Consider the following 262629-nt stretch of genomic DNA (forward strand, 5'->3'; position numbering starts at 1 on the left):
TGACATGATACTCTACATAGAAAACCCAAAAGCCTCCACCCCAAGATTGCTAGAACTCATACAACAATTTGGTAGCGTGGCAGGATACAAAATCACTGCCCAGAAGTCAGTGGCATTTCTATACACTGGCAATGAGACTGAAGGAGGAGAAATTAAGGAGTAATCCCATTTACAATTGCACCCAAAAGCATAAGATACCTAGGAATAAACCTAACCAAAGAGGTAAAGGATCTATACCCTAAAAACTATAGAACACTTCTGAAATAAATTGAGGAAGACACAAAGAGATGGAAAAATATTCCATGCTCATGGATTGGCAGAATTAATATTGTGAAAATGTCAATGTTACCCAGGGCAATTTACACATTTAATGCAATCCCTATCAAAATACCATGGACTTTCTTCAGAGAGTTAGAACAAATTATTTTAAGATTTGTGTGGAATCAGAAAAGACCCCGAATAGCCAGGGGAATTTTAAAAAAGAAAACCAATGCTGGGGGCATCACAATGCCAGATTTCAGGTTGTACTACAAAGCTGTGGTCATCAAGACAGTGTGGTACTGGCACAAAAACAGACACATAGATCAGTGGAACAGAATAGAGAACCCAGAAGTGGACTCTGAACTTTATGGTCAACTAATATTCGATAAAGGAGGAAAGACTATCCACTTGAAGAAAGACAGTCTCTTCAATAGATGGTGCTGGGAAAATTGGACATCCACATGCAGAAGAATGAAACTAGACCACTCTCTTTCACCATACACAAAGATAAACTCAAAATGGATGAAAGATCTAAATGTGAGACAAGATTCCATCAACATCCTAGAGCAGAACACAGGCAACACCCTTTTTGAACTCAGCCACAGTAACTTCTTGCAAGATACATCCACGAAGGCATAAGAAACAAGAGCAAAAATGAACTATTGGGACTTCATCAAGATAAGAAGCTTTTGCACAGCAAAGAATACAGTCAACAAAACTAAAAGACAACCTACAGAATGGGAGAAGCTATTTGCAAATGATGTATCAGATAAAGGGCTAGTTTCTAAGATCTATAAAGAACTTCTTAAACTCAACAGCAAAGAAACAAACAATCCAATCATGAAATGGGCAAAAGACATGAAGAGAAATCTCACAGAGGAAGACATAGACATGGCCAACAAGCACATGAGAAAATGCTCCGCATCACTGGCCATCAGGGAAATACAAATCAAAACCACAATGAGATACCACCTCACACCAGTGAGAATGGGGAAAATTAACAAGGCAGGAAACCACAAATGTTGGAGAGGATGCGGAGAAAAGGGAACCCTCTTACACTGTTGGTGGGAATGTGGACTGGTGCAGTCACTCTGGAAAACTGTGTGGAGGTTCCTCAAAGAGTTAAAAATAGATCTGCCCTACGACCCAGCAATTGCACTGTTGGGGATTTACCCCAAAGATGCAGATGCAATGAAACGCTGGGACACCTGCACCCCGATGTTTCTAGCAGCAATGACCACAATAGCCAAACTGTGGAAGGAGCCTCGGGGTCCATCGAAAGATGTGGTTTATGTATACAATGGAATATTCCTCAGCCATTAGAAACGACAAATACCCACCATTTGCTTCAACGTGGATGGAACTGGAGGGTATTATGTTGAGTGAAGTAAGTCTATCGGACAAGGACAAACATTATATGTTCTCATTCATTTGGGGAATGTAAATAATAGTGAAAGGAAATAGAAGGGAAGGGAGAAGAAATGTGTGGGAAATATCAGAAAGGGAGACAGAATATAAAGACTCCTAACTCTGGGAAACGATTTAGGGGTGGTGGATGGGGAGGAGGGCGGGGGGTGGGGGTGAATGGCTGAAGGGCACTGAGGGGGGCACTTGACGGGATGAGCGCTGGGTGTTATTCTGTATGTTGGTAAATTGAACACCAATAAAAAATAAATTTATTAAAAAAACCATAAAAAAATTAAATTCATCAAAGAGATGGATTATGTTGGTACAAGGTAAAATATATGGTAGTCTGAATAATAGCATTCCCTCTCCCAAAGATGTCCATGACCTAATCCTGGGAATCTGTGAATATATTACCTTATATATCAAAGACTTTGCAGAAGTGAACAAGTCAAGTATCTCAGCATGGGGAGACTATCCTGAATTTCCTGAGGGGGCCCAAGGTAATCACAAGGGTCCTTATTAGAGAGAGGCAGTTGATATATATTCAGAGGGAAAAAAAAATGTAAGAATGGAGCAGAAGTCAGACAGAAGATTCTCTGAAGAGGCTAAAAGGGGCCATGAGCCAAAGAATACAGGTGGCTTCTAGAAGCTGAAAAGGCAAGGATTCTCCCCTGGAGCTTCCAGAAGGAGCTAACCCTGCTGGCACTTAGATTTACCATGGACTTCTGACCTTCAGACTCTTAAGTGAATGAATTTGTGCTTTTAAAGCCACTAGGTTTGTGGTATTTTGTTACAGTGGGAATAGGAAACACATATGATAGTATTACATAATAAAGAGCCTACGGAAAGGGCTACTAGTAATCATGAACATGGCATTTGTCCAAAATATATTGAAAGGCTTAAAATATACCAGTTGTGAAACAGGGATAGGTTTCTGATAAATTTTGGCTTGACTTAATGGTGTCTACTACATAGCCAGCTTACTCTGTGCAACATACAATTATAAATACCTCTCATCACTAACAATAATACTAAAAGGTACATATTATCATCATTTAGAGTAGGGTAAACTAGGATACTGCTCCTCACAAAGGGAAAGTAATTTTGCCCAACAACAAGCCAACAACAAGCTGGAAATAAGTAGAGCTAGATTTTAACCTTTGTTCTGTCTGGCTTCAAAACTCACGCACTTTCCACTTTGGTATATTTTAAGTATTCCTGTTTCTTTTAGTTTGATGCTCATCATGGGTAAGGACAGTGATAAAAAGAAAAGAAAAGGAAAAAAATGATTCATTGAATAGCAAGTCATGTTTTCATTTCTTTCATGTGCAAATAAAGGTATCTATTTCTCTAAATGGGGAAAGCAGTATCCACCAAAGAACTCTGGATTAGGAAGTATGTCATTAATACCTAAGTGACCTAAACTGAGATATCTAACTTACAGCTTGAAAACCCCACTGAAATAAACCTGAAATATTATATGTTGCTCTAGAACTAGTGACAGGCGTTATCCATTTATCTAAAGTTGAAATGAATTTCAGCAGGAAACGCAAAGGGGAATATCCCTACCAGACTACCATTCACTGCCAAAGGGGATAGTACAGTATACACAGAGGGCATAATGGGACCAAGGAGATCTCACCAACACTCCTGGCTCAGCACATTGTGAACACAGGGCACATGTTTGAGGGACAAATCTCAGAATTCTTTGGGGCCTTTACTCTGGGTGCCAAGGTTCATCTGGCACAAAAGCTCAAGAGTATTTATTCACTATCTATGCTGACTATCCGAGCTCTTTATGACATCTCTGCTCTGTATTATCTATGCTCACTGTGTAAGACAGGTCTGCACGTGCAGGGAAGTGGCTGTGCTTTGAATGCAGGTTCTTCCAAGTAGCAGAGGGCATTTGGAAAGGCAGTAGCAGTTCCAGGAAGCTCTATGATGTCAAGCAGACCAGGTGTACAGTTAAACAGGTGAGCTGCCTCCCTCCAAATATAGTATCCTCCTGGTTCTCTAAGTTGGCAACAAAAAATTACATCAAATTGAAACTTCCCATAACTGGATAGTGATTCTCCCTAACAACAAGCTAGGAGTTAGTGGAGCTAGAATTAAAACCTAGCTCTTCCTTCCCCCAAACTTCTTTCCAACATTCTTCATTAAAAAAAATTTTGTGTGTGTGTGTGTATGGCTCTGAAAAGAGCCTTTGGATAGGATGGAAGTGAGGGAACAGCTACCACAGCAGAGGACCAGGCCATCCACTTCACAGAGCTGTACCTCCTAAAGCCCCAACATTCTTCCTGTTAAGTATCCCAATTTCTTCTTGTATTCTGATGCTCCAATTAATCTAGGAGAAGGGAAGAAAAGAATAGAAAGGGAAAGTAAAAAAAAAAAAAAAAAAAAAAAAAAAACAGGAGAAGGGAAGGGGAAAGAAGAAGAAGAGAGACATATGCACATCCTGAAAGAAACTGTATCTGATCCTAGTGCATGAGACAACCATCATCAGCCTCTCTCACCCAGGTGGAAAGAATAAAAAGAGGAAAATCACCAAGTATGTGAAAAGACTCAAAAAAAGGGAAAGTGTGAAGAATGAGAATTTTCTCCTCAGGAGTCACCCCTTGATTCCTCTGTTGAAAGGGAGTCTGTGACTTGGGTATAGACCAGGGAGTAATTTATTTATTGAGATACAAGGAAATCATGTGGATGTCGGAGGGAAGGCAGCAGATACGAGTTTGAATCCAAATTCCATATTAATTGACTAGCCTTGGAATACCTGGGTGGCTCAGTGGTTGAGCACTCTCCTTCCGCCCGGGATGTGATCCTGGAGTCCCGGGATCGAGTCCCACATTGGGCTCGCTGCATGGAGCCTGCTTCTCCCTCTGCCTGTGTCTCTGCCTCTCTCTCTGTCTCCCATGAATAAATAAATAAAATCTCTAAAAAAAAAATTACTAGCCTTGGACTAAGGATTTAACTGAGGCTTTGTTTTCTTAAAATAAAAATGAGAATAATATGCCCTTGATATTATTTTCAGTTCTGACTAATGTAAACTAAAGTGGACACTTGTTAAAGGAAATTAATAATTTACGGGATTAACAAAGGGGCATAGGAAACAAAATAATTCAATGGGCAAGTTAGAAGGAACACTGTAGCCTCATCCAGAATTTCCAGAGAGCAAGTAAATTCTTGCAATTTTCAGTCATTTTATAGCTCCATTGAAGATTTATCTACCCAGTATTAACTATGAATGGCCTGATTCACATTCCCTCCCTGGCTAAGGAGTCTTAATTTATTGCCTACCTGGATACTATAAAATGGGGAAAAAGTAATTTTCTAAAAGGAAGTCAGGCCACTACTGTCAAAAAAAAAAAAAAAAAAAGTGGAATGGATGTTTGGTGGGCCAAAACAAGTGTCTAAGACATCCTCATACAGTGCTTGCAAAAATTAGATACAAGACTATTGGCAAAGGACCAACAGATAAAAGCTAAAATCAGACAGGGGACATAAAGATCCTATGGTCCCATGAATTAGAGGACTACTTGGCTCTTTAAAACAGAAACCGAGCCCCTGAGGTCTTGTTTTCAGTTAAGCCACTTCTGAGGGATCAGAATCGGTTTAGCCATCTTCCTTTCACGGATCTGAAAAGAATCAACACAATGGGTTTCAGAACACTTCCTCTTTTCTCCTAACCTCTATTTAGCAAGACAAACTTTCTCTCTGGCCCCCCTTTCCTTCCACAAGTTCCCTTTTAATGTCCCTTGGAAGGGGGGTGGACATTGATTGGTGGATGACAATTCTAATTGTGGCTGTATCCTTGGAAACCACAGAAAATTGGCTATTTTTGGCTAATTTGTTACTGTGATTTTCATTACAACAACCAAGAGTATATTTTAACTACTGTTTTTACTCTAATTCAATTAGAAAATAAAAAATGTTTAAAGCCAAACAGCCCTTAGACTCTAAGTCTCTTTCTGTTTCTTTATATGCCTCAGTGGTGAGTATAATAAAAGCCAGGAGAGGAAGCCAATATGTATGTGACTTGCCTTCCTGGATTTAGCTGCAAGAAAGATGTCTTGATTATTTGTTGAGAGCAAGGTGACTTATGGTCTGTAATGTCTTCAAATCCCATCCAGGCAGTTCATGGCCATAGACCCAGATCCGACCCGACCAGTCACCTTTCTCTGGGAGGTGAGGTTAACTAAAAGGAAAATCATTTCCTATGGAAGTCTAAGTGAATGTCAAGTTCTTCAAGGCAGGAAATATGTAGCTGCTCCCAAAAATAGGCTGAAACCCATCCCCCTGAAGCTCAGATTACAGCATGATCAAGGTTATAGGAGCAAAGACTTCCTATCTTCTCAGGGCTCACACTAATATATTAGCGCAAGAAAGAGGGATTCATAACCATCAAACTTAATTAATTTGTATTTGCATTTCTACCTAGCCGGAGGGGAAACCAGGGAAAAAAAGGAAAGGCCTGTTGTTACTTTTTTATTGTCAACATACATTGTTATTGCTTCCCAGCCAATATCGTAAAACAAATTGGAAACAGGGTCCTTCCATCCCCGTTGTAAGTTCCAGATCACCACTCTCTAGCACACACAGTGTAGACATATATCCTAAACTTGGCCTGTCCAGTGCTATCACTTGTGAGTGTGAATCTCTAGGGTAGATGTAAAAAGCACAGGGACAGTTAGAGATTAGTCACTTAGACTACTATGTATGGTTGAACTCAAATGGCAAGGCAGCAATTACCCTTTCCAGCAGAGCTCAGCAGCACATGCTGTGTGTCGCCATACCTCCTGTGGTGCTCCCAGAAATGGTGGCCCATGACTTGCTAAGCAGACTGTTTTTGTATGGGAATGGGAGGAGTACTTTGCTTCTGTTATGTCCTTTCCAATCTTGTTTCACTAGCCTGAAAGACCTGAATAGAAAAGGAATAAGGAGTAAGGAAAGTGAAACAAACACCTAATTTTTGTCAGGTTTTTCATACTATTCGGATGTAAAATTTTTATATCTGTAGGTTTGATAAACTTAACATTTAATTACCAAAAGACTTGGGAGATAGGAATTTCAGAGAAAGTTTATTTTATACAAACTGTCCACTTACTCCTAAATGCATTCTACAAAATCCTACAAAAGAGACCAGAAGAAACTCCCTTTGTCAAGTACTCAAGAAACTAGAGAGGAGAAAACCAGCATTACTACTAAATATTCTTCGAGTTGTTGGTAAGAGATGCTGACTTTGAAATTGACCACCTGGCCTTTAATAAGGTTGGAGGATGCTAGAATGGCATAACCAGTTAGCAAGTTGTAACTGCCTGAGGAAAAATATTTGTACATGGCTGAAAGAAACAGCCATAGGGCAAAGTGATGATCACAATGGCCTGACCCACTGGAATATATGGTTATTGGTAATTGATAATGATGTTCTATCTGACAGGAAAAGATGGACAGCCCACCAATGTTCTGCTTGAGATTTATAGCCTTCAAATTCTATGCCTCACAAAGGCAATACCAGAGCCATCATGATAGGATCCTTTTACACTTGAGTTACTTCCCAGATGCAGATGTCTTTGAACTGAGAGAAAGCAGAGTATTCTAGAGGAAGGATTCTGCAATAACAAAGAAGTACTTACCATGAATCTTCCTCATAGCCTTCCCAAAAGGGCCTTGGGGCCATTAACCAGGCTAAGTGGGCATTGAGTAAAGAGATTTACCCAGACATTGGGAGGTTGTTGGAAGTTCAATTTAAATCAAAGCTAATCCCTAGGGACCCAGAATGTCATAGGAAATAATGAGGACGTTATAGAGGTCAAGTATTGAATAGACTGTGACTTGAGTATACCTCATAGTAGCCCCATCTGGTTCTTCATCTATATCATGTATATATCCTTGGTTACTCAGTGTATTTTAGACTAGTTAGCCTAGCAACTGGCATAATAATAATTTTGACCTGACTCATGGAATAGGTTTATTTTGGCAGGAAGATGAATGAAGGTTTCTAAAACTCCCTATCTATACCCAAATGCTAAGCCAAAAATATAATGACATCCTTGAGGAAATCACAGAAGAATCTACCATCATTTAAGACTTGAGAGATTTAGAGTGTTGATACTTCTCACCTTGACGTTTAACTTGCCAATTCGGTTAGTAGAGAAGATGGATAAATACTTGAGGATGACAAGTAGTAGACATATATTTAATTAGGTAATGACTCCATTTATAGCCAGTTTGTTAGATATGATCTGCTTACTGGAGGGAATCATAATCTAGAGTGGTCAGTATGCTGCTATTAATATAATCAATTATTTCTCCTTATCTCAAAAAGAGGCAACACCGGAATCTATTGCTTTTCCCTTAGCAGAAAGAGCTAATCAACTTTACCCTTCAGACTTAGCATTATTGCAGTGTTTTATATCTGTTTCACAATTTAATTTGCTGGGACTTTGATCTTCTCATCATCCTAGATATATCATGCTGGTTCATCATGTTACTGAGAGTAGAAAGCTAAAAGTAGTAACTACAGCAAGTGACTTGGAAACCCTTGCATGATAGTGGTGAGGAGATGAATCCTTTACAAATAGAGAATTACAGAATGCTTTTAATTTCTGGGGATCCAGTGATCTGGAGCATTTTGGCATATACTGTCTCAAGTGAAAGCATCCTGAATCTTGCATCCCCTGATACCAAGAAAGAGGCAATGAAATCTTGGGAATTTTACAGGCAACATATACCATACTTGTTGTGCTTTTCCAATCTGTTTACCAGGTTATTATAAACATTTCAGCTTTGAGTGAGTATGAGTAGAGCAAGAGGAAGCTATCCAGCTGGTCCAGGTTGTAATGTAGGCAGCTCTGCCATTTGGCATTTGTAACTCAGCTGATTCCATGACACTTGAAATCTGTGGTAGATGAGGATGCTGTCTAGAGCTTGTGAAAACCCTGGTAGGAAGATCACATTTCTTAGGTTTTTATGGATACAAATCCTGCATATTCTTTACAAAGTAACTATTACTTTGGAAACACTCCTGCCTCTTCTTATACTATGGTTGATGCTTATGCACCTGCCCATTCAAAACTGAGATCAACATCATGGACTGTATTACCTAGCAGCTCCAAGCCATGAAGTCAGACGCACAAAGCAACACTCCTTTATTAAATGGAAAAGGTGTATATGGAACTAGACCTAAACAGTTTCTGAAGCATAAGAAAGTTGCATGAGCAGATGGCTCACACATGCAGCATGTCTTCTCTTGGCACACAATCACCCGTCCATCCAACCCACACTTTTGATCTCATGGGGAGTTTCCTACGATTAGAGCAACTGTAATTTATCATATAAATCTGGACATTTTTGAGCTGAAAAGTAGGCCAGGACAAAAAAGCCTAAAACAAGACTGTCCTACTCAAACAATTATGCATTGTCACCCCACTGCAGTGATTTTCAACTAGGAATAGTCTTACCTCCCTTTCCCAAGAACATTTGGCAATGTCTGGTTACATTTTTGGTTGTCACCAGTTGGGGGTATATGATGGGTATCTAGTGGATACAGATCGAAGATACTGCTAAATATCCTAAAATGCAAAGAAAGATCTCCTCTACAACAAAGAGTCATCCAACCTAAAATAACAACGGTGCCTAGATTGAGAAGCTCTTCTATAACTACTTGACTTAGGGGAAAAATAGTATTGTATGGAAAGTTCTGCATGACAGACTAGTACCTGGGAGAGTGGACAGCTCTAGCTTTATAACCACACTCAGGGTGGAGTGGGCAGGAAAGAGTTGAAGAAAGGGAAATATCCCTAGTAAGCAGTAGTTTAAGGGTTATAACAAATTTCCACTTGGACTAGAAGAAGAGATGCTAATGTAATGATCCACCCAGATCTCTGAATGGAGGGTCATGTCCTTGGAAGGAACAAGGTTAGAAAACTTCAAAGAGATCTGAGGAAAATATATATTAATGTGCCACTAGTAAATCAACATTGTAAATGGGCATCAGGATCCCAATGCAGAAGAGGCTCTTAATTAACAAGAGGCATATTTGAGTCTTTCAGTTAACCAAATTCTGTTGAGCAGCCCAGGTTCCCCAGTGAGAGTCTCAAGATGTAGCCATAGTAACAGAGACGGTGACTGTACAAAGGTAAAAAAAAAAAAAAAAGAAAAGAAAAAAAAGCAAGATTGTCTTTCTTTCCAAGTTCAACTGGATACCCCCTTTGTTCAGTGCCTGATTTACTCTACTTCACTAATAGTAGTAACCATTCAGCAGCTGTGAATAGGGTACCATACTCTGAGAAGCTCAGCAACTTTCCTGGTAGTGAGGTGATTACATTGAATCCTTTCAATTATAGAAGAGCCAGTAATTTGTTCTCATTCTAAATAATGTGTAGATTGGACCCAAATTTTCTTTACCTGACAAATATGCTTCTGCCAGCATATTCAAAAGTCTTATAGCATTAATATGGTATCATGCAAATGATGCTTTCAATCAAAAAATATAATGAAATGAACGAAACAAAAACAGAAACCTGATGCCTATGGGATTTAATTTTATTTAATGTACCCCATCTTCCAGAAACAGCTTGTGTCAAACAATGTAACCTACTAGAAAGTTAGTCATAACACCAGCTGGGAAATAACACCATGCAAGTTCAGGGCAGAGATCTAGAGGAAATAGCTTATATTCTAAACTAAAGATAAACATATGGTGATTTTTTTTAAGCCAGATTTTTTTTAAGGTCCATGAATCAGAGAGTTCAGGAGGAAATTACAATTAAAATGTTGCATCTACTATATTGTATATTATCTTTATATCTTGATTTTCCATAAGCCAAGCTAACCTCTTGCTCATAAAATATTTTGTTCTTTCTTATTTACTCACCATATATAATAATGTATCCTATACCATTTTATAAGTGACTTTCTATTAGACACTATATCTTACTTTTCTTTGTTTCCTCAGTACTTAGCAGACAGTGGAGGCACTCAGTAAATATGTATTTAATAAATGCATGAATAAATAAACAGTTAAGTCAATAAATAATAAATAAAGCCGAATCGGATATTTTCATTTTTTTCAAATGACCTCATAGGAAATTTGCCTTCATCTGTGCATGTTCTTACCCAAGCCAGGAATGACTTCATGCTAGAAGCATTATTATGTAAAGGATATAGTCACTTGTTTTCATTGATTTTACTGTCCACTTTTAGAGAAACAAATGAATAATAGAAATGCACTGCTCAGGCTTTTATCACATTACCTATTCACTGTGACTTGCTGTTGGATAAGAATCTAAATTATTTCAGCATAATCAGAATGCCAATGATTATAAAACTAAATAATTCTAAAATGTATCCTACCACCCCTACAGTTATACTGTTTATAACTATCATCTATCTATCTATCTATCTATCTATCTATCTATCTATCACTTCTATCCTCTACCTATCTGTCTGTCTCTTTTAGGGGCAACCAGCACCGAGTAAGCAGGCAATAATCACATAATATCACTTCCAAACACAAAATTCTGTGACACTTGAAACACTGTTTCTTTTATGATCTCTCTGCTTTCAAAAAAACTCTTAATCACTGCAATCAGATGTGATCGATAAATCAAAATAGAGGAAAGATTCTTTGAACTAAACTTTGGCTCAGCAGAGTTATAAATAAACAAACAAATGAGTGAATGGAATGAATGAATGAATAAGAAAAGAGACTAATCTTGGGCATTCCCTTGTTGTAACTTGTTTTCAATGACACACTTTGAGCACATTTGAAGTAAGATGAAATTTTAATGGAAAGATATCTCTGAAAGAATAGAAATCCTTCAGTAATCACAATGAAAGATGGAAGAGGAACCAGATGTAGAGGTAGCAACAAAGCCAAGAGACAATGTGTAGCACCCTGCTAAGTCACTTAACTTTTGAGGCATGGTAAACCACCCCAAAATTCAGTGGCTTAAAAATACAGACCTTTATTTAGCTCACACTTCTGCAGGTCAGCAATTTGGGTCAGATTTATCTGGATGATTTTTCTAGTCTTGGTTAGGCTGTCATGCTTCTGCAATCAGCTGCCAGATTGACTGGTTACCAGTTACCCTAGAATGTCCTCAGCAGGATGCCTTGGGAATTTTGCAGCAGACTATTTCAGACTTGTTCACATAGCAACAAGAAAGCTATCACAAGCATGCAAAGCCTCTTGAGGCCTAGGTTAGCAACTGTCATAGCATTATTTTGCTGCATTATACTGGTAAAAGAAAGTCATGTCAGTTCAGATTCAAGAAGAAGAAAAATAGAGTTCACACTTTGATGAGAGGAACTACAAAGTCATATTGCAAAGAACATGGTTATAGACAGGGCTGAGGGATGGTGGTCATTTGTTTTTGCAATTTACTGCCCCTCTGTCCAGAGAGCAAGCTGACTGATTTACAGCATGGCTGGCAATTAATGGCTAATATCATAAAGAGTCTCATCTTAATGAATTAATGGATAGAATCTGGACTTCAGAGTAACAAGTAACCCATGCAACAAGATATTTGACTTTGGACAAGTTACTTTTCCTACCTGTAAGAGATAGGCGTTATTATTTTTACCATTAAGACTAAAATTGTCAGTGAGGCATTCTGCTAGAATTTGAAGACAAAAATATGCTAAAACCTGCTATAATACTTGACATATATTCATTGTAATCTAGGTGCATTATGCAGACTGAGGCAAGTCACTTTCGACTTTTGTTTTCTTATGTGTTCAACAGTAACATTCCAACTTGGCCCTCATAAAAGTCAAGTGAGAAGTAACTAATACATGGTAGATCAGATGTTGAGTGATGAGAACTTGCTCCTTTATTTTTTTTTTTATCTTTTTTTAAAAAGAGTTTATTTATTTATTCATGAGAGACACACAAAGAGAGGCAGAGGCACAGGCAGAGGGAGGAGCAGGCTCCATGCAGGGAGCCTGATGTGGCACTTGATCCTAAGTCTCCAGGATCACACCCTGGGCTGAAGGTGGCACTAAACCACTGAGCCACCGGGACTGCCAGAACTTGCTCCTTTAAACCAACCTGGGTCTGAGGAAGACCTCACAGGAACATAGCCTTTTATAGGATGGCTGTTTGCCACCAAATGAAGAGGTTCACAGGTTTTGAGAACTCTCAGTGATAAAGTGGAGTTTAGTCTGGGTGGACCCTTGCCATTTTAACAAAGGCAGTGCATTAAAATGAGAGAGGTCAGGCTTTAGAGTCTGATGGAGTTGGATTCAAACTCCAAATCTTACACAGTTTTTTTGTTTTGTTTTGTTTTTAGCGTCCCCCGCCACCTTTAAATCTTACACGGCTTTATGGGTGACTCCTGCAAGTTGTTGAAAATCCCAGGTCTTTTATTTCCTCACTTGCAGAATGAATTCTGGGATCCAGGTGTGTTTATTCAGGCTCTCTATCCATTCCCATCTTTCCTTTAAAAAAAAAGATTTTATTTATTTATTCATAAGAGACACAAAGAGAGAGGCAGAGACATAGGCAGAGGGAGAAGCAGGCTCCATCCCAGGACTCTGGGATCACTACATAAGCCAAAGGCAGACGCTCAACCACTGAGCCACCCAGATGACAACGCCATTCCCACCTTTCCTAATGTAAATGACCCTAGCTTCCTCAGTAGGTCCTGTGCCTGACATCTACCTCAGCTCTCAATCAGCAGTTTGAACTCCTGGAGAAAGAAAATGGCACGGAGATCTACTGAATATAGTCACCCAGGCACATGACACATATTTTTGTGCTTCGTAAGAGAGAAGACAGATGCTGGTGCTGACATGACTGAAGCCCTATGAAAATATTAATTATGGAATACCATTAGCTGTCCACCCAACCTAAGCTACCTTCCAGTGAGCCAGTCTCAAGGGCCATTTTCTGTTAACTTATGATTTAATCAAATGTTCCATCACTTTCAGATTTTATTGTCTCCAATCCATTCAAATCCTACTTCTCATGGCTCCTACAACACAAAAGCCTATGACTCTACTTTCCTAATAAGCTTAAAAGTCATAAGAGACACCAAATGGATCTAACGGTCCTATACAACCCATAATATGCCTTATTACTTTTCCCTAAATTACTGTCAGCGTCAGCTGACCTAGGCCTGGAGGAGAACCAGCCTTGTTATGAGTATCCCTCCAAATATGTCTTCCACAGCATAAAATATTGCTTCAGAGTTTTGGTGTTATTATTTTCTGCACAAGGCTGGGGTTTCAAAAAAATAGGTTCCATATCAAATTCAACCGTATTTGGAAAAGCTGGCTATATATGATGACATTACACAATTATTTACCTTTACTTACAGGGCTTTGATCCTAATAAAGATAAGGTTTTCTGAATAATGAAGACACAACTGAAATTCCAATGGGATAGATATGGGGCAAACCCTGTATGTGCAGTGTTAAGAAGCAGCAATAAATTCAGTCATATCTAATTATCATTATCTCTTTAGTAGAACATTCATGCCCAATCTCCTTTGCACAAGCTCTTGATTCCTTACTCCTAACTGTCCACAGTTTGCTTTTCTCAATAATTATATTAAGTTAGATAAATTAGAGTCTAACCAAAACTAATTTTGCATAATATCCGAGTCCATTTGTGCAGAGTCTCTAAAAACCTCTGAGCTATTTCTCCAGGCAGTAGGATAGCTAATTATTTACCTCCTAGCAGCCTCTAAGGCACTTCTGATCCTATGTTTAGAACAGAGAATGATTCCATTCGATTAGGAGAAAAAAATGCCCACAGCTTTCCTAAGATAACATGAAAATTCCATCTATCCAAAGGGACTAAGTAATTTACTCTCTGCAGATTCCTTTGGATCCTGAAATAATGTGCAGTGATGCACAGGCACATGGTCATTATGCCCCAGATTTCCTCGTTTAGGAAATCAATTCTTAAACATTGGGGATATGCAAATTCAATTATTCTTGAACTGCAGAATGATAATCATGCACTGAAATCTGTATTAGCATATCCATGTGGAGCAGGCTTCTCCTCCCCCAGGGTTCTCTGCCACCTGTTGAATTAATTTGGTCTCATCCCTTGACATCCATCAGGTTCTGCATATGACAGGGGCAGCAGGCTAACTTAACCTGTTGTCAGAGGAAACTGCAAAGTTACATGAGAGAGTCACATCTCAGCAGAATACTACAGAGAAGAAGCAAAAACTGGAACAAAATGTTTAGCCAATCCATCACCAGCTATCCCCGAACAATATACCTTGGCAAACAAGGACCATTGAAATCTAATTAAGAAGTTTCTCTTCTGGCCCACTGGGGATCTGCACAATGACACAAGAACAGTGCTTAACTGGCATGGTGCTTGCTAAGCAAGCACCTGGGAGTTAAATTCTGTCTTATTGTTCTTTTTAAATATTTCTGAACTACAGGGAAATTCTATTGTCATGATTCTAGAGAGGCAGAAACAAATTTCATTCTCAATCTGATTTTAATCTACACGCAGAGAAAGAAAAATCTTGCATTGTATTCATCACTCCCCCACTGACTCAAAATCTTCCAAAGGCTTAGGATATTTGTTATATATGGAAATTTGTTATGTGTGGATATATATATATGTGTGTGTGTGTGTGTGTTATACATGGATATATGTTATATATGGATTATATATATTTATATACACGGATATATATACAGCACATAACACTTCCTGTCCCAAGGAACACTTGCTGGCCAGCTATGTTGCAGGGCTGTTTGTGAAACTGTAAGTTTCTATGTCTTATTCAATTGTGATATCCCACAGATCTATCACATACAAAGTGCTCAATAAATGGACAATATTTCTGGCACAAATGGATTAAGGAAGCTAACTTTTCAATTGGTAAGAATAAAAAAATACATTGCCCTCAACCTTACTCATGTTAGCGGCTTTAGATATACATAGGACAAAATTATATTACAGCACTATAATGTCTTCTGGTATAATTATGATAGCATCAATCTTTGACATATCAGAAAAAATACACCTTTATTTAGATCGATTATGAAAAAGAAGTGAGGTTTCTGGTCTCTTCCAACATTTTCCTCGGTTTTTCCATCTTACAACCACACTAGTTTCCCTATTCCAATATTGAACTATTATTTTACTTTTTCTACTCCTCCCAGCACTATGTTCCCACCTTCCTTCCAACACAGCCACGGTTCCTCCAGCTACAGCCTCCAATGCCACCACGAGGCTTCTCACTACTGAGCTAATTCAATAGTCCACCACACCCTCTTGTCTGTGCTGCCAGGTTTTCAAACACTCCAGATAACTTCCTTGCTGAAGAATTCAGGCATTATACAATTGCTGGGGATCTCTGTGTAATGAAGATTGGGCTTTTTAAAATATATCAATGAGCTTATTTTTCTTTAAAATTTTTGTGTACATTGTCTCTTACCTGAGTAAGAGGCAGCCTGCAAAAGAGCTGGAGATAAAAAGATAGAGTTAAGATTACTGTTTGCCATCTAAAACAAGCATAAAAGCAACAAAAGGACAGTGTAAAGCTAGGATGTACTGCAAGAAAGAAAAAATTCTCAGTTATTTTATCTCGCTTATAAACATATCCAGAGAGCATCTGGATGCAAAGGCCATAGAGACTGTTCTTCTGTGCCTGGGGAGGGATGCAGAGATCATATGAGAGAGAAGCAAGAAGTCCTAAGGCTGGCCTTTCTAGCTCAAAGAATTATTTGAGGGGTGGACAGTGGAGTGAGAGGAAGGGAGCGGATCATTGACTTAGATATAAATGCTAAAATTGTAAAACTTCTACAAATAAATAGAGTATCTTCTTAATCCTGAAGTTGACAAAGATTTCTGAGATAGAATTCAAATAGGACTAACTAGAAAATTAAAAATGAGAAATTAAGTGGTCATTAAAAACATAAAGAAACAAATTTTTGTTGGATCCTTGGACTTCCCTTGGCTTCCATGTGGTTTGGAGGCCCCAAGAAGTCCCTGTGAGGCCCTTCATAAAGTAGACAGTAGTGTGGCCCAGCCAGTGAGCTCCTCCATGGTGAGGGACAGGTTGAGGTTACCAAACAACAGAGGTGGCGGTTAGGTGGCAGATACTGCTACAATCAGAGGCTGTTCCAACACAGAAGAGGGCTGTGCTGGTGGGCCTATCTAAAAGAACTGCCAATCTCTTACTGATCTGAGGAAGGCAAGCCTCCAGCTACATCAAACAAAGGCTTCAGCAGCAAAATCCAGTAGAACACTCATGAATGGAACCAGTTTTAAAAGCCACAAGTCCAAGGAGTAGCCTACACTAGGCTCTTCAGAGCAAAACTCAGGAAGACAACCACAGGGGCCGAGTTGACTCTGAGTTGAAGGCAATCAAGACCCTATGGGCTCACCAGAAACTTTTGCCCCTCCCTTACCTACATAGACGAATCGAAGATCTAAAATATAAAGAAATTAAATGTTTTCAGGGTCTGACCAGCTAGAAGGACAGAAGTGCCATTTCCTGAAATGAGGAAAGTGGTGGTTTCAGAGGAGGGAAAAGGAGGGTTAAGTTTTGGACAAGTTAAGTATATGGAGCTTGCTGGACATCCACATAGAAATGTCAAGTCAGCAGTGGACAATAGGAGCCTGGAATTCAAGTGAAGACAGGGCTGGCAATATAAGTTTGGGAGTTAATTTTCAAAACCATAGGAATGGGCTAGGGAGTAAGGGTAAACAAAAAAAAAAGTAGTCTAATGCCTGGATCCTGGGGCACTCCAGCATAGATAGATCAGGAAGGGAGCGATTCTCCTGGTTCAGAAAGTAAAAGTGTCGATGATATAGTTCTTGGCTCAGCAATAATTGATTTCATGAAAAATTGTACATGTAATTGTACTAAGAGAAAGGAAGAAGGAAGAATAGGTATGTGTGGAGTTATCAAAGTGACACATGATCCACTTCCAAAGTAAGAATATAATAAATTACTCAAAATTATGAATAAATAGCTTTATAAAGATGATATATGGAAACAGGAAGGTTTATACCATGAGGAATAACTGAAGAGTAGAAAACAGCTTCTTTGGTGTGGGAGGCAGAGGGATTGGAGGATGGGGAATGAAAGAATGGAGCAAGAGATTACTCTTCATTTAAACTTCATACAGTTGACCTTGAACGACAGGAGGATTAGGGGATTAGGCCACCACCTGACTCCATGCACAGTGGAAAATCTGTATACAACTTTTGACTCCCTGAAAATTTAACTACTAAGAGCTTGCCCTTGACCAGAAGTCTTACTGATAACGTAAATGGTTGATGAACACAACTTCGTATGTTATGTGTATTATACACTATATACTTAAAATAAAGAATAGAGAAGAGAAAAAAATGGAGGCGTTTTTCCAGAATAAAAGTTATTAGCAGAGATAAATTATGTCTGAGTGACCCATCTCTGTGGCTGGGCAAATATCTAATTCTTAAACATCTGCTCCCTTTCTTGTTGCCCTATGAACTGCATTCCTTTCCTCCAATGTCTCAGACTCCTATAACCTTCTCACTAGTTCAGGAGGACACATATGCCTTATTTTGCCTGTCTTTGGAATTTCTGTGTCTGTGTGAAGTCCCTGTATGTACCTATTAAATTTTATTTTCTCCTGTTAATCTGCATTGTGTCCATTTGATTCTTAGTCTAGCTAGAAGGACCTTTGAGGGGATGGAAATTCTTGCATTCTGATAGGCCTCTTCCAATTCTTCATAGCAGTAGGTGATTATATTAACCAATTTCTTCATAAATGTAAAGTTTATTTTTATGAGATTCGGGATTAAACTCAGGGTACTTGTGTTGTTAACCTGTGACATCCATCAAGCTAGGCAGCCACTATTATCCAGCAAGCAAAGTATAAATGTGACAATAAAATGCCCCAATAAGGGTTCCCAGGAGGGTAAATGGATCCTCTAATCTCTACTTGCAACAGCATTTGCACATAATATATTTTACTACATTTCTGCCAGCCCATTGGACAATAACTTTCTTGAGAATGGGAGAACTCCTTATTCTTTGAATATTTACACTATGTAGAAGCATATAGGATAATCCATTATGTAAAATGATGAAATTTACCTTTAGCTCTAAATCTCCAGACAGGGCACGTGGGTGGCTCAGTGGTTGAGCTTCTCTCTTCTGCTCAGGGTGTGATCCCAGGGTCCTGAGACCGAGTCCTGCATCAGGATCCCCTTGGGGAGCCTGGTTCTCTCTCTGCCTCTCTCATGAATAAATAAATAAAATCTTAAAAAATAATAAATAAATAAACTTCTAGACAATTAGAGGAATTAGATTTTTAAGAGTCTATTGAAGAGACCGTACAGTAACCAAATGTTCAAGATTTTTTTTTTCAAATGTTCAAGATTTGAGGGAGTCAAGATATCTGCCAAAAGAAGGAACTACATTGATATAAACCTGAAATTAGTTTTTGTGTTTCCCCTAGATATGTTCAATTTGGTGATAGAACAAGAATTGAAGAAGTCCAAAAGAAAATCACAGTGAAATGACTGAGATATCATGGACAGTCTGTACAGTTTTCAACAATCTCAAAATACTGAGGATGTAACAAATGAAGTTCCAGGTCTGGTAAGAAGGAGCAGCTTCTCTATATTCCCCAGGCTTTTAGCCACTGTATTTAACATTCTATGGCACAAGAATAAAAGCAAACAGAGAGACCAGCATTTACTAAGAATAAAACTTGACTTGAAAGTAGTTCTTATTAAAAGACTTATTAAAACTTCTTAGCAGACTAGCAATACCAGAGAAAGGATTTCCTTAATATGATAGAAGGTATCCTAAATACATATATAGTAATAAATATAAATTATAAATATATAATAATATATAAATATTATAAATATATAATAATATAAATATATAAATAATAATGGGTAAATATTTTATATAAATACATATATAATATATACATATATCTTAATGGTTAAATATCTAAAGATTTCCTTCTGATCTAGAATGAGACAAAAATGCCCTCTCTTACTACTCTTTTTCTTACCACTCTTTTTTTCTTTACTGGAGATCCTATAGTCAGTATTATAAGACAAAACATGCATATTTATACATTCACATATTAGTTATATATGTGTATATATGTGAGTATGTGTGAATAAAAGGAATAAATAAAACTGTTAATTTTATAGAACATGGTTATATATATAAAACATGCCTAAATATATATAGACAAATATGGAAATATGAGAGTTCATTTAGCAAAATCATTTTTTAGAAATCAACATAAAATGTATATTTATATAATTAGCAATAGACAAAATACTATTTTCAATGACATCAAAACATCAAATACCTATGTTCGCTTCAGCAGCACATATACTAAAACTGGAATGATACAGAGAAGACTAGCATGGCCCCTGCACAAGGATAACACGCAAATTCATGAAGCACTCTATATTTTGGGGAAATCTCCATAATTTTCAACTTACAAATTTTTTAAGGCATTTCTGCATTTTTACATGTGTGTGACTTGATTGGTGTTATTAATGTTTTTGTAAATATTTGCTATTTTTTTATTTCACTTAATTCTAACAATTTTTTACTTTAATAAAATGTTCTAAACATTGAAAAAAATTAAATACCTGCAATTCAATCTACAAAATGCTTTCAACATTTCCATATAAATAAATTAGAAGAACTTTTACAATAAATTAAACATTTTTTAATAGAGGGCTATGCCATGTTCATGGATAAAAGGTAAAATATTTAAAAATATAAAAACACTAAATTGGGGTAGCCCAGGTGGCTCAGCAGTTTAGTGCTGCCTTCAGCCCAGGGCCTGATCCTGGGGACCGGGGATCGAGTCCCATGTCGGGCTCCCTGCATGGAGCCTGCTTCTCCCTCTACCTGTGTCTCTGCCTCTCTCTCTCTCTGTCTCTCTCTCTCTTTGTGTCTCTCATGAATAAATAAATAAAATCTTTAAAAAAAAACACTAAATTTACCTATACATTCCATGGAATCCCAGCATATATGTGGGTGTGCATAAATTTATATACTGATTCTAAAATTTGTATGGAAATCCAAAAGACCAAAAACACCAAGACAATCTTGGAGTGGACGGACAAATTTAGAACACTTACACTAGCAGACATCAAGTCTTATTATAAAGTTCCAAAACTTGAGATTGAAAGGTATTGGCATATTGTTAAGCAGTAAGCTGAAAAGAACAAAATGGAGTGCAGAACCAGACCACATACACAGTCACCTGACTTATACAATGAGGGAAATACAAATACCATAAGCTACAAACCTAGGTAGAATAGTAACTACAAATCATGACACAAAAGGTAAAAACTGAGGAGGCCACTTTTAGGCAACACACTTGAGCAATGGAAACTTGATCAAGGCAAAAGGGCCCACACCACTGAGATGAATGCAAATAGGCTCTTTAAGTGACCCACCTCAAAATAGCCATAGATTCTAACCAATCAGAGGGCTATACTTACAACCAGTCACAGTCACCAAAAAAGGGAAAATTTGATAGTTCTCATACCTCTTCACTCCACTCTATAACTATGGCCCCTCAACCCCACAGCAGACAGCCTCTCCTTTGCTGTCCTACCTGCTGCTCCTTTGCAGCATATTCAGTAAACTTCATTCTATTTTGTTCTGCCTTGGCTGAATTCTTTCATTGCCTATGACACTAGCTCCCACCCAACAGGGAGACCCCATAACAATTACAATAAAAAATTGGAAAAAGTCTTAGACATTTCACAAATAATGGAGTGTTCAAGTGTTCAATAAGTACATACATGTAAAAGTATTCAACTCTTTTAGTCGCGTCAAAGAAAAATGACACCAAAAGGAATTAAACAGGCAAGGGACTCCTTATTCAAGACTAATAGGGGTCAAGATAATTGCAGTAGGGGAGAGAGATTGAACTCAACTTGCTAAAACAAGAAGCAGGGAAGTTTTTGAGCATAGGCTGAGCCAGCAGGTCCTCTTGGAGGACCTTAGGAGGGAGGTTGGTCAAGGCAAGAGTAGGCCATCTGTGTTTGCTAATAGGTGCTTATCAAGAGACTTGGAGAAGATTTACATTTCAAAGGACCAGACATACTCTAATGGGAGATAAAGGGCCTGTATATTAGCTAGGATGCACCAGGGAAGCTACTCTCCAAATGGGTTGAAAGCTCTCAGCAGAAGTGAGGAAGGGGGAAGAGAAAAAGCCCCAAAGGAATGCTTTGCTCTGCAGAACCAGCAGTTCTAGCCAGAGAGATGCCCAACTAGATGTTTTACCTGATATCCCTGTACTGGGCATTCCTGGCCCCTTAGGTGAGCTATTTTGAGCTGGAATGGAGCTGAGAATCTGCATAGAAGCCCTGTTAGTTGTTCTGAAGTTACCTCTGGCTCATTATAATACTAAGATCTCCTCTTATGGAAGTTTTCTGCCATTTTTTTTAACATACAATGTATGCACTAGCATGTTGACATGTTGAACATGTGCAACTGAACCAAAGTGCTCGTGCAACCTGCCTGCTCCCACCCCTAGCACACTGAATAAAGAGATTTCCTATACTAATACCACCAGGAGACATTTGTCTCCTTACTTGAAAAAGTAATAAAAAGTTCTTTGCTTTCAATACTATTTCTGGGGTTGTGTTCAATTTGATGTTCCCCAACTGTGGTTCATAAATGGGATATCTCTTGATTGGATGAAAGCCCCCAAATATGGGGCAACCATCATGTAGAAGCTGGTGGCACTGGCAGTGAAAGTATTCACTGAGGCAGAACAAAGGAGTCAGAAGTTTATTGAATAAACCCACCACAAGGAAGGGTTGGGGTCAGGACAGCAGAGGAGAGACTGCAACAAAGCAGTGGGTGGTGGCCATTTTTAAAGGGGGAAGATGAGGAGGTAAGGTCATGTATAGAATCTTCCATTTTTGGGGAATTGTGCCTACATCTAAGTAGCCCATTGGTAAGGTAGGGTCTATGGATATTTTGAGGTGGGTGGCTCAATGGACCTGTCTTCAGCCAGGTGGTTACTGTGACCCTTTCTCTATTCCATTGTTCAAGCATGTTCACCTAAAAGCAGCCTCTATACCAACCAGTGCACTCTTTTAGTTCCATTAGTCATAGTTAGACAGAAATCTATGTGAAGCTTAGCCAAGCTGAGGGGAACTTGAAGGCTATCTTGATCATTTTCAAAATGATCACTAATCTTTCATTTATTGCTATAATTTTTTCACTTTAAAACTGCTGATGAAGTTCTGAAGCTGCCGGTAAAACTCTAAATGAAATAACACAAATCAAAGTGCCCAACACAGGGGCATCTGGCTGGCTCAGTTAGTAGAGCATGATCTCAGAGGCACAAGTTTGTGTTCAAGGCACATCTTGAGCGTAGAGTCTACTTAAAAAAAAAAAAAAGTGCCAATACAGGACCTGGTCAGTACAGGCATATGGGTTGAATAAAATGAACAAATGATCGCATAATAATCATAAAATTGGTAAATTGGTGCTCACAAGTTATTAGCGGATTTGAGCTTAGATGAGTAAAATACCATAAATATGTTGATTAACCTTCCTAAATGTTCACTAAATGTAAAATGATGCTACCTCAGGCCTTAAGAATACATCTTCATTTAGATAATAAATATAATGGGGGTGATGAAAGGCACACACACAAAGACATCCAGAAATTGACAGCTGGTCTTTAAAAGATTAAAAAAATTCTGTCACTTTCTTGCTCTCCCAAATCACACCGTCACTTCTAAGATATAGATGGGGTCATGACCATGAATGTTAAACTATAAAATTATTTTTAAACTCATATCAGCCTTGGAAAGAGATAGTTTTATCCAGATATTAGCAAAGAAACCATTAACCAAAATGTTATTATGACCAAAAATCATGTGACAAAATTAAAGATGTGGAGTTTGAACCCATAATTGTCAGACTCCAAGCTGATGTTCTTTCTTTGCAGGTAGTAAAAAACATTCCAGTGCTGATATGCTAGGGGCATTTGCAAGGAAAATTAGGAAGTGCTCAATACCCACGGTAATGTTATCGCTTAAAATAAGCAAAGTGGGAAAATTCAATAAACCCCAAGCTCCAGCAAGTTATTTACCTCTAATTTTAGAATGCCTACAATAAAACCACTACAGTAACAACAAAAGTGACTGCTGTCATCACCTTCCCTGTTGGAGTGACGGCTGCACATTTGTAAAACAAGGAAATGTGATGATTATTCAAGAACTATACACAAATGACCTGCCTGCCTGTGATAAAAATGAGCTGACAGCCTTTGGCTGTTTTCACATAAATTTGGGTCCAGAATGTCCCTAGTTAACAACAGGCCTCCCTCCATTTAGCCCCCTGTGCATTTTTTTCCAATGTAGGAATAAGAATTCTTTAAGACTCAGCAACTTCTACCAATCTTTCAGGGCTCTTTTAGTTCTCAAGCTTTATTTTTGTGCTATCACATATACACAGAAATATGCACAAATCATAAGAGTAAATACTTGCAAATTGTAAACACTTCTGCCAGTTATAAATATCAGCCAGTCAGCCCAAGAATAGAATATTAGAGGCAACCCAAAGCCTTCTCTTAGACTTACTCCCATCATGACCACTCAGCCTCCTTAAAGCCAGCCACTGTCCTGACTTCTCTCCATGGATTAGTTCTGTTTGTGAACTTCATACACATGCAATCATACAGTGTATATTCTCTGTTTTGCTTTATTGCATTCAACATTATGTCTGCATAATTCATTTATTTACATACTATATTATAGGAATATAACACCATTTCTTTCTCCTTTTCTCCTATTGTTAAATACATGGGTTCTTTCAAGTATCCAGCTCTTTACCTTGCCCACAGCTGCCTGAAAAAATTTTAGATAGAGGACCTGCTCCAAGAAGAGAGACATTACCATCGATAACCACATTACCCTATGAACTAGCTAGAGTAGACCAGAAAGAACCTAGCAAGGGCTATTTGATCAAATTCCTCTATGTCCCATTGTTTCTGAGTGACCCAGCAAACATTTGTTCATTAAACATTTACCCTTTTTTATCTTCCTATAAATTACATTTCTTCTCTTTGTAGTCCCAGGACCCTACTCCTTTCTCATTAGTTCAGAATGGCAAATGTACTTCATTTTGCCTGACTGTCTTTGGAATTTCTATGTCTGTGTGGATTCCCTGTATATATGAAATTAAATTTAATTTTCTCTTGTTAATCCATCTCATGTCAATTTGATTCTTAGTCCAGTTAGAAATACCTTGAAGGAAAAAGGAAAGACCTTGAAGGGAAAAGGAAAAGTCTTCCAATCCATCACAGACATCTTCACACAGTTAAAACAAAACAAAATGAAATGAAAATTCACAGAAGAGAAATTGGAAATCTTTGCCGAAACTACATATTTATTATCTACTCTTTTACCTTTATCCTACTTTTGGAAATTTAACCTTGAAGTTTCATCTCTAAAATAAGAAATAATATATGCAATATTATTTATGGCAATAGTGAAATATTGGAAATGCAAAACTAAAAACAAAACAAAAACCCTACCAAAAAACCAGAATGATTGAATTTCAAATAAACAATGGTGTACCCACACCGTAGAGAACTTTGCTATCCATATGAATAAAAAAGATCTTTATACAGTGATATGGACTTGTACTGACAGTCTATTTTTAAGTAAAAAAATTGAGGTATAACAGAGTATATGTACTTTGCTACATTTTGTGTAAGAAAAATGACCTCAGAAATATGTATATTCTAAAGTATATAGGTGATTTTATATTTATATGAATTATTTTCATAAAAAAGCAATATATATGATATTTTTGTGTATTTGTATATATGCATGTATGTGTATGTATTCTCATTTTTACAAAAGTAAATACAAGAAGGATAAACAGAAATTTGATGATGAAACACGGGTACCTATGGGGTGTATGGGAATAGGGTTGGAAAAATGGGTCTAGCTATGTGACTACTCTAAATTTTGTGTGCTGTATACTTTAATTTTTATAAATAAAATTTATAAAAGATGAAAAGGGGGCAGCCCAGGTGGCTCAGCAGTTTAGCACCACCTTTGGTCCAGGGCATGATCCTGGAGACCCGGGATCGAGTCCCATATCAGGCTCCCTATGTGGAGCCTTCTTCTCCCTCTGCCTGTGTCTCTGCCTCTCTCTCTCTCTCTCTCTCTCTCTCACGAATAAATAAATAAAATCTTAAAAAAAAATGAAAAAGAAACACCCTAAAATCAAATACAAACAGAAACCAATGAACTTAGTACACATCACATTGATCAAATAAGCACAAATAAGCACATAGGAGACAAAGAATTAATTGAATAACTTTCGAACATAGTACCTTGCCTATACAGTCCTAGTTGTATATATTCTAAAAACAACAAAAACACCACACAAAGAAATCTTGAACTTGAATTAGTAGATTTGTTTAATAGTGGTATTGATAGAGTATTTCTGAAGCTACTTGGTATGCATAAGAATGAGCAAATAAGTAATATATTATTTTTATTGGAAACCTGTTTCTCATTGGAGAAAGGAGTTACCAATGTGTAATAGGGGAAAGTGAGGAAAGATTTGTGATACTGGAATTGAATTTGAGATATTAATATAAGTTTGATATTATCCACAAATTATTTTTCCTAGCTGTATATACTGATAAAGCCTAGAACAAGAATTGAAAAACTTTTTCTTTTTTTTTTTCTATAAAGAGGCATATAGTAAATACTTTAGGGTTTAAAAACAGTATGGGATCTCTTTCATATAATCTTTCTTAAAAAGTATTTCTTTGTGTGTTTGTTTTTGTTTTGTTTTTAGTTTGGTTTGGTTTGGTTTTGCAACTCTTTAAAAACTTTAAAATCATTCTCTGCTCAGAAGCTATACAAAAATAGGCCACAAGTGGGACATGGCCCATTGGCCATAGTTTACTGACTCCTGGGCTTAGAAACAAAGATACTATACCTAAGACCCCAATCCTGGCTCCTAAAAACAATTCACATGTAAAGGGATCCAGGCTTCCTTGGGGAAGCAAATGACTTCAGGTACAGGACAAGGAAAGTGCGCGATAATCCTAAAACATCTCATACTAGAAAGTACTGGGAAAAAAAGGAGGCAACAGTAATGCTTCCATGGGCAACTTCAGTATAATTTGAACATAGCGATGCATTATAACACATCGGGGAGACAAAATTAAAAGGATCCTTGAGTGGTGCCAAAGAAGAACAGAATTATAAAGTCACCATTTTGATGCCAGAATGTGATTATTAATTCAGGCAGTGATCATCGACAGAAAACAAAACAAGTGGGTAAAAGTTTTTGAAGAATAAGATAGGCATACAGCTTCAAAGAATCACAAATTACTTACCCATTACAAAGGATAAAAACTATAGTGACTCCTGAACATCACAGAAGTAAAGGGTGCTGACCCCCACAGAGGCGAAAACTTACAGGTAACTTAACTACTAGTAGCCTACTGTGGACCAGAAGCCTTATCAATAAAATTAGCATATTTTTTGTATTCTTATAATAAAATTAACTAGACAAAAGAAAATACTATTAAGAAAATCATAAGATGGGCAGCCCGGGTGGCTCAGTGGTTTAGTGCTGCCTTCAGCCCAGGACCTGATCCTGGAGACCCTGGATCGAGTCCCATGTCAGGCTCCTTACATGGAGCCTGCTCCTCCAGAAAATACATTTACAGGACTGCACTATAAAATATATTCACATATAAGTAGACCCGTGCAGTACAAACTTGTGTTGTTCAAGCATCAAGTACTGTGGATCTGGGGGAAACATTCTTAACCAAGTGATCCTCTGAGCATCACCAGTAGTCCAACAAACTGAAATCCCAATGCCTCCCAATGGGATGCAATGAGAAGTACACAATATCAGCTACACAAAAACAGAAGTTTAACCTGAATCTAATCATGGAGGAGACAAATTCAGACTGGAAGATTCTATGAAATAACTGACCAAAACATTTCAAACAAGTTAATATCACAACAGCAGCAACATGAAATCTCAAAAAAGACTAGATGAAGAAACATGCCAATCAAATGCAGTGGGTGACATTTGCCTGGATCAGTCATAATAATATCTATAAAATCATTTTTGAAAAAATTGATGAAATTTGAATATGAGCTCTATACCAGGTAATATAATATTGATAAGTTTATTTTAAATCTCTTGGGCATGTCAATGGTATGGTTACATAGAGGAGTAGCTTAGTCCTTTAGAGATACATGGTGAAATATTTGAGGGTGACACATCATGATGTATTCAACTTACACTCAAATGTTCTTCATTTGAGAAAGAGAAAGCAAAAGTGGTGAAGTATTTACCATTAGTAACTCTAGATAAAGAAAATCTGGGGATTCATGATGCTTTTCATTGAACTTTGTTGTACCTTTGAACATTTCTAAATAAAAAATTAGCATCAAAAGGAAGTATGTTTTTTACCTAACTTACAAAATTATTTAAATTGTATGTTTAAGGATATTTTAATAACAAACAAAAACAAAGCCTTTAAAAACTTCATGTACATTAATAGAAAAGTCATTAAACAAATTATGCCTTATCCATGTGATATATAGACATCAAAATATGAAGCAGATCTATATATATATATATGTGTATATATATATATATATATATACATACAATGGTATATATGTATATATACACACACATGCACATACAAACATGATATACAGATCTTCCTTGACTTACAGTGAGGTTACTTCCTGATAAACCCATTATAACTTAAAAATATTGTTAGGTAAAAAATGCATTTACTACACCTAACCTCCCAAACATCAGAGCTTAGCCTATTCTACCTTAAATGTGCCCAGAACACTTACATTCACCTACAGTGAATATACAATTTCCACATAAAGGGATCCTGTCTACAGTTGGGCAAAATTATCTAACATAAAACCTATTTCATAATAAAATGTTGAATATCTCACGTAACTTACTGAATACTGTGTAAAGGTGATAGAATGGTTGTTTAAGTACATGATGGTTTTCAGACTACGTATTGTTTACCCTCGTGATAATATGATCATATGGCTTCCACTGGCCTGCATCAGCAGAGACAATCATACATATTGCTATCCTAGAAAGGGATAAAAATTCAGAATTCACAATGTGGTTTCTACTAACCACATAATTGCTTTCACACCATCATAAAATCAAGGAATCATTGAATTGAACCATCGTAAGTCAGGGACCATCGGTACATATTTTAAGGGGGGAAAGTTAAGGTGAAGAAGAGTGTGAATATTGCTCATTTCTGTTACAATAGACAGTTTCTGGAGGGATATACAAGAATGCATTTACAGTGGTTTCCCACAGAGAACGAGATGGGACTCACAGAAAGGATTTTAATTTTCACATTACTCACATCATTACTACAATAATTTGTTTACTATGAGCATGTTATCACTTCTTTAATAAAAAACAGGCATCTATCTCCTTCCCGCTAAAAAGAACAAGATCTTAATACACTATAAAACTCTTAAGATAATAAACCAAAGCCATAACTATTACTTAACTAACAGTTTTGCTCTGTTGATGAATTAGGCAGTCTTTGATGTTTAGCCAAAGACAGTCTTGGTATAGGGTGAAGGCCACAGCTACAGGGACAGCTGGCACGTGTTGGTCTAAGTGGACGCACATAAATTAGATGCCATCCCTTCTGCCTGCCTGGGTTAAATTCCATGAACACATCCAACGTCTAGATTCCGAATGGTCCTAAAATTCAGAAGGGAAGTGACCAATTTTAGCCTCATCAAGTATTGTAAGGACCTGGTAAACTGTAAGTCAGAGAACTCATGTGTACTATTCTCATTTCCTTGAAACTTCAGTTATGACCTTGCAGTCAGAGCAATTAATATGATCTCTATTGTTTTCAAATTGGGGACATGAGCTCAGAAAAATGAAGGGACTTGCCCAGATTGTGTTGGTGATGATGATATCAACTTTCTCCACAATATTCTTGGCTACCACTAACAACTGGTTAATATCAGCAAATAAAAATGTTAGATATATTTTCACCAGGGAAGCCTGAGCCCAAGAAATATGGGGGAGGTATGCCCCCATCTTGATTTAAATGGGATTATATGTACCCTTTCAAGATGGCTTTCTTATTTATTTGGACATTCACAGTAATAGCCTTGGATGAAGCAACCAACTTGCAACATTTTACAGGAGTCTATAAGACAATCTCAGAGACCTATAAAGCAATTAACTTCTACAGCCATTCTCAACATTTTATCTCTATGCAATTTACATGAGAAGTTAAACATGACAAGGATTACAAACACAGATCTGATGATACCTTTTGTTCATTTGTGGATAAAGCCCAGTGGATAGGGAAAGTTTAGGCAAACAAAATAAGGAGGCCGAGATCATTCATACCATGAGCACGATTTAATAGCATTAGTTAAGCCAAAGGCAGCTAGACATCTCAAAGCAAGAACTTCCAGGACCATAATCAATACATTACCTCTGACATTTACAAACACCCCTTAGAAGCAAAATACTATTTTAAAACCTTTTAATGTCATTTTATGAAGTTGGCTTGCCCTTTAAATGTCTTTTCATTCCTCCTAAGAATTAAATCAGTTTCAGGGAGGACCCCTTTTTGATTATTTGAACAGCAGCTGGGGATATGAAACTTAAAAAAAGAAGACTCTTGACCTGCTTGTAATAGCCTACTCTCATTGTTACTGCCAACCTTTCAACTCTTCTACTTTCTTAATGATTCATGAAAGGCAGTGACAGTTTCTTTCTCTTACAGAAGCCTCTGCTTGAGAACCAAATGGGACTGAAGAGACATGCAGATAAGGCTCTTTTAAGTATGGCTTTAGAGAGCCATGGTCTTGCTTGGTTTTACCAGTTTCTGGCACACAGGAGATATCCATTATCTGAGTGCATTGAAAAGAGTCTGCAAAAGTGAGGATTCCTCTGGTGAACATGGGCAGGTATGAGGCCCTGCATAAGAACCAATGGAACTGGGCAGAAGCCAGAAATGAGTGAAACAAGGGCTAGGTATGCTGGCTATGTGGCTTGTGACTAAGACAAACACAGGCACAAACGGAATTGAAGGTGTCTCAAAAAGTTGTGTGAGGCCCCAGGTAAGTGCATACATGATGCTATTCCATAATGGTTCTGAAAACTCTTCCATCTCAGAAGAACCCAAAATAGTTTATGTCCAGCCTCCTGAGAATGAAGCCAAGAAGAGCGAGACAAAGTAGTTGAATTGCTTTAACAAAATGAAACAGGATACTAGGTATGCATATGGTTCAAAACAAGATCCATAGCTCTCCCTTTTAAACATACAGCCAGCACTAAATCCTTCAGAACAGGATATCTGAGGAGTCACCAGATTAATGGAAGCAGATGTTCTGTGCAGGAAATTTGATACAGAAGCTAGAGCTAAGCCAATCAACAAGTGGTATTTAATAACTCAAAGTTTCCCCCAGAACACTCTAGATTGGAGTCCTCAGTAAGTAATAAAGGCCAGACCCTTGGGGCTCAAGTTGTTCTAGTTAGGAATATTACAGTAATATCTTCCCTTTGGAAGTCATGACCATGGAGAAATATAGATGGTATAAGAAAAGTGACTAGGCTACTGATGGAATAGACAGATCTCTACTCAGTAAAAATGCCAATGCCCTTAAACTAAAGCATCTGTCTAGGAATCATTGAAACCGTCTATCTGAGGACTGTCTGTGTGTGCATCTGCCCTTCCCACTGATCCTACTGTTATCACTGATGAAAATCAAACCTTAATTGGAATCCAGCCTGGGTCTCAGCATAACCCATAACAATTACTGCAGCTGGTACATTGGGCCAAGATGCATATCCAAATGTCAAAACTTATAAGGATCATAGCCTTAAAGCTTTTTATCAGTAATCCTGTCAATTAAGTAAGCTACCATTTGCCTCCCTCTGCTTAGATTTTGAACTAGAGAAAGTTACAATTCATTGATTCTATCCTCATATTATAGATAAGGACATTAAAGGTGACCCAGGGACAGAAGGATTTGCCCAAATGTTCATAGTCAATTTTAGTCAGAAGATAGTAAAGTATTCCTGATTTCATAATTCTCTACCAGTACCATAGTGTTATATTAGTCAACTAACACAACCCAAATTTCTGAATTTCAGCTGCCCAGAAGGCCAGATACATGCAGCCCATCCTCTGTAAATAAATAGGGAGCAACCTAAATATTAGTCTGAGACCTCTGATATCAAAGATCTTGTTTTGTTATCCCTGTGATTTCTATTCTATGAGTGCCCTTTGGTTCTATATGGATTCTTTCAAAATATGGCTACCTTTCCATGTGAGGGTTTCCTCAACTGCCCTCGTGGCTCTGAGTAAAATGATGACATAACAGAGCACAAGACTAGGAATAAGAAGAAATGAGTCTAAGTCTAGACTCTGGTGCTTTATGTCTGTTGGACCAGGAAAGTCACAGGTCAGTTGCAATTTCATCATCTAAAATATAATGAATTCTTAAAGATGATAGACCCAAAACATGCATGTGTACCCATTACATGGTCTATTTGAATATATATATATATATATATATATATATATATATATATATATATAATGCTGGAAAACAGGAAAGGATGCCAATAATGGACCAGAAAAAATGGAGGAAGTTCTAGGGGACAGAAAACAAATAAAAGGTGTTGACAGGACAGATGTAAAAGAGAAAAATTCACAACTTAAAGCATGACAAGTAAGGGATAGCATTCGAAATGGAGCCTCAGAGAAGCTTCAGATACAATCAACTTATACCAAAGTGGGCATACACTCTGGATTAATCATCATGGTAATACGTTAGCTGCTTGGCCGGAAAAGCTATATATAGTTTTCCTTACAATCTCCTAACCCATGTTTAAAGAGTCCACACAGCAAACAGTAGTTTACAATGCCAGGGTAAACTTTCCTCTAACGAAAGTAGGCATGACTACTAGAGCCTGTGAGAGGAGCAGGGCAAGACAAAGACTACTCTGGACTTACTCTTCAGACAGTACAATCAGGAGAAGGAAAAAGGTAAAATAACTCCTTCCACAGTCAAAAGCACCAATGTGCCCTACCTCCAGTGTAAAGGGCTCTTCATGTGAGCTACTATGGTAGACCAGCCAGATTGCATTTTCTATCTAGCACCCTTTAGGGAAGCTGCTTGTTAAAACATCTCATAGCAAACACAGAACTCAGTCAGTCCTCCCATCCAAGGAAGAGGTTATTTACACAGCTCCAAAGAAAAGCCCAGCATCCTAGGAATACTAATTACCTCATCTTTGTTTGGGTCCCCACCAAGTCTAACTTAAGACAAGAACCATGAGCGCAGTTAGTTTATTTGGGAGGTGATTTCAGGAAACAGGTGTGAAGATAGCAAGAATAAATCAGGAATGAAGAAATTCAATAAAGAATGTATAACTTAAGGATTGATGTTAGAGGTAAGTAAGGATCTATACTGTGAGGAACATCTAAGGAACCATGTGACAAAGAATTGTGTCTTTGAAGAACATATGACTAATGCATTTATCCACTAATCTCTACTACAGAAGGTAGGGGTGGCTTAGAAGCATTATCCAATCCATATTTCCATGTGGTCCTGGCATGGACTATGTGAGCGCCAGCAGTTTTTGAAACCACTAAGGCAGAACTGTAGAGAGATGTGGCAGGAAGTTGGGGTAGATTATTGGCAATGTGAGGGACCTGTCCACCAGAGCAGCAACTGAAATTTAAAGGGGACCAAGGGAAATGGTATGGTCTCACAAAAGGTATGTTAGATTCATTCATAAAAATGAACCAATAGCTAAATATCCTAGGATATTTAAGGAAAGCTAGTCACACACAAAAAAATAAAATCCAAAATGGAAAAAGTAATATTTGACCTCAAAGAAGTTAGAATGGATCAAAGAAGAAAACTTTGAAATGATACTAGTATCTTCAGGTAGAACAAAACTGTTTCTTTCAAAGACAAAAATAGGCCTCCAGGGAAAGGAAGTAAACAGAAAAAAGAAAACTTCAGAAAGGTAAACATGTTATAAAAAAATTAGTAATTGGACTGGATAATAGAATAGATAGGGCTAACTACCAAGACCAAGCTAAGAAAAAGTACCCTTGAACTGAAAAAAAAAAAAAAAAATCATTTCAAATTGATTCAAATGGCTACCAAAATCAGTGGTGGGAGGTGGGGTGAATCTGCACCTTGAGACAATTTAGGGAATCTCAGAAGTCCTAGAACAAAGAAAAAATTATTAAAGCTTCCATAGTTGGAGAAAGAATCAAAGTAACATCAAATCTCTCATCTGCAGCAATGGATACTGAAAGAGAGTACACTTTTTTTTCAAATTTCTGATTTTTAAACCCTGAAATATATACCCAATCAAGCCATTAAACAAATATTGGACAAAATGATTTTTAGATATGCCAAAACTCCTAAAACATAAGAGTCATATAATACAAATTAAAACAGAAACCTTTCAGAGGTACTCCAGGAGAAAAAAATGTAAAAGGAAACAGATAATGTGGATTTAAGAAATAGCAGCACTGAGTAGTCCCTAGAAAATATGAAGAAAACTGGAGAGAGGGAAGCAGAATCGCTTGGGTCTTGACACTTGCGTATCTTGAGGGTAGAGGAAGTAGGACTTAAAGATATAGAACTAAAAATTCTCCTTTATGCAACTTGTTTCAAAATGAGTAATAATCATATAATTACGACGCTGTAAATATTGTTTAGGAAATTTTTAATTTTGAAAGTCAATCTGTATACCAAATGCAGAAAGTAATATTACAGGCATCAGAGAACAATATAAGTGCTATAAACCTTGAAAATATAAAAGGTTTTTTTTTTTAAGTTGGTAAGGGAGAGAGGAAGGAAAAACAATTATAGATGCACCAATTTATTCTCCCTTCAAAAGTATCCTCTAAAGTTGACAAATCAAGCAATGCGATTGTCAGCATTGATTTTTACAGTTATAAAGGTCAATATTAGAAGAACTAAAATAATAATGTAATTGACAAAACTGAAGTACGGAAGCAAGAAGAAAAGGAACAGGATAGTAAAAAATGCTCCTAAATTCTTGATCTTTCATTGCCTAGAGTAGATCAGTGCTGCCTAAAGTTGATAACTGAAATAATAGAAGCAGAAATAAAAACATATAAAAATTTAATGGGAACTGTCGAGTGAATGAAAAAAGAAACTGGTTAAAAGATACTTACCTCTAGAGTGTAGCACGGGGTGTGGGGGAGGAAGGGGGAGAGACAATACTTTTATACTCCATTTTAGACAGTTTTCAAAAACTAGATTTTTTCATGTTCAGACGTTGCTTTTAAAAAGAATACTATCATAGAGAGTCAAAACTCAATAGTTTTCCATCCTCAAATGAAGGTTCCCAGCCTCAGCTGTGTAGTCACTGGGATTAATAACAACCTAACCAAGTGCCCAGGATTTTGGAGAATAAATAACCTTGTCATTTCCAAACCCCAAGCTGTGGCTTCATTTTATATAGCCATGTTAATTCCACTTGTAATCCCCATGAAGTGCAGGGACTTCTGTTATTTCTTATCTTTAAGCCTCTTTTATCTCTTCCGAACTCAAAAGGATCACTTTTTAAAAGAGCTGATGGGTCTGGGAAGAAAAAACAATAAGAAAAGACTGCGTATTGGGAGATGAAAAGGAATGACAGTGATTAGGCTGAAATAATTAGATATTTATTCTTGCCTGCATAACTCAACGGGATCAACATTTCTCTTGTGATAATGAGAATTTCATATATCTCTAAATTACTTTAAGAAAGCCTTGTTTTCACTGAAAGCACATCAAATCCTGAAGTATTAAATGATGTATCAAATTTTAAAATATGAATTCAGCTTCTTCAGAGAGAAGACCCCATTTTTAACCTTCTATACACCAGTGGACTGAGAGGACAAGAATTCAGAGAATGTTGAAATGAATTGGTGAGTCTCTGAATTGAAGCAGAATCCAGTTGGTTCTACTGGTTGGTACTTGGGTGTGCCCAAATGTCTCCAAAATCTGGTCAGCCCCCACTGGTTCTAAAATAGAAGGGAGTTTGTTGAATATGATCACCAAATCTCAATTTTCTTCATTAATAAAAATCACTTGACTTCTGAATTATCTGGGCTTCTACTCAGAATTTAGGAATATACGTATGTACCATTTGGGGAGGGAGGGAGAAAGAGTAAAAGTGATGTTGAGTATGTAGCTGGCAGCTAGTCTCCACTTTGTTCTTGAAAAACTGGGAACTAAATATGTGAATGATCTTCAATTTCACCCTGTTTTTAACCTTATACTTACCATGCCTATCTCTTTCCTGTCAAACACACACATCTTAAACAAATCTCCACCCCTACTCTTTGTGGACAGAAGCACATTGGCCTTAAAAGCTTGAAGGCAACTCTCTCTCTCTCTGTCTCATTAATAAATACAAAATCTAAAAAAAAAAAAGCTTGAAGGCAAAACAGCAACCAGGAAACTTAAGCTCTGGTACCTAGAATATTCACATTCTTTTTTTTATTAAGATTTTATTTATTCATTCATGAGAGACACACAGAGAGAGAGAGGCAGAGACATAGGCAGAAGGGGAAGCAGGCTCCATGCAGGGAACTCGATGTTGGACTCGATCCCAAATTAGGAGTTCTGGGATCATGCCCTGAGCCAAAGGCAGACACTCAACTGCTGAGCCACTTAAGCATCCCGAATATTCACATTCTTAGAGACAGAAAGTAGAATAGTGTTTACCAGGGTAGGCAGGTGGGGGGGGGGGAGTGGGGAGATATTACATAATTAACCTTTAATAGGTATAGAATTTCAGTTTGGAAAGATGAAAAAGTTCTGAAGATGTGGTGATGGTTGTACAAGGTTAATGTATTTCAAATATCTTAATCTTTCATTTGTAAACTATATGTCAATAAAGCTAAAATAAGAGGAGGAGGGGCAGGATGGCAGAAGAGTAGGGTCCCCAAGTCACCTGTCCCCACCAAATTACCTAGATAACCTTCAACTCATCCTGAAAATCTATGAATTCGGCCTGAGATTTAAGGAGAGACCAGCTGGAATGCTACAGTGAGAAGAGTTCGCGCTTCTATCAAGGTAGGAAGACGGGGAAAAAGAAATAAAGAAACAAAAGGCCTCCAAGGGGGAGGGGCCCCGCGAGGAGCCGGGCTGAGGCCGGGGCGAGTGTCCCCAGGACAGGAGAGCCCCGTCCCGGAGGAGCAGGAGCTGCACCGACCTTCCCGGGCGGAAAGGGGCTCGCAGGGAGGTGGAGCAGGACCCAGGAGGGCGGGGATGCCCTCGGGCTCCCCGGGACAGTAACAGCAACTGCGGGCCCAGGAGAGTGCGCCGAGCTCCCTAAGGGCTGCAGCGCGCACGGCGGGACCCGGAGCAGCTCGGGGGGCTCGGGGGCGGCTCCGCGGAGGGGGCTGCGGGGCGGGAGCAGCTCGGGGGGGCTCGGGCAGAGGAAGAGGCTCCACGGAGAGGGCTGCGGGGCGGGAGCGAATCCAACAGCGCAGGCCCCGGAGCACAGGGCGCCGAGACACAGCCCAGGATCCGGCCTCCTCGGGACAGGCAGAGGCCAGGAGGGCCCAGGACAGCGAGGACGCTCCTGCCCCAGCTGAGCAGATCAGCGGCCCCACCCGGAGCCTCCAGGCCCTGCAGACGGAGAGCTCCGGAGTTACTGTGGGAGCTGACTCCAGGGCTGTAGAGCTGGCCCCGCCACTGCGGTTGTTCCTCCTGGGGCCTCACGGGGTAAACAACCCCCACTGAGCCTCACAGTGGCTTCACCAGATAAACAGCTTAAATATCTTTCACTGAGCCCTGCACCAGGCAGGGGGCAGAGCAGCTCCCCCAAGAGCTGACACCTGAAAATCAGCACAGCAGGCCCCTCCCCCAGAAGACCAGCTAGACAGACCAGTTCCAGGGGAAGTCAAGGGACTTACAGTATACTGAATCAGAGGATACTCCCCCGTGTTTTCTTTTCTTTTCTTTTTTTTGTTTTTTTTTTGTTTGTTTCTTTGTTTTTTTGCTTTTTGATTTGTTTGCTTACCCCACCCCTTTTTTTCCTTTCTTTCTTTTTTTCTTTTTTCCTTGCTTTTTTCTTGTTTCTTTTTCTCTTTTCTTTCCTTCCTTCTCTTCTCTCTTTTTCTCCTTTTCCCAATACAACTTATTTTGGCCACACTGCACGAGCAAAATGACTAGAAGGAAAGCCTCACCTCAAAAGAAAGAATCAGACACAGTCCTCTCTCCCACAGACTTACAAAATTTGGATTACAATTTAAAGTCAGAAAGCCATTTCAGAAACACTATTATACAGCTACTGGTGGCTCTAGAAAAAAGCATAAAGGACTCAGGAGACTTCATGACTGCAGAATTTAGATCCAATCAGGCAGAAATTAAAAATCAATTAAATGAGATGCAATCCAAACTAGAGGTCCTAACGACAAGGGTTAACGAGGAGGAAGAACGAGTGACTGACATAGAAGACAAGTTGATGGGAAAGAGGGAAACTGAGGAAAAAAGAGACAAACAATTAAAAGACCATGAGGATAGATTAAGGGAAATAAATGACACCCTGAGGAAGAAAAACCTACGTTTAATTGGGGTTCCCGAGAGCGCCGAAAGGGCCAGAGGGCCAGAATATGTATTTGAACAAAACATAGCTGAAAACGTTCCTAATCTGGGAAGGGAAACAGGCATTCAGATCCAGGAAATAGAGAGATTCCCCCCCTAAAATCAATAAAAACCATTCAACACCTCGACATTTAATAGTTAAGCTCGCAAATTCCAAAGACAAAGAGAAGATCCTTAAAGCAGCAAGAGACAAGAAATCCCTGACTTTTTGAGGAGGAGTATTAGGGTAACAGCAGACCTCTCCACAGAGACCTGGCAGGCCAGAAAGGGCTGGCAGGATATATTCAGGGTCCTAAATGAGAAGAACATGCAACCAAGAATACTCTATCCAGCAAGGCTCTCATTCAGAATGGAAGGAGAGATAAAGAGCTTCTAAGACAGGCAGAAACTGAAAGAATATGGGATCATCCCCTGCATATTCTCAGACCATAATGCCTTGAAATTAGAACTAAATCACAACAAGATGTTTGGAAGGACTTCAAACACATGAAGGTTAAGGACCATCCTGCTAAAAGATGAAAGGGTCAACTGGGAAATTAAGGAAAAATTAAAAAGATTCATGGACAGGCCAATAACCAGGGAGGAAATCGAAGCAGTCATCAAAAACCTCCCAAGACACAAAAGTCCAGGGCCAGATGGCTTCCCAGGGGAATTCTATCAAACATTTAAAGAAGAAACTATAACTATTCTACTAAATCTGTTTGGAAAGACAGAAAGACATGGTGTACTTCCAAATTCGTTCTATGAGACCAGCATCACCTTAATTCCAAAACCAAAGACCCCACCAAAAAGGAGAATTATAGACCAATATCCCTGATGAACGTGGATGCGAAAATTCTCAACAAGATATTAGCCAATAGGATCCAACAGTACATTAAGAAAATTATTCACCATGACCAAGTAGGATTTATCCCCGGGATGCAAGGCTGGTTCAACACCCATAAAACAATCAATGTGATTCATCATATGAGCAAGAGAAAAACCAAGAACCATATGATCCTCTCATTAGATGCAGAGAAAGCGTTTGACAAAATACAGCATCCATTCCTGATCAAAACTCTTCAGAGTGTAGGGATAGAGGGAACATTCCTCGACATCTTAAAAGCCATCTATGAAAAGCCCACAGCAAATATCATTCTCAGTGTTGAAGCACTGGGAGCCTTTCCCCTAAGATCAGGAACAAGACAGGGATGTCCACTTTCACCACTGCTGTTCAACATAGTACTGGAAGTCCTAGCCTCAGCAATCAGACAACAAAAAGACATTAAAGGCATTCGAATTGGCAAAGAAGAAGTCAAACTCTCCCTCTTCGCTGATGACATGATACTCTACATAGAAAACCCAAAAGCCTCCACCCCAAGATTGCTAGAACTCATACAGCAATTTGGCAGCGTGGCAGGATACAAAATCAATGCCCAGAAATCAGTGGCATTTCTATACACAAACAATGAGACTGAAGAAAGAAATTAAGGAGTCAATCCCATTTACAATTGCACCCAAAAGCATAAGATACCTAGGAATAAACCTCACCAAAGAGGTAAAGGACCTATACCCTAAAAACTATAGAACACTTCTGAAAGAAATTGAGGAAGACACAGAGGGATGGAAAAATACTCCATGCTCATGGATTGGAAGAATTAATATTGTGAAAATGTCAATGTTACCCAGGGCAATTTACACATTTAATGCAATCCCTATCAAAATACCATGGACTTTCTTCAGAGAGTTAGAGCAAATTATTTTAAGATTTGTGTGGGGTCAGAAAAGACCCCAAATAGCCAGGGGAATTTTAAAAAAGAAAACCATATCTGGGGGCATCACAATGCCAGATTTCAGGTTGTACTACAAGCCTGTGGTCATCAAGACAGTGTGGTACTGGCACAAAAACAGACACATAGATCAATGGAACAGAATAGAGAATCCAGAAGTCGACCCTCAACTTTATGGTCAACTAATATTCGATATAGGAGGAAAGACTATCCACTGGAAGAAAGACAGTCTCTTCAATAAATGGTGCTGGGAAAATTGGACATCCACATGCAGAAGAATGAAACTCGACCACTCTCTTTCACCATACACAAAGATAAACTCAAAACGGATGAAAGATCTAAATGTGAGACAAGATTCCATCAAAATCCTAGAGGAGAGCACAGGCAACACCCTTTTTGAACTCGGCCACACTAACTTCTTGCAAGATACATCCATGAAGGCAAAAGAAACAAAAGCAAAAATGAACTACTGGGACTTTATCAAGATAAGAAGCTTTTGCACAGCAAAGGATACAGTCAACAAAACTAAAAGACAACCTACAGAATGGGAGAAGATATTTGCAAATGACATATCAGATAAAGGGCTAGTTTCCAAGATCTATAAAGAACTTATTAAACTCAACAGCAAAGAAACAAACAATCCAATCATGAAATGGGCAAAAGACATGAACAGAAATCTCACAGAGGAAGACATAGACATGGCCAACAAGCACATGAGAAAATGCTCTGCATCACTTGCCATCAGGGAAATACAAATCCAAACCACAATGAGATCCCACCTCACACCAGTGAGAATGGGGAAAATTAACAAGGCAGGAAACCACAAATGTTGGAGAGGATGCGGAGAAAAGGGAACCCTCTTACACTGTTGGTGGGAATGTGAACTGGTGCAGCCACTCTGGAAAACTGTGTGGAGGTTCCTCAAAGAGTTAAAAATAGACCTGCCCTACGACCCAGCAATTGCACTGCTGGGGATTTACCCCAAAGATGCAGATGCAATGAAACGCCGGGACACCTGAACCCCGATGTTTCTAGCAGCAATGACCACAATAGCCAAACTGTGGAAGGAGCCTCGGTGTCCATCTAGAGATGAATGGATCAAGAAGATGTGGTCTATGTATGCAATGGAATATTACTCAGCATTAGAAATGACAAATACCCACCATTTGCTTCAACGTGGATGGAACTGGAGGGTATTATGCTGAGCGAAATAAGTCAGTCGGAGAAGGACAAACATTATATGTTCTCATTCATTTGGAGAATATAAATAATAGTGAAAGGGAATAGAAGGGAAGGGAGGAGAAGGGGGTAGGAAATATCAGGAAGGGAGACAGAACATGAAGACTCCTATCTCTGGGAAACGAACTAGGGGTGGTGGAAGGGGAGGAGGGCGGGGGGTGGGTGTGAATGGGTGATGGGCACTGAGGGGGGCATTTGATGGGATGAGCACTGGGTGTTATTCTGTATGTTGGTAAATTGAACACCAATAAAAAATAAATTTATTATTAAAACAATAAATAAATAAAGCTAAAAAAAAACCATACTCATCCTAAGTAAACACACACACAACAATGTGAATGTACTTAAAGCCACTAAACATAAAAAAATGGTTGAAATGGGAAGTTTTATGTTATGTATAATTTATCACAACAACAGCAAAGCTTGGTGACTTGGAACTGGTTTATGGTGATGCAAAATGTTCTACAAGCCTCACTAAAGATTGCATACACCACATTGCAGTTCTATAATTTAAAGAGGGTTTAATTGTTTAGTGGAGCAGGACAAGTACAATATATGTATTCAACTATTTTGTCAAATTAAATTATTTTCTATTTAAGACTTTTTCCAATTTCTATTGGAAATTGAAGATGCATATTACATATGGCTGGAAAATTCACAGTTGGGTGTGTGTGTGTATGCGTGTGTGTGTACAGAGCCAGGGAGAGAGAGAGAGAGAGAGGTAGAAACAAATAACGTAGATCCAAGGCAGAAAACTATTGTCATAATCAGGAGTCCTAGAAAGAACAATGGAATTAAGTGATTGTATTTTTATTCCTTTTCCCCTCCCTGCCTTATCATATGCTCTTAGGTAAGCCATATGCCTTTCTTAACAGTATGTTTTCTTATCTTTAAAGTAAAATCTCGTAAAACATATGGGTTATTATAAAGATTCAATACATGTAAATATTCAACACAAGTGCTAAGCACTTCACACATGATAAAATGTAACCTCTGCTGTTCTTGCCATTTTGTGGTACAGCGGTCCTCCTCCTCCTTTATCCACATAGGATATATGCCAAGAGCCCCAGTGGACGTCTAAAACCATGGATAGTACTAAACCCCATGTGTAGTATTTTCCCCCCACACATACCTATGATAAAGTTTAATTTAAAATTAAGATAAGATATTGACAACAATAAATAATTTATAAATAGAACAATAATAACAATATACTGTAATGAAAGTCATATGAATGTGGTCTCTCAAAAAAACCTGTCCTGTACTCACTCACCTTTCTCCTTGTGATGATGTAAGATGATAAAATGCCCACGTGATGAGATGAAGTGAGAATGGGCATTGTGATGTAGTGTTAGGCTACAAATGACCTTATGATAATACATCAGAAGGTGGATCATCTTCTTCCACACCACAGTTGATCACAGGTAACTGAAACCAAAGGAAGCAAAACTCCAGATAAGGGAAAACTACTGTAATTCTTAACGTCATTCTCTTCTTGTCCTAGCTAGCCACTACATCACAAAACACAGCTTGTTAAGAAAGACTGGAATGCTGGTAAACTCCTCTCAATGAAATTTGATCCATCCCAAAAATCAAATCTCCATCAGCTTTGAAGCAGAGTTTCTATAGTCTGCATTCCCCAGGACTCAGCTCACCTTCCAAAGGAGTGAAGATTCAGAGCAAGTGGTCAGATAAAAAAAGGAAAGGCTCAGATGGAAGGGCAAGAGCAGAGTCTGGCATGACTTATGGCAGCAGGCTTCCTTTCTCAGCATGAGCTGCAATGTGGCTGAACCCTCTGCTGGCCACCAGACATCTGGAGCTGTTCAAGGAAAGGGAAAATTAGGACCTAGACAGTTGAAAATATTGTATATGCCTCCAAGTACCAAAGAGAAAAGGTAGAGAAAGAGAATGACTTTAGTGAAAGTATTCCCTGGTCTTGAGATCTGGAAATTTGATTCAAGTGACAACACTGTTTACCGTCATGTTGGTCAATACAGTAGTCATTAGACACACATGACTATTGATATTTAAATTGAAATTAATTATTGCTAAACTGAACTTAAAAATCAGTTCCTCAATCATAGTAGCCCATTTAAAATGTTTAATAGCCACATGCAGCTTGTGGCTACTTTGACAGGACAGCAAAAGAAAATGAACATTTCCATCACTGCCGAAAGTTTTATTGGACATTGATCTGTAGGGGAAAGACAAAAGAAAATCGATTGAAAACATCTAGCCACACAGATTTTCTTGGCTTCTTCTGCAAGGATCTTGATTCGCATGTGGTCTGGAAACTATAAGAAACCCACAGGGGAATTCAATTAGAACTTTTGACCAACTAGCTTCTGCCTTGTGACAAAAATCCTCATTCCTTAGTAAAGACACCACAGAGAAGGACTGTGGACTCTCAGATAAAGGATTCAAGTGTCATTTGCTAAGGCAGTATCTTTCAGTGGATTCTTTAACCTACAAGGGCTCTCCAGAGGTCACTGATGATTTGCCATTTTCCTGGATACATTTACATTTTGCTTGACAGGGGGACTCTTTCCTAGGTTTCAGTCCTCTTGGTGGAAAGAATGCAAAGCTCTCCACAGTGTCAGTTCAAACTCTGACTTCCCTTCTCTGGACATTCTTCCCCAAGCAAATTAACATCAAAATGACAATATTTAAAGACACATTTATAATTATGCTTCAGTCTAGAAGAAGGATTCAGGATCTTGGCATGTAATCTACCAGCAAGTAGGTTGAAGGTGGCCAACCTTCAAAGACCCTTGGGTCAGTGAATAAAAGATATGCAACTGAGTCATAGGAATGGGTTTTAATCAGCCAAATCCAGAAGTTGGAACATTCCAGAAGAAAACTGGCCTGGACTCTTTAAAAAAAGAATCAATGTCATGGGAAAATTGGGACAACTGTTTCAGATAAAAGAACCAAAGAGATATAACTGAATGTAATATTTATACCTTGATCAGATGCTGCTTCAAAGATTAAAGAAATGCAACTATAAAAGATATTTTAGAGCAATTGAGAAATGTTTATCATGAATTGGATATTAAGTGATGCATGGCATTAAAATTAATATTCTCAGAAGTGATAATATCATTAGGTTGATGCAGGAAAACTTCTGTATTAGAAAAATGCATGCTAAATGAAATACTTAGGGAGAGGTCTCATAGTGTCTCCAACTTTAAAATGTTTAGGAAAAAAAGGGTAAATATAGAGAAGTTAAGCAAATATGGCAAAACATTAGTTAATTGTTGGATCTAGATGGTATATAGATAGTTATTATTTTATTTTGCAACTTTTCTCCATGTTTGAAAATATTCAATGTAGAAGTTTGGGTTGTGGAAGAATATGAATGAATTTGAGAAGAACTAAGCTTTAAGAAAGAAAAAGTCCTTAACTCCATTTCATTCAAAAAAGACCAAAAATCTAAAGAGATGAAATGCAGGGAGTACTATATGCCATAACTCGTGCCCACAAAGAAGCCAAGTCCAATTGCATTATTAGATTGAATACTTTTGGGTGTTACCATGTGCCAAGAACCAAACTCGGCACTGTATATACATAATTTAATGCATTCTTCACGATGCCCCTGAAACTAGAATCATTATCCTAATATCAGTTGGTCACATTTGAATCACTTGGTCGAGCTTACATAGCTATGAAGCAGCAGAGCTAGAATGCAACCCCAAATCTAGTCGCCTCTTGTTATTTTAGCATCAATAGTAATTCTTCCCCATTAGATTTGATAGTGAAAGAGAAGAGGTCTTAATTCTAAATAAATAAATAAATAAATAAATAAATAAATAAATAAATCCTTTTTTTTTTTTTTTTTTTTAAATGAGGGAAAAATAATGAGAGAGAGGTGGGGAGTTGGGGAGAGAATTCACTCTGGCTACTGGGACTTTAGCAAATCTTTTAGATTCTAGTCCTCAGGATTATATGGGGAAAGTTATAGGTTCCCAAATCATACTGCAGCTCTAGTATCCTTTATCAAGCACAAGGGTACTGAATGGATTGAGACTGTCTATGGTATCTTGTAGGCCTAAATGGATTGTCAAAATCAGCTTTCTCTCATCACCCTAGGAATGAGTTAGGTCATTGCCTCTATGCCAGCTACAAGTTCCATTTTACTCATAGCTAGCTCTTGAGATATTTTTCTCTTTCTCTAACAAGCTAGAAATTTCTTGAGATATGTTACTGAATTTTTTGTCTTTCATTTGTTCATGAGGTAAACTTTTAGTGAGATAATTCAGCCAAGAATCTCTTAAATTCTGAACATTCTCATTGAGCCTCCACCATGAAATATTTTATGTATTGCTTATTTCCTATAACTATAATAAGGCACAATCCTATAATCTCCTACTTAGCACTTCTTGCCAACTTGTATTCTAGGCATACAGAATAAAAAAGATGATAATTGAGACCATTCATATACCAACAGCTCCCAATGTTATTAGAGTATAAACATTTTGGGATTTCTGAGATGCTGTCATCAATGAAAAAGCCTACCTTAAGTGATACTTGGGTTTCCATTAGTAAATAGCTTCCAGTACACATAGCCTTGTACTAGGTACACAGAAAACACTGAGATGATACACACTGTGTAGAGTGTAATTTCTTGGTGGCAAACCACACCCTTATTAATGCACCTGCTTAATTTTGCATGAGCTCCATCGCTGCAATTGTTACTGCAACATAACTTGCAGGCCGATATCTTTCCCCACTTAATGTGAGTTTTAGGAGTGCAAAGACAAAGACTTTTTGGTTTCTTTGCCACCCTAATAGTAAAGTGCCAAGCACATATTCCACTTCAGCTGAATGAATAAATGGGTTCATGCAAGTTTTATTGGGAAAGTTGGGATACATTATGACACATGAAAAACAAACAGACCATCCAGAGCAAGTTGTCAAATCCTAGTTTTCTATGGTTGATATTTCAATGACCCCTGTCCGAGGCCAAGGCACCAAGATCTTTTTTGTCTGGATTGCTGAAACAGGCTAGAATAGTACAACTGCCTCTACCTCTGCCACCCTACTATTACAAATCCATACAAATTCTCTGCAAGCAGCCATGAGAGACAGGAATCTCTGAAAAGACAGTGACATCACCATAATGATGACATAGGTTGTTCCTGATTTTGTCCCCTCACAAGAACAACTAGCAATTATTTATAAACACGAGAGTCTAGAGAGAGTTTTAGAACACAGGAAGAGGCTGAAGCATCCCGTGCACCACAAGGACCAAGAAAAATGCCTACACATTGACTTCATTGCTCCTCTCCCAGGCCAGCACAACACAAGGTGAAGAGATCTCCCCTGAGTCTCTGGTTCCTCCACTGGGAAAAGAGAGCCCAGGGGGAACAACCAACAACTGCATCATTATGTTTTTTTTCATGAGGATATCTCTGGCTTTAACCTACAGGTGTTGTAGGAGAATCTGCAGGACTCAACCACTGGGAATCTGACCACAATGGGGAAGGAGAGAAGTTGGCAACAACCAACATATGGATCTTGCAGACAAGTTCATACCTGCAGTGCCCAAATAATAATCCCAACCAGCAGCTTTGCTCATCTGCAGAACAAAGTCAGCAGTAACTTTGGCCAGGGAATTCATTGCAGTGCAGATCTACCTGATTCAGATCCTTAAATGATAAATTTTTCTGGCCCTACAGCCTGGTTTGCCTACACTCAGGTAAGGAGCTGAGTCATAGCCACATCAACTCAAGAGAGTGTCTACTGGCCATATTTGTAGCAATGTTTGAGCAGAGGGCAGGTGGAGCTGACTGCTCCTATACCAAAGCCACTATTGGGTATTCAGGATTCCCCTGCTATCCATAGGCAGGGGTATTAATTCATAGCTGAGGCTGAGGTTAGCTTTGTGTCCCTCACAACTGAAAAACTTTTTTGAGAAAAATTGAGAGACACTTGAAGTGGGGCCCCTTCACATCCCACCCAGGCAAGGAAACAGACATAGTCCAACCCCCTGTGGAGAGTGTCTCCTCGTCTCTTCCAACCAAAAAGGCTGGTAAGAACACCTGGAAGCTTTGTATGTCAGCAATACTTGAGCCGAGAGACAAGCAGGTAGAGGTAATAGTCTGAAGATGAAAGCCACAGCCTGTTTCTGCCAGGGAACTTGGGGCATTGATGACTTAATACAACAAAAAGTTTTATTGGCTTTAGAGCTGCTTCTTCCACTGCACCTGGTAGGGAAACTAATTCATAGCCCTTCTCAGTGCTGAACACAGCCTTCAACCTGCTCGACTGTGGAACCTAACTAAAGCATATGAGAAGCTATGTAGCTCATCTGAGAGCCCTGACAACAGTAGCACTTGAACAGTGGCACTGTTGGAAAGCCATAGTCTGTAAGCACAGAGCAAAATCAGTGGCCTTACCAGTGCATACTCTTGCATGATTTGAGTCCCCAAACAATAAGCCACACAGGTTTCTGGGGTGCAGTAAAAGCAGTTCTAACAGGGGAAATTCATAGCAATAAACACCTACACTGAGAAGCTATAAAGCCTAAATAAATAACCTCAATCTATGCCTTAAGGAACTATAAAAAGAAGAACAAACTGAGCTCAAAGTTAGCAGACAGAAGGAGATAATAAAGATTAGGGCATAAACAAATGAAATAGAGAACAGAAAACAATAGAAGAGATTAACCAAAGAATTGGTTCTTTGAGAAGATGAATAAAATTAACAAACCCTTAGCTAGACTAACCAAGAGGGAGGAACCAAATTAATAAAATTATAAATGAAAAGGGAGACATTATAACTGATACCACAGAAATACAAAAGATTATAAGAGGCTACTGTGAACCAGTATACACCAACACAATGAACACCTAGAGGAGATGAAAAACTTTTTAGAAATATATATCCTATCAAGAAAGAAATAGAAAATATGAACATACAAATTACTAGTAAGGGTTTTGAATCAATGGTCAAAATCTGCCAACGAAGAAAGCTCAGGACCAGTTGGATTCAGTGGTTAATTTAACCAAACATTTAAAGAAAAACAAACACAAACCCTTCTTAGACTCTTGCAAAAAATTGGAGAGAATACTATCAAATTCATTTTATGGCATTTATTAGCATTACCCTGATACCAAACTAGATAAGGACACTAATAGAAAACTACAGCCCAATATCCCTGATATATATACATCCAATCACATGGTGAAAGGTTAAGAAATTTTCCTCTAAGATCAGAAACAAGACAAGGATGCCCACTCTCACCTCTATTCAATATAGTACTGGAAGTCCTACCTAGAGCAATCAGGCAAGAAAAATAAATAAAAGGCATCAGAATTGGAGTGGAAGAAGTAAAATTGTTTCTATTTGCAGATGACATGATTTTATGTATAGAAAATTCTAAAGACTCAAACCAAAAACTGTTAGAACAAATCAATAAATTTAAAGTTGCAGGACACAAAATTAACAGACAAAAATTAATAGCATTTATGTGTACTAACAATGGATTTTCTAAAAAAGAAAGAAATCGGCCCCATTTACAATAGCATCAAAGAAATAAAGTACTTTGGAATAAATTCAGCCAAGGAGTTGAAAGACCTCTACTTTGAAAATGGCAGGACATTGAGGAAGGAAATAAAAGATGCCAATACATGGCAAGGTATCCTGTGTTCTTGAATTGAAAGAATTAATATTGTTAAAATGTCAATATACTAAAAGCCATCCATAGATTCAGTACAATCCTATCAAGATTCCAATGGCATTTTTATAGAACTAGAAAAACACACACCTAAAAATGTATATGGAACCACAAAAGACTCCAAATAGCCGAAAACAAAATAAAACAAAAAATCCTGAGAAAGAAGAACAAAGCAGCAGACATCACACTTCTTGTTTTTAAGCTATACTGAAAAGTCATAGTAATTAAAATAGTATGGTATTGGTATATAAACAGACAAATGGACAAGTGGAACTGAATTAAGGATACAAAAATAAACCCCAACATATGCAGTCAATTATTGTTTGACAAAAGAGCCTAGAATACTCAGTGTAGAAAAGAGAGTTTCTTTAATAAATGGTACTGGAATAACTGGATATTCACACGTAAAAGAATGAAATTTCACCCTTTCCTTAACGCCACTCATAAAAAATTGACTTGAAGCAGATCAAAGACTTAAATGTAAGATCTGAAACCATTAAGCTCTTAGAAGAAAACATAGGAGAAAAGCTCCTTGACATAGGTCTGGGTAATGATTTTTTGGAAATCCCACCACAAGTAATGAATCAAAAATAAATACGTGTGAAACATGAAACTAAAAAGCTGCACAGCAAAAGAAATCACTGAATAAATTAAAAGATAACCCGGAGAATGGGAAAAATAGTTATAAAGCATACAGCTGATAGAAGATTACTATCCAAAATATACGAAGAACTCATACAACTTAATAGCAAAGAAACAATCCAATCAAAAAATGGGTAAAGGACCTGAATAAACATTTTCCAAAGAAGATATACAGATGGACAACAGACACATGAAAAGATGTTCAACATCACTAATCATCAGGGAAATGAAAATTAAAACCACAATGAGATATCACCTCACACCTGTAGGAATGGCCATTATTACAAGATAACAAAGGGTGGCAAAGATTTAGAGAAAAAAGAACTCTTGTGCACTGTTGGTGGGATTGTACACCATGGAAAACAGATTGGAGATTCCTCAAAAACATTAAAAATAGAACTACCATATATATGATCTAGCAATTCTACTTCTGGGAATATATCCATAGGAAAAAAAAATGGTAACCTGAAAAGACATCTACATTTCCATGTTTATAGCAGAAGTATTTACAATAGCCATCACATGGAAACAATCTAAATGTTCATCAATCAATGAACAGATAAATACACATGTATACACAATGGAGTGTTATTTGACCATTTAAAAAAAAGAAAAATTCTACTGTTTATGACAGTATGGATGGACTATGAAGGCATTATGCTAAGTGAAATAAGTCAGACAGAGAAAAACAAATACTGTTGAACTCACTTACATGGAATCTAATAATTAAGCAACAACAGCAAACTTCTAGAGAAAGAGATCAGATTTGAGCTATCTCTGGCCAGGGGAAGGAAAATTGGAGGAAGGCAGTCAAAAGGTACAAATTTCTGGGAGTGTCTGCATGACTCAGTCAGTTAAGCATCTGACTCTTGATTTTGGCTCAGATTATGATCTCAGGATTATGAGATCAAGCCCTGCATGGGGCTCCATGCTGAGAGTGGAACCTGCTTTGGACTCTCTCTCTCTCTCCCTCTGCCCTTCATCCCCTCCCCCTGCCACTCATTCATTCTCTCTCTCTCTCTCTCTCTCTCTAAAAAAAAAAAAAAAAAAGGTACAAACTGAAAGTGTTAGGAATGTAATGTATGACATCATGACTATAGTAAACTCTGCTGTATGATACATAGGAAAGTTGCTAAAAGAGTAGATCTTTTAAATGATAATCATTTCACAATATATGTAAATCCAACCATTATCCAACCATTACCTTTTAAACTTGTACAGTGATGTATGCCAATTATTCTCAATAAAACTGAGAAGACTAAAAAGAGTCTCATTTTAAAAATGTAAATCATATAGTATGACACTATATTTGAAATGTTTAATGTCTTCATATTGGACTTGAATTCAAGGTACTATCTCCTTGTCCTACAGTTTTATTGGTATTGTACCTGAAAACTGAACCCCATTTCTGACTGTTCTCTCCCAAATTTGCTCTCCTCTACCCACTCCAGTTTCTTTCCCACTGTCAGAAACATGGTTCCCTCCATAGCTTCAAATGGCTTATTCCTCTTCTATCAAGTCTCACATTAAATATCACTATCTCAGGGAGGCTGTTACTATCCTAAGTAACAGCACTCACAAAGTTAATATATTTATTTTCTATTGCTGCACCTTGTTCCTTTTATTCATAGCACTAATCCAAAAGCCTTAATTATTTATTTTGTTCTTCCTTTTTTGTTCATTTTCTGTTTCTATCACCATATAGTTGGCTTTGTGAGAGCAAGCACTATATCTGTACTTAGCATGTGGTTCAAAGCTAGTAAATATGTATGGACTTTGAAGATCACTAAAGAGGTCTAACAGGCTGTGTATGTCACATTTTTATACATCAGGGGCTTGACCAAGGCAGAGGAAAACAAAAGAGGCCTTGACAAAACAGGATGAGGTTTGGGAATACGTAATCATCTGTAGAAGCTGGAGCCCACCCTCCCTCTACCAGGGTAGACTATGCCCCAAATAAATAATGGGGTTGGCAAAATCATGCTAGGAAGTGACATATTCCCTTTCTAGCAGCTTCTCCTTTCTCTCCAAAAAACTTCATGTCCCTCGACCCTTCTACTTTTTGTCAAACTTTAAGGTTTGTGATGGCAGAAATTGCTCTATTTCTGTTAGGTTAAAGCCTAAATTAAGGCCTTATCCAGAGTAGGTGCTAAGAACATGTTTGTCAAACTGAACAAAATATAAAGTTACTACTTCCAAAGAGTCCTATTCCAAAGGATGCTACGGAGGTCAAGAGGAATCTAGGAATCAGCAGATCAAAACAATTAGAAAGAGAAAGAGGTGCCTGGGTGGCTCAGTCGGTTAAGGATCTGCATTTGGCAGATCAGGTCAAGATCTCAGGGCCCAGGGATAGAGCCCTGAGCTGGGCACCCTGCTCAGTGGGGAGTCTGGTTCTCCTTCTCTCTCTGCCGCTCCCCCAGCTTGTGCTCTCTCTTACTTTCAAAAACATAAATATTTAAAAAAAATTAGAGAGGGAAGATGAAACTGTGTACCTAGCAAGTCTTAAACTTTTTAGATCAATAAATGAAAATTCAGATTTCTTTTAATAACTCATCTGAAAGATTTTAACCTGTCTAAAATATTTTCATATTCTCAGAGCAAATAATAATTGAAACAACCTGCTTTTCTGACATCAAGGGGGCCATATTAGCTTTACAAATAAGTCTATTCCAGTTCATGCTAGAAAAAGCAATCCCACTGTGGCAAGGAAATGGAGCCCTGTGAATCTCAGGAATGTCAGGATCCAACCAGTGCATTGAATAGAAACCTGATTGAAAAGACTAAAAAAAAAATCCCGGTTGATTTAATCCTTGTGTATGACAGAAGTTGGGGTTTTTAGCCCAATTGTGCTCTATGGGTATCTGACAAGTCTAAACTGCCAGCTTAAAGGCATTCAATAAATTTCAAGTTGTTTTTATGTCAAGGGTTGAATTTAGACAGACTGTGTTGACTTGAAATTGGACAGCTGGAATTTGTATTTTCAGTTGGAAATTTCAGTGTAGTTTGACAAGTATTGATGATTCTTTATTGACATGAAGCATTCGTGCAAATCATGGTATTCTATAAAGTACCATTCTTTTCATTTTTCATTTGATGTTTTCTGCTCTTGAGAAAGCCCATTTTTCTAAAAATTTTAAATATTCTGAATAATCTTCAAAATAGAGAATGTAATAAATTGGTAAGAAAGTCAAGGTTCTGTGTAGCTTAGAATAAGCTAAACTTGTAATGAGACTGTTATTAATGTTAACTTGCACAGTAGCTGTTTTCCGGGTACCTCACAAATTGCATAATTTGTCTTGTGTTCCTAAGTTCAATTTGCAGGTGCCACAGTGTCAGTAGTGAGGTGGGAGCTGTGATTACAAACAACATTGCTATATTTTGACTATGGCACAGGTCAGTGCTACTTTTAGAAAGCCAGAGAGAGTGGGGATAGAAGTCTCCCCTCCATAACATCTACACATTAAGCAAGGCTTGTTTGCTCCTGTTGAATAGGCTCCCAGACATAAATGCTTGCTTTGGGGAGTCCTTTTCTACCTCTTCCTGAAACATGACTCTCTGAGGAAGGCTGAGATTAATAGTGCATCAGGTTATGCTTAATCTTCTCTCAATATTTCATTTTGCTTTAATCCTATAACATTTGCATTTCTGAAATTAGGGTATCTGATGCATTGGAGTGGGACCCAGAAGCCTCATTTAGGTTAGATTTATTATCTACTAAATGACTTTCTTAGCAGATCTCTTTATCTCTCTGCGTCTGCCAGCTCATCTCAATGCTCTATCTTGAGCAGATTCTATTACACAAAAATTTATTATTACTTTTTTTTAGATCTTCTACACAGCTTTCAGACACTTAATTGTAAGAGTAAACTCTAACTGGTACACTACAAGACAATTAGCAGAGATGTGTAAAGTACCCACTTGTGAACGAATATGTGTAAGATGTTTTGACTCTCCAAGTATCCCCAAATCCATGGTATTCAAAAGAGATTGCAGTATTATCTCCAAACTTTTCTTTCCAGGCCCAACAACCCAAATTCCTAGCACAAGGGACATTGATAAGAGGTATGTATCTCAACACAACCCCATGCTTGGGCAAAGAATAATGGAAACACAAGTCAGGGAAAGAGGTTTGGGTCTAGGTGAAAGACAAACATAGAAAGCTATGTTTCAAATATATGAACAAAGAGACAGTTAAGAAATTGTGACATATGAGAGGAAATAGAGGAGATAGGAAAAAAACAGGGACATGAATAAATCTACTGAGGAAGCTGGAGTAGCACCTAGTTAGCTTTCTGATTATCTATGGCTCAATTAGTTTAACTAGCCTAACTCGTTACCTTACATCTGTCCATTGGCTGATTCCACAGATGGTATGCAATAGTGAATGCTAAGCAAGTTGGTTTGGAATTTCGGAATAGGTTAGCCCATTGAATAGTGCCAGGACTGAGGGTAGTGGGATACAGAAACCTGCACATAGATATCGGTAGATGGAGTTAAGGATAGTGATGTAGATAGTGGTGATGGTGGAGATGAAAATGGTATGGTTTGAACATAAGAAATGAGTTCAGGTTAAGGATGGTAAGACTGATCTGATCAGCATCAGCTACGGGGAAGCTGGGAGAAGGCAGATCTTTGCTTGAAAGGTCTGAACCATGATCAAGAATATAGAACAGATTCTGGTTCCAAAATAGAAATTCTAGAATGAGTTGATCACAGACACCTGGGTGGCTCAGTGGTTGAGCGTCTGCCTTTGGCTCAGGTTGTGAGACCAGGGTCCTGGGATTGAGTCCTGCATCAGGCTTCCCACATCAGGCTCCCTGCATGGAGGCTGTTTCTCCCTCTGCCTATGTCTCTGCCTCTCTTTCTGTGTCTCTCATGAATAAACAGATAAAAAAATCTAAAAAACAAAACAACAAAAACAGAATGAGTTAATCAGAATGTCAGCAGAAAACAAATGAATTATTGCTCTGAGCAGGGCTCCAGACCCTAGTGGGGAAATCAGAGTGCCAAGGAAACAATGAGGCTGAAACCAAGCCTTTCCTTATAGACCGAAAAGGTAGGGACCTATTGCTGCTGCCTGGATACCAGATATGAACCCTACATCTACCACACACCAGATCTATAGCTGAACAACTATTTCAGGCCTAACTACTAGAAGACTGCTAAGGCTCCTCTGTCACATCAAGATTAGTTTAAGGCATGGTCATGCTGAGCTAGAAAATTGTAAAACAGAGGTAGAAGCGTGTGCATGGATGTATGTACGTACATATGTTCATATGTCCATCCTCAGACAGTTCTAAGGACAATCAAGTCATGAAATCTGTTTCTTATTAGGCAGAAATGTTATCTAAGAGGACACTCTAAAACATGTTTATCCCCTATATATATCTAGCCTGAGATTACAAATAATTCTTAACTCTAACCAGAAACCATTTGTAACTTCATCTTGCCTTTGATGAAGCAGATGATGATAGACAAGGGTTAAGCTAATTTTAAAAATCTAAGCAAAAATATGAACACATTTAGGAAAAAAGGCCTTTCAAATATTTAAAATGGAAATATTCACTGGCTTTATTTCTGGGAACAATTGAAGACTCTCACTGGGGGAATTGGAACCAAACTTGAAGTTAAATTCTGTTGAGCATCTAGATGAAAACAAAATATGGCTTGGGTCTTAAATGGAATATACATTTTCAAAGGCTGTCAGTATTGGATCAAAGCAGATCTGCCACATACAAAAAAAAAAACAAGAATTAATTGTTCTTTGTGTGTGTGTGTGTGTGTGTGTGTGTGTATGCTTCACAATATGAAGTCAACATCTGTTTGTCCTTTTATTTAAGCAAATACACTTATGGAAAATTAATGGAAGATTAAGATACAGAGATTGGGAAAAGATGCATGTTGTGTGTGAGAGGAAGGGAAACATCATACAAAAAGGAAGAAGCAGACCCTAAGAGGGAAAATAGAAAAGGAAAAAGAGGATTCAGAACCTTAAACTGTTAATAAAAGTTTTTATTTGAGGTGTCATTTATTAAGGATTTGTGGCTGCTGATCTTTCTGACGTTCAAATGATAGCAAATTGAGACTTCCGGTCAGCACACCTTAATGGTTCAGCCCTTAGAGACATTCATGCCTCCTGCATATCAAGGCTTTTGATGGAGTAACAAAATCCGAGGTCTTTCTGGTCCTTTTTGGCAACACTTATTTTAAGAAACTAACAGAAAATTAAACTGGTAGAAATCCAAAGAACAAAATGTGTTAGCTTTCCTCTGTTCCCTGCTGCTTCAAATAGGAAGTCTTCAAGGGCAAGAAGAAGGAGCAAGTGGATTTTTAAGAACAAAGTGCTTTTCTCTCATTGATAGCGATTAGTATACAGCTCAGACTTCAGGGTCACTTTGGGTTAGAGTCCAGTTTTTCTAAAACAAAGTACTCACTTCCTTCTGGGAAACCCACGAATAAGGTAGAAAGCCAGGCAGCTATGAAAGACAGCCACCATGTGCAACAAAGTTGTAGATACCACCCACCCACCAGCTCCCATTCAATCACCAAAGTTAACCGGATGCCAGGGACACTGCCAAGTTATACTGAAGAACCAAGTGACTTAAGAAAAGAAAAACTCATCAAGAAATGACAGTCCATCTCTTGGTTTAGGGAATATACATAATCGAATTTCAGAAAGCCAAAATTTCTATATCTAATATACGCATCAGATATTTTCATGCCCAGAGAAATGTATCAAAGGAAACTCACTCCCCACTTTTGTGCATCAATTTCCTTCATCTCCTTGGTGAAGGAAAAATAATAATCCCTCTGCATTAGAGGAGTCATAGGTGTTAAAGGAAGTTATTTATACTTTGTGAATGCTAGCTAAAGATGAGGGCTTTATTTTCTCCCAGTATACTTTATCTTTGTAATACAAAAACCAAAGAAATTAGTTCTTTCAATCGTTCAAAAATAGCAATTGTGAGGATTTAAGAATAAGCAACTCCTGTCTGCAATAAACTTTCTGTCTCTGGTCTTACCCTGACTTTGTGACTATCTCCCATAAGAGGGGAAAAGGATCTAATCGTTATTGTATAATTAGCATGTGAATCTGAATCTGCCAATGAGAGACAGCTCACCAACTTGCCAAATCCATCTCTACTAAGAAGTCTTAGTAAGACTGTGGGCAATTACTTGGTTGTCCTTATTTTCCCCTTTAGTTTATAATTCTCAGTTCAGAACGTTTTCTAAAGGAAAGACAAATAAACCTTTTTGCTATGAAAATAATTCTGGAAACCTAAAATGCAAACCAAATTCAAAGTTAGTTTTGTCACGGTAAAATCATATGAGAATGCGTGTCGCAGTGTGCGTATTGTACTGTCATAGCTGCACAACTAGTTCAGGCCTCTTTGCTAGGCACTGTGAGAAATACAATAGGAAGAAAAGACACACCTATGTCTTCTGAACACATCTTATAGCTCTGGTCTCCTGGATTTTGCCATTATAAAATATCTGCCCAATATTCTCCATCTTTCATTGAGAGGCTGAAGATAAAACAAGCATTTCTAAGTACAAACCTCTGCATTATCTATAAAACAGGTCCAAAGACAATGCCTCTCACCATTATTCAATGACTCTTTATGCAAACACCCACAAGAAAGCGATCTTTCCAAGCACAAACCTGAGAAAGCATGCATATTCCCAGGGTGCAGAAATAGTTGTTCTTTGCTAGAAAGAAGTCACCCATCAAAATGTGAGTTGTCTTCTTTCTCTTTGCCACCAGGAAATCTAAAATGAAGGCTGTTCTCACTGTTGCCTTCTACAAGCTTATTATTACTTTGCTTTTCTCTCCCTGTTTTCACAAACCTTTGTTATTGCCCTTACTGTATGGCACAGGGGCTACTTGCATATTTATAGCATGTGTTAAAAAATATATAGATCTTCACAGAGATATAATAAAAAATTAATGCCCAAGACATAAACGCAAAAAAGCCAGATGGCATTCCAGGGCCTTCATGACCTATCCCAGGTACCCTGTATATCCCCTAAATTATAGACACATTGATTTTCTCTTGGATTTTCTAATTTATTGAACTGTTTGTACCAACATACCTGTGCTCTCATTTTTCTTTTTTTTTCTTTAGAGAGAGTGTGCACATGTGCAGACACACGAGGTGGGGAAGGGGCAGAGGGAGAGGGAGAGAGAGAATCCCAAGCAGACTCCCTGCTGAGCATGGAACCCCACACTGAACTGGATCTCATGACCCTGAGATCATAACCTGAGCCAAAATCAAGAGGCAGATGCTTAAGTGTGCCACCCAGGCACTCTGCCCCTCATTTTTTTCTCTCCTCTCCCACACTCCCATCTTTAAACCATAACAAGTTGCTACCTACTCTAGAATTACACATTTGGAGGTGTTTGTTATTGTTATAGTTTTTAAGTCACCTGAGATCTTACTGCATATGTAAATTTTTCTATGATGTTTTTAATGCTTCATATGTCTGTCTGAAGTTCTTTTTTTCTTCCTCTCCTAGACTAGAAAATCTTGCAAGACATGGACCATGTCTTTCCATATTTTGTCCTCCAAATCTAACTAGACAGAGGCTAACAAAATAATAACAAAAATCATATAGTAGGACTGACTGAATGAATAAACGAATGAACAAACAAATGAATGGGGCACCATGGTAATACCAACTTGAAAAAAAGAGAGAGAAAACAACCATGGAAGGCTAAAGCACATTCTAAGGATAAAATACAGATGAAATATAATTACCAGAGATGAGTGAAAACACATTCAGTCATCTTTAGAAATTCTGTCAAAGGCAAAGGCATGTCCAAGGAAATAAATTATCATCCCAAGACAGTTTCACTGGAAAGAAGAGCATGGGATAAGGGACAGAGCATGCATGGGAAGTAGTAAAAGCTCTTTTTTTATACCAGTGGGAAGGAAGTGACATTAACATGTATGAAAGCCTTGCCATGCTCTGAGAAATGGACCAAGGTTTTCACATTTTAACTCAACTGACCCTCACTTCAGCTCTAAAAAAAAATCATCATCATCATCATCATCATCATCATCATCATCATCATTATTTCAAAATTCTGCTAAAGCCCCCCGAATTTTGGAAAGTGTACCATGTCCACAAGGAACAAAGACATCTACTACAATGCCGTTTATGATTTTTACTCTGGCAAACTTCAGGTACCTGGCAGTAATGGGGAAGTGTTACTATTTCTCAAATACCCATAAACATAGCTAAAATCTCATTTTACTTTATTTAGAAGCTTCAGGTACATTTAGCACCAGATGGGTAATATGTCCAGAAACCATATTTTTAGAAACTATAGGAAAAACAGATGTCACCCAGTGAGGATATTTAACAGGGCATGAGGAGATCTAAATGGAATAAACAAGATCAAGATCTTCACATACAGGGCAGAGTCTTTGGTTAGACTCCCTTGGCGATATTCATTTGCTCTCTGGCCACCTTAATATTCACTGAGCACCTGCTATAAACCAGACACTGAATCCATAAGGTGACAAAAAGGCCAAATGTTCCTGCCAACCCCTGTGCAGCTTAATCATCTCTGGGCTTGAAGCACTTTGTGATTATTTCATCTGGGATACAGGTTTCTCCCAATATCTGAAAGTAGAGCATGCCTATGAAACCTTTTGTAACCTGAAATGGCATAAAGCAAAAAAGCAATTATCATTAATTTATATGAAAAAAATTTTTGAGCATTCCCAGAGCCATCAACAAACCTGTTAGGCTTTTCTGATATCTTAGGACCCATCTTGCTAATGAATGCACAAATTAAATCCGGATAAAGTACAGATGCTCACAGACCTAGTTCGGTGGTCTGGTGGCTGGATGCTAAGATGCTGAGTGTGGATCCCAGGGAAGGAGTTGGGCAAGACCCCCAGCTGCTCAGGTGCCCGCTGCCTCTGTAATGGCTCGCTGCACAACAAATGCTATTTTCATGTTAGCCTTAAAGGTTAAAATCCTCTTCAGATTTCTTTCAGTTAGAGAAAGCAGGTACTAATATAAGTCTTCCATAGAAGCAAAGTGGTGTAATGTAATCTTTTGACAGGTGGGGGATATTGTACTTGCTTTCAGAATTTAGGCAGAATATCTAGAAAACTCATTCAATATGATTCCTAATCCATCAATAAATAGGTAACAGTAAGCACAATGTGTAACATAATTTTACAGTCGCTAAATAGTGAGAGGTGTTATGAGGAAAGAAAGTTATTAAGTAGGATGGGAAGGAGGAGAATTAGGGAGTAGCATTATGAAACAGAGTACAGTGGTCCTCCTCCCTTATGTGTGGGGCATGTGTTCTGACACCCCTAAAGCTACAGATAGCACTGAACCCTATATATGCTATTTTTCTGCACACATGCATGCCTTAGATAAAGTTTAATTTACAAATTCACTAGTAATAAAATAGAACAATTATAATAAATTACTGTAACGAAAGTTATGTGAATGTGGTCTCTCTCTCTCTGAAAATATCTTATTGTATTCTACTCACCCTTCTCCTTGTGATGATGTGAGATGATAAAATGCCTAGATGAGATGAAGTGTGGTAAGTGAAATAGGCACTGTGACCTAGCATCAGGCTACTATTGACCTTCTGATGATCCTTCAGAAGGAGGAACATCTATTTCCAGAACACAGCTGATCACGAGTAATTGAAACCACAGAAAGCAAACCCACAGATAAGGAGGTACTACTGTATTCAGGATTGCTCTTATGGAAAAAGCAATCATGTGAGAGGGAACTGGTTCAGAGAAGCCCAGAGTTCAGGAGTATGCCTGGTACACTGGGGAGTGGCAAGGAAGCTAGTGTGTCTAAGAGAAAGATTAACAGGAAAGGATGCCAGAAACTTGTCAAGAGGTGGGAGAGGGTAAGGGGACCTGCAAGACTTTCGAGGGGCTCTGGTTTCAACTCAATTTAAAATTGGCAGACATTGGAGAGTTTTGAGTAGAGAAGTGATATGATTTAATTTATACTTAAAAAGTTCTCCATGGCTGCTGTGTTGACAATACAGTACAGTTAAATAGTAGCAAGAGGGGAGCCCAGGAATTCTGTTACTGTGATTATTATCCTGAGGAGAAATGACAGTGTCTCAGACCAGGGCAGTGTTAACAGAGAAGGTAATGAGTGGTCCAATTCCATATGTATTTTGGATATTTTGAAGCTGGTGCCAACAGAATTGGATATGGTGTGAGAGAAAATGAACTTCAAAGATCACAGGGACTGAGCAGATGGAGGGATAGAACTATCATAACCTGGGAGAAAAGTTGAGGGTCAAGAGGAAGGTCAGACTTGTCAAGTGGAGGGTTCTTCCAAACCTCCAGGTGGATGGCAGGTGGAGTGTGGAGTGTGAGGAGAGAGATGGCCAGTAAGTTTACATGTTGTTTGGGAATAGTCAGCGTTTAAATAGTATTTAAATTCTTTGGACTAGATAAGATCACCTAGGGAATGTCACTGGATATAGAAGAGAACATGCCCAAAGACTGAGATCTGGGGCATTCTAAACTGAAGAGGAAAAAACCCGATATAGACTTAGAAAGAGTAGCCACTGAGATATGTGTGTGAAAAGAGTAAGAGAGACAAAGACAAAGACAAAGAGAGAGGGCCGTGTCCTGGAAATCAAGTGAAAAAACCATATCATCAAAATGGAGGGAGTATTTCACTTTGGCAAGTCAGCTGAGAGCCATATGTGATATTCCTCAGTGATATTCATGAGAACAGTTTCCAAGGAGTATGTGAATATGCGCATGTGTTGCAAGTGGTGATGGGGTTGTTAAGGTGTGATTGCAATGAGCTAAAAGTCAACGGGAAGAAAGGAATTATAGACAGTTTAACAACTATTTCCATAAGTTTTGCTAAAAGGGAACAAATAATTGAGGTGGTGGCCAGTGGAGCATGTCAATTGGGCCTCCAGAAAACAGAGAAAAAGAATCAGAAGGAAAAGGATTTGTGGGGAATCAGGGGAAGCCAAAGTAGAGAGAGCTCTCAGGCCATTGTGCAGATCTTAGGCCCATGCAAGGAGAGGAGGAAGGCGTATGAGGTACAGGGCAGCCCTTGGAAGGCCACAGCCAGCCTAACAGGAGCCCTGGCAAAGGGACTGCCTGTACAAGAGTCCCACATTGTGCAGAGGTGGCTGAGCCTCAGCATGCCTAGTCACTGCCTAGTCACTTTCTACATGGGAAGAACAGAACTTGAACTCAAAACTGAGGAAGATCTTAAAGGTTTTGTGCCTGAAGGTTATCAACTAAATGTATCCCTTGGCAAATTCTTTCTTGAAAGAAAGACCCAATATGTGCACCTTCATGGCTGCCACTTGAACTAAGTAGAGTCAAAGGGATTTTGGAGAAGAAAAAGTACAGAATTCTCTCCAGGATTTTACCTGTCAAGCTCTCACAGTCTTGAAATCTCTGAGCACCAACATATGCTGCCTCTTTCTTCCTGGGTTCTAGTTTTCCACATGATAAACTACAAAACATCCAGTAAGGAAGCTGGAGTGAGTAAAGACCTCATCCACTTTGCTTCCTTCCTCTCAGTGAGTGTAGCCCCTCAACTCCTGCCTGTGTTGGTTACAATCAAATACCTTCAAACCATTATATATAGCTTTCACTCATTTTGTCCATTTTTTAGAATTATTTTCAGTAGGAGTCTTACCTTGATGAAACCACAGAGCCAGATGGGAGGTCAGTCAGCATGGCTGTGAGTTCGAGTTTTTCTGTCATGTTCTGTGGCATGAAGGCAATTGTAGAGTGAGCACACTTGAACCTGATCAGCAATGTAATTTTACCAAGTGAACGGAGTCTAACAAAGTCAGACAGGGGCAAGTCAGATGAAGATCTATGCCAGGGAAAGAATGAAACTATTGACCATGGAATTCACCTGCTCTTATGGAAGAATAATATTTTGTATCCTTTTTTCCTCAGAGTTGTTACAGCTTTTGTGATTACAGAATAGTTAGAACAGTGAGTACTCAAAGTATGGTTGAAGTTCCTCCTGTATGAGAATCATCTGGAACAGTTACTGAAAAAGCAGACTCCTTGGAGTTCCTGGATCATTCACAGTCAGTTAAGCCTATGACTTGGTTTGGCTCAGGTCATGATCTCAGGGTCGTGAGATTGAGCCCCATGTCAGGCTCCACACTGAGTGTAGAACCTGATTAAGATGCTCTCTCTCCCTCTCCCTCTGTCTCTCCCCTGCTCTCATTCTCTCTCTCTCTCTCTCTCTAAAAATTTAAAAAAAAAAAAAAGCAGACTCCTTGACCACATTCAGTCTCACTGAACCAGAATTTTCTGAGTGGTTAAGCTTAGGCAAAACACTTGTATCAAGCTCGCCAAGTAATTCTTACATGAGTCTCTAAAACAATAGAGTCACAGAAATAGATATAAGTGTGATCTTTCATCTTCCTATACTTATTAATGAGTTTTATGCTTTTTTGATATCATTCAACTCTAGTGATTTGACACTGGGTAACAAGGAGGGCATATATGGGCATTATCCTTTGCTTTAAGAAGTTCAAGCTCCAGAGACATTCGAGAACTATAATGTAGCATTCATGGACATGGGCTGTAACTCACAAGAGCTTCCCCTCCCCATCACAAGGCATTCTAGAACCTTAAGGAGAAAACACAAAAGCTTCCCACACCTCATCTCTTGCTGAAATTTTTAACTTTTCTTTTTATTTAATGTTATAGAGACATGTTTGACCTAAATTTGGAAGAGAAAAAAGTATATAAAGTTTATATATAATACATTTGGAAAAGAACAAAATATATAAATTAACAAATGAAAGGGGCCTGGTTTATTTCTTTGAGCTGGATTTGATATGACACATTGTCTACCCATATGGTGTTCATATCATCAAAAGACAAGAAAGTGTGCCTAGATTCTTCAATTCAGACTTTATATTTTAAGCAACATCAAGGCATCATACTAGGTGGGTTTGAATAAAAGAGTGAGTGTGGTTTAAAGCTTATAGAAATTCTGTTTTGCTCACTACACTTGAGCTATTTAGTGTATTTTTAAATTTTTTTTTCCATATTTGCTTTCAGGGTTTAGGCAGGTTTTCTAAAAGAATAATGTATTCTAATTCATTCATCAATCTAAGAATTCCTATGACAGATGTAGGTTCAGAGTGTCCTGGGTATCTAGAATGAATATAATAAGTGTATAATATATCCTGAGGCAGAAATGACATTAATATGGTCAGAATACACTCCATAAAGAGGTGAGGATGAAGGTGAATCATGAAAGATGACTAGAAGTTTACCAAACATAGAACATAAAGTAGGACACACCAACTTAAGGGAAATCATGTTTAAAGTCCCCCTCGGACAAGATTCCTGGCTTACTCAGCAAATAGTTTGTAGCTCAGTCTAGACCCAGAAAAAAGTGAAGAAAGAACAGGGCTGGAAAGGCATGATGGAAGACCATGTCATAAGATGACTTTTATATATCATGCAGGGTTGTTTGAATTTTAACTTATAATCAAAGGGGAGGGAGAACGGATTTAAAAAGACATAGTGAAGCAGGATGCTAGTTGGAAAGTTGATGGGGATCTGACAGCTGAAGTGCACTGCAAAAGCAGACCTAATACTCTTAATCTCACCAGGGTTGCTGAGGGCCCCATGGAGATATGGAGCTAGGCAGTAGCTCTTTTGAAATATTAGATACTGCAAGGTGCCTCCATCCTTAGATTTCATAGGGAGATACTTACTTTGGTCCAGAAGTGGTATGGCAAAATCCCTAAACTTACTTAAGATGTTAGTGCAACCCAAGCTTTAGCGGGTCTCACTGGATTGGATTGTTAATATAGACGAGCTCACGCTAACGTCATTATTACCAGTGTTGTTTATTTCTTTTCTCTCTTACTTACTCAGAATTTCCTTCACCTCTCCTTTCTCCAACCCTCAGCCAGTTATGTCTGAGAGCTTCCAGGGTGCCTCACAGGGAAGACTGATGGTTCTAAACTTTTTAGGTATCACCACTGCTCAATAGCCATCCCTCCACAGCCTGCTAGGCACCACTGCCCTTTAGCTAGAAACCACACCTGTTACAGTGGAGTCACCCTAGAGCCAGAAATACCAGTTGGTCTTTGATGAAGAAGAGGAGAATGCCTGCTCCTCTTTGAATATGTGACATGGCTATCTTAGTTTGGGTTCCTAGAAGCAGAGCCTGATGTGGAAATTTAGTTGCACATGATTTATTGTTGGAGTACTCTCAGGAATACAGAAGTGAGGTAAGCAGGATGGAACAGCAGAAGATGCAAACTAAGTAGCTAAAGGCTAACTGCAGGTTAATCCTGGGAGGGGTTTTAGAGCTTAAATTGCACCACAGATTTGGCCATCCCCTCAGGCAAGGGAGCAGTCTTTTATACTCCCATTTTATGTTGTCAGATAAAGGCTGCTGTGGTCAGAGGTGGAGACAAGTGCATAGCTCCTGAGGCAAGGCAGCCTTTGCTGGGCAGGAGGCAATTTTCTGGAGAAGAGGACCTGGGTGGAGCACCAAGAGCATCCACTCCGTAAGTTTTGATATTATTATGCTTATAGCTCAGGCTACAAGGTTAATGGAAGAGCCCCTCCTGTATTCACGTACACCTCTGCTGCTTTCCACAAAGAGTTATGGGACCAGGAAACATATGAAAATGACATCCACAGTGAAATAGTCAGGATTGTCCTTTCTCCCTAGCAAGGATGAGCTAACAGGAACATGCAGAAAGGGAAAGAGGGGGAAAAAAAATAAAAAAAGAAAAGAAAGGGAAAGAGGCTCGGAGTCAAAGGAACTTGGGTTTCTATAAACATGTAGTGCAGACTTGGCATATGTGGTATATGTGGTAGGTTGCAATAATCCTAATTTGTACTCCTTTCCTTTGTCCTTATCGTGTTCCATGTGACTTTGCAGCTTTTCTCACTAAAGACAGAAAATCTACTCTCCTACCCTATTCCTTGAATTTGGACTAGTCTGTGTCTTGTGTCAGCCAAGAAAATGTGTGGCAGGAATGCCAGTGTCCCTCCCTGTTCTAGATCTACATCTCAAGAAGCTTGTATGTCTCTGCTGGCTCTCTTGAGCTTCTGCCCTCACCACGAAAAACCATGCTCAGACCAACCCAGCAGAGGATGAAAGGCATATGGCAGAGTCAAGTCATCCCAGATGTCCCAACCAAGGCCATCCTAGATGAGCCAACAGCCAGCCAACTAATCTGCAGACTCATAAGTGAGCCCAGGCAAAATCAGCAATCACTTGACTGTCCTCTAGTTGATTCCAGACACAATAATCACTTATTCTTGCATGCTGCTGTGATTTGTGGTTGTTTAATAGCATCACTGTATCAAGAGATAAATGTTAGAATAGGTATGCAATAAACATTTAATGCATATAAATCAGTATGCTATGTTAACCAAAGGGGCAGAGTGCTGCACCATGATGAAAGTGCTGGGCTGAGGCAGAAAAGAGATTTTATTCCTCCTTCCCACTCCTGGAGCTACGTCCAACCAACGTCTCATCAGAAAAAGCTGAGAAATACTGAGTGGTATTTCTAGAGGGAATTCATTGATAGACTTCACCAAAATGTTCCCTGTTCTAGCAATCTGTAATACCTGAGTCTGGGCATACGCCCAGTTAGAAGGAAGAAGGCAGTGTTGGGGTAGAGGTAGGACACAGGAGGGCAGCCATCAGCATGCACAGAGCAGAATGCTTAGTCTTGATATTCTGCACATGTTTCGAGCCAGGCTGCATCTTCTCTCTCTCCATCCCTCCATAGCTGGCAACCAAAGACAATTAAGTGGAAAGGCACTTAAGAGTTGAAGCCTCTGAAGCATACTTTATGTCTGTCTCGGTCTCACTAGTTTCATGGGCCCATTTTTAATTTTGTCTGGCAGCCACTACAGGAAACAGGGAAGGTAAATCAAAGAGTTACTTTTTATGAGGCCTTTGAGACTACACCAATAAGTAATTCCTGTGGTTTTTTATTTATTCTCTTGCAGTAGGCAATTTCGTTTTTTCTTGGATTTGTTCCTCCTGTTGCTTTCTGCACCACCTTCTCTCCAGCTCTCAGTCCCATTATTTCCAAGCAGAATATGGTATTGGTTAAAATAAAGACACCACACGCCCCGTATCCAATGGTTAATTTTAGCTATATTAGCAATACGGCACTCCCTTTCTGGCTGTGCCTATTAAGGTTCACACTGAGGATGTTTGAAAAGAAAATCTCCTCAGTAGGAGACAATTTTCTACCTGATAACCCACCCTACATGGTAACTCTTGTGAGCATCCAGCCACATTCTTCATTTTTGTTGTTGTTATTGTTGCTTTTAAGTCCAGAACCAGGATTGGAAATATGAGTTTTCCAGTTTATTTCTTTTAATCCCAAATAATGCGGGACCAATTAAAAGCACTAAGTCAGAGCATGGAAGCACTATCGGAATAATTAGTCCTGGCAAGGCACAAGCCAACTCATGAGAAGCTCTGTGGAAAGAAAAGATACGTGCATTGAACTTTTACCCCAATTCGATCCCTGAATTTGTTTTATTTTGTTTTAATCTGAGTATAGTTGACACACAATGTTACATTAATTTCAAGTGTACAACATAGTGATTTGACAAGTTTATTTTATTACCAGTTCTTAATCTGTGATCTTGCTTTGGCTCTCAGGACCAGGATGAGAGCCACCAGCACATTTATGCAATCGGATCCTTGGCAAACAACACACACACACACACACATACACAACAGCTCAGGCACAAAGACAGATAGTCACAGGAAAGAATTCTCCCCACCCTACCCTCCTGCCATATTCACAGAATGGGCAGGAGAGAGCAGGAAGGCAAAGTAGCGGAGGGCAGAGGAAGAGAGGACAGAGCCTGACGTACCCATCCCCTTGGCAGGCACAGCCTGAAAGCAGAAAGTTGTCCAGGTCACTTTGTTTGCTACCTGGAGCTGCTGTACTCTCCTAGCATCTTACTCCCCTCTGCAGCAGGGATGTATAAGCTTTTGTGAATATATAACCCTTCTTCAGAATCTTTTGAAAGTCACAGATGTTATCTGCAGACACACCTATATGTACATGTACATAAAAATTTGTCTACTATGTCAGTTGTCCCATGAATCATTGGCACCAAAAAGCATCCTCTGACCTAAGACTGACACATAATTGTCTTTCTACTCTGAGCATGAATGTCATTACCTCATTCCCTCAATGCCTATTGATCTCAACTCATCCTGTTCTATTTTCTACTGTCTTAGCTTTGGTTGACAGCTCTGCTCTTAACCAGTCTGGATATCCCTCTACTCCAGTACAAAAATATACTTAGCACATGGGAGCATAAATGTCACCCTTACATCTTACGGAAGGTGTTTTTTCCAGCACTTGGGATCTGCACAGCACATGACTTTGTTCAGAGTGCCAGATGACGGTCATTTTACAAACTGAAATTCATCTGAGAAATGAGAAGAGTTTCCAGAGTGCCCTATCTTGGTCTAAAATCCAGCTCTACCACTTTCCAGCTGTGAAATACACTTGCTGAGGCTCAAATTCCTTATATTTAAGGAGGAATCATTATGCTAGCTCTCACCTAGAGTAATAATAACGATTAAATGATTCTTGAAAAAGAGCTTAACAGAGGGCCCAGCAATGAATGAATACTAAATGCACTTTATTATTTTACATTTGTTGCTTTTGTTGTAAGGGAGTCTTTAAAATTTTTCTTAGTGATTTCTACCTAGTCATGAAATTAATAATTAAATATTTACATCTATACTTGAATATAAGCAGACTAGATATACGATCTTCCATGTGATTGGTGACTGTGCTAATTCCTTTGGCCTTTTCAAGAGATCTCACTCAAATGACTCAGGGCTCCTTTGTGTCTCAGAAACACCAACTTTGGTATTCTGAACAGAAATTTGTCTCAAATTTTGTTTTCTCTGCCCTCATCTAAGATTTTGGAATCAATGTTATGTTGGCTTTTGAAAAATAATTTGGAAGCTTTCCTTTTTCTCTCTGTTTGAGAACAATTTAAATAGTATTGAAGTTTCTGTTCCTTGAAGGTTGAAAGAACTCACCCAGGAAACCATCTGTGCCTGGCACTGTTTTGAGGACGAAGTCTTTAAAACTTTCTCGATAACTTACATGTTCGCCCACGCGGAAGTCTTCTGTATCTTCCGGGTATAATTTTAGTAATTTGTATTTTCCTAGAAAATTATCCATTTCATCTAGCTATTCAGATTTATTTGAAGAGAATTTTGTAAAATATTCTCATAGCATTCTCTTGATCTCCACTGTATTAATGGTGATTTATAGTTCCTACTTCTGTGTATGTAGGCTTCTCTCTTCATCCACTCCCACTTGCTTATTTCTGTGAGTAGATAAGCTTGGGGTTGCCTTCTTTGTTTCACTTAGTTTTCCAAATAAGCTCTTGGGTTTAGGTACTAATTTGGTTGTTTTCCTATTTGCACAGAAACCCATTTCTGTGTTAATTTGATTATTTCCTTACTCTTGCTTTTCTCAAAGTTACTTGATCTTCTTTTTGCTAACTTCTTGATATAGATGCTTGTGCATTTATTCTCATTTATAGCTGTTCCCTTATGTCAACCCTTAGCTGTTTTACATGGCATTTAATACATAGTATTGACTATTATAATTATGGTTTCTATTATTATTATTATGGTTAAGTACACTAAAATATCTATTTTATTACCTTTGAAGTGAAAATTCTTCGAGGGAATTCTAAAAATTTTAGTAATGGTTTTATTTTTTTTTTTTTAATTTTTAAACTAATTTCAAGTTGTATTGCCTTGTGGTCAAAGGGAACAATTTGAACTATTTCCAATAATGGCATTTATTGGATCAAACATACTAATTATATTCTTCAGATTCCCTACAGCTTTCCTATTTTCATTACCCTGTATTGCATTAGTCCTGATCTAAGAGGAGAACTCTCCCACTACCAAGGTGTTTCTGCAAGTTTCTTCTCAGTTTCCTATGGTTTACATTTCAGGTTTTTGGAGCTCAGTAAGTCAGTGCATAAAGATTTCCTGAGGCTGTATTCTGAAATGCCTACCTTTTCCTCATTTGACATGTTTTTTCCTTGAATTTATACAGAGTCAGGACCAGGTTTAGAAGGACCTAAGTGTTTTGGTATTTGTTGAACCCTTTAAAGGAAAAATGACAAAGTACTCAATTACGAATGCAAGTTTAGTTAGAGAGCCTTGGAAGGGGCCCATGAAGTGAGGGCCACTGAGTCTTCACCTTTATCAGTTCCACAGTAAGTGTGCCACTGTATGATATATCTCCTGACCCCATCTTTTTTGTCCTTGAATTCCTTTCCCCTGTTCTTCCTCCCTTATTCAGTCACTCCCCAGAAATTTAATTGTCTACATTGAGCAGAGCACTGCACTAGGTGTTGAGCTTACTCAGCCCTTTTTGCAGAAGTCTCTCCTCTATACAACCTTTAAACATTGCTGTTCTTCGGGATTCTATCCTACACTTGCTTCTATTCTTACTCTTGGGTTTTTAGCAAATCTCATCCAATTCCAAAATTATTCTTATGATCTCTCTATACTGATGACTTCCAAATCGTTTTCTCTAGTCCAAATCTATATGCTGTCTGTCTGCTAATGATTCTCAAACGTCTATATCCCAACCAAATTTTCTCAACTAAGTTTGACATTTATATATTCTACTTTTTCTTGATATATCCATCCACCAGGCTATCAAATCCAGGTCACATTCAACATATTCAAAGACTATGGCAACTCCTCTCTTTTTTTTTTTTAACACCACTACCATCACCTAGTCACCAAAGCACAAACTTTGGCATCATTCTCAAGTACCCCTGGAACATGACTCCCCACACTCAATCACTAAATTGAGAGCAAAATGTACTCCCTATTCAGTCAACCACCATGACTCCTCCAGGAGTAGTCAACCTCTTACCTGGAGGACTCTTTACATCCACTTTTTCATATATCTGCCCCCACTCTATTTGCCATCCTTTAAGCAAGAAAAGCTTCATGTGACTCAAATATTATCACTTTTTCTCTGTTGCCTAAAGCATTCAGGGACCTCTATTCACCCTTAAGAAGAAATCCAAACTCCTCAATGTGACATAAAAGACCATCTTAAGCTGGCTGTTTGTCCAATCAGTTTCTCTAAACTCCATCCCTTTCCATATCAGGCTGCTTCCAGTATCTCACCTCAAGCTCTACCTCTGGATCTTTCCAGATGCTATCTCCTCTGATGAGAACACTTGGCCTTCCTCTTTTCTACTCACATTATATTAATATGATTTGTTTTTCTAATATTACCTGTTAGTCTGTTTTCAGGAATCCTTTCTTTTGTGTGTGTGTGCATGCCTTTTGCCATAGACTTGTGTTGTTTTCTTTATTTTTTTTCTAGTGATTAAGTAGGCACATTTCTTTTAATGGTAAACTTAAAGCAGCAGTGCATCAACAAGCCTCCCTGAAATTGAAACAGACTCTGATTTGTAGAATTTGCCAATTTGATGGCTCAAATATTAACATTAAGCTACCAACATAATGTTACTGAATCCAGAGTGTGAAGAGACACAACAATGAGGCTTTGAAAGCCAGTGCAAGCCAGCTTCAGCACCTCACTACCTTTATAAAATGTAACTGAACCTACAATCCTCTAATAACTGTATAATCAACTACTATCTATTGAATTCATCCATGCAAAAAGAAGAATTTAACACACAATTTCCTTCCTAACAGCTTCTCCTAGATTCCCGAGTTCTATTATTTCATTTGGGAATACAGGTTATTATTATTATTATTTTTAGATTTTATTTATTTATTCATGAGAGACACACACAGAGAGGCAGAGACATAGGCAGAGGGAAAAGCTGGCTCCTCATGGGAGCCTGATGTGGGACTCGATCCCAGGACCCTGAGATCACAACCTGAGCCAAAGGCAGATGCTCAATCACTGAGCCACCCAGGCATCCCTATAGGTTATTATTTTATAGTTATATTTCCACTATACATTATTTATTCCGTGCATTATTATTTTTTGCATTGGCATACAGATTTAATACTCTGTTTGAAGTCATTAGTGTTAGACTTAACTCTGCACCCATTTCTGCCATAAAAGAGGGAGAAAATCATTTATCCAGTGGTCTTCCCTTATCCATGGGAGATATGTTCCAAGATCCTTAATGGATGCCTGAAACCATGGATAGTACTGAATCCTATATATGTGTTTTTCCCTATACATAGATATCTGTGATAAAGCTTAATTTTTAGCTAATAAGTATATATAACAAGTATAACAATATACTGTAGTAAAAGTCATGTGAGTGTGGTCTCTCTCAAAATAACTTTTTGTACTGTATTTGTCCTTTCTCTTGTATTATGAGATGATAAAATACCTATATGGATGCCTGGGTGGTTCAGTTGGTTAAGCATCTGCCTTAGGCTCAGGTCATGATCTCAGAGTCCTGGGAACAAGCCCCATGTTGGGCTTCCTGCTCATCCTGGAGTCTGCTTCTCCCTTTCCCTCTTCCCCACCTCCTCCGCCACTCATTCCCTCTCTCTCTCTCTCTCTCTCTCTCAAGTAAATAAAATCTTTTTAAAAAATGCCTATGGAATGAGATGAAGTGAGGTGGTTGATGTAGGCACTGTGGGGTAGTGTTAGGCTACTATTGACCTTCTGACCAAATGAAAAGGAAGATCATCCGCTTCCAGAAATAGCAGATAACAAGGACTACTGTATATACTCACTCTTGCCCTAACTTATTATCCAGAGGTTGTATGATGTTGGGAATACTATTTCAATTTTTTGTGACTTCGTCTTTGTTGATAGAAATAGGAGCAATAGGTCGCATTACATTATTATGTCAGTTCACAGCCCAATCATTTATTTTATTGTATGTTTTAATTAAAACAAATGCTAAAACACATTGGCAGGGTAGAAACATTTCTGGTCTTGGGCAGAGGGCTACTATTCTTATTTGGTAAGAATCAATATATTATTTGTTCTTAAACTGAGATTTTGTTTCAAAACACACAATTTGGTCTGTGTAATTGCTGAGTCAGTTATTATGTGAGATCAAATTTTCATAAATGAAAACATTCAAAACGTGGACTAAATAACTTTGCTTTCTTGTCATTGTCTGGTAACTTGGCTGTATCTGTCAGCCTCATGATCAAAAACTGTTTCCTATACCTACATGTTCCCAGAAAAATCAAAGCTACAATTACTCATTTACATTAATCAAATTCCCCATCAATTTGTTGATATAAGCTTTGATTTTGTCCCCTTTCTCTTATCTCTCATACTGATAGTACACTGTAGACAATTCACCATTTAAGGTATAATGATTCTTGCCTAGTATTATTAACCAAATATTTATGATTTCTACTTAACTATTTGTAAGATAGTTTCTTGCTAAGTAAGTTTCTTGAAAATAATGGCAATGTAGTTTAGTAAAAAGAAAATAATTTTTTAAGTCAGACAGAACTGGGTAGATTTATGCCTATGTACGTATTAGCTGTGTGGCTTTGGGCAAAATGATTTATCTCTCTGATCCACAAAGAGATTAAAAGGGATTTTGAACATAACTCTCTGGGCAGTTAGAGGATTCTATGAGATAATATATGTAAAACACCTATTTCACTGCCTAGAATTCTTATCAACAAATATGAGCTTATTTTTTCCCTTTTTAATTTGCATTCCCCTCCAGCATATCTCAGTTGATTAATGATAGAGCTGTTATGGTACCTATTTTATAAGGCTTTGGAATGTCCCTTTGGAGCTATGTTTCCAGGAGCAGGATTTGACAATATTCCTAAATCCATATAACATGAACTGAGTCACCGCAAAAGAAAGCTCCTTTATTGTGTCTGCCCTAGCAGAAGTCCACTAAGGTAGGGCACTGGGTTGAAGAGTTCACCGATTAATAATGCTAACATACATTTGCAAATCTCACTGCACAGTCAGCAAACTATTTAATTCTATTACGAATTATGTATCCCCTCATTAAAAGTGAGAAATGAGGCTCAGAGAGATGAGGACATTTACTTAAGATCACACAACTAGGCAGGGCCAGAGGTCAGATAGAAATCAAGCTCTCCTGGCTCCCAGTCCTGGAATCTGTTCCTGTAACCTGCAGTTTTGAGGCATTAGTTCCTACATAAATATATGGCAATTTCAAAAGTGTTAATTGACTTTGTTTTACAAGCAGTACATTCCTAGAACACTCTGCCACTTCCTCCTTACTATCATCCTTCACTGCTCGGCTAGGTTGAGTTCACCCAGTCAAGGAATGATCGGTTGGACTCTGCCAGCCTCACTCATCTCAGCTGAACCACTAAGCCATAAGTCAGACAGACTTTTTTTTTTTTCCCTGAAGAAGAAAAGCTTCCTGCAACCTCTTAGTGCTTCCATTGCCAGTAATTGCAGTGCAACTGTAGTTATGTAACTAAAAGAGCAAAAAAGAACAAGATCCCCAAAAATTCAGAGTTAGAAGCTTCAAAACATTAAAAGCTTCAACTTTATAGTCCTACCCATGCCAGACCTCACTGTATGAGAACAGCAGAAGATTGAATTATCAAAAACAAAAACAGATCACTGGTTAAATTACTCTGATTATTTTTTGGAAGGAAACAATTAGACCTAATTACAAGCAAGGCTGACATGTTGCTTTCCTAGCGAAACCAAGGGGCAGGTTTAAGTTCAGGATCTCATTATCCAGCTTCCAATAAGGCTTCTAAATATACCACTTACACACTTCCTGCTGGTATTTTACTACTGTATTGATTTGAAACCAGTAAGTTCTTCCTGCGGGTTTGCTAAAATAAAATTCCACTCTGGAGGTTTCTTCTCAAGTGTGACTTTTGGAATTCTGCTGAGATATATAAAACAGAAATAAGCAAGAACTTATTGAAGGACTGTCAGTGTGTATTCTCTGTGTTTTAGGCAAAGAAAAGGCCCTGTTTCTATCTGTGAGTAATCTGGGTCTTATGAGATATTTTAAGTAACAACACAGCCAAATTTCCCAGTCCAAATTTATTCTATAATTTCATTTTTCCAACCAAGTGTTTAGTTGGATTTTTTTAATTGGGGAGATACCTAGAGAAAGAAGACACATAGATATTAGGGCATGAGATTAGAGCATATTTGATAACATTCAAAAAATAGGGATCAGATTTAACTGGTTCTGAATATTATTTATAGAAATAGTTTAAAGATTTAGCTCTGTTTAGTGTGGTACGGAGAGAGAAACACAAACAGAACTGTAAGTCTTGGGTCCACATAGGTTTTTTTTAAATACCAGTTTTTAATCCAATTCTACTTGAAATAATATTCTTTATTGTTGAAATAAGATGTGGAAAAGGGAAGCAATCTGAGGTTAAAAGAGAATAACCCTAGAAAAGAAAGGCCTCTAACATACCCTGATGAAATTTGGGCAGGAAGAGAGCAGGACCATGAGATGAAGCAGCATAAGAAAACACAAAATACAGGTTTCAGAGGTTACAGAGGGAAAGAGGAAACCATCCCATAAAAACCAGAATTGTAGGGGATAAAATTGGACCTCATGTATGGGTACCTAGCACACAGGCCAGATTGGATGCTGAGGAACCCCTGAACAGAGAGGATTTATAACATTACTTTAGGAAAATGACCTTGGCTCTGGAAGGCAGGTTCAGGATGAACCAAAGGGGAGAGCTAGAGGAAAAGGTATATGGGAAACCTCTGTGGGAGCCAGAGAGGAAATTGAGCAGGGGACTGCAGCCTTGTCAGAGTGAGGACCTGGATGTGACTTGAGGAGAAGGAAAATTCAAATGGAGACACTGATCTGTAGGAAGAAGAAGCAGTGTCTGGAGGTCATGCTAAGACTTGTGCCTGTGGAAGAGGAGAGATCATCTCTGCCTGATGTTGGTGTCCAGGTAGGCAAGTGGAGAAGAGCAAAAGTGATCCTCAAAGCTGGTGGGATCCTGACAGGCTTTCAGTTGCAGAGAAGCCTATTATGGAATTGCAGGTCTTGAACTTCTTTTTTTTTCTTAAGATTTTTAAAATTTATTTATTCATGACAGACAGAGAAGGGGTGGGGGAGAGACACAGGCAGAGAGAGAAGCAGGCTCCATGCAGGGAGCCTGACGTGGGACTCGATTCCGGGACTCCAGGATCACACTCTGGGCTGAAGGCGACGCTAAACCACTGGGCCACCGGGGCTGCCCTTGAATTTCTAAACTGGGGTCAAAACTCACTACCATAAGATGAATGAGTCCAAGTCCCAGAAAGTATGAGAGCAGTGAGAGAACAAAAATCTAGTCTGAGAAGTCACCACGCTTGAGGGAGCTTGGTGAATAGCTGGCAAGTCTCACAGCTCAGGCTTTAGTACCTTCCCCAATGTCTTAGAGAGCCTGGTCAAAAAAAAAAAAAAAAAAAAAATTCTAACCTTGAAATGCAATGGCTACTTCTTGAAGACTTTGATAAGGTTCCATGTCATGAGGGTTTGTGTTGAAACTGTCCTATCTGAAAGAATAAGAGGTTAAAGGTGGGTGATACTACTTTTCTATGAAAAAAAAAAAATTTAGGCTGGGTGATTTCAATTCAAGTTGGTTATGATTGTAGTACTTTGAAGTAAAATTCGAAAAGATTAATTCTCTGCCTGAGCCTAGGGTTGCTTACTGCAAAGACAAGGAGATAAAAACAAAAGAATATATTAAACCTTAGAAGTCAAACATCCAGAGGTCTCCCATGTGCATCCTATATGTAGACATAGTCTGAGAAAAGGAAATTATATCCCCTCTGTAAAGAACAGGTAACTACCGCAGCCTGATAGCAGAGGAAAATTAACAGTGCTTTTCCAACCCATCCTTTTGTTTTGAATTTTGTTAAGATAAAGGCCAAGATACAAACTATTGGGTTGAAGGCTAAGGGAGTAGCAGAGCATAGCCTTGTATGGACTCAAACATGATAGGTACATGGGATCTCTATCTTTGGTTACCAGCTCTTTAAGTTAAGCTAATAGAACTGAATGGAAATTCCACCAAGTTTTCTTTTAATTTTTTCCACCAAGTTTTTAAGAGTTTTTCATGTCCTTTCCAGTTTGTATTACTCAAAATCTGAAGGAATCCCTAGACACCAGAACCTTCAAAGTACCATCTGCAAAGGGGGAAATCCCTCCTAGTTCCCCTCCCAAGTGTGGTGATAGAAAGAAATGGATGAGGAAGATCTCCAAGAGAACAGAAGTGGGAGCAAGAAAAGGAAAACCAAATATCTCATTCCATAACCAAAGCAATGAGTCCTTAATATTCCAGCCAACATGACATGTTTGCTACACACCACTTCTCACTGATCTTATTTCTCCATCTTTCAAAATTGGAGATTTTGTTGCAATTACTTTTTTTTTTCCAGAAAGACATATGAGGTTGACAGACATATGAAGCTGACAAACAACTTTAGTTGTAGATTCACATATCATAAGGCATTCCAAATAGAGTTGTCTATGAGACAACAAAGTCTAGAGACCAGGGTTTAAATCTATATTCAGCAATGGAAGGAGATTCTCATGTCCTCATACTATAACCAATTACTCTTCTTTGTTACAGTCACCTACAGACTCCCATGCCAAATAGTCCATTCCTTGATAATTTTAGGCATTAGTTTCACTATTTGCTCATGTCACAATTCTTGCTGAACCATTAATTTCTTAGAGATAAATTCAGTTCCTTGACATCCTGTTACTCAATGAACTTATTCATTCTACATGTGAACTTCCTCTGGTCCTACCCTAGACCTTTTGCAATGTTTATTTTTATTGTTGAATCAAACCAGAGAGAATAGATAGACCATATTTGCTTGTCCTTTCTCTAGTTGAGTTGTTTCTAATTTTTGGCTCTTAGAAACACAGCTGCACTATGTTGTTCCATTGACTTCTGACTGACATTATTTCTGATGAGAAGTACTCTACGGTAAACAGAAATCTAAAGATCTCTCCCAACCTGAGATTTCCAATCCCAGGTTATTCTACCAAATATTAATCTAGGCATGGCTGTGACAGGATTTTGTACACGAAAAATTAAAGTAAAAAATCAGTTGATCTTAAAAATATTAGGTGGCTTCAACCCTACCAGGTGAGCCTATTCGAGGCAGAGATGTTTCGAAGCTAGTAGCAGAGGGGGAGTCAGAGATATCTGAAGCCTCAGAATGATTCAGCACCCCATTGCTTACTTGAAGATGGAAGGGGCTTAATAATGGGGAGTGCAGGCAGCCTCCGGAAGCCAAGAGCATCCGTCTGCTGAGTGGCAGCAGCTGAACTTCCTACAACCACAAGAAACTAAGTTCTGCAATAACAAGAACGAGATTGGGAGAGGACTTCCAAGCTCCAGATTAAAGTGCAGCTAGCTAGCACCTTAATTTCAGCCTGAGAAGAGAACTGTGCCATGTAGCACCATGTAGTTTTGATCTACAGAATCAGGAGCTAGTAAATGAGTATTGTTCCAGGACTATATTTGCGATAATATGTTACAAAGTAAAAGAAAATGAATACTACCTGTAACTCTTAGAATTTTCCCTTCTGATCTTTTATTATTTCTTTTTATGAATTTCCTCCTTTATTTTTCATTTTCAACATTTTGAATATTATGTGCCCACGTGTGATTGTGTTTGATACTAGCTCACTTGGGGTTTGCTGAACATCATGGACTTATGGCTTGCTCTTTGGTGGTCATCAAATTTAGATAAATTTTGGCCAATATGTTATCAAATATTTTTCTGCCCCATCCAACTCTCCCTTCTCCTTAAAAACCCATGTAGTAAACCACTTGATTCTACCAGGTCACAAAATCTCTGGGAGTTTTTTCTCTACCAGTTCTCTTTCTGTGTTTTCAACCTGCATTATTTCTTTTCATGTTTTCAATTTCTTTCAAATGATCTTTTCTTCTGTTATGCCCATGGTTCTAGCAATCCTGTCTCTTATATATATGTAGGATGTAGTATTCTTCAATGCTGAATTTTCTGTTTTGTAAACTTCAACATTTTCATATATTTTCTAAAATCCCCAATTGTATCACCTATTGTTTTCTTCTTTTGCTGGAGATTATCTAAAATATCTATGATTATTATTTTAAAAGTCTTCATCTACTAATTCAAACATCTGGCTCACTTCTGGGTCAGTTTCTATAGACTACCATTTTCTCTTAAACATAGGTCATATTTCCCTATTTCTTTGATGATTATTTCCTATTCACAATCTATTGTCCCTTCAAATCCTAAACCAAATCTCACCTCACAAGTGTCAGGTGCCATGAATTTCACTGTCTTTTCCCATTCTTACACGCATCACACAAATGGGTCCCTCTGAATCACTGGTACACTGATGAGGATTGCTGAGCAAGAGTTCACTGCCCTTGAACTGAAACAGTGGGCTTTTCATCCTCTGTGTGAGCTGATACACCTTTGTACAAGTTAGACAAACTCTCTCTTAGCATTATAACCCTAATCTATAAACTGTAAATAATAAAAACTATCTTGTATATTACTTGAAGATTAAATGGAATGCTCACATGAAGATGCTAGCACAGTGCCTGGCATATTCAAGATGTTTAATCAAAGTAATTATTGTTATATTTAAATGATATAATAAATATAATTCATACCAGCTTATCCAGAGAATATTTTTTGACTACTAACTATGTACTATTTGCTCCTAGGTTTGAGAATTCTGCATTTACCAAGTGTGAGATTATCTCTTCCCTCAAGACATTTACCTTCTAACAGAGGAAATAAAAAATAAACATGTAAACAAATATTTAAACAAGATAATTTCAGGTTGTAAGAAAACAGGAGCAGGATGAGGGCGGGAAGGTGACACTCTAGTTTGGATGGCTGAAGAAGAACTTTCAGACAAAGCAGTTTAGAACAGAGACTAAGTGGTAACCATTGTAAACGGTGGAGGAGCTTTCCACGCAGAAAGAACAGGGTATGCAAAAACCTAACGTCAAGAATAAGATCAATGCATTAGAAGTTCAGAAAGAAAGCCAAGAGGGCTAAAAGCATAATAAGTAAAATGTGGAAGAACAAGAAGTTCAGAAGAACTCAGGAGCCAAATCAGGTAGGTCTTTCTAAAAGATGTTTAGTCTTTACTTAATAACAATGAGAGTATAAGAGATCTTTTTAGCAGAGAATTTTAGTGTGACACAGAAGAAAGCGGTGCAATTTTAGCAGACTACAATAATAATGCTGGTAAGAGGTGATGGAGTTTTGATTAAGACGGAATGTGCTGAACAGGGTGAAAGGGGTAGGACCAGGGATATATTTTAAAGGTAATGTTGACACAATTTTCTGATAGATTGGATGTGGGATGTAAGAAAAAAAAGAAGCTGATGACCCCTGAAATTTTTTTACCTTAGCAAGTAGGTAACTGAAGATGTCTCTTGCTAAAGCAGGAGTACCCGGGAGAGGGAATCCAGAGTTCTGTTCCATATGTTAATTTCAGGATATTCTTAGACATCCAGCTGGAGATGCTGAGCAACTATATGGATGCACAACTGCAGAGTTCAGGGTGTAGGAAAGGTTGGAACTACATAACACCTTAGTAAGCAAGTATTCATAGACTGTTAATGAATGATTTTTTCTGAGTGCAGAGAAAATATGAAATAAGACCTGAATGTTCATATCAAGAAGCTTTAAGGCAGAATGAAACTTCAGATCCCACTGTAGAAAAATGAATAAAGTCGTCACTCCCACCCCTTTCCCTAGCCCTCCCTCTGTACCCCTTCTCATAAGTTTGAAAACACATTCTGGGAAATAAACATTGTTTTCTTGAATGTTTTAAACCGATTATTTAAATTGTGAAAATGGCATTTAAAACAATTATTATTGTCCAGAGAACCAAAAACTGGAAACTCAATCTATGGATAAATTGGAAAACAAATCTATGTCTTTAACCAGACAGAGGTGTTGGCTAGAACATGATATGAGTAGAGAAGTGGCCATATACTTCTAAAGTACTATGAAGACAGAAGGTAAAGATTTTCCCTTGTGCATATTCAATATTTGCACCAGGCAGAGACTAAGGGAAGAATGTCAGTGTAGATCCCAAAGACTGTGAAGATGACTGCTAGGTGAAGCAAACACTGAAACCAAATCACCTCAGAAACTAAGAGTTACCTGGTTCTCAGCATCTATCATCACACACATCTCAGTCAATCTAACTGACAAATAGAAATGGCAGGCTAAAAATAGGGAGGACAAGGGATCTGAAACCAGAAAAATCAATCATCTCTCACTAGCCACACCTCCTTCTATGGCACAGTACCTCTAGGATCTTGAGTATAGAAAAAGTTTGGGAGATGTATATAGTTAGGGTCTCAAAGAGTTTGGGATTCAAATCCAGGTACTAAGGGCTACTAGCTTACTGTAACTGAAAGCATAAACCCTTTGCTTAACTCACCTTACTGAAATCAACTATCAAAGCAGCCATTGCTTCCATTTGGTCACTGGAGAATGGCTGCTATGGGGAACCCATGGATGTGTAACTTTTAAAGCTTACCATCCAGCTTTAAAGTTTCCTTTATGACCTTGAGCAACCTCCTTAAACTCCTGAGCCTTGATTAAGTCAACAGTAAAATAAGGAACATTTTATCCCCCTTTCAGAATTGTTTGTAACTGTAAAATACATAAATAATATATCTGACATGGTTTAAGACATAAGAGTAAAGGATATGCTCAAAAGATATCATTTATTTCTCCATAACCCTTCTCTCTATTTCTAGGCATATTGCTTATTTCCTTCCATCTTGCATTACAATTGGTCATTTCCTGTCATCATCTTGTATCATAGTTGGTCATTACTGTCATTCTGCCCCACTATAATATAGCCCCATAGAGGGAAGAGACCTGGTTAATTCACCTTGTAGCTCTCCATTATTTCCAGAATACCAAATGTCCCAGTACTGGTGCCAAGTAAATGTTTGTAAAATAAATCAATGAATGTAAGGATGTAAACACAGGAGAGGTTTGTTCTCTATTTTTCTGAACAGATCCAGGGACCTGGGCATACCAAGTTGCCCCGGTGAAAAATGGGGCTCACTCCAGACCTGCATTAAGCCATCTCCAGTGGCAGTAATCTTAGGGCCTGCAGTAGCATGCCTAATCTTAGGGCCTGCAGTAGCATGCACATGCCACACTGTTATCAAGCTACCAGTGATGAGAACCTGTGGACCCCACCTTCATCTCCACTCATTGTCTCACCATATTGGGCCATACTATAAAAATGTGATCTCTTCCAGATATAATTGGATGGTGGTATGTAAGCATGCACATAAGCTTCCTCTCAGTTGTTTTTGTAGGTTATATGTTTAAATTACCTGAATTCAATAGAATTCAACAGCCTTTTCTATCCTGGGATTCTGACAATATTTCTCCTGATCCCAAAGTTCATCTTTCCCTTCAGATGCTGTAGCCAAGCTTCAATTTATCCTTTTATTTTTAATTAAAGCCCCATCACCTATTGACTCTGCAAACTTGAAAATGCCTGATGAGACAGAAGTTTCATTACTTTCAAATCAATTCCCAATCCAGCTATGCTTCCTTTCAGTCAGTGGAGCCTAAGCCCTGTGAACCTCCTCCTGTGGCACTACACAGAATGAACACACTGAGTATTCAAACAATTCACATGAGCCAACAGGAACTGCCCATAACTGTTTACCAAAAAATCCAGGCCATATTCGCTGGATCTTAGTAAAGTCTTCTACTTCTCATTAACCACACAATCCTCCATATTGCAAGAACTGTATTAAAGAGACAAAGATGTAATAAGTAATCAGAGGATGTATTTTACGGAATTACAATATGTTTCTCATCTGTCAAGTGAGGGTATGGGACTTGGTAACCTCAAGGTCTAGCACAATCCCATACTAAAGCTAAAGCTGGGTAGAAACTTAGACATTCCCATACCTAGTACCCTCTTTTTAGAGTTGTGAAACGGAGAGTGAAGATATCTCTGATTTATCACCCACCCATGAAGTCTACCATCTAAGCACAAAAAAAAGTGTTGAGTTTCTACTATGTGGCAGGATTTTATATCCCTACTTATAGATCAGGAGACTGAGGTTCCAGAATGCATAAATGACTTTTTATGACCCAAAAGTATCAGAGTTGGAGGCAAGTTCCTCTGTCTAAATGTATTATATTATCTTCTATTCTAATTAACTGGTAATCATATTTTTCCTTAACAGAAAGAAACAGTATTTTCTCCTTTTACTTTGGAGGTCAGCAAATAAGATTATACTTCAGTGCTTTCTTCTGGTATGTGATTCATTTATTTCCCCCTGGGTTATGTTTATTTAAAGCTTCATTAACCAGGAACCCTTGTGAGCCAAGACCAGATGGACCAAACCAATGAACAAATTCAAAGAGAGCAAGATACAATGCATTGTCTGTGTGACCACTCACCTGTTCTTCTTCAAAGTGGTTGTACTCTGAATATACCTGGGGGCTTTACTCAACCCTAGATGCCCCACATACAGAATGGAACAATACCAGGTAGGTCTGGGGAAGACTTTGGAGATGCATGAGGATGAAAGTACTCCAGATATACGTGTATTTTCTGAATGACACTACCCTTGGTTCTGCCAGTAGCTATAGCTAAAGGTATCCCTTGATTTTGTTATAAAGCCAGACTAGGAGATTGGAAACTGTCAATGAAATGCTATACCTTAGTTTCAAAGTCTAAGGAACATGTCAGGTATTGTGTTCAAAGATGTATGTGTTTTTCCATTCTTGATGTGTGCAAATGCATCTGCTATTAAAATATTTTAATTTAGTATGGTAATTATAGTCTTTAAGGAATTTTCTTATGTAGCCATTTTTTCATCTTTCCATTAACCTGCAAAATAAACAGAGTCTTAATATCACAAATGTATACATAAAGAGTCTGAAAGTCAGAAAGATTAAAGGACTTGCCCAAAGTCATATAGCTAATAAGTAGCTATACTAAAGCCCTAGGAAGCTTTGTAGTTTGGTGATCATTTCATGATATATATATATTCACACTCACATACACCCACACACACTCACATACGCACACACACTCCTATACACTCAAACATTCACACTTTCACACACACATCAGAGAAACATTCAGCATCTATCCATAACTACAACATACATCAAATTACTGTATATCCCTTGAACATTCTTTCTTTGAATGTCACCAGAAATAAGTATTATTTTTGCCAAAGATGAAATGGAAATTAGAAGGTGGGTGTCACCTCAAACTGCAACTTTATTTTGGCCATAGATGTGGGCTTACTTTAAAACTAAGGCTTACTTTATGAAGGATTTCTCCTAATTTCAGAGGGCAAAATAATACAGCAGAGTTGTGCAAGGTGTAGGAAATGGGGTTTATATTTGTATGTATGATTAAGTGCCTTTATATTCTATAAGAAACATTTACCCCCTAAGTAACCTCACCCAGAGCTTGACACTTCTCTCTTTCCAAATTTGAAACTCACACTAAGAAATTGTGCATTCTTTCACAAATATTTGTATTTTTACCTTTCTGGAATGACCATGCAATGCAGCAGGGAACACAGGTAAAAGTGTTTCAATGTGATCCTACATAACTCCAAGGACTCAGCAGAAAAAAATGGGTTTAAAATGTACCCTATAATAAATTTTCACATTCTCTTTTCTCTAACCATCTGATTGGAAAACTTAAATATTTAACTAAACCTAAAGAAAATAAAATTACTTCAAGGCACATAAAACCTGAACTTTCAGTTACATAAATTTCTCCTCTTTTGTGTGTCATTTGTTTTTTATCATATTCTTTCTGATACCTCCATCTCCCCATTTTTGGATTCTAGGATACTAATTCCATCCAGTTTATGGGAATAAAACTGTTATTTTCTTCCTACTTTGTCGATTATATTGAAAGGGCATGCATTGGGGCACTTGGGAGCCTCAGTCGTTGAGCGTCCACCTTTGACGCAGGTCATGATCCCAAGGTCCTGGCATGGAGTCCCACATAAGGCTCTCTGCAGGGAGCCTGCTTCTCCTGTCTATGTCTCTGCCTCTCTTTCTGTGTCTTTCAGGAATAAATAAATTAAAACTTTTAAAAAGAAAGAAAGAAAAAGAAAGGGCATCCATCAACAGTAATTTCCCCTGAAATCATGCTGAATACCACACGTGTATGAAAATATCAGAAAGAGCTAGATATTCTTCTTTGATTAAGAAGGCACCCCAATGAGGTTGATTCTGCATCAGCATTAGAAGAGCAATAGCTCCCAGGAATATTAGGTTCAGATAGCCAAAAGTCTGGGGATGGAATAGCATCTGATAAACATGCAAAATATTGCAAATACTGTGCTAGCAATTCTCACATACAAATCTCATTTAATACTCATATTAACCAAATTTAATCATGGGCAAATAATGGTTCACAAAAATGGAATAATTTGCTAGTTACAAAGCCATTGAATGGTAGAAAAAAATTTAAGTCCACTATACTCGATAATGACAACTGCTAACTGCAATTTCTGTCAGTAACTCTTATGGCTTCCCTAGTTGACCTCACATCTTTGATCATTAGCAAGGAGCCTGAGGAGCTTCATGGCTCAATGCTACTCTTTGTAGCTATTTCAGTACCATGATTGGGGACAGCTCCCATTACCTGGGCAGAGGATGAAGCACTCTCCTCATTCAAGGGACTTATTTAAAAACTACCAGAGGTAGTTAAATTAGTGAAATCAAAACCCTATATACTGTTTGCAAATGCCTCAGCAATTCTCTCTCTCTCTGTGTACCTGAGACAGGACCTAAAATCCAGATTTGTGGTTTCTTTTGCAGTTAAAATAAGCATTCAGACTTTTTATTAACACTCACCAACTACACTATATATTGAGTCTCTAGAGAGACACTTAAATATTCAAAAGTCTTATCAAAGGGTCTCATTTTTCTTCACATATCTACCCATATATCTAAGCTACGTCTCAGAAATCTACTGTAGGATCCCCAATGTTTCAACAAATTTCAAAAGTGACAGTGTGAGACAGTGAAAAAACCTCCATGAGAAATAGCATTTCCTTTTCTTACAGATACTGGAGGAATTTTGTTTCCAGTATCAATTTTTTCCTGCAATTTTAATTAAGGCCCCCATAGCTTATTGATCATGCAGTATGAAGATTTACCTTGGAGGCAGAAGAATCATAAGCTAAATAAACAATAGTAAACAGGATGTCAGGAGGATCAAAGAAAGACTCAAGCTTGATCCAATTGATATGTTAAAGACAGAAGCAGGATCTGCAGGAGGGAATGATGAGCTTGCCAACCTCCCCAGTGCCCTTATTTGTGTATGAACATTCCCACATTCCCGTCTGCTTGCCCTTCTGTCTTCATGTGTCACTGATGGAAATGAGACATGGTTGGTCCTGAGAGGAGCATGGTTGGACAGTAACTTGAGGTCTTCCCCCTGAGAAGCTTCTGTGAAGCTTTTACAGACAGTCCTATCAAGAATTAGAGTCCCTCACTGAATTTTTTCTCCGCCTGTCATTTCATACATGTTCACTATATCACTAATACCACCACCACCAATGTCCTTTAAGAGAAAAAGAAATAAATTCTTAAGGAATTCCATTCTCATTCTTGCAGGGACAGAGTAATCATGTGTGTGTGTGTGTGTGTGTGTGTGTGTGTGTGTGTGTTTGTATAACCTTACTGATTCAGGAACTTTTTGAATTAATAAACTGATTCAGATTCAGTAAGGAATCATCAGAATGTCTGGTTCATGAATTAAGAGATGTTTTAGCAATAACATTTAGGAAAGGCTTCATCCAAAGTATGTGTCAAGACCCTAAGAGATGTAGCCTTAAGGGGCTTCTACCTTTGCTTGAGCACTTAGCCATGGGACATTATGCACAGATGGGTCATGAGCATTATGTCAGAGATTGCTGAGAAAATTCACATCTTGGGAAAGAATGACTAGGGTACAAACTAACCCCTGAGGATGCAAAGGTTTCCTCAGGTGTTGGGAAAAAATAAAACCAGAAATGGCACTTGAAGAACTGCTTACGTAATAAAGAAGATGAGGAGAAGTGGAAAGAGAAAGGAGGTGAAAAAGAAGAAGAATGGGTAGCAGGATCTATTTGCTGAGGATCTGCTAAGCACCAAGCATGGGTATAAATGCTATTCATGCACTAACATATTTTACTTTCCTAAGAATTTTGTGAGTAAGCTACTAGTAAAACTTCCATTTTTCAGATCAAACACTGGGACTTAGATTAAGTAATTGGCCCAATGTCAACCAACTGAAATCAGGCTTTTAATTCTAAAACCAATGTTCTTAACCACTATAAGAAGAGAAAATGAAGAAAAAAGAAGAAGAAGAGGTGGGGGAAGAGGCAAATACATGTTTTAGTGCTTAATGTATTTCAACAGATTTTCATCACATCAGAGCTCTGTGAAAAGGATACTGCTACAAAAGACTTACTATGTGGCCCTTTATGAAAAGTGTTTGCCAATCACTGAAACCATATATATGAAAATGACACCTAAAAATGCAGGATTCTTGGGCATCTGGATGGCTCACTCAGTTAAGCATCTACCTTCAGCTCACGTCATGATCCCAGGATTCTGGGATCAAGTCCAGCATCAGCCTCCCTGCTTCAGGCTCCCTGCTTGGTGAGGAGTCTGCTTCTCCCTCTCCCTCCACCCCTCATCCCTGCTCATTCTCTCTTTCTCTCTCTCTCTCTCAAATAAATAAATAAATTCTTTTTTTTTTAAAGTGCAATCTCCTTAAAAAGAAAGGTAATGTGATCTCTGTGGCATACCCTTCACTTAAATCCTTCCCTCTTTTTTATTTCCCCAAATGTTAGACAAACTAAGGCCCATAATCTTGGATATCAGAAATTCAGATGCAGGGATCAATTCATTTAGAAAACAAATCCCTTCTATTCTCCCAGATGAAACTGGAAGAGCAAAAATCACACTTTTGGTTATGAAGCAACAACCTGCAAAATTCCTATCTGTGTTTCTCTCTGTGCAGATACCAGGGAACTGTCTCTCCTCATCAGTTCCTCAGGGATAGGAAGCCATGTGGTGTCATGGGGACAGCAAGCAAACTTTAGGATCAGACCAGTAGGGTTAATTTGCCAGCTCTGCTACTTCTTTGCTGTGCAAACTTCACCACTTTGAGTCTGTTTCTTCATTTATGTGTAAAATTCACCCGTTTCAGAGCTCAAATTTAAATCCTCCATAGAACTTAATTTTTGGCAGCTTCTGCACAACCATAATTAATGAAGAACAAGTTCAAAACAGCAAATGCTGAGCATATGGGTATTCCAGAGACGTATCAACATCATTATCAGGAAAAATGAGATGTCACTCAGTGTGTGCATTGCAGTTTTCAGATCCAGCCCAAATGAAAATTAATATCCCTCCCTTTGGTACAATATGGACCACAAATATCATACAATTTTCACTAATAGCAACATTATGGGTGATTTGGTATACAATAAAAATATAAAATGGAAAATACATGTATGTTCCTTCTGTATTTCTGATACATGGACAATCTTATGTGCCTGGATTGGTGCCAGAAACAAGAACATGGACTAAAGAATTTTATCAATTTTTCCATTTTTCTTTCCTTCAGATAAATTTTAATTTCCAGCAATATATTTTTAAATGAACAGATTCACTAAAAGATTTGTCAAAACTAAAAATCCAGCCAGTCTGAGGTTTCAACATACAGCCTCTATGTCCTCACTGTGAAGAGGAAGCCTGCTCTGCACCGTGTTTCAGAATGTTCCTGTCCTGGATATTTAGGTCCTAATGGAATAAATTACTTCATTCGCAGCTTCCTATTTACCAAGCACACCACAAATACTCTATCATTTTCCCTCTTTATACCCGATTTTATAGATGCAGAGCCTGAAGTTCATTGAGATGAGTAACTGGTCCAAGGTCATAGGAGAAAAAGTAAAACTTTCATATGTGAGATGATAGGCCTTTGAGAATAGAATGAGTCCCTCATGGGAAGTCCCAGGCACCCATGACATGGAATGGCAAGACAGAAGCACCACTTGTGATTAAGAAGTCTGCTTGGAAATCCTTAAAATATCACAAGTTTTTGCTTCACTTTCTAAGTATCTGTGTCTGCCCAGTGTATCAGAGTTTCTGATTCCCGTGGTGCTGGAGGAGTGAGATGGCTGATCAAACAGGAGTCACCAGCAGGGGAAAAGGTTAAGCACAAGCTTTCTGAACCTCACAGATAAAATCGGCAAGGAGAGCAGGAAGAGATCCTGCACCTATGGCTGCCTTAGAAACAGCAGTCAAACCAGAGAGGAGGCAACAAATAATTTCCTTTATTTCCTACAAAGCAACCACAATAATAGGAACTGGATGCAGACTTTTGTCTATTTGTCTGCCTGTCCTATCACATACTGAACACTAGTAGATACTACTACACTATATAAGTGCCAGATAATCAAATGAATAAAAAATAAGTGAATAAAATGTCTGAATGAATGAATGAATGAATGAATGAAAAACTCTCCCAAAGCTGTAATCAGCAATTCAATAATCCATGGACTTCTAGCTCAAACCTAGATGTCTGTAATAACAATAATGAAATTTAAACTTGAGAAACAGCCACTTGCACAGGACTCTTCCAAAACCCTAGGAGGAGCTATAGCAATGTGTTCACAAGACCTTATGGTTTTGCAAAATTTGTAAAAGTAAGAAGTTTAAACCACAACTGCTTAAAGCTTCTGTCTTTGCTCTTTCTTATAGAACAACATTGGAACGGCCATCTGTATTTTTAGATCAGCTAAGGAAGGGCATATATTTTGTTTGGGTTGAGTGGAACATATTTATGTGGCTCACAGTCTTTCTCATGAAAGTTAAGTTATTGCTGTAGGAAGGTGGGGATAACTTCCAGGAATAATCTTACTGCGCTGACTCACCTGGCATCATGACAGGACTTGAGGTGAAATCATAATACAAACATGACCCAAAACTCTTGGTATCCAAAGAATGTAGGCAATGGAGGAAAAATAGGTTTAAAATATGTGGAGTCAGGAGCTAGCCTGTGAGAACTTCTTCCAATCAACAAACATGTAAATTTGTAAGCAAATGATTTCATTTATAATTAATCCCAAGGCAAAATGAAAATACTTCTCTTGTCAGAAAATACCTGACAAAGTACCTTAAACAATTATAAATGCACTTTTTTATTGATGGGAATCATGCAAAATAGAGTGTATCAAAACAGGGCAGCCCGGGTGGCTCAGCGGTTTAGCGCCGCCTGCAGCCCAGGGCGTGATCCTGGAGACCCAGGATTGAGTCCCACATTGGGCTCCCTGCGTGGAGCCTGCTTCTCCCTCTGCCTGTGTCTCTGCCTCTCTTTCTCTCTGTCTCTCATGAAGAAATAAATAAAATCTTATAAAAAGAATGTATCAAACCAAATCCCCGAGTTTGTAAGGTACAACCCTGCAGCAGTATAACAAATGAAGGATATAGCACTCTGTCAAGTTGCATGCTTTATGTGTCCCAATGCACTGAACTGGATCGGAGCATGTCCCTACATGGGACAAAGTGGTGATCTCAGACAAAAAGACACAGAAAATGGCCTCTGATACAGCAAAACCACCTGGAGAAAAAAATGTTCCAACAACAAACTGCCTGCATATTTTTATCTGTATGTCCATGTATGAGAGTTGATTACATAATTATGGATCTCAATACAATGTGGCAACAATTTTAATATATCTATTTGTAATTAGTTATGCCTTAATTTGAGAGTGTTTGTATATTTGTATAGAATTATCTACAGAAGTATTTCAGTATATATCTGCATAGATGTTCATAACTAAATATATAATAGCAGTGAAAGTTATCAATAAAAATTGGCAGGTAATGATAAAAATTATACTTTTGGGCTTATGTGTCTGTGGTATTTTTCAGCACTTTTAATGCTAAATTTGTATTTAACTATTTTTGCATTAAGAGTAAATATTCATTTTACACCTAATTTTTTATTTGTTTGTTTGAAGAAACCTAATACACAAGCATACACACACATACAAACAAATTACACCAGCCCTGCAAAACAAATCCTGAATCCACCTCTGAGCTTAGAGGGGTGAAGCTTTTTATCAACAATACAGTCTTTCGATTTTTGTTTGAATACATTTTGTTTTTCTTCTCCTGCCTTGAATAGCAGATGATTCAGAGCTTGTTTGTAGCAAAAGCCAAGGAGTACGCTGGGAACATTGGGCCTGGCCAGTATTGGAGCAAGCAGTGGGGAGGGGATATGTTGCCCTTTTGATCCTTTTTCTCATTTTCCACCTGGTCCAGGAAATCAAGGCCTGAAAACCCTCCAGATCCTCAGGGCAAACATCCTGCTACAACTGCGTTCCAGGTTGGTGTGCTCCACCCCATCCTCCCCAGCACATTTATATGCAGCCTCCTTCACACACGCTGGCTTGTGTCACAGAAACAGATGATTCCCAGTAAAGGTCACTGGCCCAGGGCTACATTTATTAGTAGCAGTTTTCTGTCCTACCTGGAGAAGTTACTCCTGAACCTGGGGAAGGAAACAGCTGCCAAAATGAGTCGAGGGGACTTGGGGTGGGTATTAACAGAGCTTGTGTACATGCTTGTGCAGCACACAGAAGCATGACCATAAGTGAGACCCAACATTTTTGTCCAGCTAGATTCTTATAAAAATTCTCATAGCATCACTAAGAAGAAAAGGAATAGTAAAAAAAAAAAAAAAAGAAAAAAGTTCCCTGAAACATTTGTCGTAGGCAGGTACAGGTCCATGTCTCACTTTCACTGTGTGTGCTTATGTGCTCTCCTACAACTATGCACAAATCAAGTTACTGAAAAGCCCCAAGGGAAGATTCAAACCTGCTGAATGAACTCAATGGCGGAATGGGCTTGGCTTGAGGCTCAGCATATCAGAATTTCTAGCTAAGTGAGCCAACAATTGCATGACACAGTGGTTGAGTCAGTAGTGGCATATGGCCACAGAATTCTCCCCTAGAAGATAATTCAACATAGTTATATAGTCTCTTGTATGCTCTTTGCTATTGGGTCATTTCAACATGCACTCTGTCTAGCAAAATATAGTTCCTCATTAATGAATATACTGTTTGAGGGTACAACGGTAGACAGAAGTACAAAGGGAAACAAAAATGATGCCCACCTTCAGGGTTTGCAATCCAGTGTTAGAAAAAAGACCGCTAAATAGCATGTTACCACACTATGTGGAACTGGGGAAGGAAGGAAGCAAGCACGTGGGTCCTCAGTGGTGCTTCCGTGTAGAAGCAGCACAGAAAGTTTCTTCATAATAAGTGAAATACATCAGGCATATGAGTGGGAGAGGTATTCTGGGAAGAGACCATCACAACAGGGAAAAAAGCACAGCCTTTCCAAGGTACAGTATATAAAGAACTTGGCATGGGTAAGATACAGGATGATGCCAGCAGATGTTGCTGAGGGGCCAGGCAGAAGCTACCTCCTACAAAACCTAGTGAGGGAATCATTAAAGGCATTTTCCATGTAAACTCATGAGTTATAAAGCCAAGAGTTCTTGTTTCCCATTTAAAAAATATAAAAAATTTAGTGCCCTCAACTTGCTGAAACTTTATCCCAGAAGTTATTTTGTGTGGTTCAACTGACAATCCCTTTCAGCTCCATCTGGCAATATTCCCTTACTTCACCTCAAAGAATTGACTTCAGCTTCAGTGAAATGAGATTGTAAGTACAGGCAAGGCAATTAGAGGGCAGCCCAGGTGGAGGAAAGTGGGTAGGATTACTTTTTCAGACTGAGCTTCAAATTCAATGTTAGTTAATTAACTCCATGGAGTTTTAGTTTCTTTCCTCTTTCAACTGTAATCTCTCCACTCATCAAGAGAAATACAGGAAAATAAGATTTTTCAGAGGTATAAAAGACACGGGGCATCTAGCACAAGGCATGTGGGCACGCCTTGTGAGACTATAATTACAATTTCAACCTGCAGCCACCACTTGCCTAGGCTGAACTTGGTAATCATTCCAGTATTGGAGTCACTCTGTGCTTCCGGTAGCTGAGATCACCAGCAAATTCAGGTGGGAATGTGGAGTAGGGGTACATAAAGGAGAAATATTTGTGATCCATATATTGAAACACATGTACACTAATGAGTGTTACCTCCAGGAAAAGAATTGCCATGACAGGTTGCTAAAAACAAAACAAACAAACAAACAAACAAAACAATGCACTTAATCCAGTGTACTTGTACTGTCAAATATGTTAAATTCATCCTTAAATTTGTTACTGAAACTCATTTGCTTTTTGAGCCATCAGAAATGAAAAAATCTCCCATCCTTATCCCCCAATTCAGCCTGAAATCTAAGTGTGTTCAAAGTCCTAAATGTCTTAACTGGAGATAATTTTGCCCTCTCGGTATTTGGCAATATCTGGAGATGTTTCTGGGCACCACAACTAGAGAGCATGTGCCATGGACATCTAACGAGGCACGTGATGCTGCTAAGCATCATATCACACGCAGGACAATGCCCCCTCCAACAGATAATGGATGAGAAAAAGCACATGGGAATGAGGAGGTAATAGATATATATACACGACATATGAAGGAGGTAAAACTGACAGAGTGGACCACCATGACTGTGAATGACACAGGAGAAGTAGGGAGTAGGGGAAAGGCCAGGTCTCCAATTTTGGTGAAGAAAAAACTCATACAGTTCACCAAGAGAAAGAATTCAAGCAGGGGTGACCTGTAGGAAGAGAATGGAGAGGAAAGAAAGCTGTTGAGGCTCATTCTTTTCTCATGGTCTTAACCCAGAACCACACTTTCTAGCTTCTTGGTTCTCCCATGTACACTTTAAGTTTTTTAGTCATGGTAAGCTAAAACAAATAACCCCCAAATCTTAATAGCATAAGATTATACAGTGTTTGTTTTTGTTTTTGTTTTTCCTCAATTATATCACAGTCCAGTGAAGGGCTGGTAAGGGAGAGTAGTTCTCTCTATGCTCTATGCCATCATTCAAGGATACAGATTCCTCACTGAGGGGCTTTTAGTATCCCTAGGCTCAAAGTCCTCCAGTGAGTCCATTACATCTAATAGAGCTGATAGGAAGAGAAAGTGCATGCAAGATCCCACAGGAAGGGTCAAGTCCAGAAGAGGCAGACGTCACTGCTAAAAGTATTCCACTGACCAAAATTCAGTAATATAGTCCTACCCAGTGCAAGAAAAAATGATAAATGGTCTTCTCTGCCCAGGAAGAAAAGGAAAGAGATTTAGGGAACACATAGAATCCTATGCCACACTGAGCATTATCAAAATGGAGCCTGTCGTTACACTCTGCTTGGTGAACAGACCTGTTGCTCAGTCAGGCTGAGCCAAAACCCCTAAACCGGTGTCCTTCCTCCAGCTCTGCCACTGTGTGCGTCAGTGCTATTGGTTCTCCCTATTGAACATCTGTTCAATCTATCTCTTCCCTTCTACTCATCTAAAAAGCTCTTGGGTAGTTCATGTCCTACTTGGAACATTACAGAACCTTCTGAACTTATCTTGCTTAATCTTATCTCTATCTTCAGTGTATTTTCCACATTTCACAAAGTAAAGTTTCTGAGATACCAAACTGTCTGACCACATCATTTTCCTGCTTAAATTCCTTCAGTGACCAACAATTGCCATTGGAATAAGCCAAGTTCTTTGATCCAATATATGGAGACTCTTCATTATCTGGGCCCAATTTACTCTTCAGGCTACCCTGCATCACTCTGCATTCCAACCATCAAACTACTGTACCTTGAACTCTCCAAGCTGACTTCATTCTAACAAGCCTTCAGACCCTTGTTCATGTCATTCCCTGGACTGGGAATGTTCTTACTGACTCCTCTATCCTAACATTTCTCACTTGGCTGTCTCTTACTTATACCACTCAGTTCTGTAATCATTGCCTCAAGAGTATCTAATATCTTCTGCCAGTTTCCACCAGAAGGTACTGATGCTGATCTCATCCATTGTAATTACCATGCTGTAGTTTACACATCCACTTCACTCCCTAGACATTGTATTCATCTGTACCCTCAATGCGCAACACAGAAACTGGCACATTGAAGTACTCAACATTGATCCAAAGAACTTAAACCACATCCATCATTAGAATGACAAGTGGATTATTATTAGTTGTTATAAAAAAAAAGAAAAGAAAGAAAGAAAGAAAGAAAGAAAGAAAGAAAGAAAGAAAGAAAGAAAGAAAGAAAGAAAGAAAGGAAGAAAGAAAGAAAAAGATAGATAGATTTCCAGCCACCTCCTATCACCTAGACAGGCCTACTGCTAGACAAAAATATCAATAACAGTAAATAATATCTTTCTAATAAGTGTCATCTACAGTCATAAGCTTCAATTCATTCTATTTCTGAAATATTACTGGAGATTATAAATATCCTTTCAAATACATTACCTTGCTACTATCTTCTTCCATTATACTCAGATGATTAAAAAGGAAAAAACTCTTCCTAGTTGAGTCTAATTCTTTGACTACTTGTTGTTTTCTTCCAGCTTATTGAGATATAGTTGACATACAAGACTATAAATTTAAGGTGTGCAGCATGACTTGACATATGTATAAATTGCAAAATGATTACCACAATAAGTTTAGTTAACATCACTTCAATTAAAATTTTTTCCTCATGATGAAACCTTTTTGGATCCACTCACTTAGAAACTTTCAAACATGCCATATAACATAACTATACTCTTTATGTTGTACATTACATCCCTGATACTTATTTTTCTTATAACTGTGCGTTTGTGTCTTTTGATCACTTTCACCTAATTCCCTCACCCCAGACCTCTACCTCTTTTTTAAAATTTTTGTATTTAAGTATAGTTTACATACCATGTTACATTAGTTTCAGGAATACAACATAGTGATTGAACCTCTTTACACATTATACGGTGTTTACCACAAGTATAGGTCTCATGTAAACCTAGAGGCCATTAGTGCTGCCCAGCAAGCCTACTATATTTTCTGTACAATTTCTGCTGCCACTTTCTTAAAATTCCATTTCACTTCTTATTTGTCCTCAAGCCTCCAACGCCTCCTTCCATGACCATAATCTCAGCCAAAGACCTCAATGATTATTTCAATAAGAAAATAGAAGCAAGCAAAAACTTCCGATTGCTAGTATCATGTCTTCTAATCTACCCACATCCATATGTATATACTTTTCCTTTCTCCTCTTACATAGAAAAAATATTTGTGATTTTGTCTAAGATGAATTCTGCATTTCTGTTCTAGGTTCCATTCCCTCCCATGTACCTACTCAGGGAATCAATTTTTCAATTATCCATCTTCTCTGCTACAATATAGGTGCACTCTCTCTTCTCTCTCTCCCTGTCCCATTCAATAATTCTCCTCAGTATTGAAATGTTCTCATTAACATTGCCCATATTAAAAATAAACCTCTCCAGAGGCATCTGGGTGGCTCAACTGGTTTAGTATCTGACAATTTCAGGTCAGGTTGTGAGGTTGTGATCTCAGTGTCGTGAGATGAAGCCCTGCATTGGGTTCTGTGCTGGGCATGGGGCCTTTTTGGGATTCTCTCTCTCTCTCTCTCTCTCTCTGCCCCTCCTTTCCTACCCCACTCACACTTTCTCTCCCTGTTAAACAAATAAAATAAAAAGGAATAAATAAACCTCTCCATTGACTTCACAGTCTTTTCCAGCAACTAACCCATTTCCTCCTTTCTTTCATAGCAAATTCTTCTAAGGTTTTGCTTCTTCCTTCCTTCCTTTTGCAGTCTCCCTTCTTGTCATCTCCACAAAAACCCTTTTATCAAGGCCACCAATGACCTCCACACTGCCAGGTTCATTTGCCAACTCTCAGACATCACTCTATCACCTCACCTGAAACATTTAGTATAGCTGATCAGTCTATTTTTCTCCTTGAAACAATCCTTTTTTTGGCCATACGGCATTATTCTTGATTCTCATTCTCCTTCACTGGCTGCTCCTTCTCAGTCTCATTAGCCACCTACTTCTTGTGTTCCAGATTTCTAAATACCAGAATGAACTAGAGCTCTGGCCTTGGGTTTCTTCTCTTTTCTAGCCACAGACACTTTAAAAAAAATAATAATAATAAACATCCGTTTACTAAGTCATACTAAGAGAGACATGAAAAGAAATCACTAAAGGAAATACAGTAATATAATTAAAGTATTTCATTTAATCTCTTTAATTCAATGCCATCTACAGACAAATGACATACACATTTAAATATCCAGCCCCAATTTCTCCCCTGGCCAACAGACCCTTATTTCTAGCTGCCTACTCACCATCTCCACATCTCTAGCTAAGAAACATTTTGATTAGAATATGTCCAAGCCCTAACTCTCTATATTCCCAATCATACTTTTAGTTCATCAGTCCTACCTCAGCAAGTTTAAATTTCATGCTTGTCCTAGTCTAAAACCTTAGAACCATACTTATTTCCTTTTTCTTTTATCCCTTATCTGATCCTGCTGTCTCTATTTTCAGAATATGTATGACTAGGATCTTCCTATTTCTCCCTGCTTCCAACAATATTACTCTGAGTCTGAACCACCATCATCTCTCTCTTGGGATTTTATAATAACCTCCCAACTAACCTCTCCCCTCTACCTCAGCATCCCTTTATCTTCCTTCAAATGATCCTTTAAAAAAAGAAAAATGTCAGGGCATACCACTCCTCCCCTCCAAGGTTTTTAGTGCTTCCCATATCACTCAGAATAAAAACATTCCATCCATATATGGTCCTGTTCCTGTCATGTCTCTGATCCCCCTATCACTCTTGTCCTTGCTTATTCCTTTTATCCACACTGGCTGCCATATGACCTGTGAACCCATTCCTTCTCATGGCCTCTGCATCCAGTCTCTCTGCCTGGAATGTTCTTCCTCCAGACAAGCTAAACTTTCAATACTTCATTATCAAATTATTAGAGACATTTACTCTAGCCCTGGTTGCCAAAATCATACTCTCTTCCTCTCTGCTATTGACCTGCTTTTCTTTTGCTCCTTGGCATTTCTCACAACCTAACACGATATTTATGTGTTCATTGTCTGTTTCTGCCATTAGGATAGAGGATGCAGTTAGCTCCTCAAGAAGAGAAACTTTGTTTTGCTCAGTTCAATATCTGCAGCACATAGAATTCCACATAGAATCCCAGGCATGAAGTAATAATCAATGAATGATCAATAATCAGTGAATTATAATAGAATGCTTATATTGAGCAGTTTGATAGATTGAATTCTGTTCTCCTGAAATTCATATGTGGGTGCCCTATACCCCATTATGACTATGCTTGGAAATAAGACTTATCAGGGGTTAGCTGTGGTTGACGGAGGTCCTGGAGCAGGGAGGCCAGCTGACCCTATAGGATTGCTGTCCTTGTGAAAAGAAACACTGGAGACCATGTGGGATCACAGAAAGTGAGTGGCCACCTGCAGACTAGGAAGGAAGCTCTCATTAGAAACTGAATCAGACAGTGCCTTGATCTTGGACTTCACAGCCTCTAGAACTATGAGAAATAGATGTCTGTTGTTTGAACCACTCAATCTATGGTGCTTTGCTGTGGCAGCCTGAGCTGAGCAAACAAATACAGGCAGCATTAGAAAATATGGAACTAGAGGGTATTAAGGGCTAAGCGAAATAAGTCAATCAGAGAAAGGCAATTATCATATGATCTCATTCATATGGAGTTTAAGAAACAAAACAGATGATCCTAGGGGAAGAGAGGAAAAAATAAAACAAGATGAAATCAGAGAGGGAAATAAACCATAAGAGACTTTTTTTAAAAAAGATTTTATTTATTTATTCATGAGAGACACATACACAGAAAGAGAGAGAGAGAGGCAGAGACTCAGGCAGAGGGAGACGCAGGCTGCATGCAGGGAACCTGATGTGGGACTCCTTCCTGGGACTCCAGGATCATGCCCTGAGCCGAAGGCAGACGCTCAACCACTGAGCCACTCACGCGTCCCCATAAGAGGCTCTTAATCATAGGAGACAAACTGAAGGTTGCCAGAGGGGAGGTGACTGGGGAGATGAGATAACTGGGCGATAGACAGTAAGGAGGGCATATGATATAATGAGCCCTGGGTGTTATATAAGACTGATGTATCACTGAACTCTACCTCTGAAACTAGTAATAAATTACATGTTAATGAATTGAATTTAAATTAAAAACTCAAAACAAAAACAAAACAAAAAATTAAAATGCTGAGGGCATAGAAAAAAAATTTTTAAATAAAATAAATTTGATAGGGGAAAAGAAATAACAAATCCTACCTCCACCACTTACCAGCAATGTGACCTAAGGCTCTCTACACCTCAGTTTCCCCATTTCTAAAATAGGAATGAGTAATATTAGTATTTAGATCAAAGTAATATTGTAAGGACTAAATTGAACTAATGCATATGAAGTATTCAAAATATGGCCTGGTACATATTAATCTCTTAAGTAATGTTAGCAATTACCATGGACTTGATTTGGTAAAAAGCTAATAAGGTTTTCGTGGTCCTACTTTTATCATCATTAAATGATCTTTTAGTACTTTATCTCTTACAAAGAATTTTTACATATACTATTATACTCTATTCTCACAACCACCCTGTGACTCATGAAAAATCCAACATTAGAGATGAGATGGAGGCACAGAAAAGTAAGAATAGAGAAAGCACACATCCATATGCATATGCACACTCAGACACACTCAGAGCTCATTCTGCTGGATGAAATCCTATTCACCTTTCAAGCCCTATGCCCACATGGCACCTTGAAGCTTTGCTGGCATAACCTTGTTCCATCCACATGGAGTTACCTTAACCTTCTTTCCACCCATTGCACTTGCTGCCAACCATTACAAGTGGGCTTCTACTAGTCCTCTTTGTCCCAATAAACTCTGAGCTCTTTTCAGGCAGGTATCATGACTAGCCCCAGGTTACCTTCCAAGGTCCTACCATGGTTCTTTGCACGTGGCAGGAGCTCAGTAATTATTTCCCTGGTATGACATACTCAGTCAGAACTCATATTTCTCTGGCTTAATACTAGTTGTACCAGCTGATTTGAAGGAAGTCCCCTCCCAACAAAAGCTGCACTGCAAATTAGCCCCTTGAGAATGTCTCATACATGCTGCCTTATTCCTACTGCATCCCTTTGGGTGCCCTCAGTGCTGTCTGTTGACGAGACATCTGTTCTTCTACTGCATCTTGTAGGAAAACACTGGTATCTCCTCTGTCTCTCCCTTTCCCCCGGAACTCCCTGCATGCGTCTTGCTCTATCCTGTCATCTGAAGCCCATATCCCTTGTGTGCCTCTCCGATTTAGGAGATACTAGTACTATTACCAGAAATTTCAAGGTCTTGCTGGCCTGTGAGAAAAGCTCTCATAATTTTACATAGAGGTTTCTCTCCCAGGAACTTAGCTCTGCATCCATAGGTCTGGGGCAATAAGGCAAGTCTAAGTACAGACAGCAAGTATGGTATTCATCAGCCACTGCCTCCTACAATAAAACCAAAACTAAAAGCCAAGCCTATGAGAGTCAGGTCTTCAGTACAGACATATGAACTGCTTTGGCTCTACCATCTTCCCCTGATACATCCTAAAATGTGAGCCAGCCTGAGACTCAAGAAGGTGTCAGCCTGCCTGGAATGACAATCTGAGTAACTAGGAAGGAGTAGATGGAACCATAGCCTATTTAATCAACAGCCCATGACTTTTCCATTTCCCTTGCCATGGTACCTCTTTCTTTGGAGTTAGGTGCCCAAAGGCATGAAGCATAAATAATGAGTTCAGTGCTCCTTAGTTTAGGTATAGCTATGCCAATAAACTGAAAACACTCTGATCCCAGTTCTTAAGTCTGGCACCTAGATACCCTAGTAGTGAGAAATTATTAGTTTTGACTCTTTTCCTTTCTGTTCTGGTTCAGCAAGGAAAAAATATATCCCAAGAAGAAAGCAGTTTTGATATATCTCTGTTAGGAAGTTAACAAAAGAAATAGTTGCCTTTTGGTCACATGACTAGAAGGTTTAGGGGCAGCTAGAGAAATTAGTATACCATTGTCTGTCCTGTTAATGGTCCCACAAATCTGCTGCCTATCCCCCACTTCCCAAAAATTTAAAAGAGAAATCCAAAGCCTGAGAGTCATTTAGAGAGAAAAGATGCTCATGTGCTAAAGCCTGTGAGTCTACCATGGCTTGTGTGCTAAATGGCTGCAATTCTTCACCTCCCTCTGAGTCCATGCCCCTTTTGTAATGTGGTAAAATTATGTGCAATGTGGTTTATTTCCCCACACTTCAATCTGAGCTAGTCTTGGGCCTTGGTTTGGCCAACAAAATACAATGGAAGTGATGGAGTGCCAGTGCTGAGTGCAGGTTAACAGTCTTTATGTTCTGTTCATTCACTTAGAATCCTGCTGAACAAACACAAAGTAGCTTGCTGCAGGGTAAGGTACCTAGAGAAATAGGTGATTTGGTTAAAGTTTATTATATCCAGTAAGTAACAGAATCAAAAACAGAATCAAACTCTAATTCTGATGGTAATCCTTTTCCCAATATGTATTTTCACTCCCAAGGAATTAGTTATGTCAGTCATAACGGAAATAAAACAGTATGTCCATTGGTAAAGAGAAAGGGCCTTAATCTGACCAACGTTTGTTATATAATTTGCTTTACTTGCCACGATTCTTAGAATAGTAGGCACTACAAGTCCTCAGCACTCACAATTCAGGGCTTCTAACCCTAAGGCTTCCAATTGGAAGCAATTGGGATTCTTCACCAGAGATATTTTTTTCCAGCTTTATTGATAGATCATTGACATATAACACTGTGTAAGTTTGAGGTATACAGCTGTGTTGATTTAATATATTTATGTTACAAAATTATTACCACTCGGAGGAGGAGGAGCAAGATGGCAGAAGAGTAGGGTCCCCAAATCACCTGTCTCCACCAAATTACCTAGAAAACCTTCCAATCATCCTGAAAACCTATGAATTCGGCCTGAGAATTAAAGAGAGACCAGCTGGAATGCAACAGTGAGAAGAGTTCGCGCTTCTATCAAGGTAGGAAGACGGGGAAAAAGAAATAAAGAAGCAAAAGGCCTCCAAGGGGGAGGGGCCCCGCGAGGAGCCGGGCTGAGGCCGGGGCGAGTGTCCCCAGGACAGGAGAGCCCCGTCCCGGAGGAGCAGGAGCTGCACCAACCTTCCCGGCGGAAAGGGGCTCGCAGGGAGGTGGAGCAGGACCCAGGAGGGCGGGGATGCCCTCGGGTTCCCTGGGACACGAACAGACACCTGCGCCCCGGGAGAGTGCGCCGAGCTCCCTAAGGGCTGCAGCGCGCACGGCAGGACCCGCGGGACCCGGAGCAGCTCGGGGGGGGGCTCGGGGGCGGCTCCGCGGAGGGGGCTGCGGGGCGGGAGCAGCTCGGGGGGCTCGGGGGCGGCTCCGCGGACGGGGCTGCACGGCCCCGGGAGCAGCTCGGAGGGGCTCGGGCAGAGGAAGAGGCTCCGTGCGGAGGGGGCTGCGCGGTTCCAGGAGCAGCTCGGAGGGGCTCGGGCAGAGGAAGAGGCTCCGTGCGGAGGGGGCTGCACGGCCCCGGGAGCAGCTCGGAGGGGCTCGGGCAGGGGAAGAGGCTCCGTGCGGAGGGGGCTGCGCGGTTCCAGGAGCAGCTCGGAGGGGCTTGGGCCGCAGCTCCGCGGAGGGGGCTGCGGCCCGGGAGCGCGAATCCACCAGCGCAGGCTCCGGAGCACAGGGCGCCGGGACACAGCCCAGGATCCGGCCTCCCCCGGGACAGGCAGAGGCCAGGAGGGCCCAGGACAGCAAGGACGCTCCTGCCCCGAGCTGAGCAGATCAGCGGCCCCGCCCGGAGCCTCCAGGCCCTGCAGACGGAGTTCCTGCCGGAGGTGAATCCAGGTTTCCAGAGCTGCCCCGCCACTGGGGCTGTTCCTCCTGCGGCCTCACGGGGTAAACAACCCCCACTGAGCCCTGCACCAGGCAGGGGCACAGCAGCTCCCCCAACTGCTAACACCTGAAAATCAGCACAACAGGCCCCTCCCCCAGAAGACCAGCTAGACTGACAACCTCCAGGAGAAGCCAAGGGACTTAAAGTACACAGAATCAGAAGATACTCCCCGGTGGTTCTTCTTTTTTTTTTTTTTTTTGTTTTGTTTTGTTTTGTTTTGTTTTGTTTTGTTTTGCTTTTTGATTTGTTTCCTTCCCCCACCCCCTTTTTTTCTCCTTTCTTTTTCTTCTCTCTTTTTTTTTCTTCTTTTCGTTTTTTTTTTCTTCTTTTTCCTCTTTCTCTTTTCTTTCCTTCTTTCTCTCCTCTCTTTTTCTCTTTTTCCCAATACAACTTGCTTTTGGCCACTCTGCACTGAGCAAAATGACTAGAAGGAAAACCTCACCTCAAAAGAAAGAATCAGAAACCGTCCTCTCTCCCACAGAGTTACAAAATCTGGATTACAATTCAATGTCAGAAAGCCAATTCAGAAGCACTATTATACAGCTACTGGTGGCTCTAGAAAAAAGTATAAAGGACTCAAGAGACTTCATGACTGCAGAATTTAGAGCTAATCAGGCAGAAATTAAAAATCAATTGAATGAGATGCAATCCAAACTAGAAGTCCTAACGACGAGGGTTAACGAGGTGGAAGAACGAGTGAGTGACATAGAAGACAAGTTGATGGCAAAGAGGGAAACTGAGGAAAAAAGAGACAAACAATTAAAAGACCATGAAGATAGATTAAGGGAAATAAACGACAGCCTGAGGAAGAAAAACCTACGTTTAATTGGGGTTCCCGAGGGCGCCGAAAGGGCCAGAGGGCCAGAATATGTATTTGAACAAATTCTAGCTGAAAACTTTCCTAATCTGGGAAGGGAAACAGGCATTCAGATCCAGGAAATAGAGAGATCCCCCCCTAAAATCAATAAAAACCGTTCAACACCTCGACATTTAATAGTGAAGCTTGCAAATTCCAAAGATAAAGAGAAGATCCTTAAAGCAGCAAGAGACAAGAAATCCCTGACTTTTATGGGGAGGAGTATTAGGGTAACAGCAGACCTCTCCACAGAGACCTGGCAGGCCAGAAAGGGCTGGCAGGATATATTCAGGGTCCTAAATGAGAAGAACATGCAACCAAGAATACTTTATCCAGCAAGGCTCTCATTCAAAATGGAAGGAGAGATAAAGAGCTTCCAAGACAGGCAGCAACTAAAAGAATATGTGACTTCCAAACCAGCTCTGCAAGAAATTTTAAGGGGGACTCTTAAAATTCCCCTTTAAGAAAAAGTTCACTGGAACATTCCACAAAAACAAGGACTGAATAGTTATCATGATGACACTAAATTCATATCTCTCAATAGTAACTCTGAACGTGAACGGGCTTAATGACCCCATCAAAAGGCGCAGGGTTTCAGACTGGATAAAAAAGCAGGACCCATCTATTTGCTGTCTACAAGAGACTCATTTTAGACAGAAGGACACCTACAGCCTGAAAATAAAAGGTTGGAGAACCATTTACCATTCGAATGGTCCTCAAAAGAAAGCAGGAGTAGCCATCCTTATATCAGATAAACTAAAATTTACCCCAAAGACTGTAGTGAGAGATGAAGAGGGACACTATATCATACTTAAAGGATCTATTCAACAAGAGGACTTAACAATCCTCAATATATATGCCCCGAATGTGGGAGCTGCCAAATATATAAATCAATTATTAACCAAAGTGAAGAAATACTTAGATAATAATACACTTATACTTGGTGACTTCAATCTAGCTCTTTCTATACTCGATAGGTCTTCTAAGCACAACATCTCCAAAGAAACGAGAGCTTTAAATGATACACTGGACCAGATGGATTTCACAGATATCTACAGAACTTTACATCCAAACTCAACTGAATACACATTCTTCTCAAGTGCACATGGAACTTTCTCCAGAATAGACCACATATTGGGTCACAAATCGGGTCTGAACCGATACCAAAAGATTGGGATTGTCCCCTGTATGTTCTCAGACCATAATGCCTTGAAATTAGAACTAAATCACAACAAGAAGTTTGGAAGGACCTCAAACACGTGGAGTTTAAGGACCATCCTGCTAAAAGATAAAAGGGTCAACCAGGAAATTAAGGAAGAATTAAAAAGATTCATGGAAACTAATGAGAATGAAATTAAACCGTTCAAAATCTTTGGGATGCAGCAAAAGCAGTCCTAAGGGGGAAATACATCGCAATACAAGCATCCATTCAAAAACTGGAAAGAACTCAAATACAAAAGCTAACCTTACACATAAAGGAGCTAGAGAAAAAACAGCAAATAGATCCTACACCCAAGAGAAGAAGGGAGTTAATAAAGATTCGAGCAGAACTCAACGAAATCGAGACCAGAAGAACTGTGGAACAGATCAACAAAACCAGGAGTTGGTTCTTTGAAAGAATTAACAAGATAGATAAACCATTAGCCAGCCTTATTAAAAAGAAGAGAGAGAAGACTCAAATTAATAAAATCATGAATGAGAAAGGAGAGATCACTACCAACACCAAGGAAATACAAACGATTTTAAAAACACATTATGAACAGCTATACGCCAATAAATTAGGCAATCTGGAAGAAATGGACGCATTCCTGGAAAGCCACAAACTACCAAAACTGGAACAGGAAGAAATAGAAAACCTGAACAGGCCAATAACCAGGGAGGAAATTGAAGCAGTCATCAAAAACCTCCCAAGACACAAGAGTCCAGGGCCAGATGGCTTCCCTGGGGAATTCTATCAAACATTTAAAGAAGAAATCATACCTATTCTCCTAAAGCTGTTTGGAAAGATAGAAAGAGATGGAGTACTTCCAAATTCGTTCTATGAGGCCAGCATCACCTTAATTCCAAAACCAGACAAAGACCCCACCAAAAAGGAGAATTACAGACCAATATCCCTGATGAACATGGATGCAAAAATTCTCAACAAGATACTGGCCAATAGGATCCAACAGTACATTAAGAAAATTATTCACCATGACCAAGTAGGATTTATCCCTGGGACACAAGGCTGGTTCAACACCCGTAAAACAATCAATGTTATTCATCATATCAACAAGAGAAAAACCAAGAACCATATGATCCTCTCATTAGATGCAGAGAAAGCATTTGACAAAATACAGCATCCATTCCTGATCAAAACTCTTCAGAGTGTAGGGATAGAGGGAACATTCCTCGACATCTTAAAAGCCATCTATGAAAAGCCCACAGCAAATATCATTCTCAATGGGGAAGCACTGGGAGCCTTTCCCCTAAGATCAGGAGCAAGACAGGGATGTCCACTCTCACCACTGCTGTTCAACATAGTACTGGAAGTCCTAGCCTCAGCAATCAGACAACAAAAAGACATTAAAGGCATTCAAATTGGCAAAGAAGAAGTCAAACTCTCCCTCTTCGCCGATGACATGATACTCTACATAGAAAACCCAAAAGTCTCCACCCCAAGATTGCTAGAACTCATACAGCAATTCGGTAGCGTGGCAGGATACAAAATCAATGCCCAGAAGTCAGTGGCATTTCTATACACTAACAATGAGACTGAAGAAAGAGAAATTAAGGAGTCAATCCCATTTACAATTGCACCCAAAAGCATAAGATACCTAGGAATAAACCTAACCAAAAATGTAAAGGATCTATACCCTCAAAACTATAGAACACTTCTGAAAGAAATTGAGGAAGACACAAAGAGATGGAAAAATATTCCATGCTCATGGATTGGCAGAATTAATATTGTGAAAATGTCAATGTTACCCAGGGCAATATACACGTTTAATGCAATCCCTATCAAAATACCATGGACTTTCTTCAGAGAGTTAGACCAAATTATTTTAAGATTTGTGTGGAATCAGAAAAGACCCCGAATAGCCAGGGGAATTTTAAAAAAGAAAACCATATCTGGGGGCATCACAATGCCAGATTTCAGGTTGTACTACAAAGCTGTGGTCATCAAGACAGTGTGGTACTGGCACAAAAACAGACACATAGATCAGTGGAACAGAATAGAGAATCCAGAAGTGGACCCTGAACTTTATGGGCAACTAATATTCGATAAAGGAGGAAAGACTATCCATTGGAAGAAAGACAGTCTCTTCAATAAATGGTGCTGGGAAAATTGGACATCCACATGCAGAAGAATGAAACTAGACCACTCTCTTTCACCATACACAAAGATAAACTCAAAATGGATGAAAGATCTAAATGTGAGACAAGATTCCATCAAAATCCTAGAGAAGAACACAGGCAACACCCTTTTTGAACTCGGCCATAGTAACTTCTTGCAAGATACATCCACGAAGGCAAAAGAAACAAAAGCAAAAATGAACTATTGGGACTTCATCAAGATAAGAAGCTTTTGCACAGCAAAGGATACAGTCAACAAAACTCAAAGACAACCTACAGAATGGGAGAAGATATTTGCAAATGACATATCAGATAAAGGGCTAGTTTCCAAGATCTATAAAGAACTTCTTAAACTCAACACCAAAGAAACAAACAATCCAATCATGAAATGGGCAAAAGACATGAACAGAAATCTCACAGAGGAAGACATAGACATGGCCAACATGCACATGAGAAAATGCTCTGCATCACTTGCCATCAGGGAAATACAAATCAAAGCCACAATGAGATACCACCTCACACCAGTGAGAATGGGGAAAATTAACAAGGCAGGAAACAACAAATGTTGGAGAGGATGTGGAGAAAAGGGAACCCTCATACACTGTTGGTGGGAATGTGAACTGGTGCAGCCACTCTGGAAAACTGGGTGGAGGTTCCTCAAACAGTTAAAAATAGACCTGCCCTACGACCCAGCAATTGCACTGCTGGGGATTTACCCCAAAGATACAGATGCAGTGAAACGCCGGGACACCTGCACCCCGATGTTTATAGCAGCAATGGCCACGATAGCCAAACTGTGGAAGGAGCCTCGGTGTCCAACGAAAGATGAATGGATAAAGAAGATGTGGTTTATGTATACAATGGAATATTACTCAGCTATTAGAAATGACAAATACCCACCATTTGCTTCAACGTGGATGGAACTGGAGGGTATTATGCTGAGTGAAGTAAGCCAGTCGGAGAAGGACAAACATTATATGTTCTCATTCATTTGGGGAATATAAATAATAGTTAAAGGGAATATAAGGCAAGGGGGAAGAAATGTGTGGGAAATATCAGAAAGGGAGACAGAACGTAAAGACTGCTAACTCTGGGAAACGAACTAGGGGTGTTGGAAGGGGAGGAGGGCGGGGAGTGGGAGTGAATGGGTGACGGGCACTGGGGGTTATTCTGTATGTTAGTAAATTGAACACCAATAAAAAAAAAAAGAATGTACAAAATTAAAAAAAAAAATTATTACCACTCTAACATTAGCTAATATCTCCATCATGTTACATGATTACCATTTCTTTTTTGTAGTGAGTACATTTAAGATCTATTCTCATAGCAACTTTCAAGTATATAATACAGTATTATTAACTAAAATCACCATGTTATAGACAATCTCCAGAATTTATTCATCTTACAAATGGAAAGTTATCCATTTACCAACATCTCCCCGCTTCCCCCACCTCCTAGCCCCTGGCAACCACCATTCAGTCTGCTTCTATGAGTCTGGGTTTTGTTTTGTTTGTTTTGTTTCTTAGATTCCATATATAAGTGATATCAAATGGTATTTGTCTTTCTCCATCTGGCTTATTTCACTTAGCATAAAGTCCTCAAGATCCATCCATGTTGTCACAATTGGCAGAACTTCCTTCTTTCTCGTGGCTGAATACTATTCCATCTTATATATAAAGCACATCTTCATTCTTTATTATTTATCAATTATGTATTGATAATTGATATGAATTGTTTTCATATCATGATTAGTGTGAATAATGCTGCAGTGAACATAGTGTGCAGATATCCCTTCAAGATCCTAATTTCCTAAAAAAAAAAAAAAAAAAAAAAAGATCCTAATTTCCTTTCAATATATACCCAGAAGTGGAATTGCTGGATCATAAATTTTGAGGAGCTTCCATACTGTTTTCCATAATGGCTGCACAAATTTACATTCCCACCAACAGTGCCCACAGATTCTCTTCTCCACTTTCTTGTCAACAGTTATCTCTTTTTTAATGGTAGTTACTCTAATATGTATGAGATATCTCATTGTGGTTGATTTGCATTTTTCCTGATGATTATTGATGTTGAGCATCTTTTCCTGTACCTGTCGGCCATTTGCATGTGTTCTTTGGAAAAAATACTTCATCAGTTCCTCTGCCCATCTTTCAATTGGATTGTTTTTGGTTTTTTGTTTTTGTTTTTGTTTTTTTGCTATTGAGTTGTATGAGTTCTCTACATAGTTTAAATGTTAACTCTTTATCAGATATATGATTTGCAAATATTTTCTCCTATTACATAGGTTGCCTTCTCATTTTGCCAATTTTTTTCTTTAATCACTCTTCAGAAGTCACAGCCAGAATAATCAGGTAAAAAAATAAATAAAAGCATTCAAATCAGAAAGGAAAAGGGGCAGCCCGGGTGGCTCAGTGGTTTAGTGCTGCCTTTGGCCCAGGGCATGATCCTGGAGACCCGGGATCGAGTCCCATGTCCGGCTTCCTGCATGAGCCTGCTTCTCCCTCTGCCTGTATCTCTGCACCTCTCTCTCTTTCTCTGTGTGTGTCTCTCATGAATAAATAAATAAATAAAATCTTAAAAAAAATAAAAACAGAAAAGAAGAAATAAAATTGCTTTTGTTAGGGGTTGATACAATCATATAGAGAGAACATTCTATAATTTTCACACGCAAAGAAATGGTTAGAACTAATAAACAAATTCAATAAACTTGCAAGATACAAAGTCAACATAAAAAATCAGTTACATTTCTATACACTAATGATGAAGTATCTGAAAAAGAAATTTTTAAAAATCTCATTCATAATAGCATCAGGGACAATAAAATATTTAGGAATAAACTTAGCCAGAGATGATAGATCTATATGCTGAAAACTGTAAGACTGATTAAAAAAATTCAAGACACAGCCCAATGGAAAGATAGCCCTTGTTCATGGACCGCAAGAATAAATATTGTTACTTCTTATTTTCAAACTGTGGAAATGACTGATACTGCAAAGGAAAATGAATTGGATTGAACGGGATAAAAGTTGGTCACAAGAGAAGTGCCCAATTGATGGGATGAGCACTGGTGTTATACTATATGTCAGCAAATTGAATTTAAATTTTTAAAAACTCCACTACATTTATTGGTCTGCCATTTTGTACATTTTTTTACATTTTGTATTATTGGTTCCATATTCTTGTTTTCCAAAAGTAATGCTGCTGTTACTTTTTTCCTTCTCAACTTTGAAGAACTTTGAAGTTCTTCTTAAACTACCTTAACATTCTTCATAGTTAGTAGTACTTTAAGGCAGTTTATCTATTAAGTAATACAACTAATTTATTACACAGGAAAACTCATTTTTCAATTTTATATTCATGTCAAATATTAAGATGTTAAATACCAATAATACGGCCCCCCAAGGTCATCCCTTGCCTTGTATCTGTGTCATAAGACCTTATACCACACTATACTCCCTTATTTTTATGGACCACATTGATTATTTTCCTATTCTACTAAAAAATAAGTGTAAGAATCTATAGGTTCTCCAGAAGTTTAAAGTATTGAATAAAGGTGAGCTGTCAAAAAGTTTATACCAACCTGCAACTTCTGTTCTAGTGGAAAGTTTCCTCTAGTTGTAATTATCAATAGCAATATAGAGTCACAGTCCTGTACAGATCAGCCTTAGGATCCAAGCCCTCCATATGGCAATGCTACATAGATCTGTGACATTTTATAACATTTCTTATGTGACTTAGGATAAATGTCATTAGGCTATTGGAAAAGTAAATGGATGACCTTTAAATATTATCGTTAGCTAGCTTTTTCCTTGTCCAAGCATGACTTTCTGCCCTCCTACACAAACTCCAGATGTTACACTTATCTGAACCTGACCAACCTAATTAGCATAGGCTAAATCGTACTTTGACCATCTCATGTTCAGAGTTTAAAAAGTTGTCTATCAAGTGTTGTTCACTGTAATGGGGCTTGACTTCTGCAATCTATTCAGCATGAGATTTTCATTTTGTTAATCTACTGGTTATAATAGGCCATAAATGTATTGAGAAAAGCCGTTCTTTATTGGTTTAAAGAAAATATATTATTAAATTAATTTCACCCTTTATTTACATTTTAATGTGACTACTAGAAAATTTAAAATTACATGTGGTTCACTTTATATTTCTAATTGAGAGCACTTCTCTGTGCAACAGAGAAAATACATCTTACTTTAGATTATCTGTGAACTGTAGGCACATTGACAATGTACATAAAGGCTTCTGTTTATGTAGGACAGCTACTGGTTCCATACCACTCAGAGATTTGGCTGTTGTTCTTCCCCAGAGCAATTAGTCATGTGGTGAATAAACTAACTTAAATAGAAGTCTGTGAACTAAACTGGAAATATTTTAGGATGCTTTCAGTGTTAGTAAAGGAAAGAAGGCTGACATCAGTTATATTATTAATTATATTCATTATAATATTACACAATCATAATGCCATCTGTTAGGTAATGACAATGTGGGACATACAAAAAAACAGCAAAAAATAATAATCTTTCCTGCCATGTTAGACATAGAACTAATCTTTTAATTTATTTATTTATTTATTTATTTTTCCCTGATGCTCACATGGATTGTTGGGGTGAAAAGTATTAAGTGAAGCTGACCTTTCCTTCGTTAATATATAGAGATTTAATTATTCTGTCCTACAAAAATAGCAAAACATCAGAACTTAAGAATTTCGGAGTGAGGGGTGTCAGCTTACTGGGAAGAGTTATAAACAAAGAAAGGGAATGAAGGAAGAAAGGGAGGAAAGAATGAAGGAAGGAAAGGAGGGATGGAGGGACGGAGTAAGGATTCAAATAAGCATGTCTTCAAATCTAAAGTAAGGTTACACTTGAACCTCTAAATTTGTTTTGAAAATCTTTGTTTTTAAGGAAACTAGCCTCAAAATATTTCTTTCAGGAATGCTTCAAATTTGTGCATGAAGATACAGTAGTAAAGAAAGTGGAATAAGAAAATGCAATAATGAGAAAAGAGAGAGAGAGAGAGAAAAGAAAGGGGAGGTAGAGAACACAAAGAGCAAATAGACAAAAGGAGCATCTACATATCCTCTCCATGTGGGGTACATACTCCATTAGCAATATGAGGTTACAATAATGGATGGCTTACTGAGCATATTCCAGGCCAGGCATATCTGCCGTTCTCAACCCACCATAAACATTATCCCATGTCCCATTTGAAGAAGCAAAGTTTTAAAAATATTGAGGTTAAATACATTAGCTGAATCAGTAAGAGGCAGAATGAGAATATAAATCCAAGTTTACCCAGCTATGAAGTTCATTATTTCTTCACTTCTAGAAAATTATAGTCCTACCTTCAGGATACAATCTACATCCCCAAAGTATATGCAGTACATGATGAGTAAATGCAAGAATTCTTGTTGATTAGGATCTGACTGTAAAGTGGTCCCTTTGAAATCAACCACCTCTCTAGATGCTGGGGTCCAGTGCTGTCCAATATAGTAGCCACTAACCACATGGAAAATCACCCCAGATTTCAAAGACTTAGAACAAAGAGAAGAATGTAAGATGTCACTAATAATTTTTATATTAATTGCATACTAATATGGTAATATTTGGAAATATTGGGGTAAAATGAAACATATTTTTAAACTTAATTTTATCTGATGCTTCACTTCTTTTTTTTTAATGGGACACTAGAAAATTTTTAATTAGAGGCATGGTTTGTATTATATTTCTGTTGGACATCTTCTTTGCCAATTTGAATGCCTCTCATTTCTTTTTGTTATCTGATTGCTGAGGCTAAGACTTCTAGTACTATGTTGCAGATACTGTATGTAGAAAACCCAAAAGATTCCACCCCAAGATTTCTAGAACTCATACAGCAATTTGGCAATGTGGCAGGAAACAAAATCAATGCCCAGAAATCAGTGGCATTTCTATACACTAACAATGAGACTGAAGAAAGAGAAATTAAGGAATCAATCCCATTTACAATTGCACCCAAAACCATAAGATACCTAGGAATAAACCTAACCAAATAGGTAAAGGATCTATACCCTAAAAACTACAGAAGACTTCTGAAAGAAATTGAGGAACACACAAAGAGATGAAAAAATATTGCATGCTCATGGATTTGAAGAATTAATATTGTGAAAATGTCTATGCTACCGAGGGCAATTTACACGTTCAATGCAATCACTATCAAAATACCATGGACTTTCTTCACAGAGTTGGAACAAATAATCTTAATATTTGTATGGAATCAGAAAAGACCCCAAATAGCCAGGGGAATATTGAAAAAAGAAAACCAGAGCTGGAGGCAATCACAATGCCAGATTTTAAGCTATACTACAAAGCTTGATCATCAAGACAGTGTGGTACTGGCACAAAAACAGACACATAAATCAATGGAACAAAATATAGAATCCAGAAATGGGCCCTCAACTCTATGGTCAACTAATGTTCAACAAAGCAGGAAAGAATATCCACTGGAAAAAGGACAGTCTCTTCAATAAATGGTGCCGGGAATTTGGACAGCCATGTGCAGAAGAATGAAACTAGACCATTCTCTTACACCAGACACAAAGATAAACTCAAAATGGTTGAAAGATCTAAACGTGAGACAAGATTCCATCACAATCCTAGAGAAGAACACAGGCAACACCCTTTTTGAACTTGGCCACAGCAGCTTCTTGCAAGATATATCTGTGAAGGCAAGGGAAACAAAAGCAAAAATGAACTACTGGGACTTAATCAAGATAAAAAGCTTCTGCACAGCAAAAGAAAGAGTCAACAAAACTAAAAGACAACCTACAGAATGGGAGAAGATATTTGCAAATGACATATCAGATAAAGGGCTAGTATCCAAGATCTATAAAGAACTTATTCAACTCAACACCCAAGAAACAAAAACATTCCAATCATGAAATGGGCAGAAGACATGAATAGAAATTTCACCAAAGAAGACATAGACATGGCCAACATGCACATGAGAAAATGCTCTGCATCACTTGCCATCAGGGAAATACAAATCAAAACCACAATAAGACACCATGTCACACCAGTGATAATGGTGAAAATTAACAAGACTGGAAACCACAAATGTTGGAGAGGATGTGGAGAAAGGGGAACCCTCTTACACTGTTGGTGGGAATGTGAACTGGTGCAGCCACTCTGGAAAACTGTGTGGAGGTTCCTCAAAGAGTTAAAAATAGACCTGCCCTACGACCCAGCAATTGCACTGCTGGGGATTTACCCCAAAGTTTCAGATGCGGTGAAAAGCCAAGAGACCTGCACCCCAATGTTTATAGCACCAATGTCCACAATAGCCAAGCTATGGAAGGAGCCTCGGTGTCCATCGAAAGATGAATGGATAAAGAAGATGTGCTATATATATACAATGGGATAATACTCAGCCATTAAAAACGATAAATACCCACCATTTGCTTCGATGTGGATGGAACTGGAGGGTATTATGCTGAGTGAACTAAGTCAATCAGAGAAGGACAAGCATTATATGGTTTCACTCATATGGGGAATATAAGAAATAGTAAAAGGAATTGTAGGGGAAAGGAGGGAAACTGAGTGGGAAAAATTGGAGAGGGAGACAAACCATGAGAGACTCCTAACTCTGGGAAACAAACAAAGGGTTACAGAAGGGAAGGTAGGTAGAGAGATGGGGTGACTGGATGAAGGGCACTGAGGGGGCACATGACTGGATGAGCACTGGGTGTTGTACTATACGTTGGCAAATTTAATTCCAATAAATCTATATATGAAAAATTTTTTCTGTTGGGCAGCTTTGCTCTGGGGTATAAACAGAACACTTACTATTATTGGTAGACAAACAACTGACATGATATTGCTGGTATATGCCATAAGACAGCAAAAATGTTCTCCAGAAAAACTGAATCTGTCCACCTCATGGTGAATAGAAGTCACTCTGTGTCTACCCACACACCTGTTTAACAGGCCTGGCCACTAATCCCTCAGCTGTAGAGCGTAAATGGCTAACAGTTCACAGCAGGACCTGTTCTCTAGAATATTCTTCTGGGCTGGTAGGTGCCACCTAACGAGGAAACTATTATCTTCTCTCACCTCCCTGCCCCTACTGAAGCCAATAGTAACTCATGCTTTATTTAGTGGTTAAAAGCCAATCTGTTTGCCTCGAGGGCACATGAATTTGTGGTGCTGTTTTCAATGCCCCTCTTGGATAAGCCAAGCTTAGACTTAACTTGCTCAGCCCCTTCCCTTGCCTATCCTGCTTAGCTCTTTCCCCTATGATTGTGGGAGCTTTCTCCTGTTTGTTTGGTTGGTTGGAGGAGATTTTTTGGGTTTGTTTTCTTTTTTCTTTTCTTTTTTTTCCCGTGTGTGTGTGTGTGTGTGTGTGAAGATACTCTCAGTAAACTAGAGAGCCCTAAATTCTTGTGTTGGCTCTGCTTCTAGAGAAAACAGCCTGAGATGCTAAATAGTTCTGGCACCAATTCTAATGGTGAGGGAAGGGTGTTCCCAAACCAATAAACAATTTTCAGGACAGCAGGTACAATTCAACTCAATTCTGACACTATCTACCCAGAGTTAGAATCACATTGCAGAGATTAATGGTTCAGTCCTATAAAACTGCCACCCAACCCACTTCAGACACCAGACAAAGCCCAAGTTGTCACCTGTGCTTCTGACATACTTGCTAAAAATGAGAGGTTCCCAAGACCCCCTCCTTGTGTGTCATTAATTTGCTAGAGCATTTTGCAGAATTCAGAAAAACATTATCCTTACTAGATTTCCTATTTACTAGAATAATTGGAACTTCATACAATGGGTGTGGAGATTAATTATTATAAGGGCGAACAATCAAAAAATTTATAAATTATTAAGAGAGTAGAGCGATGATAAGATTTGGAGTTAGAAGTGTGTTTACATGAGGCTCTGTGTTTTTACTGCTAGAGAGGTGCCCTAAGACAAGTTAGAGAGCTTCAGAGCAACTCAGTTTTCTCATCTGTAAGATAGAGGCAGTGATTTCAGGGGTTAAATGAGATGAAGTTTGAAAGCATGTAGCTTAGTTCTGGACATACTTGGTGTCCAAATTAACTCCTTTTCAGTCAGTCCCTTGAACTTTATGAGATGTTCGTTTCTCTAATCCAGTATTAGGTAAGCAATATAAAATAAATCTCAGGATCATATTTGTAATTTTCTGTGTTTATTTTTCTTCTTATTTCATTTGAAACCAGAACAGAAGCTAACTATCATCATAAAATGTGTCTTGTGTACTGGGGTTAGACATGAAGAAAAGGGTTAATAAGTTCATGTCCTTGAAGCCGTTTGTAATTGCTGGTAAAGAGTTGCCATGCATACCACATTTTTATTAGTACTAATACATATATAACATTTGCTGTGGGAAAAGACTTAGAAATCTGGGTCTGTGATACTGTGATTTATATATATATAAGTATACATAATACTTATATATTAATGTATATATATATACACACACACACACATTAAGTCATCCTCCAAATGTGCACATCTTCCTTGCTCATAGTCTCCCAAACTCTTGGAATTTCTTGTGATAAAAGCCATAAAGATGCCTTTGGTTACATTAATTTGGTGACTTTGGGATAGCCCTTAGGTAACCAGAGGGTGGGAGCTATTTGCCAAGAGAATTAACCCTGTGATTAGAGGGGGGGCCTTCCAGTCCCACCCTCCCACCCCCACCTCCACCTCCAGGGAGTGGAAAGGGGCTGGAGATTGAGTTCCGTTGTTGATGGCCAATGAAGTAATCAATAATTCCTTTGTAATGAAGCCTCCATAAAAACCCAGAGAGAGAGAGATTTGAGAGCTTCCAGGTTGGTGAACATGTGGAAGTGCTGGAAGAATGGCACCCTGAAAATAGCAGGAAGGTCTGTGCCCTTTCCCCATATTTTGCCCTATGTATCTCTTCTGTCTGGCTGCCATTCTGCCTTCTTTCTTTGTGACCATGCAAGTATCAAACTTGCTCCCAAAGCTTTTAGGTCTTTTCACCCAAAGACAGGCTGATACAGAGAATCAAAGACTAGTGTCCTTGTCTAAAGGAGGGCCAGCTCTCCTTCACCTGATTCACCATGGATCAGGTTTAGTCTACATTTCAGCTATACGTACATCCTCGGCTAGCTTCTTCCTTGTCATATCCTGCTTCCCTCATTCCCTTACAATTTCCATCTGAAATCACCACCTCAATAAATCAATTGTATAAGAATTCCTGTCTCGGCTATTTTTAGGGAAGTTGAATTAAAACATTTTCCATCAACCTCTCTCCCTTATTAACCCTTTCCCTTCACTGTTCCACATTTCATTTTGTCCTCTGACTTTTATCTTATATCCAGAGGAACACACATTTCCTCATTCCAGATATCAATGCTAAATAGAAAAAAATAAATAATCTTTATTTGGAGGCTTTCTCTCTTGAAAGTTTTCTACGATTTTTAGGCACCTCTAAAATGCACATGTTTTACCCTGCTATCTAGTTAATCTTGCTTGATCAACAAATAAATATAAGAAGTTTATCAAGAAACATAACTAACATAAATACCCAAATGGGTTTTCAAATCTGAACTTGTCACCTTTTAGGGACCATCCACAAGGCTCCTTGATCATAATGGCCACTAGAGGAAAGACAATCTTCCTGTAATGTGGCGCCATCATTTTTGTTCCTTCCAGCAACAAATGCCCTCCTAGACTCCAGGGTCTCAAGACTCTGATACACTCTTAGCCAACATTCTACTTTGTGCCTCTCTGGGGTCCACACAGGATCTGGTTCATGTATGGTACACCTTGGCAAAGCGTTCTGTTTATAGGTATGTTTGGAAAACCATGTACCCTAGATTCCTCCACTGTATATAAACTCAATTAAACCATAAATGCATAAGTTGGATGCATAGCATTCATGTGCTTATATGGGATAGGTATGGTGAGGGCAAGAAGTAGAAGAAAAGTCTCTGACTTTTCTGTGGCCATTAATCTACTCCACTAATTTTCCGTTCTGTGATACATTTAATGATGTACTATCACCGATCTCAGTAACAGTTGAGGCTTAACCTCTTATGCTGCACAATAGATTTGGATTAAATTCTCATGGACTTCTAGAAAACTTATCTGACAAAAAAATCCCCTCTTCTCCAGTAATGAGTGAGCAAATATTGGCCCAGGTATTTTGCAGATAAATGATCTGAAATTTTCACCCTTCAAGTGCATGCATTTACCTGTGATCATATAGCTCCTTTGCATTCAGGCTATGGCCCATCTTCTTCCTTGCAGTGAATAAACATAAAACCCATTTTCTTTCACCTTTGTTTAATTAATGGGAACACCTCCCAGAGGATTAACTTCTTTAAAATTTTAATAGAGTCACTGAGCTCTTGAGTCATTTTGTCATGATATAGCTCTATAATTGTTATGTTGCTTTAGCTCTTGTAATAGTGTGACTGCAATGTGCATACATGCTAGAAGGCTAAATGGGCTGAAACATGACAAAAGAAGTGGCTAATGAAGAATAGGGCTTATGAGCCCAGCTGCTTCTTCTAACCCACATAGATGATAAGGGCAGGCTTGCATATCTCTGAGATCCATCACTTTCATAAAAGGTAGTGGAATTGGAGTTGTAACTACATCTGGAATAGGGCCAAAGTGAAAGTACAACTTTCTACTCACTGAAGTAGTAGTGAATGAAGTTCCAGAAGCCAGGATCCTCTCTTCATGAGTCTGCAAATCTGGGAGCACAGTCAACTCCCCCAGCTCCATGCAGTGAGAATGTGGAGATCATATTTTGTCGCATCAGAAAATAAAAGCAACAAGACACTGCAATCTATTATCAAGGGGTGAGAATATCTTGCCTGGATTTATCTAAAGACCTGTGTTTTCTTTCCTAGATGAAAATTTTAGTATTATAATTGTGTAACTGGGCTATGGTTACATTTTTCATGGAAATTTGGGTTTCAGTTATAAGGGGTTAATTTTTACATTAAAAAATTTAAAATTTACAAATTCTTAAAATAGTGACATTTACTTAGGATACAAATGAGATCTTGAAGGAAGATCATGGCTGTCTTGAATATCTGAAAGATATGTACCTAGAGAGTAAAATAAACTAATGATTAAAGGTATATTTTCATTCATTGTTTAGAGCTCTACAGAAGTAAAATGAATGGCTTGGGTAATCAGTAAGTTCCTCATTAACAAAAGTGGTCAAGTACAGTCTAAGCGCCATCTTGCAAGAGACTTTTAATATTGAAGAGGTTTGTCCTAAATGTAATGTTTAAATTCTGTAATTCCAAGTTTGGGCAACAAGCACAAGACTAGCGTTGAGAGGAGTAGATACACCATAGAGCGGTCCAAAATCTGAACAAATGATCTAATGACTGTGACTGGGTTATGTTCAAATATTGATGTTTTTGTCCTCTGTTATGACCAAAGCAAATGAGGTTTGTTTTTGTATAATAAGTCAACATACAGAATTATGTAGAAGTCAAAATAAAGAATTTAGAAAAATACACGTTTTAGCTTTTAACAGAGACCTAATTTTCAGGTTGTGACCCTATTTACCAGGGAGCTGCTATTTTCATCTGCTTTTGGCAATATGTCAATGTAGTTGATAAAAATCTCTTAAAAATTATTCAAAATGTTAGTAAGCACTAGGTTGATTCTCCTTTATATCTTTGGATCAAATTAGTTATGGTATAAAATTTATAACATAAAAGTTTTAAGAAAGCTATTGTGGAATCTACTTTGTGTCTTTACTAAGAAATAGTGTAACTATAAGTGCCTCCATGGCCTGGAGCAAAACTATGAGTCCTGAAATATGCATAAAACCAGCTATTATGAAATAAGTTCTCAAGTTGTCATTCAACTTTCCTGTTCCCTATATTTTCTAATGGGTTCAACCAGTATAATCTATTATTCTATCTACTCTCCTTTGTTATTTTTTGTTTGATTACTTCAGGAACTGCAAATAATACTCCTTTCACCCAGTATCTATTAAGCAATGGATTCCACCAATCTGCACAATATTAGAGAGCAAAGATTGTATAAATAGCAGTAGAGTAGAAATAGAAGATTATCAGGATGTCTACAACTCTCCAGCATAATATAAAAAGTTATAAATGGCATTGATGATACACTCTTTGCCCTCAAGAAGCTTATGGAAAAGTTGACATTCAGTAAGAATTAGGTTATAATGTAAGCACACATGGTACAAATTTTGTATCTCCAAAATTAATCCTTAGTATACTCCCTGCAACCTTAAACATTAGAAGTATGTATCTCAGTAAAATGTTCAAACTTTGAGAAGTAAATGAGAACTGAGAACAATTGCTAAGACCTCAGATTCATTCCATCATCTCAACACACAGTGGGGCCTCTAAACGTAGTGTGGGAAGAATCTGTTTTCTCCCTCTTTTCTTTTTGTATTTATGTATAAACTTAGAAGAATTTATGTTTAGTAAGTGCATGTATAATGTAACTTTATAATATTCTTAATGATTTAATATATTGGTATAAGCAGTGCATAGTTTCATATGGTAATGCAAGGGATTCAGAATAACAAAACAATCTTAATAAATAAAAACAAAATTGTAGGAATTACAGTTTCTAATTTCAAAACTTATCACAAAGCAGCAATAATTACAACATTGCAATCCTGGCATAAGGATAGAAACATAAATAATTGAATAAAATTGAGAATCCAAAAATAAACCCTTACATTAATGGTCAATTGTATTTCAGCAAAGGCCCCAAGATGATTAAATGAGGAAAGAATAGTCTTTTTAATAAATAGTACTGGATACCTACATGCAAAATATTGAAGCATTCCCCTACTTCACCCCACATGCAAAAATTAACTCAGAATAATGATAGACTAAATATAAGAACTAAGATTATAAAATTCTTAGAATAAAACCTAGGAGTAATCATGGCCATAAATTAGACATTAGTTTATTAAATATAACACCAAAAGCATAACCAACAAAAGAAAAAAATAAATAAATAAATTGGACTTAAAATTAAAAATTTGTATGCTTTCAGGGACTCCACAGAAGTAGAAAGATTCCCCCACTGAATGTGAGAAAATATTTGCAAATCATATGTTTGATAAAAGTTTATATTCAGAATATATAAAGAACTCATATACAAACTCTATATATAAAGAACTCTATAAAAATAACTCAACAACTGAAAGACAAACAATCCAATTAGAATAGGCAAAGGAAGTAAATGAACATTTCTCCAAAGAAGAGTTTTTAAATGTCCAATAAGCAAAATATGTTCAACATCATTAGCCATTAAAGAATGCAAATCAAAACAATAATAGGATACCCCTTCACACCCATGAGGTTGATTAAAATAAAGACTGACAATAACAAGTGTTACAGAAGATATGGAAAATTGGATCCCTTATATAGTTTTAGTAGGGTTGTAAAACGATGTGACCAATTTAGAAAACAATTTGGCAGTTTCTTAAGAATTAAACATGCAGTTACTATATGACCTAGCTTTTCTACTCCTAGGTATATATCCAAGAGAATTGAAAACATAAGTCCACAAAATATTGCACACAAATATTTATAGCAGTATTATTCATAATAACCAAAAAATGAAAATAATAAAAATGACCATCAACTGATAGATTAACAAAATATGGCATAGCTGTATAATGACATATTACTCAGTCATGAAAAGGAGTAAAATATGCTACAAATTGGATGAACCTTGGAAACACTAGTTCTAAGTAAAAGAAACCAGTCACAAAAGGCCACATATTATATAGCTCCATTTATGTAAAAATGTTCAGGCTAGATTAATACATAGAAGCAGAAAGTAGATGGAAATAAAAGAAGGGAATAAAAAATTCATTAAGGAAAAAACATAATAATGTATTTTATAGTGTTAGTCATCAAGATTAGAGAATATATAGATATGTTCTTGTGCCATTTCCACAATAATGAGAAAATTGATTTAGTGGACTGGTGTGTCAATACTCTGAGAAAAAGCAGAAAGATGTTAGAATTCTACAAGGGCAGGAATGTGCATTAGCCATCTCAATACTGAACACAGTACTCAAAGATGACACAGTCATGAACAAGAAGAATATACTCAATACATATTGGCAGCGTGAACAAATTCAGCCAATTAGATCACGATGGAAAGCAGGAAGCATTATTATTACTTCAGGACAATTCATTCATCCACTCTCCTTTAATGGGCATTTAAGTGGTTCCCAAGTCTTTCCTACATTTTAGTACTAGGAACATTCTTACATATGTTTCCTAATGTGCATGTGAGAAATAACTCACATGAAGGAGGATTGCTGGGATTTAGAATGAATTTAATGTGAATTTTCTACTTTACAAGATAATGTCAAACTGCTTCTCAAAAGGTTATCCTAAGTCATATGCTTTCTTTGGATGAAGAATACCCTCTATTCTTCAGTGAAGCCCCATTCATTTCTGTATTTCCTTTATATTCCCCTCCTTTACTTTCCCCCTCTTAGAGGGATGGAATATAAGGAGCAGAGCGACCTTAAAAAATGTTTGGCTCAACCAGTTTGGCAGATGAGGAAACTGAGGTTCAGAGAATAAAGTGACATGCTCACAAATAGCTAATCACCCATGTGAACCAGGGTCAGAAAGTAAGTCTCTGCATTCCCAGTCTTCTCCCTTCCTTTCCTCCCTTCCTTACGAGCCCAGGTAGTAGGAAGAGTGGTAAAGACGAATCGTCATTTTGCAGAAATCAGAACTATTTTAGTCATGATTTTCAGCTGTCTCTTTGCCAGGAGAAAGAGAATGAGAGCTGCCCTGGTCCCATCTGCCACGATCATAGAACTACAATGACAGACTCATTTCAAGGAAGAGAAACTATGGATTTCAAGTCACAAGTAAGCCATAATACTTTATTTAGAAAACTAAAGAACAGGGAGTGCCTGGATGGCTCAGTTGGTTAACTTTTCAACTCTTGGTTTTGGCCCAAGTCATAATCTCAGGGCTGCCAGAAGGAGCCCCGTGTAGGGCTCATGGGCTGGGTATGGAGCCTGCTTAAGATTCTGTCTCTCTTCCCTTTGTCCCTCCTCACCCTCTCTAAAAAGGAAGGAAGGAAGGAAGGAAGGAAGGAAGGAAGGAAGGAAGGAAGGAAGGAAGGAAGGAAGGAAGGAAGAAAAAAGGAAACTAAAAGACAATCATTTAGGACACTGATTATAGTGCAGTACATTGAATGACAGAAGTCATAGATTTCAGTGTCAGCTCCGTAATTTATCTTTGGGGGACCTCAGGCAAATGCAAAAACTTTCATAAGATTCCAATCTCATTTAGTGATGTATTAACGTTGATTCCCTAATTTCCAGGGTTGGCAAGAGATCAACAATGCAATAGGTACCATACATATTTCTATTTCAAACTCTTAGTACTTAACCTTAGTGGTGCCTTAAAAATGTTCATTGCATGAATAAATGACTTTATGATTGAAGTGTTTTGAAATTAAGACTGTATAATACACACACAAATTACTAATCTGAACACATTTTTTAAAATCCTATTCCAGATTCACAGTTTAATCTTAAAGCCACTTATCCATTTGCATTAAAACTTTCCAGACCCAACCCCCCGCCAAATTTCTAAGAACTCAGCTTAATCATGAAACCAAAAGGTAAAGTCAATATTTTATGATCAGGCTATTGTAATAAAAGGATTGAATATAATATCAAAGCTCAGAATCAGGTTGCAGTTAAGCAGGGATGATAGCTACTAGCCTCTAGGAGGCTGAGAGCCTCCTTCTTTCTACCCATTCCCTCCTTTACATGTCATAGGTTGGGTTTAGGGGTTAAGTATAAAGTTGCTCTGTGGACCATGTTTTTTAAAAGTGAAAGCTCCAAAGAATGTAGAAAAAAAAGCATACAGGATCAGGAATGTGGTTTCTTTCTGCTATGAACAGGGCCTCTTCCACCTTCATTCACTCCTGAGAAGACTTGGGCTGAATGTCCTAGGCCATTCCTCTCTAGGCCATAAGGGAAAACTCTTTTGTGCTTGTTGTCTATATATCTTTCTCTTTTTCCTCTGGTGCCCTGCAAGCATGTTCCTAGTCATCTCAATTTTTGAACTTGAGTGGTGAGCCAGACTTAACTGAAGGTACCAAGTCGGGAGGCCAAGGCCCTATCTAACTCCCAGGACCTCTGGAATGGAGTGTGAGAACATGTCCTTGGATAACAATAAAGTTATGATTTGCTTGCAAGCTTTGCCTAAGTTTTGCAAAGATCTTTTTTAGGAATCTCACAGTGAATAAGGGCAGCTAAGGATTTGGGTTTTCCTAGGTTCTCTAGCCAGATAATACTGAGTGGGAAGTGTTGAGCAGAACTCATAAGATCTATTTTCTGGAAAATGGGGAAATCTCAAGTTAAAGAGAAACTGCTGATCTTGTTGGCAAGGAAGAGACTCAGACCTTGTAGGAGAAAAAGACAAGTAAGTACCGAAAACATACAGAAATGAAAAGGTTTGCACTGATGTAAATTGCAACATTGACGGAAGCCAAGAATGTAGTAGAGATCTAACAAAATAGAGCTAAAGGTCTTAGTCAAAATTCAATGGCATTATGAGAATCATCAGAAGCAAATAAAGTGTTTAAAAAAATAAGCAGGGCCATATGTGTTCTATTTGGCTCCTTCTTAGGAGAAAGTCAGAGGAGAAGTTTGGAAAAGGATTATCATTAAAAAATGACATCAACCAGGGAAAGAATGTGACAGATAGTAAGTAACACATTTGTGCCTGTGCATCTCTGCCTGATGGCCCATTGGTACAGGTGATAAGTCATGCCCTCTACCTTGCCTTGTATGGCTGGCTTCCTTGAAGGAACACTGGACTGGAAAAAGACAAAACAACTTCAGATGCCTGAAACGGGTGGCACAACATGGGTAGCCACTCCCCAGAAATTTTCAGTGTTTTACCGTATCTCCAATAATGGGAGTCAAAACATTCCATAAAAGACTCTTTCACTGACATCTCTCAGTCTAACTTCATTGGCAATAACCTTATTATTACTAATGGTGATTGGATTGTAAAGAATTTTTAAAAGAATATATAGAACATGGACTAGATAAAATACATACAAAAGCATATGCTTCCATTCAAAGGGAGGAAAGTTCTTTGTCAGATCCTGCACTGGAAGCTTTACTATATAATCTAATTTCCCTCTTCATGGGCTGCAAACATCATTATTTTTATTTGACAGATAAGGAAACCAAAGCTCAGAGATATTAATGTCAAAGTACCACTGTTGATAAGGGACATAGCTGGAATTGAATCTCAGCTTCCTCTGGTTCAAAAGCCACTTTTTCCTACAATAACCTGACCCACAGGTAAGCCAAAAGTAAAAATCTTTTTTTACAAATTTTACTCAATTATTATTAGAACTCATTTAGTAAGAAATGCAGCCAACTTTACATTTTTTTGTCTCTGCATTATCTTTTAGAAACAATGTGAACTTCAAACATGTGAAAGAAGCAGTCTTTTAAAAAAAAACTTAGATATGATACTATAGTACATTTTAATTAAAATCTAGATGAATTTATACACTGCAACCAAACCAACCCTCCTCAGCCAAGTGTAATAACGACTTCTTGTTTGTTGTGATAGGTCAAAAAATTGGATCTAGATTTTATGGTTTCTCATCAAATAAATATGTTCTCTGATTTTTGCAAGATGGCTCAGCTCAGAACCCACTCTGTATTTAGGAAGTAGTAGAGGACTACAGAAGATTTGGGACAGCTATATAGTCTCTCTGTCTTCGAATAGCTCATAGCTATTGATGATGTAGCTCATCATGATGCTCAGACACTTTCCATACCAGAGAAACTGTCTAAACCAAAGTGGCCACTTTGCATGTATGCACACTTTCCTTCAATGGGATTTCCAAGCCTGTTTTTGCTTACATGACATGATTCATACTCAGAGCTCTTGTACCTTTAGACAGTTCATTGCGGCTATTTCTCTGCTCAATCAGCAAGTATAAGGACTTTAGCCACCTGGAACAGCTGGACTGTTAGCTAGCTAACAACTAGCTTCAAGTATGGAAAGTGGTATGGAAATTGTCTGAGCATCATGATGTCCAAGGAAAGAGAGTCAAGTGAGGGGTTATCCTACCCTAGTGACTGAAGATAAGTCACATTATGTTTTCTCCTGCAATGCCAAATAAAACTTCTTCTTAAATAAAAAGCACATGGGCAATGGGACTGTCAGTTTTAATTTTTATTTATTTATGATAGTCACACAGAGAGAGAGAGAGAGAGGCAGAGACACAGGCAGAGGGAGAAACGGCCTCCATGCACCAGGACCCCGAGGTGGGACTCTATCCCGGGTCTCCAGGATTGGGCCCTGGGCCAAAGGCAGGCGCTAAACCGCTGCACCACCCAGGGATCCCGGGACTGTCAGGTTTAGAGACAGCTCCCATGTAAAGGGCCTCAGTATTCCTGTTCAAGTTAATACAGAACTAGAAGCTTCTACTGCATGGAAGGTTGTTTTATTTTTTTCCTCCTTCTCACTATCCTTCCCTGTGGAAATCTTATCTATTCTTCAAGTCCCAACTCATATGCAGCTTCTACCATGAAGCTTTCCCTGATTTTATATCTCTCACTCTCAAAATGTAGAGAAGTGGTCCCGATGATATGGGGTGAAGGATATAGAGAGGCATCAGAGCTTGGTACAGAGGGATACTAGGGCTCCTGGTTAGGATAACACTGGGCTGGAAGTCCAAGGAAGGAGCTGACATTTGCCTTTGGAGTTCAGGTATTTGAGTTAAGGGTACAAAAAGGATAAGAATCTGGGGGTAAACCAACATCAGAGTAACCTATACTGATGCTCTCCACTGGCCCCTCCTCTCCTACCACCAACATTGATCTGAATCTTGACTCCGAACCACATAGATGTCATTTTGGGGATGAAGATGTGTATGGGGAGCTGGAGGTGGGAGACGGTTCTGCCTAGAGACGAAGGAGATCCTGTCATAACACAACTGATCTTGTATCTTTCTACCACAAATGAGAATGGGGATTGGGGACAGGCAGTGAGAGAGGTATAGGCAGAAGTTTGGCATAGTCAGTAGGAGGAACCTCTCCTCTGCATTGCAAACCATTGCCCAGGCATCTTGGACTGCCCACTCACAATAGCAACTAGACCTTGGCCTTATCCAACTACTGCGTGACAGTCATAGTGGTTCTCAAAGTACATCAACACAATTAACACAGTCTGCAAGTGGCTCTGCCCAAAGATATTTCCAGATAAGCCAACCACCACTCAACCGGAAAAGGCAGAGAAATGAATCCTTATTGAGAAGCCACAAAGGACAATTGATATTTTCTTTAAAACAAAACAAAACAAAACAAAAAAACAAAAAGAAAAAACAAAAAACATTAATACAAGAAACAAAATCAGAAATCGAGAGAATAATATAAAAACTATCATCAACGTATCACTCAACTTCAATAATTATTAATATTTTACCAATTTCTTTTTACCTACTCCCCCTCACTTTTTTATTTGCTTAGTTATGTTGAAACAAATCCCATGTATCAGGTTATTTCCATGATAAAACTACAATGTGTCTCTAAATCATTTTTTGTTTACATGATGAAACAACTAACAAAAAGTAGTGATTTCTTAATATCCTCTAATACACAATCTATCTTCAAATTTCCTTACTTGTCCTCAAAAGACAAAAGATCCTTTTTTCAGGTTTGGATGTAGATCCAAATAGTGTCCACACATTGCATTTAGTTGTTATGACTCTCCAGCAATCTGTTACTATGTAACAAACACCTCAATACCTAATGGTTACATAATTTGTTAGTTCCAGATTCCACAGATCAACAATTTTATCCTAGAGTCAGCTGAGTGGTTTTCTGCAGGTCTTGCCTGGGGGCCTCTATGTGGCAGTAGTCGGCTGGTGGCTTTCGTGAAGACTGGATGGTCCACAATGGCCTCATTGTGTCTCATGACTACTACTGTTGGCTGTCAGCTGGGTCTTTCTCTCCACATTTACACTCTTCAAGGAAACAAGCCTGGCCTCCCTCACAAAACACTCTTAGGACTCCAAGTATGCAAGGACAGAATCTAGAAGACTCCTTCAGGTGTAGGCTTCTGAGCTTGCATACTGCCAACTCTGCAGTGTTCTATCTGTCAAAGTAGGTCATAAGGGCAACCCACCTTCAAAAGGTAGAACAATAAACTCCAGCTCTTGATAGGATGAGATGCAAAATCACACCAAAAAGGAAAAAAAAATGACCATTATTGCCATCTATCCAGCACATTCTCTTAAATCTTCTTTATTCTCCAGTAATATTTACCTTTCCTTTTTATGGCATTGATTTGCAGAGAAATAAAGTCATTTATCCCCCCGATTTTATATTTTTAGGTATATTTTACATTGTTCATCTATCTCCCAAATTTTCTATAAGCTGGAGTTTGATACAGTCCTGATTAAATTTTAGGTTTTATTTTTAGTTAAGAATACTTCAAAGGTAAACTAGAGAGTAGAATGCTAAGTGAAATGTTAGAAAAAGACAAATATCATATGATGTCACTCATATGTGGAATTTAAAAAACAAAACAAATGAGCAAAGAAAGAGAGACAAACCAAGAAACAAACTCCTTGCTCTAGAGAAGAAAATGATGGTTACCAGAGGGGAGGTGGTTAGGGGTTTAGGTCATAGAGATTAAGGAGTCCACTTATTGTGATGAGCACTACATGATTAAAATAAATACTTTTTTTTAAAAAGGAACACTTCTGTGTTAAATTATGCTGAATATTTCATTTCATATCACAGCCATGTAATGACTTGTCTTTTCCAATTTCAATGATACTAACATTGATCAGTGGGCATGTGTGTTCAGCCTGGTTCCTCTTCATAAAGTCCCTCATCTACTTTCTCCTAATGGTCTCTTACCTATTCATTTGAAACTGTTAATTCATTGCAAATGCTGATTTCTCTGATTCTATCATTTCTTCTGTAAATACTAGCAGGAATTCTTCTCTAGAGAAATCTCCTTTATCAATAATGTTATTAACCTTAAGTGTAGTTGGTGTAGAAAAGCTTGAGTAAATGTTTATTTCCTCTTCATAACAAATTTAAGAGTAATGAGTAGGTGTCCCAGTAAATTCCTATGATGGTCAATGAAATATTTTTTATTTTTTTATTTTTTTTTAACTTAAATTAAATTAGCCAACATACAGTACATCAGTAGTTTCAGATGTAATGGTCAATAATTTATCAGTTACATGTAACGCCCAGTGCTCATCACATCATGTGCCCTTCACCCTATTACACTATCCCTTCACTAACCCCCTCCAGTAACCCTCAGTTTGTTTCCTATAGTTAAGAGTCTCCAATGAAATATTTTTGAAATCAGTTTTTGGTTTTTGTGTTATTAGGGACTCATGGATTTTTATGTATTTGATGTGTTTCAATCCTTTGCAGCCAATCATTTTTATGATTCCCAAATTGTTCCATCTGGAGCCAATAGAAGCTTCCTTAAATTGACCCCAGTTTTGTTTTACCTGATCTCATTAGTCTTTGATAGTCTCTTGCTTTCTATTACAACAAAATGCTCAGACTCACCTTCTATATTTTCTGTTTCAAATCTGGAATCAACCTTGTCTGGAGAATTTTGATTCTATTTAGTGGGGAATTGTGTTTAGATGCCAACCACAATCTGCACCCTAGGAATGTTCATTACTATTCTATTGTCATTGATTCTAGGACTCTATAGAAGCTCAGACAGATGAATGGATAGACTAAGAAATTGATATTATCAAGATAAGACAATGAGGAAATCATAAGATAGTTCTGTTTGAAATTTTATATCTGTTTTTATTTAATTTGCATTTGACTTGTATCTCTTTTCTTTATGCCAAAAAAAAATCTTGATTTTTTAAAATATCATCAGCAGCAGAAACATAATTGACCCATCCCTTCATCAAGCCAACAGGCTAAGAGATATAGTTACTCTGGCCCCCTAATATAGCAGATACTAGATGTCTGGCCTAAATGTCTTGGGAACATGACTGTGATTTAAGAACTGAAATCTTGAAATTAAAGTGTAACAAAGAGAACTGTGACCAATTGCCATCAAAAGACCATCCCACTCACAACATATCCTGAAACCCATTAAAGGTGCTTAAAAGGGTTCTCCATTGGAATTTCATCTAGGTCTTGGGTGTGGATCACTCTGGACCAAGCCCAATGCTAAAGGCCATGTTATTCAACCTGTAAGAGGCCAGCTGCTTTAAACTTCCCTCAACTTGTCTACAGCACCAGCACTGACCAAGGCATATGTATCTAAACACCAGACGGGCAGGCTAAGCTGGCACACCACCACCCAAAAGTCAGAGTAAGAACTTGGAGCTACATAAAGGATGACAAAGGAATAGGTAAAACTTCCTGTTAATCTGTGCATTGAGATATTGGAGCACTGGATATGGGGACTCTATTAGGGAAGAAAGTACTCACATCCTAAACTCTAACCTGAACAGAAAGTGAGTTTTATAGTTTCATTATAATCATTTGAACAACCCTAAGGACTTCCTTCCATTAGTTTGCATCACCCTTTCAAACAATGTATTGAAATAACAATAATAGTCATAGCAATCATGAAAAAAAAGAGATTGAGGTCATCAAAAGACTCAAGTTCTGATCATGTCACTTTCCTATCTAATTATCATATGACCTTGAGTAATCCATACAAATTATTTAAAATACCATTGCCTCAATCTTCATATAGGCCTCACTTCAAGGGGTTGCCTTGAGGATTAATGAGACAGTGTGTGTGTGAAATACCTGTGCATTCAGAGTAATCAATTTTCACTGAATCATAATATTCCTTCTATATCTGTGATTTCTCAAGGCAAGGAATGTTTAACTTGGAAACTTTTTTTTGGTCCATATCTAGGACAGATTATTCCTGAGGGCAAGTCAAACATTATGATATTCCTCTTCTTTCATTCCTTCACCATGAAGAAAATGTATTTTCTTATATATATATATATATATATTTTTTTTTATATATACTTCATACTGGAATAAAATATATTCCCAGTGGCAAGGTTGAACTGACACATATATTGTAGGGTCTTTCTCATACCTCTGGCATGAAACTTTGCATTACAAACATTTTGCATGAATATAAGAATCAGAAAGTATTGTAGTTCTTGATGTATTTACTGGTTGCATGGACATCCACTTGGTAACAATGTATTGATCTCTGCATTTATGTTTATGCACTTTTCTCTGTGTATTTATTTCACAATTCAAAAAGTTAAAAAAAAAAAAACACTACCTATCTCAAAGAGGCCTTATAAAGATCAGGGCTATAGGGCATGTAATGATACGCTTATTTTCTAGCACATCTAAAGCATTTAATAAATGTGCATTGGTATCATTATCATTGTTTTTTAATACTTTATACAACCTAAATAAAAATAACAGTAATAACTTTAAAAAAAAAGAATCAGGAAGTTGTGATGTTTTCATTTACAGCTTAAATAGCTATATCATATTCCTTAGCAAACGGAGTATGCCACACTATCTACCATATCTGCTATTTGAAACAAAGCCAAAGACCCAGTCAATGACTTTCAATAGGCCCTATTTATAATGTAAATGATGCACACAGAATGCTGTAAAAAGTAATAATAATTTAAAACTCCTACATCCTGTCATATATTTTGATGACAGCTATAAGGAAACTGCTAGCCCAATTCTCTTGATGGTTTTGTGTGAATATATGAACCAATCCATTAAGCCTTGATAATAATCCAATTAATTGTTTAGAAACATTACCCAGGCTCTTGTATGTGGTTTTTCTCGAAGAGAGAAGAGGTGCCTGTTTATTTCACAGGCAGAATGACCAAGTTGGATATCAATATTCTCCATGAGTGAGCTCTCTAAAATGGATTCGGTATCGATCAGTCCATTTGCTATTGTTAGCAATCTTGCTCTACATTGTGAGGTCTCTCAATTTTTTACCCCTACATGGTACTGTAAATCATTCCTCCTCTAACCAACCAAAAATAAAATTAGAGTTTGCATATACATAGGGCTTTTTCTCCAGAAGTGCAATATTAATTTTCCCTCAGAAGTGTACTTTTCTTATGCTTTAATTACATACAGATTTTTGAGGATTTAGATGTGCTATTTAAACTGGTGTCATTTCATAATAAAATTCAATGTGGCTGCAAAATACTGGAAGAAAGATGCTGTATTTTCTCTCATAAGACTGAAACATGAAGAGCAAAGGTTTCAGAGTTAGGTAGACCTAAGTGGAACTCTGGCCAAGCCACTTAACACTCGCAGATCTTGATCTTCCTAAATCTCAGTTTGCTCACTTCAAAATGGGAATAATTCTAATGTCCACCTCTGTTGGTTGATGTACAAAGTAAAATTGTTCACACAAGCTCCCAGAGTATGGTAAGGACTCAGTACGGTTATGACTTCAAGCCACAGAGCTTCACCTCCCTACCTTACCTTTTACATGTAGCACTTTGAATCACACAAAATGTCCATTTGTTTTTGGAAGTCAGAAATGGTAAGATATCAACAGTTCTACGTGGTTCAGAGTAATTTGTCTTCTGCCTACTGAGAAGTAGACTCAGATTTTGAGGGGAACAATTATATCTTCTTTAAATTTATATACTCAGAGCCTAGCACACAGTAAGCACTAAATGGATGATTGTAAAATATAAATAATGTAAAATGTGCATTATGTATCCCTTTCATTGAACTCCAAATTACTAACAGTAACACCTCATCATAGACTTCTTTTGGTAAGTTCTATTGCCAAGGGTAAAAAAAAACATTGCATATGTTGGTTGTGTTATGACCTATGAATATGAAAGTGTATTTTGTTTTATACTTAGTTGGAAAGTGAGTGAAGGAAGTCTGCCTGGTGAAGGCCTCTTCATAGTCCAGTGAGATCCTCATATCACAAGCTCAAAACGTATTACTCCAGAACTTGGACCATGGGATGCTTTGTCAAACAGACACCATGGGATAGGAGATGAGAAGATCAAGATCATCCCTATGTGACACTACATAAAGCCAGATTCCATCACAATGGTCTCTGCTGCTCTTGCAAAGAATAGGCAGTCTGGTCAGAGGTCCTGAAGCCCAACTGCAGATACAAACCTAAAGTTACCCCCTCTCTCCCCCAAAAAACTAACAAAGTGAGTTGCATTTATTTTGAGTATTTCATGCATGGTCCATAGCCCTGAGTTCAAACAAGTCATTTATTCTTCATCATCTGCAAAAGTCAGTACAATCTCTACTTTTCAGAGTTGTCTTAAGAATTCAATGATATATGCTGAAAAGTACAGAGAAGAAAATGAAGGCAATGTATTAACAAAAGGCCAGTACTTGGAAAAAAGAAATGCTTTCTCTTTACTTGCATAGCAAAACACAGAGCGATGTGATTTTTCAGGTGTCCCCGAACTCAAGACTTCCCTCCCACACTTCCCTCCCCATCATACCCACCACCAATGTTAACACATCCACACATCCCATGTTTCTAAGATTTCACAAAATGAGCTTATGATCACTTAATCTTAAAGGAGTTATGTTAAACTCATTGAGTCTGAAGATTCTTTTTACTATAACTGAGGCCAGAAAGAATTTTCACTGCCTCTAAGGCCTTCCCAGCATTTTGTACATTCCTCTATTACAGAACATATCATACCTAAGTTTTGATGCATCTACCTACCACTTACTGAAATCTAATTTTGGGCTACATTCTTGAGATGTCACATTTCACTTATGTCTCACAACCATTCACTTAGATAGTTTTACTCTCATTTTTAAAGGAATCAGAGGTTTGGAGGATTCTTGGAGAGCGTTTTTAACAACTTTGCCCAAGTTCACACAGCTAATGAGCAGCAGAGCCAGAATACAAACCTGGGAATGTCTGTCTTCATAGTTGTGCCTTCACCACCGTAACAGGCTGAAGGAATATTTTATTTACAGGCTGCTCTTCAAGATGGCTGTGTCTTACTCACTGTTGTGTCCTCAGTGCCTAAGTGCTAAAATGTATTTTCATTGAAGAATAAATGAATGAACAATCAGCCACTGGTTTCCCTAAGTTTCCAAAGCTTTATAAAAGCTCATAATCAGCATTCAACCTCACTTTTTCAGGGCTGCAACCAAGCAGGAAAACAGTAAAAGTATGTCTTACTAGAGACAGGGTTGAGCAAGTACCTCTGGGATCCCCCAGTCACTTACTGGTTTTGCACTAAAAGACAAATAGAATTGTGATATAAGTCCTGTGTACGTTTTTCTAAAGAAACTCCAGCCAACTTGGTTCAGTGTAATAGGAAGTTAGATTCTATGCCCTTAGACCAGTAATGTGGCCTTGGGTAAGTGACTTTTCCCGTATGGTCCTCAGCATCCTTGTCTGAGTAGAAACAATGATCTCTGGTCTCAGGAAGACATCTGGAAGCAGGTGTATATCTTACCCGCCAGGGTATGCAGGCATAGGCAGTGCTATATGATGGCCAGGCATGGCACCAGAATCAGCTGATGGGTTTGGACCTCAATGCCAGCTCTAACTAACCAAATGATCTTGGCAGTTTTCTTCATCCTTCCCATCAGGATCAATATTCATCTTTCATTTATCAATTTCTCAAAGCTGTATTTTACATAGAAAGAAAACAATGTCATTAAACATTACTGAGAATATTAAGAAAGATTAATAGAGATGTAGGTAAAAACCAGCAGTAGAAAGGGATGTTTGGTTGGGTGTATAAGAAAAAAGGAAGAAAGTATTTGGTGGTATTCAGGTGAGCAAGATAATTCTGACCTATGTATTTAAAGTCTAGGGGATATTTTCCTTATGGATTCAAGGTTTAGCTGCTTGATCTTCTTAATACTGAGAATGTCATAAAAAACATGGCATTCTCTACATGCTGGCTTTTATCTGGTTATTCATGACATATCATAAGACTTTTAATAGAGGTAGCAATTGGTCGAGGAGTTGTTAGTAGCTCAACACAGGATATTAAAAATAAAGATTATAGAGTGGGTTTATTTATTTAAAATAAAATCACTATGTGAAAGTTTCTAATCAAATTTTAATGTTCATGATTATTCATTCCTAACATGTACATTTTATGAATAATTAAATGGAAATATACTCCTGCTTTAAACTGAAAATGACTGAATAAAAAACAAAAGAAATGGGCCACAGTAGGTATTGATAGTTTCCTAATTTAAGTAGGATTATCTTAATGGCAAGCTTACTTTTCAAAAACTTGTAAGAAATGTGAATGCTATCGAAAGTGAGGGAACATTTTCCTCTGTTACATTTTATATTGCTTTCTTATTGCTGCTGTAACAAATTACCACAAACTTAATAACTTAAAACAACACAATTTATTATTTAAGTCATATAAAACTGATACTGGTCTCAATGGGCTAAAATCAAGATGTCAGTATGGCTGTGTTTCTCCTGGACATTCCAGGGAGCATCCGTGTCTGTGTCCTTTCTGACTTCTAGAGGCTGCTTGCATTCTTTGGCCCATGGTCCCCTTCCAGCTTCAGAGGCAGCAACAGTAGTTTGAGCGCTTCCCACATTGGATCACTCTGACCTTCTCTTCTACCTCCTTCTTCAATTTTTTTAAAAAAAATTTATTTATTTTAGAGAGAGAGAATACATGCATATGTGAGAACAGTGGGGAGGGGCAGAGGGAGAGAGAGATTCCCAAGCAGACTCCCAGCTGAGCATGGAGCCCAACAGGGGGCTCAATCCCAGAAGGCTTAGATCATGACCTGAGCTGAAATCAAGAGTCAGACACGTAAGTAGGCCACCAAGGCAACCTTCCCCCTTCAACTTTTAAAGACCCTTGTGATTACATAGAGAATGCCCAGATAATCCAGGATTATCTCCCCATCTCAAGATCCTTAATTTGATCACATCTTAGAGTCCCTTTCATCATATAAAGGAACATATTCACAGGTTCTGGGGATTAGCACATTGACGGTTCTGGGGATTAGCACATTGACATCCTTGGGGGTCCATTATTATACCTTCTACACATCTCTTTTGAATCTGCATGTAGTCGTTAGGAATGTGTACTCTAGAGGCAAATAATGCAGGTTCAAATCCCAGATATGCCAATTATGAGCTGTATGGTCAAAATTAAGTTGCTTAACCTCCCTGGCCTCAGTTTCTTCATCTTTAAAAGAGTGTTAATAATCCATACACACCTTATCTAGTTTTTGAAAATATTAAATGAATTTATAAAGAAAGTGACTGGGCATATTAAGTGCTATGTAATCATTAACCCTCAGGAAATAAAAGTGTATTAGTTAAGATAAGCTAAATTCTATAACATCCCAAGTCTCAATTTTGCTGGCTTAATATGATGTGCTTATTTCTTGCTGTGAAAAGTTCAATTAGAGTCAGAAAAAAAAAAAGAAAATCTAATTGTTTTTGTCTCCATCCTTCCCAAGGGCCTCTGAGTCCTTTCCATGTATCCATAAGGAGGCAGAAGAAGTGGAAAATCCCTAAGGAAGCTTTTATGGGTCAGGTCTAGAAATTATTTCTATCACATTCCATTCAGACACTGCAAAGCAGGCTGGTAAATGTGGTCTAAATATGCAGCCCCACACCCCCAAAAATGGATTTGGTGAAAAGCTAGGCAGTCTCTGCCACAAGGAGCCAAGGGTCAGCATAGAGGGTGATATTCCAGGGACTACTGGCTCTTTTTGTAAGATGAATTGTTCATACCAAGGAATACTGTGGTTACCTTGTGAAAGACTTCCAGAGGAGACAGGAGTCTGAACTGGATATTTGTACAGCCCAGACTATATGCTGCTTGGGATAAACTGGAAGCTCGGACTGTGGAACATGCATAAACCGAGAGGGTATAATGTTAAGTGAAATAAGTCAGAGAAAGACAAATACCATAATGTCCACTTATATGTAGATATTAAAAAACAAACAACAGAAATAGACTCACAAATAGACAACAAACTGGTTGTCGCCAGAGGGGAGGTGGTGAGGAATGGGCAAAATAGGTGAAATGGTTTTAAAAGGTACAAATTTATAGTTACAAAACAAAAATTCACAGAAATGAAAAGCACAGCATAGGGAATATAGTCAAAAATATCATAATGACTTTATATGGTGACAGGTGGTAACTACGCTTATCATAGTGAGCATATTATAATGTATAGAATTGTCAAATCACTGTGCTGCATACCTGAAACTAATATAACACTGTATGTCAACTATACGTCAATAATAAAAACTTTATTCTTTAAAGATTTTATTTATTTATTTATTTATTTATTTATGAGAGACACAGAGAGAAAGTAGAGTCATAGGCAGAGGGAAAAGCAAGCTCCAAGCAGGGAGTCTGATGTGGGACTTGATCTGGGAATTCCGGGACCACACCCTGAGCCAAAGGCAGATGCTCAACCACTGAGCCACTCAGGTGTCCCTATAATAAAAACTTTAAAAGGAAAAAGAGCTATCATTCCAATGTGAATGTAGCCAAATGTTTGCTGAATGAAGTAAGGGCCACTGTGGAGATGATCAGCAAGCAATTAAGTGAGTGAATCTTGGATTAGGAGATACATTTAGGCTGTAGATATGGATCTAATCATTATTGGCTTAATGATTAAAGATAGTAATTGAAGTCATGGAGGTGTAAGACCAGGTAGAGTGAGAATAGGACAATGAAGAAGAGAAGGAGAGGATATTATGATTAGGAATTGCTAGGGGCGGGGGAGGTGGGTATGGTGGCTGGTGAGCAGGAGAAAAGCAGAGTGAGGATATACCAAACAGCAAAGGAGGAAGTAACCTGTTGCTTCTGTCCATTCTATCAAGGAATTAAATGACATCTTCCTTGAAACACCCAGGAACACTGTAGAGTGTGCAGAAGAAAGAATGAAGCTGGACACAGGCTGCAGCATGGTAAGAAAGGGAGGGAAAAGAAGTACACACAATTCTTTCAAGACATGGTGTGTGTGTGTGTGTGTGTGTGTGTGTGTGTGTGTAAGGGAAGAGAAAGTTATGGCTTTGATGGAAGATGGTGGTTAAAGGATTTCTTTTCTTTTTCTTTTCCTTCCTTCCTTCCTTCATTCCTCCGGTCCTTCCTCTCCTTTCATCTTTTCCTTTCTTCTTTCTTTCTTGTTTTTAAAATATGGGATAAACTAGCCGGTTCAGGGGAAGGAGTCAATAAGGGAAGTGTTGAAAAACAAGGAAGACAGGGTGATGGAAAGGCAGGAGGTGAAGAATGAGCTAAGAACCCCAAATGCTCAACATTGCCAGTCCTATTCTTCTCAGGATATTTTGGAGGGATGAGGAGATGGTGGAACCCATTCCTCTAGCATCTGGGAGCCTGAAGAACAATGCAAAGTGGTTGGTTTTGAAAGGCTCTTTGAAGAACATGCAGAATTGATTTTATGTCACTCAGCATCACTACCTGTAATTATGAAAATGAGCAAATTGCTCAATTCACACATTGCATAAATAAAATGTAATTTCTATTTCCATTTGCTAACCTGAAACTTCTCACTGTACATCAAAGAACAGATCAGACAGCAATCCTAAAAAGGAGACTCTCATTTATTTATGCCTACTTTGACCCAAAAGGACGTAAGGTGATTAATAAAAAATAATAATGATCTAGCTATTTCATTCCTTTCTTCATATAAGGATTTAATGCTAAAACATTATAGCACTAAATGTGTGTGTGTCTGTATGTGTGTGTGTATAAAGGAGTTTAAAGATATTACACCCCTAAGTCTGTCACCAGAAGACTACTTGGAGAACACAACTAAGGCTTTCCTGTGCCAGAAGTAGGAACAGAAGAAGCACTACCCATTTTCCTAAGAGATGAGAAAAATCCAGGGTTCAGTTAAGCTGACATGAAAGCTTTAATAGAAGAGTTTGTGTGTCTTAAAATCTAGTTCCAGGACACATATGACAAAGTCTATAAGTTACAATTAGTAATAAACCAACTATTATTCTTTTTTCAACAGGAAAAACTAATTGCCTATGATATTATGCAGGCTGGTTAAAGAGGTCCAGTGAATTTTATAAAATTACCAATGCAGTTATGAACTCCAGGGACGAGATTGCACATGGAAGCCACAAGCTCAAGTGAAGTCATAGTACTTGGCAGGAAATGTAACTCAACTTTACAAATTCAGGTCCTAAGACAAAGAACAGCAAGGTATACAACAACTAGCACTCACTTGCACCTCTCTTCCGGGATTTACTTTTCTCCATAATACTAATTACAGTTGAAGATACTATATATCACTTTAAATGCTTTTTACTGTGTCTCTCCATGCACACTCCATGAGCTGAGAATTTTTGCTTCGTTTGGTCAGTGTTGTATCTCCAAGGCCTATGACAGATCTCAACACATGATACACACTCAGCAAATACTTTTAAGGAGAAAAAAAATGAATGAACCAGTAGAATCAGCTCATATTTTATTCTACCCCTATCTGCCATGCCAGCCTCATCTTCCAGTATCCACACCCCCACTCCAACCACACCCAAGTGCTTGCTAGTGGTCCTTGCAGTTTCATGCTCCTGTGTCTTTCGCACACTTTCTCTATTAATTTGGCATCTCTCGCACCTTACCCCACTTCCCACTACACACACACACACACACACACACACCCTCATCTGCCCCTCAAAACTCTTAACCTCCAAACACCAACTATTTTGCTCAAACTTTTTTGTCTCCATGAAGTCTTTCATTGCCACCCCAGCAGATTTCTTCATTCTTTCACCCAGTATGCCCTCATTTAACTAGTATTGTTGAGGGTTTTCCATCTATCTCTTACGTGATGGTCATAGAGCAAACAGGCATGTGAACCATATGCTCATGGAGTGTACACCACCTCTGTCACTGCACTTTTCCCACCTCCCTTCCAGCCTCCATCAACCTACAGTGCAATTGTGTTTATAACTGTCTCCTCAACTAGACTCTGACGGCCTACAGGACAACATCATTTCTTCTTTGTTTCCATTTCTCTAGTACTTGGCACAGTATTTGCTGCTTGATTAATATTTGAATGAATGAAATAACTTAATTGACCAAAGGATATGAAACATACCATTTCTACCCCTCATTTGACAATTTGCTCTTTTCTGTCCTGACAATGAAGAGTTCTGTGCTGCTTCTGTGGATGTTATTTTTACTCATGATATTTTTCTCTTTCTTCCTCCCTGGCTCCTATAATTCACTGTCTGCTTCATGCTAGGCTCTATGCTGGACACTATATAATATTAAGTATATCATTGAATACTTACAGCAACACTGGCAAACAAATATGATTGTCCCTATTTTAAAGAAAACCTTTTTCCTCTTCTCAGATTTCTTATTTTTATAAATGTCCTCCCTTCCTTAGTTTTGCCAAGTGTATTTCAACATCCCCACCACCACCCCACACCATTAGAGGAAGGTGCTCAATCCTCAGTGTAAGGGAAGGAGATCCAAATTCTTTTATCAGCTCTGCTCCTCGCTCCATTGCTAAACTTAACTTTGACCATAAATTGTTTGATACAGATCTTGGCAAGGTAACAAGTCTAGACTATATTGATTTCCTTGACAAGTGACAAATAGAACATCATGATGAGTTATTTCAGTAAAAACCAAAGAGAGTTACAACTTAGGACAGCTGTCACTGAAACCAGAGATTGATACCAGGTCCTCTCCCAGAGAAAAAGCTAACACAGTCAATCCTCTCCCTCTAACCCCTGGGCTGCCAGCATATAGGGACATTCCAGTTATTTGGCAGAAACATCTACAGTGGTCTCAATATGTCACAACTCACAAGGACATTATCCTGTACACAAACCAAAGGGGGTTTGTAATTAAGGTAAAAGAATGACCTCCCTATATCCCAGCCTCACCTATATCACAGTACATAAAATGCACCTCTAGTCTGATTGCATGTATGAGGAAATTTTAGGATATCTTTAGGTTTTGAATTCAAACAAGGATTGTTGCAATCTCAACTCCTCCATTTGCTACGTGACCTTGAGAAAGCTACTTAATCTTTCTTAGTGTTTTCTATCTTACTGTTAAGGGCGTATTGACAATACTACCAGATTCTATAGACTTGTTGGGAAAATTAGATGAAATAACATTAATAGGAGTGTAGCATAGTAGATGTTAATCGCCTTTCCTTCTTTGATCTTGTTTCTTTCTTTCTTTCTTTTTTTTTTTTTTTTTTTTTACTTTATGTTATGGAAGTCTAGAATCTTGGAACTCTAACAGAATAATATACCATCAATGTTAAATGTCCAAATGTGGCAGACAGTACTTCATGAGAAAATGAACTCTTGTTTCCAGGGCTCAATCTCCCATAAAAGCTGAAAGCTTACTACTGTACAGGGTGATTAGTACCAAATGAAGGAATGAATGAGTGATGACATGAACAAATGAATGAATGAACATAACACATGCCAGGTTTTTTATGCTTCTTTGGTTATGACCCACCGTTCTTGATAATCCAATCTCTCTGCTTTAACACCAGCTTTTCTCTTTCATAAGTGTGTGTTTGTCTTCCCCCACTAGACTGAGGCCACCCTCAACACAAGGGACATTTTCTCTAGCACCTAGGAGAGTATCTGGTACAGAAAACTGTATCAATAAATATTTGGATGAAAGATGAATAAATGAGATGGAGAGTTCTAGAAATCATTCTTTATATTAAAAAATCTTACTCTAATTAACTGCCTTTATGCTGTCATGCATGCATGCATATTTTGGATACAGTTGTTACGCTGGTTGTGTTAATTCTAATATGCATGTCATTCAGCACCATAGATAGGAGGTTGGGATGGGATCTCCCCAGAGTAGGATAGGCATTCTCTGTGTGAGTAATAGGAATTAGAGGCTGGTAATCAGTCAAGAAAGTGCAGATACCATGAGAGCCTAATGCTGCACAAGCCTCTGCAAAAAGTAAGCACCTGATAAATGTTAATTTACAACTATAGGAAAATGAGAGAAATTCCATTGTCTCTGATATAAATTATACATTAAGACTGTCTTGGCCCTTTGTGACTGATTATAAATGGGTTAGAAAAAAAACACAGGAACATACATTCTTAAAGTGCAGGGATTTTCTTCTTTTAAATCTTTCTCTATTTTTTTTTCAAATTTTCTTTCCTTTTTAGTGACAACAATCTCAATTCCACTCACTTAAAAGAATTAGTAGCAGGGTGAAACAAGGTGAATAGAGGACCAAAAGATCATACACTAGAAGGGCAAGTCCAATCTCCTACCACTACTCCCTCTCCAGCACAGGATGAGGTCACATGGAAGGGAGAAAGTGACTGTTCATCTCTGATAGCACCATTGACTAGTGTACCAGTAGCTCATAAGGTCAAAATTAAGAAGGAACTGAAAACAAGAATCTAAATAAATACCCCTTCCAGAATACATTTTCATTGTCCCATGAGTCAATCCACCTGCTTCTTCCATATCCTTTTCCTGCTTAGATGTTATAAATAAGAGAAAACTGACCTTCTGTTTCTTCAACATAAATTAATATCTGATGACAGAAAGCAGGGAATGGTCTTGGATGAATCTTAGGAGGCTTTACAATAAAGGGAAATATTAATTATGCCTAACATTTGTAAAGCATGCTATAAAGAAAGCACTTTCAGATGCATGATTCCATTTGATCTTTACACAATTCATGAAACAATACACAAAGCATGCTTAGAACTGTGCCTGGAACATAGCAGGTGTTCAATAAATATCATTCTCCTCCTCATTTTGTGCTGAACTATTTCTGTTGTCACCTTTTCAGCCTGCCTCTAGGCTGTCACTTCCCATTACTCCCTGTGGTGAAAACTAGGGCAATATTGTTTTCTTCCTTTCCCTCTAACAAACAGAATCCTACCAAATTCCTTTAAAATGAACCTGCAGAAGTGCAGAGTGACAGTTTTTATAAATCATTTTAATGGGAAAAAATTATTTATCTGCTCAACAGAAACACAGCCTGGGTCTGTTAAACTAAAACAAATGCAGGCAGTCTATTCCAGCTGCCTAACAACCAAATTGCACCAGGACATATTGGGTCCAAATAATTGCCACATGATAAGTTATGCAGATGATCAGAAATATTAATACAATCATGCTGTCATGGCTTTGTCTATGTCATGTGGGTGGGAGTCTGGCCTTTAAGAGTAAGTCATGGAAAACTTGGGATAAACTCAATAATTCATCTATGGTTGGGGTTCTGCCCTATGTGAGGTATTTCTCTCCCTTGCATCTCACTGAATCTCCCTCAACACACACACAGAAAAAAACTATGCATGGTAACTTACAGATTAGCTCTATTGTAAGAAAACAATTTAAAAACTCCTGTTTCCTCTTTTCTATTGTTGCCTGCAATGGTAAAGAGATCCAGGCCCCTTCCTTGTCTTTCAACATTATGCTCATCCTTCAACGTCACTTCCAAATCCCCTGCAGTCAGAATTAACCACTTGCCCTTCTGGACTCACACGGCTGGATGCAGAAATGACTAATTAGCCTTTAATTTTTCTACCATGTATAATGCTTGGTTGTTTATTTGCTAGTCTTCTCTACAAGCATGAAGGCAAGACAGCATCTTCTTGACCTTTGTAGTCTCCCCAGGGTCTTCAGTGGAGCCTGGCACTTGGTAAGCGTTCAGCAGATGTTTGTACAACTTAAATGAAAGTCAGGTAAGAAGTGTAGAACAAATAGAATCACTTTTTCAAATGATCTGTAGACTAGAGCCCTCCTGGTTCAGAAGCAGACATCTCATATGGAGATGGTGTTTCTTGCATGACTGTGTATGTTCAACAGGCCACAGGGCAAAGGAATCTTTCTCAATACTATACTGATAGTTAGGGCATGGATTGCACTGACCACGAGACATTATGAGCCCTTTCTAAGTTATAAACAAGAGCAGATTTAATTGCACTCAGCATGAGAATCAGGGTGAATAGTCTCTATGAACAAGGAGTCTAGGACCCCCCCCCACCTAGACTGCCAGGCCTGCCAATCAGAAAGCAATGCCAAGTCTGGGAGGCTCTTATGTGACCTGGACATCATATGATCAAGGAAGAATCAGAGCCCACCTCCACTGGCTAGATCCATTGACTCTTGATCTTTTAGGACCTTTGGAAATTAGGATACCACCACTGCCATAATTTCTTCCCTTATTGACAAGGTTCCAGTCAAATAGATCTGTGACATCTTACTTTTAAGAAACAATGTGGTTTGGTAGAGGAAGTATAATCCATGTGGGCATGATTTAAATCCCAACTCTGGGATCCCTGGGTGGCGCAGTGGTTTAGCGCCTGCCTTTAGCCCAGGGCGCGATCCTGGAGACCCAGGATCGAATCCCATGTCGGGCTCCCAGTGCATGGAGCCTGCTTCTCCCTCTGCTTGTGTCTCTGCCTCTCTCTCTCTCTCTCTCTCTCTCTCTCTCTCTGTGACTATCATAAATAAATAAAAAATAAATAAATAAATAAATAAATAAATAAATAAATAAATAAAATAAATCCCAACTCTACCTTGACCAAGTTGTGTGAGCTTGTGCAAGTTAGTGAAATAACGGGGCTTCAGTTGCCTTGTCTCTAAAATGGGCATAATAAGATTTTCCTCATGTAAAACGATGTTCACTGCCTTCTGTCCCTGGCTTGAAGTATATTAATATCACCTACTCTGAACCCAAATATGGACACATAAATTCCATCCACCCACCCACTTTACTCTGCTAGGTATCTAATAATCTTCTTAAGGCTTGTGAAATTATTATTATGGTATAGTAAAGAGGCATTTTCATGGAGTAGCCAAACATTGGTATATGAAGCTAAGAGGCACAGACAGGGCATCAATATCACTTAGGGCATAAATGGATGATTGCTGTTATAGATAGAACAAGCAATCCACTTGGATGATATACAGAATAAGTCAGGGCTCTGAGTCATGGGCTGTGGGCTGCATCTTCAGGGGTATAACCTCCTTGGACAGTTAGCTCCCATTAACCAAGGGCAATCTTCTAGAGAAGTGGGGGCAGCTATAACCCATTAGCAGCCAACACTCATGGCAACCAGAGATAGCTATACTGAACCGGTATAGTGGAGCTGGTCAGAACACTCACCACACAGATAAATTGTACAGACTGAGAAGTATTACAGTATAATACATACTTGTACCCCTAATGGTAATCATAACCCCAAAGCAGTCTGTCCCAGGAACTGAAAGCCCCCAATTCTAACCTCAGACATTTGAGCCTGACTAGACATGAATTATTAAACACAACAGACACTGTTAGTACTCCCCCTATACCCCTTTGGCACCCATCCTTCAGTATAAATCTTTTGCAACCTAAAGGAAGTACCTGTTCCTCTCTGCCCAGAGGCTTTATTTTGGCCCACATGCACTGGGCAAGTTAGAAGTGCCAGGGGATAGTACCTCTAGGAACATCCCTCAGGGATAACAGATGGGGTCTAGAGAATACTGTTGCCTACCACCCAGAGATACAGTCTGCATCATCCTCCAGAGCTTTCCAGCAAGGCTGGGCCCCAGTTGCCTGTGTGGGAACTGAGCAAAGAATGTACACATGTTTAGCTGTCTTCCCTCTTATGCCTCATCTTTGGGTGCTTCTTCTGATCACCTCTCAAGCAAGCTACTTGCTCTCAAATCCTAAACTCAAGAGTCCTCCAGGAGAACCCAACCTAAGTCTGTATTTAATCACTAAGACTCAAAATTACATTCCCAGCATAGCCTAATTCTTACAAATTTGTATTGGATTAACAAGATGCATGATTATTCTTTGTTACAACATTATTTGATTAACTAGACATACCATTTTCCCACAGAGCTATAACTATGTTTGCATACACACACATACATCTCATTTTGAATGCTACACAAATGGAACAAGGCTTTTGAAGTATATGGCTATCTGCTGTTACCTAGGAGGAGCTCCTAACTAACAGCCACTGTACCCTTATCTTGACCCCAGCATCAAGGCTCTTCCCCTGATGCGTGGCATCTGGCAACCAGTCTTCCTCCTCTTTCCCTTCCTCTCCTCCTCTCTTCCTTCCCTTTCTCTTTTCCAAGTGCATAATCATTACAAAATACCAAGCCATTTTGAATTCCCATTCTTGCTACACTAGTAAAACTGAATTGTAAAGTAAAATAAGTCCCATAAAATCAAACAGACCTATTATTTCCTGTACTTTCCATAAGCTGAGAGAGTGACAAATGGGGGAACAAAACATCAGGGCAGTTGGCGTTAATTAATGCTAAATTTACTGAATTAAACAATGAATTTTAAAAAAATAATTCTAAGATGTCATTTCAATTAAGGAACTGCAACTAGGATAATGGATGTGGGTGGCATCCAGGAAAGACAATCATGGTACTGTTACAGGAAGAAACTATTAACTCCGAAGAAGCAAGTGAATACAAAAGAAAGAAAAATCCATGCCTCCCAAGGTATCTGGGAGAAACTACAGAGCTTGTTAAATCTCTGTACCCTCTCAATCAAGGAAAATGTATCTCAATTAAGGTCAATAATCTAGAATAGGTTACTTAGCAATTGCCCTATTTTACCATGGCAAAACAGAAATAGTTGCTTCCCTGGATTTGAGCAGAAAGTACAGCAGATTATTGAAAGTTAAAGGCTCTGGCACAGCTCTTGGCCTTTCTTCCCAAAAATGATCTCCTCTGTTGGGCCCAGAGAAATGAACTACAGCAGCTTCATAATGTCTGAAAAACTGGAACATAAGAGGGAGGGAAATCACAGTCACAGAATGTAGGGCTTGAAGAATTATTTTAATGGCTATCCAGTTCAAGTACAAATTTGTCCCAGCAAGAGTGAGGATCTAGAACTTGGAGCCTTATGTAAGGCCACATAGTCCAGACCTCACACCTAGAGCCTATCCATTTCTCCCTGAACAGCAGCCTGGGTTTCTTTTGGTGCTACATATAGGAAATATCCTGAAAAGACTCTTCAAGTAGAAAATATAAATAAAAATTCTAATTAAGAGAATAAATTTTCTAATATGTCACCAAGAACTGGCATGTACAATGTTTTATAGCCCAGTTTGCTCATCTAGAACATGGATATAGTAACTACTAACTAAAGGCTAAACCCTTAAAGAGCACTATGTTCTCCTTCTGTGTATATATCATAGTCTATTATATTTATTTAATGCATGCTTATCCTACTTTATTGAACTTTGAACAAGTAGAAGCTCAATATTTCTGGAAAACAGAATGTGTGTGTGAGCTAAAGAGTTGGCCAGCAGCAGGGGAGTGGAGTGGGATAGGGGAATGAGTAGCCAGGACTTGTCTTCCAAGTTCTTTTCCTCCCGAGGTGAGCGCCTCCTATGTCCTCTGATTGTATGCCATGTGGAGAGGATGGAAGTGACACTACTAGTCTCACAGAGCTTCACTCACCCTCAGATGGCATCCTCTGCAATATTCTCTTTCTATATATAAATATATATATGGTTTTTTTGCCCCTTAGAATTTTTCTTAAAATGAACAGCTCTTCTGGCCCTGGACACCCCTGGGGATTTCTGTTCATTTTCACAATCTGAAAAAATGACAATTTCATTTTTAATTATGAATATTCATGCACTCAACTGAGACTATGCATGTCATTATAATTCCCAAATTAGTTCAGAGGAAAACTGGCATTTTGTCTAAATTCCTTTATTCTTCATTGAAACAGAATAGGGTGACATTTTGCTCTAAATGAAAATAGGAATTTTCCCTTGTCTTTGTCACCTGACATTTTCCCAACCCCAATAAAATATCATATGCAGAGTTTCCTTCCAGGGCTACCTGAAGAATCCAAGTGATCAAGGTGCTGAGGACACTCCACAGTCTATAAAAGAGGAACTGACCTAGACAAGATTTAAAAAAAAAAAAAAACCCAGAAGATGATAACACAAATCAAATACAATTGCTCATTTAGTCTTTGCCACCAACCTGTTATTATCCCTTGCTCTACAGATAAATAAAACTGAGGATCAAGACAGTTAAACGGTTTGCCTAAGGTCATATCACTAAGATAGTAGCATAAGAATGTAAATGTTGCTATTTGGACTGCAAATCCAGTTCTCTTTCCAATCCACCAGAGATGCTTATATTTCCAAAAAGTCCATAGATTATAGTTCTGTTTGTAGAAGCTTCTTACCAGCCCAACTTTCTGGTGAGTTCTCCTAATGGGCCAACTGACATGCAACCACAGAGTCACTCTTGCTTCACAGATGAAGGAAAAGGGACATAAGGAAATTAAGTGTAACTTAAAATATTATGCAAAGGTGCCTAAAGTTACATATATTCTTGCCCTTAAATATTGCTACATGAGAAAAATATATGCAATACAAGTAGAGGAACAAAAAAAGGAAGAAATTATATGTAGGACAACTCATGCACCATTCAAGGTAGGGTCTAGACCCTCCGCCACAATCACAAAAGCCAATTAGTATTTTTGGCTATTTAATGGGCTACACATTTATTTTTTTTAATATTTTATTTATTTATTCATGAGAATACACAGAGAGGAGAGAGAGAGAGGCAGAGACACAGGCAGAGGGAGAAGCAGGCTCCATGCAGGGAGCCTGACGTGGGACTCGATCCCGGGTCTCCAGGATCACGCCCCAGGCTGTAGGCAGCACTAAACCACTGAGCCACCAGGGCTGCCCTGGGCCACACATTTAACAGTTCAAAACCCATTTGTTATCCCACAGTTTCTATAGGGCAGATGTCTGGATGCAGCTTAACTGAGTTCTCTGCTTGGGGTCTCACAAGGCTGTATGTAAGGTGTTGGCTGGGGCTCATCTGAAGCTCAGGGCCTTCTTCCAAACTCACATGATGGTTGGCAGAACTTATTTCCTTGAGGTTGGACAACCCAAAGCCAGTAGGAGAATCCCTCTAACTTCAAGGAAGGCCTAGGCCCTCTTTGAAAGAGCCGACTTAATTAGGTCAGGCCCACCCGGATAGTCTCCTTTGATTAACACAAAATCAAACTAATTAGGAACATTGATTAAATCTTTAAAATCCCATCAATTTGCCATATGATGTAATATTACCATGGGGCTGGCATCCATGATTCTCATAGGTCCTGCCCACAATCAAACAGAAGGGATTATACATGGAACAGACACCATGGGATGGGAATCTTGGGGCCATTTTCAAACTCTGCCTACCTCAGAAGCAATAGCGCTTTCCAAATTGCTGCACTTGGGTTAGTGTTTGATATTCTACTAGTAATCCATACATCAATGTGACAATATCCCTGGATTCTGTGCAGGTCTTTTAAATGGATGCCAGATCATTACTCAACTAGGTAAGCCAGGATGAGTTCCTGCTGCATGCCTGGCACAGAACAGTCTAGAAAAGCCAAAACAAATAAAAGACTCAGTTCCATCTCAAAGTATACTTCCAGTATACTTTAAAGAGAAGTGGAAATTACTACTTAAAAAATTAACACCTAAAAATTATAGTCATAAATATTGGTAGGTCCCTTCCATACAGGCTTAATCACCAATGAACAAAATGGGGCATCAAAAAGGAGGGGACCCAGAAAAAACAAAGGGTCCATTCATGGTCTATAAGACTAGATCCAAGAGGAATGCAGCCTCTATAAAGTTTCAGGATCCAGCTTTAGGAAGAACTGGAAGAAAAAGAAAAAAAAAGACACTAGAGAAAGCATCCAAAGACCTAGAATGTGGCCCTAATTTGCACCATTCCCTTGTGTGACCTGAATAGCTCTCTTCCCTTGATAGGTCACAGTACCCTCATCTGTAAAATAAGGGTGATCTTCCCAAGTTCTGGTGATATCTAAAGCTGTCCCACCTTTAAAAAGTGCTCTGGTTTTGTAGACAGCATGGAAGGGTCTGGAGCCCTCGGCACCACTGAGATTCCTAGAGTGACACATCTTGCTTCTCAAATCATGTAATCCTGCATGCAGGGAATCAAGGGAAGGTGTTCTGCTAGAGGAAAGCACCTTTTTCCTCATAGTTAGGAACATTTTGGCAGGCCAACATCTTTCCCCTTCTTTGTGGGTTTTTTTTTTTGGGGGGGGGTCTCTTGTGTGTTTCCCTGTCAAATAAAATATTATTTGTGAGCTCATATGATGGCATATGACATGTGCTTCCTCTTTTCTTTACTCTTCTAAGTCCAGGGGAAAGTCATTTAACCTAAGCCTGTTTTCTATTTAAACGAAGATAATGATGCCTACTCAGAGAGGAGGTGAGAGAGCAAGTAAGGTGATGCACCCAGCAGGGAGAGTTGACACATAGTAGGTGCTTCTGGCCTATTCTCAGCGCTCTCCAAAAGGCAGATATTGAAGGTAATGTTTATGAAAGGCTAGAGTCTGCCTAGCCTGCGAAGTGAGCTTACAGAGAATTCAGGTCTGGTAATCAAAATTAATAATGGTATTCAATCCAATTTTCCAAACCAGAGGAGTGGAAGGCTGAGCTGTAATCAATCTTTAGAGGTCAACTCACAGGGGATTTACCAGGTAAAGGGCTTGGCGCCCCCTTGTGCAGAGAAGTGCTGCTGTCTTAATCAGCCTGTTGCCCACACATGTGCTTTCAGCAAGATGTCCTGTGGCTCTTGGACGTTTGAAAGTACACCCACCCTCTTACCTGCCCCTAGGCAGCCAAGTCTTGGCTAATATAAATTCTTTTTAAAAAAATGTGAATTGCTTGATTCGTTTATAAATAGGATATACTTGCCTTGCATATGGAACAAAAATCAATGCTGTGTACCTCTAGTCTCCTTCCCATTCCTGAGTCTGACAGCCAGATCTCTTCCCCAGAGGCAATTCTGATGAACTCTACCGTAGATTGTGTGTGTGTCTGTATGTAGTACATATACATGTATACATTCTTCCCCAGATGATAATATACTATGTACACTATACGTTGCTTTTTTCTGCAATTTCCTTTTTCACAATATATGTTAATGATCATCCCATACCTGTACACTTCAAGGTATCTCATTTTTTAAGTGACTGCATAGTATTCCATTGTCTGAATGAACCATAATTTATGTCTTTTCAATAATTATATGTATATATCTGTATATGTATACAGATATAGAAATATTTGTATATATTTTTCAAATCTTTTGTTGTTTCAGAAAAGCTATTACTACTTCTGTAATTCATAATCTTTTACTTATGTTGGTTTATATTCATGTGAATATTTTTGGATAAACTCCTAAGAGTGAAATTGTGCTCTTCAAATCGCTTTACAAGTAATCACTCAACAAATATTTATTGAGAATCTAGTATGTGACAAGCATTATTCTAGGTACTGAGAATATAATTACAATGAACATAATAAAATTTTTCTTGTGGCACTTTTGTGTTTTAGATACATATTTAGATATATTTGCTAATATTTAGATTCATTAAATCTTCACAATAACTTTTTTGTATAGGGACTATTATTCTCTGCATTTTATAGAGGAGGAAACTGAGACACAGAAGATGATATACTTCATAAGTAGTGGAGCTGGGATTAAAACCAGGTTGTATCATTCCAGAGTTCAGAGTTCATGCACTTTACTATGAGCTCCACTTCCACACCCATGCTTAAATGCTTCATGTGTCATGATTCTTACTCCAGTTTACAAGAAGGCCCTTGTATTATTGTTGAGAAAGGATTTTTACCACAAAAGAACTTACATTGCTTCCAAACAACGTACCACTAGGTACATCATCTATAAAGGCCTATCTTAGGTGTCCTGAGGTGGATCTCTCTGAGGTTCTTGTGCAGGTGACTTCCTAAGAGAGAAAGCTTATGGGCAGCAGTGAGGGGAAGGAAGAAACTGTGTAAAGATGTGAACCCAGATGAACTCCCAGGGAACCTCGGAGCATACATGGCACCACAGAGTGGTCCCACGTGGTAGGAAGGGGGATGATTATTTGCATCCCTGTATTAGTCCATCATTGGCTGCAGATTGACTCCAGGGAGTGGATATGTAACCTCCCAGGCAACCTCCCAGGTGAGAGAAATCTCCAGAATGAGGGTGCAAGTGTGAGCTGTTAACGACCAGCCATCACTGCACCTAAGGTGGGGGGTATGCACTGGTCTAGTAAAGGAAATTTGGGCAGGACATCAATGGTTTGCACTACAATATAAATATATATATAGCATCTTCATCTGATCTTCCTGCACATATTTCAACTTGAATCAACAAGTTCAAGACTAGATGCATCAGCACACCTGCTTCTGTATTCCCCCCTACATTAAATATCACTGCCTTCCATAGAATTAGCCAATGCAGAAGCCCCCCACCCAGTCCCTTGTTCTCTATCTCCTTCATCCCCTAAATCCTTTTCAGTGAATCAGTTTATAACATAAAACTCACAAGTGCTGCTTTCTTTTTTTTTTAAGATTTTATTTATTTATTCATCAGAGACACAGAGAGAGAAGCAGAGACACAGGGAGAGAGAGAAGCAGGCTCCATGCAAGAAGCCTGATATGGGACTTGATCCCAGAACTCTGGGATCACGCCCTGAGCCAAAGGCAGATGCTCAACTGCTGAGCCACCCAGGCGTCCCCAAGTGCTGCCTTCTTCTAAAGAAGGTGGATTCCAGCAACTAGAATCTCTTCCTTATGCCAAGTCAAGAGTTTCCCTGACTCTATATTGCCTTCTCGAATCTGTATTCTACACTGCAACCTGCATGGTCTTTCTAAATGCAAATCTCATCTTGGTACCCTTTGGTTCTTTAAGTCCTTTAATGGTTCCTCTCCTGTTTATTCAAGCCCACAATCCCTGAATGGCCAGGAAGAAACTGACTGTTGTTAACCTCCATACTCACGTGCCAGTCTCCATATACTTCTTCCCACTCATACACTACTGTTCAACCACATTACTTGGGCTTCCCAGGCTCTGACCTCTTGGAGTATAAGAACTATTTCATCTTTATCACGTGTCTTCTCAGGCTGAGCATCCTCTGCCCTGGAGTAAACTTGGCCTAGGTCTCTATGGGGTTCTCAAAGCACTTGATACATGAAATAGCTAGTCTCCAAAGATGTCTCCCCACAATGAATTATGCTTCTCAGTATCCATGCTCCAGCATATCCCCACCTCTTGAATCAGAGCCGGACTGAAGACTTGCTTATAACCAATAAAATGCAGCCAAAGTGACACTGATATCTGAGGCTTAGTCCAAAAAAGTTTTGCAGCTTCCAACTTTGTCTCTTGGAAGGTTCACTTCAAGGATGCCAGTGATCAAGAAGAAATCCCTCTGTCATGGATTTTGTGCTATGAGGAATCCCAAGCTAGCCATGTGGAGAATTCATGTTGAAGAAAGAGACCCCTGTCAGATCATCATCAACTAACCCACCCATCCCAGAAACCTGGCACGAATATAAAGAACCCCTCAAATGACCAGATGACCACAATCTCAACTATCATCAAAAACACAAGAGAACTCAAGCTGTGTCCAACAACCTACAGGAACCATTGGAGGTTACAGTAAAATTGTCATTTTAAGATACTAAGTTTTCAATTGATTGTTACTCAGCCCTTCAGCACCAGAGCTATACTTGAATTGGTATATAGGCTACTGCATTGTAATTATTTTGCCTTTCTGTTTTCCCTACTAGGCAGTCCAGGGACTCTGAATTTCGTAACGTAATGTAATGACAGGGATATAGACTTAGGAAGTGTTTGATAAATGAATCAATGTAAAGAAAAAGAGTGAAATACTGAGGCTGGTAATTCCCTCATGCCCTGGTCCCAGTCTCAATGAGACTGCCATCATTGTTTCCATCAAAGTTCAGTTTTACAAGCCTTTACTGGGGGACTACAGTGTGATCTTTGAGGTCTTAAGCATGAGCAGACAAACCCAGGTTCAGATTCCAGCTTTGCCATTTGCAAGTTGTGTAACCTTAGGTGATTGATTTAAACTCTCTGAGCTTCATTGCTCATCTACAAACATTGGATAATGAAATGCCTAACTTCTTGATATTGCAGTGAAGATGGCATGATATGATTTTTTAATCCTCCCAGTAAAGGACTCATTCCATGTTTTTCATTAATGTGTGTTAATTGAATTGATAACATATGTGAAATACTTTGTCCAGTCATTAGTAGAAGAACTAATGAAATAACCGGTACACTTTGTGGAGTCTCAACAGATAAATCCTTTGATTCATTCTACTATTCTCCTCTGTTATAAGGTTATGGAGTCAGCTTGTACTAAGACTAAAAAACTCCACAATACAATTGAAAACTAGTGACAGCCAGATTCAGCCTTGAGCAATTACTACACATTTAGAATTGGAATTAGCACCAATGAATCAGTGTTCATACCTGCAATCAACACCACATTTCAGATTCTGAACCTAACTCTTCTAAGAAACAAGCTTCTCTGCAAGTAATCACATGTCCCTCCAGCATTCTCCTGCTTCTTCTTTCAGGGAAATGTTGAGAAGACTGTGAGCTCCAGCCCATACTTCAGCAAGTTTTATCACTTATTCCTCTTCTGTAATGAAGCAACTTATTGAAATTGGGGGCTTTTGGCCATTTCTCCAAAAAGAGAAACCTTTTCACCATGACACTTATGTGTAGGAGAATGTTTATCAGCAAAGAGCATTTCTTCCTAAAACAGCAAATGACTCCATGAGGTAAAATTATGGGGTGATCTCATACTCATGCCGAGCAGGAAGGGGAAAATGTCAGCAGTTATATCCAGAGGACTGGAGTTTCTATAATGCATCTTTCCCACGGTGCACTTAGCATGAAGGGCTGCTTCTTCAAGCCATTTCCAAGGTATTTTACCTGGAGTAACACAAATACCTGATCACCATAAATAGGGAGAAAATAACAGAGACTTTGACTTCTGGAAAGAAATGTACTCATTACTATCAAAGAGCAAAACATTGGACTGATTGAACATATATAAACTGACTAAAGACCTGTCTAGTAGCTCATATATCCTCTTCTCTCCATTAGTCTATTACTGCGTTTTTTTTTTTTAAAAAAAATCCATTTCCACAGTGCTGCTTAATAATAAATATAAAATAAAGTGAAAGTGATTCTCCTTTCCTACCAAACATAGAAAAATATGTCTTGTCTCCCACCTTAGAAGCTGTAGTTTGTCCATATAACTAGTTCTCCTTTCCTAATCTTAGGGGCAGCACACACATTAAAACTTTTATGTGACGGTATGGAACAATTGCCCTGGGAAAGGCAAAATGAGATATGGGAAAAGCACAGGCCCAAGAGTCAGAGAGCCTTAGGAATATCTCTTTTCTGTCTTAGGCAAGCAATCCTCAGTCTTAAGAAAGATGCCTCCCTTCCCTGGACCAGAGCTGTATGGAGAGTCCTCCCTTGTCCTCCCCACATCCTTCCATTACTCACCATTCATCTTGAAAGAATCACCTTCATTGTCATCTCTGCAAGAGTTCCTCCTGACATATCCCGGGTTTTATTACAAATCCCCACTCTGTACCCTCGGCTCTCTATGCTTACTTCTGTCACACTATAATGTGCTATCATTCTTCATTTGTCTCTCTTGAAAAACCACTTTATTCCTGTACAGTAAGATCGTATTGTGTTTCTCTCCATAATTCCAGCAAGTAGCACTAGGCTTAGAGTATAGTTGGAGCTCCTTAATGCTCAGAGGGGTTGCATGGATAGGAATAATCAAACAGATCCAGAAGGGTCCTTGGAGAAGATCCTATACATGCACCTCATTTCATAGACGGAGCCATGAGACCCAACGGGACTGAGGGGTTGCCCAACTTCACACAGCATATTAGTCATAGAGCAGGGGCTGGAATTTGGTTCTACCAAATCATGATCTAGGACTGCCTTAGTTAACGTAAGTCAATAATAAATATCAAGTACCTACTAAGTGCAAGGTTCTATGCCATGAGCATTCCTTATGACTTCAGGGAATTTATGTCTCAAGTACAAAAGGAACTGTGGAATGCATGAAATATCTTTGAATATAAAGTGAGTTCTAACAAGCGTACGAATGATATAACACAGGAATAAGGGGTTGGTGTCATATTGATTCCAGGGGAACTGTAGCAGACACTTTTGTATTTTGAATCCCCTCACCTTGGCTCCCATGAGTTTCAGCTGCAGCTGTGTTTAGCCATGCTATCTTTTTCTTTTGTCCAATGGAAGTATAGTTGATGTACAATGTTATGTACTGAGCCAAAAAAAAAAAAAAAGAATGAGATCCTGCCATTTGTGACAACATGGATGGGCCTAGAGCATATGATGCTAAGTGAGATAAGTCAGGCAGAGATAGCCTATAATCTTGCTCTCCTGCTAAGTGTCTCACCTTGACCAAGCACTTGCTGTTTTCTGCTCCAGTGCCAGGAGCCACCCAGCATTTATACAAGCCCCATGGAACGTAGTGAATAGCCTCAAGGACAGCGCTCAAAAAAATGAAGGACTGTAGTCAGTAGATAAACACCCCGGCCACCTATCCTTCAGGTGGGGAATACTGAGAGGTATTCTGTTTGTCTTTAGGAATGGAGGTCTAGAGAAACTAAGCCCCGGTGCTCACAACAATGACCTTGAGAACACATGCTTCTGTTGACTTTTCTGCCCTCCCTGTCCTTCTCTCAGTCTACTCCCTCACATCTGCTTGCTGAGATCATTTCCCAAAAAAACTGCCCATGGAGGCTTATCTCAAACTGTGACTCCGGGGAAACCAAAATTAAGACAGGAAGTCAGAAGTGCAGGGCTACTTTGTGACTTTGATGGGCCCTGGGCACTTTTGCCATTATGGGCTTCTTCTTCATTAAAAAAAAAAAAAATATATATATATATATTTAAATTATATTTTACCACTGCATTGGTATAAAGATAAATATGTAATATAAGTCAGGCTGTATTCATTATTATATGTTAATTATTATCATTTTCAGCTTTTTGTTCTGATTTTAAAAGGTTTTAAAATTTAAAAATTATCATGGCCCTAGGCACTCTGCTGCCTCTGCTAATGAAAGAGTCTGTCTTGTAGAGGCGAAGGAATAACAGGAAGGCCTGTGGATGATGTGTCATTGGCACTAATTCTTAAAGAATGGGCTTAATTTGAACAGACACAGACATACTCTTCTCTTTTCAACACCAATTATTGTTTTTTAACATTAATTTTTATTACATAAGTAAATCATTTTTATTGTGGGAAATGTGAACACCACAGAAATATTAAGATAAAAATAAGTCATGAGGCACCTGCATGGCTCAGTGGTTGAGTGTCTACCTTTGGCTCAGGTTGTGATCCCAGGGTCCTGGCTCCCAGGGTCCCTGCGAGGAGCCTGCTTCTCCCTCTGCCTATGTCTCTGCCTCCCTCTCTGTGTGTCTCTTATGAATAAATAGATAAAATCTTTAAAAATAAATAAATAAAAATAGCAGTCATTTTTAATTTTACCAACCAGAATAAACTCAAACTTGTGCACATTTTCTCTAGGTGTGGTTTTATGTTTTTTAGTTTGGTTTTTGTGTTTTTGTGGTGTTGCTTTTTTTTTTTTTTCATCATTGACATTAGTAAGATACATATAGATGCAATTTTGTCTCAGTGCCTTGGAGATCTTTTTCTTTCTTTTTTATTTGCCGAACGTATCACTGATAGTGAGAGCCTGGCTTTTGTCAGACAGTGAGTTCATTAAGTCACTTGTGTTTTCTGCCTGGTAACTTTCAGATTTTCTCATTCCTCCTAAGCACTGTGGTTTCATTATGCTATGTCCAGGGTCAAATTTCATGTGCTATCCTCTAATTTTCAACTTCTCTTTCATAGTTCCCAACTCCATATTCCCAACTCCATATCCCTCTTTGTTGTAGTCTGCTTTATTTCCCCCAGCAATTATTCCATTTTATGTATTCACTCTTCAGTCACGTCTTATCTTCTATTTAAACTATCCTTAAAGGTTTCTTCCACCTATGGTAATACTTTTCATTCCCAAAACTAGCTATTTCTTTATTTCAGGTTTGTCTATATTCTTCCATTATTTCCAGTTTATGGATTCTATCATTTTTTAACGTTGAATATTTTAAACACACTTAAAGTGCTTTTCCAGCTGACTTTATTACTTCTGCTTTCTTAGGCATCAATTTTTCCATTTGTTACACCTACTGAATACCTCTTATGGTAACATTTCTCCAATGTCTTGTGATGTTTTCTCCTCAGCTTAAGTCCAATTAGGAGTCTCTTCATTGGGAGCCTGGGATAGGCCCCGGGTTGTAGACACTTCCCTTGAAAGGTGTTTCCTGAGTGCCTTAGCTGCAGCCATAGGGGTCACTGGTTCTAAGCCTGCTCCTCTAATCCTCCACTCGGACTTCCTCAAACGTGGTGTAAACACTTGTCCCAGGCAGTGCAAGCTCAGGGCCTGGGCTCCCAGGTGAACCTGACGTGACGTCAGCCCAGAGCAGGCAGCACACTTTGCCAAGGCTGCACAGTCTCGCACAGTCTCCCATTCTGACAAGTATATCTGTGTTCATCTAAATTTTGCATCCTGCCTTTCGTCCTGTGATTTTTATGACATAAGTATTTAAATAAAGGTTCCTTTACCCGGAGCCTCTGGAACTTTATGAGGTACATAAGCCTGGGCGAAATGGTTTGAAGGCTTTGTGTTTGTGGTTTTTTGCCCTGAGGAGAAAGTCTGTGGCTTTTATCACATTGACAGAGGCATCCAATACCTGAGAAAGCTTGGAAACCATTATTTTAAACAATCTTGGATGTTTCCTAAATTAAGGTTAGCCCTTAGAAACATACCACAACGACAGATAAAAGTTTTGAGAAATTTCCTGTACAGCCTTTCTAATATAGGTCAGAGCTGAGAGGGAGACGTTCAGGCCTGGTGTGTGTGGTCCTCCACATGCAGCTCCAACATACTTTCTCTCAGAGAATGTATGTATTGGGGGCTTCAAGGACCTAGAAAAGGAAGGACATCTAGGAGGTCAGTCCAGCCAGTATGGATGTGTTAACCACACAACAGCTATACCAAGCCTGCCCTTTCTCTTCACCTTTTATCTTTCACTCTTGGTCCCAAGAAACATGACAGCACAGAAATATTGTAAAACAAATGGAATATAGCCATATATATATATACTGAGCTACCAGCACACAAAATAACATCACACAAAATAATTTTAAGACCAAAAAGCATGACTAGAGGTAAAGGGGGTCACTTTCTAATGATAAAAGTCCCAATTCATCAAAAAGACATAGCAATTTCAAACTTAATGCATTGAAAACACGTAGTCTCACAATACAAAACCTGACAGAACCACAAGAACAATTTGGCAAATCCATCATCATAAAAAGAGATTCTAACAATTGAGTACCAGTATATGACATCTATGATTGTGCCTCCTGAAATAGTATCTGACCAAATTACTGTTCACAAATAGAGATTCAGTGAGGGGGTTTTCACAAAGTCACATAGCTGTAGGTGGCCAAACTTAGATTCAAATCCAGGTTCATCTGACCCCAAAGACAATGCACTTTCCAGCGGAACCACTAACAAGAACTAGGAAAGAGATGACAAGATTGGAGTTATTTTTTTAATATACATAATTCATTTGGCTGAGTATTTTTCCCCTCCTCAGCAGCAGTTAGTTGCTATTTCTCCCCACCTGTTAATTACTGGGGTTTGTGTGGGGGCGGATTTGGCTTCCCAAGGCAGCCCACACAGGTTGTCACACTGTCAAGGATTCCTCCATTAACAAGCTGTCAATACGCCGCCAACAGCCGCCATTTGGTTTGTTCAGGGAACGGGAGCTCTGGTGTGGAGACTTGGCTCTATCATTTGAGGAATTAAAAAAAAATAAGGCAAGAGGCAGATGTCTTCCAGTCTGTTCTTCCACAACAGACTCAGGGATATGGCGTGGGCTTTCACTGGGAGGAGGAGGGAGCAGGGCTTCAAAATAAGTGTAAAAAAAAAGAAGAAGCTAGGCATGAAGGAGTGAAGAACAAGGACGCACTTAAAAATACAGCTTCTCCTTTACTCCAGACTTCTCATGGACAAGTTTCTGAATAATGCTGACTTGTCCATATCCTCATCACTGCAGTCTTCTCAAACTCTAATTTTAAAAATGATTAAAAAGCCATAGTTCTGATTTTTAAAACAAAAGGTGCCATTTGCCTGCAACCTTTTCAAAGTCACCCTAATGAAATATAGGGAAAGTCTGCCAGTCCGCTGAGATGCTTTCTGAGGCCAGTGTCCTCTCTGTTAATTGGTAAGATTAACCTCTGAGCAGATGGGCCCTCCCAGCTCACCACTAACAAAGATGCCTGTAGAAATGCCAGCTTTTCAGAGTACTTCATATAACAGAGTGGAAAAGCCCAGCTACTGAGCAACTACATTTAGAGCAGGCATCTCCATATAAATCTGTTTGCACCTATAGCCTCAGACTCTATTTTTGCTTTCCTACTTACAACTTCTACCACCTGTGCCATTAAAATCAACCAATAAGACTTCAAAACAACTCAACAGAAAGCTTCATGTTTCTGAAAATTGTATTGAAGTCACCTTTGTTGTTAAAGTGAGATTTCTAGTACTCAGATTTTAGGAAATTATGAAATATATCCACCTCTGCATTTCTATCCCCTTTTCAGATCATGGGACAAATAATGTTATTCTTTAGGTGCAAAGAATCAATAAAAAGCATAGCATTACTTCACAATGAAGACATAAGTTTAAAAAAAAAAGCAATTATGTTGGTCTAGACCAAAGACATGAAAAAATGCTCTCTCAGTGGAGGAGGAGTATGCATGCTTAGAGGTTGTACAGACATTAATGAACAATGGGGAGGATAGAAGAAACTTTGGGATTTCCGCTCTGTGATCCAGCAGGATTCATTACAACCATCAGGCAGGAGACCCTATCAAAAAGAACCTGGAAGGCTAACAAATAATTCAAGTTTCTACCACGTCTTAACTCTAGATTGTGCCCAAACCCCCATGCCTCTTCCTACAGGTTGTTCCCATGGGAGCCCCTATAGGATTTTCTCCTATAAGACTGTAAGCTCCCAAAAGAAAGGAAATTTTCTCTGAGACAGCAATCCCAGTTCCCTTTTTGCTATGGCTTCTAGGATTCTTACAGGCAACATTTTCAGAAAGATTATCTTGGTGTCTTCTATGGATAGTTAAGTAAGAACAGAGGTTGAAAAACTAAAGCCAGGGCACCTGGGTGGCTCAGTGGGTTAAGCATCTGCCTTTGGTTCAGGTCATGATCCCAGTGTCCTGGGATTGAGAACCACATTGGGCTCCCTGCTCCACCGGGAGCCTGCCTCTCCCTCTGTCTCTGCCTCCTTCTCTCTCTCTCATGAATAAATAAATAAATAAATTTTTTAAAAAAGAAAAAGAAATAAAAACTAAAACCAATGGGTCATATCAAGCCTGATATCTACTTCTGTAAATGAAGTTTAATAGAGACACCATCATTGAGGGAGGGGCAAAATGGTGGAAGAGAAGGGGTCCTCAACTCACCCGGCCCCACAAACTTACCTAGATAACTCAAAACATCCTGAACACCTATGAATTCAATCTGAGATTTAAAGAGAGAACAACTGGAATGCTACAGAGAGAAAAGTTTTCACTTCTAACAAAGTAAGAAGACAAAAAAAGAAAAAAGAATAAAGTGAGGGAGGGGAACCATGACTAGCAGGACTAAAACCGAGCAGCAAGAGACCCCAGGGCAGGAAAGCTCAGCCCTGGAGAAGCAGGAACTTTAAAAATCTGCACTAGTTTTACCCTGCTTAGTAGGGAAATTGGGCAAAATCCCAGGAGGGGCAGTGAAGCCTCAAGATTCCTGGAGTCACTATAAGAGGAGGGGTGCATGAGGAAAAGCTCACCCCAAACTGTGGAGCCATATCAGTAAAGGGATGGAGCACCACAGCCCTCTGGGGCATTTGGGAGAACACAGTCCTATAGGCAGGCCAGCTCCAAGCTCCCTTTACCCAAAAGCCTAGCAGAAGAAGGTAGCTGTACCCCATTCCCTTCAGGACAGGAGGTCCCTGAGAGTGTGGGTCCAGCAGCATAGGGACCTGGATCCCAGGGTGCCCAAGCAGACAAAGCCAGCGATCCTCCATGTCCCCTCAAACAGGCAGAAGTGGGGAGGGCACAAGAAAGTGAGAAGTCTCCTGCTGCTGAGCACCCCACACGCTGTGCAGATCAGTGCACCCACACCTGCCACTGGGAGCATCTAGGCCAGTGCAGACCGGGAGACTGTGGTTAGTTACTCACAGGGACCTCAAATTCAGAGCTGGAAATCTGGCCATCACCATTTTTATTTTCTTCTTTGTTTCACCTTGTGCCTGGGAGAGGTGAGACCTCTAGGGAACAAAGGTGCCATAGGATAAATAGCTCATGCTGAGCCCAGCACCCAGCAGGGGGTGGGGCATCTCCAAACAGGCACAGACACCTGATAATCAGTACAGTAGACTGACTTCCCCAGAAGAACTGCTGGAAGAACAAGGAAGAGCAATTTTATTGACCAAGTAGCACTGTGAAGCTCCAGGACTGAGGGAAAATAGTATATAGAACTAAAAGGTTCTTTTTTTTTTTTCGTTTTTTCTTTTCCCATTACAACTCATTTTTATATCAGACTAAAAATTTCCAATATGTTTTCTCTTTTCCTACCTTAACTATAATATTTTACCAACTCTTAATTTTTTAGTTTTTTCCTTTTTGACTTCCATATTTCTACAACTAAATGTCTTAGACATATTTTTCACATCTGGATTCCCTTCAATGTATTCAATTTAATATTGGTAGATATATGAGATACAGGTTTTTGTTTTTGTCTGTTTTTTCTGCCTTGTTTTGTTTTACAATAGTGGAAGTTAGTACCTTCTAACACACGACCAACATATACCCAGAACCAAGTGGAATACTGTGTTGGTTCATTCTGTGAAATTATATTTGCTCTTCCTTCCCATTCTGCCCCCTTCTTTTATCTTTAAAAGATATGTTTTTATGGTCAAGGTTGGAGCTTTATATAGGTATTAATATACATATTAATATTGTATATTGTTACATATATTTGGGATTGAGCACCTTCCAACATACAGAAAAAAAAACACACTCAGAAACAAGGGGATCACCCTCTAGGACCCCTCAGGTAGACTACTTTCTCTCTCCACTACCACTTCCTCACCACCATGATCCCCCCATTTTTTCTCTTTCCTTACTTTTTCTTTCTTTTTATTTTTTCTACTCTTTGTTTTTGGTTTGGGGCTGTTTATTTTTACTACTTTGTTTTAAATTTTATTTTCCCCTTTAGTGGTTCATTTGTTTTATCTTGTTCTGTTCTTCTTTTTCTTTCGTTTTCTGGTCTCTGACCTCTTTGGAATCACCCAGGGGGGATTTTACTTAGGTCATGGTTGATATTTTTGACTCAACCTGCTCATACAGCCACTCTACATTGGACAAAATGGCTAGAAAGAATTCACTACAAAAGAAAGAACCAGAAACAAAGAATTACAGAATTTGGATTTCAATACGATGTCAGAAATACAATTCAGAAGTACAATTATAAAGCTACTGGTGGCTCTGGAAAAAAGCATAAAGGACTCTAGAGACTTTGTTACTACAGAATTGGGATCTAATCAGGCCAAAATTAAAAACAGATTAAATGAGATGCAGTCCAAACTGGATGCTCTAACTGCTGGGGTTAATGAGGTGGAAGGAGAGCAAGTGATGTAGAAGACAAGTTGATGGTAAGGAAAGAAGCTGAGTAAAAAAGAGAAAAACAACTAAGAGCCCAGGAGGAAATGCTCAGAGAAATAAATGATAGCTTGAGAAGGATGACTATATGTCTAATTGGGATTCCAGAAGAGGCTGAGAGAGAGAGGAACATAAAGTAAATTTGAACAAATCATAGCTGAGAACTTCTCTAATCTGGGGAAGGCAACAGGCATTCAGATCCAAGAAGTAGAGACGGCCCCCCAAAAATCAATAAAAAAAATTAAACACCTCAATATTTAATAGTGAAACTTGCAAATTTCAAAGATAAAGGGAAAATTCTTAAAGCAGTGTGAGACAAGAGATTCTTAACTTAAATGGGAAGAAATATCAGATTAAAAGCAGACCTCTCCACAGAGACCTGGCAGGCCAGAAAGGATATATTCAGGGTCTTAATGAGAAAAACATGCAGCCAAGAATACTTTATCTCATTCAGAATAGAAGGAGAGATAAAGAACTTTCAAGATAGGCAGAAACTGAAAGAATATGTCACCACCAAACCAGCTCTGCAAGAAATATTAAGGGGTACAATTAAAACAAAGAGGGATCCCAAAGAAACAATCCACAAAAACAGGGATTGAATAGATAATACAATGACACTAAATTCATATCTTTCCATAGTAACTCTGACTGCCAATAGGCTAAATGATCCCAACAAAAGACACAGAATATCAGGCTGAATAAAAAAATCAAAACCCATCTATATGCTGTCTACGAGACTTATTTTAGACCTAAGGACACCTCCAGCCTGAAAATGAAGGAGTGGAGAATCATTTACCATTCAAATAGTCCTCAAAAGAAAGCCAGGGTAGCAATCCTCATATAAGATAAATTAGAGTTTATACCAAAGACTGAGGTAAGAGATGAAGAGGGGCTTAAAGGGTCTATCCAACAAGAAGACCTAAGAAAAATGAATATTTATGCTCCTAATGTGGGAGCCGCCAAAGATATCGATCAATTAATAACCAAAGTAAAGACATACTTAGATGATAATAAACTAATAATAGGAGACTTCAAAATAACGCTCTCAGCCAATGACAGATCTTCTAAGCAGCACATCACCAAAGAAAAAAGGGCCTTAAATGATACACTGGACCAAATAGATTTCACAGATATATACAGAACTTTCCAACTAAATGCAACTGAAGAGAGAGGGGACAGGATGGCGGAAGAGTAGGGTCCCCAAGTCACCTGTCCCCACCAAATTACCTAGATAACCTTCAAATCATCCTGAATATCTACGAATTCGGCCTGAGATTTAAAGAGAGACCAGCTGGAATGCTACAGTGAGAAGAGTTCGCGCTTCTATCAAGGTAGGAAGACGGGGAAAAAGAAATAAAGAAACAAAAGGCCTCCAAGGGGGAGGGGCCCCCGCGAGGAGCCGGGCTGAGGCCGGGGCGAGTGTCCCCAGGACAGGAGAGCCCCGTCCCGGAGGAGCAGGAGCTGCACCAACCTTCCCGGGCGGAAAGGGGCTCGCAGGGAGTTAGAGCAGGACCCCAGGAGGGCGGGGATGCCCTCGGGCTCCGGGGACACTAACAGACACCTGCGCCCTGGGAGAGTGCGCCGAGCTCCCTAAGGGCTGCAGCGCGCACGGCGGGACCTGGAGCAGCTCGGGGGGCTCGGGGGCGGCTCCGCGGAGGGGGCTGCGGGGCGGGAGCAGCTGCGGGGGCTCGGGGGCGGCTCCGCGGAGGGCGCTGCGGGGCGGGAGCGGGAATCCAACAGCGCAGGCCCCGGAGCTCAGGGCGCCCGGACACAGCCCAGGATCCGGCCTCCCCCGGGACAGGCAGAGGCCGGGAGGGCCCAGGACAGCGAGGACGCTCCTGCCCCGAGCTGAGCAGATCAGCGGCCCGGCCCGGAGCCTCCAGGTCCTGCAGACTGAGAGCTCTGGAGCTACTGCGGGAGCTGACTCCAGGGCTCCAGAGCTGGCCCCGCCACTGCGGTTGTTCCTCCTGGGGCCTCACGGGGTAAACAACCCCCACTGAGCCCTGCACCAGGCAGGGGCAGAGCAGCTCCCCCAAGTACTAACACCTGAAAATCAGCACAACAGGCCCCTCCCCCAGAAGACCAGCTAGACAGACAGGGGAAAAACAAATTATTGACCAAGCAGCACTGGAAAGTTCCAGGGGAACTCAAGGGATTTACAGTATACAGAATCAGAGGATACTCCCCCTTGTTTTTTGGTTTTTGATATATGTTTGCTTCCTCCACCCCCGCATTTTTCTTTCTTCTCTTTTTTTTTCTTTTTTCTTTCTTTTTTTTTTCTTTTTCTTTTCTTCTTTCTCTTCTCTCTTTTTCTCCTTTTCCCAAAACAACTTGTTTTTGGCCACTCTGCACTGAACAAAATGCTAGAAGGAAAACCTCACATCAAAAGAAAGATTCAGAAATAGTCCTCTCTCCCACAGAGTTACAAAATCTGGATTACAATTCAATATCAGAAAGCCAATTCAGAAGCACTATTATACAGCTACTGGTGGCTCTAGAAAAAAAGCATAAAGGACTCAAGAGACTTCATGACTGCAGAATTTAGATCCAATCAGGCAGAAATTAAAAATCAATTAAATGAGAAGCAATCCAAACTAGAGGTCCTAACAACGAGGGTTAACAAGGTGGAAGAATGAGTGAGTGACATAGAAGACAAGTTGATGGCAAAGAGGGAAACTGAGGAAAAAAGAGACAAACAAAAGATCATGAGGATAGATTAAGGGAAATAAGTGACAGCCTGAGGAAGAAAAATCTACTTTAAATTGGAGTTCCCGAGGGCGCGGAAAGGGACAGAGGTCCAGAATACATATTTGAACAAATCATAGCTGAAAACTTTCCTAATCTGGGAATGGAAACAGGCATTAAGATCCAGGAAATAGATCCCACCCCCCCCACCCCCGCTAAAATCAATAAAAACCTCTCAACACCTCACATTTAATAGTGAAACTTGCAAATTCCAAAGATAAAGAGAAGATCCTTAAAGCAGCAAGAGACAAGAAATCCCTAACTTATATGGGGATGAATATCAGATTAACAGCAGACCTCTCCACAGAGACCTGGCAGGCCAGAAAGGATATATTCAGGGTCTTAATGAGAAAAACATGCAGCCAAGAATACTTTATCCAGCAAGGCTCTCATTCAGAATAGAAGACACCTACAGAGAAAAGGACACCTACAGCCTGAAAATAAAAGGTTGGAGAACAATTTACCATTCAAATGGTCCTCAAAAGAAAGCAGGGGTACCCATCCTTATATCAGATAAACTAAAATTTACCCCAAAGACTGTAGTGAGAGATGAAGAGGGACACTATATCATACTTAAATGATCTATCCAACAAGAGGACATAACAATAATCAATATATATGCCCCGAATGTGGGAGCTGCCAAATATATCTATCAATTAATAACCAAAGTGAAGACATACTTAGATAGTAATACACATATACTTGGTGACTTCAATCTAGCACTTTCTACACCCGATAGGTCTCCTAAGCACAACATCTGCAAAGAAACAAGAGCTTTAAATGATACACTGGACCAGATGGATTTCACAGATATCTACAGAATTTTACATCCAAACTCAACTGAATACACATTCTTCTCAAGTGCACATGGAACTTTCTCCAGAATAGACCACATACTGGGTCACAAATCAGGTCTTAACCAATACCAAAAGATTGGGATAGTCCCCTGCATATTCTCAGATCATAATGCCTTGAAATTAGAACTAAATCACAAGAAGTTTGGAAGGACCTCAAATACATGGAGGTTAAGGACTACCTTGCTAAAAGATGAAAGGGTCAACCAGGAAATTAAGGAAGAATTAAAAAGATTCATGGAAACTAATGAGAATGAAGATACAACTGTTCAAAATCTTTGGGATGCAGCAAAAGCAGTCCTGAGGGGGAAATACATCCCAATACAAGTATCCATCCAGAAACTGGAAAGAACTCAAATACAAAAGCTAACCTTAAAGGAGCTGGGGAAAAAACAGCAAATATATCCTACACCCAGCAGAAGAAGAGAGTTAATAAAGATATCGAGCAGAACTCAACGAAATCGAGACCAGAAGAACTGTGGAACAGATCAACAAAACCAGGAGTTGGTTCTTTGAAAGAATTAACAAGATAGATAAACCATTAGCCAGCCTTATTAAAAAGAAGAGAGAGAAGACTCAAATTAATAAAATCATGAATGAGAAAGGAGAGATCAGTACCAACACCAAGGAAATACAAACGATTTTAAAAACATATTATGAACAGCTATACGCCAATAAATTAGGCAAATTAGAAGAAATGGACGCATTTCTGGAAAACCACAAATTACCAAAACTGGAACAGGAAGAAACAGAAAACCTGAACAGGCCAATAACCAGGGAGGAAATCGAAGCAGTCATCAAAAACTTCCCAAGACACAAAAGTCCAGGGTCAGATGGCTTCCCTGGGGAATTCTATCAAACGTTTAAAGAAGAAACCATACCTATTCTACTAAAGCTGTTTGGAAAGAGAAAAAGAGATGGAGTACTTCCAAATTCGTTCTATGAGGCCAGCATCACCTTAATTCCAAAACCAGACAAAGACCCCACTAAAAAGGAGAATTACAGACCAATATCCCTGATGAACATGGATGGAAAAATTCTCAACAAGATACTAGCCCTGGGATCCAACAATACATTAAGAAAATTATTCACCATGACCAAGTGGGATTTATTCCCGGGACACAAGGCTGGTTCAACATTCGTAAAACAATCAATGTGATTCATCATATCAGCAAGAGAAAAACCAAGAACCATATAATCCTCTCAATAGATGCAGAGAAAGCATTTGACAAAATACAGCATCCATTCCTGATCAAAACTCTTCAATGTGTAGGGATAGAGGGAACATTCTTCAACATCTTAAAAGCCATCTATGAAAAATCCACAGCAAATACCATTCTCAATGGGGAAGCACTGGGAGCCTTTCCCCTAAGATCAGGAACACGACAGGGATGTCCACTCTCACCACTGCTATTCAACATAGTACTGGAAGTCCTAGCCTCAGCAATCAGACAACAAAAAGACATTAAAGGCATTCAAATTGGCAAAGAAGAAGTCAAACTCTCCCTCTTTGCTATGACACTCTACATAGAAAACCCAAAAGACTCCATCCCAAGATTGCTAGAACTCATACAGCAATTTGGCAGTGTGGCAGGATACAAAATCAATGCCCAGAAGTCAGTGGCATTTCTATACACTGGCAATGAGACTGAAGGAGGAGAAATTAAGGAGTCAATCCCATTTACAATTGCACCCAAAAGCATAAGATACCTAGGAATAAACCTAACCAAAGAGGTAAAGGATCTATACCCTAAAAACTGTAGAACACTTCTGAAAGAAATTGAGGAAGACACAAAGAGATGGAAAAATATTCCATGCTCATGGATTCGAAGAATTAATACTGTGAAAATGTCAATGTTATCCAGGGCAATGTACACGTTTAATGCAATCCCTATCAAAATACCATTGGACTTTCTTCAGATATTGGAACAAATTACTTTAAGATTTGTGTGGAATCAGAAAAGACCCTGAATAGCCAGGGGAATTTTAAAAAGAAAACCATAGCTGGGGGCATCACAATGCTAGGTTGTATTACAAAGCTGTGATCATCAAGACAGTATGGTACTGGCACAAAAACAAACACATAGATCAATGAAACAGAATAGAGAACCCAGAAATTGGCCCTCAACTCTAGGTTCAACTAATATTCAACAAAGCAGATAAGACTATCTGCTTTGTCTCTTCAATAAATGGCCGGAAATTTGGACAGCCATGTGCACAAGAATGAAACTGGACCAATCTCTTACACCAGACACAAAGATAAACTCAAAATGGTTGAAAGATCTAAATTTGAGACAAGAATCCACCAAAATCCTAGAGAACACAGGCAACATCCTTTTTGAACTTGGCCACAGCAGCTTCTGGCAAGATACATCTATGAAGGCAAGGGAAACAAGAGCAAAAATGAATTATTGGGACTTAACCAAGATAAAACGCTTCTGCACAGCAAAAGAAACGGTCAACAAAATAAAAGACAACCTACAGAATGGGAGAAGCTATTTGCAAATGTCGTATCAGATAAAGGGCTAGTTTCCAAGATCTATAAAGAACTTACTAAACTCAACAGCAAAGAAACAAACAATCCAATCATGAAATGGGCAAAAGACATGAAGAGAAATCTCACAGAGGAAGACCTAGACATGGCCAACGCACACATGAGAAAATGCTCTGCATCACTTGCCATCAGGGAAATACAAATCAAAACCACAATGAGATCCCACCTCACACCAGTGAGAATGGGGAAAATTAACAAGACAGGAAACCACAAATGTTGGAGAGGATGCGGAGAAAAGGGAACCCTCTTCCACTGTTGGTGGGAATGTGAACTGGTGCAGCCACTCTGGAAAGCTGTGTGGAGGTTCCTCAGTGAGTTAAAAATAAACCTGCCCTATGACCCAGCAATTGCACTGTTGGAGACTTACCCAAAAGATACAGATGCAATGAAACGCCGGGACACCTGCACCCCGATGTTTCTAGCAGCAATGTCCACAATAGCCAAACTGTGGAAGGAGCCTCGGTGCCCATTGAAAGATGAATGGATAAAGAAGATGTGGTCTATGTATACAATGGAATATTCCTCAGCCATTAGAAACGACAAATACCCACCATTTGGTTCAACGTGGATGGAACTGGAGGGTATTATGCTGAGTGAAATGAGTCAACCGGAGAAGGACAAACATTATATGTTCTCATTCATTTGGGGAATATAAATAATAGTGAAAGGGAATTTAAGGGAAGGGAGAAGAAATGGGTAGGAAATATCAGAAAGGGAGACAGAACATGAAGACTCCTAACTCTGGGAAACGAATTGGGGTGGTGGAAGGGTAGGAGGGCGGGGGTTGGGGGTGAATGGGTGACGGGCACTGAGGGGGGCACTTGATGGGATGAGCACTGGGTGTTATTCTGTATGTTGGCAAATTGAACACCAATAAAAAATAACTTTATTATTAAAAAAATAAAAAAATAAAAAAAGCTAAATATAAAAAAAAATGTCAAAACCTCAATGAGATACCACGTCACACCAGTGAGAATGGTGAAAAATAACAAGACAGGAAACAACAAATGTTGGAGAGGATGTGGAGAAAGGGGAACCTTCCTGCACTATTGGTGGTGCATCAAAGTCCGCAATAGCCAAACTGTGGAAGGAGCCTCGGTGTCCATTGAAAGATGAACGGATAAAGAAGATGTGGTCTATATATACAATAGGATATTACTCAGCCATTAGAAATGATGACTACCCAACTTTTGCTTCAATGTGGATGGAACTGGAGGGTATTACGCTGATTGAAGTAAGTCAATCGGAGAGGGACAATTATATGGTTTCACTCACACAGGGAATATAAAAATTAGTGAGGGGAATTATAGGGGAAAGGAGAGAAAATGAGTTGGAAAAATTAGAGAGGGTGACAAAACACGAGAGACTCCTAACTCTGGGAAACAAAGGGTTGCAGAAGGCAAGGTGGGCAGGAAGTTGGAGAAAACTGGGAGACAGGCATTGAGGGCACCTGTGGGATGAGTCAGTATGGGGTGTTATACTATATGTTGGCAAATCGACCTTAAATAAAAACAAATTAAAAAAAAAAGAAACACCATCATTATCATTTTCTTGTGAATAGTCTATGACTGTTTTTATGCTACAAGTGCAGAGCTAGTAGTGACAAAGTAAACCATGTTACCCACAAAGCATGTTACCCACAAATATTCACTATCTAGCCCTTTGTAGAAAAAATCTCCAAGTTCAAAACATGGGCAAATCCTGGATAAAATATTCAAAATATATTTCTAAAGAAGGGATGATATTGCAAGAAAGTTAGCCAGAACTGACCAGAAAAAAATAAACTCACAAAAATAAGTAAACACTTAAGCCAGTACACGATCCAAGGTCATTCCCTTCTCTCTGAAGATAAAGGATCATCATTCAGTAGGATCTATAATCAATGACTCCCACAAAATCCTCCACCAGGCAGACCAGCAAAGAATCTAACCCACAAAGTATGAACTTAGCCTCTATTAGCCTTTTTTCTGGGAAAGGGAAACAAGTATCTCCTGAGAATTCATAACCACAATCAACCCTCAGGCAAATCTGAGGCTAGAATTCATACTCACTTTGTGGCATGAAAATACCCAGGGCAAGAATTTAAACTAGTTGGGACTGGAATATTCCCATGATTTAGAAAAAGCTGATGTGTGTCCTCTCTGGAAAAAATGTACCTTACTTACAATCTTAGTTAGAATCTTAAATGTCCAGTGACAATGTTTAAAGGAACATGAGCTCATAATCAAAAATCATTTAACAAATCAGAAAAGTTTAGAGATACTCAGCAAAGTACAAAATCAGTTCTACAAGTAATAGCAGTAATAATACTAATAACAGCTAACACTTGTGTATGTTACTGTGTGCAAGATATCCCAAGAACTTTACATATACTAAATCATTTAATCCTTAAAGCAATCCATTGAGTAGTAATTGCTTTTAAGCCCATGTTCCAGATGAGTAAAATAAAGCACAATGTCCTCAGATTTTAGAATGATTAGCATTAGAATCCAAAATATTTATTACATTTAAAGAAGCAAGTGCTTAAAATTATAAATCTCAAAAATAACCAGGAATTTTGAAGAAAGATTCAATGAGAATTTATTCAAATGAAAAATATAATAAATGAAAGTAAAAACTCAAGATAAAAACTCACAGATTAGACACAGCTGAAGCAATAATTATTGAACTGAAAATAGTTCCATAATGAAAAGAGAATAACAACAGGAAGATGAATGTAAAAAAGTTTCTAAAAAAATAAAAATAGGGATGTCTGGGTGGCTCAGTTGGTTCAGCATTCAACTCTCGATCTCAGTTCAGGTCTTGATCTCAAAGTGGTGAGTTCAAGTCCCACACTGGCTCCAGGCTTTGTATGGAACCTACTTAAATAAATAAATAAATAAATAAATAAATATTAAAATAACAATGACAATATAGCAAAAGATTAAAAGTATGGATCAGAGATTAAGAGATATAGAAAATGGAGCAATGAGATTGAAGGCATGCCTACTTCAAATTTTAAAAGAAGATAATGGCTTGGTAGATGGATAATATTTAAGGAGATAATGACTCAACACTTTCCAGAATTGAGGGAAAGCATGAGTTCTCTCATCCCTAATCTGAGTGGGATAATTAAAAAAGAACCACACACTGAGATACCGTATAATGAATCTGCCAAACACCAAGTAGTAAGACAAAGCCTTTCAAGGCACCCAGAGAAAAACAGCTTACCTCTAGTGTCATAGCACTTAGGCTAATGAATGACTCCAAGCAGCAATAATGGGATCCATTTAAAGTGCTGAGGTAAAAGAGCTTTCAATTGGGAATTTTATTACCATCAAGGCAATATTTAAAGAAAAAGGGTTGGATGAAGACAGTTGCAGACAAATAAAAACTGGGTTAGTCTCCAACAGACCTTTACTTCTGAAGTATCTACTTTAGAAATAAAAGAAAAATTATTTCAGACAGAAGATTTGATATTTAATCAAAATATTGAGCAAAGAAAATGGTAAATATCAGGTAAAGCTAACAGCATTTAACTTATAAAACAATGATAACAGTGATCCATTTGTGTCATAAAATATAAACAAGATACAAAAGGTTATTAAGTAATAATATTATATAAATTCTGAAAGATATCTGGAATTATGTATTCTAACTTTCTTATATTTAGGGAGGGGAAATCAAACTTACTAATTTTAAACTTTGTTAAATATGTAGTAAAAATTTCTAGAGTAACCTATTAAATAATCCAAATAGAACGGAAAACTTCCAAAATAATAGCAGAAAATTGATGGAATAACAGGGGAGGGACCTCACTCAATACAAAAGAAAAATAAACTCAAAAGTACAGGAGCCGAATAGAATGGTAGTTACCAGGAGAAGTAGGAATGGGGCTAGAGGAACAGGAACAGCTTCGACACTGGTGGAGGCAACACTGCAGAGGGTTGAGTTGGAAATGGGCAAGAGATACATGCCGAGGACTCCTTCTGCAGGGAGCCTCATCTTAGGGAAGAAGGAAGAGCAGAACATAGGACAACTGGAGAGTTTGTCCCTTTGCTCTATGGGACATACACAAAATTAAACATTTTTACGATTTGGTAGGAGACGCCAAGGAAGAGAAATGGTAGATGAAGACTGAGCAAAGAGAGAAAGGAAAATTATGGAGGACTGACCCCTAGACGGGAAACAGGACAAGAAGAAAGCAGGAAACCATCTTTCGGAACAGTAAAGGTGACCAACAAAAAAGAAAGATGTGGCACACATCCATTTTCCCACTGTCTTGTGCAGTGACCCAGCATATGACTTATCCTCACAAATTATAGCACAAATAGAATCCAGAGGACAGAACATGAATTTAGAATAAGCATGAATCTGGGTTCTGATTCTGACTTTCACACGCGGTAACTGAGCACTGTTAGGAAAGTAATTTAACACTTCTGATCATCTGTTTTCCAGCCTGGACATGGAATCGTGATCCCAGACCCACACTGCTTGTGAGGATCACATGTTGAAAACATAGCAAAGCCCGAACATACACCTTTAACTTTCTCCCTTCCTGCACAGGCTCTGTGGCATTAGGGAACTGATGACTCTTTTCCAAGTTCTAGGCTCTTCATTTTTTTAAAAGATTTATTTATTTATTTATTTATTTATTTATTTATTTATTTATTCAGAGAGAGAGAGGGAGGGAGGCAGAGACACAGGCAGAGGGAGAAGCAGGCTCCACACAGGGAGCCCGACGTGGGACTCGATCCCGGGACTCCAGGTTCACACCCCGGGCCGCAGGCAGTGCTAAACTGCTGCGCCACCGGGGCTGCCCTAGGCTCTTCGTTTGTAAAAGTGCAGCCTGGACTAATGGAATCCCCAGGTTCCTTTGGGCTCTGATGTTCTAAATACTGAAAGGCCTCAGGAATGGCTCCAGTCCGTGACCTGCCAGGCATTTGAAAGGACAAGTTTGTACAATGGCAGAAAAGGCCCAGAGGGAATATTCTGAAAGCTTGTGGGAATCTTGAACAATGCTGCTATGAGCCAAATGTAGAAGCAGGAATCACAGAGCCTTTTAAAGAAATAAGGCCAAGTGGTAACTTAATGGTGACGTTTCTGAAGGAAGTGCTTTTCTAGAAACTTGACAATCCCTCTCTGGAGCTGAAAACCCAATAGGCTACCATGGCCCATTCCTTCACTCATTCGGAAGATATTTACTGAGTACCTGTTTTATGCCAAGCACTCTGTTAGTATTGGACACCTAAAAAAAAAAAAAAAAAAAGTATTGGACACCTAACAGTGATCGAAATAGTCAAATATCATTGCTTTGAGCAGTTAACATTCTCGTAAAATATGTATCGTAAAGTAATCAGTGTTAAGGAGAAAACATAAAGCAGAAGCAAGAGAGAGCCTGTGGATGGATGCTGGTGTCATTTTAAAAGGATTGTCAGAGAAGGCTTCATTGAGCAGGTAGTGCTTAAGTAAAGGTCTGAGAATAAGAAAAGTAATGGCCTTGAGGAAATAATTGCCAAGGCAGGAATGTGCCAGGCATGTTCAAACCCCAATTCAGGCACATCTGCCAGGGATACAGTGCACATCACTTATACGAGACTCCTCTCTAGATATTTGCAGGGAGCTCAGCTAATATCGTAAGAAAATATTACAAATCAACTAGATTCAGGGTCCCATGTGCCTCCTTCCAGCTGTCTCCTTGCTGCATACAGCCATGGGTCACCTGCAGCAATAAACCCTGAAATCTACACTGAACTACTGAAAGCCTATGTAGCCTCTAGACATGGTCTCCTCAGCACACATACTTTTTATTGGTTTCCTTTTCTTTTTTTACAGGATAAAACTATTAGTTGAAAACTCGTTTTTGTTCTGCTGAAGCCATTTCCCTATTGGCATTATCCAAATCAGACTTTAAGATTAAAACAACTTTCTTCAGAAAATAAATTCCATAACTCTGCACTGCTACCCCGTCACCAAGATTATTTATTCCTACATAACAGTGACCCCATAACTTGCATTTTCTCTCTCTCATTCTTTCTTATGCTCCTAATTTTATTTTTGCTCCTAGGTGACATATTTCAGGCAATCTTCTGGAGCCAACAAGAAGCTAATTTTGAGAAAAGGATGTAAAAGTGTTAAAACACATTCATTATGAGCACAGGGGTGTCTATTTAAAATGCTGATGTTCTATTACCCACATGATGTAATTGAGAGGCTATAAATCTGGAACGATGAATTTCCCGTTAAATTCTCACTGCACATTCTGAATTGACCAGCCTAAGGTAGTGAATTCTTGCCTCTGTCAGGAACTTACATTGCTTTCCCATGGCTCTTCACAATTTTCAAAGCCTTTTCATATGCCTTAATTTGCTTCACATGGTTCCTTCCCTCACAACTGACCTCCTAATCCCTAAATTCCATGGACAGTCTGGGTTTTCCCTGATTTTGGCCTACCTGCTGCATTTGAAGCTCTCCCACACTTTTTCCAGACATGTTCTCTGCTGTGCACTCAGTAATGTGATTCTATCCATTTTCTCCCCATCATTCTCCTTGCCAGGCCTCAATAGGTGTCTCTTTCTCAACATACTCAAGTTTTGGTACTCCCCAAGGCTCTGTCACAGCCCTCTTTCCTGTGAGATCTCCAAACCCTTTTGCTGGTTTCCCTGTTGTGCCTATGCCAAGGTTCCCTCACAGCCTCCAACTTGATCATTCAGTCCCTACTGATCAAACTCTGGCTGTCCAGTTGTCAGGAGGACCTGTAGCCCCAATAAGTCCATTTCATGAACTATTCCCTTTGCAAACTTAGATATATTCTCTGTAATCCTTGCAAGAGATCATCACCTACTCTTTAATACCCTGCTTCAACAAATACAGACATGTATAACTGCATAAACATTCTACACTGCCATTTTTCTCTTGTACTAGGGTTTTGAAGTCATCAATTTTTTTGTTTATGTGTGTTTTCCTAGTGCCTAGTACGCAGCTCAATAAATGTGTATTGACTAATGGAAGGAAGGAAGGAAGGAAGGAAGGAAGGAAGGAAGGAAGGAGGAAGAGAAGGAAAGAGGGAAGGAAGGAGGAAACATTTTATCTTCAAAACCATTCTGGGGGATCCCTGGATGGCTCAGTGGTTTAGTGCCTGCCATCGGCCCAGGGCGTGGTCCTGGAGTCCCAGGATTGAGTCCCGCATCGGGCTCCCTGCATGGAGCCTGCTTCTCTCTCTGCCTGTCTCTCTCTCTCTCTCTCTCTCCCTCTCTCTCTCAGTCTCTCATGAATAAATAAATAAAATCTTAAAAAAAAACATTCTAATTAAAAAAAAAAAACATTCAGAGAAATGCAAAATTTGCCCAGATCCCACAGTTAGAAACTGCAATTCCCATGCTCAGATTTCAAATGACCAGCATTTGCCCCTATGCCACAGAAGCTTCAGTCACTTTTTCTTCAGTTGTCCTGGAAAATGACATGGGCACTTTTTTAAAAAAGATAAACCAAGAAGGAAAATTCCCTTGACCTATAGCTGGGCCAAGGCTTTTCACCTGGTTTCATCCTGCACTTCCTCAGCTTGAGAGGCAAAAAGTGTGTTGATCTCACCAGTCAGCAGAAACTCATCAAAACATTTCTCAGAAAAATCCTATAGCTTTCGAAGTGCCAGACATACCCAATCCCATAATTGTTTCTAGTGTACGATTCCAGATGAACGAGTCATGAAATGAAAGGCTGTGAGCATGGCTCACTCCTGCCGCCATGGACCCTGGGACTGCAGGCACTGTTTTCTGTTTTCAGAGCCTTCTAAGTTGCATGATCTTCTGTCCTATGGAAGCAGCCCCATGGCCAGATCCCATGGACAAAAGGAAGGCACTGGCAGTTTCTGCCCACTAGAGCTCTCCTTGATAGTGGGTGAGGCCAAGAGGATGAGTATGAAGACAGGAAGGGAAGAAAGACCTTGCTCTGCCCTGCTCCTCCTGGCTGCCTACTCTGGCCTGCTTCAAGATGTTAAATGTGTCTCATGAAGGGTTGATCAGGAGTCCCAGCAAGCTTAGCCCCTTGCTGGTCAGTCTCCTGATTGGGGGCTTTACCTCCCTATTGGCAGGAATTGGTTGGAAGGGGAGGGCAGGAGGGCATAGCAGGGTGCTGCTGGAGTGTTAAGGCTAAATTTTTAAGGCTCTGCCTCCCACCAGGCTCCTTCAGCTCTGAAGAACTATCTCTGTTGGAGGCTGTGTCAACAGGGCAGGTTCAGAGCTAGCTATACCTTCTAGAAAGGATTTGCCTTTTGGTGGAAAGAAATGTAATCATCTGCTGGCCTGCAGCTGCAGAGCCTTCTAATTCCACCTCAGTTTTTGAACCAAGGCCATGCTCTTCCAAAGTAGCTCCAGGTATAGTAAGTGTCCCAGGCCTTGGGCATTGTAGTCCAAACATGACCTCCTCTAGTGCACAATCCTTGTTCCTGAGCTACATTTTGGGTTGGCTAAGATGCTATAAGATCTGCACTAGGGTCAGAGTCTTCTTGTCCTTTACTCTTTCACAGACTTTACACTCCAACCCAGCAAATCTTTTACACTCTTGACTCTGCTTCAGCTCCTGTTTCCAGAAGAATCCAACTGACTCAGAAGTCTTACTTGGCTTCGTCAGTGATTTTTATTCTCTTTTTTTCTCTTTGATGAAATTTTTACTCTATATATTTAATGATATTGTTTCTCTATTACTATACATCATTTAGAGGTGGAGTGTGGCATAATTGGGGAGAGAAGTTATTTTCAAATGCAACTTTTGACGTTGTTTACTGGAAGAGAAATTACTTCACTAAGATCATCATTCAGACAAGGGTTCTAAACTCGATACTCATTGTTTGGTGTCCAGTTGTGCACGTGTGAACACAGGCCTGAGCTCTAAAGGACTACCCTTACAAGGCCACTTCCAAATTTTCTAATTGTCAGCCCTTGTAGCTCACTTTCTGGGGAAAAAATAGTAGATATAGACATAGATATAGATAGATATAGATATATAGATATAGATATAAAAGGTTTAGGGCATTTAAATATTGGTTCTTAAGATGTTACTGACACAAAAAAAGTGAGATTAATTATGAGAGCAAGTGATTTTATTTTTCTTTCTAGAGACTTTCAGCTCACAATCCATTCTCACAAGAGAATTCCTTTGGTGATGAGAAAGTTGAATGGAAGGAGGAGGACAGAAAGTACCTATGGCAGATTCATAACTCACCATTGTAATGGATGCTGTTGATTCCACCCAGCATCCTTTACCAGGCTGTGTTCCCATCTAAACTTATGTGAGTATTGGAGCCCTCTCCTCTGAAGAAGTGTTGTGCACTGAACTACAGCTGCCCTACAACCAGCATGGGCTACAACTAATGGGTTAGCAATATAGAATGTGAAAACTGGTCCCCTTACCTAAGGTAAGTCAGTTCTTTGTATCCTATAAAATCTACCTATAATATCCGTGGTAATGGCCATTTCATTGGTGAGACTGGTAAGAAATTATAATTAAGTCTGCCTCAATTCACTTTACAAGAAATGTTAATTTGATTAATCTATCCATTTAATATATATTTCTTAAGGTTGCACTCTCTTCATAAGGCTGGGCACAGTAGGGACGTCACACTTTTGCTGACTTCACACCATTCCAGTTATCTATTGCTGAGTGACAAACCCCTCCACAGACAACTGGGCAGCTTGAAACATGACATTGATTTTGCTCATGAATCTACAATTTGGGCAGAAGCTGAAAAAGACAATGCACCTCTGTTCCACGTGGTAGCAACTAGAGCCACACAGAGGCTGGGGCTTCTTGTCAGAAGTTTCTCATCCTCATAATCTGGTAGTTGATGCTGGCCATTGGTCAAAATCTCCCCCAGGACTCAGGCTGAAATGAATACACACAGCCTTTCCTGTGACCACATGGCTCCCTCAAACCATGGTGACTGGGGCCCCAAAAGGACCAGGCAGAAGCTGTGTCATCGTTTTATGACATCCTAAGAAGTCTCAGAGCATCACTCCCACCACAGTCCTGGCTCACCCAGATCCAAAGAAAGGAAAGAGATGCCACTGCTCAGTAGAGACATTTTATTGTGAAATACCATATGGGATGAGATATATATGGATGCTGTCAACTTTTGGAAAATACACTTTTCAACAAGCAGATAAGAGGCAGAGCCAAGGCTGTGTTAGGAAAATAAAAGGAAACGTGTGCAAAGGGCCTTGCACACTGCCATATTCTCAGCCGACCTCTGCCCCATACTCTGCTATTTCTTCCAAGTAAAGCAAAACCTCTGGAGAATTCACACAATCTTTTGGGCTCAGTAGAGAGAAGAGATGGGAGAAGGGTCCCTATTTCAGCAAGCATGTGCATGCCCACTTTCCCTGCCACCATGTTGCCAAGGCCCTCCATGACCTAGAGGGGAGCCCTGGCTGAAAGGAGACTCCCAAATAATCCACAAGGGTCCCCTAGAGGGAGGACAGGTATTTTCCCCCACCTAGGCCTTTGCATATGCCACTCCCCACTATCAATCCTCTTTTGCCTTGGTTCTTCATCTGAATACCCACTACAAGTCCTATAAGATTCAACTTATCCTGAGTGCTGAATTTTCAGGAGCTTCCTCCGGGCCTCCTCTCTTCTTTTCTTTTTTCTTTTTTTTTAATAATAAATTTATTTTCTATTGGTGTTCAATTTGCCAACATACAGAATAACACCCAGTGCTCATCCCGTCAAGTGCCCCCCTCAGTGCCCATCACCCATTCACCCCCACCCCCCGCACTCCTCTCCTTCCACCACCCCTAGTTCGTTTCCCAGAGTTAGGAGTCTTTCTGTTCTGTCTCCCTTTCTGATATTTCCTACCCATGCAGCCACTCTGGAAAACTGTGTGGAGGTTCCTCAAAGAGTTGAAAATAGATCTGCCCTACGACCCAGCAATTGCACTGTTGGGGATTTACCCCAAAGATACAGATGCAATGAAATGCCGGGACACCTGCACCCCGATGTTTATAGCAGCAATGTCCACAATAGCCAAACTGTGGAAGGAGCCTCGGTGTCCATCGAAAGATGAATGGATAAAGAAGATGTGGTCTATGTATACAATGGAATATTCCTCAGCCATTAGAAATGACAAATACCCACCATTTGCTTCAATGTGGATGGAACTGGAGGGTATTATGCTGAGTGAAATGAGTCAATCGGAGAAGGACAAACATTATATGTTCTCATTCATTTGGGGAATATAAATAACGGGCCTCCTCTCTTCATTCCAAGTCAGAGCTGCCTTTGCCTTAAGCTTCCCAGCACACTGGAGCTTAACATCCCTCCAGACTTCACCACACTGAATTATCATTGTGGTGGGGTAGAAAATCCATCCACATTACTCTTCTGCATACAAAGACAATGTGGTTTCTTCATTCTGTCAATAATGGTAAGCAGGAAAAGAAAACTAAATTTGTTTTAAGGTGTTATTCTTGGGTCTGATTCTAAATTTAAAGAAACTGTTGAATTAAGCATTTGATCTATTTAGATGATGGTGCCCAGACTCTCAGACTTCTGAAGCCCCTCTCACATGCTCCATCCCATCCCCTCGTGGTATGCCATTGGTGAGTGGGCTGTGCGAGGTGAGTGGGGAAAGTGAAGTGTCCCTGAACTAACCGGGTGCCCTCTGAGTCCTCTCCAGCTTCAGCTGTGGAGAGGCGGAGCTGGCCAGGCCTTGAAGTGGTATCTCTTGCGGAGATGCCTGTCCCACCCCAGGAATCCTGCCAGTACCTGCTGCTACAGGTCTGGTTGGATGGAGCTGTGGACTGGCCTTTCTCAGCTTCTTCAGCATCTGGTGGTGCTCTCTGGCTGCCTGGTCCTCACTTAGGCTCTCACTACTACTCTCATAGACCCTGAGAGTCTCTGCCGTGTCTAAATCTACCCTTGCTGTAAGGTCACCTTGCATCCCCTCCAGGGCCACCCTATGTTGGCCCCTTGTCTCAGGACATGTACCCTCCATCCCTGATTCCCAACCATGACTCTGGGGAACTAAAGGGACTCAGGGATGTCAACTGAAGCCCATCCACTTCTCTGGCCATTTGTCCCATCTGACTATATCTCCATTTCCTGTCTTCTTCCCACATCTAGTCAGGACTAGGAAGAGTGGGTTTTTCTCCCTGTCCCTCGTTGATTTGCATACTTCTGAATTCAAAATTATTTGACCAAGTCTACCAGAACTACCTCTTACTGTGTTTCTGACTTATCTCCACAAAGACAGTCCTTCAAGCCTGTGTCTGTTAGCAATTGCTACAATAATGCTGCCTAACAAACAACCGTAAAACCTCAGTGTTACTCTCAATAAGCATTATGAGGCTCATGGGTCTGGAGGTTGATTAGGGGTCAGCTGGTTGAGGCTAGGTTCCACCAAGATAGCTCAGCTGGGGTGATTCTGCTCCACTTGTTTCTGTCTCCTCTCCTGGACAAACAGGCTAACATTCTTCTCCCAAAGGAAATGAAAGAGCACAGAAAGAAAGCCCAAATGTTTCATGCCTCTGCCAGCTTCAGCTCTGTTAATAGCCCATTGGCAAAAGTGAATCACATGGAGTGGAGAAATATATCCACTTCAAATGAGAGAGCTGTGCAAAGTTATTCAGGTAAGGTTGTTACTGATAAGGGAGAGAAGACATGAGCAGAAATTTTGAATATTGACTATTTTAGAAAGACCGTTTTAAGCCCTCATTCTCATATGCCATCCTGAGGCTAATGATTATCTTAGGCCAATTGGAATGTTTAACTGCATTATGGAATTATCTGTTCATCTGTATCCTTCCATTAAAGCTATGACCTCCTTAAAGTCAGGGACCGTATTCTCTTTAGCTTTCTAAACTCTCAGTGCCTACACGTAGTATTTATAGTGGATATTATATTGCCTCACAATCATAAAGACCATCCTCCCCTGCTGCATAGTGATTATATGCTTTGGGTGGCAATGAGCATACTCTAATTTTTAGTGGCATATCCCTCTAAAAGTTCATATGGGAATATACCAAGGCTTTGGATAATCAATAAATGGCATTTCCCTAGACACAGGATTCAGAGTGGTTCTACCTGAATGAAGCTCACAATTTGTATTGCCTTGTGGAAACTAATGCCCATTTCCTTCTGAATATAAATGAGAAACCACATAGCCCTGGTCCACCAGCAGCTGAATTGCTAACATAGGAGAAGTTGGTCTAGCACAAAGCAGATCTAAGAGAACCACCGATAAAAGATTACAGAGAGCTGAATTGTGCCCTGCCTCTATAGTTTTCAGTTAAATGACTCAGTGTCCCCACATCATCTTTCCCCCAAAGTACCACAACTCTATGTTTATTTATTGAGACAAACATATTTATTTATTCATTGTCTACCTTCTCACACTAGAATGCAAGCTCCATGTGAGTTAGGACTATTATATTTACTGTTCTATCCTCCACATGTAGAACAGAGACGGAAACATAAAAATGTACTCAATAAAAATTTGTCAGATAAATAGATGAGTGAATGAATGTATAAATAAAAAATGCAAAGTTTAAGTCAGTTTGAGTTTTCTATATATTACTACTAAAGAATCCTGATATGTAGTTCCAATACATGCTTGCTGAATGTATGTGTGGATGGAAGAGTCAGAGCAGGAGACACAAGAGCTGTCTTCAAATATTTAAAGATTATGCTATGAAGAAAGTATTTGATTCATTCTGTGCAGTACCAGAAGTGGAATTACATTAAGACACATCATAAGGAAAAGTTTTCTAACAAATTGCTCAAGATGGAATGCAGTAATATGGTAGGTAATGAGCTTCCTGTCACTGGCAGTATAACAGGTTAAGCAAAGCTAGTAACTTTAGAGAGTATTCTTACAACAGTAACAGTCTAGATGCTGAATTGTTTTCAATAGTGAGAATTCATAGTTTTAACCTCCTCTCTTACATCTCCAGACTACACCTATAGCTTAAAATCTGAACAAGTGGGGATAGCTCCTCTTCAGATATCCGTCACTTGCAAAATTTTCCCCTGTCTAGTTCTACTTTGGCACTTCATAGCTTTGTGACTTTGGAAAAGTTCAGCTCACCTTAGGGAGCCTCAGTTTATTTATCTGCAAAAGAAAGGGACTGAAGTTAATAAATTAAATATCCCAAGATCATATTTATGAGCCTTTATCTGCTGTGCTATGAGCTTTAGCTTTCCTTGGTTTAATGTGATTTCCATAATAATAGAAACCTTTACACAAAAAGGGACATACACTACTATTACTCTCTTTTTATAGATAATGAAACAAAGACTCAAAAAGGCTAAGTAACTCTTGCTTGTCCAGCTTGTCAAAGCAGAGTTTATACATTTTTCAAGGCTGAGAAAGCTACATACTATAATACCTTAATGGGCTCTTTCAGCTCTGGTGGTCTGAGAATCAACATCTTCCTCCATTGGACCACAAACTTAAGATTTAAGGCTTTACAATCAACCTAAGTTAGCAAGGAAAGCAGCCTCATCCTATCCTGCTGGCCCCTCTGAGCTAAATATCTCCATGAACCTAAGAAGCAAAAATAATCCCCTAAGAACCACCTAAATTTGTGGTTCTCAAATCTTCCCCACCATGCCCCATCCCTTTAAGATTTCTTGACTGTAAAGAGGCAGAATAAAGAGTACCTGCTCTGAGTCAGATGTTTCCAGTTAGGCAGGCAGAACCCATGTGTGGGGAGATATAATTGTATGTGGATGTGAAGGATAATATTATTAGCATTCCCATTTTACAATAGAAAAGCTGAAATTCAGTGAGGTTGTATGACTTGTGCTAGATCACACATAGCTAATGACAAAGTCAGGACATTTGAGCTCAGCATAACTCAGTCCAAAATGCCTGTTCTCTGTTCATCTGTCTCTGTATTTGTGTCTCTTTCTTTCCATTTAAGTATTGTCCTAAAAGAAAATACTGGTTCAATTCCACCCTATACATATTTTTAGAGGAATGAAGTTTATCCTCCTAACCTAAAACTTGAGAAAAATATTAGAGCAACCATTTGTCTACCTTTTCTCCAAATATTGCTCCATGCCTACCCTTTGTGAGCAGTCAGAGAATAGCATTGTGCACAAATTATGTAAAGTTCCCTATTCTAACCTTTGATTAATGCATCCATTAGCTATCATTACAGTGGTGCTGCCTAAAAAAAAAATGCAGAAGTTTAAAATAGTTATCATTCACTGTCACAAATATAGGGATGAGTTAGGGTGACTTGACTTCAAACTACAGCAGGTTAGCATTGCCTGACTTAGGCCAAGTTCTGCCTGGTGGCTCTGCTTCAAGCTGCAAGGCCCTATTCCACTGTCTCTCATCTTCCTTGGACCAGCTGGATGGAGCGTGTCCTTCTCACAACACTAGAAGAGGCACAAGACAGCAAGCCCAAACCCCTAGCTGTTGCTTAAGCCTCTACTCATATCAGGTCTGCTAACATTCCATTGACCAAAGTAAATCACACCAATAAACTCAAAATCAAGGGATGGCAAAGTATTCTCCACCCATAAAGGTGGTGAGGTGTATTGGTTTGCATCGGCTGCCATAACAAAATGCCACAGATTGAGTAGCTTAAGCAACAGAAATTTATTTTTTCTCACAGTTCTGGAAGCTAGAAATTCAAGATCAAGGTGTTGGCTGGTTTGATTTCTCCTGAGGCCTCTATCCTTGGTTAGTAGATACCCACCTTCTCACTGTATCCTCACATGACCTTTCCTCTGTACATGTGCATTACCCTTTGCGTTTCTTCCTCTTCTTCTAAGGACACTTGTCCTATTCTATAAGGGCCCCACCTTCATGACCTTATTTGACTTAATTACCTCTTTAAAGGCCCTGTCTTTAAATATATCACATTGGAGGTTAGGGCTTCAACATCTGGATTTCGGGGTAGACAAAATTAAATCTATAACACGGGGTCGGTGAATTTTTCTGAATAATAATGCCTAGTTTCATTTTAAGTTTTTCCATAACTTGGAGTCTGATTGACCATGAGTTCAAATTTTGACTCTACCACTTAATAGCTATACAACCTCAGGAAGGTTGCCTAGATTTTCTCACTTGAAAAAAAATGAAATTATAGTAATTAACTCATATGTTTGTTAAGAAATCATTGAAACAATTCATAAAAAGCAAGCACAAAGTAATTGCTCAATAAATATTACTAGTGTTGCGGCTCTTTACAATTAAGAAGCTTTCACTTCACTCAGGGAGGCTGTCTAGGCTGTGGCATCAGCCATATGCCTTCCCTTTCTGGACCTGATTCTATCCTACAGCAAACTTTATTCTCTCCAATCCATCTTGCTTCAATCTGTTTCTGCAATATGGTGACTCTCTAAAAAAATCCACTTAACATTTCTCTGCCAATAAATTAGAGGCCAGAAAGAAAGAAGATGGCACACACTTGCCTTTCTAGACATTTTACAGATGGTTGACTGCCTTGAAACCATGTCATGGCTTCTGGGGTCTCAGATAAGTGCTTGATTTTTATCTACCCTCTAAAAATCTTATGAGCTCAGAGGAGGACAGCACAAGCCATTAAGTAGGGCCCTTTGAGAGTATCTCTTGGGAGATCTTTTTGGAGTTAATGATACATAATCCAAAAGAACTTTTAGAACTTTGCAGTCATTTCTCAGAATCAGGTTGGTTATGGCACAGGCTAAGTGCCATGAAATATCACTGAAATATCTTCTGATATCTTCTCAACACCTTCTCAAAAGATTCAATCATCTAACCTCCCCAGTATTAATTCTTTCAAAAATTTCTCTTAGTTGGTGTTTCAAGAGGTTTTTAACTTCTCAGATCCCACCCAAAATGTCTGTAACAAGTGGTGGGGCCAGGGAGCACAGTGAAGAACACCCATGTGCATTGTTTTCTATTCTGCATAGAGTGACTTATGTAGTGATCACAATATCCCTGAACAGTAGTTAATGTTTTCTGCTTTTTAACAAAAAACAAGATGTTAAAATTAAATTTTGAGTAAGTCACCAAGATATAACAGGTGTGCCTGTCAAAGTTAGATACCAGACAAAATGCTACATTTTTTAAAAGGAATGTTTGAGAACCATATCCACATTGCTTGGCTCTGGCAGAGAATCACAGATGTGAAAAGAGGTTAAGATATGGAAAGAAAGGGATCCCTGGGTGGCGCAGCGGTTTGGCGCCTGCCTTTGGCCCAGGGCGCGGTCCTGGAGACCCGGGATCGAGTCCCACGTCGGGCTCCCGGTGCATGGAGCCTGCTTCTCCCTCTGCCTGTGTCTCTGCCTCTCTCTCTGTGTGTGGCTATCATAAATAAATTAAAAAAAAGTTGTCTGATTAAAAAAAAAAAAAAAAAGATATGGAAAGAAAAGAGGATTTCATGAGAAATATGTCTTCAGAGCAATAGTATTCAAAATCTGGTTTCCAGACTCACATCAGCAACTTGCGAACTTAGAAATATGAATTATCAGGCTCTGCCCCAGACCCACTGAATCAGAACCTCTGGGAGTGGGTCCAATAATCTCTGTTCTAATAAACCTTCAGGTGATTCTGATGCAGGTCAGAGTTTGAGAACCACTAGTTCAGATAAAGCTATGTTCTAAATACCCCAGGAAAATTCCCTAGACTGCTAGGAGCATTATTTGAGACCATCCAGGGAATCAGAATCAATTTAACCAGGAGATGCCTCATTGTCAGCCAATTTCCAAGCCACTTAGGTGCCATTGTTTCCCAAGGCAGAAAGTTTAGGGAAGACCAGGTTGTTTATGAGAAAATTTCTGAATTTACTAAAGACACTTAGACTGGGGAAAAGTCAAGACCCTGAGCCAACCTCCCTTCATTTCTATGCCCTGATAGAGTTAGCCACACTAACGCTTTTCTAATCCCTGAAAAAACAAGGGACCTCTTGGGGAAGTCCCTAAAAGGACCTGAGAAAATAAACTGACAGCCTGGTTTCCCTCCATCACTCAAGCATGCAGACTCAAGTTCACTGATGAGGAATGACTTTGTCTGGACAGCTCAGTCTAATATGTATCTCCTGGGGTTTGTGAAACTCAGTGGACTGAAATATGACCCCTGTCCCTCAAATTATGGAGTGCAGGAAGCATGATCTAGCAAGCTGATTTAGTGCCCTTTAAAGTTGATTGCATTGGTCTAGGGGTGCATTCCCAGATTTTATCAGCAGAAAGGATATGTGAATGTTTTCCATGGGCCCAAGGTATATGGCCTGCATAAAAAGCCAGCATATCTCTTCTTAGAACCTCTACTCATTTTCTAATGCTGTGTAATAAACTGAAACAAAGTTTTAGTGGCTTAAAACATTGCCCATGTATTAGAGTTCACAGTTCTGTAGGCAGAAATTCAGGCATGGTGTGACTGGGTTCTCTACTCAGGGCTGCATTCATTTCCAGAAGCTCTGGGGAAAGATTTGCTTCCAAGCTCATTCAGATTGTTGGCCAAATTCAGTTTCTTGATGCTCTAGGACTCAGGCCCCCATTTTTTTGCTGGTTGTCTACTGGGGCCACTCTGATCAACTAGAGGCTCCCCACGTTCCTTGTTACATGGCCTCATCCATCTCAAAAACCAGCAATAAAGAACTGCTCTAACATGTTGCCTGTGGCTTCTGTCTCTGACCTCTTGACCCAGATTTAAAGGACATGTGTGATTAGTTTAGGGCAACCTGACTAATCTCCCTTTTGATTAACTCGGAATCCACTAATTTCTTAAGTAATTAGTACTTAAGAAAAAAGTCAACTGATTAATTAAAAACATCAACTGCATATGCAAATCTCTCATGTAATAATCACAGAAGTTTTACCTATCATTCTCAAACTCCACCCACATTCAAGGGGAAGGAATTACACAAGGGTGAAGATCCTTGAGAGTCATCCTAGGATTCTGTCTACCAGAGATACTGTCCGAAAACCAGAAGGGCAAGGGGACCCGGCAGGTGATAGATGAAAATGAGTGCCAGGTAGCTAACAATCATCTTTTGGAGGTCAAGAATTTTGGAAAAGAGGAATCCAAGCAAAAGGAATTTCCAAATAGTTCATCAACGTGACGTTTGAGAGCGAGTGTGCTCAAAACTGCAAGTCTCAGAGAGCAAGGAGTCAGAAAGAAGACCACCCCATTTCAGTTATATAAGAATTTTCCTGTGACCTCTTTTCCCCTCCACCCTTTAAGAACTTTAACCCAGGCAACGGCAAAACCTGTGTGTAACCTAGGGAAAGGGTAAATGCTGATACAGGAAAGAAGAACCAAGCCATCATATCCTATTCCCCCAAAAGGCAGGTGGCCACTGAATACAGGTTTTAGCTAAATGGGAAAAGGCTTACATTTTCTTGAAGATTGAAGTATCAATTAATGCCTGGGACTGCATATTTTTTCCCACAGAATTACAATTGTAGTTTTTAATTTGTTTTTATTCTTTAAAGTACTTTTTTTTAAGATTTTATTTTTTATTTATTCATGAGAGACAGAGAGAGAGAGAGAGAGGCAGAGACACAGGCAGAGGGAGAAGCAGGCCCCATGCAGGGAGCCTGATGTACGCCCCGGGCTGCAGACGGGGCTAAACTGCTGCGCCACCGGGCTGCCCTTATTCTCTAAAGTACTTAAGTAGGTTAGGTTTCCTAAGAATGAACAGAAAAGTCATGGGGACTCCTGAGCTTTAATCAAGTGGTAGGAAAAAATGTTTTCTCCAATGAGTAAAGTTTAAGAGGACAATGGAAGATAAGAAGAAAATGAAGGTGAAGACAAAGAAGGAGTGGAGCACTTTTTTATCACACCCCAAGTGTCATGATTCTTCAAAGTACTGGTTATGTACATGTAAAACAACTGGGACCACAGAAGTGAACTGACTTACCCAACACATACAAATAGTAAGCTAAGGAATAACTGAGCTGGAGTGGGAATTCAAGTTGTCCAGATTCTAAAACCTATTATTTTATTTCACTATCATGCCAAGTCGAAATTTTGACTATAGTAAAATCATGAATCTGGTGGACAGAAAGCTAGAAAGGAGCTGTATGGAGATAAAAGCCCACTCCCACTTTGGGTAGGTTCTTACTACCACCTTTTCCTTCACATGGGATCTGTTTAGGTTGCAGGATACAACATGACTCTTCACAGTAATGTTTTACCACCTTAAAGAAGCCTAAACTGTTCTTCCTAAATAAAACTCCAGAGACTTAAACTTTCCTTTTCCAAGGACAAGAGGTAAAGACTCTGCTGTGGGAGTGGCCCAGGACCTCCTGGATGACCAATCATTGTGGAGCTTCAGTTAACTTGAGATAACTATTTTCGGTCACAGTGGGATGAAAAGTGCACAGCAGCCCCTATTTCCCACCTTCCAGCCAGAAGAGCAGTAGATGATTCCTAGGGTGACCAGACCCTGCTGCAGTGAGAGAGGAGGAAGAGAGAAGATCAAGAGAGGAGAAAGATAATATGCTTTCTCTGTGGCACAATCTTCCCTTTCAGTTTCATAGGACCAGCTTTCTATGAGGGAGGACATGGAGATCACAGAAGAAAAGTAAGATGTGCCCACCCCTGCCAGTAGGAAATGAGGAGCCAAGGCTATGCCCTGGGATACCATGCAGTTAAATGGTACTCAATGAGGTCAAGGAGACAGATTACAGACCATGGTAGAGAAGAAGGAATAAGGACATGGCAGCGAGACAGTTTGTGATTTGTGCTAACTCTAGGATTTGTACATACTTAACAAGCCTATCTGAGTCTCTTTATTTCATCTGACAAATGGACTCAGAGCTCCTCAAGGTTGTTCTAGAATGAAATGAAATTATGTTCATAAAACACTTGACACATAGTTGACATGACTGTTGGTTCTCTCTCCAATCCACAGTATACCCTTTGGCCATTGCCTTAGGAAATTAATATTTTTAGAGAACTTCTCAAGGTTTATGCCAAAAAATATAGTCAGTCAATTATGATACTTGCAATCCACGCAAACATCCAGCCACACATCCATGAATTTATTCATTCTCTCTGTAAAATAATGACAAACACTGTGCTGTATGCCTAGCATTAGGTTTGTGGTAAGATCTTGTTCTTCAGTGGGAAGACAGGCCCGCCTGCCCCCTTTTTCCTTCTCAGAATCAGAGTGATGGAGTTAATGAAGGAACAGGAAGCAGGAATAATTACATTTCAACTTTGAACACAAAAGCCAAGTGTTCTGCCAATATCTTTCTATAGCAAAACAAAACAAAACAAAACAAAAAACCTTCCAGGAAGGGAGTAGAAAAGTAAAGCAGAAAACTATCAGCCAATACCTGAGTACTTGACTTTGGTGCCTACCAGGGTGATAAAGCACCAGGCACTAAGGAGCTTCTCATCCCACTGTCAGTGAAGGTGAAAAGGTCTATGCTCCTTGAAGGCTGTAGCTGTAGATGACCTACCCTTTCATGTGATGCCCTCACTTGTCCTTCTTGGCCACTGTACCTTCACTAGGTGTCAAGAATTTCAAGATATATAGAAAAAATGGTCCTTATCTGCAAGAAACTCACAAGTAACAGGAAAAAACAGATGATATATTAATCAAAGTAATTAATGCCAGATTCCCCCACAGACCCAACACTTCAGTGATTTAATACAAGTTTATTTTGTGCTCACACCACAACCAAACACAGGATAGGTGGCCTTCCTTTATCCTATAGTTACACTATAGTTACAATGAACTTCAAGGTCAGAAAGATGGTGAATGGATCATGTGGGATGATTTCAAGTGCAGGCCTAGAAGCAGCACACTAGAGTGAGTGGGACCTAATCTTGAGGTTAGGGGGAAAATTTTTTTTTTAAGATTTTATGTATTTATTCATAAAGAGAGAGAGAGAGAGGCAGAGACACAGGCAGAGGGAGAAGCAGGATCCATGCAGGGAGCCCGACATGGGACTCAATCCCAGGTCCCCAGGATCACACCCCAGGCCGAAGGTGGTACTAAACCACTGGGCCACCGGGGCTTCCCTAGAAGGGAAATTTGAGGGCTACGATAATGGTGTACTTGAACCTAGAGTCCTTGCCAGGCATCTGGAGGAAGTCTGTACCCCAGGGTGTTGCCAGAGATGTGAGCCAGGTGTTTGTGACCCTCAACCAATAAGCAAGGCCTCCTTAGTTTCCTGCTTTCATGACAGAAGGGAGCATCATATCAATGGCCACTGTTTCAGCACCACACAGAAGTGGGGGGCTTGAGCATCAGATACACTGGGCCTCAAATGCTTATTCCACCAGTACTGGGCAAGTTGCTCTTGAAGCCACAGTTTCTCTAGAATGAGAATAACAATGGTTATCATAGGAAACAGCCTGCAGATGAAGGACAATGCTGTGTGTAGGAACATAAGAATGACATCTGGCAGCAGGCTTTCCAAACATCACTAGAACTTCCACCCTCTATCAGGCTTACTTCTTTCCCCTTTCTTTCCCTTTCTAGAACAGGCTTTGATCACACAATCGACTGATTTGGATTACTTGCAATGTGCTTTTTCTTTGCACTGGGGTGTCCTTGGGCTGTGTCATTTGGAGTAAAGCTGCTCACTGCCTTAACTCCCTGTTCCAGCACACCCACTGCCCAAAGTTCTTGCCTGTTCCTGGAATCAGGGGACCTCTGAGTCTCTCCTTGAAGTCAGCCTAACCTTGGAGCCTAATAGTCTTCTTATGTCTATGATCTCAATATGTATTGACAATCACCCTCTGAAATAGACAGTATTATCCCCATTTAACAAATCAGGAAAACCACAAAGGGATTTGGAAGGTGAGACCAAATGTATTCCATTTCTTTTAATACAATTCTAATATTTTCCCTGGTATAAAAAACAGACTACCCTTAATTACTGCATCAAAAAGTAGTGGGAAAGATGTAGGTATTTTGCCAGGAAATGAGATGGCTCTTTAAAAAAAAATTGTATAACTAGTTTCCTCTGTAAATAACCCATAAAGTAGGTATTCTCAAAACACTAAGCCATAAACACCAATTCCAAAGATAAAACACAGAAGACATAGCAGATGTCATTTGCTTTTGTCTTGTACTGAAGAGAAGTAAACTAGGCCCATTGATACCAAGTGAAATAACAGGACCCTGGCATATTTTGAAAGAATAACCCTTTTCCCTTTTGGTTAGTTTTTTTTTTTCTGCGAAATTACATAACTGATACATATATAAATACATAAGATGTACAAACACGCATATGTGCATGTATTTATATCCGTATAAACACGTACATTTACACACATACACATATCCCAATTAACAAGGACCAGACATTTTGTTCTAGCGCAGGTGCCACCAGTCAGAAAGTGAGAAGGAGGATTCTCTGGATAATCTGACCCTCTCACCCTCCACTGAAGACAGTAAATAAGAGTTAAAAAGTGAAATGAGACCTGGAGTGTACTGCATTTCATGGCCAACACCCTTGACACCCATGAGCTTCCTGACCCACCCTATTTTTTCTATTGGGTGCCACAGCAGAAGGTGCCAGTGCCCTCTTCCCTGCATATCCTCTTCAGTCATCTACAGGCGGCTCCTATGTAAGCCATACATAGGAGGTTAAGGGAGTGTGCTCATCCCAGGCTCAGGGAAGGTCAGAAGTTCCAGAGAGATGATGCCCTAAGAGTGCCCTCAACACTGAATATGTTGGAGCTCGTGGACAAACACGTCAGCTTCTTCACCCACTGATAGACAAGGTCTGGGTGTACTTTACACAACCTCTCTTTAGGACTGGGCCCTAGTCACCCCTGGCAAGTGTCTGCCAATCGATATACCCTTACTGGCCTTCCCACTCAGGGCCTGTCTGACTCCCCCTCACTCCCTTACTCTGCTGCCCAAGGTCATTGCCCAAGCAAACTTCTCACTCAAATCCCTATTTCAGGGTATACAAGTAGGGGACCCAAACTAGTTCCCAATTTTAATGCTTCCAAACCAGGTCTCCAGCCCCCAACATCTCTGTCTTATTAGATGTCCTGGGCCCTGTTTCCCAGCCAGTTCCAGAGGAAATCATGGCTCCCTCCTCTGTGCTTCATCTGTCTACTCTCTGTGTCCCCAGGTGGCCTACACTAGGAATTCTGTCACACATCCAGGGCAACACTGAAACAAAACAGGTGTTCAGCCAGCAACGTATCTCCAGTACATCTCAGAGGCTATGGAGCTGCCTGGCCTGGGGTCTGGGAGCCCCTGGGGAAGCCCACTAGCTGGCTCTGGTAATCTGCTTTTCTGTAACTGCAAACAAGCAGATAGACAAACTGATAGGCCTCTGGCCACTGGTGCCCTCTGTCAGTATGGTGTGTGTCTAAGAGGAAACTTCTTTGTTCTAGAGCAAAGAAATTACCCACAAATGGCTGCCTTACCCAGCTGTTCCCAGCTCCTCTTCTTTTAGCCTCCTTGCATTAGACCCTGTCCCCACCATGACCCAAGTGGTTCCATAGAGCCCAGCTCTTAGCTCCTGAAGGGTAAGGTCATCTTGCAGCTGGACTCAGACAGAGCCACCCTACATTTGCTGCCAACTTGTCCAGTGATCAGGAAAGTCTCACAAATATCTCACCAGAAAGCACATTGCTCCTCACCTTTCATGCAGACTGCCTACCTCCCTGCTTGGCCCATATCACCCCTCAAGCCCATTCCCTATAACCCATGACCCTCCCCAAGTCTGAACCCCCACACCAAGCTGGCATCACATGGCAATGTCTTTCCTGTCAGACTCCTTGAAAACAGGAAAGCTGGTTCATTCCTGTCCTCACGGCTGGCTATAGTGCCAATTACACATAAGACAGAGCTTTCCACACCAGGGGGCAATAGGCCTTAACATGAAGATGTCCCTTGGAAAGGGGATACAGTGATATAAATTCACTCAAGAATATTGAGTCTCTGAAGTGTAAAAGAAGGAGACTCCCAGAGGAGGAGAAATAGGAGTACAGCAAAGACATGCTTTGCTCAATTCACATATCTTAGCCTGGAGAGAGAGGGACAGAGCAAAATCTGCTTAGGTAGTACTGAGGAAGGGAGAGAATAGGACACATTCTGGAGCATTTCTTCCTATAGTTACAAAAATTAAGAACCTTGAAGTCCGGCAGAATCGGACTCGTAGCCTAGCTTTTCTGAGGTGGTTCACGAAGGCCTCTGAAAATGTCAACACTCTAAAGCAAAGAAGCTTTAGAAATGAGCCCAAGTCTGGTAACATTTCTGATTTTTAGCCAGTCATGGTGTGGTTTATTTGAAGGCTGTTTGAGGCCACTGGAGAAATTAACAGAAAGTCATAGCTCCACTGGTTACCTTCCAGATGAAGCTTCCACAGTGTGGAACAAGGTAGTTTCTATTCACTAACTCAGAAAACTTTAGAAAATTTTCTAAAACTTTAGAAAATCTCATGGCTTGATCCAGGGATAACTCTAGGTAGGAATGTCTTGATGAGCTTCAGAGTAAAAACCATAAAGAAAGTCATCACCACAGCTGGGGTGGGATGCTGGCATTCGAGCATACCTGGTGGAGACTCAACCTCGCCAGCAATACACAAAGCTGCCTTGCACCATGTGGGAGACTCATCAAAGATCCCACAGTTCTTTTTATTTTTTTAAGATTTTATTTATTTATTCATGAGAGACACAGAGAGAAAGAGAGCACGTGGCAGAGGCACAGGCAGAGGCAGAAGCAGGCCCCATGCAAGGAGCCCGACATGGGACTTGGTTCTGGGTCTCCAGGATCAGGCCCTGGGCTGAAGGCTGCACTAAACCGCCGAGCCACCCGGGCTGCCCAGATCCCACAGTTTTCTATAGCAGCTGCATTAGAGCCCTGGCCCAGGTGTCATGGATATAGTTTTATAGGAAGATTCATCCAGTCTCCTAACCTACTGTGTGATGTGAGGTTGCTTACTCTTCTCCATCCATTTCCATATTCCAACATGAGAAATGATCCTCTTCCTTAAAGGAAGTAGGAAAAGTGTATGCTTAGAGAGAACCCACTATATGTTCCAGATTCGTTCTAGATACTCCAGATGAAGTATTTCATTTAATCCTCACACACTCTGAAGTAGTTAGGCAGTGTAGAGTCTGTCAAAGTTTGCTCAGGAACATAGAAACCACTATAGGTACTTCAGCAGAGAGGGGGGTATTAATACAGAGATTACTAAACCTGAGACAGGTGAGCAAAAACCTGTGAGAACCACTTCTAGCTTTGAAGAAATCAGAAAATACTTGGATCATAGGAAGCCCCTGCCAGGGACCTCACCCGCATACCAGAGCTCACCTGGAAAGCCACTGCAAACCATCATACCCACTTTATGTTTGCATGGCTACCATCAGGTCAGAGGGCAAAAATGATTCTCTTCCTCTCCGCCCTCAAGTCTGCATGAATGCCTTGCATGTCTGGCATGATCTAAATCAGAGGGATCTGGATAATGTAGTTTTCAGCCTTTAAGCCTCCACAAAACAAGAGAAAACTAAGTAACCAACAGGCAACATCCTACAAAGAGAGGTACTATTGTGCTCTTGTTATTACTGAAGCAACTGCAGTTCCAAGAAGTGGAATAATTTTGCCTACGTTCCCACTGCCAGATTGCAGTAAGAACAGCATATGAATAAGCCCGAGTCTCTCTTCCTCCAAAATCCAAGAGGATAAATGGAATTTTGATGGATATGGAGACATAATTTTGTCCACCTGAATCTTGAGAGGACTTTCTATGCATGTATTGCTGCATACCCACCAACGATGCCACCATGAGACAGGTAAGGCCTAATAGTGAGGTTCTATGTTAGGACTCTATTTGGTGTTCACACATAGTAATTAGGAAGAATCTAAGGCTGTAATATTAAAACTTGAAAGTTTTCAAGTGTTATCAGGGGAATACAAGTCAAAACTACTTTGAGATACTCTTTTACATCCACCAGTCCAGCAACAGGAAGGGTTGGCAAGGATGGAGAGCCTCGCCACCTCTCAGATACTGTTGGTGGATGTGTAATTGGTAAAACCATTTTGAAAAGTAACTTGCCAATACCTCTGAAAGTTAAGAGTGTTCACAATTTATGAGCAAGCAATTCTACTCAGTATAAAAATATTTTTTAAAGAAATTAATCTGTGCTCATAATCTGCAACACATATAGAAATGTTTACAGTAGAATGCTGCCCTTAGCCAACTAACACTTCAAGCAAACCTAATGGCCATTAACAGGATGAATACATAAATTGGGTTATATTCATTCAATGGAATATTATAGAGCAATAGAAACAAATGAATCACACTTAGATTGAGCAAGATGTATGAACTTCAAAGTTTTGATGCTGACAGAAAACATTAAGTTACCAAAGCAGTATTATTGCATTCCTATAAAAGGCAAAAACTAAATAACATACTATACAGCATGCATGCATTATGTCATAAAATTATAAAGAGAAGTAAGATAAATATTAATTCAAATGGAAAATAATGGGTTTTTTTAGAGGGAGACTTGAATGGAATGCAATGGGAGGCTCAATGGAGTTTCTATGATCTGGAAAATGATCTGTTTCTAAGAGGGGTAGTGGGGTCGAGGGTATTTGATTGTTACACCTTATACTACATAATATGTGTCATATATGTTCTTTTATGTATATGACTTACTTCACATGCAAAGAAAGTTGACATCACAGACTTTCTGCAGTCCCATCCAACTACTGTTTTGTACTCAGGGTAGTCAGTGTGGCCTGTCCAACACTCTCTGGTCTTTCAAATGCAGCCTCATACATGCTCTGAGACAACATAAAGTTTACTGCAGCCATATGAACTCCATCCTCTGAATTCCTCCTGACCACCATTTGTCAGCTCCACAATACAAAGTAACAAACTAAGATGGCTTAGAGCATGGATTTTTTATTTTGATGTGAATTTTGAAACCTGATTTGAACTTCAGAACCCAGGTTTGAATCCTAGTCCTACCACTCATTATCTGTGTTATAGTGGAACATAATATAGCTTCCATGTATTCCAGCCAGTAATTTAGTACTTACCTCAAGGGATATTATTATGAAGACGCAACATTGTTATGCATATAAAACACTTAGTAGAGTGACTAGCATACAGTACATATTAGTCAATTGTCAATTTTTACCATTTACTTGAAGATTTATTTATTTATTTTGGACAAAGGGTGGGGTGGGGTGGGGATGGGGGCAGAAGGAAAAGGAGAGAGAAAATCCTCAAGCCAACTTTACGCCCAGCACAGATTCCAATGCAGGGCTAGATCCCAGGACACTGAGATCATGACCTGAGCTGAAACCAAGAATCAGATGCTCAATCAGCTGAGCCACCCAGCTGCCCTGTCAATTTTTACCATTTCTTCTCATTTTTCTTCTTGCAACATTTGTTGATCAACACATCCTTCTTGTTTGAACCCATATTATAGTGACTACTATCTAATTGGTACCATTCTTAAAAATAGGGATCAGTAAACTATGGCCCATGGGCCAAATAGGAACAACTGCCTATTTTTATAACTAAATTATTGGAGAAGAGCCATGTCCATGCATTTCTCTATGATCTGTGATTGCCACTGTGCAACAACAGAGCGGCATAGTTGCAACTCAAGCTGTATTTCCTGCAAAGGCTATCTGGCCTTTTATAAAAAAAAAAAAAAAAAAATTGTTTGCTGACTCCTGCTTAAGAATATGGTTGAACTCTGCTCTTCTGGCTTTGATCTTGCCCCCTGCTTCCATAACCTCCCTATTACAGACTCATTTCTAGATATCTGTACTCCAACCTCAGGCACAGTGACTGGTGAAGCCAACATAAGTCCTTGGGCTAGAGGGAACAATAAGTTCAACTCTTCTTTGTTGGCCATCTGGACACAGATGAATACCCAAGAAAACTGGATACATTTCTGTCCAAGGCAAGTCATGTGACAGCAGACTCTGACACTAAAGTCTCACTGTCTCATATTAGAAATTTCCCACAGAAGAATACACAATCACCTCACTTCAAAATAGAACATGTAAAAACATGATAAGTATGTCAATATTATATAACTGTAAACCATACAAAGATAAGTATTAACTATCAGCATGACCCAGCCATTAAAAATGTTTTAAAACTTAAATATTACCTGTTTTATTCTCCTAAGTAAGACAAAACCATTATGATGTTAATTATGAGGCCACATGATTTTCTCAATGGGTCTTAGGAGGAAACAAGTCAATGTGAAACAAGTATCTATTTTTTTAAGCTGTCTCTATTCCACTGACTTGGTCCACATGACCTCACTCGCCCAAGACAACACACAGTTGTAAATGAGAAGTCCTCCAGTAAGGATAAAGGATGGCACAAAGACAAGGAGTTTCAGCAAATTACCCATTCCCACCCAGGGAAGGAAAGAAAGGGGAGTGCCCTCTTCTGTGTGCTATTTTAGTCACATGTGATTAATAGCCTGTCACACTGTCAGGAGAACCCAGACTCCATCAAATCGACACACATGGCTGCTCTGGGTGCCAAAATAGAGCATATTGCTGTGCAAAAATGTGCCAGGGGATGCCCCGTGTGTGTGTGTGTGTGTGTGTGTGTGTGTATAACACATACCTGCCACTTGCATCCCTTGATCCTGAAATACTGCTGAAATTTCTCTCCCCACATACACTCCCAAACTTTGTGTGTGTTTTCCCATTTCATTCAGCAGGCAGCTGTGAAAGCTATTATACTGCCTACGTAGCAACAGAAAAGGATCTGGTAAGTGTTTAATGAGGGGGAGGTGTGATAAAAGGGATAGGGCAGTTAAACTGGGTGACTTAGGAAAGAATAAACTAATGAATGCTGTTGCCTTGGAAACCAGATCATAGTCTATAATCTAATACTGTTCTATCACATTCAATATTCTGAGAAATGGGCAAATCCTATTTGATTCACTCAGGAATATTACCTTTATAGATATTAACAGTCTAGTCTAGGTACTTCATCTCCCCACCCATTAGTGAAGCAATGCATAAATGAGATAGGAGGTATGTCCTCTAGAACAGAAGAATGCAAAAACCTTTTGTGAATCCTAAAAGGACTCTCTATAATTTATTTTTGTTCCTTATTAAATTGGCTGTCATATTTCTCTTTACTTCCCATAAACATCCTATCTTCCAAGCCTGCTCTTTAACAAAATATGCATGCAAGAACACCCAAGAAATTGATGCTTTTCTGTAAAGTTTGGCCTTGGAAGCAAATGTGTCCCAACTTCATATATCAAAAATTTCTTCCAATAATCATTCTTGGAAGTTCCTGTGCTGACCAATTCCCCAGGACAAATTTAGCACATAGGATTTAAAGTGATTTAAAACACATATTACAATACTTAAATAGAAATAGAAACAAATATTGAGAACTCAGAAACATAAATCTAAATGAAAGATCAGCATAGGAGAGAGGGTGGTGCAGTACATATTTGCAACCCTTAAAGTCCTAATTGTACTGGTCAAACCAACAATTTAACTGAGCTTCCTGCTTGTCAAAGCAAAGGAGAAAGCACTAACACAAACAAATAAATAAATGAATACAACAGAGTATCCTTCAAAATAACTCAAGCTTTCCTTAAAACTCAGTATTGAAAGAAATTTCTCACTTGGAGGGTCATATACGAACCACTAAGCAATAGCGTGCTAGTAACTCACCTGCAAATGCAGTGATGGGTTTCATTAGGATCCCTCAGCCATGAAACCAGAGGGCAGTCCTCTCAAAGCAGTCTGGAGGGGTAGGAAAAGAGAGAGAAGTAATGAATAGGTAGAGGATGGAATAATATAGAAAATCTACAGAGCATGTATATTTGTCTTGCTTGATCTAAGAATTATAAAATTTTCAAGAACTCTTGCATACCCCTTTCCATATATTCCTTAGTTCAACTAACCTTTAGGTAAGAAATTGGAAATCTGGCTTTTTGAAGGCAATATTACACTATATGTTAACTAACTAGAATTTAAGTAATTTTTTTTTAAAAAAAGAAGGAAAGCAGACATCTTTTTTTTTTTTTTAATTCTCTGTTCTAGAATGCAGCTCTACTTTGGGTATTATTATTATTCCAGATTGACAACTTTTTATGAGAAGGGTGGAATAAGTTTGATACTCTCCAACCAACTCCCAGATAAAGGTATTACTGCAAAGATATTACTGCAATGGAACAAACTCTGAAACTCTGTAACGGTTCTAAAAAGTTCATAGTGCACCTTATCATCTTGAAGACCTTGGTCCTATCCATACTCTATCAAAGGCAGGGACAAATCATGCTCATCAGATCTTCATGGGCTTCTCTATTTTTCAATCTCCTTTGCAGTGAAGTTAGGCTATATGACTAAGTTCTAACCAAAGGAATGGAGACAAAAAATAATATAAGCCATTAAAATGTCCAAAGCAACCCTCCAACATAACTTTCTTCCCTTGCTATGGCAACGTAAGAGGCCATATGTTCCAGATGGCATGGCTACATCTAGCCATGACATGAGCGAAAAATAAAGTTTAATCTTGCTAAGCCACTGAGATTTTGGGGTTTACCTAGTGTGAGAGTGAGTATTGATTGCCTGGATGAATAATACACTGGCTAACAAAGTGCCTCCACCACGCCATTTGTCATTTTTTAAATTAAGTTTTATCAATCTGATTATAGATGTTTTATATTTTGGGTTAACTATCTTTGTAAAAATGTAGACTTAAAATTGCACAAGTTTTAACTACTGCACTATCTTAGAACATAATTCTGTCTCTTTCTCTCCACCTACCTCTACTTCCTGAACATAGAAACATAAAAATATAATTAGAAAGAAAGATATAAATGGTGAGTGACAGATACAGATAAATAGAGGAACAGCCAGATATAATGCTTAGATGGACTCCTAAAAGTTGCAGGTGGGTGTGGCTTCCACATTTACTTCAACCAGTGATTGAGTGGAAAGGCCACCCTTGACGATTTATAAATGTTGGTATTGGATACTGAAAGGTAGACTGAAATTAGCAGTTAGAAAGTGTTTTAACTCAAATAGTCCTATTCCAGAGTCTGCATCTGATTTAGCACTCTGTCTACTGCCTTAATTGATTATCTTCCATTCACTCAGTCACCTTTTCCAAAACCAAACGTTTCACTAAGATTAGTGATATGATGTCGTTTTGTTTCCTGACAACTTGTGTTTCATTTTCTGTGGCTGCCTGGTTTCTTTAAGGATATTTTTTATCTATTTATTGATTTGTAAGAGCTCTTCAAATTAATTTAAATTTAAAATATCTTAAAAGATATTAACCTTGCACCTGTCCTATTTGTTCACAAATATTTATTCAGTCTTCATTTTTCTTTTAATTTAAGGTGACTTCATTTCCTTCAAAATTTTCCTTTATAGGGAACCTGGGTGGCTCAGTGGTTGAGCATCTGCCTATAGTTCAGGTCGTGATCCTGGGATCCTGGGATGGAGTCCCAGATCAGGTTCCCTGCAGGGCCTGTTTCTCCTTCTGCCTATGTCTCTGCCTCTCTCGGTGTGTCTCTCATGAATAAGTAAATAAAATATTTAAGAAACAAAATTTCCATTCTTATTTCCATCATGGTTGTAAAGTTCTTGTTTACTCCAAACTAACATAAATATGTGATTATTTTTCCCATGTATGCTAATACTTTCATTTATTTTACCTTGACATCCTTTGTCTGCTTAAGAGTTATGCTTACAAAAGACTTTGCATCCTCCTTAATTTCATTTTCCTAAGTGTTTTTATTTTTCAGTTTCCCAATAATATTAACAAATATCTATGCTTTATCCTGTTGATTTAAAGCACTTTATTATATATGTAGGATCAGCTGTGGTATAATGGGGAGAGCAGACAATCTTAGCTTGTCTTAGCTAGAATGGTTCTAATGTTTGCCTTTTAAGCATAATGCACATGTTTCAGTCACATATGTTTTCATTACATACAAGAGCTATTCTTCAAGTCCTATTTTACTATAACTTTACATCAGGAATAGTCATTCCTTTTTCTGTTACTGACATAATGGGTTATCATAATACATATTTTTATCAATGAGCCATCATCAAATTCTTGGACTAAACCTACTTATTCAGAGTACATAATTTCTTTATTATACTTGATTTCTTGCAGCCATCATGCATTTAGAATTTTACATTTCTAAGAAAGATTGGTCTGCAGTTCTCTACGGTTATGCTAGTTATAAGTAAAAGAATGGGAAACTTGCCTTTTTGTGCTTAAATATTTCAGATGGCACAAAAATTGCGTGTTCTAAAATGGTTTGAAAGAACTCATTCCTCAAACCATATGGGTCTGACATCTTTCCAGAGGTTATTTTTAGATGTTTTTCATAATTTCTTTCAGGTTCTATTCAGTTTTCCATATTTCTCCTACACTCAGTTGTTTTTTATAAAATTATTTTATTTATTTTATAAAATTATTTTTTCATCCACGTATGTATCTGTATTGGCATGTATGGATATTGAATTCTACTTTTTCTGATATTTGTATATAAGCATATATAAATAACTAATTACACTCCCTTGATCATTCTTAATAAAGTATATAGCTATTTCTTTTTATTTCTCTAGTCACCTTTCTGAAAGTTTTGTCCCTTTTATTGGCTTTAATTCAAACGGAAGAAAGAAGAAAGAAAGAAGAAAGAAAGAAAGAAAGAAAGAAGAAAGAAAGAAAAGAAAGAAAGAAAGAAGAAAGAAAGAGATCTCCAGTGTTTATCATTTATATTTTTTTTTAAGATTTTATTTATTTATTCATGAGAGACACACAGAAAGAGAGAGGCAGAGACACAGGCAGAGGGAGAAGCAGGCTCCATGCAGGGAGCCCGACATGGGACTCGATCCCAGGTCTCCAGGAGCAGGCCCTGGGCTGAAGGTGGCGCTAAACAGCTGAGCCACCCAGGCTGCCCAATTTATATTATTTTCATACATATTAATTTCTATTCATATTTTCATTCACTCTTCCTTGGATAGGACACAATTCCACATACAACCATAAATAAAGTCCAAGGATATTATTGATTTCTCTACCTTCTGTTACCTACTTAATATTTAAAATATTGCTTCCTGCTATTTGAGTTTTTGACTTCCCTGTTTTTTAATTTGTACATTTTTGTAATTTGATACCTAAAATTTTGATTACATTTTTCTTTGTATTTTACCATTAGCATTTAAACTGTTCCCTTTTGCACCTTTAATATTTTCATGTAATTTTACTTCTCTTGGCATCAACCCTGATTTCTTCTGTTTAAAATCACATGTAAGTACACCTTCATCCCCTCATTTTCAAGTTTTTGTTTTGTTTTGTTTTTAATTGAATTATAGTTGACATGCAATTTAATATTAGTTTCAGATATAGGACTAGTGGTTTGACAATTCTATACATCACACAATGCTCACCATGAAAAGTATAGTTACAATCTGTCACCATACAACTTTATTACAGTGTTCTTGATGACATTTCCTATGCTGAACTTTCCCTCTCTGTGGTTTATTTATTTTATAACTGGAAGTTTGTAACTCTTAATCCTCTTCACCTATTTTGCTCATCTCCCCACCCTCCACTCAGGCAACCACCAGTTTGTTTTCTGTATTTATGAGTCTGTTTCTGTTTGTTTGCTTTACAGGTTCCCCTTATAAGTGAAATTGTATGGTATTATGTCTTTCTCTGACTTACTTCACTTAGCATAATATCCTCTAGCTCCACCTATGTTGTAGAAAATGGCAAGATTTCATTATTTTTTTCATTATTTTTTATATCTGAGCAATATTCCGTTCTCTCTCTCTCTCCCTCTCTATTGATAGATGATAGATAGATAGATGATAGATAGATAGATAGATAGATAGATAGATAGATAGATGATAGATAGATAAATAGATATCACATCTTCATTCATTCATTGGCAGACACTTCACTTGCTTCCATGTCTTGGCTATTGTAAATAAACATAGAGGTGTATGTATCTTTTCTAATTAGTGTTTCCATTTTCTTTGAGTAAATACTCAGTAGTGGAAGTACTGAATCATAGGGTATTTCTCTTAATTTTTTGAGGAACTTTCAAGTATGAAAGTTCTTCCACAGTGGCTGCACCAATTTACATTCCCACCCACACTGCACAGGGGTTCCTTTTTCTCCACAACCTCACCAATACTTGTTGTTTCTTATCTTTTTTATGTTAGCTATTCTGACAGGTATGCAAGCTTTATTCTTTAATTTTGTTTAGGGGTGCCTACTGATAAATGCATGTTAGCTGGATTTCATGTTACTCTAGTGTTTTTCTCATTTACATAACAAGTAGGTCTAATGTTCCTAACTATCTCTTTCCTTTCTTATCTTGCAAGACAATCTTTAAATGTGGGAAATGCCAATTAAAATGAGAATGGGAAAGCACATACATGTATGTGTGCAGTTGTGTATATGTGTGTATATGTGTGCATTCATGTAACATGTGTTCATCTGAAGCTGAAGAGACCAAAAGATGACCACAACAGACTAACAAAGTCCAGTAAAAAAAACTGAACTGGATCTCAAAATTGCAGCCCCACATAGCAGCTGTAGCCAGAAACCATAAAACATGGTGCACTGTCATATTTCCTCTGATGGCAGAGACATCTGGGCAGCATGGGGAGACAAGCTCAAAAGATTCAGGAGGACAGGTGAAAGCTAATTTAAATAAAAGGATGAAATTGGGACTTAATGACAGGGTACCTCTTCCAGGAACGGCAGAATGTTGCTTTATATCCTTGTCTATATCAGTCTCTATGGTAGTATCTGAGGAAACAATTACAATTTGCCTGAGTCTTTGAATAATCAAATTTATAGCAGTGCTGTGATATTTCTATCAACTCCTTTCAGAATCTCAGAATAATTTGCCTACATTTAGAGGCTCATGCTGGCTACCTCTCTGGACTGCCTGAGCCCCGTAGTACCCTCCCCTCCAAGTATTCCTCTCACCTGTTCCAAGTGAGCTACCTAATTCATCAGAGGTGGAGACCCAAGAGGGTCTTGGCCCACTGCCTGCACCTTATGACTGGGCTGGATCAATCTTCTGTTTTTAGCAAAAGTGGCAAAGATCATGGCCTACCAAAGAGAAGAGGCAAAATCTGGTTCTCTGGAATGTGTTACTGAAAAATGTTGTTTGGGAATTCACTATTCCATGGAGGAATTTTCTCCCCTTCCTGAGAGAAGGAGGCCAGTTACCCATAACCGTAGAGAGATTAGAAGCTAGAACACACTTGCTCTTTACTCATTTATTCAAAAATAGATCCAAAAGAACTATGATTTTTTTTTCTCCAGCAAAGTTTAAAAATATGTCTCTTTTAAAGGATGACATTTTAATACAGCCTTGGGATATTCACACAGGTTTTTGAAAGTGACTTTAATCCACTGCCCTCATTAGAAATCATTTGCATTTCTTAGGCATCCTCTCTTCTGCTTTTTATGGTCTGTAAGTTGGGCTCACCTGCTCAATCAGCCTGTAGTCATGGGTATCAGGAAGAAAAAATGCTTCAATACATTTCAGATGGAAATGGGCATCTAGGGAGAGAGCATCATGAATAAAGAGCCATCCTCACACACCTGTGGCCTCCTGAGGGCAATTCCTCCCCTGGAGTACACTGTGAACTTCTTGACAGGTGACCTGGCAATCTAAGGGTGGACCCACATTGGCACTGGTCCATCTCACCTGCTTCATGTTCTTGGCAGCCAAAGGGCGTTATCATCCTACTATGGTCCAGCTCCAAAAGGTCCCCAATATACTCTATCAAGAACTATTTTACATACCAGTCTCTTTTTTCTTAATTGTTTATTATATACACAATGCAGTCAATATGAAAACTAAGAAATATGATAAACAAAGACTGAATGAGGCACAGGTGTTCAATGCAGGTCTCATCAAAGCACAATAAAACCAACCCATTAAAGAGGTTTAGATGCATTACTTTCTCCCTCAGCAGATTTTTATGGCTCCCCTACACCCACATTCACAAAATAGAAAGGAATGAGAAGTCACATGTGTGTTCCCTAATGCTGCCTGGTTAACAGGCCCCGGAGAAAGAAGGGCTTGTGCTTTTCCAGGAAAGTAGCCAAAGAGACACTCTCTTTTGTGCTTTCTCCAGCGAGGTCATGAGTAGCAACTCCATATATTAAAAGTGCAGACAATGACACAGCCAAATGTTTCACACAAAGCCTAATTAGCTGCATGTGTTTGTATTCTCATCCCTCTTCTGAAGTCACACAGAGCCCACTCAGAGCTAGACAAAGCCTTCCTTGCTTCCTTGTACCCCAGCTCCTGGACAATCCTGACATGTAGCTTTGTCTCAGCTTTGAAACATAGAGGTCAGTTTGAGGGGCACCTGAGTGGCTCAGTTGGTTAAGCATCCGACTCAAGTCATGATCTCAGGATTCTGAAATGGAGCCCCATGTCAGGGTCCTTTCTCAGCAGGGAGTCTGTTTGTCTCCCTCTACCTTTGCCCCTCCCTCTGCTTGCAGGTGCTCTCTGTCCCTCTCTCTCTCCTCTCAAATAAATAAGTGCATCTTTAAAAATACATGAGGGGGGTCAATATGACACATAGAGATCGCATGAGAAAGCTGGGCCCCCATAGGAAATACACATAGCCATTTCTCTCATCCATTCTGCCACCTCTGGTTCATTAGAGGACCAGGCCAAAGGGGTCAATAGTACCTCCATCCCCACCTCTGAGGAATGTCAAGAGAGACTGCTGGTTCAGGTGCCTAAGACTTGTAAAAATTTTTCATATGGGTATTTAGCATAGAAACTTCAGGAGAACATTCCTAAATCAGTCAGAGGATTCAAATACTTCAACATCAATGTCCCTGCAATAGGACACTACCAATGTGCACACCTACAATGAACCCATCAATTTCTCCATGTAGCCCATTTCTTCATGTTGGCTAAGGGACGAAGATGGAGCAACATAGGTAGGTCAAATAAAAGTGAACTAGCATTCAGGTAACTAAAACAGCTAATAAAAAGTTTTACTACCCCTCTGGTCTTGAAGGATGGAACATTTCCTTCATACAGAGACCAAGATAGTGAGCATTTATGATCTGGGCCCTCCCCATTGTTAGAGTCCATCACTCAAAATTACCTCTGGAAGGGAACCTCCATGAATGAAATCTTGAGTCACTATAGTCACTAATATTCCTTGTTTCAGGCATGAAAGAGATCACTGTATAAATTTTGCTACTTAGGGGGAAAAAAGCAAAAACTTAGTAGACTCTTCTTTATTGTTACTATGTCAGTAGCAGTATAGCAATGAGTGAGCATTGAAAGTAACGTGAATGCAGGAAAATATAAATAGCCAGAGTCATTTTCAGCCAAGAAACAATCAAACAACAATCTTCTGACATTGTGCAACCCCAGGGCTTCCGGATGTGCCAAGGAGAAGATTGATTGCTTGCCTTTGGGAGGCATTCTTTCCGTTTGAGAAGGATCTGTAGGATAATCATTACACAGTTCTTTGGAGCCTCAAATGGGCTCTCTCTATAGCTTAGTTGTATTTTATATACACAGCTCCTCTGTGAGGGTTAACCAGAAGGTATAAAATGATACTACACATAGCCCTATGCACCTCAGTATTCAGGAAATCAAAATGCTCAGTGTTATAAAAGGCACAGAAAGAAAATGGGAGGCATTTGCAATAGTGTGAATTCAAACTCTAACATTGACACTCTGCTCTTGCCAGCAATTTTTTTAGGTCAAATTTGAATCAAAGAAAATAGCACACTTAAAGTTTGTTTAATGATACTGAGTAATCAGTGTTTCTAGAATGATCCAACAAAATGCTCTGTGTTCTGTGCCACCTGCAGTGCTGCTTGCCATCTTCCCCATGTTGTCTTGAGAAAGAAGTCAGAGACTAAAGGTTGAGTTTCCTTGGAAGGGAAGTTGCATCATGATCCTTAATGACACACACATGCACTCATGCTATTAGAGAAACATATAAAGAGAATTTTAGATGTATAGTGAAAAGTGGAAATATGCCACTTGAAATGTGTTTGCTACTATTTCAACATTCAGGATGGGATACCAAGGTCCAGAAAAAAAAGAGGTCTTATACTAAGGGATACAGACTTAAAGCCCTTAGAAATCCAGACTTAAAACCCTTAGAAACTGGAAATAAATTAATAAAATTAGTTAAAAACCCATTCACCAAAATGGCTAAAATGAAAAACAGAACTATCACCAAATAAAGATAACATTGTGGGAAAACTGAAACCTTCATAGCATATGCTGCTTGTAGGTGTAACCACTTCTGAAAACTGCTTCACAATAGCTGTAAAGTTGCACACGTGTCTATTCTATGACCCAGCAATCCCACTCATAGGAAAGTATACCAAATAAATATATAAAATGTTCACTAAAAGACATGTACTAGAATGTTTATGACAGCACCATCATTCACAATAGCCCCAACTAGAAACACTTCTCAATCCATCAAACAGAAGTTAATAAATTGTAATATACAGAGGAGTATCATGCTGTATCCATACTACATAAACAACCACATAATGGCAACATGGATAGAATTCATTTATGTACTGTTGAGTACAATAAAGCGAAATAGGCTCTCCACAGGGAGCCTGCTTCTCCCTCTGCCTATGTATCTGCCTCTCTCTGTGTGTCTCTCATGAATAAAATAAATAAAATCTAAAAAAAAGAAAAAAAGAAAAAGAATTACTATCACAAGATCTGAGAAAAGTGAAAAAAATACATGGAGGTAAGCCTTCCATGAGAAGCCACTTTCCATGTAAGAATTTTGCAAATACAGAGAAGACAATGGAGAGCGCTGGCTATGTTCTATTTCTTGATCCAGGTAAGGGATGTATTAGAACTCCTTTTGTGTATTCTGGAATTTTCTATATGTGAGTTGTAGCTCAAAATACAATGGTTAAAATGGAAATATCAAACCAGCATTGCAACAGGAAAACAACAACAAAAAAACAAGAGTTGATTTCAGATTTAGCCAAAGCAATACAAAGTGAGAAAACTGTAGACAAGTAGTTCAAATGTTCTGAAAGAAAAATACTCCACAAGCATACCTTCAAGTAGAAAGTATAAAAGCAATAAATAGACATTCTTTAGTACACAGTAACTTAGAAAATCCAGGGCCTGTGAGCCTCTCTTACAAAAATTATTATAGGATGAATTTCTGGTAGCAAAGACAGCTATACACAAAATGAAAGGAGAAGAGAGTAAAACAAGGACCAATAGTTGGCACTGTATTCATTTATATATAAAACTTAGTCTAAGCAACTTGAGAATTAAAAGATAACTGCCTCCTTTAATTTCACTGTGAATTTATCTCTACTATATTAGAGAAGGATTATGTTTAATATTGTCAGTAAAAATAGCATGTGTTCTATGAACCTAATCTTTTATTTCTGTCTTTCTCTCTCTCTTTCTCCATCTCTGTATCTATCTCTCCTTCTATCTATCTATCTATCTATCTATCTATCAAAGGATATCTGAAATTATGTTTGCCAAGTGTTAAAAACAGTTGTTCTTGGTAATGGGGTTTCGGGTCATTATTTTTTCCTTTGTGCATGCTCCATTTTACTGCATTTTTATTTTAAAAAATGAACTTTTATGTTTATTAAAAATAACAATTATTCTTTCAAAAAATAAAAAATAAAGTGGGAACAATATAAACAAAAATAAAGTCTCTACACACAAGTCAGTTAAGAAAGTATGTTTCCCTTAGCAACACTGAAGGATATATTTAAACATAGCATTCGATAAACACATAATTTAGCAATCAACAAAATAACTGACAGTCAGCATGTAAATTATTCATATTTTAATTTTTCAACTGTTTACTCTTTTAAATTTTTATTTCTCCCTTTAAAGCAAACATATTTATTCAGGAGTCTAAAATAAGAAAAGAAGAAAATTTTGTATCAAGCTGGGTTTAAATTACACATTGAAAATTTAGGTTCAACAGAAGAAAGAAGCTTCAGATAAAAAGAAATCAAACCTATCTTAAAATGGTTGCAGTACTATTTACTTTATTAAATTCCACTTCTATAATGCCACTCTAAAGTTATTTCGTCCCCCCATATTTCCACTCCTAACAAATGCAGTCTTCTGAAGCAGGCCAGAACTTCTGGTACTTTTGTTCTTTTCTGCATTGTGCATGACATCCAGTCAGGGGTGTCTATCATGACTCTACCTCTGAAAAATCGGGTAGCCTCCAATGCATACATTCCTATTGTCACTAAAGTCAAGTCTGGATTCTCTAGCATCCACACTGGCTGTCTTACCTGGAATCTCAACACATTCATTTTTTTTAGTTCGCTTATGGAATCTACCATGAGAGGGCACAGAGCTGGCCATGTGAATGAATCTCCTGGCATCAGCCGGGCTACAGTCCCACAAGAAGAGTCAGCAAGAGATGTCTATGACACAGTGTGATAGAAGAGCGGAAAGCAATCACCCTCATAGTGGGCATTGTCCAGTCTGGGGAAGCCTGGGGGTGGTGCTCCCCCAAGAGGTGAAATAAACCTGACAGATGATTGCCAAGTACAGAAAAAGGTACTCCAGGAAGAGAGAGTATGACATGTGTGGGGAAATGTCTAACTGTTCACTAAATGAAGAGAGAAGATAGAGGTTGTAGTCGTGGCCCATAGGCCAGAGCAAGACCTGGGCCAGGTTGTGGAGGCATAACAGACTCTAGGCCTGATGGGATTCCACCTGAACAGCACTGCCAGATAACCTTTCCAAAAATGTAACTCTGATTTTTCTCATTCCCTTGCTTAAAATTTGCTAGCAGTTCCTCAATTAAGTATAAGCACCTTCAGAATAAATGACAATTGTTTTCTCATTTTGCAGCAGATTGGTGGATACTGCTCCACAGCCTATGCATATTATTCATTATGATAATGAAAGAGGGTAGGAGAAAATACTTAGGAAAAAATGTGAATTACCGTTGTGACTCCTTCCTATGCCATGTTAAACTCAAAGTCCTAGACTTAAAATTTCTCTCAAGGGAGCATAGGCCCTTATCATTTCTGAATAAGAAAATGAAAGAAAACTGAATAAGAAAAAAAACCTCTGAAATATAGACCATTTTTCAAGACATAATGAAGCATCACTTCAAATTATGAAGAATGGTCAAAAGAATGTCGATAAAGCCTTGTAGACATACTGTAACAAACTGGTATGTATTGTACATAATCAAAATAGTGATTTAACTAAGAAAAAGTTTCAGAAGGACAGAAGTGTTTAAAACCACTTTTGTCTTTAGTAGTTAAAGAACCTTCCTGCAACTTTATGTCTTCCATCAATTCTGACAAAGAATCATGCTCTTTTTAGGTATCTATGATGTTTCAAGCACAGCAACTGTACCTGGGGAAAAGGAGAAAGGCTTTAATGTGCCCCATCCCTTCTGGAGCTCCATATAGTCAATCCACAAAAGTTCCACAAATCCTGATTTAATAAAATCAAAATAACTTAGCTGTAGTTCCCTATCCAGTGATCTTTCCATTCACTCATGTGCTGAAGATACAATGATGAACAGAAAACAGTCATAGAATCCAAGGGAGACAGAATGAACCATAACAGAAATCTGATTACAGCTCTAATTAAGATTTGTACAAGGCACTGTGGGATCCACACTGATGCATCCTATATCTATCTGTGGGCATTCTGAAATGCACCCAAGGAAGATAGGAACTGGGCAGGAAGTTGAAGGATGAATGAATTTCTCAGGCAGGCAAGGTCAGAAGGGCACTCAAGACTATGCTCAAGAGTTTGAAAGGCAAAATACAGCCAGCCTTGACCACAGGGTACAAGCACCTGACAAAGGCAGAGAAAATCAAATTATAAACCCCAGGAACATTTTCAGTGTTGCCTTTTGAAATGTTCACTCTGAAAAGACTGCAGAGTATGAACAGTAAGGGAAGAGACTAAAGGCATAGAAGCAGTTAGAAAGTGTCCACATACACCCAGTGAAAAACGATGAGGGTTTGAACTCCTTCTTCCTTGGACCTGGCTTTTTTGGTTCAATTCTCTCTTGGTAGGACTTGTCCATGCAAATGACTAACTTCAAAAGGCATTAAGCCCAAATCATCTGACTCCAAATTTCAATTTTATAATTTCTGGGACCTCTTCTCAGACAACGAGCTCTGGTAGGGCAGCAGGGAGGCTTTGTTCACATCTATGGCTCTGGTAAACATCACATGTGGATTCACATCTAGGGCTGCTAAACTATCTTAAGTCAGTGACTCAGGAACTTCTAAAATCTGATTAAAGCCATGGATCTTTTAACTCAGAAATTATGTAAACACAAATTTTAGTGCCCAGGTTGTGTCCAAGAGTGACTGAGACTTGGGCTTTTACATTTAACTAGATTTGGTAGATATTATAGGGAATAGTATTCTAAGTGCTTCTAAAGATTTAGGGTTTCACCCAGTGAGAAATCATTGATCTAGATATACTTAAAAATAGCTAAATTTTTATTTGAAATACAGATGCCTGCTTTTAATTATTAAGTAAGCTTTGGTTATGTTGCTTCATGAATAAACCATATGTTCTAAAAGGTCTCAAAATTTAGAACTAACTCAATTATTATTATTCAGTGTGGGACACACTGTATTGGATTCAGCATGGCATGAGATTATACAGAGAGTGATTTACTAATCATAAGACTAGATTCTATGTTAATGAAGCCATAATAAAAAGCTCATTTATTGAGCCCAATGCTAACTGGTCAGAATGTGGCCGTTGCTGCTTTTCTTCTCTTGTCCAAAGATGAATTCTGACACTTCCTCCATCATTAGTTACAACATTGAGGGTTTTTCAAGCCACCCAACAAGTAGCAGTGACACTTGCCCTGACCCCAGAGGACTATACTCCCATGCAGGTTTCTGTGGACCAGTAAAATATGAAGAAAAGAGATGGGAGTCATAATTACAAGTTTTGCTTATTTGTCCTCTATGGTGTTCATATATCAGCACACACTTCTTGAGTGTCTGTCATAAGTCGGGCAGTGTGGTAGACACAAAGCTACAGCAATAGGAAGAAAGAGGGTGCACTTACAGTGTAGGAGAGGGAAGATACTCCTGTAGCACAAGTCCCAGAGAGATAAGGAAGCATCTTCTGCACATGCTCATCTTGGAAATGCAGACTAGGCATGTCAGTGAAGAACGGATGGATGGAAACTGATGTGCTAGCTCTCCAAACCAAGAATATCAAGTAAACCAAACATATACTTCAAGGCAGTATTCCAGAAGGGAAAGAATCTTAGTGTTGAGGGGTGAATGAGCTAGGTCTGCATAATGCACATGAAAGAGAGGTTATGTTTACATACAAATGTGCCTACATGTAGCAACAAAAATAACAGAGGCTTAAACTAAACAGTTTATTTTTCTTTTATATAAAAGCCCAAGCTGGTAAGAAATTTCTGTTTTTGCAAATCCATCGGTGACCCAGGCTCCTACTATCTTATTGCTCCCACATTCCTAGGATGTTTTGTTCACATAATAAAAGATGGCTTATCATTAAATCCATACTCTAAGCAGCAGCATAGAAGAAGAAAGAAAGGGGAATATACCCCTCACTTCAATGACATATCTCAGAAATGGCACACAACCCATTGTCCAGATCTTAATTACATACACAAACCTAGACACAAGGGAAGTGAGGAAATGTGTCTAATTAAAAATTATTGTAGAAGGGGAGAGAGAAGGATATCACTTACATATTCTTTTAACTCAGCCTCCACATTTAGTGAGGGGAAAGCTATATTCAAGTCAAGATTAAGCCAGTGAAAACTAAACTCTCCAGTTTGAGATGTACAAAATATATTTAGAATGCCAGGCATCAAAATCTCTCATCTTTTGGGCCTAAAAGTAACCCAGGTCACATAAATACTGGGGACAATGCAAAGAGTGAGGCTAAATAAGCATGTGAATTAAGACAAGATTATCCTACAAGATCAAGAGCCAACCATAGAAGAGGGAGGGTGGGGTTGCTGAAGCTGTATAATAAAAGCAATGCCAAGAACAAGGGCAAAAAATCAGCAACATCCCTCAAGGAAGCAGTGGTTGCCCTGGGATCTATCAGGGAAGGCATTCAAGTCTGGAGATCCAGTCAGGGTACTGCTTGAAACTTTGATTAAGGGTCCTTTTATTTATGCATTTATTTCGCGGTGCTACCAACACCTAAATGGTGTGGATGGATAAACTTAGGATTATCAGTAGGAGAAGCCACTGATGGAGAAGAAACCACTTGGAAAGCCTGAATTGTGCTAATGATTCTCCTACATAGCCAGGATGCATACACCAGCTATCCTCATAGAATTTGACTGTCCAAAGTTATATTTAGTCAAAACTATACATGTTTTGCTTCTTAGTAGTTTGCTTCTATATAAAATCATAAGGGGAACACAGTTTGAGAGACTAAGTTTCACATTCTGATTTCCCTTCTGCTGGCACTGCTGCCTCTGGCAAGTTATTTGGGATCTCTGAACTTCAATTTCTTCCTTACATTAAATGTATAAGTTAATTTGGAGAAAATGAATACCTCCTTAGTACTAAATCTTCTCATTCATTTTATACACCTCAGTGAAGTTTTCTTTGCATCACATTTCTTGTTAACTGCATTCCTGGGTATTATATAATTTTGTTACTTTGATGCCAGATATCTTGTTCCTAACTGTATTCAGAAGTATACCAAAAAAGTTGATGATGTCTTTTTTGTATATTTTTGTAACTGGCCACTGTAGGAAACTCGCTTTATTAGTTCTAATAACTTTGTAGCTGATTTTCTTGAATTTTTTAGGAAAATGTTACCTGCATTTAATAAATATTTATTGAATGAATGAGTGAACTGAGTTGCCCCTATATTTTCAATGCTTTTCACTAGTCCTATTTAAACCAAATTTCTTCATTCTTTAGAGCACATTTAATTCATATTTCAGTTGTCTTATTAATGTCTCCAAGTAATTTTTCCATAAGATCATATGAACGCTATGTTGTCTCAGTTATTACATATTTGATAATATACTTGTTTTGCCTTTGTCTTAAAACCCAATAAATATTGACCCATTATCTTTGGGTATCTAAAGTTTCAGAGGATGTCTTACTAGACTGTAAGTTCCATGAGGGCATGGATCTACATTGGCTACCTTTCAAGCACAAAGCAGAGTAACTGGAATGTCATAGGCACTTTCATTAGTCAGCTTTTGTTTAGTTCTGCTGCTGTAACAGATAAGTCTAATAGTTCCAAACAATGAAAGTCTATTTCTCAATCACATTATGTGTCAGCTGCAGGCAGGCTGAGGCTCCACTCATAGCTATAGCTCTCCTTACATCTTTTTTATCCCACAATCCAGGTTGATAGAGCAGATCCTATCTGGATATTTTTTCCTCACAGAAAGGAAAGGACAATGGCAGAACTACATATAAATCTTGCTTTTAAATCTTCTACTAAAGTGCAGCACATAACCTCAACTTATATTCCATTACCCAAAGGAAGTTACATGGCCAAGGCTGACATCAAAAGGGAGGTATGCTCCCTCCATAGGCAGGCATGTCAGGTCACATAGAACAAGTAGGAATGTATTAATCTTCTTATAGACAGGACAACAAATTCAGAACAATAACACATCATGGGACTTGACAAATACTTGTTGAATAAATACAATTGTTTTCTTTTTCTCCCTGCCTGGACCCCTACTGGATTTTTTCTTTATTCCTAAAAATTCAGTATATCATTAGACTGTATCTGAAGATGGAGTTTAACAAAAACATTAGATTGTGAATCTAATATCTCTATTCAGTCATCTAGTCTGGTCCTTAGTGAATATTTTATCTCTTATGTTTTTGGTGGAATTTTTTTTGTTTTGTTTTGTTTTCAATCTTAGGGAAATGAACTTCTATCCTTTTCCTTATTTTTGCTTTTACACTCTGCTTTGTTCTTTCTGTTAAGTCTTATTACAAGTATAATTAATATCTTGTGTCTATTCCCCACCTAGCTTATCTCTTCTTACAAACTTTGAATATCTTCACTTTTCTCTGAGCTCTAAGAATATTACTACAATAGCTACCAGACTCCTAGATCTACTTTCTGTGAGGGTCAGCAGTGTTCACTGTTTTATATAATAGATGATCAAAAATAAAGAAATCAGGTGTCAGACTGTATAAGTCATTTTTCAATAAGTTATTGTATTTTTTCCCCTCAAGGTGGAATTAAAATAAAAATCATGTGATTATGTCTCTGTTAACCATTAAGTGCGTTTAGGGTTTTTTTAAGATTTTTATTTATTTATTAATGAGAGACAGAGAGAGAGAGAGAGAGAGAGAGATGCAGAGACACAGGTAGAGGGAGAAGCAGGCTCCATATAGGGAGCCCAACATGGGACTTGATCCCGGGACTCCAGGATCATGCCCTGGGCGGAAGGCGGCGCTAAACCACTGATCCCCCCGGGGCTGCCCTAGTTTTAAATGTGCAACAAATCACTGAAACCCAGCTAATATATGTTTTTATTTTGATTACAAGTAGGGGCCCTTTAATCCCATTTTGTCCATTTTTCTAGGACAATTATCAATAGCTCCTATTTTCATTCCCAGAAGGATCGTGGTTTGGAATAGAAATTATATTATTACCCTAATCATTAATCAACTTTTGTCTCCTTATAAAGACAAAGATATTAAGAATAATTAGGCCCCACCCCTCTGACTATCCTTAGGAGGATCTAAGTCATTAAAAAACAATCTCTCGCTTCTGATGTTACATCCTCGAAGACAATTAACCAGTGCAGATCTGGACCTGTTTCGATGAATAAGAGCAGAGAAGGGAAGTATTACAAGAAAAGCTAATCTACAGGCAAAGAATTGGATTGCTGCATTTGATTAATGCATCCACACTTTGCTGGTTTCTGAAGATGGGGAAAAGTAGGGTTCTAATGGAGCATATCCATCACCAAACCATATCCATTGCATCGGTAGAGAAAGTATTTGCATTCTGTGGTATTTGTCTAGCCAGAAACTGGGACACATCTTCCTTCTATGTTCACAACAGTGAACAATCGGGATTCTTTTTTCTTTTGCTGAGTTTATATTTTATCTATGTTATCTGGATAAACTTCCAGGAATGTTTGTGGAAAGTGAAATATGCAGTCAGTAAATTATTTGGGTTAGTCTAGAAGTCATACTGTGATATCCTTCATTAAGGATTTTTAAAAATATTTCTATCATTTTTTTATTTCTAAGAACTCTTTTGTTTCCATGAAAGATAATTCTTTCATGATTCTCTACTTACATTTTATTGATGTAACACCCCCTCTGATTTCATTGTATTCTATTATTATTTATCTATTAATAGCAGTAAATTTGTTGAAAAGGAACTACAGGTCCATATTGGCATTCTAAATTTTTTATTACTGATTTTATAGGTAGATAGATGGAAAGACAGAAATTTAGAAATAGTTGCAGATTCTATATATACATATATTGGGAAAGTTTTTAAATGTTTACTTGTTCCTTCATGGTAGTAGGAAGTCTATGTTCAGTTTTAGGAGTTAACCCAGGTGCTACTGAAGTTTCTATGGCTCAAATATATTAGTGTTCAAATCTTTAGGAAAGTATCAAGAGAAAAAGGAAAGGTTTTAATTTATTGAAAAAACAATAGTCTTCAGAGCATGGGGTATTTTAGTAAATACAGGCAAAACAAGGCAGGCTTGGGCAGAAAAATCTTTTTGGGCTAAACATTCTCTCCACCTCTTGAATCCTTTCTCTCTGCACACACACAGTCCTCCTAATCCAACAGAAGGAAGCCCGCATGACCCTTAGCTTATCATCTACATTCCAAGCCATTTGGGGTGCCATCTTGGGATATTCCCATTCTGTGTAGATCCTTGCAAAGCCTGGTTGGTAAGTCTAATATGATCATAAATTTGCCCACCCCCACCCATACACACATATCCATTGCTGATAACCAGTTCTCATTCTCAATTCAGTTAAGAGGAATTTACTGAGTTATTTGTTTTGTTTGCCAGAGGTCTTCTTAATCTCTTAGGTAAGTTATTCCCTCAATAGAAAGAATGGGAACTTATCAGTCCCTCCTTCTTGTCTCTACATTCAAAAATCCTTGAAATTCTAAAATGACACCACTTGCTAATTCATAGCCATGACATAGGGATTTCTTTGTTATTAGGTCATATCCATAGAGATGTGGAAAACTACAAAGAACTGGTCCTGTGGGCTAAGATGGCTATTTGGAACAGAAGTTGGGAGAAATTCATTATTCTATTCCATTATCATAGGTTCAATCCACTACAGCATGCAGATATTTCAGTGAGTTCCAAAGCAACCCAATGGAAACTTCCTCAATCACATGAGATGACAAAATGGTCTCTTATTTGAGACTTTTGGCAGACATTCCTTCTTTCTAGAGCTCTGTCTCATATCTCCAAGGTCACCAACAATTCAATCACTATGGAATCAATAAGTAGACAACACTAAGTAACTGAATTGGCGTTCCCAATGTGGCAGTACTGAGTACTCCCCTCTAAATTTTACCCTGGCACTGGAAGCAAGTGCCCTTTTATTTAAGGTACTGAAGCCACAATTGTTTGAATGTGTGCTCTAAACAATTCGTTTGTGTTATAACCCTTTGTTTGCCTGTGATTCAACTTTGGAATCACTGTCAATGAGGATTATATCATGAACATTATCCTTGGAGTACTTTATGTAGCAATTCTTATCACATTGCTGCTATGTCTGTTGAGGCAGTTGGTTTAGGGGTGCAAATAGGAGGCATAGTATGGTTATTAGTGGCTATTGCCTTTATTTTTAGTTCTGTTTAACTACTAAGAAAAATACTGACAATTTAAGAGCTTCAACTGAACAGCAAGCTTCAAAAAAAGATGTGTGAGTTTACTTGAGTTACTTTTAACTTTGAGCTCCACCTACACACACCTGCTGAAAGTGTGGACAAGAGGGAGGACATGTGGTGACAGTCCTTGGACTGAGAGACCTCAAAGGAACCTAAGAGAAGCTTAAGGTCTCTGGGATCCCTTTAAGAAAATTGCAAAGTCTGGGAAAATGCTTCATCCAGGTGTCTTTCTTCTATTTTGGACATACAAGAAATCAGAAGAAAAGCAAAGTGTAATTTGCATTTTCAGTAGGAAGCAGAAGTGTGTAGTCCTTCAAAACAGCCTATCCTTACTCAAAAAAATCAGCAAGTCATGCATGTTAATACTGAAGAGATTAAAGCCTAAAGAGTCTAATCTCTCTATTCTCAGTTAGGTAACCAGTTCATGGAAGGGGTAGACGTTGGACATGTGTGTTCCAATTTCCACCCAGTGTCCTCATCCTCACCTTATATCCTTCTCCACATTACTCTACAATCAAAGATGTTTGCCCATGATGGTTTTGGTAGGCATGTGAGACTTCATTTCATAAGACTGATATTTAATTTCCAAATCTCCTATGCTAGAAATCTTTGAGCCTTCTTTGATTTGGCTCTATCTCATTCCTCTGACCACTGAGGAGGGATTAACCAAGTTCAGGCCTTCAGCATTTGGTATCTGGTTTCCTACCATGGCACCTTAATGCACTCCTTTCTCTCAGACTCTCACTTTTCCAATTCTGTATGCTCCCACTAGGTTTATCTTCCTCCCAAGTGATTTGGATCACTCTCTTCCTGAATACTATTCTAGATTCTCATTGCTTACAGAATCTCATTAAAAATCCTTAGGCTCTTAGGATATGAATGTAAAATGCTTCTCTAGCCTCATCTCCTATGATTTGTTTTGCCAAGTATGTACTGCTGGCACTAGGGCCTGCCAGACTTTTCCAGAAAAAAAAAAAAAAAGCCATGCCTGTTGTTCTCCTTTTAATGCCCTAGATCTTAATAGATACCGATTCCTCTCTTCAGAATACTATGCTTTTCTTTTTAAATTATCATAATTTGAAGCAACATAGTTAATTGAGTGCAAGTGAACAAAACAATGTTGAATTCAATACCTATTCTCTCCACTTTGTTTATATTCCAAAATTTATTCTTCTAATTCCTCTAGATGATTAGTTCCAGAAACCATAGAACACCACATCTATGTCAAATATCTTCCTTTAGAAGAATGCTTACCCTGTTACGCCCCCTGTACTGTGATATCCCATAAACAAGTCTGCTGTCAGAGCCCCCTGAGCTAATGGGCATGTGGCCCACACACCTCATTTTCCAGTCACTGCATATTCAGCTGGAGGGAAATAATCAGAGTCATCAATACAATGAGAATCTGGTCCATGTCAACCTTCCACCACGGGTCATCTCCCAAAAGCCAGATATATATCCAAAATAAAGAGAAGGCCCTCAACCAGTTATGCACAATGCCAAGAGAGGCTATGCTTGTCTTAGGATTAAGTTCTAATAACCTGGCTGAAGGGTCTCAGGAAGAGAAATTGTCCAAAAATTTAGTGCTAATTTTTCTGGGGTCTCCTGAGGCTACTTCTAAGAGTAAGAATCCTTGAGAAGCAAGAGGTCTGAAAAAGGAGTAGTCCTATTAAGGTAAAGATCTTCATGTAGAAAGGTATGCATAGAGGAATATTTAATAGGAAATATGTACTCTCGGGAGGATTAGTATTGGTCTTCAAGGGAAAAAGACCTTTTTAGGGGTAGGATCCTAATGGAAGAAAGGTTCTAGTAAAGGATCTTCATGAAATAAGGGTCCTTAAAGGGAAAATGTCCTCATGAACAAAAGTCTTCATAGGGAAGGATTTTAATTGGAGAAAGAGTTCTCCCTGTTTTAGGATCCTTACAGGAGAAGAATACTCATGAGGGAGAGTTCCCTCAGTGAAAAGCCTATATGAGTTTTGTTTCCTAGGCTAATGACTATTCCTCTACCAGAACTCTTCTTCATATGACCTTTCTAAGAAGAGTGGGAGATGTGAGGATTCCATGCATAAGAATAAAAGCAAGGAACCTAATAATAGCAAATGTACATTGGTACTATGTACCAAGCAAGCCTGACTCCCTTTACAATACTAGCTAATTTAATCCTTACAAAAATCCCAGGAGGTAGGTGAATTATCATATACATTTAACAGGGATGAAACTAAAAAACAAGGCAAAGTACCCTGCCTGAATCATAAAAATTGGTAAGTAGTAGAACTAGACTTTGAATCTAAAACCCAGCTTCTTGCCCAATATACTAATCTACAGTAATGTCAAAGGCCTTATATTACTCTACCGCAGAAAGAAGTCAGGGATTATAAACCTGAAATCAAGGGATCCCTGGGTGGCGCAGCGGTTTGGTGCCTGCCTTTGGCCCAGAGCACGATCCTGGAGACCCGGGATCGAATCCCACGTCAGGCTCCCGGTGCATGGAGCCTGCTTCTCTCTCTGCCTCCCTCTCTCTCTCTCTCTCTCTCTCTCTCTCTCTCTCTCTCTGACTATCATAAATAAATAAAAAAAATTAAAAAAAAAAGAGTAGACATTAAAAAAAAAAAAAAAACCAACAGTTCGCCCATCAAAGGACTAAACAAGCCTGACTCTGCATAGCTTCCAAGATCAGACAAGATCAGGCACGTTCAGGGTGGTATAGCCATAGACTATAAAGGCAAGAGAAATAAAAACAATAATGAACTATTGGGACTTCATCAAGATAAAAAGCATCTGCACAGCAAAGGAAACAATCAACAAAACTAAAAGGCAACCTACAGAATGGGAGAAGATATTTGCAAATGATATATCAGATAAAGGGCTAGTATCCAAAATCTATAAAGAACTTATCAAACTCAACACCCAAAAAACAAACAAGCCAGTCAAGAAATGGGCAGAAGACATGAACAGACATTTCTCCAAAGAAGACATACACATGGCCAACAAGCATATGACAAAATGCTCCGCATCACTGGCCATCAGGGAAATACAAACCAAAACCACAATGAAATACCACCTCACACCAGTAAGAATGGTGAAAATGAACAAGGCAAGAAACAACCAATGTTGGAGAGGCTGTGGAGAAAGGGGAACCCTCTTGCACTGTTGGGGGGAATGTGAACTGGTACAGCCACTCTGGAAAATTGTGTGGAGGTTACTCAAAGAGTTAAAAATAGATCTGCCCAACGACCCAGCAATTGCACTGCTGGGGCTTTACCCCAAAGAGACAGATGCAGTGAAATGCCAGGACACCTGCACCCCAATGTCTATAGCAGCATTGTCCACAATAGACAAAACGGTGGAAGGAGCCTCAGTGTCCTCTGACAGATGAATGGATAAAGAAGATGTGGCATATATATATATGACAGAATATTACTCAGCCACATGGATGGAACTGGAGAGTATTATGTTAAGTGAAATAAGTCAATCAGAGAAAGACAATTATCATATGGTTTCACTCATATATGGAATATGAGAAATAGTGAAAGGGACCATAAGGAGGGGAAACTTAGTAGGGAAAAATTAGAGAGGAAGACAAACCATGAGAGGCTCCTAACTCCAGGAAACAAACTGAGGGTAGCTGAAGGGGAGTTGGGTGGGGGGATGGGGTAACTAGAGGATGGGCATTAGGAGGGCACGTGATGTGATGAGCACAAAGTATTATACTATACGTTGGCAAATTGAATTTAAATACATTATAAATATAAATTTAAAAATAAAAAAGTACACACACACAAAAAAAGAATCTCACAGCTCTATAGGCTTTATTGCTCTCCTATTCTCTTAGCACTGAGGTACCTTCTGCCTAAAAGAGTAAATAATTAAACTCTTAAAACAGAAAGGTTTGAGCATTTGTTCAGGACAGCCACAGTCTCTGGAATACAAAACCCCAGAGTTGCAGTAGGAAGTGGCTATTATTGATGAAAAAAAATCTGGATAGATCTTTGAGGGATTGGATTTAAAAAAGTCAGCTCAAGTTGCCAATTTGGGCCTGAAGAAGAAGAAACTTTCCAAGGGTCCTCAACCCTCAGTAAAGTTCCTGTGACATGCAGGACTCCAAAATAAACCCAACCTTGAGACACTGGTTGAGGCCTGTGATGGAATGCCCATCACTTGCACCTGGTCACCAGCCCAGGAAACAACTCTGCCTTTAGGTCTGCACTATGCTCCTACCTAGGCCCTGCCTAAATTGTAATCCTAATTGGTATGCTGTTGCAGAAACAGCAAACTAATTTTCTTTTTTCAAGTCTGTGCTTCCTAAGATTCCTAATGCAATGAGACATCCAGACATAAAGCAAAGAAAAGGGAGGTGTAACCACCAACAAAAACAAAAGGCAATCTATGATTAGATGATATATGCAAATGATACATCCAGTAAGGGGTTAATATCCAAAATACATAAAGAATTGATAAAACTCAAAAACCAAAACCACAAATAATCCAATTAACACATGAGCAGAGGACCTGAACAGACATTTTTTCAAAGAAAACATAAAGATGGCGAACAGATACATAGAGAGATACTCAATATCATTCATCATCAGGAAAATGCAAATCAAAACAGCAATGAGATATCACCTCACATCTATCAGAATGGCTAAAATCAAAACCACAAGAAACAATAGGTGATGGCAAGGATGTGGAGAGAAAGGAACCCTCTTGCACTCTTGTTGGATATGTAAAGTGGTGCAGCCATTGTGGAAAACAGAATCGAGTTTCCCCAAAAACTTAAATATAGGATTATTCTACAATCCAGCAATCACACCACTGGTTATTTACTCAAAACAAAAACACTAACTCAGATGTATACATGCACCCCTATGTTTATTGCAGCATTATTTACAATAGCCAAGGCATAGAAGCAGATCAAGCATCCACTGGCTGATGAATGGATAAAGAGGATTAAGAGATACCAACTTCCAGTTGTAAAATGAATAAATCCCAGGAATGAAAAGTACAGCATAGAGAATACAGTCAATAACATTGTAATAACATTGTACGGTGACAGATGGTGACTACACTTATCCTGGTGAGCACTGAGTAATGTATAGAATTGTTGAATCACTATGTTGTACACCTAAAACTAATATAACACTGTATGTCAACTATATATTTCAGTAACTAATTAATTAATTAATTGAGGGAGAGAAAGAGAGAAGACAAGTAGGAAGAAAACAAAGGCCAGATGGTATCTCAGAAAATCAGTGAACTAATAGGATTAGCTCTGTGCCACACTAGCCATTGACCATCAACAACCCTGGGGAGAATTAAGCCCAGGATGAGGCAGAGGACAGATTAAATTGCAGCATGTTTAAAGTCAAAATTCGCAAATCTAAGCCATAGATATATTTGGCTCAACCCTTACTGCAAGTCTCTCCCTATACAAGAATTAGATGACTTCATGTAAAGATGATCCATAAATGAAAAGGGACCAATTTCATACATAAAACAAACAAACCAAAAAAAGGGGGCGAACAACACAAGATGAAAAGCATACATAAAAATGCAAATGTTTCTTCAGTCGCAAAGAATTGCAGGTAACTTTCTTTTAAAAAAGACTTCATAAAAAAAATAAATAAGACCTCATATAAAAAACTAAGTGCTCAAAAAGCATCAAAAGAGATTATAATAGGAGCAATAAAGTGAGCTAGCAAGGTAGAAATGGAAGAAGAAAATGAAAACAGTACAGAATTCAAGTCATATCAGAAGCAGAAAACTATTGAATATCTATAACTAAAATATAGCCAAGTCTCTGGATGGCAAAGCTTGGGTAATTGCTCAAGCAGTAAGAAAGACAACAGATAGGGGCAATAGGGTGGCTTAGTTAAACGTACCACTTCCACTCAGGTCATGAGTCCAGGGTCCTGGAATCGAGCCCTACATCAGGCTCCCTACTTAGCACGGAGTCTGATTTTCCCTCTCCCCCTGCCTGCCACTTCCCCTGCTTGTGCTCACTCTCTCTCTCTCTGTCAAATAAATAAAATCTTTTAAAAAGAAAATAGATATTTAAAGGATGATGAAGGGGATGATAAAATAAAAAACAAGTAAGAATCAATATATACATAATTAATATTCTGAGAGAGAAAAAAATGAGCCAAATATGTATCTATTTACTTTCTGTGTATATTTTATATAAAGAGAGTTCACTTCTGCCACTGTTATTATATAGGTTAATATTAGTAATAATTATAATATAGGTAACACAGAATAGAACCTTTTTATATGTATGTACAAGTGTGTGTATTGAATATATATATGCACACACACTCACAATGGTAGAATAGTATATAACAATAGTAAAAGTAAACTTGCCTGGAATAAAGAAATACTATGCCCTGAGGAATATTGGGCTAGGGAGGAGTTGATTGCAAAATATTCATCAGTAAATTCTATTCCAATGGAGTCACTGAACATTAGGGATGAAGATAAAATAATCATCAGAGACTCAGTCTTCCACTTTTATAGATTAGGTAATTCAAGCCAATTCTTCCACAGGGCACACAAGAACTTAAAGCATACGGAAGTGAAGAAGGAAGAAACCTAAGCCTAGAGAAACAAGAAGTACTTGAACAGCCTAGAAGGGTTTAAGATCATTGAGTTCCCAAACACAAACTTCAAAATAACCATCCTAATATATTCAAGGAGATAAAATACAAGATTGAGGATTTGAGAAGAAAACTAGAAAGTATAAAATAGAACTAAGTCAAAATTCTTAAACTGAAAATTTTAATTGGCAAAATCAAGAACTTAAGGCTTAGACACTGATGAAAAAGAATTATTGAACTGGAAGCAAGAACAGAAGAAAATATCCAAAGTGAAACATGAGAGAGAAAAGGATAAAAATATAGAAAAAGAGTCAGAAAAAAGTGAGAAAGACTGACATGTATTTAATGGAATCCCAAAAAGAGAGGTCACAGAGAACTGCACTGGAGCAATACTTGGCAAGATTATGGCTGAGAATTTTTCAAAACTGATGATAAAAGCATCGAGCTATAGGTCCAAAAAGGCCTAAGCAGAGTTAGAAAACAAAACAAAATAAAACAAAGAACAATTAAACACTTCAGGGTAAAATTAATGAAATAAGTGTTATGGTCCTCTAAAGAGGCAGGTGGATCCCCAGCCAAAGTTGAAGATAACCAGAGGCTGTGGAATGGTTGATTACTTACCGAACGGAGGTCTCTGGGGAGAGCAGGGCAGGTGTCTCCAGCAGGTCTGAAATGACGTCAGAGGGCAAGGAAAGCAAACCCTCCTGGCTGTCACTGTGGCTAAGGGGTAGGGCCAGAGTGAGGGTCCCCTCCTGCAGGTAGGTTTGAATTCCTGTGGTTTGAATCTCCAACTGGCACCAAAGGAAGGAACACAAAGGCTTTCTTATCAGCTTCTCCAGATGTGGGCAGAAGGAAGAGGGTATGGGAAGTCTCAAAAGCTGTCTGAAGTCAGACTTCTCATTACAAAGAACAATCAGACTGTTTGGTGACTGACTTCCCTTCAGAAACAATGGAATCAAACAGAAGACAGTGAACTCGTACCTTCAATGTGCAGAAAGCACAATAGTATCAATCTAGAATTCAATACTCAGCAAAATACACCTGGAGAATGGAGATGAAACAAATACAAATAAAAAATGGAAAGAATTATAAGCTGCATATCCAAACCACACTTAGGGAAAGAACAAAGAATCTTCTGCAGGCAGAAAAAAAATGACCCCACATGAAAGCTCGTGAGAGCTTGGAGATGCAGGAAGGAATGAAAAGCAACAAAAAGGCAAATATGTAAGTCAACCAAAATGAGTGCTTCCTGTATAAAATAACAAAATGTAAGTATTTAAAAAGAGAAAAATCAGGTGGGCATCAAGGCAGAAAAAGAAAATCATCAACAGGATTATGGAGGGTGTAATTGTGTGTTGGGGAGGAATTTGGTGAGGTTCTTGTCGAGCTCAGCATTATCCAAGCAACATTTAATACCAGTAGACAATGGTGCAATTTCCATAAAGCTCTGAGTAAAAAGAAGACATATACATTAATTAGATACCTAGCCAAGTCATTTTCCAAGTACAAATGCAACTGAGAAATATTCCAAAAGATGAAAGAACTCAGGAAATCTAACACTGTGAGTCTTTCATGAAGAAAATTATTAGAATAATAAAATGAACATAAATAGCAATAAACCAAGGTAAAGAAAATATAAATGCAATGCCAAGGTAAAAGAAATGCTGATGGTGTGTTTTAAAAATAGGAAAAAAATTGACCACAGTCAAAGAAAAGGCTGTAAATGTTATAAAACTTGGCAACATTAAAATAAGATAACTAATAAAATCAGCAGTGTTAAGGAAATAAGAGAAAAAAGTATGTTTGCTATTTCTTCAACTTTTATGGCAAAGATTTCCAAAACTATATTACAAAATTAAATTATATGGTTCAAATATTATTCCAAACTCATAAATTTTTTCATACTAAAGAATCTTTGAAGACTAATACATTTTTAATAAAGACACACTTATCTTAAGTATAACCATTGTAATTACAATTTATGTTGTATCCTTAGGCAATTTTTCTAAACTTCTACCTTACATACCCAGTTTTTTCTCTATCATGTGCATAGAGAGATATCTGAAGTGATTTTCACCAAAACTTTATTGATTATCTCTGGGTTTTGTTTTTTGTTTTGTCTCTGGAGAGTGGAATTTGGAAGAATTTTTATCTTTCCATAATCCTTTCTCCATTGCTTGAATGTTTTATGATGAGTAAGTAGCATTTTTAAATAACAAAAGTCATTTTTCTCAAAGAATGATAACAAAATGAGAGAAATATTTGCAACATATATGACAAGCAATAGCCGATACACAGCTATATAAACATCACCAGGAGGAAGAAAACACTATAGGATATTGGCACAGGACATGAAGTCAATTCACGAAGAAAAAATACAAATATTGGTAAGCAAATGAACAAAATGCTCTACTTCATTAATTTTCAAGCACAAAAATTAGATGGAAATAAAATATAAATATTCATTTATCAGATTGACACAAATGAGAAACATTATCAGTCTATGTTTGGTGAATGGCTCCTAGGACTCCTTATACTCTACAGGCATGCAGTTTGGAGGAGACAAAATGTACTGTGCTTTTTTCAATATAGTGAGTTTTACTATATTGAATCAGGACAATGAAGAGATATGAGTGGGGGTAATACATATTCTATGGATAGAATTCTTTTCATGTTCTAGTTCTCTTCCCAAATTTTTAATCTTGTCTCTTCTCTCAAGTTCCTTAAATGAATTTGTATTACTTTACAGTAATTTCCAACAAAATCTCATTACTTTGAATCACCAAAAGCAACCAGAATTTTTCATCCACTACTAGTGGGTGTATGAAACAGTACAATCACTTTGAAGAACTGTTTGGGAGTTTCTAATAAAGTTAAAATACATTGACACTATACCCCAGAAATTCCACTCCTAATTATGTACCTGAAAGAACTCAATGTCCATAAAATCTTGTACAGGAATATTCACAGCAGTTTTAGGTATAATAAACAAAAACAGAACACAACCTAAATATCAATAGGAACGTAACTAAACTGGTTCATGCAGGTAATGGGATACCACTCAAAAATGCAAAGGAACAAATCACTGATATAAAAACACATGTGAACGTCACAGACATAATTTGAACAGAAGAGTACACACTACATGCTTTCTTGTATTTGAAGTTCTAGAACAGGGACAATGTATCTATGGTGATAAATGACAAAATAGAGGATATCTTTGTGGAGGGGGCTATTGCCTGGGAAGGGACATGAGAAAATGTTCATGGGTAAGAGAAATGTTCTATATCTTAATCTGAGTGTTGGTTACATAGGTATATGCAAAAGTTAAAATTCTTCTAACTCTCCATTTATGATTTCTACATTTTACTTAAAGAAATTATAAATTGTTGGCTTGGAACAAAGGCCATTTACCCCACCTATAAGGGATGGAACACCAGTGGCTGCCTACACCTCTAAGCCTAGCACCTTCTCTCCCAAAACTTAGTAGATTCCTGGTTGCCTAGGAGCCACCGGAGCCTGGGAAGGACCTGAAGAGCTGGATGGATTCAATCCAAGGAAAGAAAGGGGTGACTGACCTCATTTCATTACTTTGGATGGAGCTGTATCTATGCTGTTTGGTAAAACAGCACAAATGTAAACGAGGTGTAAACTGCCTTCACATCTCATTTAGAGAACAGACGAGGCGTGAAATGCATTTCACAGGCACAAGTACTGGAGGGGTATGCTTAGCATGGTGCAATGTAGAACATTTGTTCCTCTTCCCTCAGGGATGCTGGATTATTTCTGAACATGGCTACTGTAGGGACAGGAGAAGGGGGTGAGGGTGTCAGTGCAGGGGGTGGAAGAAGAGCTCTGCCGTCTCCTGTACTTGTGATGCCTACCTTCCTTCCCCTGCCTGACCACCTCCTACACACCTGTTAAAGTCCAGCTCAGGTACCATCTCCCTGCTCACCACTCACTCTCACTGATTCATGGCTTCCCCCTCAGGGCACCCACAGCACTTGGCTTAGCACACAAATCTGTCACTTATTTCCCTCTGCCTTGTATTACAAGGACAAGGAATGTGTATCATTCTTGTCCTCTGCTGCTTGAATTCATAGTTGCTCAATTAACCCTTAAGGAATGAATGTGAACTGAGGCAAGGGAAATAGGGAGGGAGAATACTGTATCTCAGGATGGCATTTTAGCACTCAAGCCTCGTAAGATGAATTTTGACAGTAGATAGATTGAAAACTGTTATATCTCTATCACCAATTCTAAAATATTTGGCTGGTTTTATAGGCCTTTGCCAAAAAGTGGCCAATCTTTTTAAGAAAACAGTTTTGGGCTTACATTCCCAGTGCTACTACCTGATAACAATGTCTCTGTGTGAACTGAAACTTACATATTTGAATTTTGTCTCTACTTAAGGTAACCAAAATGAGGAAGACTCCAGGCTATAACACAATGAAATTATCATACCAAAGATTTTTTTTCTAGATATTTCCAGGGAACATTGAGAAATTGAGGTGGAGTTACACACTATGAAATAAATATTTCACTAAGATTTAGAAGATCTGAAATCAAGCCTAGCTTCAAATCTACCTTGAAAAATTGCTTACCATCTTGAGACCTTCATTTCTTCCTATACAAAAAGTGAATTGATTCTGCGGTACAGTGTACTCTATGACCTAATTATTGCTTTCTCCAAGGAATATATCTCAGACAGGTACCCAGCTTAAGACACACAAAGATATTCACCCCAGCATCATATATGCCCACCATTATAAAAGCAGAGACCTGGAAATAATTTGAAAGCTTATAAATGGGGAGTGGCTCAGTGGTTTGGCACCTGCCTTTATCCCAGGGCATGATCCTGGGGTCACAGGATCAAGTCCCACATCAGGCTCTCTGTATGGAGCCTGCTTCTCTCTCTGCCTGTGTCTCTGCCTCTCTCCCTCTGTGTCTGTCTCTCATGAATAAATAAAATCTTTTAAAAAAATAAGCTTATAAATGTGGGCATAGATCAATAATGTTTCCATATGAAAAGGACCCGTGTACCTACTTAGATGGGTCTCAAAGACAAAAGGTTGAGGGAAAAATGAAAAATACAGCTTGGAATTTATAGTACAGTATCATTTAGGTAAAGAAACACTCAAGATAGAGGAGACTGAGACAGTATTAGGAGATAAGAGTATTAGAAACAAATATAAAATATTGAATAAGATAAAAAGAGACTATGTATGAAGCAATGCCAATTGAAAGACATTAAATCTTGGTTTAGCAAAATAGAGACATAAGAGGATAGGCGAACAAGGTTTTATTTTTCCTGATTATCTCAAGTCAGAGCCAAAACCGTCAAGATTTTCAATGGCTTTAAAAATGGCCTCACATTTTGACCATATCATCTGCTATATTTGGTCAAAGGTTAAGCCCCGTGTGTTTAAATAATATAAGCTGCACAATATAAGTAGCAGATTGTCACAGATTTTGCTCAGTATTGACAATCAAGGCATTTTTTATTGTTAATGCAGTGTTAATTGGGACCACGCTAACATTTAATTAATTTTAAGTACAATAGATCATTTGTCAACAAATGGGGGTAAAAATATTAATTGAAACATATGTGAATGGTTATTTGCCATGTGTAGGAAACATTCCACCATTAAAGTTAATCACAGTGTGATTAATTGATTTTAATTGATTCAAGATGGGTTCCTGTGGCATAACAGAAGTCTGTCAATAAAACTTACAATTAAGCCTCATTATGAAAAGTAAAGTTACTAAGATAAGCAGGGATGGGCCAGAGCAGCAGCAGACTGCTTTCTTTATGATTTGGAAGGAAAGAAAGGCCAGCATCACAGGGAGAACGACAAAAGCCCAGAGACTGGGCATCCTGGGAAAGTAGAAGAGATCCTCAGGGAATATACTTGAGCCCGGGAAATGGAAACTGATGAAAACTCTGGAGGTGAGAGGGCTGGTAAGGAGCTGGGTCCAGTGGTGGATGGGGAATGCCTGTGGGACAAGCAGCTCTATCAATCAAGTACAGAGATGAGAAAGGCTCTGAAACCAGTGGGGTCTACATGGAGATACATGGAGCCGGAGTGTTTCAGAGGCTACGAAGCATGCTGGAATGGGCAGGATCACAAGTCTTAGGAGTGAGCTTTCCCTACAAACAGATGTTAAGTTGAATCTTTTGCTGATTAACATGGATGGGGCTCGCAAAGCCCCCAGCGACCTGGGTCTCAGTCATGACTGCTGTTCTGAATGACAGATGCCCACACAGTACTCCAAAAAGTCTTCTTCAGGATGCCCAGCTTTGCATATGATTCTCATTGGCCTACAAGGCCAATCTACTCATTCACGTACTCTTTACTCAGGAAATTGAAGTGCTTGTCATTTGTTTTCACTACAAGCATGGCACATAAGGATTCCCATGATATTGTCCCATCAAACTTCTGTGACTTCCTCTCCCTCACCCTATGAGGGAAAGTTGGAACCTGCTAACAAGTGCTTTTTCCAGGTATTGGGTGTGAATATAAAAACTTTTTGTCTCAGTTCGAATTACTCCCAAAGTAAAGCTAGAGCATAATTAATATATTTGGTCATTGTCCCCAGTTCTTGGCAGATTTTCAAAAACTCTTGGATCTTTCTTAGTGACAGGAGTGTCTTTGGTATGCTAATGAGGTGACTCATGGCAGAAGTCCCTATATGACTTCAAGATGGGAGCTAGTCACCAGAAAGACTAGCCACATAATTAGAGAATTGGAATTATGAACCAGCCCAACCCCTGGGGAAGGGAACCAAGCTGGAGATTAAATTCAATCATGAGTTAATCAATAATAATTGTTAATCCATAATAATAATCATGCATATGTAATGAAACTCCAGTAATAACTCTGGATACCAAGGCTCAGTTAAGGCCTGGTTGAACACACTGATGTGCAGGATAAATGATGCACCCAGATTACACAAGAAGACATGGAAGCTCTGGTCCTCCTTTTAGAAGTTGCCCTATCCATCTCTTCCATATATGGCTGTTCCTGAGTTATATCCTTTATAGTAAAACTATAATCATAACTATAGTGCATTCCGTGAGTTCTAAGGGATTTTCTAGTAAATTATCAAAACCGAGGGGGTCATGGAAGTCTCTGAATTTACAGCCAGTAGGTCAGAAGCAGGTGACCCTGAGGCTTGCAGGTGACATCTAAGGGGAGCAGTATGGTGAAGGACTTTGTCCTTAACTTGTGGGATCTATGTTAATACCAGGTAGTTGGAGTCTGAATTGAACCCAGTTGGTATCAGAGAATTGGTATCAAAACAGAGAAGGTTAAGACAAAAGTGTGGGTGCAGGCAATTTATTAGGAGGCAAGAAGAAAAAGTAAGGATTGAGACAGAGAAGAGAGAAAAGCTGATATAGAATGCAGTAATTTCTGGTTATCTCTGTGGCAACTAAGGGTCAGTACTGCTAGGGATGTGTGAAAGAACCACAGAGAACACATCTGCAAAGACGGGGAGGTCAAGGAACTCCTCCACTCATCCTCCTCCCCAATTGGTTAAAGGTTGCTCTGGGGAAGTGACTCACTAATTCCTCCACCACTCTGGTTGTAACTGAGGAGTGTCCTTGGCTTCAGAGAAATTCCTGAAGCAACAAAGCAGAGAGACACAGAGGTGTAAGCTTAATGCAAAGTGCCAGAAACATACAAGCATCAGAGGGGTTAGAGAGAGGAAGTGGTTTGGTGTATGACTAGTACCTGGTCCATTCATGAATCCTCTTTTTAAGATTTTTTTTTTTTTTTTTTTTTTTTTTTTTTGTGGGTAGGAAAGAGAGAGCACAAGCAGGTGGAGCAGCAGGTAGAGGGAAAGAGAGAAGTAGACTCCATGCTGAGCAGGGAGCCCAACATGAAGCTCAATCCCACAACTCCAGCATCATGACCTGAGCCAAAGCAAATGTTTAACCAACTCAGCCACTATATTCATGAGCTTTTAGAGCAATTCTTTATATAGTATCTTAAGCTGCTTTTTGGAGTAAAATCATAAACAAATAATTTCTAAGGCAGAATTCAAGCTTTAGAATATTTTCCTTTCCCACCCAGGTCTACCCTACAGAGGAATCAGCCCAAGGGTTATTTGCAAAACTAGGCCCACACCATACAACATCCATCCCCTTGCAAGAACTGTTTGGATTAGGAATGATACCATTCCCTAAGAAGCTAATCCGTAGGCTAGCCACTAGACCATGGCAGCAATGAGGGACAGAGTTATGCTGTCAATGCTGGAGCTAGAGTAGAAACAAAAGGAGAATGATTGAGTCCTGATAATGAAGGAGCCTCCGTACTACAAGGATGTATCAAGATGGTCTGAGGCAAGAGCTGCCTTGGGTAGAGCAAGCATCTAATTCCCAAATTACATTCTAGTATTCACAGACCTCCATGCTATTGCCCTGCTTCTGCAAGAGGCCTTCAGGGCAACTCACAGACAACTTCACAACAGTCCCAGTACTAGAGGTAGCCGGAATGAGGGCTCTTTTCCTGGCCATGTAAGAACGCTTCACAACAGATTGCTTCCAATAGAAGGGTTCTTACATGGCATGAAACCAGCCATGGCCACCAGAACCTGCACCCTCTACCTTGAAGGTTGCTTTCCTCTATCCGTCATCACCATCACATCCTTGACCCATCAGGTGTCCCAAAAAACAGATCTCAGAGATATTCATTGAGCAAGGGTTTGGAAATAGAAAAACTGCAAGTAATAAAGACTCCATTTAAACATAGGTAAGTTAAGATGACTGGGGGCTTGCCAAGGAGAGAGATAGACTGAAAAGACAGACAGACATTTTGACCGTTCTGGAATATTTCTTATAGCACAACATCTAATGGGGGCAATGGAGTTAACATTCAAAATAAAACTCTCTTCCTATGACCTTCCAATCACCTTTCAACCTGCCCTTCTTGACTAGAGCAATAGTACTTACTCATAAAAGAGTCAATATTAACGTCATACAAGATAATTTAATCATAAATCCTGTTTTCACTTCTGTCTGAATGTTGGCTTTCAGTCTTGCCCCATATAATGGGGCATCTGGCCAAATTCACATCCTTCAAACCTTGGAACCAATCACCACAGCCAGGAACATACAACATTATGGTTGCCTGAAGCTGAGTGATTTGCCCAACCCTTTCTTTGACCAGGAACATGGGATACCAAAGGAAGAAGAGAAAGTAACCACATCTATCTCTACCAATTTCCCCACATATTCATTCTATAAGTATATTCAGTACCTTCTATGGACCAGGCATGGTACTAGGCTCCAAGCTTGCAATGATGAACAAATTCAATATAGTCCCCACCCACACTGAACTTACAGTTGAGAGAGTCTAGCTGACTTTGGAAACAAGCTAGCTAACATTTCTGAACATCACTTCTCCCTGTAAAATGACAATAATGATATTTATCTTTCATTGTTGTTGCAGGGAAAATTAGATGCAGCTTCTAGTATTCAGCATTAGTTCAAGCTGTGGTGCTGTGGTCAGGGGTGGCAGCTGCAACATCCTCATTACCTCAAATTCTATAGTGAGATTTGGGGTATTGTTCCTGGCTACACAGCTTCCAAACTGTTCTTTAGCCTCGCTGGAGATTCTGTGCATAAGCTAATATCTTTTAATAAATTACCTTTCTGCTCAAGCCAGTTTTGATTGTTTGCTATTAAAAGTCTTAACTGATAAAGTCCTTAATAAATGGTAACTATAGTTACTAATCTCTCAGCCTCTTGTCCCTTTATTAAGAAAAGTACAGCTGAGAGCCATGAACAGTGGGACCAAAAAAAAAAAAAAAGCAGCCCGAAGAATTAAATATGACCCACGCTCTAGATACAGTAGAAGTTGAAGGCAGCCCCAAGTCTGATGGGCAGGCAGAGTGAAAAGTCCTTGTCATTTTCCAGGGTCTGGAGGAAGTAGGGAGGCAGTTCTGCCCTCCACATGCAGAGGTAAAACAGTGACTACTCCAAAAGTGCATTAGATGCTGCTGCTTCAACTCCAGATCGAATTTCAGACACTTTAATATGTTACGGCCTTTCAATTGAGTTCTGTATCTTCAGTGGAACAGGAAAGTAGAGAATCTTAGATTTTCCTTGTCGTTCAGGAGACATTAAAGAGAACCATATCCAATCCTTGACCTTCACAGGAAAAGCACAGGACATGATTGGCTCACAGCCTTGATCCTGATGGGGCACAGATGGTTTCCAAATGAGGAAAAGTCCCGTAATTTTGCCAAACTGACCCTGACATGCAGCTGTCAGATAGCCCTTAAGGAACAGCCAGGTCACTAATTAGACATTGGGGCAGGTCACTCTCTGAGCACCTGCCTGAGGGGAGATGCCTATCTTCCTGGAAACACATCTGGCCAGCAGTCTAAGGACTTTAGAATTTATCTGGTCTTGTTTCTCTCACTCCACCCTCAACCAACCTCAGAGTCATATCATCCCACTGGGTCATTGTATCTAACAGAGTGAGAGTATTAAATACAGTATCTATAAAATACTAAGACAATGTAAAATGGTTAGTCGTAATCTTATATTTAAAGATTAATTTTTTTAATTTTTTAAAAAGATCACTAAGTACAACTAATTGTATCTTTGCCCTCACTTACCAGAAAGCAGGCTGAGGGTCCAGGTGGCATGTGCAGCAGTCTTTACTGACTTGACCCTCATGGCTTTGCCTCACCTCTCCCTCCCTATCTTCAGAGAGGTGGGGAGAAGACCAGGAGCAATGACTGCGTCTACCACAGCTCCCACCACCAGGCAGAGTTTACAGAGAGATGCAGGGACCTCTTGCCCCAGCCCCAGAGAATGTTGCTCATTTATGATCCTCCTCTGGGCTCCTAGGGGCTGGTCTAGTGACCCAGGGAGAGACTCTTCCTCAGCACACGGAGCTGTGACCATTCCCAGAATGCTCACACTAGTGCCACATCTGGTATGGCAGGAGTGAGACTCAGGGAAGGTTGGGGTGAGATCATAGAGACTCTCCTAAGCACGCATGAGTTTAGAGCTCCATTGGTTGTTACTATGGAGCCATGGAAGGTTTTTAAACAAAGAAATAGAACGTTAAGACCAAGTTTAAATTCTGACTTAAATTGGAGTGAGTATAACCAAGATTAACACTCCCCTTAGTTTGACTAAACTTTAGACAGACTTCTGACTATCGGCCCTGATCTCCCTTTCCTTAGAGCATTTATTTTTAGAACATTTGTGACTGGAAATTCTTTCTCTGCTCCTTTGAGAGCTAACTCTTCTCCCAGCCAATTACAACCAGGGATATTGTTCTTCTGAAGGACCTGGAAGTCATCTCTTTGAAATGCAATCCTCAAGAGAAGATTAAAGTCATCTCCCAGTCTCTGCTGGCAGGATAGAAGCCTAACTCTGATAAACACCAATTAGCAAATACAGACAGCCTAATCACATTGACCAAACTGCCACCTAATGTCCTCCAGTATTTTTCTACCCGGTACTTAAAAACTTCCATCTTTCGTATCTGTGAAATTGAATTTAATCTTTCTCCCCTATGGCAATAATTTTGATCTTTATTACAGTAGTCCTGAATGAAATCTTCCTGACCTGTTTAACTTCATCAAGTGTGATTCTTTCTTTTCCCTGACAAAGGTGGGCAAAGAAGCCATTTAGAAGCTGTTATAATTTTCCAAGAGAACAGAAAAAAGCAAAGACAGTAGAGCTAGAAAGCATGGTTTGGATGTTGGAGAAGAGAGTAAAAGCAAATTTAAAAGTTAAAGCAAATCTCCACTATCCTTAGCTTCTAGGCTCTAATACTGCCATCTCACTCCTGGCATAAAGGACAGTAAAGAAACTGAGCTGGGTTGGAAAGACAACATGGAGAACTCATTTTTTACTCTGCTGGTTGAAATTTCTGTTAGACAGATGTTGAACACACAGTGTTGGAAATGAGGCAGGGTTAAGGGTACAATATTATATTTATTTCTGTTCTTCAAGATAAAATATATATTTTTAATCATTATGAAGGTAATACACATAGTAGAAAGTTGGAACACAGATAATTAAAAAGCAAAAAACAAACAAAATACCCAGATGTTCAATGAAATAGCAGCCACTGTTCCATTTAGAGTAGTCTGTCCCTGAGGGGTTCATGGGCTGGAAGGAAAGAAGTAAGAAAATGGATTGTTTGTAGCTAAAATGACGATTGCTATGAGAGGGTTTTAGGCAGTTACTGTAGGAGGCCGAGGGGTAGGCAATGACCCTGGGAGGTAGAGGATGGGGAAACAGTCACCAGAAATGTCACATTTGAGCTATAGTTTAAAGTATGAGTTTGACAGTTGTAAAGTAGGAAGTTTAATGAAGAGAATGGGAAGGTAAGCCACTGGCTGGGAGAAGACACTTTCTCTAGAACATCCATCTAAGAATTCATATCCATGATTATAAAGAACTCCTACAAAGCAATAAGGAAAAGCAAATAATCTGATTCTGTAAATGGATGAAATACTTAACAGGTACTTCACCAAAAAGGTACTTAAATGGCCAGCAAAGACATTAAAAGGTGCTCAATTGTACTAGCTATTGAAGAAATGCAAATTAAGTCCACAATCCTCCATCAACACACACCCACCAGAATGACTAAAATTAAAAGTCTCAAATGGGGCTGCAGAGCAAACAGAACTCTTAAACTTTTCTAGTGGGACTATAAATTGGTAAAGCAACTGTAGAAAACCATTTATTTTTTAAATTTTTTTCAAAGATTTCATTTATTTATTCATGACAGGCAGAGAGAGAGAGAGAGAGGCAGAGACACAGGCAGAGGGAGAAGCAGGCCCCATGCAGGGAGCCCAACGTGGGACTCCATCCCAGGTCTCCAGGATCACACCCCAGGCTGCAGGTAGCACTAAACCGCTGAGCCATTAGGGCTGCCCTAGAAAACCATTTAGTAGTATCTACTAAAACTGTTAAATGCCAATCTGTGGCAGCAGTTCTAGTCATACAAATCCAAAGGAGAATGTGTGTTTACAGAAAAACATGAAAAAAAAAAAAAAAACATGAAAAAAATGTTAACAGCAACAAAATTCCTAATAGTCCCAAATTGGAAAAACCTAATGTCCATCAAGAGTAGAATGAATAAAAGCGTGATACATTAATTATACAGAGAGGGCAAGAGAGAGAAAACAATAAAAACAGGAATTGACTACAAGGACATGTCACAATATAAATAAATTTCACAAACATCATATGAGAAAAATAGACAGCCATAAATAGTATGTATTGAATTATTGTGACATGGGAAACAGATGCCGAAGAAAAATTATTAAATTCCCTTACTACCTACAGCCCAGTGACAAGTCCTTGAAACAGGCAGAGTGACCTTTCTCTAAGGACTCAGCTGCCTCTATGTTAATACTTTCCTAAGGAAAACAGGTAATCTTAGCCCAACACCCAGGATCCTGTAAGTCTACTTCAACATATAAAAATTCATTTGGAAACTTCCTTTATCTCTACCCTCCCCAGGATACACGTTGGTGATCATCCCCCAAGCATATGACCCACTGATAGACATCTGAAGGGTCTCATGACTCAGGTTTTGTTATACAGTAATAAGTGACTTTCCTAACAATAGCTAGCCCCCTCAAGGTCCTGGAAACCTTGTTTCCAACATCCCCTAGAGACTTTGTTATCCCTAACCCCCTCCCAACTGGAAAGTATATAATAGGCCCCTCCTCATGATCTCAGTACAGCTCTTTCTGCCCATGGGTCCAGTCCTCGTGCTTTAATAAAATCACCTTTTTGCACCAAAGACGTCAAGAATTCTTTCTTGGCTGTTGGCTTCAAACCCTTACGTTTTTCCTACATCAGATTCCCTTTACATAAAGTTAAAAACCAGTCACAGTTAATGTATGATGTTATAAATCAGAATGTCAGATATTCTGGGGGGCAGGGGATTACTGAAAGGGGGCTCTAGGGATTTTGAAGGGGGCTGGCCTTGTTCTGTTTCTTGATCTGGGTGCTGGTCACTACATGGGTTCATTCTGTGAAGATCCATCAAGCTGAAAATATATAATTTGTATGTTTTCCTGTATGCAGATTACACCTCAGTAACATTTACATTAAGCAAAAGAGAAGCAAGGGGGGCTCATTTTGCCTGAAATGAAAGTTGCATGGAGAGAAGTTGGCTCCACAAACCTTGTATTTCATAATCACCTATACAGTCTGCTTTTAAAAGCCAAAGACTAGAAAGAAAGGTGAATGGAGGAGCAGAAGTCTGAATTCCTCAAAAAGGAACAAAGACAAGTCAGTGAGAAAGAATACAAAAGGAAAATGATGTAAGAAATTAAAACAAAGGGGAAAAAATACTTAGAAAGGCTGCAGACTAGAAATGGACTGAGAGAAGCAGGACAGTGACTTGACAATCATAGCATTTTTGTTTTCTAAATTTCATGTGAGAAAGAGTGTAATCAAGAATATTTAGAATGCTTAGCCCTACAAAGATCTTAATTGTTCTCTCTGCTTGTTTCAGGTGGAGCTGGTACTACATTCTGAGGCAAATGGAGTTTTTCCTGAGATTCTTCAATCAGGAAAGGAGAGAGGTCAAATAAGAGTCTAAAATTCTCAGAACCGAAGGAAACCCTCCCACTGTTCTCCGCCATTCCCTCCTCTCCCACTGACCCCTTACCTCATTACTGCCTCAGTCTGCTAAATATCCACCTTGCCATGCCCACCTGGCTGCCTCTTTCCCTCCACCTCCCTCCTTGCTGCTTAACCATCAGTTTTTCAACTGTCTCCCTGTCCCACAAATGCCTTCACAGGAAAGGCCAGAGGCCCTGGGCTCAGTGGCTGGGGTCTCCACCCTGTGAGCTCTGACGGAATTTTAGTGCAATCCAGCATCGTTCATCATTGTCAGGTCTCTGTTGCACTGAGAGATCGCCACAGCAAGTGCAAATCCACTGTTCAGACATCAGATAGGCAAGTTGTCTTCATTTCAGATTCCCAGAAAGGTGACAGTTCTTCTCCCAAGTTAAAACACTTCAGGTCAGAAGCCAGGACACATGAGAAATCCTTGTCTTTTTCCAGGCCCATGTTGGCTTTGGAGTAGCTGGAACCAGGCCCTGAGGTTGTGGCAAGGAATGCAGCTTTCTCTTACTTGGGCAAAAACTATGCAGAATCTCCTATAAAGGAATAAGCTTCTCTTCGGAAATGTGGGTATTTCTGCCCCTCTTTGGCCCCATAGGTTGTAGAGACTCACTGTTAGCTCAAAACAACCCACCTTATGGATCATGAAATCAAAAGAAGTGAACTCCAGCTCAGCGACTTTCAAAGTGTAGTCTCCGGACTAAGATCAAAAGCTTAGACATGACCTTGGAGTTTATTAGAAATGCAAATTTCTGGTCCTCACCCCTAGATTTACAGAATCAGAAACTAGGGATGGGGTCAGGCAATCTCTGTTTTAATGAGCCCCAGATGGTTCTGTGCAAGCTTAAGTCAGAGGAACACTTATCAAAGAGTAGACTTGGATGTTACTTCCCACTCCTCTGAGCTGGATCTTCAGAATTTCTTCTGAGTAATGGGGGCTGAGGAATCCTAGATTAGATCTCTGGAGGAGGCTCTCTTTCAGCTTTAATATCTGTGATTCTAGAGCTTCAAAGTACTCTAATGCTTCTCCTAGGGTACAGCTAGCAAGAGTTCATTTGTTATTCAAGCCAGGTGCGGATTATACAGCCCCAGGGATTTATTTGAGTCATTGCCAGAGCAGTTGAGAGACAAGAAGGGATAACAAAACATTAAGATATCGTAATGTCCTACAGAAACAGGTGAACCCTTCTGAGCCTCCACACTTGTCCCCTAATACAGATGCGGGACATGCTATATAGCACCAGCCATGGGACATGGAAAGAGGAGAAAGAGATTCCCTGTTTTGCAGAGGGATACCTCAGAACGAGTCACAGAAAAAGCAGGCTTCTGGGATTTCTCTGCCTCTGTTGTTCTAACCACCATCTACTCTCATGTCCCCTAGACCTGTACCCCTAAAGCCAGCCTATTTAAAATAAATCTCCCACAGTCTGTTCAAAAGAGATTTGTTCTCCTGAATTTGTCCCAGACTGAAAACTGCACACGTCCAAGGTTTAAGAGCTTATGTTAGGAGAAATTGAACATTATCTCAGGATAATGTTTTCCTACTGCTACTTAAATTTCCAGAGGCATTTACAAAAATTAAACTTCAATGGGAAGCCAAGTCCTTTATTTATGAAGCCAGCAATAGACATTGATCCTGTGATAATGTTATTATTTTTCTTATTGCTCTTGTCCATGTGCATTTCATCATCATTGGGTTGGATGAGTATAGGGTGGCATGGGGATAGAATGTTTATTGACTTGCAGTTTCTTGGTGCTTTAAAAAAGCCTGTGGTTCTGTCTCAAGGCCTTTAGAAAGCTAGTTATGCACAAACACATATAAGCATATTAAAGCTCTTAGTTAATTGGCGTTTCTAATACTTGCTTCTTGGATTTTTTTTAAATGTCCCACTTGGATATTTTTTTATATGGCCAGCATTTTATTAACACTTATAGAAATTAGTCACACATCTTGAAGTTAGATTAAATGACACCCAAGCCATTTAGCCACACAGGTGAGGCCAATGGACTCCTTAGTCTTCTCTATATACTAGGCAAATGGGGCCAATCACTTCATTTATAAGAATAGACTTGGCCAAGAACTTTAGAGGATGCTGACTCAGTCTGGACCCAGGCGCAGAGGAGTTGGGCCAGACCAGGGGAAATGAGACCATTATGTCCTGCTGGTCTAAGCACTAAGGATGAGCCTATGAAGTCCTGAGACGTTCTCCTCCCCCCATCTGATACACGCATCTGGAGTTCAGGCTGCTGTCTGGGTAACAGGTATTGAGCAAGTGGTTTGGCCTCAGGTGAGGGAAGGAGAAATAGCAGTGGCCTGGCAAATTAGAACATGATGTCCACAGCAACACAGAGATCCCTGATTGACATTCAAGGCAGAGCTGTTCTCTGCAAGGTCCCTCTTCCTACATGCTGGCTCTCCTCCCTAGTCTTTTCAGGGTACCAAGGCATCAATCCTTCTTCTATGGAGTCAACCCTACCCTCTCAATCACATTTTCCCCAAATCAAGTCTCTCCCACCTTAAAAATATCTTCCTTCCACTCCATGTTTCCTGCAGCTATAGCCCTCTCTCCTCCTCCTCACACACAGTTTTCCAGAAAGTTGTCTATCCTTGTAGTCTCCATATGCTTCCCTCCCACTTACTCCTCAATTCATTCCACTCTGTTTTCCACCCCCTATTGCAGGCTTAAAATAGCCTCTGTGATTATCAGGTGACCTCTCTGTTGCTGAAATCCAAGGACAATTTTCAGTCCTCATCTTATTTGCACCTCATAGTGAGGACTACTCCCCTTACCTGGAATCATCTGGAATCTCAGGACTCTGTCACCTGGTTTTCCTCCCACCTCCTTGGCTCCTCTATTTCCTTTGTAAGCTCCTCCTCCCCAACCAACATGCTAGAGTTCCTACAAGCTCTGAGGATCACTCTTGATTATTCTCTCTCCCTTACCCCCATCAAAAACATGACTAAATAGGTTCATTTGGGCCCTGTGATATTTGATTATTCTGTCCACTGCTGGAATTATGTCTTTAACTTGTGGAGAGTTGCAGGAGCCATCTGCAGAACAAAGAAAGAATTTGCCTAAGATGACATAGGCAAATTAATGACCACCAGACATGCTGGACCCTGGTGCACTGGTGTTTCCTTGTCACCCTAATACAACCATACTTTATCCAGAAGAGCCAGACATTAATTATGGATCTATATCATCTGTCATCAAGATATTGTTGAGGAAGAATAGGGGCATGTAAGATCCCTTACGCAGGAATGTGCTTGAGTTTGCAGGTTTAGAAAAACGGAAATAAGATTCCAAGTGTGTCCTGAAAAGACCTTCCTGAGGACCAGTCTCCTGGGAACTTAGCAAACAGTGAACCTCCAACTCTCTCCATCTCATCTGGGTAACAGGAGGGAGCTGATGACAACTGAGGAGGGAAGGAGGGAGAAAGCAATACTCAAACTTCAAAGGTTTGGATACAGTTGTCAGCAAGAGGTGAGAACAGCAGATGAGACAGCAACACTCCCTGAAATAATCAATCTGTAAGGACTGTCATGTGAAATGCAGAGCAGACTTGTTCTGAGTGGTTCCAGCAGGCAGAATTAAGACTCAAAAGAAAAAGTTACTGGTAGACAGATTTCAGCCCACTGAAAACATCTTTGGGAGCTGTCCAAAGTGCCAACTGAGGGAAAGGGCAGGAGGGACACTCCTGTCTAGGTTACATATCACTTTCTTATGGGCAATTTCACCCAGATTCTGCACGAGGTGAGCAAGATAAAACTAGATCTGCTTTTCCTACCATGCCTCATGCTTATGGCTACAATAGTGCTGGGTAGCCTCACCTCGTCAACAACAGTAAGGGACCAGTGGACTAATTTAAAAAGTGGAACTTTAGGCTCACAGAAGTTAGGTAGGTGATCTTGATCACACAGCAAACTAATGGAGGATCCAAGATTTCATTTACCCACTCAACACAATGTTATGGAACACTATTTTGTTGTGCATACTGTGGTAAGCATGGTAAATAGAGGTTAGAAAAGTAATCCCATGTCACCAACGACAAAGAATGGAGGAAGAGATATTCATGTAGGCCCATTAATACAGTGAGATAAGACAGAGGTTGATAAGTCCAGGAGGCTATTGTACAGAGATAAGGGACTCCTAACCTGCTCGAAAGGAAATAAGTCCTCAAAGAACATGTGGCCAAAGCCAAGTCTTGAAAAATTAGTGACTAGATTTATTTATTTATTTATTTATTTATTTATTTATTTATTTATTTATTTATGACAGAGAGAGAATGGCAGAGACACAGAGGGAGAAGCAGGCTCCATGCAGGGGAACCTGACATGGGACTCGATTCCGGAAGTCCGGGATCATACCCTGGGCCAAAGGCAGATGCTCAACCGCTGAGCCACCCAGGGATCCCAGTGACTAGAATTTACCAAAGTGAAGAATAGGGGAAGAGGGATGCTGTTGGTGCTCCACGAAGATCTCCTTTACCAGGGTAGCATCCCCATTGCCCAGCTGTGTGTTTCACACCTGCCCCCTTATTGAAACAATTACTCCTGGGCCATTGGGAGACACCTAATCGAGAGGTTATATGCCGTATCCACAGGAATAGCCCCTTTCCAATGACTGACTGAAACCAGGGCATCAGAGGCTCTTCCTGAAATTGGGACAATCTCTATGGTGCAATTAACATTCAGAGCTCCCTGTTGGATCAGTTGAGATTACATTCTTGCTTAGTTCCTTCCCCTACCCTATTGTGTTTCTTTTTCTTCCCTTCTCCTGAGACTATTCCTTTAAGAAATCATAGGAATCTCATCTTCCTCTTTGTTTTCTGGGAATCCTACCTAAGCCAAAGAGGAAGGATGTTCTAGGCAGACAGAATAATGTGTGTAAAGGTATAAATGTGAGAAAGCACAGTACAATACAGAATAGCTGTATTCTATTGGAATGGAGCAGAGGGGTGACCATAGTATGGTATGATATAAACTATGTAGGCAGACTGGGGACAGAATCCCATCTCCTGCCATCTAGCCGATCACCTCTCCATACTATTAAGCTGAACTCTGATATCCTCCATGGCTTCTTTAAATGTGATATTTCAGAGCACATCTAGGCCATGAAGTAAGTTTAAAGAGGAAGAAGTTACAAAGCAAGATTCCTTGATTTATTCACTGGCATTTCACAAAGCAGGAACAAAGACGAGCCCCCTGGAATTTCCTGATTCTCAGACCACATTACTTCTATGGAACTCACCACAGACTCTGCTTGTGGGAGAGCAAATTATCTCCACAGGCTATTTTTGTCCTTCTTCGCCTTTCCAGAAACAGTGGCCTCCCTCGCCCTTTTCATTGGCTCCATCTGCTTTCCTGCTTTCTGGCCTCTATTCATAAGGTCTTGCCCCTGGGTCTCTGTTAGAAGTCAGTTTTAAATTCTCAAACTTTCCAAAGCCAATGAAGCCCTTTAATCAGGAAGTTGGTCTGCCAAGGAAACAATGCTAATTGGAAACTTTTAAGACTCGAGGTCCTGGGGAGTTTAGAGATGGATATGTTTCTTTTGTCTATCATGCCATTAGCACAGAATAAACTCAAGAGGGACAGGAAATAAAATGTGGTCCTAAATAGGAGAAAATAATCCTAAGAAATACACCAATCCTTAAACAAATTAGAGACCTCTGGACTTCAAAGACCATGTCGAAAGCAGCTGAAAAGTGGTTATCTTTACTTAGGAAACACAGAGATGGTCAAAGGTAGAAAGAAATAGGTGGGGCTCACAATATAGGATGGGTCTCAAGCAAGGACCAGCTTCTACATCACTGCTCAAGTTTAGAATATAATCCATTTCACAGCCACCCATGTAACCTTCAAGATTACAAACTCCTCCCTAGTCTACAGAATGACAGAATTAAGACAAAGTTCTTGTCCTAAGAACCTACAAAGAAGGACATAAAGACAGAAAAAGATTGGGCAAAGATAACAGAGTTACCCAAACTCAAGAAGAGTGCAGAGACATGCTGTACCCTCTAGGGGTGGAGGTAGAGGGCATGGTAGACTTTGAAAGACCTTCATCTCCTTCCTAGACACAATATCCACCCAAAGCCAAACACCAACCACTTGATGAGATTTCATGTCCTTCTCTGCTTCTTTGGTTGTATCAACAGAATAATTCTGGTTTGCTGAGGCCAAAAAATAATCTCTTTGAAGAGTCTGTGATGTTTCACAGAATCTAAGGAATGGCTGAAGGTTTGAACTTGGTTAAAAGCTGGGACAAGAGCTTCTTCAAGGGTTTAGATAGCAGACGTTAATAGCAGCTGGTCAGAATACCACTGTAGAACCAATGCGCTCCAACAGATTTTTCCTATTCTTACTTCACTCTGGGAAAAATAGCATCTGATTGGATGAGCTAAGGGCATCAGATCAACTATTGCACAGGTCTCTACTCCACAGGATGAGCAAAGTAGTTCTGTAAAAGAAAGTGAGACACTCTTGCCAGAGGAATGGAGGAACAATGGGTCCTCAGGTCCCAATATGGGGCCCATAAGCCACATGGGCCTGCCTGAGATTTTTAGCCAAGAGCTCCATCAGAGTACTTCTCATTAAAAAGGCAGAAATTCGCCCTCTTCCCTGGATACAATGACTCAGAAGTCCCTGGCTGGAGCTCTGGAATCAGTATCTTAATAAGCTCCTAAGTGGCTCTACCAAGAGAAGGTCAGTGGAGCTGGACCACCTCCTGGATGAGATCTGCCATTCAAGTTCCATATCAGCCACCATGGGCTGAAAAAATTTAAGATGGGCTTAAAAATTGCCTTGAAAAAGATAATTTTTTCTATCTTTTCTCTTTAAAGACTTTATTTTTAAGTAATCTCCATCCCCTACATGGAGCTTGAACTTACAGCCCCAAGATCAAGAGCTACATGCTCTACCAACTAAGCCAGCCAGGTACTTCCTTCTATCTTTTTTTAAATGCCTATATTTAAATCTATTATAAAAATATTGTAAGACTCAAGGAAAACAGGGCCGAATTTATCTCTGTATTTGCCTCATTCTAGTATGTCTCTTGATTCAGCATCGGGAATATGGCTGACTCTCCACTGTTACCTATGAAAATCCTGACAGCTACCCAGCTGGATTTCTAGCCATAACCAGGAACACCAGAGAGCTCTGATTTCAGGGAAGACCCAGGAATAATCTTGCACCCAAACCTATTGGGTTTCCTGTTGTATGTCCAGCACCTAGAACAGGACATTAGGTTCTCCATGTATTCGTTGAATGGAGGGAAGGAGGAAGGTAGGAATTTTCTGAGCCACCCTCCAAAATCTGACTAGAGAATTAATCTACTGAGTACCTTTTCACTGAGACCTAGGGATTGCGGATCAAAGGAACCAATGACTACAATTGGCCAAATTAGCTACTTACTTGAGAAACAATATTTTAACGTGTGGATTCCAGAGAGGTGCTATTACTCTTTAGTATTATAAACAAATTAACAAATTAAAAAAAACTCTTCGTGCCTAAAACTTTTAAAAATGTGCTAGTTCTTTAAAAAATAATTCTAAAACCTTTGAGGGCTTGTGATATTTGTGAATTATATGAGAAACACATATTAGGTCTTCACCCTCATTTCTCACCTTCAAAAACCACTGGAATTTCTTAAGTGGTAAGAGAGATAAAGGTGTTTTTATTATGCTAATGAGTTTTCCTAATGCCATTAGACGTCACCTAAGGATGGGCAGGAGGCTGAATTGATCACCCATGGCCAGTGATTTATTTAATCAATGGTGCCTATGTATTGAAGCCACTATAAAAACTCAAAAGGACCGGATTTGGAGAACTTCTGTGTTGGTGAAAATAGATTTAGAAGAGCATGGGCGATCCCTGGGTGGCGCAGTGGTTTGGCGCCTGCCTTTGGTCCAGGGCACAATCCTGGAGACCCGGGATCGAATCCCATGTCGGGCTCCCGGTGCATGGAGCCTGCTTCTCCCTCTGCCTGTGTCTCTGCCCCCTCTCTCTCTCTCTCTCTCTCTCTCTCTCTGTGACTATCATAAATAAATAAAAATAAAAAAATCTTTAAAAAAAAAAAAAAAAAAGAAGAGCATGGAAGCCCTGAGCTCCTTTCCACATACCTTGCCCTATGGCTCTTTTCCATGTGATTGTTTCTGACTTATATCCTTTTATGATAAAACAGTGATCTAGTAAGTAAGATATTTCTCTGAGTTCTGTGAGCCATTCTAGCAAATTAATTAACCCCAAGGAGAGGGTTGTGGGAACCTCTGATTTATAGTCAGTGGGTCAGAAGCACAGGTAACAACCTGGCAACTGGTCTCTGAAGGATGGGGAGCAGTCTTGTAGACTGAGCTCTTAACCTGAAGGATCTGACACCATCTCTGGATAGATAGTATCAGAACTAAATTGAATTGAGTTGAATCATAGGACACCCTGCTGGTGTCCAAGAGTTGATTATTGGTCTTGAAAACAGCAGCGCTGACCCCCTACACACACACACACACACACACACACACACATTGAAATTGGGTCCAGGAATCTATTTTAGTGCTAGATTATTTACTGTTCATTATTGCATAGGGAGAAGGGGTGGCATTCAAGAAAAAATTCTTCCTCCGTGGTCCTCCCTTCTGATTTAAACCACAATGCAAAATGGTGGGCAATTTCAAGGTTTAGCAATAGTATCCAACTGATCTTTGCAGGATTGCAAATAAAGGAGGCTGTATCCTCAGGAGTACTATTAGAGCTAAGGTCTCTCTGCTCCTATTGTTAAGGAACATTCATTACCAGGCTCTCATATGAAATCCTGAGAAGGAAGCAAATATGAGGCTGCAATGTTCTCTGTAGTTCTTATGCAATTGTCACTTGGGGCTAATTAGAGCTGCTTTTGTAATTCACCAGCTATAAATTCCTTCCAATGCTCTCCCAGCACTGGGAGATTGGCCACCCCAAGTCAAGGTTTTGTGTTGACACTGCAGGTTCATCCACCCAGTGACCGTAAATCAGTAGCAATCTCTCGGCCACCTTGTGCTGGGTGGCCCTCACACCCTACAATGGCTTCTGATTTCATTGTTTTCCTGTTCTCTGCTGATTGGGTTAAAAGATAACTTTGTAGACTGTGTTAGGCAGCACCTGCCTTATTCGCAACTAATTTATTTTAAATTGGCTTAGTACAGACTGTTTAGCCAGTAATGTCTACAGAGCTATGAATTCATTTCCTCGTCTATCCTCTTGAATTTGATCAAGGAGTGAAAATGGCTGTAAAGCTTTATTGCAAGACTTTATAAGAACAAACAAAGGGACCCAAGCCAAGTTAATTCCCAAACTGGAAACAAATATTTCATAAGGTTCTTGTCCATGGTGGAAAATGACAGAACAGGTAGTTACAAAATCTAGTATCTGAAAATTGGAAGAATACATTGTATTCACTTATTGAACTTCTGTGAAATATTAGACCCCTTACGTATAGGTTCATATAATCCTTCCAACAAAGCAGTGGAAATAGCTATTAATTTATTTTATAAACATAAAAAGAAACTAAGGCTTAGGAAAATTAAGCAACTTTCCCAAGATAACACAGCCAGTAAGATTTGAACCCATGAAGTTCAAATCCAAGATTGGAGCCCTTTCTACATCATCTAAAATTTGAAATCCCTGTGCTTTGACTTGCCAAGCAGCTAAACCAGGATGTGATTTGGGATGTTACAAAAGGATTCACAAAAGGGTTCCTTGAAATAGCCAACTCCCCTATCCTGCTGAAAATATAATTTAAGCTACAAAATTTCTATTTACAAGAAACACTTCTCTATATCTGCTGGATAAAGCAGAACAGAGTTCTCACATAGCCATTTTCCCTTTTTAACAAAAGCACCAAAGATGTAGGACCCATGAGATTATGTGTTATGACTTCATGTAAATTCAATGATTAGTATAATATCCAGCACTTAGTCAATACCCAAAATTGTTATCTACACGATCATTTATTTCTTTTTTAGGCATCTCCAAATGCAGTCTGTGCTAGACAGCAAAAAATGGCAATAAATTCCTCTCCTCCCACTAAGAATCTTAATTGGCCATTTGATTTGCATTGACCAATTGGACATCAGCAAATGTGACGCAGTCAGAGGCTTGAAATCGCTTCAGCATTCTGGTCTGCCCACCTGCTGAGCTGAGAGCCCTGACACCACCATATGATTCAGCACAACCTAACCTGCCGAAGGATGGAAGACCCTGCTGCCAACCTACCAACTACTAGACCTGCGGGGAGGCCATTCTAGATCATCCCGCAGACCTGCCAGCTGACCAGCTGGCCCACGCCAAGCCAGAACTTGGGAATTATAAACTAAATAAAATGGTTTCTGTTTCAAGCCACAATATTATGGGATGATTTTTTTTTATGGGATGATTTCTTATGCAAGAAAAGTTAACCTATACACAGTCCTAAGGCATTTTCTGTGATGTTTCTAAGCTATCTAGGAAGTAGAAAAGAAACCCACAGAATGGAGTAGAAATAGGATCCAGCAGGGAGAAAGAACTGTGTTCAGAGTATGAACTGAGTCACCGAGAACTGAAGGGACTCAGAAAACCATAGCTGGCATTCAGCTCTTCTCTCCCAGTTCACTGATCTTTCCACAACACCCATATTTCTCTGAATTTTTGAGGCTAACTGGACCAATTCCGTGCTCTCATTGTAGTCTCCAGGCCTGGGGGAAGCAAGTCAATTGGAGTTTTAACTTAATAATAAATGAAGAATTTTTCCAGTGTGCTTCTTCATTTCTCCTTCCTTCTTCAGATCTCTTTTACAGGTTACTAAAGTCAGCTAGCAAAGTAGGGGGAAAATGGATAAAAGGACAGACAGAAGCTACAAGTTATGTTGTATGACTAGAGGGTATTTTTCACCTTCAAAGCACATTGACCATAAATTACGGGATACACTTTTACAGTTCACATTTCTACAGAGCATCTACTTCTGAGTTCCCTAGCGGAGGAGAGTATGTTACTTTAAAAAAAAAAAAAAAAAAAGTGTAACCAAATGATGAATGATATGTTCCCTGTGCTCCCCTCAGTATGGAGGGGAAGGGAGTGGGACCCTCAGGAAACATCTGTTTACTGGTCAGAGGTCAAGCTCCGCATTCACCTTCCACACCCGAAACAACTGAGAGGCTACATTCCTAAACACTGAGAAGGTGGCCTATCCCCTCCCTCAAACAAAAAAACCACACAGCCCCCAAAAGAATCAATACGGTTTTTATTCAGGTTTGAACATAATTATGCTGTAACATAATTCAGCAATCCCTTCCAGAAGCCACCTTTTAGGGACAGGGAGAAATGTAACCACAGCTAATATTCAGCGGGTACACACCATTATAAGCTATTCAAATATTTAGATACCTCCATATTGGCCAGTAAACAGCAAAATTGCCATAAATAGTAGGATTAATTAATAATGTAAATTCTAGTGCATGTGGTTTATCTCAGAAACCACTCATCTCTGCAATGTCAAGATGCTTTTCTACTTTGGATACTGGATCTGCTATAGTCCACTGTTACTTTTTTAATGAGTTGAAAATTTGTTGCCGGGTTTAAAAGCCTTTGGGTAGAAAAAAGAGGCCACTCAGCCAAGCTGGTAAGGATCATCTGCAGGCATCCCAAAGACATATCTAACTCTACTAGGCTCAGGGAGGGGCTGAATAACAGTCAGGGCCAATGGATCTACCTGGATATCAGAGCCGGGGCCCCCAGGGTGAGCTTGAGGAGCTCTGCTGTATTTGACAAGCTGTACCCCAGGAGAGAGCTGAACAAGTTTTAAGGAGAATTCTGCCCAAATATCCCAGTAAGTGTCTTTATATATCACCTGTGCTTCCTCAAGTGACCTCTGGAAAGAGGAGTCTTGCATCATGTACCCCTCACCTTTCATACCACATGCTTCCCAGATGGCTGAACCCACCCAAACAGGCTGTTGACAGCCACAATTCATCCTTCTTCTTTGTTCCTGTTCCCTTCTTGTCTCTCCCCCTCTGCCTTTGTTCCACTCCCTGGAGAGCAATCGGACCAGCCACCTCCTTCTCAACAGAGCACCCTCTCCAGGAACTGGCTTGGGCAGGGCCTATACTTATTTCCCACCAACAGAAAGATAAACCAAAGATCCAAGTCCTGGGCAGCCAGGAGGGGCCAATTTGCCCCTTGCCTGCCATCCCCTACTCCTGCCTTGTCCTCTGCCTGTCCCTTTGGACTCTTCCCCAGAGGCAGCACCCAGGTAGCGACCTGGCTAATTGCAGGGAAGAGAGGATGGAAGGACAGGAGTCGAGGCCTGGAGACCATTAGAGAGCTCTATGGTAAGATGGGGCAAAGTCATGAACCCTGCTCAGGTTCTAACAAGACCAGCCCCCAGTGGCTATCAGTGTAATGGGAAAGGTGTTGCAAGAGTTTGATGCACTTGTCAAACCACGGCTCTGACAGAGCACCATTTAGCAAGTGAATGCTGGATCCTCCAAAAGAACATAACCACAGCTTCAAACATTAACAAACAACTAGTAAATTATTAGACTGATGTGATGAAGGATTTGTATTATAAGATATAGCACTTTGAAAGAAGTTTTTAGATTGTTTACAGTTTATTTTTTTCCTTTTATAGCACCAGTTTTATTTATTTATTTTACATTTGTTTTTATTTAAGTTTGATTTGCCAACATACAGTATAACACCCAGTGCGCATCCCATCAAGTGCCCGCCTCAATGCCCATCACCCAGCTACCCCAACCCCCCATCCATCTCCCCTTCTGCAACCCTTTGTTTGTTTCCCAGAGTTAGGAGTCTCTCATGGTTTGTCTCCCTCTCTAATTTTTCCCACTCAGTTCCCCTCCTTTCCCTTATAATCCGTCTCACTATTTCTTATATTCCATGTATAAGTGTAGTTTATATATAATGTATATATGTGTATACACACACATATATACATATATATACACACACACACATTCTATATATAGTAACAGTATAGCATATATAATATACACCATAGTACATAAGTATATTAATATGTAATATAAATATACCTGTATAGTATATATCAATATAATATTTTATATATACAGTATATATAGTGTAGTTCTAGAAATAAAAGTGACCAGTTAGACTTCTATTTTATATTACATACCAGTTATTAAATGCTTTAAATATCTTAGTATTATTAATCTAATTATTAAGATAATATATAAGAGATAATAAAGTAAGAGATTGCAGTCTTATACCATGACAAGTAGGGAATCTTTGATGTCATGGTGACAAATCCCCCAGTATTGTCTTTACTCCAAATAGTCAAAGCCAATCATGGTAATTCCACCTCTTAAAGGTTATTGGTTGAGGAATGGGCAAGTAACCAATAAGAAATAATGTAATGGCGGAATCCCTGGGTGGCGCAGCGGTTTGGCGCCTGCCTTTGGCCCAGGGCGCGATCCTGGAGACCCGGGATCGAGTCCCACGTCGGGCTCCCGGTGCATGGAGCCTGCTTCTCCCTCGGCCTGTGTCTCTGCCTCTCTCTCTCTCTCTCTCTCTCTCTGTGACTATCATAAATAAATAAAAATTGAAAAAAAATATTAAAAAAAAAGAAATAATGTAATGGGAAAAGTCTTAAAGTAAAGAGAAACCCACAGAAAAGGCCATTCTTCTTCTCCCTCTGTTGCTTTAATGTCTAGATAACCTGAAGCTACTGAGGCCGCTAAGCCGCTCATCCTAGAACAAAGCTGACACATGGAGGGAGGCATAAACTAGGAAGTCTGGGGAAGCTGGAGCCAATCTCAAATGCATCACAAACTGCATCTACATGAAATAAGTGTTCCTTCTTCCCTCATCATTTGTGTTGGGGATTTCTATCCCTTGGTGCCAAATTAACTCATCTGATACAAGATCTCAGACTCCATGAGACTGAGGTAGCCATCCCTCTCAAGAGCAGATGGTACCTCCCAGACCCTCCCTCTCATTCTCTTTTTCTGCAATGAAAGCCTCCTTTCTCTTCCCATTTCTCTTGGTTATGGCCTTCAAGATGTATGAACAGTCCCTATCAGTCTTCACAAATGGTGCTGCTATTAAAGAGGAAAGGTAGGAGGGAGGGGCAGGATGGCGCAAGAGTAGGGTCCCCAAATCACCTGTCTCCACCAAATTACCTAGAAAACCTTCAAACTATCCTGAAAATCTACGAATTCGGCCTGAGATTTAAAGAGAGACCAGCTGGAATGCTAAGGTGAGAAGACCTCGCGCTTCTATCACGGTAGGAAGACGGGGAAAAAGAAATAAAGAAGCAAAAGGCCTCCAAGGGGGAGGGGCCCCCGCGAGGAGCCGGGCTGAGGCCGGGGCGAGTGTCCCCAGGACAGGAGAGCCCCGTCCCGGAGGAGCAGGAGCTGCACCGACCTTCCCGGGCGGAAAGGGTCTCCAGGGAGGTGGAGCAGGACCCAGGAGGGCGGGGATGCCCTCGGAATCCCGGGGACACTAACAGACACCTGCGCCCCGGGAGAGTGCGCCGAGCTCCCTAAGGGCTGCAGCGCACGGGGGACCCGGAGCAGCTCGGGGGGCTCGGGGGCGGCTCCGCGGAGGGGGCTGCGGGGCGGGAGCGAATCCAACAGCGCAGGCCCCGGAGCTCAGGGCGCCGGGACACAGCCCAGGATGCGGCCTCCTCGGGACAGGCAGAGGCCGGGAGGGCCCAGGACAGCGAGGACGCTCCTGCCCCGAGCTGAGCAGATCAGCGGCCCCGCCCCGGAGCCTCCAGGCCCTGCAGACCGAGAGCTCCGGAGTTCCTGCGGGGGCTGAATGCAGGTTTCCAGAGCGGCCCCGCCACTGGGGCTGTTGCTCCTGCGGCCTCACGGGGTAAACAACCCCCACTGAGCCCTGCACCAGGCAGGGGCAGAGCAGCTCCCCCAAGTGCTAACACCTGAAAATCAGCACAGCAGGCCCCTCCCCCAGAAGACCAGCTAGACAGACTGACAACTTCCAGGGGAAGCCAAGGGGACTTAAAGTACACAGAATCAGAAGATTCTCCCCCGTGGTACTTTTTTTTTTTTTTGCTTTTTGATTTGTTTCCTTCCCCCACCCCCCTTTTTTCTCCTTTCTTTCTTTTTCTTTCTCTTTTTCTTCTTTTTTTTTTTCTTCCTTTTTTTTTCTCTTTCTCTTTTCTTTCCTTCTTTCTCTCCTCTTTTTCTCCTTTTCCCAGTACAACTTGCTTTTGGCCACTCTGCACTGAGCAAAATGACTAGAAGGAAAACCTCACCTCAAAAGAAAGAATCAGAAACAGTCCTCTCTCCCACAGAGTTACAAAATCTGGATTACATTCAATGTCAGAGAGCCAATTCAGAAGCACTATTATACAGCTACTGGTGGCTCTAGAAAAAAGCATAAAGGACTCAAGAGACTTCATGACTGCAGAATTTAGATCCAATCAGGCAGAAATTAAAAATCAATTGAATGAGATGCAATCCAAACTAGAAGTCCTAACGACGAGGGTTAACGAGGTGGAAGAACGAGTGAGTGACATAGAAGACAAGTTGATGGCAAAGAGGGAAACTGAGGAAAAAAGAGACAAACAATTAAAAGACCATGAAGATAGATTAAGGGAAATAAACGACAACTTGAGGAAGAAAAACCTACGTTTAATTGGGGTTCCCAAGGGCGCCAAAAGGGACAGAGGTCCAGAATATGTATTTGAACAAATTCTAGCTGAAAACTTTCCTAATCTGGGAAGGGAAACAGGCATTCAGATCGAGGAAATAGAGAGATCCCCCCCTAAAATCAATAAAAACCGTTCAACACCTCGACATTTAATAGTGAAGCTTGCAAATTCCAAAGATAAAGAGAAGATCCTTAAAGCAGCAAGAGACAAGAAATCCCTGACTTTTATGGGGAGGAGTATTAGGGTAACAACAGACCTCTCCACAGAGACCTGGCAGGCCAGAAAGGGCTGGCAGGATATATTCAGGGTCCTAAATGAGAAGAACATGCAACCAAGAATACTTTATCCAGCAAGGCTCTCATTCACAATGGAAGGAGAGATAAAGAGCTTCCAAGACAGGCAGCAACTAAAAGAATATGTGACCTCCAAACCAGCTCTGCAAGAAATTTTAAGGGGGACTCTTAAAATTCCCCTTTAAGAAAAAGTTCACTGGAACATTCCACAAAAACAAGGACTGAATAGTTATCATGATGACACTAAATTCATATCTCTCAATAGTAACTCTGAACGTGAACGGGCTTAATGACCCCATCAAAAGGCGCAGGGTTTCAGACTGGATAAAAAAGCAGGACCCATCTATTTGCTGTCTACAAGAGACTCATTTTAGACAGAAGGACACCTACAGCCTGAAAATAAAAGGTTGGAGAACCATTTACCATTCGAATGGTCCTCAAAAGAAAGCAGGAGTAGCCATCCTTATATCAGATAAACTAAAATTTACCCCAAAGACTGTAGTGAGAGATGAAGAGGGACACTATATCATACTTAAAGGATCTATTCAACAAGAGGACTTAACAATCCTCAATATATATGCCCCGAATGTGGGAGCTGCCAAATATATAAATCAATTATTAACCAAAGTGAAGAAATACTTAGATAATAATACACTTATACTTGGTGACTTCAATCTAGCTCTTTCTATACTCGATAGGTCTTCTAAGCACAACATCTCCAAAGAAACGAGAGCTTTAAATGATACACTGGACCAGATGGATTTCACTGATATCTACAGAACTTTACATCCAAACTCAACTGAATACACATTCTTCTCAAGTGCACATGGAACTTTCTCCAGAATAGACCACATATTGGGTCACAAATCGGGTCTGAACCGATACCAAAAGATTGGGATCGTCCCCTGCATATTCTCAGACCACAATGCCTTGAAATTAGAACTAAATCACAACAAGAAGTTTGGAAGGACCTCAAACACGTGGAGGTTAAGGACCATCCTGCTAAAAGATGAAAGGGTCAACCAGGAAATTAAGGAAGAATTAAAAACATTCATGGAAACTAATGAGAATGAAGATACAACCATCCAAAATCTTTAGGATGCAGCAAAAGCAGTCCTAAGGGGGAAATACATCGCAATACAAGCATCCATTCAAAAACTGGAAAGAACTCAAATACAAAAGCTAACCTTACACATAAAGGAGCTAGAGAAAAAACAGCAAATAGATCCTACACCCAAGAGAAGAAGGGAGTTAATAAAGATTCGAGCAGAACTCAACGAAATCCAGACCAGAAGAACTGTGGAACAGATCAACAGAACCAGGAGTTGGTTCTTTGAAAGAATTAATAAGATAGATAAACCATTAGCCAGCCTTATTAAAAAGAAGAGAGAGAAGACTCAAATTAATAAAATCATGAATGAGAAAGGAGAGATCACTACCAACACCAAGGAAATACAAACGATTTTAAAAACATATTATGAACAGCTATATGCCAATAAATTAGGCAATCTAGGAGAAATGGACGCATTCCTGGAAAGCCACAAACTACCAAAACTGGAACAGGAAGAAATAGAAAACCTTAACAGGCCAATAACCAGGGAGGAAATTGAAGCAGTCATCAAAAACCTCCCAGGACACAAGAGTCCAGGGCCAGATGGCTTCCCAGGGGAATTTTATCAAACGTTTAAAGAAGAAACCATACCTATTCTCCTAAAGCTGCTTGGAAAGATAGAAAGAGATGGAGTACTTCCAAATTCGTTCTATGAGGCCAGCATCACCTTAATTCCAAAACCAGACAAAGACCCCACCAAAAAGGAGAATTACAGACCAATATCCCTGATGAACATGGATGCAAAAATTCTCAACAAGATACTGGCCAATAGGATCCAACAGTACATTAAGAAAATTATTCACCATGACCAAGTAGGATTTATCCCTGGGACACAAGGCTGGTTCAACACCGTAAAACAATCAATGTGATTCATCATATCAGCAAGAGAAAAACCAAGAACCATATGATCCTCTCATTAGATGCAGAGAAAGCATTTGACAAAATACAGCATCCATTCCTGATCAAAACTCTTCAGAGTGTAGGGATAGAGGGAACATTCCTCGACATCTTAAAAGCCATCTATGAAAAGCCCACAGCAAATATCATTCTCAATGGGGAAGCACTGGGAGCCTTTCCCCTAAGATCAGGAACAAGACAGGGATGTCCACTCTCACCACTGCTGTTCAACATAGTACTGGAAGTCCTAGCCTCAGCAATCAGACAACAAAAAGACATTAAAGGCATTCATATTGGCAAAGAAGAAGTCAAACTCTCCCTCTTCGCTGATGACATGATACTCTACATAGAAAACCCAAAAGTCTCCACCCCAAGATTGCTAGAACTCATACAGCAATTCGGTATCGTGGCAGGATACAAAATCAATGCCCAGAAATCAATGGCATTTCTATACACTAACAATGAGACTGAAGAAAGAAAAATTAAGGAGTCAATCCCATTTACAATTGCACCCAAAAGCATAAGATACCTAGGAATAAACCTAACCAAAGATGTAAAGGATCTATACCCTCAAAACTATAGAACACTTCTGAAAGAAATTGAGGAAGACACAAAGAGATGGAAAAATATTCCATGCTCATGGATTGGCAGAATTAATATTGTGAAAATGTCAATGTTACCCAGGGCAATATACACTTTTAATGCAATCCCTATCAAAATACCATGGACTTTCTTCAGAGAGTTAGAACAAATTATTTTAAGATTTGTATGGAATCAGAAAAGACCCCGAATAGCCAGGGGAATTTTAAAAAAGAAAACCATATCTGGGGGCATCACAATGCCAGATTTCAGGTTGTACTACAAAGCTGTGGTCATCAAGACAGTGTGGTACTGGCACAAAAACAGACGCATAGATCAGTGGAACAGAATAGAGAATCCAGAAGTGGACCCTGAACTTTATGGTCAACTAATATTCGATAAAGGAGGAAAGACTATCCATTGGAAGAAAGACAGTCTCTTCAATAAATGGTGCTGGGAAAATTGGACATCCACATGCAGAAGAATGAAACTAGACCACTCTCTTGCACCATACACAAAGATAAACTCAAAATGGAGGAAAGATCTAAATGTGAGACAAGATTCCATCAAAATCCTAGAGAAGAACACAGGCAACACCCTTTTTGAACTCGGCCATAGTAACTTCTTGCAAGATACATCCACGAAGGCAAAAGAAACAAAAGCAAAAATGAACTATTGGGACTTCATCAAGATAAGAAGCTTTTGCACAGCAAGGGATACAGTCAACAAAACTCAAAGACAACCTACAGAATGAGAGAAGATATTTGCAAATGACATATCAGATAAAGGGCTAGATCTATAAAGAACTTATTAAACTCAACACCAAAGAAACAAACAATCCAATCATGAAATGGGCAAAAGACATGAACAGAAATCTCACAGAGGAAGACATAGACACGGCCAACATGCACATGAGAAAATGCTCTGCATCACTTGCCATCAGGGAAATACAAATCAAAACCACAATGAGATACCACCTCACACCAGTGAGAATGGGGAAAATTAACAAGGCAGGAAACCACAAATGTTGGAGAGGATGCAGAGAAAAGGGAACCCTCTTACACTGTTGGTGGGAATGTGAACTGGTGCAGCCACTCTGGAAAACTGGGTGGAGGTTCCTCAAAGAGTTAAAAATAGACCTGCCCTACGACCCAGCAATTGCACTGCTGGGGATTTACCCCAAAGATACAGATGCAATGAAACGCCGGGACACCTGCACCCCGATGTTTATAGCAGCAATGGCCACGATAGCCAAACTGTGGAAGGAGCCTCGGTGTCCAACGAAAGATGAATGGATAAAGAAGATGTGGTTTATGTATACAATGGAATATTACTCAGCTATTAGAAATGACAAATACCCACCATTTGCTTCAACGTGGATGGAACTGGAGGGTATAATGCTGAGTGAAGTAAGTCAGTCGGTGAAGGACAAACATTATATGTTCTCATTCATTTTGGGAATATAAATAATAGTGAAAGGGAATATAGGGGAAGGGAGAAGAAATGTGTGGGAAATATCAGAAAGGGAGACAGATCGTGAAGACTGCTAACTCTGGGAAATGAACTAGGGGTGGTGGAAGGGGAGAAGGGTGGGGGGTGGGTTGAATGGGTGACGGGCCCGGGGGGTTATTCTGTATGTTAGTAAATTGAACACCAATAAAAAATAAATAAATAAAAAGAAAAAAAAAAAGAGGAAGAAGGTAGCCTAGTAAACCAGAGGAGGAGGGAAAGGACCACTATTTGGGTCTGATTAGAGTGTGAGATATCCAGCCCAAGCAGATCAACTCAAGCTGTTGGGTGAGATTACTACCCCACTAGCACACCTCCTCTACTTGATTATGCTAAAAACAATGTCTGTCTCCTTTTTAGGCCTGAACTACCTTGTAAAAAAGCTCTCTTAACAATGGGAGGAGGGAATCCCATCCAGACACATAAAAAAAAAAGAAAAGAAAAGAAAAGAAAAGAAAAGAAAAGAAAAGAAAAGAAAAGAAAAAAGAAAGAAAGAAAATCAGCCCCTTTATGGTGATTTCTTACAGATACAACTAAACCAACATAATTTCCAGAAGAAAACCAATACAATTTTCCAGCTAGAAATTATCAAGACAGAATTAAAGACATTCAATATTCGTCTGCCATTGAGTTCTATCAGACATCGATTTTCCACGAAGTTATGCATTCTAGTACAGAATTGGCTCTCGCCAGTTCTCAGACTTAGAAAGACAAAGTGGTTCCAGGGGCAATTGGACCCTTTGATGGCATATACAACAAATGTTTTGGTACTGGTTAAGTTAAAAGTACAATCTGAATTCCAATAGTTTCAAGGATTGGTTGCTACTGATGTAACTTAGCAGTCACTATTTAAGTTGAGACAATTCAACATGATCTAAATGAAAGGGCAATTATTAAGGAAGCTACTCCAATTTTCCCTGGGAGAGTCTATGAATGAGGATAATCAATTTAAGAACTTCAATGAGGGTTAGAAAGAATTATTTAGACAAAATATTTTTTTAAAAGGTAAGAAACCCATAGCCTTTCCTAAGTAATATGGCTATTACTGCTGCCTAGGGATGGTGTCAGGAGTATTCTGGTTGAGTGGAGACAAATGCTCAGAGAGGTTTCCAAATAGTAATAAACAACATATTAATGGTACACATGCGAAGAATCATGGGATGTTCTGTTATAAATACTCACCCTAAATAGGAAACCCAGAAGAGTAAAAAGAGATGCCTCTGTCTAGAGAGATCAATAACGTTCTATTCAATTCAGACTGGGTGGTAACATGCTAGATTGGAAATATGGGTATAAAAGTGATAATATATAATATCAGACATACTTTAAAAATTCCCAACTGCTAAGTGGTCTTATTCCTACCCACTTGCACTGTATTGCCAGGACCCAGAAATAGAAAGAACGTATCATGAAGATATCATCCATGAGTACTGCATAATACACAGGCATCCTTCCCACTTCAACCTTCTTTTGTCTGGAGAAATAAGAAGTAAATGGCAATGCAGAATCACATAGAAAACAATCATTTAACCTAGTTTTCAGACCCTGCAGTCTCTAGTAACAGGGTCATGGACCACGCTGCCCACTCCTTTTTGAGTCATGCTCTGGATCATTTTAATAAAATGAGAATTGGATTTGCCCAGTAAAAGATTTTTCCTGGCTTATTGTCTGTATATGGGCCAGACACACCAAGAGAGAAGGACTCAGGTTTCCCCTTAATCTACCCAAGAAAACTGTCCCCAACCCTCAGATTTACAAAGAACTCTAGAAACATTGACAACATATAAACATATTTTTCTAATTAAATTAGTATTAGAAAGCATTTCACTG

The 262629-nt window shown here is 39.2% G+C and overlaps 3 long non-coding RNA genes and 1 other non-coding gene across 13 annotated transcripts; 3 read left to right on the forward strand and 1 right to left on the reverse strand.

Moving 5' to 3' along the window:
- Positions 1–4331: 4331 nt before the first annotated feature.
- On the reverse strand, positions 4332–237191 carry LOC140614292 (uncharacterized). Of its 5 annotated transcripts, XR_012015192.1 has the most exons (8): positions 236761–237191; positions 206144–206217; positions 205390–205452; positions 200340–200411; positions 43002–43165; positions 42620–42774; positions 6459–6583; positions 4332–5300 (listed from the first exon to the last, which is right to left on the reverse strand). It is a non-coding gene; the product is annotated as an uncharacterized lncRNA (long non-coding RNA). The 5 variants fall into 5 exon arrangements; XR_012015191.1 differs by lacking the exons at positions 4332–5300; positions 6459–6583; positions 42620–42774; positions 43002–43165 and adding exons at positions 152300–154694; positions 155982–156075; positions 191140–191232 and having other exon boundaries at positions 236761–237190; XR_012015189.1 differs by lacking the exons at positions 4332–5300; positions 6459–6583; positions 42620–42774; positions 43002–43165 and adding exons at positions 152300–154694; positions 155982–156075; positions 191014–191232 and having other exon boundaries at positions 236761–237190.
- On the forward strand, positions 19982–20086 carry LOC140614549 (U6 spliceosomal RNA). Its single transcript, XR_012015387.1, has one exon. It is a non-coding gene; the product is annotated as a U6 spliceosomal RNA (small nuclear RNA).
- Positions 122666–139459, forward strand: LOC140614294 (uncharacterized). Its single transcript, XR_012015198.1, has 4 exons — positions 122666–122769; positions 125109–125235; positions 137750–137836; positions 138907–139459. It is a non-coding gene; the product is annotated as an uncharacterized lncRNA (long non-coding RNA).
- Positions 229342–242517, forward strand: LOC140614291 (uncharacterized). 6 transcript variants are annotated; one of them, XR_012015188.1, is made up of 4 exons: positions 229342–229400; positions 238899–239012; positions 240642–241087; positions 241196–242517. It is a non-coding gene; the product is annotated as an uncharacterized lncRNA (long non-coding RNA). The 6 variants fall into 6 exon arrangements; XR_012015185.1 differs by having other exon boundaries at positions 240642–241320; positions 241973–242516; XR_012015184.1 differs by lacking the exon at positions 229342–229400 and adding exons at positions 237255–237614; positions 237700–237769 and having other exon boundaries at positions 240642–242517.
- Positions 242518–262629: the final 20112 nt, after the last annotated feature.

The sequence above is a fragment of the Canis lupus genome, chromosome 22, assembly GCF_048164855.1.
Source record: "Canis lupus baileyi chromosome 22, mCanLup2.hap1, whole genome shotgun sequence".
NCBI lineage: Eukaryota > Metazoa > Chordata > Mammalia > Carnivora > Canidae > Canis > Canis lupus.